The following is a 288,358-nucleotide window of genomic DNA, read 5'->3' as shown; positions in this document are numbered from 1 at the left end:
GGATCTCAGAGTCTGAAGAAGGGCTCATCTGGAGTCTCAATTTCCCTTTCCCGTCCACAGCCTCAGAGAAAAAATTAGAAGGCTGAGCTGTATTAGGAAATTAGACAGAGTGGGAGCCGCACTAAACAGGCCAAACACGCACAGCCCACAACCTGGAGGACCCCCGCAGATGCCTTAATGTAAACACGCTGGCAAGGCGCTCGGCTCAGGCAGCCAAGTAAGACGGAGAGGCAATTTTATTTTTGTTGTTTAAAAAGAAGCAGCTACAGAAACCGCCTTTATGGTACAGTGAGACTTCACAGCCCACTGCTGGGCTCAGCTGAAGAGCCTGGGCTCAGGCAGGGAGCAGGGGCAGGTCAACACCTGTTGGGAAGAGCAGCCAAAAAGCAGAAGAGTTAAGGAAGGGGAACAGGAAGGTCTCGAGCTCCTGGGGAGGCACGACCTGGGAGAGGGGCTGTGCCTGCATGCTCCCCCCGCCCCTGAGTCCTCCTGAGAGCCTGACAAGGAAAGCCATCGTCAGAGCGGGAATTTTTTATCACTTACTGTGAGTATTAGGGATACAAGGATTTTAAAATGTGATAAAGAAGCCATTCTCTCAAGGAGCTCAGAGTCTAAGGGAGTCAGACAAGTGGGACCTACAGTACAGACTGGTCAGTGCTGTGGTGGGTGAAAGGGGACCTAAGGGCCTGATCCAGGGAGGGGAGGTCCAGGAAGACACGCAGCAGACCAGCCAAGACCCAAGGAAGCACGGGAGGTGCCTGGGTGAGAAGAAAGAGCTCTTCCAGGCAGACGGAGCCGCACATGCAAAGGTCCAGAGGTCAGGGAGATGAAGCAACGTTCAAGAAACTATAATACCATAATAGGTATTATAGTTTATAATACCATTATAAACTATATTACAGATATATAGTTTATATAATACCATTCATAGGTCAGAATGGCTAGAGTACAAAGTGTAGGTGTCACCAAGTAGAAGAGAATAAGGGAAGGAAGAGCATGATCAGACTGGTCCTCCATTCATGCAATCAGTCCGCAAACAGGAAGTGAGCCCCTTCTCTCTGCAATGCATTGTATTCTGTGATACACAGTCAGGCCACGGTAGTGAACAAGATATACAATATCTGCCCTTATGGAGTTAACAGAAAGGAAGGAAAAAGTGAATGTAAGAAATTATTTCAAAAGGTGCTAAGGGCTATGAATGAAACTAATAAGAAGTAGACACCAGGAAATAATAGATGCAAGAAAGCCTTCATGTGAGAGCCGCCTGAGCCTTAAGGGTGCACAACATCGGCCAGGTGAACAGCAGGTAGAGATGCTCCAAACAGAGGGAAGAGAACAGGCAGACCTCCTGGGGCAGGAAAGAGCTCCGCACAGCCACAGGTTGAAAGGCCAGTGAGGGTGGAGTGAGAGAAAGGGTTTCAGTTAGGATGCGTTCGGTTGCAAGCAACAGAAAACGTTCTTCAGGGGAACTGGAACCATTAAGATATGTATTATTCCCCTGAAGGAGATGCTGTCAATTACAGGGTAGATTCAGCCGCTCAGCCAAGTCTATCAGGACCTGCTCCCCCCACCATCTACCATCCTCAGTGTGCGGCTGTGTCTACCATCATGGCACCCAGGCACCGCATCCTCATCCACTAACACCAGAAAAGTGGGAGGCGGGTATTGGAGGTATCTCCCCCTCATGTCTAATTTTCCCAGGAGGGCAGTGCATCTTTCCTAGACGTCGCCAGGAGACATTCTTAAGTCCCAAGTTGCAGAACCAATCACGTACCTGCCCTTAAACCAATCACTGGACATAGAGTCATGGCATTACCACAGTTAGCTTGGATTAACAAATCATGGTCATCTCCTGTGGAAGACAGAAGGACTCACCTTTCCCGAAAATGTCACCAGCTTTTTCATGAAAAATCACTTTTCTGAACAAAAGTGGGGTTCTATCACAATGGAAGTTGGGAGGAAACAGATGTTAGGAGGGCAACCGGTCAAGGAGAGGAAGCAAGATGAAGCTGGGGAATTAGATGGCTGGGCTGGATCACACAGAGCCTTATAAGACATAGCATGGAGGGTCCTTATTCTAAGGATAATGAATAACCACTGCAGGGTCTAAGCAGAGGAATAACACGAAACAATTTATGTTTTGAAATGCTGTGCTGTGTGAAGAATAGGGATCAAGAATAGCAGTAAAGAGACCAATTAGGAAGCTATGGTCCTAGGTCAGGAAGGACACGATGGTGGCGTGGATGGGAGGGTGGGCAGGGCAGACGGAGAGAAAAGTGTACACTGGAGATACATGTTGGAGGTAAACTGGAAGGATCTGGTGGGAAGTGAGGTGGAGAGGGTAAGAGAAGGAAACAGGGAGGACTCCCATGTCTCTGGCCTTGCAAACTGGTGGACGTGGGTGCCATTTACTGAAATGGGAGAAGATTTAGGGAGAAAAAGACATGAGAAGAGACATCAAGAGGTTGGTTTCTGGGGACTTCTTGGGTGGTCCAGTGGTAAAGAATGCAAGAAACACGGCTTTGATCCCTGGTCCAGGAAGGTCCCACATGCCACAGGACAACTAAGCCCGTGGGCCACAGTCAGAGAGCCCACACTCTAGAGCCCATGAGCTGTAACTGAGCCTGTGTGCCAAGCCCACACTCTGCAACAAGAGAAGCCGCGGCAACAACGAAGACAGCCACAGATGAATGAGACAAAGAGTCGAGTTTCCTTTCACATGTTTGGGGTATCTGCAGCACATTCAAACGAAAAATTCAAGGAGACAGAATCCCAAGACCAGACCTCAAGAGAGGAATCTGGAAGTTATCACTACGGAGACGGCACTTCAGCTTGCTAACACCTGGCAAGGGTGTGTAGATGGAGATGCAAGCTGGGGACCAAGAGTCAGGACATCGATATTTAGACAAGAGAAAAGGAGGAGCAAACAGAAAGGGAGGGAGTAGGGCCAGAGGAGCCCAGCGTCGGGAGCCCAGAAAAAAAGTGTCTTGAGAAGGAGAGGGTGTGGAATCCTGTTGAGAAGCCAAGATGAAGACAGTAAAGCATCAGCAGGGCAGGAGGAGGCTATACGGAAGCTACCGGTAACCTCCCCGAATTGGAAAGTGGCCTAGCGGGGATGGATGGCAGATTGAAGTGGGCAGAAGGGTGACGGGGGGTTGCAGAAGTGGAGGCGGAGTGCACCGACAATCCTTCTGAGCTGTTTGGCAGTGAAAGAGCGCAGAGATGGAGCAGGAGCTGAAAGAGAAGGTACAATTGCAGGCAGCTTGCGGCTTTGTCAAAGATGACAGATAAGAGAGCAGGTTGGACACTGCTGGGAAAGATCCCAGGTGAGGTCCTTGAGAAGGTGAGCGGCTGAGAGCCGGAGCACAGGTGGAAGGACTGTGCCTCGGAGTTTCAGGGGGGATGAAGCCAAGCCCAGCTGCGACGGGCTCACAGACCTGGGGGCTGGATGGAGATGAGGCGGCCCCACACAGATGCCTCCATCTCCGTCTCCTCTGTCACTTCCGGGAAGTCTGAAGTTGAGATGCAGAGCTCAGAGTACAGTGTGGGAGGTGAGGTGGAGAACTGAAGTCTGAGAAGGGAAGGAACAGGAGCCCTGGGGAGTGAAAAGGGAGTCTACTAGAGAAACATCAGACAATAAAAAACCTTAAAAGGCCAGTGACTGGGACTCTGATTTTCAGTTAGGCAATCTCCACCCAGCCTAAGGGAACACGGGGCTGAGCAGAACAGGGATCAATCAGGAAAACAGTGCAGAAAGCGTAGTTCCTATGTCAGGGCTCATCACTATAGAAAAACAGGTACCTTTCTATACAGGTCCCTGGCAAGCATCTCTGAAGGGGTGTGTGGGGTCCTGTTTTTGATGAGTCAGCCTGCACTTCCCCACTGGCTTTATATACAATTTCTGGGATGCTTAATCTTCATTTCTGAGCCATCTGTAATTGGCACTGGTTCTTAAATTTGAACATAAAGTTTTCCCGTCCCTAAAGTCCCCCTGTCAAGTACTTAATGGCCTGTAAATGACTTAAATAAACCAAAGGAGCTCCAGTTTTAAGGGATCTAGCAGCAAATCCTTCTGTCAAGTGACTTTTGAAATGCAAATAGCCTGGACCTGGAGGTTTTCCTAAGGAGCGGCCCACCTGCGTTCTGCAGCTTTGTGGCCACAGCAAGCACAGGTGGTTTGTACTGACATCTTTTATTTCCTAGGACATTGACACACATCTGCTCAAATTAATTACTCTTCCAAGATCTCTCCCCTGACTCATTTGATGGAAACAAGAGCTCCCAGGCCGATGCGAATACAGAGGGGAGGTGGGGATGCTGACAGAGCAGGCCTGCAACAGACAGTCTGCAGCTTACCACAATGGAAGCAACAGCGATTGACTTACACTCGAAATGGTTATGAGCATCCATCCAGAGGCAAACGAATACCAGAGCCACCTGGGACAGAGACAAGGAGAGAAGAAAGCTGTTGTGACGGTCCTGAGCAGCAGAACCCCCAAGAAGAAGGAGGAGAAAAGAGGCAGGAGAGGGGAGGAGGAAGAGGGGGCCGGGGCATACACTGAACACATCCATAGGGAACCCCACCAACACACTTCTGAGCTAAACTCCTGACATGATTAGCACTATGGCTACAATGAGCAGATAACAAGAGGTAGGGTGAGAGAAGGTGATCAAGTTATACACAGAGAAAGTGACTGTGGATGGATGGTGCCTCCCAAAGCAGTAGCTCCCCTACTGACTAGTGGCATTGCCAGACTCAGGACCATCTGCCAGAGTCAAAGCTCAGCTCCAGGCTTGGAAGGAAGAGAGACAGATGAGGCCGATCTCTCAGTATGGTGACCGCCCGCAGTTTCACCCCTCCAGTCAAGAAGGAGGCAGGTTAAGAAGGCAGATCTCCTGTGAGTTAACCACTGAACAACATCCATCACAACTGTGTCTCTTGGCCTTAAGTCAGGGTCAGCCTATGGAAATCCAGGGAAGGGAGGGAGCGGAGGATTAATTACGTTACATCATCTTTAACTTCATGACATCTTCATTTAACCTACCTTTATTTTTTTTTATTTTTTTTTAAGTTTTTTATTTTTTAAATTTTAAAATCTTTAATTCTTACATGCATTCCCAAACATGAACCCCCCTCCCACCTCCCTCCCCATAACATCTCTCTGGGTCATCCCCATGCACCAGCCCCAAGCATGCTGCATCCTGCGTCAGACAAAGACTGGCGATTCAGTTCTTACATGATAGTATACATGTTACCAACCTTTAAAAGAGAGAGATAGTGGGACCAAACCCAGGGATTGATTGCTGGGAGAACCAACACCATGGGTAAATCACTCAGCATGCTGCTGGATTCAGTAAGTACTCCACAAAGGCTATGTGGGGTCTGGGGTGAGGGGACCCTGTTGCAGAGGCTGCTACCAAAAGGCCATCAGATCCCACTGACATGAGTCACTGAGCCTCCCTTGCGTCAGCCTTGGGGTTCCTAAGAAGTGGCCTGAGTCCAGATCAGGAAGTGAGTAAACTGTATTCACGCATTCCCCTGACTCAGTGCACAATCGAACTAAATGCCAATTACATGCCAGGCACTGTATGCAGCCTAGAAATACAGCATGAGGGAGGCGGCGGGCCAGGAGAAAGGGACACCTGGGCATCAGGGAGCAAGGACTCATCACTAAAGATTAATCTGGAGCCGCCCATATCAGGCCACCAGGCTGATATGCGTGGCCAAAGGCTTGTTCTGGGTAGCACAGCAGAAGTCTGCTGATTTCATTCTATTTCTCTGGGGAAGACAAAGCCTGAGGCTATGAGGAAATGTGCTGCCCAGGCACAATGAACTGAGAAATCGGGGTACAGGGAGGGCCAAGCTGAAAGGAAGCAGAGGAAGGGGTAAATGGCAGTGCTGGGGAGGGGCTGAATCACTGAGGAGAAAGAAGAAAAAACCAATGGGAATTAATGCTTCATGGATTAAAAAAAAAAAAAAAAAGGCATTGAGACCTCCCAGACCCAGACCTTGACCTTTGAGATAGGTTATGTCCTTGAATGGGCAGGAGACATCAGTTAGAAACAGCAGAGTCCAGAGCTGACTCTGCCCCTCCTTTGCCACAACCCTACAACCCTACCTCCCTCTCAGGCCCCAGGGGTTTGGGCAGAATGTCCTTTGAGGCCCCTTCCTGCTCTGGTCTCTTGGAGTGATGGAAATGCCAACCACCAAGCAGGTTGTGTGCGCCTCCCTCCGGCCTTTTTGGCCATCAATACCTTTTAAATATATATTAAAAGAAACAAACACTCTGCCCTGGTGAGAATGGTTGTTATTACGGATGAGGGGCAGGGCTGGATGTGGGGGAGGCTAGTGAGAGGCCCTGGGGGAGCCTCTGCAGGGAAGGTCATGTTTTGTTTTCCGAGGTCCCCCTGTGAGCCAGGGAGTGCAAACAGGGAGTGCTCCCAAAGCAAAGGGTATCAGGCTCAATGTTTTTGTGCATTTTTCACACCTCCTGAGCCCTGTCCTTCTGCAGCGGCCGCATCTAATTCTAAAACTTGACCGGCAGCATGAGACACAGGCAGCCAGCACCGAGGAAGTTTCTGGGGCTGAGCCAAGCGGAGTTCCTGAGACCTTACCCTGGGCCAAAAGCCAGGGTACTGAGTCCACCCTAGAAACGTGGACTTTACATCATCCTTACTATTTAGATGGTGGCCTAGGTAGGATTTTGACCTCTTCTAGGAAGAAGCCAGGCACTACAACCCACATCCTGTCTGGGCAATGAGTTACAATTAGGGCAGTGTTTCTCAATCAAGAAATGCAAATTCTTAAGCCTCTACTGAATCAGAAACTCTGGGGAGTGGCACCCAGCAATCTGTTTTCACAAAACTCCTCCAGGTGATATGGGTGCCTGGTAAAGTTTGAGAACCACTGAGATAATATAACAGGTAGGGGTCATCCTTGGGCCCAACACAAGCTGTTTTAAAAACTACTGTCTTCAACTTGGTGCCTTTATGTCACCAGCCAGCTGGGCTTCACACTGCATCCGACTTTATGATCCTTGGCAGAGAAGACAGTTCCACTCCAAGCAAAAGTTCCTGATCACCAAGGGTCACTGACAGATGAAGGGATAAATGAAATATGATCTATATATATGGGGGCTTCCCAGTGGCTGAGTAGTAAAGAATCTGCCTGAAAATGCAGGAGACACAGGTTTAATCTTTGGGATGGGAGGATCCCCTGGAGGAGAAAATGGCAACCCACTCCAGTATTCTTGTATGGAAAATGCCATGAACAGAGAAGCGAGGCTATAGTCCATGGGGGTCACAAAGAGTCAGACATGACTTAGCAAATGAGTATGTGTGCACGCATAGACACATGCGCACACACACACACACACACACACACATATTTACAGTGATGTATTATTTAGCTTTAAAAAGAACAACAAAAAACCCTAACATTTATATGGGACCGCAAAAGATCCAGAATTGCCAAAGTAATATTTAGGAAAAACAAAGCTGAAGGCATAACCCTCCCAGACTTCAGGCAATACTACAAGGCTACAGTAAACAAAACAGCCTGGTACAAAAACGGATATATGGATCAATAGAACAGAAGACAAAGTCCAGAAATAAATCCATACAACTGTGGCCAATTAATCTTTCACAAAGGAGACAAGACTATACAATGGAGAAAAGACAGTCTCTTCAGCAAGTAGTGCTGGGAAAGCTGAACAGCCACATGTAAATCAGTGAATTCAGGACACATACCCCATACCATACAAAAACAAACTCAAAATGACTTAAAGATTTAAATATAAGATATGATTGCATAAAATTCCTAGAAGAGAACACAGACAAAACATTCTCTGACATAAATCATATCAATATTTTCTTAGGTCATTCTCCCAAGGCAACAGAAATAAAAGCAAAAATAAACAAATGGGACATAATTAACCTTACAAGCTTTTGCACAGCAAAAGAAACATAAACAAAATGAAAAGACAACCTACAGTGTGGGGAAAATATCTGCAAATAATGCAACCAACAAGGGATTAATTTCCAGAAAATACAAACAGTTCACACAGCTTAATAACAACAACAAAACAAATGACTCTATCAAAAAAAAGCAGAAGACCTAAACAGAAAATTTTCCAAAGAAGACATCTAGCTTGCCAATAAGCACATGAAACGATGGTCAACGTTGTTAATTATTCAGTCAGTTCAGTTCAGTCGCTCAGTCGCGTCTGACTCTTTGCAACCCCATGAATCGCAGCATGCCAGGCCTCCCTGTCCATCACCCACTCCCGGAGTTCACTCAGACTCAACGTCCATCGAGTCAGTGATGCCATCCAGCCATCTCATCCTCTGTCATCCCCTTCTCCTCCTGCCCCCAATCCCTCCCAGCATCAGTCTTTTCCAGTGAGTCAACTCTTCACATGAGGTGGCCAAAGTATCGGAGTTTCAGCTTCAGCATCATTCCTTCCAAAGAACACCCAGGACTGATCTCCTTTAGGTGGATCTCCTTGCAGTCAAGGGCCTCTCAAGAGTCTTCTCAGTCTTCACAGTCCAACTCTCGCATCCATACATGACCACTGGAAAAACCATAGCCTTGACTAGATGGACCTTTGCTGGCAAAGTAATGTGTCTGCTTTTCAATATGCTATCTAGGTTGGTCATAACTTTTAATTATTAGATAAATGCAAATCAAAACTACAATGAGGCATTACTTCACACTGGTCAGAAGGGCCATCATAAAGTCTACAAATAATAAATGCTGGAGAGGGTGTGGAGAAAAGGGAACCCTTCTACACTGTTGATGGGAATATAAATTGGTACAGCTACTTTGGAGAACAGTATGGAGGTTCCTCAAAAAACTAAAAATGGAGTTACCATATGATTCAGCAGTCCTACTCCTGGGAATACATCCAGAGAAAACAATAATTTGAAAAAATACATATACCCCAATGTTCCTGGCAGCACTATTTACAATAGCCAAGACATGAAAGCAACGTGAATGTCCATCGACAGATGAATGGATAAAGAATATGCACCACACACACACATACACACACACACAGGAATAAAACCACAAAAAAGATGAAATAATGCCATCTGCAGCATTATGGATGGACCTAGAGATTATCACACAAGTAAAGTCAAAGACGAACCTATGATATCACTCGTATGTAGAATCTAAAAAATGATACAAATTAGGTTATTTACAAAACAAACACTCTCAGAAATAGGAAACAAACTTATTTGTTACCAAAGGGGAAAGAGGAGAAAGATAGATTAGGAGTTTGGTTTTAGCAGATACAAACTACTATATATAAAATAAACAACAAGGACCTACTGTATAGCACACTGAACTATTAATATATTCAATCTCCTATAACAAACTATAATAGAAAATAATCTGAAAAGAGTAAATTTATGTATAAATACATATAATTATATATATAAGTGAATCACTTTGCTGTACACCAGAAACTAACATAACAATGTAAATTAACTATACTTAAATTAAAAATAAACAATATGGGGTAACTAAAAAATAAATAACATTTTAAAATAAAATTAAGTTTAAAATGAAGACAGAACTTAAGACATTATGCTAAGTGAAGTAAGTTAGACACAAATAGACAAATACTGTATGATTACACTTACATGAGGTAGCTAGAGTAATCAAATTCACAGAGAGAGAAAGTAGAAATAGCTTTACAGAAAGTAAAGCTTTCCCAAATGGAAAGCAGCTTCCCAAATGGAAAGTCTGTATTCATGAAATACTGATTCCCCATCCTCCCCTGGTGATGGCTGCATAGCAATGTGAATTTTCTTAATGCTATTAAACAGCATACTTAAAAATGGTTACACTGGAAAATGCTAAATTTTAAGTTATGTATAGTTTACTGCAAAGCTCCTTGTGAGAGTTTGCTGATACCATCGCTTCTCTGAATCATCTGTTTAAAGAAGGCGCCTCCTTATTTCCAGAATGAAGTCCCCTTTTTCATCTTGCAAAGCGGAAACTCTATACTCCTTAAAGAATTCTCTTTCGCCCCACCTCTCCCCAGGCCCTGACAACATCATTCTACTTGCTGTATCTATGAACTTGACTGTATACCTTATATAAGTGGAATCATACAAAGTTTACTTTTCAATAAACTTACAGTGTTTACTTGGAAGTTTACAAGTAAAACTTACTCTTCAATATTTCACTTGGCTTAATGTCCTCAAGGTTCGTTTATGTTGTAGCATATGACAACATTTCCATCTTTTCTAAGGCTGAATGGTACTCCATCATATATACTATATACCATATTTTGTTTATCCAGTTATCCGTCAAGAGACATTTGGATTGCCTCCACCTCGTGGCTATTGTGAACAATGCTGCTGTGAACATGGGCGTGTGAATATCTCTTCAGACCCTGCTTGCAATTCTTTCTGGATATATACCCAGAAGTGGGATTTCTGGATCATATGGTAGTTCTATTTTTAATTTTTTGAAGAACTGCCATACAGTTTTCCACGGCGGCTGTACCATTTTACATCGCCACCACCAGTGCACAAGGATTCCAACTTCGTATCCCTGCCAACACTTGTTGTTTCTATTTTTTGACAGCAGCCATCCTAATGGGTGTGAGGTGGCATCTCGTGGTGGCTTTGATTTGCATTTCTCTATGATTAATGACATCAAGCATCTTTTCATATGCTTATTGGCACTTTGTACATATTTGGAGGAATGTCTATTGCCCATTTCTTAGTCGGGTAATTTGATTTTTTGTTGTTGAGTTGTAGTCCCAATTATCTTAACATAAAACCCACAGCCCTTCCAAACTTGGCCCAGCCAACCTTCCCACCATAATCTCTGACCACCCCCTACGCCAGCCAGTGGTTCTCAGTGGGAGTGACTTTGCTTCCAGTTGTTTGGTGAGTCTAGAGGCATGTTTGGCTGTCACAGCTCAGGGACTAGAGGGGATACTGCGTGTGTCCCATGGGTAGAGACCAGGGATACTGCTAGAGATCCTACAATTCCACCACAGCCACCACAGCAAAGGATTATCTGACTTGAAATGTTAAGAACCCTATCCTACACTTTCCGAACAAAGGTCCGTACAGCCAAAGCTATGGTCTTTCCTGTAGTCATGTACGAATGTGAGAGTTGGACCATAACGAAGACTGAGTGCTGAAGAACTGATGCTTTCGAACTGAGGTTCTGCAGAAGACTCTTGAGAGTCCCTTGAAGAGCAAGGAGATCCAACCAGTCCATCCTAAAGGAAATCAACCCTGAATATTCATTGGAAGGACTGATGCTGAAGCTCCAATACTTTGGCCACCTGATGCGAATTGACTCATTGGAAAAGACTCTGACGCTGGGAAAGACTGAAGGCAGGAGAAGAAGGGGGTGACAGAAGATGAGATGGTTGGAAGGCATCACTGAGTCCATGGACGTGAGTCTGAGCAAACTCGGGGAGACAGTGAAGGACAGGGAAGCCTGGGGTGCTGCAGTCCATGGGGTCGCAAAGACTCAGGGATGACTGAGCAACGGAACAATAACAGTCCTATACTATTTCCTGACATCAAACTCTTCCACTCGTTATTCCAAACGCTTTGCCCTTAGCTTACATCACTTCACCTCCCAGAATGCCTCCCGGGCCCCCGGGCCCAGCTGAATCCTCCTGCAAACCCCACTTCTGCGGTGAGGCTTTCTCAACCAGTCTCGTTCACAGTAGTTCTCCTGCCCTCTGAACACCTAGATCAGCCAGTAAAGACTTTATGTTATATCTGCTGCCTCCACCTCCCAGAAACCCTGTGCTTGCACACAGTAAGGACCAGATGTGTGTGTGTTCATTAGTTGCCAGGCAGTAAGAAAGGGAGTTGACTGGCAGGGTGATCACCTCACCCTAATACTCTAACACCAAGAACACTATACTCCAAGGAGCTTCTGCCCCAACTGACCCCAAATCTAGGCGCTGAGAAAGCTGAGGACCAGATGCATGCCCAGCACCCACACCTTAAGCTATTTCACCTCCCTCCAGTCTCTGGTATCCTCCAGAGCAGGCCGAGTCCAGTCACACATCAGCAGAGACAGGAGCTCTGGACTTCTGTGTTTGGCTCACCACAGACTGCCCACCCTCCTGAGTCCACCACAGCTCACAATCCAGGCCCATAATATTAAAAACACGGATACAGTCTGGCAAATCCCCTCAGAGACGTAGGTTTTCACATTGAGCCCTGCAGGGCTGGAACAATTACACCGTTATCAGTTTGGAATTAGAAAGATCTCAATAACGCAGCAAGTAGCTCTGAGAGGCAACCTTGTCCCACAAGGCTGAGCTCCTCCTCTTGATTCAAAAGGCAGCTCAGCAGTCTTCTGGTGCCCTGTTGTTGTTCAGTTGCCCAGTTGTGTCTGACTCTTTGTGACTTCATGGATGCAACACACCAGGCTTCCTGTCCTTCAGTATCTCCTGGAGTTTGTTCAAAGTCACGCCCATTGAGTCAATGATGCCATCCAACCATCTCATCCTCTGTCGTCCCCTTCTCCTCCTGCCCTCAATCTTTCCCAGCATTAGGGTCTTTTCCAATGAGTCAGTTTTTTACATCAGGTAGCCAAAGTACTGGAGTTTCAGCTTCAGCATCAGTCCTTCCAATGAATATTCAGGGTTGATTTCCTTTAGGATGGACTGGTTGGATCTCCTTGCTGTTCAAGGGACTCTCAAGAGTCTTCTCCAGCACCACAGTTTGAAAGCATCAATTCTTCGGGACTCAGCCTTCTTTATGGTCCAGTGCTCACATCCATACATGACTACTGTGCCTGCTCCCTCCCGGTGAAGACTTCCAGGTACCTGGCCCGGTAATCCAGCAGGCCTGAGACACTGAAACACTAGGATGCCTGCCCATCTGAGCCTCAGCCCAGTCAGCCTCGGGAGAAGACGTTTTCTTCCTCCCTCCTAGCTTTTATCTGGTTGGTCTAAGAATTAAACGGACTTGTGACAGATTAATAGGAGAAAATCTAACAAAAGTTTAATAACATATAAACGTAGGAGGGACCCAGAAAAACTGAAAAACTCGTCAAAATGGCTGAAACCGTCACTTTAAATGCTGTCTCCAGCTAAAAACAAAAGACAGGACTTCTCTAGTGGTCACGTAGCTAACTCGTCACATCCCAGTACAGGGGGCCCATGTTCCATCCCTGGTTGGAGAACTAGACCCCACACATGCAATCAGGTAAATAAATTAAATAATAAATACCTCTTTAAAAAATCTACTCTGTTAAATAAATAAGTAATAGATAAAGATAAAAGAGGATGTTAGGGGTAGTGGTTTGGGACTGCAAAGGGTAGGAAAGTAATTCTCTGAGACTTGGAAGAGTCAGTGTTTGGGAAATGCTTGGCAGAAACCATAGGACACAGAGAGGAATTTTAACCAACAGACTGTGCTGGGTTCCCATCTGTCTCCACTCCAGCTCAGACTACAGTGAGCTATGCTGACGGCTCCTGTCCTGGAACAAGTCTTTTAGGCAGTTGGGGAAAGATCAGAGGTTTCGCCTCAGTCTTTGGGGCCTTAGAAACATTCGGCCTAAAGAAGTCTGCGTGCCAAAGAGACCATCAGGGGTGCCAAATCTGCTCCCTGACACTTGCAAACAGTGTCTGGGATGAATGGGTACAGCCTGAGAGTGAGTCCTGAAGAGCTCTTGACTTGCTCCCTTCACTAGTTCCCAGTCCAAGCTCCTTAGTACACCCATTCCTACCTAGAACAGCTTTTTTTTTTTTTTATCCATTTCTTTGGCTATGCCAGGTCTAGTCACAGCATGCAGCACCTTTAGTTTTGGCAAGCAAACTCTTAAGCTGCACCATGTGAACTTCTAAGCTGTGGCATGTGGGATCTAGCTCCCTGAACACAGTTCAAACCCAGGCTCCCTTCATTGAGAGCGCACAGTCTTAGCCACTGGACCACTAGGGGAGTCCCTAGAACCTCGTGCTGGAACGATCAAGATAATAATAACTATGTATGTCTGATCCTGCCCTAGGCAATTCACATTTGCCTTCTCAGTAGACATCATTATCCCTTTTTTGGGTGTCAGAGACTTGAAGTAACTTCTCCCTGGTGACACAGGCAATAAATGGAAGAAAGCGGGGATTCAAACCTTGAGCCATGCACAGCCCCGGCTCTTCTCCCTACATGATCAGAATTATAAGTGACATTCTAAGAATCCTTTTTCCATATCAAAATGGCTGCACAGTTGGCTCCCTCCAGCTACCCACTCCCGGCCCGCCGCCGTCCCCCAGGGCCTCTCACCCCTGATTGCCAGTGTCGTTTACATTAGGCTTCTTTTCAGTCCAATTCCCATTATATCATCTCAGCCTGGCATTATAAAGCAGCACCATCATAAACATCAGCTTGATTACAAGCAGAGACTGTTGCCGCCAATAAATAAGCATGCGTAATGTATACAGAGGGAGAAAGAGACACCTCTATATTTTCAGTTTTGTAAAGACAAATCGCTTCGATTGTTTAATCAATAAAAATGCCTCTCTAACTCCTGCCGTTATTACGGAGCTATTTCAGACAGAGTGAAAAAGGAGCATCGAATCTATATTCCTGTCAGGACAGACAGGGTCTGATTAGGCAGACAGATGAAGGCTCAGACCTGATGCCAGTCCCCTGAAGTGTCTGGACCCCACTCGCCTCCAAACCTGGGCAGGTGTCTTGATACCAACTGCATGTCAGGTCTGGGGGAGGCTGAAGCACAAAGAGACTCACCTCAATTGTGGGGCTTGATCTAATCAAGGGATCCCTGGGGACAAGCACACTCAACAGGTCACAGGAAGGGCAGCCTCGCTGGTGGGACCGAGGGAGGGGAGACCAGGAGTAGAGGGAGCTCATCCTGAAGGTCACACCATGACCCCTGACTCTCCATCCCCCTAGCCGTTGCCAAGTTCAGACACTCAGCATCTCACAGTGAACACGTGCCTCCTCACCGACCTTCCTGCTTCCTGTCTCATGGCCTCTAATTCACACCGTGGCCCTGGTCCTTTACATAGAACAAACATCTGAGGGAGGATGGGATGATCCCCTCCCCCCACCACACACACAAAGTTTGTGGTTCATTTACCCGATGTCTACACAAGAAAGGCCAAATTGCTCTCTCTATGTAAAGTTCTTTCCGGCACTGGCCTTCCCTTCGTCCAGACTCCCCACCCACATTCCTATCCAGGCACCTTCTCTCTGACTGCTTCAAACTCTGAATTTTCCTGAACACCCTCCACTTCATGTTCCAAAGCCTATGCACAATCTCATCCTTCCCCTGAAATTCCACTCCCAAGATCCTCTCTCGGCAAACTCCTACTCATCTGTTAAGACCCCCTGACTTGACCTCCTCTGGAGCCTTTCTCTGCTCCTCCCCGTACTCCCGCCGCAGGGCTCCGACACACTGAACACATACGCCTACCTCTGCATCCAGCGCACAGCACTCCAAGCACCAGCTTACCTGTCTGTTTCTAGTACCAGTGGCTTGTAAAATGTGTGTCTCTAGCCCTCACCTCTGCCCTGAACTTCAGACACATATGTCTAGCTCTCCCCTTGCCAAATGATCTTAGAGGACTTCCAAAACATAACTCAAAAATTCCAAGTCCCCAAGTTGTTCTCTCTAAGGGTACCCCATCTAAGAAGGCAGCACCCTGATCCAACCAGTCACCTGAGCCAAAATTCACAGTTCAGTTCAGTTCAGTTCAGTCGCTCAGTCGTGTCTGACTCTTTGCGACCCCATGAATCGCAGCACGCCAGGCCTCCCTGTCCATCACCAACTCCCGGACTTCACTCAGACTCACATCCATCGAGTCAGTGATGCCATCCAGCCATCTCATCCTCTGTCGTCCCCTTCTCCTCCTGCCCCCAACCCTTCCCAGCATCAGAGTCTTTTCCAATGAGTCAACTCTTCCCATGAGGTGGCCAAAGTACTGGAGTTTCAGCTTCAGCATCATTCCTTCCAAAGAAATCCCAGGGCTGATCTCCTTTAGAATGGACTGGTTGGATCTCCTTGCAGTCCAAGGGACTCTCAAGAGTCTTCTCCAACACCACAGTTCAAAAGCATCAATTCTTCAGTGCTCAGCCTTCTTCACAGTCCAACTCTCACATCCATACATGACCACAGGAAAAACCATAGCCTTGACTAGACGGACCTTAGTCAGCAAAGTAATGTCTCTGCTTTTGAATATGCTATCTAGGTTGGTCATAACTTTTCTTCCAAGGAGTAAGTGTCTTTTAATTTCATGGCTGCAGTCACCATCTGCAGTGATCCTGGAGCCCAAAAAAATAAAGTCTGACACTGTTTCCACTGTTTCCCCATCTATTTCCCATGAAGTGATGGGACCAGATGCCATGATCTTCGTTTTCTGAATGTTGAGCTTTAGGCCAACTTTTTCGCTCTCCTCTTTCACTTTCATCAAGAGCAGTCACCCCTAATTCCTCCTTCTCCTCTAAGTTCCACATCCAAAGACATGTCCTGTCAATCCTATCTCAAAACATTTCTAATGCAATGAACTATGAGAAAGAGAAATGAAGAGAACAACTGTATCAAAAAAAATAAAATACCTAGAAATAAACCTACCTAAAGAGGTATAAGACCTGTACTCAGAAAACCTGATGAAGACATAAACAGATGGAAAAATATAGAGTGTTCATGGATTGGAAAAATTAATATTGTTAAGATGGCCATGCTATCCAAGGCAATCTACAGATTCAGTGCAATCCCTATCAAAATACCAATGGCATTCGTCACAGAACTAGAAGAAATAATTTTTAAATTTGTTCAGTTCAGTTCAGTCACTCAGTCGTGTCCAACTCTTTGCGACCCCATGAATCGCAGCATGCCAGGCCTCCCTGTCCATTTGTACATAAACACAAATCCAAATAGTCAAAACAATCTTGAGAAAGAAAAACAGAGCTGAAAGTATCAGCTTCCTGACTTCAGACTATACTACAAAGTTAATTAATCAAAACAGTATTTGGTATGGCACAAAAACACATAGATCAATGGAATAAAATAGGGAGCTCTGAAATAAACCCACATACTTATGGTCACTAATCTACAGCAAAGGAGGTGAGAATATACAACAGAGAAAAGATAGTCTCTCCAATAAATGATGCTGAGAAAACTGGACAGGGACATGTAAAATAATGAAATTAGAACATTTTCTCACACTATATAAAAAATTAACTCAAAATGGATTAAAGACCTAAATGTAAGACTAGAAACCGTAAAATTCCTAGAAGAAAGCACAGTCAGAACACTCTGATATAAATCGTAGCAATCTTGTTTTGCATCTGTCTTCTAAGGCAAACGAAACAAAAATAAAAATAAACAAATGGGACCTAATTAAACTTAAAAGCTTTTGCACAGCAAAGGAATGTATCAACAAAATGAAAACAACATACTGGATGGGAAAAAAATATTTGCAAATGATATGACTGATAAGGAGCTGATATTCAAAATATACAAACAGCTCCTACAACTCAACATCAAAAAGACAAGCAACAAGATACCACAATACAAAAATTGATAAATTTTTAAATCAAAATTAAGAACTCCTGTCCCTCAAAAAGCACTGTCAACAGAATGAAAAGAACCCAAAAGAACTGAAAGCAGGGTCCCAAAGAAATAGTTTTAAACCCAATTTTACAGTAGCATTATTTACAATACACAAAAGGTGGAAGCAGTGCCCAGGTCCATGCCCAGAAGAAAGGATAAATAAAATGTGGTCTTTGCACGTACATGGAATATTACTCAGCCTTGAAAAGGAAGGAAAGTCTGCTACATTCTACAACATGGATGAAACTTGGGAGCCTTATGCTAAGTGAAATAAGCCAGTTACCAAAGGATAAATACTGTACAATTCCACTTAATGAGCAGTCAAATTCATAAGGAGAGAACGTAGAATGGTGGTTGACAGGCACTGGGGAGCTTCATTTAATGGACACAGAATTTCAGTTTTGAAAGATGGAAAGGGTTCTAGAGATTGGTTGCACAATAATGTGAATGTACTTAATGCTACTGTACCACACACTTTACAAAGACTAAGATGGTAAAAATTATGTATTTTACTACAACTTAAAAAAAAAGAAACTATGAAACTTAGGCCATCAAGATAAGATTCCCAACAAATCTTAAGAAGAAGCAGTCTTCTGGAACCATTCTTTGAATAACAACAGATTGGCGGTCTCTGATTTTTTTAATTATATATTTAGTCTTGGTTCTGTTTTCATAAATGTACTTAGTCTTGTGACTTAAAAGAGAGAGTGAGTGTGAGAGAGGGAGCGAGGAAAAGATGGGGAGAATCACAGACGGGGAGAAAATCCTTGCAAATTGCATATCTGAAAAAGGATGTATCCAGAATATACAAGAACTCTCAAAAAAAGAAAAAAAACCCAACAAGAATACAGAAATGTACAAAATACTTAAAAAAGATATGTGAGCCAAAAAGATAAGGGGATTACAAACAAGTAGGTGAAAAGATACTTATGTCATTAATCATTAGACAAATGAAAATTAAAACCACAATGAGATACCACTATATACCTATCAGAGTGGAGGAAGAAAAATGTAAAGGACAATATTAAATGCCGGTGAGCAGTCAGAGGAACTGGAACTCCCATATACTGCCAATGAGAATGCAACATGGTACAGCCATTCTGGAACACAGGTTGGCTGTTTCCTATAAAGTCAAACATTCACATAAACACGTGCATGCCAATGAGCTTTACTGAAATTGAACTTTATTTGAAACTGCCCCAAACTGAAAACAACCCAAATGTCCTTCAAGTGGTGAACGAATATTGAAACTGGTATTTCCATAGAATGGAAAACCCAGCAGGAAAAAGGAGTGAACTCCTAATATATGAAGCAACATGGAAGATTCTTGAACACACGATGCTAAGTGAGAGGGCATTATACTGACTTCCTCTGCTATATACCATACGATTTCATTTATGTGACTCTGTAGAAATGGCAAACCTACAGGACAAAAAAAAAGCAGATCAGAGGCAGCCAGGGATGGAAAACAGGGGAGAGGATGACCCAAGGGGCACAGGGGAGTCGGGGGTAACCTTAGTCACCATACCCTGACTGTGGTGGTGCTCACACAAAGACATTCGGCCATCAAAACGCATAGAACTTTACACTAGACAGGGTGAGTGTCATTGCATGTAAAGTGTACCTTCAGAAAAACAGCAGCACACATATCTGAAATCTGCCTAGCAGGCACCCGCTATCGCCAGGACCACTCTGTCCAAGCTTTCGTCCGCTCTTGCCCTGCCCTCCTCTCTTTCCCCTAACTTTCCTCTCTATGTCTGTTTTCTGAGACTATTTCTGCTTTGTAAATAAGTTCATTTGTACCACTGTTTTTAGATTCCACATGTAAGTGGTATCATATGATATCTGTCTTTGTGTGTCTCCCACTTCCAACCAATGAAGTTTCATTTAGAACAGCACTTCCCATGCCCCCACTTTCCCTATAAAAGTAAGATGTCCTCCTTTATTATCTGGACATGCCTGTGGTTCCCCAAAGGTTGCAATTCTCAACTGCAATTCTTTGCTGTTGCCAAATAAACCCATTTTGCTGGTACTAATAAAATAACTTGCTTTTTATTTTTTTGCCACACAGCATACAGGGTCTTAGTTTCCTGGCCAGGAATCAAACCCCTGCCCTCTGCAGTGTAAGCTCAGAGTCTTAATACCACTGGGCTGCCAAGGAATCCCCTAATAATATTCTAATAATAATAATTATTAGATAAATAGAGTTCTAATAATTTTAGATAAATAGAGTCCTTGTCTAGAGCTGGTTCCATCACATGCCTAGGGTCAACCCTACATCCATCCTCTCTCCAGATTCTTGGAGAGCATCAACACAGCACATTCTCAGTCTAAGAGTCAGGGAGCAGACAGAGAGCCCAGAGGATCCTGCTGCTGCTGTAACATCAGGCCTCCCCCTTGCTGCCCCTGGGCTGTGCCCACCTCTGTCCCTTCAGGATCTCATTGCCCATCTCTGGTGGGTGTAGACTCACAGCTAAGGGACCAAATGTCCCTGCCCCTGGGAAGGCAACTGTTGCCCTTCAATCTCCCTGCCCCCAGCCTGTGGTTCCCCTTCTCCCGCCCTCATCTCCGTCTACCCCATCTTTCTCCCTTTGTCTCTCTGTCCTTATATCTTTGCCCCATCCATGCGGACTCACACATGCGTGCACACACATATACACACAAACGCACTTGCATACTGTCAGCACCCCTTTTCCAACTCACTCCCTTCAGCTCTTGAATTCACTCTGACTGGAGGACAGGACCATGACAGATTAAGGCGGTGGATAACCTGCTGCAAGGGATCCAAAGGATCAGAAGGATGTCCGGGCCATAGTTATGGTCCCCTGGGCTGCAGCTGAGATGTCTGTGTAGTGCACAGGGGCTCATGGCTTCCTGGACCCTGCTCCAGCATCACCCCCTCCTCACGAAGCTCTCAGCCTTGCTAAGTGCACACCAGTCCACCAGTCGGCCGTGGCTACACACCTCATCGCCAGCGGGGAGGGGCTCTGTCCAGCAGGTGCTCTGGGCCAGCTCATCTGCAGCCCAGCGGTGCAGTTGGGGAAGGCTAGAGAGAGGAGGGCAGGGACTGGCATAATTTCATGTCTGGCCTTTCCTAACCGACATGCAAAATGACTCTGTGATCCCTTAGCTCTCTAAATTAGTTGTATTTTATGATCCCCCTGTCTGGCGGGAAACATCCCATTAAATCTTAATGATCTGCCTTCCAAGAAACTCCCCAGGCCTTCTGTCCCCTGGAGGACACCGAGCCCTGGAAGAACAGGGTGGGGTGCTGGCTGGAGAAAGGGGGAGATGAACACCCAAGAGACGGTGTCTGGTATGGGTTCTCACCCAACATCTTTCATTGGGCATTCGTCTTCAGAACCGGAACCAAGCAGGCCTGTCTAAACCAAGAGCTCTCCGTCTTCCCATTCTGTGTTTCTCAGGACCCAACCCTCCTCTCTGCTCAGACTGCAGCCTACACACCCACTCTGAAGCCCACTTGGCCCCCTCCAGCCCAGGTGCCCACTTCTGTCTCTAGGCTACAGAAATCAACTAGCATAAATGTGGGACAGAGGTGCGCCCTGCCCCACTTTCCATGCACACAGCCCAGGCCAGGGTAGAAATCTCTCTTTGAAAGAAAGATGCCACATGACCTTCAGGATTATTCAAATATTAACTACCTGGATAAACAGTTTCTCCTATATTCTCATTATCACCTCTCTTGCTGAAGCTAAAGTGCAATATTTCTCTTTTATATCCAGAGCAAAGATGTTTCTGGTGGCTCCTGGGGAGACAGGAAGGATGACAAGAAAGAGAAGGAGCGGGCAAGCATGGGGAGAGGGAGCAGGATCGCTCCAGCTCCCCCCACCCCCAACACGGGCCATCAGGACGCCCAGCAGGAACTCAGGGGAGACCTTGAGCGGAAGGCTGAAGGTCACCCACTCCAAACAACAGTCAGCCTCGTCCCTAACCCAGCACAGACTGGTGGTCCCAGAGGGGTCTTGGGAACACAGGCTCACCAGACTCCATCCACCCACCTCTAAGAGCTCCCTGCATGAACTTGACCTTGTCACCACTTGGGCCTGCCTCAGGAGGCACCACCCCTGGGCCCTGGCCAGAGGGGCTGTCCATGACCCTCAGAGCTATAAGCAAGGTACCTTCTTGAACTAAACATTTCATGCTCTTGGCTGGACCCTTTCTTGTCTCTCGTTATTCTCTTGTCTGATGAATGAAACCTTTGAACTTCCCTGGTGGCTCAGTGGTAAAGAATCTGCCTGCAATGCAGGAGACACTGGTTTGGTCCCTGGGTCGGGAAGATCCCCTGAAGAAGGAAATGGCAACCCACTCCAGTATTCTTGTTTGGGAAATGCCCTGGACAGAGGAGCTTGGCAGGCTACAGTCCATGGGGTTTGCAAAAGAGTGGGATACGACTTGGCAATGAAACAACAATATAACCTTTGGTCTCCACCTGGCCAGGTCATGAGAAAGCTAACGACGAGCGTGTGAGCCCTCCCTGCTTCACCAATCCAGCCACTCAAAACTCTCCCCAGGTCAGCAGCACCTGCTTCTCCACACTCCCACCTCTCCCTGGGAGCTGGGCAGAGAATGGAGGCCTCCGTCCTCCTGAAGTCCAGCTTCTCCCAGCAGAGAAGACAAATCCATTACAAACCCCCATTATCGCAGTCCATTTTAAAGTTATTATTGTGGATTCTTAAGATGTCAACAATGAGGAATCCTATTGTCCCACTAATTAATTCAGCCATCTCCCCGAAATAATAGGAGTTGTAATTGTAATTCCAAACTCACCCCTCGACCACTGGCATCAACTAATTAAACAACAATCAGCCAGCACCAGGCTTTCAAGGGGGAAGATGGACTATTCCTTTTTATAGCTGCAATTAGGAGACACATTCAATAATCAGAATGAAATACAAATTTACCCAGGAGCCCAGTAAATTATGGCCATTCATACTCTGTTTTCCTATGGTCGTCACCCAGAAAATGAAAAAGGGGTTGCATCTTCCAGCTGCAGCAGAATGCTGTCTGGACCGCCTCTGAGCTGCTCCTCAGGGTCCCACTCGACAGCTTTCTGCTGCTCGGTTCAGAAGCGCCAGAAGGGTGGAGGGAGCTGGATGCCCACGCCTGGATCTGCCAGCATCCTAGGGTGTCAGCGGGAGGTCAGAGTGGCTGGAGGTACCTGAAGGGAGAATCGTGGAGGCGAGAATAGGAGTCGTACACACTGTTGAACCTGGGTGGGCAAGTGATACACAGGCCCCAAACACATGCTCAGGCTCTCAACAGCACAAGCCCTTCAGAAAATCCTTTGTATTTCCTGCAAAAATGCCCCAGAGGGGAGAAGAGCTTGGAAGATGGTGGAAAGACCCATAGGTCAGAGGGAAGAGGTATAGAAGAGTTTCTCAAGGAGCCACTGAAAAAGGAGTGAAAATTAAATCAGGTAAAAGGCAGGGAGGGGCAGGAGAACTGTGAGACAATACATGGAAAAGATACCAGCACCAGGGCGGCACCCTCAGCCCACCCCAGGCTGAGCAGAAAACTGGTACTCTTCAGAATTAGCAAAAACGCACACGTCCACAAACGGAGGGAATGATAGATCCCAGCATTAACATGCATAATTGAATTATCTCGGTTAGTCTGTCTGAGGGATGCTGGGTGTGGCAGGGCTCTCTGAAATGGAAAAGGCTGCTGAGCAAGATACCTATTTCCCCCTTCCCAGAACTTCTAGAGGGCAAAGCAGGAGCCACTGAGCAAAAATACAGGACAGCTTTAGGAGAAATTCAAATGAAGGGATTTCCTGGCAAGAGAAACTGGAAACTCCTTGAGGTCATGGGCCTCTTCTCTGCCACTTAGTATAGGACACATAGTAGGTGCTCAACAAACACAATAGATGGGGAAAAGTGTAAACAGTGGCAGATTTTATCTTCTTGGGCTACAAAATCACTGCAGATGGTGACTACAGTGATGAAATTAAAAGATGCTTGCTCCTTGGAAGGAAAGCTATGGTAAATCTAGATAGTGTATTAAAAAGCAGAGATATCACTTTGCCAACAAAGGTCCATATAGTCAAAGCTATGGTTTCCCCAGTAGTCATGTATGGATATGAGATTTGGACCATAAAGAAGGCTGAGCACCAAAGAATGTATACTTTCGAATTGTGGTGCTGGAGAAGACTCTTGAGAGTCCTTTGGACAGCAAGAAGATCAAACCAGTCAATCTTAAAATAAATTAACCCTGAATATTCATTGGAAGGACTGATGCTGAAGCTGAAGTTCCAATACTTTGGCCACTTGATGCAAAGAGCCAACTCATTGGAAAAGACCCTGATGCTGGGAAAGACTAAGGGCAAGAGGAGAAGGGGGTGACAGAAGACGAGATGGTTGGATGGCATCACTGACTCAATGGACATGAATTTGAGCAAACTCAGGGAGATAGTGAAGGACAGGAAAGTCTGGCATGCTGTAGTTCGTGGGGTCACAAAGAGTCAGACATGACTTAGCACAACAATAAACAGATGTTAAATAGAGGGGCTGGTTTCTGGGACACCCCTCTGCTCAGTGGGCATTGCAGGGAGACCCAGAGGATAGAGCCCCCCTCTCTGCAGACTGATTGACGGACTTCTTCATGGACAGCAAGTGATGCTCTCAGAACGTGTCCGTTCATTCATTCAAAAACATTCCTTGAGTGTCTACTCCATTCCACCTTTGTGCCAAGTACCAGGGGTTCCCTATGAGGAAGGCAGGCATAGCCCTGACGTGACAGAGCTCACTGTCCTAGGGAAGCAAATAGCCAAGAGGAGTGAGATATGCCGTGAGAGGGAGGTAAAGTGCTACAGCCTCCCCCAGAGGAAGAGAATCAAACTGGGACCTGAGGAAAGCACAGCAGGAAGCCAGGTGCCTCCACGTCCTCATCGGTAAAATGGGGATAATAAGAATGCCTGCCTCAGTCTTCCCTCGTGGTCCAGTGGCTAAGAATCACCTGCCAATGCAGGGGACACAGGTTTGATCCCTGTTCCGGGGAGATTCCACATGCACGTAAGCCCATGTGCCACAGCTACTAAAACCCACGCGCGAGAGCCCACAGGCCACAGCTACTGAAGCCGTGTGTCTGGAGGCCCTGCTCCACAACAGGAGATGCTACTGCAGCGAGAAGCCCACTCACCACACATACAGAAAGTCTTCATGCAGCACGGAAGACCCAGTGCAGTCAAAACTATTAGATATTTTTTTAAAGTGAAAAAAAAGAATGCCTGCCTCATAGGGTTGTTGTGAGAATTAAGTAAATAATGTACAAAGATGTTCTACCTCGTCCAGTGCCCGGTTATAAGTGTTTGCCATCATTACCATTACTACTTTAGCTCTTCTTTGCTTTCTGCCATTAAAGTGGTATCATCTGCATATCTGTGGTTACTGATATTTCTTCTAGCAGTCTTGATTCCAGCTTGTGAGTCATCCAGCCCAGCCAGTATTTTGCATGATGTATTCTGCATATACGTTAAATAACCAGGGTGACAACATACAGCCTTGAAAATACTCCATTCCCACTTTTGAGCCAGTCCATTGTTCCATGTCTGGTTCTAACTGCTGCTTCTGTGAAGGACAGGGAAGCCTGGTGTGCTGAGTCTATGGGATCGCAAAGAGCTAGACGTGACTGAGCAACTGAACAACAACTATTACTACTATTATTTTTGTTGTTTTTAAAAAATGTCTATTTCTTTTGTATCTTCCTTGCTGTATGCGGGCTTCCCTTTGCACTGGCTTCTCCTGCTGTGGAGCATGGGCTCTCGGGGCACTGCTCTGAAGCCCACTGCATGGGCTTACACACGTGGAATCTTCCCAGACCAGGGATCAAACCAGTGTCCTCTGCCTTGGCAGAAGGATTCTCAAACGCTGGACCACCAGGGAAGTCCCTACTACTACTATTATTATCACCCCTCCATCATTCCCTCTTTGGGAGAAGGCCTCTGCCACAGAGGTCCATCCTTCTGAGCAGCTTAGTCTTGGCTGCTGTTCCCAGCACTGTCCCCTGCCCATTCAGGGACAGTCGGCTACTGCTCAATTCATACAGCATTTATCGAGCCCCTACTGCACACTGGGTACATGCTGGGGCATGTTGTGGACTTGGGGCATGTTCATGTTCATGAAAAGCTTGTGATAAGCTGGAGAGACGAAACCTCACATTCCCCAGTTGGTCCCAGAGGCACCAGTGCTGCCCTGGAGGTGACAGGATTTGTTAAGAGATGTTCTCAGGGCTGTAAGGCCCTCCCAGGGCAGCAGCTCCCAGTCCATGAGCCAACAGAGATGAGTCAGCAGGAGTCCCAAGGCCTGGCCCTCAGCCACCTTCTGTCTGGGCCCCACAGAGGAGCCAGAGTGGGAATACAGGCTTAGCCATCTCCAGATATAAGGCGCTGGGAGAGGGTCCTGAGCCCCAGGCCCCAGGCCTCAGTGGTTGCCTGGCTCACAGTTCAGGTCCATCCACACACCATGTATGGCGGCAGGACCAGGGCCTATTGACTCCCCATGCAGCCTCACCCCACGCCTCTATCCTTTCCTGCTTTGTCCTCTTACATACTTGCTCATGACCATTCTTGGAGTCCCACAGGCTCCAATTCCAACTTTCCATCCCCACGTGCACCTGCTCCTCCACCCAGAGAGATAAGATTTGAGCTGGGCACCAAAGACCCACGAGGCACAGCTGAGGAGCCCTGAGCTGGGGTCCAGGGTTCCCAGCAACTTCGGGATATTGAGGGGTAGGACACTGGACTAGCTCAGTGACTTCTTGTTTTCTGCTCAACTTCTCCCCAGCAATAAATTGCCAAGGTCTTTTTCATCAGGCCCAGCTCTTGCAAACCATAAAAAATCTGATTGAGCACTCTCAGAAGCACATTCAGGGGGAAACTCTCACACACATGAGTACAGATTTATTCCCTGATGACAATGGCAGTATTAGCTTTATTGATCAAGCACCAGTGTCGTCAACAACAAACATTTATGGGGCTATGGCTCCCAGCAGCTGCCTGTCCCTCGGCCCAAACCGTGAACCCAAGGGACCCCATATGGAATCGGCAAAACCAATAAAAGATTCACGACCGCAGGATAATTACAACTCACCAAAGGTCAGTTTGCTTTAAATACACTTTAAATACCTCAAATTGAAAGACACTGGGCTTTTATAATGCCAGAGTCTAGAGCTTTATTAGATGAATAAAAGATACTGAGTAAATTAATGAATGAGTAAACAGTCACCTTCCACGGGCTGTGAGTCTGATTATTTACTTATGGATGACTGAAGCCTCTTGCTTTTCCATCTTCTCACACAATATTTAATGGCCTTACTTGGGTCATTTCATCGCTAATTTGTACCTCATTCAGGAGCAGAAGGAGGGAGCAGAGGGGATGAAAAGAAGAAAGACACGGATCATTCAGTCTTGCTCCATGCAGGAGCTCTGGGAAAGGTTTGGTGGGTAAGAAAGATTGAAACTGATGGCTACAGCCAGGCTTCTTGGGAGTTATCTGTGGATTTTTATTTATGCAAGACTCCTGCCATGAACTGCCATCTTGCTTCCACTTAGCCTGGGAAATATCCCAAGAGAGGCACTGCAATAGGTGGGGACTGAAAGAGGGACAGAAGGGACTGGGGAAGGAGGAAGCCACTATCTTAAAGCAAGCCTGGCAAGTCCTCCCAGAGACAGCCTGCAAAGCAGACGGCCCTCCTGCCCTGTTCGCCATCTCAACACCCTCTTACCTACAGAGTTACAGTGCACTTCAGAAGAGCCTGACTCTCTCCCATGATCTCTGCTCCTTCACCTGCAGGATTCAGGCCTGAATTCTTCCAGGTAAAGGCTAGTAGACATGTTGTAGAGACTTCGCTGACTTCCTGCCAATTCAAAGGGGCACAAGCAAGGGGGAGGGATAAATTAGGAGTCTGGGATTAACAGATACGCATCGCTATGTATAAAATAGATAAACAAGGATTTGCTGTATAGCACAAGGAACTACATCCAGCATCTTGTAATAGCCTATAATGAAAAATAATCTGAAGCTGTATACATTGACAGTAATAAAACATTTTGGATCAACTACAGCTAATTTTTTTTTAAAGGGGGATGGGGTATGAGCAGAGTGAGTGTGCAACAGGCAAAGCAAGGGGACAGTGATCCTTACAAACCATGTTCCCTGCCTCCAAGTAGCCTTGTTACCCAGAAAGGTATAAAATGTCCAGGTCACCACACAGACCCTGGGGTCCTCTAAGAGACCAGATCCTTGACAGAGTCTAAGCAAAGGTGTTCCAGAGACAGACACCAACAATGGGGCTGGCTAGGGAGGACCAGGAGGAGAGGCGAGGCTGCGAGTGAGGCCAGCTGAGGCCAGGGAGCACGGTTCTGGCCACGGTGGGAGGAGTGAGGATCCGCACTCAGAGAAAGGGCACCGGATTCAAACCAGCAGATCCGGGTCCAAGTCACAGTGCTGCCACCTGCTACTGTGACATATACGAGGGCCCCACCACCAACTGCCTGCCTAAGCTCAAAATCCTCCAGCAAGGTGAAGGAGGATTACAGAAAACAGGAGGAAGAGGCGACTGCCACGCACCAGGAGCAGAAGGCCCCGGTCCAGGGGGCACGGCGCCACCCAGCGGACCGTCATCACCACACCCTTGGACACTGCATGTTTCAAACCTGAGAAAACTCCTGGAGAATGTGCTCCATCAAAACAATGGAGCAAAAAAAAAAAAACCAATGGAGCAAACCAAAAGAGAAGACGATGCGGATCCTAGAAACAGAGAATGCAAATCACAGAAAAGCAAAGGGAATTCTCAGGACCAGAGCAGAGGGAGGTCCCGGGATAACACGGCTGCAGGCCTGGGAACAAGCTGTCCCGACAGAACAGAGGTGTCCAGGAGCAAAGTTTCTGAGAAACCTGCTGAAACGGATGCATTGCCTGATGAGAGTAATCTTGAGGAAAATCATTCTGAGAGGCTATTAGTAGATACAAAGAAAATTAGAGCCACAAAGTTAAGCAAAACAAGGCAGCTACTAACTTCAGGCGGAAAAATGAAGCATAACCATAATAAAGCAGTCCGTTGTAAATATTATCCAAATAGGTGTACAGCGGAAGTGAGAAATAGATTTAAGGGACTAGATCTGATAGACTGTCTGATGAACTATGCCTGACATTGTACAGGAGACAGGGATCAAGACCATCCCCATGGAAAACAAATGCAAAAAATCAAAATGGCTGTCTGGGGAGGCCTTACAAATAGCTGTGAAAAGAAGAGAAGCGAAAAGCAAAGGAGTAAAGGAAAGATATAAGCATCTGAATGCAGAGTTCCAAAGAACAGCAAGGAGAGATAAGAAAGCCTTCTTCAGCGATCAATGCCAAGAAATAGAGGAAAACAACAGAATGGGAAAGACTAGAGATCTCAAGAAAATTAGAGATACCAAGGGAACATTTCATGCAAATTTGGGCTCGATAAAGGACAGAAATGGTATGGACCTAACAGACGCAGAAGATATTAAGAAGAGGTGGCAAGAATACACAGAAGAACTGTACGAAAAAGATCTTCATGACCAAGATAATTACGAAGGTGTGATTAGAGCCAGACATCCTGGAATGTGAAGTCAAGTGGGCCTTAGAAAGCATCACTATGAACAACGCTAGTGGAGGTGATGGAATTCCAGTTGAGCTCTTTCAAATCCTAAAGATGATGCTGTGAAAGTGCTGCACTCAATATGCCAGCAAATTTGGAAGACTCACCAGTGGCCACAGGACTGGAAAAAGTCAGTTTTCATTCCAATCCCAAAGAAAGGCAATGCCAAAGAATGCTCAAACTACCACACAAGTGCACTCATCTCACATGCTAGTAAAGTAATGCTCAAAATTCTCCAAGCCAGGCTTCAGCAATACTTCAACGATGAACTTCCAGATGTTCAAACTGGTTTTAGAAAAGGCAGAGGAACCTGAGATCAAATTGCCAACATCTGCTGGATCATAGAAAAAGGAAGAGAGTTCCAGAAAAACATCTATTTCTGCTTTATTGACTATGCCAAAGCCTTTGTGTGGATCACAATAAACTGGGGAAAAGTCTGAAACAGATGGGAATACCAGACCACCTGACCTGCCTCTTGAGAAACCTGTATGCAGGTCAGGAAGCAACAGTTAGAACTGGACATGGAACAACAGACTGGTTCCAAATAGGAAAAGGAGTACATCAAGGCTATATATTGTCACCCTGCTTATCTAACGTATATGCAGAGTACATCATGAGAAACGCCGGGCTGGAAGAAGCACAAGCTGGAATCAAGATTGCCAGGAGAAATATCAATAACCTCAGATATGCAGATGACACCACCCTTATGGCAGAAAGTGAAGAGGAACTAAAAAGCCTCTTGATGAAAGTGAAAGAGGAGAGTGAAAAAGTTGGCTTAAAGCTCAATTCAGTTCAGTTCAGTCGCTCAGTCGTGTCCGACTCTTTGCGACCCCATGAATCGCAGCACGCCAGTCCTCTCTGTCCATCACCAACTCCCAGAGTTCACTCAGACTCGCGTCCATCGAGTCCATGATGCCATCCAGCCATCTCATCCTTGGTCGTCCCCTTCTTCTTCTGCCCCCAATCCTTCCCAGCATCAAAGTCTTTTCCAATGAGAAAACTAAGATCATGGCATCTGGTCCCATCACTTCATGGGAAATAGATGGGGAAACAGTGGAAACAGTGTCAGACTTTATTTTTGGGGGCTCCAAAATCACTGCCGATGGTGATTGCAGCCATGAAATTAAAAGATGCTTACTCCTTGGAAGGAAAGTTATGACCAACCTAGATAGCATATTGAAAAGCAGAGACATTACTTTGCCAACAAAGGTCCGTCTAGTCGAGGCTGTGGTTTTTCCAGTGGTCATGTATGGATGTGAGAGTTGGACTGTGAAGAAAGCTGAGCGCCGAAGAATTGATGCTTTTGAACTGTGGTGTTGGAGAAGACTCTTGAGAGTCCCTTGGATTGCAAGGAGGTCCAACCAGTCCATTCTGAAGGAGATCAGTCCTGGGTGCTCTTTGCAAGGACTGATACTAAAGCTGAAACTCCAATACTTTGGCCACTTCATGTGAAGAGTTGACTCATTGGAAAAGACTCTGATGCTGGGAGGGATTGGGGGCAGGAGGAGAAGGGGACAACAGAGGATGAGATGGCTAGATGGCATCACCAACTCGATGGACATGAGTTTAAGTAAACTCCGGGGGTGGGTGATGGACAGGGAGGCCTGGCGTGCTGTGATTCATGGGGTTGCAAAGAGTCGGACACGACTGAGCAACTGAACTGAACAATGTATCAATAAATCCCCAATACTGATTTAACTAAAATTCGAATACACTATATAAGGGTTAAGAATCAGAGGGGAAGGCAGTGTGAGAGAGCTAAATCCTCATTACCACAAATAGTCAATCGATAATACAATCAATGCATTAAACTTTAACAATACACATATATTATTTAGAACCATGAAGATACATAAACGTCAGAAGAAACAAGTGAAAAGTTGAAAGCCATTACTTCTCAGAAGGGAAGCTATGGGACAAGGGAGATTAAGGGCAAAGAAGTAATATCTATTATCATAAGCCTTTTAATATTATTTGAGCTATAAACTATGAACAGTGATTACAATCAATTATTTTTTATTTTTTTATTATCGTAAAATACACAAAACATCAACTTTACCATCTTAAGTGTTTATAAGCACACAGTCCAGTAGTGTTAAGTATACTCACACTGTCGTGTACAATTAGTGTTTAAAATCCCCAAACCCTGACCCTCCAGTGCTGGCCTTGCAGGTATGCTCTCCAGTGAGGCAAGGCAGCAGGCACCTTCTACCCTGACCCTTGTCACCGAAGCTTCATCTTGTCCTGAGGGGAAGGACTGTCTCACTCATGATGCTCACACCAAAAGGTGGTCAAATAATGCTTTGCTGTAGACACAGGTCCTCTGCCTTCCTCTCAAGAAACACAACTAATGAGACTGTAATTATTAAATAAGACTTTTCTAACAGCCTGGAAATACAAAGGGCAAAGGAACAGGGAACCTGGGTTTTACGGGTATGGTCGACTCTCTCTGGGGTTCCCCAGTTCACTCTTCCTACCTAGACCCTGCCTGCCCATGGGGAAACAGCACCTTTCCCTATGCCCAGACTCCTCCCCCAAATGTATACTCACAAGAGTAGGGCCTAGAGCTTCTCCCCTGGTACCCTGGGGTCCTCCCAGCCACTCCTGTCTCCTGGCTAATGACCCTCCTCTTCTCTCAGTGACTGACACTCCGTAGCAGGACCCTTTGGGGAAGCTCACATCCCTTCCCCCAAATCAGAACGCACCATGAAACCCCAGACATTTACAAGGGGGCGCCCTACTTGAAGAATAGGAGAACAAGAGACGGGGAGTCTCTTAATGTTGAACATAGCAGTAAACATCCCAAAGCCTCAGTTCCCTCATCTGTAAAATGGGGACTGCAGTGTCTGTTCCAATCCCAGGGTGCTTATAAGGATCAAGACAGAGATGAAGAGAAGGCAGCGTTGCAAAAACTTAGAAATGTGAATGATTACTATAAATACTAATTTTTTAATGTCTTTTTTTATTGGCATATAATTGCTTTACAGTATTGTGTTACTTTCTGCTGTACAGTGAAGTGAATCAGCTCCTGTGCTTAGTCGCCCAGTTGTGTCTCTTTGCAACCCCACAGACTGTAGCCCATCACTCCTCTGTTCATGGGGATTCTCCAGGCAAAAATACTGAAGTGGGTTACCATGCCCTCTCCAGGGGAATCAGCTATATGTATCACATATCCTCTTGCTCCTGAACTTCCTTCACACTCCCTCCATACGATTTTTTTTTTAATTAGCAGACAATACAGAGATCTTTAAAGATAGTGGCAGGAGATGAGTGCATGAAGTTAAAAGCCTCAACTTTGGGTAGCCCTTTCCCATGGTAACCATGGGGAGTTGCCTGGTAGGTCTCTCCTCCTCCCTGCAGTGGTGTGGGTTGTCCCACCTGGAGCTGCCAATGCCCTGGGCACAGATCTCCATGCCTCGGGCAAATGGTTCCAAACACCTGTGCCATTTCCCCTCCGTAAAATAAAACCGCTCACGAATGCGCTTCTGTTCCTCTCATACAAATGGCAACAGCCGTTGTTCTTATTGGATTGTAGATGAATCACTCAGAAAATATTTTTGGGCACATTATAGAAGCAATAACATAAAAGTACCTGGAAAATGGTTCTGTTTTGTTTTCCACTTTGCAAACCCAAACCGGAGCCTGGGGTTGTATTACATATTTTTGTCTCCTGTTTTTGAACAGAAGTGCTCTGCTCATTTCCACTGCACGCTGAGGAGGCGGACACGTCAATCACTCCTGAGTCGGGTGTGAACCCTTCCAAGGGTCCAGTTCATCTTCAGTGGCAAGAACTTAAGTGAGAGGAGAGGTGAGACTGCAACGCCAGCCTTCACATCTAGGAAGAGTGATGGGGAAGATGGAGGTGTACATCTATCTCCTCTGAGGACAGAAGAGCAGGGAGAAGCAGCAGCGAGAAGTCAGGCTGAACCCCAGGAGGACCAGTCTCACGGCCCGGCAGTGAGCAACATCTGATCACATCTCCTAGAGAGTTTATGGGGCTGGACAACCATTTGTATGGCGTGTTTCGGGTTCATATCTGCCTTGTGGCAGATGGAGGGATAGATGACCCATGAAAAGCCCAACAGTGTGGCATACTAGGAAACTCCTCCTGTGACATCAGGTGACTATCTGGTACCAGGCACAAGGGTCTTGGAAGAGAATGCGGGCTTCTCTCTCTGTCCTGGAGACCCTCACATCATCAGTCTCTTCCTCTGCTAAAGAAGGGCTGGCCGGCCACTCCACAGCCTCTCATGCAGGCCTGGCAGGCAAGGCTTTCAATCATGTGTCCACGAGTCCGTTCCACACCCATAGCTCTTCAGACTTCCACAGAAATGCCCTCTCAAGCCCCTCTCCCATCCTGCTGAGAGCTTTGTGAGTCTTAATTCCAACATCAGCACATCACAAACACTGAAGTGGGAAAGAAGAAGGACAAAGTCCTGATACATGCTCCCAGGAACTCCCTTCTAGTTGACACCAGCCCAGTAACTGCTCAACTCTACCATCTCCCCATTCAGAAAATTGAACCTAAAAACGTAGAAGTATGGAGATGATGAAAAGATCAGTTTCTAGGGGTGCTGATGAGGGGAGAGATGAGTAGGCAGAGCACAGAGGATGTTCAGGGCAGTTAAAGTACTCTGCTTGATACTGTAGTGATGGATATATGTCATTATACATTTGTCCAAACCCATTAACGTACACACCAAGAGGCAACCCTAAGGGAAACCACGCACCCGTGGGTAATTATAGTGTCAGCGTAGGTGCATGCTTGGTAACAAGTGCACCATTCCAGTGATGCTGATGGTAGTGATGCTGATAATGGGGGACACTATACATGTTTGGGAATAGGGGCTTTGTGGGAAATCTCTGTAGCTCCCCTTCTAGTTTATTGTAAAAAATTAATCTTAAAAATCTTAAAAAAAAAAAAACTTGAACCTAAAGTCAAAAAATAGTTTGCATGTTGTTGGAACAGTTTGTTCTACACACTCCAAGGGCATACACGCGCGCTCAGTCATGTCTGACTCCTTGCAACACCCTGGACAAAGGCCTGCCATGGTCCTCTGTCCATGGGATTTCTCAGGCAAGAATACTGGAATGGATTGCCATTTCCTACTTTAAGAGATCTTCCCAACTCAGGGATCAAACCCATGTCTCCTGCATTGGCAGGTGGATTCTTTACCACCAAGCCACCTGGGACACCCACGTCCGTTCCAAGTACCTTCTTTATTCCAACTCTAGAAGGTCTAAAACCACATCATATGCTGGCCTGACCAGTCCACAAATTAGCTTGTGATTATCCCAAGTAGACTCTGTTTCGAGACAGCATGGATTTATCTGACATCCAAACGTTAGTTGGAAGGGATGTGAGGTCTGGTCTCCTCTCTCAGTCACTTCTTGGCTGGATCACCCTGCTTAACATCTCTGGGCCCCAGCAACTTCCTCTGAAAAACAGAGGAGACAATATCTCACCTTCATCAGAAAATCTCTCTAAACCCCTTAGAGCTCAAGGGCTACAATTCCTCACAAAACAGTCTCTACAAATGAAGAATATTTTTCCCTTCTCATTTGTCAACTAAAATCCAAGGCCTAGGGTAAAAGGCAAAGCATGGGCTTTGGAGGTGGAGAGATCAAAGTACAGATGCAGGCTATCATTCAGGAGATCCAGGACTTAACCTCTCCAAGCCTGGCTCAGATCTCTACCATCAAAACAATGACAGCTACCTGCATCACAGTCAATGCAGAGTAAACATAAGATCACCCCCTTCCTGCTTGGGCACCAAAGAGCTCTCCAAGCCCAGATTCGCCATGTGGCTCAGTTCTTTCTCTTAGATTTCCTGTCTCACCCTTTCCTCCCTTTAGGAAAACGTGGCTTTGTCCATTCCCTGCCAACTAATGTGCTATTAGATAAATTTTCTCTTGTGGCCAGATATTACCTCTGAATTGTAAGTGAAAAGACAGGGACACAGGAAAAAAGGGGTGGGGGAGTCATTCAGGAGACAAAGCCTTAGGCCAGACCCCATATTTCTGCTCATTAACCTGTGACTGCTGCCCTGGGATGGAGACCCTCTTCCCCTGCCTATCCCCGGGCATTGGGCTGTTCTCTGTTGTTCCTCTTACAATATTGGATCTGTTCAATGCTTTATATTCGGTTTGCCAGCGCAGGGATGATTCAGAGCAAGACTGGGTTATTACAAATTCAGGAGGCACTACACACACGCCTGTCATGTTCCAGTTACCCTTTCTCTCGGTTTAATAAAATTTGCCACACTAATACAAAGCCATCTTTTATCGTTTTTCCCTGCAGTTGTAACAACTTGTCCAGCTCCCTCCTGCTAATTAAAGGAGGAGGGGATGCAGCCCGCTTATTGGAAAGTGAGTTTCCAGGGAGGCTGTCAATATCTTTGCAGCCACTTAGCTCTGGTTCTTACGGACCTTTAATGGCCTGCGCCTCCATGATCGGAGCCCTAATGAGGTCAGCAGCTGCTGGCCAACGCGGCAGGCAAAGCCCTGCTTGGTGGCTGCCCGGGTGCCCGCAGGCAGGAGAGGAGCCCAGCACTCCTCCGGGGCTGGATGACGTGGGTTCCGTAGTCCATCCTCCCACGCCGCCCCAGCGTCACTGCCTCTGATGTGTGTGTGACAGTCTCCCTGGCATAGAGAACCCACCAGAGTAACCGCGATAGGGAAGGGGGTCGGTTTGACAGGAACCATTCCCCTCCCTCCCGCCCTCCCCACTCCCGGCTTTTCGCCCCATCCCCGCCCCAGGGGTGGAGCAGACAACCGGAAAAGGGGAGGAGGTGGAAGAAAAGGAAATGGGAAGGGAAAGAGGAGCTGTAAACAAAGAGCTGCTCTTGTGTGAAGTCCTGAGATGGGTCCAAAGCCGCCCGCTTCCGGAAGGCCCACGCTTTGTTCGTCATCCCACTCCCGAGCCTTCGGGGAGCCAGACAGGGAGAGGGCGCCGGGCTTCACTGCGAACATCTACCTCCGCGCCGGTCCCCATCTGTCCAGCTAATTATCTGCTACGGCAGCAGGACGCTGCCCTTTACAAATGAGGCGCGGGCGAGCGGGCGCATTATCATTCCGGGCGCAGGCGGTCTGCCTCGGCCGGCTGGGCAGGCGCCGGCTGACTGTGGCTGCAGGAAGCCTCGGGACCCGGGCTAGGGCAACCTCAGGGCAGGGCGGGGACCGGCCCGGTCCCTATGCGGGACAGGGGTCCTTCCCCCAGGAGACACCTGTCTTCTCTCTGAATCCTAAGGCCCTTTCCATCCGTGCGCAACGATCCCCCTTCTAGTGCCAAGTCGGGGAATCAAAGCAGGCCAGGCCAAGGTCAACGCTGGGGCGGGGGCGCTTGGGGCCAGGCGGCCCCGCCCGCCCCTCGGCTCAGCTCGCCCGGCTGATTAGCATGCGGCTGCCGTCGCCCCTGGCGTCCCCCGGCGCGGCGGCCCGGATTCCCCGGCCCTCTCCCCGCGCGCGCACACTAATAAGTTTACAAATGGAAGCCGGTGGCGCCGGTTGCAATAAAAGGCAGAAGCTCCGCTCGGGCGCTTCAATGAGAGCATTTTCCCCCGCAACAAGGGGCTGGATTCAGCTGCCTGCTGCCGTCTGAGCGGGGCCAGTTGCCAGAGTAACGAAAGCCTAGCGCACACGTGGGGAGAGAGAGCGGGCGGGGGCTCCAGGGCTCGCCGCCGCCTTCCAGGACCCGCAGCCCTTCCTCGGGAGCACTGCCTCCGCGTCCCCATCTTTCCGCTCTGTAGGCGCTCTCAGGATCCTGCCCCCTCCCCACACCGCCAGCCTTTTACAGGTTCTCTGAGAGCTTGTATTATATTCAGGAGACACATCTGGAGCATCTAGTCCGAGATGGATAATATGCCAGGCCCAGGGAGTCAGTCTAGAGTCAAACTGGACTGTAGCTATGCTCATGGTGGGCCCGGCGACAGAACAGGACCCCAGGTGCGGCAGGAGCCAGAACTGGCTCAAACAGCCAGAGAGAAAGCAGATGGGGATTCAACTCTATGAACAACAGGTAGGCCTTTCTGAAGGGTGGAGAGGAATTCGGCACTGGAGAATGCAGACGCCCATGATGGCGCACTTGGATCAAAGGATAGAGTTCCAGAAGTGCTGGGGTCTGCTGAGCTGAGGGAGGAGGCCAGTTGGATGGCGACCAACTCTGCCCATCCCCCTCACAACTACAAGAGGGCTGCTGCTGCTCTGCCCCCCAGCCCCTGGCCCATGCATGGCCAAGACTGGACCTAGCTTTTGGTCCTCAATTTTCAGAAGTTCGCATTTTACTCCAGAAAGTCAAGGTTGCCATCCATCCATCCCACTTCCCTTCTAGGGTCCTAAAAATATAAGGATTGTCTTATTTCCTTTTATAAGCTTCTCCTTGGGCACCGAGTCCTTTCCTGGTGGCTCAGAATCTGCCTGCGATGCAGGAGATCCAGGTTTAATCCCTGAGTCAGGAAGGATCCCCTGGAGAAGGGAATAGCAACCCACTCCAGTATTCTTGCCTGGGAAATCCCATGGACAGAGGAGCCTAGCAGGCTACAGTCCACAGGGTCACAAAAGAGTAGGACGCGACTTAGCAACTAAACGACCTTGGACACAGAGTACACCCAGGACCCAGAAGTTGTTCCCTAGAGCCCAGAGAAGCTGGCACCTGGAAACATGACCTCCCCTCCACCCCATGATCTCACAGCTGCCGTCCCAAAGCTAGGCTAAGGGTTTCAGGGCAGCTGCCTTCCAAACAGCCATGTGCTAGTATCCTAGGGGAAAGTAGAGCCAAAAGCAAGCTTACTGGCCAAGCAATCCTTAGGCCACACAGGAAAAGAAGACAATAATAGACACGGTCCATATGTCCAATACACACAGAGTCGACTTCCTTTGTAACTGACAAAGAAGAGGTTGTGCCTAGGGGGAGGATGGGGTGGGGAGGCACATTTCCCTAGCTCAGTTCCTGGGAGCAGGGCCAGCTGGGTCCCTGCCTGCATGACTGACATCTCAATAGTCACAAGGATCCCCTAGCCCAGTGATCATAATACATCTACTTCATCCACATGAACAGGCCTGGGTCCACAGTGAGGATCCCCACTGCCACCAAGCAGGCAGGCCACACAAATTTGGGGACTTGGCTACCCATTCTGTTCCCCTAGACCTGGCTCCTCCCTTCTCCACAAATGACTAACCAGCACAGAGTCCTATCAATTCTCCTTTCTAGGTCCTTCAGATTTGTGTACTTCCAGACCTTAGTTTAAGACACACACATTTCACACTAATGCCCACAGTGGCCTCATGGTTTCTCTGCCTCTTGTCCAGCTGCTGAGTGGATCTCAACCTGTCCACTTCTGTAGAAATCCCCGCAGTGGCCTCCTGCTTCCTTTAGTCTGACGTACAAGGCTCTTCACAATCTGACCCTGCCAACTCCCTGGCTTCTCCCCTTGTACCCTGGCTCCCGCTGCTTGCTATGACCTTAACACAAGTCCTCACTTCTGTGCATGTGTTGAAACTCTTCCCCAATCTCATGATAGCCTACCTCCCATTTTTCCCCAGCTGGCTCCTCTACATCCTGCTAGATTCAGCGTTTGCATCACCTCCTCCAGGAAGCCCTCCCTGGTTCTTTATCATCCATCCAAGGCTGAGCTCCCCACTCAAATGTATTCACCTGCTCTCCAACTATACCCCAAGCTCCTCAGGGGCAAGGCTTGGCTCCCTCAACTTTTCAGCAAGGCCTTATTAGCAAGTGATTCAAAGTGACTGAAAGTCAGTTGAGGGTTTGATTCTCAGCTCTTCCATCTGTGAAGGTTGCTTAATTTCTCTGAATCACAGTTCTCTCACTTAAATGAATAATAGTAACATCTTAAGGTTCTTAGTGTTAAATGAATTATTGTGTTTACGGAATTTAGCACAATGTTTGACACAGAGAAGATGGACTCGTCTCTTTATTACTTGTTTCTCCTCAGCAACCAGTGCTTCTGGAACATTCTAGCCACCTACTCACAATGGCTGAATGAAACACATGCCTGAAAGGAAGGACATGACATGGTTCTGAGTCTCCTCACCACCTGGCCAAACTTCCTTAGATAGGCTTTCGTTTCTTTGTAGCCCTTTTCAAGCGGGTCACAAAGAACTGATGACCAGTTGACATGCCCTCATCAGATTTAATGGGTTGGCCCCAAAATTTGTTCACGTCTTCCCATACGATGTGATGGAAAAATCCGAGTGAGTCTTTCTGCCAACATAATATATAGTGTAGTCATCCAAGAGTCCAATCTGAATACATGAGTGGGTAAGAAGGCAGGAGAGAGACACAGACAGGGCTGAAGGTGGGTGCCTATCTTTGGGTCATCTTGGGGCTTGAGGGAGGAGACAGGGAGTTGTTCATAATCTATATACACTTCACCCAAATCTCCTCTGATGTTTTCTGAGCCCTCGAGATACATATGGGCTTCCCCGGTGGCTCAGATGCCTGCAATGCGGGAGGGCTGGGTTCAATCCCTGGGTCGGAAAGATCCCCCAGAGAAAGGAACGGCAACCCACTCCAGTATTCTTAAAGAAATCCATGGACAGAGGAGCCTGGCAGCCTATCTACTGCCTGCTCTGTGTAGTCTGGGATGCCACTTCTATCCGTGAGACCCTCTCACGGGCTCCCCGGCTCCCCAAATGGCTCTCCAGCAGTGCCAGGAATTACTGGGACTGATGCTTCCTCTGAAGCAGGAGGAGGGAGGGAGGGTGCCCAGCAGGTGTGTGGGTGGATAGGCAGGAAAGCCAAAACAGACGGAAAGAAGAGAGAGAAATGCTTGAAGCCCAGTAGGGGCAGATCTAGAACACAGAGGGGGAAGCCTCCATCAAAACCTCCTGAACTTCAAAGTGCGCCGAGCTGACGGCCTGCAGTGACCAGCCCTCTCCCGGCTGCCCTCAGCCCAGGGTCTGCTCCCTGTCCTGGTCCAAAGCTGCTGCCTCTGGGAGCCCCTGCTCCACCCACCCTCACCCTGAGACCACACACCAGGGAACTGGACCGGCTGGCTCCCTCCCTGGCTGGTTTGCAATTTTAATTTCTCACCTTCCTAAACAGCCAAGATTTATGGCACACTTGACAGAAATATTTAATTTTCCAAATGTCTATTATTCAAAGGCTGTGGAAATCTCCAGACCTAACATTTCTGCATTAACATCCATCTCACACCGAGGCCAAATAAAGATCTTCCCAGAGGCATGGAAGCAGGGAAACGAGGAGGGTTCAATCCAGGGCAGAAAGGAAGGGCCCCTAGACAGACCCCCAGGAAGCACACACCGTCCCCACCAGATGCACCAAATCACACATCAAAGGTTTTTTTATTATCATTACTAACATCAGCAAATGCTTTATTACATGCCAGGTATTGAGCTAAGTAATTTTATTTTTTTAATATTTATTTTTATTTATATATTTATTTGGCTGTGCCAGGTCTTAGTTGCAGCATGTGGTATCCAGTTCCCTAACCTGGGATCAAACCCGGGGCCACCCTGCATTGGGCAGTCTCAGCCACTCGACCACCAGGGAAGTCCGGTACTAAGCAATTTTAACAGTCAGGACCCCATTTATCTTTACAACCCTATGACGCAGCCAGTATAATTATCCTATTTTTCAGGTGAGGAAGGTGAGGCATGGAGTAATCAAGATCACCCAACTAGAACCCCATCTCACTAACTCCTAGCCACTATCGGACTGCTTCTTCTGTATACATGATGGAAATGCTCTCCTTCTTTCTAGTGGTGTAACTATTTCTATTTCCAATGGAACTAACTGTTCCACTTAGTTCTCTATCTCATTAAGTACTGGATTGGCCAAAATATTTGTTTGGGTGTTTTAATAACATCTTTTGGAAAATCTTAATGAACTTTTTGGCCAACCCAATAGATTCAATGATAAAGTCAAGGTGTACATTTGTGAAGGGACCCTGCTATCCATGGAGCACTGCTGCAGGGGAAACAAATGTAGTCAGGTCCCTCATGGACCACGATCTGAAAATCTATCAGGAAAGCTGGGCACATGTGCAAACAATGCAACTTCTACACTGGCAAGACCATAATACCACCCAGCCAGGGGCCTCAGCTCTACTGAGATAAAGGAGGAAACCAAAAGGACTCAGAGCAAACGAGAGAGACTCCTCCCGGCCCCACTCTAAGCTAATGCTGAGAGAGTTTATTCACAGTAAGTGCAGAAGAGGGAAGAGGAAAAGGGAGGCAGGCAAGTGGGCAAGGGTAAGAAGAGGCAGCCGATGAAGCCGGAGAAAAGAGAAAAGTCAAGCAACCCAAGAAGGTCCACTGTGGGGGAAAAAAAACTATCCCACCAGGCTTTGCTGTTTAGTCGCTAAGTCGTGTCTGACTCTTTGCAACCCCCTGGATTGCAGCCTGCTGGGCTGCTTCGTCCATGGGATTTCCCAGGCAAGAACACCGGAGTGGGTTGCTATTTCCTCCTCCAGGGGATCCTCCCCACCCAGGGATAGAATGCATATCTTCTGCATTGGCAGGAGGATTCTTTACCACTGAGCCACCTGGGAAGCCCATAGCACCCGGGTAGTAGCTAACATTTATGATCACAACCCTGAGAAATGAAAAAGCAATCCAACTGTATTCTGAGTACATTGGTTAAGAGAGCATGCCTGTGGCTGATTCAGGTTGACGTTTGATAGAAACCAACACAATACTGTAAAGCAATTATCCTTCAATTAAAAATAAATAATTTTTTTTTAAAAGCTCAGAATGAAACCTTAAAAAAAAAAGCATGCATATTAGTCCTACTTTTCTTATGTCCATTGGGATGGAAAGATTTCATTAAAGCGGCCAAAATATCTTTTTAAGTTTTGGTCCTTAAAGAAGTAAGTTACATTCTGTCGCTGGTTTTGTAAGAACCACAGTCAGTCAAGACTGGGAGCTCCTGTTGGACAACAAGACTCTGCCTGGAGGGGAGGGGAGTTTGAGGGGAGAATGCATACATGTATATGTATGGCTGAGTCCCTTTGCTGTCCCCCTGAAACAATCACAACATTGTTAATCGGCTGTACGCCAATACAAAATACAAAGTTTAATTAAAAAACAAAGGTGAAGATTCTGTCTGGCCCTCTCTGCTCAGGGCTCAGGTAAGCACTCAATCAGAGATGAGAGTCCCATGGCTGCTGGGACTTCCTTCACACATGGCTGAGAAACTAGGGGAAGCTAGGGAGCCCCTCTCCCCCAAAGCCGGTCCTGAGGAGCTTGAGACCTCACTCCCCAGCTCCCTGGAGGCCACGCTCAGAGCAGAACCACCACCACCTAACCCAAGGGGAGCTTTGCTGTCCCCCAGGGCCACCACTCACAGACTTCTCTAGAAGGAATCCTAATCAAAGCTGTCAGCAGATAATGTGCGAGGTTTCTCTATCTTCTTAAACATGTGTACTCAGTCGGGTCTGATCCTTTGCAACCCGTGGACTTAGCCCGCCAGACTCCTCTGTCCATGGGATTCTCCAGACAAGAATACTGGAGTGGGGTGCCATTTCCTCCTCCAGGGGATCTTCCCGACCCAGGGATCACACCCAAGTCTCCTGCATTGTTATGTGGATTCTTTACCACTGCACCCCATGAAAAGCCCCCATCTCCCTATGCCTGGTCCTCAGTGGAAAGGTAACAGCGACAGTAAACGAAGCAAAAAGATGAGGCTCCATCACCACCACCATGGTTAGGCTTTACTAAGGATCTCAGAAATCTCTGTAAAACCAGATGCTCACAGTTTGTGAGTCAGAACAAGACAGAAAGTACGACACAGAGAGACCAACCTATGAAACCCGCTCCACATCTGATGGAGAAAACTTCTGTCCATTTTCTTTCTATGTGAACCTAAAATGTCCCCTGAATCCATCGCCCTCAGTCAGCTGAATTCATCCAACTGTTCCTTGTATATAATGTACTTGCCTGTTAATTTTCTAGTATTTATGTTGTGTGTAAATGCCGCTACATTGGCATAGCTGAACCAAAAACATCCATGAGGTTTTTAACTTACTTCTTACATGGGGCGGGGGCAGAGGCAGGGAGGAACTACCATTTATAGAACATTTAGTATAATACAGACACTTCACATAGGTCTCCCTCATTTCACCTCGTAACAGCCCTCTAAGAGGGCTATCATTCCCATTTTACATATAAGAAAACTGAGGCTCAGAGAGGTTACATAAGCTGTGCAAAATTGCACAGCTAGCAAGTGTTGAAGCAGAGATCTGTTTCAGGAGCATTTGCCCCTGACTCTGATGCCACCAATACCAATACCATCTTGATGCTATCACCCGCAAAAGAGCTAATCCGGGGACATGGAAAACTGCTTCTGACTTCAGACAAGAACGCTCTTCCCTTTTGCCCTAACCCTGGCTGGCATTTCAGGGGCTGCCTTACATGATGAATGGGCTCAGGGCTCACACGAAATGTAATATGTCTTGATTTAGTGGGGCGCTTGATGGGTCGTCTGATTAAATTTTACTTGCAAAATTAATTCAGATTGTCTTGGCTGGGTGCTCCTGTCGCCCAGACGGCAGAGAGGCTGGGAAACCGTAAACAAGGGCCCAAGAGAAGAAGCTGGTGATGGTGGGAGTACGGCGCCAGGGGCAGGTGACTTCATCAGCAGGAGGTACCGTTTTCTTGCCACCAACGCAACCGAGCCCACGGGAGCAGAGGGCAGGCAGCTGGGAGGGGCGCTGTGTTGAACGAAGAGTCTCCATGGGAAGAGGGTTCTTTCTCCCATGGGGACGATCAGAAGGTGTTAGCCGAGGGCAGAGGCCGGGAAGGCAAAATGACCCCGGAGGGCTCCTTCCCATCCCTGAATCCTCTGCGGTCACAACACATGGCCCACACTGCTACAGCCAGGAAAAAGAGTCAGCCCGGGCTCCTGAATGCTGTCAGCGGCAGCTCCAAGAACACGGCCGATGGCCTTGCAGTCGGGGTTGATTTACGCCTCAGACAGGCCACCTTGGCACAGCAGTAGTTGGAGGTCGGGGCCTCCTGAGAGCAGGCTGCTGTCTGCACCGGGTCGGCTCCAATGATGGAGTCAGCTCACACCAGGAAGAAAAGGTCCACTGGGAGGCGAGGTCCCCAGGACAGGGTCCCTGTGCCACCAGAGGGGATGGAGAGTGATGAATGAGCAGGAATCAGCGGCCCAGTGCAGAGTGGAGAGAAATTCACACAGGGCTGGGAACGTGACTGCCGGTCACCATTAATGGAGGATCGCAGAGGAGATGAATTACTGTAATTATGAACCTATGGAGCACAGTTTGTGTTTTTTTTTAAGTGTCCTCTTATGTATGTACACACTAGGTGATGGGGGTGGGTTTTCCTCCTAAAGCAAAGGATAGGGGTTTAAGCCCCAGATACCGAGGATATACGCAGAAACCTAAGGACTTTTAAAGTGTGAGTGAACCAAAAGGAAACCAGGAAGCTCCCTCAAAAAAGCAGGCGCCGGATCCCCACCTCTTTGTGGAGCTGGCAGGTGAAGTGAAGTGAAGTCGCTCAGTCGTGTCCGACTCTTTGCGACCCCGTGGACTGTAGCCCACCAGGCTCCTCTGTCCATGGGAGCTGGCAGGAGGTAAGTGGAATCTATTGGGGTGGGGGGCGGAGGAGAGGGAGGTGCTGCCTCCTGGATGCACTCTGCCTTAACCTTGTGAACTGACCTGATCTGACTCCCATTTTACAGGTTTACTCTGCCAGTGATGTGAAGGACGGGCTGTGGGGAGGGGGCGGGGTAAACAGGAACAGGGAGTTGAAGAGAGGGTGGTAGTTCCATCTAGGGTGATGGTGGCTAGCAGAAGGTGAAAGGTGATTCGATTTGGGGTCTGTTTTTCGGGTAGAACAAACAGGACTGTTGATGCATATGGACTGCGAGATAAAGAACCATCAATGAATGTATGGCTCAGACTGGCTGTACTGTTATGCACACCAAATGGAATGACCTTTCATTTTCCGGGCTGACCCTGACTCCCCAGCAATCTCCCCTTCAATTTAAACCTTGACCTAGACCCACCCCTTTCAACTAGCTGATAATTTATTTTAATCCAAGTTAAATAGCCCTTTGTGTGCTGGCAGAGAAACTTAACCATCACCTGAAAATGAATTTCTATGAGAAAAACTGTTTTCAAGTAGCCAACAGCCAATTTATAAATAAACTGCCAGAAATATGACCTGTACATAAGTGGGAAGTGCCTGTATAAATGTTGTCATTGCCTTAACCGTCAAATTCAAGGCAAAGCAATTTCTGTTGCCTCCGAGATTAACGAGCCCAGCCAGGCTGTGAGACTGTGATTCTCAGTGGGTGGGGCCAGTTGTTGTTGCTGTTCACTAGGACGTGTTCGACTCTCTGCAACTCCACGGACTGCAGCATGCCAGGCTCCTCTGTCCTTCACTGTCTCCCAGAGTTTGCTCAAATTGTGTCTATTGAGTCAGTGATACCATCCAACCATCTCATCCTCTGTCGTCCCCTTCTCCTCCTGCCTTCAATCTTTCCCAGCATCAGGGTCTTTTCCAGTGAGTCAGCTCTTTGCATCAGGTGGCCAAAGTATTGGAGCTTCAGCTTCAGCATCAATCCTTCTAATGAACATTCAGGGTTGATTTCTTTTAGGATTGGTTTGATAGTGACAAATGTGGGAAGAAGGCCCCAAGCCCTCTCATGATGAGCCTCTGGGGACAGAGGTAAAAGGGACTTGCAGACTTGATGCCACTCACAGCTTTCCTGAGAAGTACAAAGAGCCAGGGATAAAGGGCAGATCTTCTCTCTGCATCCCCTGTGCCCTGCCCACCCCACCACCTAGACGCTGGGTGCTGCTCAATTCTGTTTGTCAAATAAAAAGCTACCCAGAAGGGAAAGGCAGGTGGACTGTGAGTGAGAAGGATGACTGCTGTGTGCCTCTCAGAGCAACCTCAGCCCCAACGTGAATTCCACTGATGGCAGAGAAGAAGGTCTGGGAGCCTTGGCTGGGCGTACGGAGGACGTGAGCAGACCTGGGTGGAAAGCTTTCTTAGCAACCTCGATGCAAATCAGAATTGGAGAAACACAAGCCAGACCCATGACTGCTGTGTCAGCTCCGGAGAGAAAGCCTTTCCAACCCTCATCTGGCCCGGCACCTCGCTGTGGCTTCTGGTTCACCACCCGGCAATGAGAGCGCCCAGACCTAATGAATAAGCAGGAAGCCGCACGACGGGCTCTGCATTCAGAATCCCCGCCAGTGAAAACCACCAGAAACTCGGGCTTTCTGAGGCTGGAAATGTCTCCATTTGTAGGAGTTAAGCGTGGAGTCATGGGAAAGATTGGGAGATAGCGCACGGTCATTGGCCACCTGCACTTTGACCCAAGTGTGCGTGGACTGGAGGACACGTGGGCTGCAGAGAACCTTCTCGGGCCCCCCAGGCAGCTGAAGCAAGCACCCCTTCCAGCGGACCTCCGTGGACACCCCCCTTCCTTCCACGACACTGGGTAGCAATGTGGCTGCAGTCTCCCTGCCGCACCCTCAAACCCAGCAGATATTCCTCATCTGAAAGGAGGGCGAAAGGGGCATGGGGCCATCTGAGCTCACTCGAAGGAGTCTGGAAAGGAGAAGGAAGCCAGGCCTCCCCAAGCCATTCAGCAGTTTGGGGAGTGGAGAAGTGAACCTGGAAGGAAAACAAAACCAAAGTGGAGACAGGATTTCTTGTAGGGGCCACAGGGGGAGATGCTGTGGTCCAGCACTGACACCCGACCGCAACCCCAACACTGAGAGACAGCAGGACATGCTGTGAGACCGCAAAGGCCTTCATGGCAAGAATAATGAAGGAACTGCCCCTCTGATGAGCCAGGGCTCTTTCAGAGCATAAATTGTTTCTGCCAAGATATCCTGAGCTCCAAACCTCACACAGTCGACAGAGCCTTCTGCTAGTCCCACTGGGGCCTGACCCTAGGATTTTAATGTTAGATATTCATTCACTTTCCTTTTGTTCATGGCGCCTACAGATGCCTATGCTGCTAAGTCACGTCAGTCGTCTCCGACTCTGTGCGACCCCATGGATGGCAGCCCACCAGGCGCCCCCGTCCCTGGGATTCTCCAGGCAAGAACACTGGAGTGGGTTGCCATTTCCTTCTCCAATGGAAGAAAGTGAAAAGTGAAAGTGAAGTCGCTCAGTCATGTCCGACCCTCAGCGACCCCATGGACTGCAGCCTTCCAGGCTCCTCCGTCCATGGGATTTTCCAGGCAAGAGTACTGGAGTGGGGTGCCACTGCCTTAGTTCAAGGCTATTCCAGGGACTCTGTGTGTGTGTGTGTGTGTGTGTGTGTGTGTTTGACCCCTAACATTCTCCCCAGTGTCAGTGTCTGCATGCACCCAGCCCTGTCACGTCTGTGCCCCCTCCAAGCTGGTTTCTCTGTGTGAAAGCCTGGCCTGGACACTGCGGCCTGGACCTTCCTCAGCCCTGTCCTTCCCACTCCACCCCTAACTCTGCCAGCTTTGGGAAAACATGGTCTGCTCCAGTACAAAGAGAGAAATATCAGGGCACAAGAGACACGTGGGCAAGCAATCTACACTCACTTGCTTGTTCAGATTCCACAGGACACAGTCCTCATGACATGCCCCCTAAATCTGGTCCCTGACCCCTTTTCACACCTCCTTCCTTCTCCGGGCACAAAGGGTCCTCTCTCTCACAGCTCCAGGCCCTGTGGGAGCCACGTGCTGTTTTCTGGTTCCGAACAGAACCCCCGAGCTCAGGTCCTCACTTCCTTTCTCTGTCGCCTCTTGGAAAATTAACCCACTTCTCATTTCTCCAGATCTGGGTCAAGTTGCCTCGCTTCTAATGCTGTTCATCCCTCTGACCCCACTCACCACCTCCACTCCCTCCCCTTCCATCTTCACCCCACATAACCAGTGACATCCAAAGTAACAATTCCAGCCTCCCGGGACGGTTGGTCACTCCTGCTCTTCCCTCCTTTGGTTTCCACGGCACCACCTCTCCTGCATTCCTCCCTTTCAGTCACCCCCAAGGCTCCCTCACTCCCCCCTGGAATGCTGACTCCCCCAGTCTGATCGCTGGCCCTCTTCTCTCTCACGTCACACCCTCTTCTGGGCAATCTCACCTAAACCCTTCACCTGCTGCCCATTAGCTGATGATCCTAAATGTTTATCTCCAACATCTTTTCTATCTCGGACGTTCTTGGACACGCATAATTATGGTTCCATATAGTCTCTCCCTTGCAGATGACCTCAGACTCTTTTCCCCTTCCACCCTCCTTCCATTCCCTGGGCTGAGTCCCCGGTCCACCTGAATCCAACTCTCCGCCTTCTCCACGTCTGCACCTCAGGCACTGAACGTTTCAGGAGGCGACCACAGAGCCAGGCTGACTGCTCGCACTTTAATTTTATAACCACAAGGTTCAGACAGGCACTCAGCATCACCCTGTACTCCTCCTACAGACCCCAGGTAAGGTTACCCTACCCCCTGCTCTCAGACTGCTGTCTTCTGCCCTTTCTCCTTCCTCAACAGCCCCTGGGACGCTCAGCTCCTTGCCTTACCCTGTAACCCACTGAGAAAACAAGGAAAGAGGAAACCCCTTAATTTCTCACCACCAAGTTGACAGCTTACCTCCTGTTCTCAAATTCTCTGTCATCCCGCCACTTATCCTCCAAGAGAGGCCAAATCAGTTGATTTGAAGCCCTCCCTTTCATTCAGGAAGGGATTCCCCCTCTCTCTTGTATTATCAATGTATCCCCCCATACACTAGATCATTTCCATCACTATCTACACACTCCGCCATCTCCTGTCTTTAAATGTAAAATGCCCTCCTTGAACCCACATCCCCCTCCAACCACAGCTCCATCACCTGCTCCTGGTCACAGCTCACCTCAAAGAAGCTGCAGTGATCACACCCCTACCCCTCTCTTCCTGCTCACTCTTCAGTCACCCCAGTCTGGCTTATCGAGGTCACCGATGACTGCCATGTTGCCAAATCCCGCAGATGCTTCTGTGTTATTCTTCGGTGTGACACCCCAGCACCCCTGGATACAGCTGACCTCTCCCTCCTGGGTGCTGTGGCTCCACACTGCCTGGGCTCCTCTCCGTCTGGCCACTCTCTCTCCATTTCCGTCACTCTCTCTCCATCACTGGCTCCTCCATCTCTACCAGGCTCTAAGACTGGCAAACTCCAGGGCTCTGCCCTCAGCCCTCTTCTCCTCAATCTCTGTATTTTCTCCCTACATGACTTTTTTCTTAGCCACTGATGACGCCCAAATTAACCCTGACCCTTGGCTTGGGCAAGAGCCTGATATCCAACTGTTGACTTGCTATGGCTGCTTAGTTGTCTGATTAGCATCTTCGACAGAATCTGCTCAAAAGAGAAGTTCCAACCCGTCCTGCCCACCAACCCAACACTCCTGCAGCCCTCCTCACCGGCATCACTAACAGCTCCGTCTTCCTCCAGTCACTCCGGTCCTTCCAGTCCACCCACAGCAGTCTTGCTAATCCTGCACCAGCTACCCCAGGACTCTGCTGGCATTATCTGCCCACTCTACCATGACCGCCTGAGTTTAAGCCACTCCTTCCCCACCTGAACGGCTACAACGGCCTCTCGAGGAGCCCCCTGCTTCCACTCATGCCACTCTAGAGCCCATTCTCCACCGGCAGCCAGAGGCATCTTTTCAACATGTAAATGAGATCATGTGCTCCTCAGCTCAAAATCCTTTAATAGCTTTTCATTGCACTTGGAATCAAATCCATTGTGAGTGACAGAGAACCCAACTCAAACTGGCTTAAATGATAAAGACTAAATTATTGATGGCAAAATGTCTGAAGCTGTTGCAGACCTCATATCTTCACACCTCAATATCCAAGGGAGTGTTTTCTAAAGACCACGAAGGGCCCTGGAAGCCAGAAGCAGCCCCAACATCCAACTGGAGTTCTCAGACCCTGAGCATCTCTTCCCGTACAGGTTTCCCTGGTCTTCCCTCATTTCACGGCAGCTGCTTGTCCCAGGTCCTCCTCTGCACCCTAGCTCCACCGGCTGCCCACAGCCACCCTCCTCAGCCTCTGCACATTCCAGTCCCAGGCTTCTGCTCTGAGCCCACCAGCATCTTGTGGCAAATAACCTTTCCCAGGTGGCACTAGTGGTAAAGAACCCGCCTGGCAATTCTGGAGACATAAGAGGTGCGGTTCCATCCCTGAGTTGTGAAGATCCCCTGGAAGAGGGCATGGCAACTCTTTCCAGTATTCTTGCCTGGAGAATCCCATGAACAGAGGGCCCTGGAGGGCTACAGTCCAAGGGGTCACAGGAGTCACGACTGCATCGACAGCGTGCGCAACCTTTCCAGGCTTAGGGTGGTGGTCCCTGTGCCTCTCCCATCCTCTCTCTCATCGCAGGTCCTTTTTAAAGGAAAAAGACCTTTTTCATTTTTTAAAGATTATTTTATTTTTGAATTTTTATTTTTTGGCTGCACCACACAACATGTGGGATCCTAGTCCCCAGAACAGGGATCGAACCTGTGAGCCCTGCATTGGAAGCACAGTCTTAACCACTGGACCACCGTGGAAGTCCCAGAAAGAGAGCTTTAAAACAGGGGCTGCTGCAGCTCCCATGAAGCTCCCTCTTTCTTGGTTCAACTTTGTGTCTGTCCACTGCTACCATCTAACAATATCTCATGGGTGGAGGTAGGGGGCATGTGTCTTCTAATAAGAAGCAGCCAAGAAAGAGAGCATCCTTCGGAACGTCCCCGCTCCCCACAGCAGGGTCCAACAGCTGTCTAGGCCGAGCATGCACCCTTGCTTTTCCAACCAGCATCGTGTGGCCCCAGGTTCTGTGGCCTAGAATATTGGTTTGGAGTTGTGCTTCCACTCAGAAGGCCTGGCCTCAAAAGAAAAAGCTTGGTGCTGCGACTCAGAGGGCCCTGGGGCTGGGGGGCTGATGCCCAGGGAGGCGCCTCTGCTCCAGGGCCACACCCAGGTGGCAAGACTCCCTCTAACCCACAGCTGTGCATCCTCCACACTGCCATCAGCTCGTCCCAGAACGCCAACGGGATCACACTGTTCTTTCTCCTAGAACCCAACAGCTGAGAAGAGAAAGTCTGAATCCCCTAGTAAGGCGATCAAGGAACCAGCTTGCTCCCAGCTCCTCTCCTGTAAGCCTGCCATCCACCCAAGCGAGACACGCTGTCTCCGACCACCTTCCCTTTCCCATGCCGCCCACCTTCACTGTCCCTGCCTGGAGTCCCCTTGTTTTCACACCGCATGTCTCCACTTTGTGCGATCCTCACCTCCAATGTCCTCCACATATCTGCTCATCCACCCCAGTAAGAACTAGGATCACTTGGGCATCCATATACTGGGTCCCCTTCTACACACCTGCCTTCTACAGACCAGCACTCACGACACGAGGCGTATTCTCACACAACAGGGAGAAGAACTCCTGGGTGCCAGGCAGGGCCTGGGAGTCTGGCAGCCTGAGCCAGCATCACGCTTCCAGCACCAGGTAACAGGCGATGACTCATGCAACGGCTTTGATCAGGACACCTGTGCGTGCACTGCCCCAGGGTCTGGCCCCCACAAGTGCCCTCCCACGGGGACGCTCTGGATTTACCCCAGCGTAAGGCCAAGCAGCCCCACTCGCCCTGGCAGGCGCCCAGCAGAGGTAGGCTGCAGATTCCCCAAGCACCCAGCACATTTATCCCACTAATGAGAAGTTTCCTAAAGCTCTAACCAGGCTCTCTTCATCGAGCAGACTCAGCAACAGATTCTTATAAAAAATAAATTCAGCACATTAAACCCAGATTTCAGCACATTAGTGGACCCATGGGAGGGGCCTGAATTTACCGAATATCAGGCAGTTGCTGTCTTTTAATTAAAAAATAATAATGATGAGCTCTTGTAATTTTTGGTCTCTCCCTAAGAAAGATTTTCTGATTTCCCACGCAAGATACTTTGATGAAAAAACCATGTGTTTACGCTGGGACAAAACCCACACCTGAGTGGCTGGAAATGGGGCTAATGCTTCCCCACTTGGCCTCACCAACTGCAGCCGTCTTCTCCACCTATGTGATCACTGCCTTGAAAGTGTGTGTGAGACTGCGTGCCTGTTTAGCTGTCTGACCACCTCCAGCGATGCTGCCTGCGCCACGCCCCCACGTCGCCACAGTATTCATCCCTCTCTGTCCCTCCAGCCACCTGGCCACCTGCTGAGGTCACTGCTGCTAGGGGTCAGACACGCCTGAGGCAAGGTCACTGACCTCCAGAGCTCACAGTCTAAGTGCAAAGAGAGATGTCAAGACAAACGGGCTCAGATGCTAAAGACCACAGTGGACGCAAGCCTGCGGTGTCCTGGGGGCAAGAAGAGGGGACCCTTTCTAGTAAAGGCTTCCAGACGAGGCTTCATGGGGGACATGGACACTGAGCTGGCTCCTGAGGATGGGGGCAGGAGGGGGGCGAAGGGGACAGGTACTTCAAGTAGATGGCATGGCCATGCAAAAGGGATGTGGCGAGCCACGCAGGAGCTCTGAGGGAATGGCGCAGAGCCCAGGGGGCAGGCTGCCAGGGGAAGGACGCAGGGCTCTGCATGCAAGAAGAGGCTTAAGCTGGATGGCTGGTCAGGCAATGCCAGTCGTCCCTCATTGTTCCAAAGGTGTGTTCAGGCCCGGAACCTAGTGGTATTAGGGGCTGAGGTCATATTTGGTTCCTCTAGCAAGATTCTGAATCATCTGCTGGTATTTCTGTTTCATATCCAGTTCATGGAAGCCTGAAGCACTGCCCCAATCCCATCCTTATTCATAATAACCACAGAGTGGGGAGGAGACTGGGAGAGTTGGCACCTGTGACTCAGAAAGGGGAGCGACACACTGGGTCAGGCACTCAGGGTTAATGGTTATTGGACCTGCAGGTGTGGAAGCTACGCACCTACAGCCTGGCAGGAAGCAGACACAGCCCCCAGGAAGTCCTCTGCAATCCCAGAAAGAACCACTCCAGACCACTTGGTCTGTTCTCACATGGCTCACCCTCTCCCTACTCTTTCGCCCTCCTTGAAAATAGCCCTGATCATTTCTCCGGGCCAGCTGCAGTCCTGAGAAAGGCATGGGCAAACCCACGTCCGCAGGGGATGAAGCCGCTGAACAGGAACGGTCGTGGGGATGCCTTATGGCGTGGTTTTCAGAGGGGTACCGCCCGCAGGCACCTCCCTTCTCCTCCACACCCTGGCTCCCCTGGGAGGATGACACCCCAAGGGACCCTGTTAGAAGCACAGGACAGGTCCGCCATGCCTCAGGGTCAACTCCCGGACCAACCCTCGAGGACTGAAGACTCTTAGTCACTGGCTACAGGGGCACTGAGGAGAGAACGGGAGGGCGCTCAGGCCGTGAAGCGGGCACCAGACCACAGAGCCACCGCCCTCGATGGAGGGAGACTGTCCCTGGTGCCCCCGTGTGCGCACAGCCTCAACCAAGTGGAAAGCTCAGGATGGAGCATGCCTCTGGCTTTCAGTAACTCCTTCTCTGTCTTCATAAAGCCTGAGTTAAAGAACCATGAGGTGTTGTTACCGAAAGATTCCTGAAACTGGTGGTCCCCACCTGACCACTATAATCACAACCTCTCCAGTCCCAAGTAGGCAAAATCCAGTAAACAACTTCAGCACCTCCCTTTCCAATTCATTGCTGTTGCTATTTCACACAAGAAAGAGGAATTTAAGAACCCTGGAGCCACTCTGTGCATATTAAAATCCCATCAATTCCTGGCTGTGTGACCTTTGTCAAGTTACTTAACCTCTCTGAGTCTGTTTTCCTCACACACTAAAAAAAGGGTTAATGATAACAGTACCTCAAAGCCCTTAGTATAGTCCTTAATACATAGCATTCAACATATCAGTTATGGTTACTAACATTATTATACATTGTAGAATTATGGGTGATTCCCACTCTCTCACATTTGCCTCACTATATTTTAAACTCTCTTCAATGAACATATATCATTTTATAATAAGAAAAAAATTATCTCAGAAAAAAACTTCAATTAAATTAATTCAATATAGTTTCAGCCAAAAGAACATTCTAAAGACTAGAGATAAGGTGATTTGGAGTGAGCAAAGCTCCATTTCTGGTGTGACTACGTAACGCACAGAAGTGCTCTCGGCCCCTTTTTCAAAGTGACTCCCAAGTCTCCTCATGACCCCGGCTGAAGAATTCCACCCAGAGGTGAAGCAGGGGCCGCTCGGCCCCACCCCGGCCTCCGGCCAGGCTCAGATCCTCTCTGGTTCGTTCACGCCCCTCTGGCTCGGAGGTGCATCCTCCAGCGGTGCCCAGACTTGCAGCTGGACGCCTGCAGCTGCGAGTTCTGACCCCGCCGCAGACATGCCATGTGGCCTCGGGCCAACGGTGCAACCTCCCTGGCCCAGATCCCCATCTACACACTAGAGAAAACAGGACCCTCTGGCAGAGGGCTGCTGTGCAGCTCCAGTGTGGCACACGGGCACCCCGCCTGGCACTGGGAGGGAGCCCGGGATGTGCTCACCATCGCAAGTCCCCTCTCCCGAGTGCTGCCTGGTGTCCTCTCCTTAGTCCATCTGTGAAATGGGCCACGCGTGGTTCCTCCATGACATCCTAAGTCTCCATGTCCAGCCCTGATCCCTCTCCTCCTCTAGGACCAGAGCTCTGATGACCCACAGGACGACCTCCTTCCTTGTTTGCCCTCGTACATCAAACTCAGCCTGTTCCAAACCCAAGGAAATATCGGCAAGGAGGGACACAGCTTCCTCATAACAGCTGTGCTGCGACTGTTCCAGTCTTCACGCTTAAAGGGCATTTTTCTCCATACCTACCCAGTTGCGGCCATTTGGGTTGGAAGGGCCTCACCAAATCAATTTAACACATTTTATTAAAGGTTTACTCAAAAGGTCCATTCAGAAGTGAAGAGGAGCTCACCTGCTATCAAGAAATACTTAGGCTTGGGATTTTCCTGGACCAGAGGCTAAGACTCCACGCTCCCAATTCCAGGGGCCCAGGTTCCATCCCTGGTCAGGGAACTAGATCCCACATGCCTCAACTAAAGATCCAGCACGCCACAACTAAGACCTGGAACTGACAGATAAACCAACAATAAATATAATAAGTTTGTGTGTTTCTTCTTTTTAAGAGAAATACCTCGTCCTGGTGAAATAAACACAGGAATAAATGGTTTGAAAACACTGAGTGGTAGGAGCGCCAGTAAACCTGCTTAAAATTTGACGCTGGCTCAAAACAGGGGGCACAGTGACAAAGAATCCATCTGCCTGCCAACTCAGGAGACGCAAGAGATGCACATTCGATCCCTGGGTTGGCAAGATTCCCTGGAGAAGGAAAGGGGCAACCCATTCTAGTATTCTTGCATGGAAAATCCCATGGACAGAGAAGCCTGGTGGGCTGCAGTCCACGAGGTCACAAAGGGTTGGACGTGAATGACAGACTGAGCATGCATATACACAAAAGAGGGGACAACTGGCTCTGTCCGTGGAGAGGGGGTCAGCAAAAGCTTGAACTGGCTGTTGAAGGATGAATAGGAGTTTGGCAGATGGGCAAGGGGGCAAAGACAGACAGAACAGCCCCGGCAAAGGCCCTGAACCGTGAACTACCACAGCATGTTCAGAGAAGCTGCACCTGAATCTGGTGCCTGGTCCCCAGGTTTGGGGGGAGGTGATGCAACACGCTGGCAAGGGTCTCCCAGCATGTGAACAAGTGGTGCTTTGTATTTCTGAGACCGCAGCCCTCTTTGAGAATCTTATGGACACTATCAACCTTGTACCTCAAAGGGACAGACACTTGGGACTTGCCCAGTGGTCCAGTGGTTAAGACTCTGCGCTTCCACTGCAGCCGGCTCGGGTTCAGTCCCTGGTCAGGGAATTAAAATCCTGATGCCACGTGTGTGCGTTCTTAATCACTTCAGTCGTGTCCTACTCTCTGCAGCCCTGTGAACCGTAACCCATCGGGCTCCTCTGTCCATGGGATTCTCCAGGCAAGAATACCAGAGTGGGCTGCCATGCCTTCCTCCAGGGGATCTTCCTGACCCAGGGACTGAACCCATGTCTTAAGTCTCCTGCATTGGCAGGTGGGTTCTTTACCACTAGCGCCACCTGGGAAGCGCTACATCCCACCGAGTGCTGCAAGATGTGGCCAAAAAAAATAAAATTAAATTAAAGGCATAGTTTCACAAACTTGCATCCAACTCCAGAGTCTTCCCAGCTCTGGACTCTACCCATGAAGCCTGCACATTTATGACATCCAGGTATTGAACCCTGGGCGAGCACCGTCAAGAAGAAACCTGGTAATAGGCACTCAGCCCCTGCACTCCAAGGTGTGGGTTATTCTACCCTAGAAGCATCCTGACACACTTAACTTGACTTAAAGCCACCCTGCTCTTTCCCAGCCACCTGAATAGGTGGGCAAGACCTTCAGTGATCTGTGCCCAGAAGTTAGGAAGAGCCTCCAACAAGCCCAGGGTTACCATCATTCCCAAAGGTACTCCCCGCCCAGGAAACACTCCATTCCTTGCCCGTCCATCCCACCCCTTTCTGCTGCCAGCTTCCCTACCAGTGAGAGTCAGAGTCACAGCCCCACAGTAACTTGATTATTTAAAAACTGCTTTGGCAGGCAACCTTGAGAAGGAGTTCAGAAGCCAAGCAGGTTGGAGCTGCAGGTTCCTCTTTACCTGGCTGCCTCCTTTCTCAACAGGGAACCCACTCACCCTCCTGGTGCAGAGACCCAATGTCGGGCTCCCAGTGGAGGCATCTGGTTGATGTGTCTGGTGACCCTGTTCAGCAGAGAAAAGCTGACATGGCTTTAAATATTTAACCACTTTAAATATGTGGTAATGATAATAACTTCACCGATGGCAGCTTGACTTAAGCTCCAGATCAAATAAGATCTGTTGAAGCCAAAGTACTTCCAATTCAGTCCCTGGCCAGCTTCCCTCACAGTTGAGAGCCACGAGGGACAGCTGTGTATCTCAGACAGAGCACTGGACTTGGGGTCCACCTGCAAAGAGGGGCAGATAGCACTCCTTCCCACTGTGCTGTTGTGAAAAGCATGAGATCCTGTTTGCAAAAACGCTTCTTTTGGTGACCTATTATTCAGTGGAGATAAACACAAGGGATGACTATCACTGGGAATTTAAGATGCTCCCTACTCATCCGAAGGTTCCACCCTGTGATATGCCACGCCTCTCACCTGGTACCTCTTTAAGACAGTGGGAAGAGGGACTTCCCTGGCCGTCTGGTTAAGACTCCGTGCTCCTGATGCAGGAGGTTCGGGTTCCACCCCTAGTTGGGAAACTGAGATCCTGATGTTAGGATCTTAGCCAAAATTAGCAACACAGCCTAAAAATAAATAAATAAAAGAAAAAGAGAAAAAGAGGGGGGAGGAAACAAACCAAAAAGAAAGATAGCCAGAACACAGGCCCAGGCCTGTCCCATGCATGGGCCCCTGGACGCCACGCTGGCACTGGTAAAGGGGCTGGACTCTCCTCCCACAGGGACAGCTTCCTCAGGGTGCTATCCCCTAAGCAAAGTGTCCCGGGCACTACCTCTGACCTTAGGGAGTCCACCTCCATGGAGAAGCCTGGCTGAGTGCCTCTCACCTGCTCTGGACGTGGCTCTGGTATGGATGATCCCCGTGCTGCTTGCCTGCCCTTGAACAGAATTCCCCAGTCTGGGGAGTAAGGCCAGAAGAAACCTCATCTGACTCGTGGACCGCTGAAGATGCTGGCCTCCTCTCCGATGCCTCCGTTGGGAGGACTCCAGCCCATCCTGGGATGTACTCAGAGCCCCAAGCTCTGGCTGGTATCATCAGAATTGTCCTGCAGACTTCCTGGGATTGCCTTGACTCACAATTGGAGAAACGCAATCTCTTTTTCCTTCTGACTTCCTTCTCCTCTGGGGTGATCTAGGTGGTGGAGCAGGAGGGCTTGCCAGTTTAAAAGTCTCAGATAAGCAGCATATTCCAGCACCTGGCCCACCTCTTCACTTGAAGAGAAAAGACCCTAGGCAGTCAGCTCAGACAGCTCTAAGCGGCAAGGAAGCCAACAGTGATGGCTATTGCAATACACGCAATCTCATTACTAATGTGAAAATTGATGCCAACTCAGGGAGAAAGAAAAGGGAAACCTGCTTGGAATGTTAAGTCCCAAGGATCTGGAGTGGTTGGATGTCAGGCCTGTCCTGAGAGAGTGGGCCTTTATAACATAGACTTCATGGGAAGGGAATCAGACAGTTATCTGGTGGACCAGTCAGCTGGTGTTGGAGGTAGGGGGTGTCACCTGAACATTTTCTACTTCTCAGAATAAGCACCCACCTTAAGTAACTCCTGTGCCCCACCCCTTCTTATCAAGAGGAAACAAATCTCCAGAAACACACCCCCTCCCACTGGCCTGGTACCAAACCTGTCTGGAGAAGCAAAGGTGCTTAGAGACAGGCACGTGTCTGGAGGGATGTATTGAAGCTTCTGAGACCATGAGTGGGCTTCTTCAAATCCTTGGGACTTCCCCGGTGGTCCAGGGGTTGAGAGTCCTGCCAGTGCAGGGGACACAGGTTTGATCTCTGGTCTGGGAAGATCCCACATGCCTGCCAGGCAACTAAGGCGGCGTGCCACAGCTACTGAGCCTGCATGCCCTAGAATCCGTGCTCCACAACAGGAGAAGCCCCAGACACAACTAGAGAAAGTCCATCTGCAGCAACAAAGATCCAGCACACTGAAAAATAGCTTTTTTAATTAAAAAAAAGAAATCCTTCTGCGCTCCTTAGAGCTATGTGATATACGAAAGTCTGTGGCTATGACCTCAAAACACACTTTTGTTTATTAAGGCTAAATAATTAAGACCACGTTTCTATCTAAATGTTGGCCTTGGCCATAAATCATGAGCTCCCTCTGTGGTTCTCCTCACTGGATGATGCATAGATACAGATCCCTGCCCTCCACCCTGGGTCCTTCCCCTTAACAAGGAAAACTCACTCAAAGGTTTGTTTTTGGTAAAGAACAAGTGAGTATGCGTTCCAGCCCATACGCAGAAGAGCACATATTTATTCTACAGCAGATTCACTCATTCATTATTGAGCAGCTACTTTGTGTGTGGCACGGGGCCAGGACTGAGGCTATAAAGGAGTGCAGGCAGAGCCTCGGTGTGCTGGGGGAACGCCCATCCAGGCTGCAGCGGAGCAGCGGCGCGCTGATGGAAGCAGGTACCACGGACTTGGAGACCAGAGAAGAAGCAGTGATTAACTCTGCCTCGGGCTTTGGCAGAAGGCATTTGCATTTGCTTCCTTCACTGTGAGTTTCCAGGCAGGACTCCCCCAGGCAGTACAGAAGCTTCTCTGCTGAGATCTCAGTCACCACATTTGTACACACTCAGCTGCCTTCTCTCCATGTCCGATAAAGGCAAGGCAGCAGTGCTAGTCAGGACGGTGACAGTTTATTTAGAGGCTTGCTGTGTGGCCGGGACTCATGAAGCATCTGGACATCTCCACCTAGGAGTCCCCTGCCTGATCACAACCCAAATGTCCTCCTGCCTCACAGTCTCTTGTTTCTAAAGAAACTGCTGGTCACGTAAAGAGGGGATGCTGAAACCACAGAAAGGAAAAGGAAGGATCCCGTCTGTCTGGGGATGGGGCAAAGAATACGGCTAGTGACGCAGTTAAGTAAGGATCTTTCTCCTCGAACCACACTGCAGATGTTCCAGGGTCTGAAGCATTCACCCTGAATCTTCTCGCCCACCTTCCTGCAGTCCCCTGGCCATCTCACCAGCTGGCTCCCAAAGGTACTGCGGTTTTAATCAACCTATCTTGGAGTGAGGCACTCAGTAATGAGCACAGGGTGCCCCCCTACCCAGCTCGAGCATGATCTACTTAGGGCGCAGGGTCTGGGCACATTCCCTTTGCCTGAACACACGGTCCTTTTCCTCAAATTGCACTGGGGCTACAAGGAGTTCGTGTCAGCCCCATCTCCAAGTCCTTTGCCCCTCAAAAGGCCAACTCAGGTCTCCTCATTCTGTGTTCACATAATTGACTTTAAAAAATCTGGATGTGAGACTTCGAGTAGTTAATTCCATGGGCTTGGCTTTGGCCCCTTATTCTGCCCATCAGTCATCCCACATAGTGATTATGTCACCTAGTGGAGTGGCTCTTCTCCCTCCCAGCCTGGTAGCAGGTGTGCATCTGATAATCTGCCTTCTCTCTCTTCATCCAGGACATCCAGAGACATGTCACCCAGGACAGGCCCAAGGATGACACCCTTGGCACTAGAGACCTAAAGGAAGGGTTCAGTTACTCTTGGTCATGAAAACACGTGGGGAACTGAATGAAAGCCCAGTCAAAGGTGAGTTTTCTCTGGCTCCACCTTAATTCTTAATCAATGCTCTGGATTCAATTATTTAACCCACTATGAATCTACCTGTCTGTACATCAGGCCTATAACAGCATTTCATCTTATTTGCCAAAGAAATGATGCTTTCAAACTATAGTGCTGGAGAAGACTCTTGAGAGTCCCTTGAACAGTAAGGAGATCAAACCAGTTGATTCTAAAGGAAATCAACCCTGAGTATTCATTGGAAGGACTGATGCTGAAGCTGAAGCTCCAATACTTTGGCCACCTAATGCAAAGAGCTGCCTCACAGGAAAAGACACTGATGCAGGGAAAGACTGAAGGCAGGAGGATAAGGGGGTGACAGAGGATGAGATGGCTAGACAGCATCACCAACTCAATGGACATGAATCTGAGCCAACTCTGGGAGATAACGAAGGACAGAGGAGCCTGGCGTGCTGCAGTCCATGGGGTCACAAAGAGTCAGACAGGACTTAGTGACTGAACAACAAGAGTCGTATTTCTAAAACACAGTCAAGACTTGGCTCAAAGCTCCCTGAAGTTAAGACACCGTGTCTAAGATACTTAGACACAGTTAAGTTTTTGGAACAAAAAAAAAAAAGAAAAGAAAAGAAAAGATGAGGTTGACTTGGCTTGCTCTTCACGAGCGCTGCCAGCCCCAGTGAACACCTCTGTTTTCCCAGAGCTCAAAAACCATCTGCTCCACATGCTCTTCCAAAATATTGGAGGAAAATGGCCTAACACTTATTGCTTCATAATATTCTTTAATCTACCTTTTTCTTCTTTGTGAAAACGTCTGCCTGTCTTCAGACTTCTGGCACCTCTGTGGCTCTCCAGGCAATTTCTCGGCATAATGCTTCTGAGAATCGCGTTGATAATCGTCTGCAGCTCCCCTAAGAATGACTTTGTGGTTACCTTTGTTTGTCATCATCTCAGATTGATCCCTAGCTTTGGCCCAAGAAGGTAGAAATGCAGCCCTTGGTCAGGAGCAGCCAGTCAAGCTTGCTAATACCGCATTCAAGTGCATTCATGCCTGCTGCTGAGAAATAAAAATGATGCCCGCTGATTGGAGGTAGGTTATAGCATCAGTTTCATAACTTGAGGACTGCTCATTATGTGTGGCAGTGCAAACGTGCATGGATGTGTGTACCCAAAGCATTCAGCATTCGTTGGGTTCCTGCTATAATAATAATAGTTAATGTTCATGTCACTTACTATGCTCAGGTACTAAGTGCTTCGTATATTTTACTCATTTAATCCTTGGTTCAGCCCTGTGAGGTGAATACTCTCATTATCTCCTCTTTACAGCAAACAGAAGCACACAGCTGCAAGTGGTACAGCAGGGATCAGAATCCAAGCAGCCTGGCCCCTGAGTTTGGGCTCTCAACTACCGTTCTCTCTTCTCGGGCATGTTTGCTCACATCAGTAAGATGTCATCCCCAGATTTCCACTTCATTCCCTTCGGTCTACCAGCACACCTCACAGTCCTCACATCTGGGTACTCCTCATCATTCCCTGCAGGTTCCACGTGCCTTCACAGCACTCGTGCCTCTGTTCATGCTATTGGCTCTGCCTGGAATGTCCTTTCTCCTCTTCCTCACCGAGAAAACTCCTATTCATCCCTCAAAGCCCGGTTCAGTGTCATCTGTTCAGTGACGCATGTCCTATTCCCATCCTGGATCGAATGATTTATTCCCTCCCTTCCGATCCTATAGCAAGTTGTTTGTACTACACAATGTCTTAACTGGCTAGATCAGGCTTTATAAATAGTGCAAGATTCTGAAACAGGGATATAGGGGCCAGGCAGCTGACAAAAAAACCAGCAAGAAAAAAGCTTGCAGGTTATCTGGGGCTTAGTCATTCATTCAATAGATACTTATTTAATGCTAACTGTATACCAGGCACTACTTCAGATACTGGGGATTGAGCAGTGAACAAAACACAGAAATCCCTGTCCTCATGGAGCTCACATTCTAGGGGAGCCGGAAAATAACACAAATAAGTAAACATATTAGAAGCGTTGTGTTACTCAGTCGTGTCTGACTCTCTGTGATCCCATGGGCTGTAGCTCGCCAGGCCCCTGCGGCCATGGGATTCTCCAGGAATACTGGAGTAGGTTGCCATGCCCTTCTCCAGGGGATATTCCCCACCCAGGGGTCAAACCTGGGTCTTATGCATTGCAGGCAGATTCTTTACCATCTGAGCCACCAGGGAAGCCCCCAAACATATTAGAAGGTAGTAAGAAAGAGGTAGTAAGGAAAAAAGAGGGGCAGGGGCAGAGTACACGGGAAGGACAGGAATGTGAAATCCTCATCTCTGAGACTTAACGCTTGGTTGCAACTAGACAGCACCAACGAGAACAGCATAGACAGTGTTCCTTTACCCACGGAACTTAGCTAGTGCTTCAGAGGAAAAGCAGGCCCCTCAGCTGCCTCACTCTTACCTCCAGCAGTGGAGATAAGGAGCCAAGGAGCCAACAGGAGCCAAGACTATCCTATTGATCTGAGGAGGCTGACACAGATGAGAAGGACCAGCCAACGGAACCACTGGAGAGGACACACAGCCGCAGTGGTCACAGCTAACACTGACTACACACACAGGTACGCCACTCGACACGTCACGCAGAGCAGCCCACCGAGTCCTCCCAGGTTTATAAGGTGAGGGCTATTATCATCCCCCTTGTGCAGATGAGACCACTGAGGCTGGAGAGGTTAAGCATCCTGATCAACAACCCGTGGAGTCCACATGCCGGGACGGGGACTCAAACACACGTCTGTCTGACTTCAGAGCCACTAAACCCCACAAGTCATTAGTCTTGAGCTGCAGCAGCCAAGAGTTCTGTTCTCTGTCCCCAAAATATGCCTGAGAAGGGTGACAAAGCAGAGGAAGACTCTCAAAGCCGAGCCCTGCTCCAAAGATGGGCCTGGCTGGTCCTGCATGACAGCTGGGCTCCTGGACCAGATATTCAGTTCTGTGGCTAGAATGAGGGGCGTGATGGAGGGCAGGGGCTCCAGAACCGGACCTGACTGGATGCTTCCCTCCTGGGCTTCCCTCCAGACCTCTGTGAGCATGCCTCAGCCTTCCCTGCTGGGGAAGAGGGTTTTTCCACGTCCCTCGTGGTACAGCCAGGTTACAGAACAGGTGTATTTACCCAAGTGTAGGTTTGGCTGCCCACCTGTGGCCCCTCCCTCAAGTCACACCTGGCTCCACAGGGCCACACGGCTCCTGATCATTGTTTCAAATTTTCCCAAACCAGTACCAACTCTAGGACATGCACCTCTGCCCTCCTCGCCTGCCTACTAATGTCCATCACTCCCTCAATTTCTGAACCTCTGAAAGCAGTGGTTCCCTCTCTGCCCTGACTGGCCTGAACCCCATGGCTAATTACTGCACTAACCGTGACCCTGAGCCCTCCTATTCCCCCGGCCTTGGATCATCCCTGTCCTACCAAACCCCAACTGGCCAGGTTCTTCCCTCTCGCCTCCACACTAGCTTCAACTCCGACCTGCGCTGCTCTGTGATCCTTGGAGCCCCGGTCCGCTCCCTCCCTCTTCTTTTCACAGGCTTTTCCAAACTCCCTAAGCCTCTGCTCCTATCACCTACCCCTTCACATTCCAAAAGTGAGTCTGCCTGTCCTTCCCAGAAACCATCAAGGCCACGGAGTGGCAAGGCCCCAATGCCTCCTCCCTGCATCTAGTCCACCCTTGCCTCTTCCCACTGGTCCCCATGGATGGGAAGCCGCTCCTGCCTCCAGGAACCCTCCCTGGACTCTCTCCCCACCGCACACCCCACCCTGGGAGCTGGAACTAGCCCAGATGGCTCACAGACTAGGCTGTGACCCCTCTTCCCAATTCTGTTCAGTGACATCATGTTGGTAGCTTCCATGGACCACAGCGAGAGTATTCACACCATGGGAACTGGCAAACTGCACAGCAGGCTTCCCCCACACGACCCCTTGTCCAGCACCAGCCAGCTCACCACGGGACTTTAGCTCTCCCAGAGCGACCTATCATCCCAGTTTGCCTGGGAGCATCCTGGGTTTAGTCCTGAGCCTGGGGAGATCCTGAGTTCTAGGCATACAGGACGGTTGGTCACCCTCCCCTCCCCTCTTCACTATAAACCGTGCTCAGGTCTCCCGAAGGCTGGAGAGGCTTCCCAGGGATCTCTGCCCCTGCCCAGGGCTCTCCTGGTCTCTCCTCCCCTCCCTAACAAAGCTACCAAAACCACCTGTTACAGGTCCTCTCTCATCCTGCCCAACATTCCTCCACGGCTGATCACCTCCACCCTGTGCCCCACCAAGACTTCTCCCTGCAAGGTCCCCAGGGAGCCCCAAGTTGCCAAATCGCTAAGCACAGCCTGCCCTTGCCTTGCTCACTGTACTCTTCTGTCGCACTCCACCCTGGATCATTCCTCCCCTTCTACCGAGGTTTCTGCGACCCCTTTCTCTCTCTCTCCAGGCTGTCCTTCTAACTCTGGCTCCTTCCTCTGGTCCTTATCACGGACTCAGGCCCTCAGTGTGGGCAGGCTTCAGAACCCCATCACCAGCCCTCCCCTCTTCTGGACATTAAATGTTCAAGGAGAGCTCATCCAAATCCACGCACCGTCTATGTGCTCCAGTTCCAAAATCTGCATCTCCGGCCCTTGCCTCTCTCCTGGGCTCTGGGTTACATTCACCGACTCACTGGACATTATGTGGGGATCCCTCAGTCACTTCAAATCAGCGAGTCTAAAACAGAACTGATTCCATTGCTTGAACTGCAATCTAGTCCTCCCCTGTTCACCCCGTCTCGTGAATGACTCCCAGCCGCCCTGCACGAAGACTCTGAGATGACAAATGCTGGCGAGGATGCAGAGAAAGAAAAGGGAACCCTTGTGCACTGTTGGTGGAATTATAAATTGGTGCAGCCACTGTGGAAAACAGTATGGAGGTTCCTCAAAAAATTAAATATAGAATGACCATCTGATCCAGCAAATTCACTTCTGGGAATACATCCAAAGGAAATGAAAACACTATGTCAAAGAGATATCTGCACCCCCACGTCCATAGCGGCATTATTCACAAGAGCCAAGACATGGAAACGATCTTTAGTGTCCATCAGTGGATAAACAGATGAAGCATATGGATATGGCATGTATAATGCATGACTGAATCACTCTGCTGTGCACCCGAAACTAACGCAACATCGTAAATTGGCTCTATTTCAAAAAAAGAGGCATATGGAATATTATTCAGCCATAACAAAAACAACAGAGGAATCCTGCCACTTGTGACCACGCGGATGGACCCTGAGAGCATTTTACCAAGTGAACTGAGTCAGACAGAAAAAAACAAAAACTGTACAATCTCCCCTATACGTGGAATCTAAACAACAAACCGAATTTAGAGAAAAAGAAGTCAGACTTGTGGTTACCAGAGGTGTGGGGCAGGGCGGAGAAGTGTTAGAAAAAAATGGTCACAAGGTACAAACTTCCAGTTATAAGATAAACCAGTAGTGGGGATGTGATGTACAGCATGATGACTAGCTAACACCACTGAATCAGATACAGGCAAGTTGGTAAGAGTATACCCTCTGGATTTAAGGAAAAAAATTTTTTCCATTTTTCATTTTTCTTTTTATTGTATCTGTACGAGACTATGGATGCTAACTAAACTTGCTGCAGTAATCATCTCATAATATATGCATAATATATCCTTGGAAGAAAAGTTATGACCAACCTAGATACCATATTAAAAAGCAGAGACACTACTTCACCAACAAAGGTCCATCTAGTTAAAGCTATGGTTTTTCCAGTAGTCATGTATAGATGTGAGAGTTGGACTATAAAGAAAGCTGAGTGCTGAAGAATTGATGCTTTTGAACTGTGGTGTTGGAGAAGACTCTTGAGAGTCCCTTGGACTGCAAGGAGATCCAACCAGTCAATCCTAAAGGAAATCAGTCCTGAATATTCATTGGAAGGACTGATGCTGAAGCTGAAATTCCAATACCTTGGCCACCTGATGCAAAGAACTGACTCATTGGAAAAGACCCTGATGCTAGGAAAAGCTGAAGGCAGGAGAAGGGGACGACAGAGGATGAGATGGTGGATGGCATCACCGACTCAATGAACATGAGTTTGAGTGAACTCCAGGAGTTGGTGATGGACAGGGAAGCCTGGCGTGCTACAGTCCATGGCGTTGCAAAGAGTCAGACACGACTAAGCAACTGAACTGAACTGAATACGTGCAGATTAAACTGTTATGCTGTACTCCTTAAATGAACACAGTGATATATATCAATTATATCTCCAAAAAACTGATAAAAAAAAAACCTCTTGTCTTATTGAAATAACTCCAATTAAGAATTCTGTACCCAATAAAATTACAGTTACATTTAGAAGGTATGAAGTACCTTTTAGTGAGTTTTGTTTTAGTGAGTTTAGTGAGTTTCAACACACATCTTCAGTGTTTTGCAAATTTTGCTATCAGAAAATTAATGCTAGTGAGCCAATGGTCTATCAACTGACAGTCTTCAAGATTCCTGCCACATTTGAGTCTTCTCATCAGCAGAATCAACTTGCTGCAGCTAGAAGGGATTCCTTTCTCGTTTCAGGGAATATGAGTCATTCTATGATAAAGATTTTTTTTTTAAATTTGGGAACTGTGATATTGCGATTTATAATAAGTATATAATATGTATTTAGTTTTCGTCTCCATTTCTGGCACAGAGCTCCTAAAACCCCTGGAATCTCCTAAGTGATGAGAGTGATAAAGTGTCTATTGTTTCGTTAATGACATGACTTCTGGACCTCCCCTGGGGATGAGGGCTGGTTGCCAGGAGATCCAACCACATGATTAGATGGTTCTGGGAGAGGAGAGAGACTGGCAGCTGAATCAATTGCCAATAGCCAAGGATTTAATCAATCAATCATGACTATGCAATATAATCTCCATAAAACCTGAAAGGATGGGATTCAGAGAGCTGCCGGGTTGGTGAACACGAGGAGACTTGTGGAGAGCAGCACCCCCGTAGAGGGCATGGGAACGCCCCACCCTTCCCTGGGACCTGGTCCTCCCCGTCTCTTCCATCTGGCTGTTCCCGAGTTATATTCTTTACCGGGTAATCTGGTAAGAAAAATGTTTCCTGAGTTCTGTGAGCCACTCTAGCAAAATCACCGACCCCAAGGAGGAGGTGGTGGGAACCTCTGATTTATAGCCCATCAGCCATCCTGAGTTAGAGGCAGTGGTAGGACCCTCCATCCTTTAGCCAGTGGGTCAGAAGCACAGGTCATTACCTGGGTGTGATGCCGGCATCTGAAGTGGAGGATGCTCTTGGGGGATTGAGCCCTTCACCTGGGGAATCTGATTCTAGACCATGGTAGATGGTGTCAGGATTGAGCTGAATTCTTGAATACCCTTTTGACGTCTGAGAATTGCCTGGTGCTATGAGGGAAAACCCCTCCTGCACACATTGGCAATTGGCCTCAGAACACCAAAAGAGGAACTGTAATAGGTAATAATTTGACTTTCCTATTTTTTGGCCATGCCATGCAGCATGTGGGATCTAGTTCACAGACCAGGGATTGGACTCATACCCTCTGCACTGGAAGCGCGGAGTCTTAACCACTGGATCACCAGCGGAGTCCCAATAATTTAACTTTCGGTGAGATTTTACAAAAACAAAATTCTGCAACCTTTGGTTAAAAAAAAAAGGAATCTCAGAATCATCTAAACCCTGCCTTCACCCACCATCCCTCGCCCTCATCCAAGCAACCCCTAGGCGTCCTGCAGATTCGGCCTCCTTGTGCTTCTGGAGCCCATGCTCATCTGTGCTCCCCGATTCCCCCGCCTGAGCCAGCCCTCAGCCCTCCTCGCAAGGTCACGGCCCCACTCAGCAACTGCTTTCCATGCCTGCACTCTGGATCAAGCCCCATGCATCCTGCACACAGCAGCCAGAGTGATAAATTCTAAAAACAAACCCAATCCAGCTATTCCTCAGTTTAAAATTTCTCAGTGGCTCTCTGTAGCTTTCAGGATAAAGGTAAAACTTTTCCATGTACTCACATAAGACCCTCCACAATCTGGTTCAGCAAGGACACCCCAAGGTTACTGACCCAACCCTTGGCGTGACATCCCTGGGACAGACACAGAGGCAGCAAAATGCTGAAGGAGCCAGCAGCCCTGAATCAGATACCTGAGTCCACAGATCGAGTTCCTTCACTAGCACAGGTGAGACCCGGGCTCCACACCTCAGTCATTAAAGGAGATGCCAATGGCATCTGCGTGCGGGGTTGTTATCAGAACTAAACTAGATAATCCAAGGAAAGCCCCTGGACACTGCCTGATGCTCAGTGAGTCTCAATATATTATCATCACTGTAATGATTATCAGTCCCTCTCAGCTACCTCTTTAGGAACCCCGCCGTTACCCACCGCTTCCTCAGCCTGGGGTGCCCTTTGCCAGGCTAACTCCTCCTTGTCTTCTGAATGAAGAGCTCAAGCTGCTTTGCAGGCACTGTTCCTCTTCCACGAAGCCTTTCCTGTTGCCCACATCTGATTTCAATGTCCTCTCAGTGTCCCCATGGCCCCCTGCCTTGACCATCATGCTGCACTGGGTCAGCTGTTCACGTCTCTCCTACAGAGGGCTAAACGCAGGAACTCGTCCCCTGAGTGCCGATCACAGAGCCTGGCAGAGAGCTGGTGTCTCACTGAATGAATGAATGAGGCAAAACCGGGGCTCGTCCCCCAAGTCTCCCGGCCACTCCCTTCCAGAAAACATCTCAAAGCACTTAAAGCCCCCAAAGAAACAGGCTGACTCTATGTCTGTCTTGAGTCTCCAATTAAGGAATGACTCTTGGGAATCCACTTGGGAGGGACTAGGGGCCACATGGAGGCCAAAGTCAGTGCCAGAAAATGGAAGATACTCATTATGAAGCCAATAAGATGAAACTCAGGTTGTGATGCAAGGAAGGAGACCACATCAGGGAAAGAAAAATGAGCACAAGTCAAGCAAACTGTTTAAGCAGTGGACCGAGGCTCAGGGGGGAAGGACAGATTAAATCAAACCTCTGACAGGCAGTCAATGGACATTCAATTAACAGCTACAATAATACTAATTTACACAAAATGTCTAAACAATACCCACTCCCCCCACTGCCAAGGTCTCGGATTCAAGGCCTCCCAGCTGTTTGGACTTCCCCTGCTAACATCACAGGGCCACCAGGCCACAGAGTCCATGCCTGGGGCAGACTCAATGGTACGGGATCAGCCAGATCAAAAGACGCAGGGGGTGAAGGGTGGGCCTGCGTGGACACTCAGAGTCTGGCCTCAGGGCAGGGGAAAGGATGTTGAGAGCAGCAGGACCAGGCCACTTCTGGAACTGGGAGGAGCCTCAAAGGACTCCCAGAGGTCAGAATCAGAATCAGGCAACCATCTCTGCATCTGCAGCCCAGGGTCCAAGCAGCCATGACCCCAGCCTGCCCTTTGGAAGTCTTGCTCCCTGGAGTTCACGGTACTCAGAAGGTAAAATACCTGCCAGGGATACTGAAGTCTTTCTTCATGCTCAGGGCATCCTGAGATGCTGGATGCTGGGGCAGGAGGAGAGTCTCCACTTGGGGGTAAAAGAGAGGAAGTGGGGATGGCAGCCACTCCACGGGGACACCCCGAGGTCACTGACCCCACCTTGGCGAGGCAGTGTGGGCCAGAACCTCGAAGCGGCAGGATGCTGAAGGAGCAGGCCGAGCTCAGATCTAACCGTGACCTTGGGCGGCCCCCTCACTGCTCTGGGCCTCAGTTTCTTCCTGCTCCAGTAAAGTGGGTTAATACTGGTGCCCACCTCAAGGTTGGCTGAGAACTGGGGAGCAGTGTGCCGAGTGCTGAGTCCACAGCGCGGGCACTCTTGACGTCTCAGCGATCCTTCGGGCAGTGCCACAGAGCTGACGCCCATGTGGGGACAGGGAGGGGGGAGGGGGCGGGGCAGGGAGGGCCATGCCTCTCCTTGTCCATCACGGCTGATGGATGAAATCTGAAAGGTGTTGCAGGTACTACCTAGACACGCAAATCCCAAATCCCCTCACATTCTCTAAGCCCTCCAAAGCCCAGCTTTAAGCAAAGCAATTTCTTGCGGGAAGCAGGAGCCTGTCTGCTAATACCTGAAGGATTGTCATATCCCCCTACTTACACAGTCCTGTTTTCCTTCTGGATCCTATGAAGCCAGCCCCGCAGTTCTCATCACTCGCTTTGTATGGATGAGGAAACTAAATTGCCAAGAGGATAAATGACTTGCTCAAAGTCACACAGTAGCAGGTCCTATCTTTCTTAAACTATGCTTTTTACAGCACGTGATGCTCCTGAGGCACAGCGGAACCGATGAATCACAGGGACAGAGGTGCTATCTATTGTAGGGGAGGGGGGTGGGTCTGAATCCCCTCTCCCATTCCGGGGCCCCCTCTCTCTCTTCCTAATTTCCAGGCATCATGGAACCTATGATACGTCCCTACATTTTTCTTAGAACCTTCTTAGGTCTCTGCCCTGCCTGGCAGAACCTGACCAGCTCTATAACTTAGGTGTCAGAAACGGAGGCACGCGCTGGATGGCAGTCATGGGACCTTGTAGGAAGCAGCTTTCCAAATTACAGATTTTAAGCACAGATAACTGAAATAGACATTGGAGAGCTATTTCCCCAGCCAACAGCCACCTCCTCAGCCTGGAGACGCTGTCGCAGTTGGCAAATGTACTTTCAACAAATTTTAACATGCAGATTAACGACTTCTCAAACTGGACCAGGAGTGGAGAGCTGTTCCCCAAAATAAGCCCTCCCACCCCCACCCCAGTAAGGAACCCGCCGTGGCTTGGTCCCCCTGTCACATGTCTCCATGAAATATCCTTTCTGCATCTTCTCCCCACAGGCCATCGACCAATTCATTTGCTCACCATTATTTTTAAAACTCAAATTTTATTAGCAGTGGAGCATGAGGAATAAATACTAATACATGGTTTGCACTTGAATTAGCCCTGCCTGTCCTGGGACCACAGGGCTATTTGTCAAAGCCAGACTTCCTCCCCACTTGATCAGGACACGGACCTTCCAAGGTCATGGACTCTCAGGTGCCAAGCAAGGATGGGGGTGCTCTGAGGACTCACACTTTGGGGCTCCCTGGCTCCTGAGCAGGCACTGAGCCACCTAAGAGGAAGGAGAGCTGAGGGGCAGGGGGTGGGGTGGGGAGAGGCGCTGTATGCTGAAAGAGACAAACTGAATCCCAGCTCCACTGCTTACCAGCTACGTCACCTGGGCTGTGCCCACTTAACCACTTTGAACTTTCTTTTCCTTATCTGTAAAATGGGCCAATAACATGCTTCTCCCAGGGTTGCTGGAGGGAATAAATGAGAAACTGGATGCGAAACTCCTGTAAGCCATTTGCACACAATGGGGACAGTGGCTGAGGCCAGGCCATCTGAAACCACCTCCACCCAGTTCCCTAGAAGGATGAAGGATGGGCATCTCCTTTCCTGGCCACCCCCAATCCCCACAGGGGGCTGACACATTTGAATTTCCAGGCAAATCCATGGGACACTCGGATGCAGCACCTGTAGGCGGATGTCAGACGCTCAGCACTGAGCAAGACAGATGCAGCCACTGGTACCCACACTGGGCTCCAGGCTCCTGCTCTATAGCTGTCTGAGGTCTCAGACTCCGCTAGAGGGAGTCACAGCCACGGGCATTCCTTCCAGGGCAGCTGGGCACCCAGAGAGCAGCTCTGGACTGACTCCTCTCTTCAGTGCTCAGCGGCCTCACTTCTTTCAATAAACATTCAGCAAGATCCTCTGAGTTATGGGCTATGGCACAGCAGTGGATGTGACAGCCCAATCCCATCCCTGGCTTCCCAGAGCTCAGTGCCCACTGTGAACAGGTAGTTACAGTGCCAGCTGGGGAGAGCTCCAGTGGCAAGGAGCATGGGAGGAGCCAGAGCAGCAAGAGGCGCCCCATTCAGGTTACAGCAAAGAGCTTCCTGGAAGAGGATGAAGAAGCAAAAGGAGAGGAGGTGGCGGAAGGGGTTCCAGGCAGCTAAACAGCACGTGCAAAGGTCCTGAGGCAGAGAGTCAACTCTGCACTGGGAAACTGCAGCCAGCACTGCAGACTGGCACTGGTTACATGGATGGAATCTCTAAGGGAGGCCCAGGGGAAGGGTCCTCACAGTCCTGCCCTCAGCCAACCTCCAGCCAAATGGGAGTAACAGGATCAATGAACTGGAGACAGACTTTAGACATAAACCATCACAAAGAACCAGAACTCGCTACTGTGCTTACTCTAATCAGAGTATGTGCCTTCTTGCTAAGGGCTGGGCTGTAACCATCAAGAGCTGAAGGGGTTAATCAGGGCAGGCCTCCCAGAGGAGCTGAGGGGTTCTGCTGTCTGCTCTCCTCCAGCACACCTGAATGATGCCGGGAGCCCTCATTTTCCCATCTGATTGGAAATTTTGGACAACAATAAGGCTTTATCTACTTTGCCAGTTGCATATAAAGGCTAACACAATGGAATCTGTCTCCCTCTAGACAAGGCTGCAGGGCAGGGCCATTTAGTCTGAGTGGGGCTAAGAATAAAGGCAACAAATAAAGTGCCTGCACTCATGCCCCAGGCTCCTCAGGGGAGCAGTAAGGCCCAGCGAAGATGCAAATCCCCCATCTGGGGCTGGAGAGGTGCTAAGGGGGTTCGCATTATGCAGAAAAGCTCCCCACTTCCCCTGGCTGCTGGCAGGAGAAATTCTCCAGCCATTCCCCTCTCACCTGGCAGGGATCTGCCCTGGAGGTTTCAAACTGAGCTAGGCATCATTTGCCCTGTACAGCACCCTCCCCACCAGGACCCTCAGAGGCCGCCCACCCCACCCTGCCTGCGTGATCTTGCAGCTCTCCAGACAAGTGCTTCCATCTGGTTCCGGCTGCCCCCTTACTCCCATTCTGAGGGCATCTCCAGATTGGGACCAGCTTGGGAGCAGCGCCCTTCTGCATCTTCCACCACAAGCTGCAAGCCAGCAGAACTCTGGCATCATCAGAGTCAAAAAAGACAACACAGACCCAGGAGCCACCCTCCAGCTAGCTGAGGAAGGGTCAGGGCAACACTTAGGTCCTTCATGCTTCACCAAGAGGGCAGCTCTGGAGTCACACCTGGCCTGTGCCCCCCTCTGCCCCAAGATGGCTATGTGACTTTGGGCAACTTACAGAACCTCTCTGAGGCTCCGTTTCCCTCCTTGTAAAACGTGGCTGTTAGAAGGATTAGGGGAGGAAGTGCATGTGAAACCAGTAACACACTGCCTGGAACATTCCACAGAAACCAGCCATTTCTACCAACAGCATTCCAGGCCTCCTCAAGGACACTCTGCCGAGTGTCTGGCCATTCTAACCACTTTTTTTTTTTCCCCCTCTTCTTTTTTAAATGTTTGGTTGCACCACACAGTATATGAGTCTTAGTTCCCCAACCAGGGATTAAACTCATGCCCTCTGCATTGGAAGGCAAAATCTTAACCACTGGCCTGCTGGGGAAATCCCCTATAAGCCTTGGAGCCCCCCAAATTTTTTTCTTTTTTAAGAAAAAGTTTTGAAATCAAAGTGTAATGTTTATACAGAAAAGTGCACATTAAGTGTAGAGCTCCATGAATTTCCCAAGGTATCAGCTCTCAGATCAAGAGACAGCATTATCAGTATCATAGAGCCCCCTGCACCCCCATGCCTCCTGCAAGGGTACTGTTATCCTGACTTGTTACCAGAGATTTATTTTCCTGTTCTCGAATCTTATATATAAAGTAGTATAGTACGTACTGAAAGCACCTTACTTAAGAAGCCCTTCCATAGATGTTATCCAATTTGCTCTTCCCCAAGGCTGAGGAGATTAGCTCTTTTATTACCCCCATTTTATTGCTGAGCAAACAGAGGCGTCAGACATGGTAACAAACTTGTCCAAGGCTGTAGATCCCCTGGAGGAGAGCTTGGTGACTCACTCTAGTATTCTTGCCTGGAGAATCCTATGGACAAAGGACCCTGGCCAGCTATAGCCTATGGGGTCACACAGAGTCAGACTTGACCGAAGCGACTTAGCACGCACGCACACACAGGAAGTAAAGAGGTGGGATTGCCAACTCCAGGCTGGCCAAGGCCCTCTCCTGTCACTATTCCACCACACCAGGCTACATCCCACACATCACACTAGACCACACCCCCTAACAATCTGTGTGTATGTGTGTGGGGGGGGGGTGAACCCCTTCCTCCAGGAAGCCTCCTGGGATTGCCTGCCCCCTGCTGCCCATTGCAACCTGGACACTGGGGGTCTTACCATACTGCTGACTGAACATATCCCTGTCCCTGGGGGGTGTGTTTACTCACTCCTGTGGGTTTGCACAAAATCTTTGCCTTCTCTTCTCCACGCACCTCTTGGGGTCACAAGTCCCAGAGGGCAAGGCCTGCTCCAGGGCTCATTCCCTGCCCTGCCCAGGACACACAGGGTGGGCTAGCAGCTGGGAAGGTGGGAGTAGCCATGAATCGGGCCAGCCAGGAGGGGTCACTGGAGCAGGGCGCTTGCTCCCCTGCTGTGAGAGGAGGCTCCTGGAGAGCCAGTTTAGTGAGAGCTGGGAGACAAGGAAGAACCAGGGGCCCCCAGTTCAAATCCTGATGCTGCAAGTCATGTGACCTCAGGCCAGCTTCTTCCTCTCTCTGGGTCTTGCTTTCCTCGATTGTAAAATGAGCAGATCGGGGACTTCCAGTGGTCTAGTGGTTAGGGGACATGGGTTCGAACCCTGGTCTGGGAGGATCCCACACACCACGGAGCAACTGAGTTCATGGGCCTAGCGCCCGAGCTCCGTAAGAAGAGAAGCCACCGCAGGGAGAAGCCCGAGCATCGCAACTAGAGAGCAGCCCCCACTCACCCCAACTGGAGAGAGCCCGCACAGCAACGAAGACCCGCACAGCCAAAAATAAATGAAGAAGTAATTTTTAAACATAAGGTAAAGTCTAGGAAAAAACAACGAGCTGATTGGACTAAATTCAACTGGACAGATTTACTGTACCCTGGGCCCCTGGCAGACATCCCAAGTCAACCCAAGTTCTGTCCCAGGGAGCCCACCCTTGGCCCCAGACCCCTCTCAACCCTACCCTGCAGGCACCACCGCCCATCAGCAGAAGTGGGCCCAGGAGCGGGCCCAGGAGCAGACCCAGCAGACACTGCTGAACACACTGGCACCAAGCAACAGGCGTCACTGGGACTCTGTATCCACGTTCAGTGCCAGACTGTGCCTGAGATCCAGGGGCTGAAAGGGCAGACAGGGCCACAGCTCACGCCCCGAATCCTGGGGCTTCCAACCCCACAAAAGGCAGTCTTCTCCCAGGTTTTCTGCCCCCACAGTCCTTACACCCACCTGCCTGGCACCCTCCCACAAAAGTTCTACCAGGAAGAAATGAAATTCTGGGGGCACACCATCCCCGGCTCATACCGTGCGTGTGTAGGTTAGCACCCCTGGGGCTCGGGCCTCTGCTCCCCAGTCCCCTCCTGACTCCCGGGAGTGAAGTCAGCTCTCACTGCACATGCCACCCCCACTCTCACTGAACACCCTCGACCAGTCCCCCTCGGCCCTTGACGCCAGGAGGGAGTGAGGCACCTAGGGATACGGTCCAGGTGGACCTTGGATCCACACGCTGTGAGCTGAAGCTGCCAATCCCATCTTTCCAGAGCCGAGGCTCATTGCTAGCCCCAGACTCCACCATCCAGGGCCTCTGCACATAAGGGGCTCCCAGAAGAAGCTATTCTTTCAAAAATATGTCTATTAGAAGCTGGTACCATCCAAGCTGTTGGGGAGGCAATGCTGAGACACAGACCCAGCCCCTGTGCCACCGGAGCTCATCTCTTAAGGAGACAGATGATGACCTCTGCTGACCTTCCTGAAGCATCTGGCCACACAGTCTCCTGCCCTGGACCCTCTGCAACTGGTGGGCTGTTTAAGTTCCTCCCCTGCCAGGGCTGGAGGCTCAAGCAGAGACACCTACTGGGTCCTTGGAGAGGCACTGGCCACCATGAGAAGACACAGATACAGAGGAAAGGGGCAATGCCATGGTCCAGCTGTGTGGCTGCAGGTTACCCAGGAGCATCTGTAATCTCCTGGGTCAAATGGAACCAGTGAGCCCTATGGTGTAAGTTGCAAAGAGGATTTGCCGGAACATTTGAGGATGGACACTGGAGACGTGACAAGAGGGGCAACATTCCTGACCCAGGAACACGGGACAAAGGTCCACTCCAGCTTCTGAGGCCCAAGGTCAAGCCCCGAGCATCCCCCTCTGCTCACCACCTCCCCTGCGGAGGGGCTGAGGGGGAGAGCCAGCCTCATGCTGATGGAAACGCACATCCTCAGCTGACTTTCCACGGCTCACCTGGTGCAATCGCCTTGTTTGCTTCCGGTCTGCACCCTACCTGGCACATCTCACGTTCCTGACTATTTACTCCGGACTCTGGCAAGACACCTACTGTTCAAAGGAGAAAGGTATGGTGCTGTTTTCATTCAGATCACCTGGGTGAGCTTTCTCCACCCAGTTGCTTACCCTGAGACTTGGGTCACCTGAACTTTCTGGCCTTCCCGGGGTGTCTGCAGCCTCACGTGGCCTCACAGAAGTTCACAGGAGCAGGCTGTCACCTCAGTCCTCAGGCCCCGGTCCCCAGGACCCAAGACTCTGACAGATTCAGAAGATATCTGTGCTCCCAGCCCTAGGGGCAGGGAAGCCCACCCTGTGGCCAGACCTGGCACCCAAGAGGCACCTGAGAAGTGTGTGCTAGGAATGGACGTGACCAAGGATCGGGCGCCTACCTGCCCTCCAGGCCAGTGCCAGCCTTGTAGGCTTCTCAGAGCACCCCGCCCCCTCCGCTCCAGGCCATCATCTTCCTGCTAGGCTACTCTAGTTTGAGGAAGAGCCTTTTTTTTTTTTTTTTTTTTTTTGGCCACGCCACACAGCATGTAGGATCTTAGTTCCCCGACCAGTGATCAAAGCCGTGCCCTCCTGCAGCAGAAGCTCGGAGTCTTAACCACTGGACTGCCAGGGAAGTCTCCGTGGGAAAGAGTCTTGAGCAGAAACCCAGGTAGGAGGAGGCTTCGCCTTTTGCTCATAAGGGCTCTTCATACCCCCAGGACTGGAAGGAGAAGAAGGGTAGAGTACCTTACAGGGCTCCAAGGAGGGGTGCAGGAAAAGGATTTGTGAGGAGTAGATTTGGCTCAGCATAAGGCAAAGTGTTCTGATATTTTTTAGGAGAGAATCACTAGCATTTCCTGAGCACCTTCTGCATGCCAGGCAGTGTGCTGGGTGCTCCCACACGCTCCCTCGTTTACAGCTACCTGGCGAGGAGCAGCCTGCCTCATGAGAGGTCAAGGGCATGGGTGAGACTGCCAAGTTTATACCTTGGAAAAGCTATGCAACCTCTTTGAGCCTCAGGTTACTCACTGGTAAAATGAGACAACAGTCCCTACCTCTGAGGGTTGTTGGAAGATCAAAGTAATACTTCGAGAGCATCTACGGAACTCTCCCACACTGCTGGTGTGAATGGGAATTGGAAAAGTCACTAAGGAAAACACTATGGAGGTTCCTTAAAGCACTAAAAACAGAAGTACCATATGAGCCAGCAACCCTACTTCTGGGCATACATATGGAAAAGATGGAAGCTCTAATTTGAAAAGATACATGCACTTCAGTGTTCACGGCAGCATTATTTACAATAGCCAAGATATGGAAGCAACCTAAATGTCCATCGATAGATGAATGGATAAAGAGGATACAATGGAATATCACTTCACCATAAAAAAGAATGAAATAATGCCATTTGCAGCAATATTGATGGACTTAGAAATTATCACACTAAGTGAAATAAGTCAGACAAAGATAAATATCATCTGATGTCACTTATATACAGAACCTAAAAAACTGTACAAATGAACTTATTTACATAACAGAGTCATAGACACAGAAAACAAATGTATGGTTGAGAAAGGGGAAGAAGAGGGTTAAGTTGAGAACAGGAGATGAATAGATACACACTACTAGATATAAAATAGATAAGCAACAAGGACTGTTGTTTATCTATTGGACTAAGGACTATTGTCTAAGGACTATTGTCTGTCCTCTGTCCATGGGACTCTCCAGGCAAGCATACTGGAGTGAGTTGCCATTTCCTTCTCCAGGGGACCTTCCCTACCCAGGGATCAAACCGAGGTCTCCTGCATTGCAGGTGGATTCTTCACCAACTGAGCCAGCAGGGAAGCCACGATGACAGGGAATGGCAGTCACTACCTTATAATAAACAGTAGTAAACATACATAAAAGTATCTGTAACACAGTACGTGCTTAGTAAAGCTAGATTTCAGAAGGTGGGGAGGAAGAAGAGGAGGAGAAGAGGGAAGCAAGAGGGTGAGCTGAGGCTGGGAAATAGCCAGCAGAGATTCTGTCTACAAAATGGGATGTCCACAGGTAGGATGCTGACTGAATGATCTCAAGTTCCTTCCAGGAATAAGATTCTGTGATTCATTTAACCTCCCTGTGTTTCAGTTTTCCCAGCAATAAAATAGGCATCATCATTCTTGGACAAATGCTGCTTTATTCAGTGCAATATTCTTAGCCTGGGGAAGAGCACTGCTTCCACCATCTGCAAAGGCTGCGGTGGCCTTCAATAGGTCTGAGGCATAGGACAGAGCCCCAGGCAAGGGGCAGCAGGCCTGGATCCTGATCCAACCTCTCAACCCATAAACTCTTGTTTTTGACTAGTTACTGAAATTCTGAAAGTGCGGGATGATAATTCCTACCTGTCGCATCTACCTTTCAGGTTTGAGGCCATGTGAGATACCTGGGAGAGAAGAAATCTCCAAGACATCACAAGCCTCTGAATATGTGATACACACCAGGAACTGGCATGGGCAGCCTCAGCAATGGGCTGGTTGTGCTGACTGATGGAAGCTTGGGGGTGGGGTGGGCTCGGTGATAAGCTTCACCCATAACCCCCCTAGGAAATGACTCCATGAGGGTCTTCTGGCCCTCCCTAAATCCACTTTAGTCTTCTCTACCTTTGAAAAAGTCTATGTTACCTCCAGAGAGAAATCCTGTCACCAGCCTTGCTGGGAACATTTTTTGGCAACCTTACAAACAGTACTAGGTCAGGGAGGTGCTGTAAAGATTCCTAACAACCACACTGTAAGAGCAGGGCACCTCAGATTTCCTCCAGAGATGTCCTATCATGCCTCTGAGAGTACAATATACCCCAGTTAGACCCGCTCCCCATACCCTGCAGCCATGCATGGCAGCTCGACCCTGGGCCCTGGGGGGATGATGAACACACAGACCCTTGCTGGTCTGGGCCAAGTGGGATCCAGGACCTTGTGGGGCCCCGTCTCATCTGAGCTCAAAATTCTGGGTTCACGAGAGAGTCTGGCTAAGGCTTCACGTGGCTCCCTCCTCCAGCACCCAGGCCAGGTCCTCACTTGGACAGCCTCTGTGTTGGGTAAGACGGGCATACAATCAGCTACCCCTGCAGGAGCTCTGTTGGGGGTGGTCTTTGTTTCCCCAGTGCTGCCAGTGGCCTTTCACTCAGGGGTCAGAGAAATCAGGCTAAGGGAAGACAAGCACTGGAGTACATCAAGAGTTTGCCACCTCCTCCGAGCCTGGCCTTGCCCACAGGGGAGTGAGGGAGCCGGAGGGGAGTCTAGGAAATCAGGGGAGAGTCAGCGCATATTTCACATACGTGTGCCTGTGTGCTCACATGTGTCTGCATCCACACAGGCACACACAGAAACTTTACCCCCAAGGTGTGAAATCAGACTGCTTGGGTATAAATTCCAACTCTACCTCTTCCTATGAAACTCTGGGCTAATTCATCACCTGATCTGAATCTCAGCCTTCTCATCTGTAAAATGGGTATAATAGTACCTTAAAGTTATTAAGAGAATGAACTAAGATCCTATATGGAAAACACTTTGCATCATGCCTGGCACATAATAAGTACTCAATGAACATTAGCTGTTATTATTGGCATTGGCATTGTCGTGAAGTCATCTGTCCATTTAACAAGTATTTATTGAGTACTTACTATGTGTCAGCTGAGTGCTAGAGTCAAAAATCTAAGGCCGTATCCCCGCCTTCAAGGAGTTCACAGACTGTTGCCTTAATGAATCAAGATCAGGCGCGTCCCTGGAGGTTCAGTGGTTGAGACTCCATGCTTCCAAAGTAGGGGACGTGGGTTTGATCCCTGGTCAGGGAACTCAGATCTTGCATGCCTCGTGGTGCAGCCAAGAAAAAAAAAAATTTTTTTTTTAAATCAAGACCTTTCTCCTTTTTAGTTCTAATCTGATTTTGCTGGGATGCCCGGATGGGACCAAATGACTGAGTCTCTCCCACCCTTCTCCCTCCCTCGTGGAGGCCACAAAAGGATGCCTCAGCTCGGTGGATTCCTGACTTATAACTTGGACAACTAACCTAAGCTCCCTGGACCTCAGGGCCCTCCTCTGCCTTGGGCTGGGACTAAACTCCCTCTAGACTTCTCTGATGACTTAAGAAACACCCGTGCTGCCTCCCAATAAGGCTTCCCCATTTCTCACCAACCTGACTAGGGATGGTATTCCATAACATCTTCAGAACTGAACAGGGCTGGAGAGACTCTGTAAAGAAGAAAATGTAATCATACTTCTAACAAGAACAACTGTGACCATTTAGCAAGCACTTGGTGCACCTGCTGAGACTGTCACAGGTGGGTATCACGTTCCACATGGGACTGGAAGAGAGCTGGGGTTGGAATCCCATGCAGTCTGATCCAGGAGCTGACACTGCCGCCCCCCACAGCCTCTGGAAGGGAGACAGGGTGCCCTGCTCAGGCAGAGAGGAACAGACAGCAGACCCCAAGAGGTAGCAGCAGCCCTTCATCCCTCAACCCAGCCTGCCCACTCGGGAGCCCCGCCAGGCTGAGGGCAGAAGCCACTCCAGCGTCCCTTCTCCTCGGCGTCTCAAGCTTTTCTTTTTTTATTAAGTGTGCCCTGTAACCAGCCTCTCACTTATACTTAACATCCTCTGGGCTATTGATTTCTCATTTTATTAAATCCTCTGTTTTAACTCTGGCCCTTAAACTCCAATTCTAAATATGTGTTTACTTCACAATCATTCTTCTGTCCTGAGGGGGTCACACCCTTCTCGACTCCCTCCCCCAAGGAGCCTTCACATGATTATCTCGCTGAATTGGGAGCCGTGAGGTCGACCTTATCATACGGCCCAGATCACAGAAAGGAAACTGAGGCAATCAGTAGCCTGGTTTTCCCGTTTCCAAGCTGGCTCTGTCCCGCGGGTCCACAGCATACGCCCCCACACGCACAAAGATGTCCCCGCCAGACTGTGCACAGCCAGCCTTTCCTTGGCCAAAATACCCCCGGTGCACCCTGGCAGAAACTCCACCGCCACCTGGCTTTCCCTGCTTCCTCTGAAAACTGCCCCCTGAGAAACGCAGGAGAAGGCAGGAGGGGGTAAGCAGGACCCCTCCGGGGAGGGGCAGGCCAGTGTCAACCCCGGGACTGAGCAACAAAGGGTGGCCTACTGTCCTCCAGACCCCTGTTCCATCCCCGTATCCTGGGGAAAAGGAGGTCCAGGACCAAGTAGAGGCCAAGAAAGGGTAGGAAGAGTCACAGAGCTCGAGGCCCCGAGTGGCAGAGGAGCCCCAGCTCCCGGAGGCTGAAGGCCCACCCAGCCTTCCTTTGCCCTCCTCACCCACCATATTCCACAAACATGTCTCCGTGACAGACATTTGTTAAACACGAGTTGAGGCCACTTAAATAAGACAAATATTAATATTTATTTCAGAGCTGCTCTGTGCGAGGCATGGTCCCCTGGAGGTGACAGGCAGAAGGGGTGCTGGGCACAAGGGTCCCACTTTCAGGAGAGGAGGACCGAGAGGGTGCCCAGCAGGCTGGGGGGTGAAATTCAGGCATCAGAAATGCCTAGAAGCAGCCACCAGGGGAGGGCATGCATCTTTGCAAAAGACTGCTCAGCTGCAAGCTAGGACCCCAGAGCCACCCGGGAGGACCCCTAAACGCCCCATCACTCTCCTCCCAGCATTTCTGGGCACACACTCCCCAGCCTCCTTCAGACCTGCCTACCTTCTTGGCTCCCTTGTTCCCGAAAGAAAACCAGGCTGGAAATCTCGAAGTTCCCTTCGACACTTCCTGCTCCCTCATCTGTGTGCTCAAGCTGTCAGCACGTCTGCCGCTCCTTGGAAATGTCACTCAAGTGCACCCCCTTTCTGCCGTCACCCTCATCCCGGTCCCTCACCCCTTCTGGGCACCCAGTTGCCTCTGCCCTAGGATGCTGAACCTTTTCTCTTTGGCTCTCAGGGTTCTGCAGACTCCAGTTAGTTCTGCCCCAGCCCTGCCCGCCTTCCTCCCCACCGAGAGGACCCAGCCTCACCTGTCCCATCTCTTTCGCCATCACCCAGGTGCCAGGGCACCCCCGTCCCCACTCAGCCTGTGCATCCCTGCGCTCCAGCCCTGGGTGAACACTTGGCTCGGCCAGCGGCCACTGCAGGTTCATGCCCATGCTGCACATGCCAACCGCACCAACCACGCCATGTGCCCGCCTGTGCTCTCCACCTGCTCATAACCCTGCTGGAAGGGATCCTGCCTCCCCAAGGTGCTGGTAACCCCCCAATCCCTGCTGGGCTGCACAGAGGTGACAGAGACGCTCAGTTGCTGAAGGAAAACCTGCGATGTATCTTTTCATAAACAGCCTCTTCTTCCCCTTTTCTGGCCTCAGTCGAGGGGAAGGAAGTGGGGTTCTGGAGCGCTCCCTGAGCTGTAGGCTACCTCGCAGGGCCCTCTGCGGGCCCCCTTCCTCATCTGTAAGAGATGATCAGATCTAATTCACGGGGTCTCCGGGGTGACCGAGAGAAATGAACCAACTTTGCAGGCAATACATTAAATTGAGCCTCTACTTCCTCCCCACCATTTCTCTCAGCTGGTACTGTGGCTTAAAATGGTTTTTTCCTATTGGATTTGCTACAGGCAAGGCATACCCTATTTTATGTAACCATATATTATAATCAAGAAACAACTATTTCTCACATTTCTGCTAGGGGCAGGGGCCAATTTCTGGGATGTTGAAGGACAGGGCTTGCTCCTTTGGAGTTGAGGATGTGCCAAGGCACCAAAGGCCTTGTTCCTTAGGGGACTGGCCATCCAGGTGGGAGACAAGCAGGGACAGCAGGCAGGTGCTGGGAGCTAAACCACAGAGGCTGTGTGGGAGGAGCCACCTGGGGACACTCCCCGGGCACCTCCTAGGCTGACAAACCGCAGTCCCTTCTGCTCACATTCATGCCAACAACAAGCCTTTCAGGCAGAAAAGACTGTTCCCATTTTACAGGTGAGGCAAGTGAGGCTCAGAGAAGTTAAGCAATTTGTTCACACCCAGGGAGTGACACCAGAATATGAACCCCAGGTCTGCCCGACATGAGCTGCTGAAGCTGTCACACTTTGGGGATGGAAGGCTATACCTTGTGTGGCTCCAGAGGCACCCTGAAGGCTAGGGAGGGTGTGGGTGGGCAGAAAGGAGGAGGAAAGGACAAGGCAAAGCATAGAGTGCCTCGGGGGAGGGTAGGCAGATAGAGGGCAGAGGGTCAGGTCCAGAGGCACAGAGTTGGGACCAGCGTGTCGATGCCATAAACTCCAGGCCACAGTCTGGGAACTCCATCCAGGAACCCGAGGGGACCACTGATGCTCTGAAGACCCGATCACATGTTCCAAACACTATCCTTTGCCAGAAGGCAGGCGTGGAGGCCAGGTGCCTGCAGCCTGCCCAGGGAGGAGGCTACGTTACCATAACCCAAGGCTGGGCCGCTGAAGCCCCACGTGGGATAGTAGCCAGGGGAAAAGGTCAGGCTGGGCACCAGCAGTGTCCCAGAGAACCAAGGCTCGAGAGACAAGGTGCAGGAGGGTGGGATGGGGGAGCTGAGGAATGCAAGACCCCCAGGACGTGTGCCTGGGAGAACTGGGAACTCTGCAGGCGGGGGTCCACAGGAAGCCACGGGCTGGGGAGGTGGGGGGAGGACAGCCAGGGCGCCAGTGCAGCCAGTCTAGGGGCAGGGAGAATGCAGAACCCTGGACCAGCCAGGCTGCAGACCGGGGCAGGGGCGGGGAGCCAGCGCCCCCAGCAAGGAGGGGTGCTGAGCTGACACCGGCGAATGTGAGGGCTGAAGCCTGGGATGTGGAGAAGGAGGGCTGAACAGCAGCAAGAACTGAGAAAGCAACAAGTAGTTTCCCAGGTGGCACCAGTGGTACAGACCCCACCTACCAATACTAGAAGACAAAAGGGACTCAGGTTCGATCCCTGGGTCGGGAAGGTGTCACGGCAACCCACTCCAGTGTTCCTGCCTGAGAGATACCACGGCCAGAGGAGAGAGGCAGGCTACAGCCCATAGGGTAGCGCAGAGTCGGACACAGCTGCAGTCACTGAGCACCCGTACAACAGCACAAGAGCTGGGCCGGGAGTCCGGAGGCTTCAGGTGTGGCTGCAGAGCCTCGGACGAGGTGTTTAACCTCTTCGAGCCTGTTTTCAGGGGATCAATAACACCTCCCCGAAGGGCACTGGTATAGACAAAACGCTTGTCTGGTTCAGATCGAGTAATTTTTCTAAAAAGCATTTGGAAAACTGCAGAACTCAATCACCACGTAAGGGATTCACCTTGTACTGTGCAGAAGCAGAAAGAGACGTCTGCTTCCCACACGCATTCTCTGCCTGCTGCCCACCCGCACCAGCCGCACGGCAACCAGCTTCACATTCGATGTTCCTCTTGTTTTCTGAGTAGTTTTTCTTATCTCCCAGGACAGGTCATCCTGCCCTCTTCCTTCCTTTCTTGCCTCTCAGTTGGGCTGAGACTCACACCAGGCACAGCTGAGGCCCACTGTCCAGGAGATCCTATGCTCCAGAAGCTGGGACCTTCTCCTCAGAGTCTCCACTTCTCTGCCACCAGGCAAAGTTCCCTCTCCTTCCGCAGGGAAAACCACATTGGGAAGCCAGACCAAGCAGCAGAGCCAGTCTCTAGGAAGAACTTCAGGTGCTGGGGAAAATGCTAGCCAATGATCAAGATGCCTAGGAGGGTGGGCGGGGGGGATGGGGAAACACAGAAAATCAGAACCTCCTCTCAACCCCCCTCCCCTAACCCCTCCCCTCCTCCACCAGGCTCTCCCAAGAACTCCAGGAGCCAGATTCATCTTTGGTCTCAGCTGGCAGGTCCAGAGGAGGATAGGGATGGAGCTGGAGAGGCAGGCTGGAGGCTGATGGGCAAGCCTGGGCCGCAGCTCCATGGACGGCTCGCTCCACGAGAAATGAACAAAATACGGAAAATTAAACAAACCCAGACACTGTAATGTGTGCATATTAGATTAACTCTCCAAAGGGTCGTGACCTTGAGGAACACGTCCAGCCAGTGAGGAAAATAATAAACCTGATTAATGAAGAGGCACAAGCTGCAGCTTCAGCAAATAGAGCCTGACGACGCCCAGCGGAGTTCCCGGGGTTCCTCCCAGAGTGGGACCAGAGCGCAGAGGACCTCTCCCCAGCCCTCGCCCATCACATAAGCACAGACACTCCGGGAGCAAACAGGACCAGAGTCCTCTCTCTGGCGGCCCGCTGTCAACCCAGACAGCCTCTCTCCCAGGGGATACCACACCCACCACTGGCAGGTGCTCCTGGAAGCACCCCATCACCCAGGTGACCCACAGGGAGCTTAGATGAAGGCAGTTCTCATTGTCCCTGGCAAGGCTCCGGGCACTTGGCCAGTCCCGAGATGTCTCCGTCTGGTCCTTACTGGCGTCCACTGCCTGACTCCGGGGCCCAGCCAAGCCCAGGGGTCCCTCTGCTCTCCAGACAACCCAGGCCCTTGGGAGAACATGCCCAGGAGAGCCACTGGAGGGAGGCAGGGAGGTGGCACCTCATGGCATCACCAGACAACAGCACCAGGAGGAAGATGGCAGCATGAAGTAGAGGTGCCAAGAGCTGTGCGGCCCGAGGTCCGGAGGGGGAGACGCTGGCCGCATTGCCCGGCCACTGCCAGCCCGGCAGCCCAGAGGGCCAAGGTCCTCCCGGCTGCGGGCCTTCCCAGCCCAAAGGCCCTCGCCAACTCTCCCTGGGCTCCAACTCCTCCCCCATCACTTTCCTCAGCTCAAGGGAGCCAGCGAAAGAGACACAGGTGCTTCCGGAGCCTAGAAACCCCTGTCCCAGCTGTCGCAAGCTGGCCCTCTCCTCCGGCCAGGTCTGAGCCGCTCACCGCTCGCCAGTCCTCACTAGAGAGGAGCTCGCTTTCAGCTCCCCTCCCCCCCGCTCCGCCCCAGCCCCCTCCCCCATCACACGCCCAAATGCAGGTCTCTAGAGTTTCTCCCTCACTTCCCACTCGGGTGAACTAGGGTGGGATGGGTGGGAACCTCAGTAGTCCAGGGAAAAGAGGGTCGTTTCTGATACGACGCTATTCTCCCCGAGGCGAGACGGCGCGAAGGATTGGTGGGGGCGGGGGGGGGTGGCCGGAGTGCTGGGCAGGGGCCGGGGGCAGTCGAGGCAGATGGCAGCGAGGACTGGAGGAGGGGGCTTCGTGGGCTCCGGGCTGGGATGGGGCACTGTAGCTGGGGACCGAGACGACCAGAGAAGCGGAGGGTGACGAGGTGCGGGGGAGAAGCGCCGGGGTGGGGAAGGGGCCGTCATCCCTGCAGGGGGCAGAGGCAGGGCTGGGAGTTGCACGGGGGCAGAGGGAGGACCCGACCGGGAAGACGGTGAGCCCGGGGAAGGGATGCGGAGGGAGGGAAATGGGGATGGAGACCGGAGGAACTACGGGCGCAGAGCGATGGGGGTTCGGAGCCCGATCGGGAGACGCAGAGACCGGAGTGCAGGGGACAGGCTGGCTGAAGGCGGGAGACGGAGGGAAGGGCGCCGGGAAGGGGGTGGGGGCGGGGGCGGGGTGCGGGGCCGCGGCCCCGGAGGGCAGGAGAGGCAGAGACGTCAGAAGTAGGGAATCCGGGCGCGGGAGGGGGCGCGCGCGGGGCTCCGCGCGGATAGGACGCGGGGGGCGCGGGGGCAGCGCAGGTGCGGGCCGGGGGCGCCGCGGCGGGCCCTGCCCTTACCTGGGCGGCTCCGCACTCCGGGGGCTGAGCTCGGGCCGGGCGCTGCTCCGCCGGCCGCCGGGCTGTTGTTTTCCTTTTTTTTTTTTTTTTTTCCTTCTTCCGCAGCCGCCGCGGCGGCTCCAGCGCGATCCGCCGGCAGCTGAAGGCAGAGTCTGTGTCCGGCTGCGAGCGAGCGTGGAGCCGGCAGCGCGGGAGGAGCGCGGCCGAGGTGCGCGGCGCCGCCCGGCGGGCAGCGCGGGAACTACGGCGGCCCGCGCACGCCGGCCGGGGGGGGGCGCCCCTTCGGGGCCCGAGCGCCCAGCCGCCCGCCCGCCCTCGTAGCCCTCTAGCCCGGCGCGCTCGGGGCCCAGGCGCCGGAGGAGAGCGGCGGCGAGGGGCCCGAGCGACCGTGAGCAAACTTGCCGCCGCCCCGGGGACCGAGGCCGAACGAGAGGCGCGGGGCCGGGGCCGCAGCTGCGGGCAGGGTCGCGGGGGACGCGCGCGACCAAGCGGCCGCAGGACGCGGTGCGGGCGCTGCGCTGGATCGACCTCCGGGGGACCCCGGGCGCAACCCGCACCCAGCACCGCCCTGCGCAAAGGGGTGCCCACTCCGGCCCGGAGGAGTTCGAGCCCGGCCCGCTTCGGCGGGCAAAGGGCGCCTCCTGGTGGGGCTCTCGGGGAACAGCGCAAGGGAAGAGCGTGCTGGTTTCTGGAGACTGTGGCCTCGGTGGTGGCTAGGCTGGAGAGGAGTGTGAAGCCAGCGAAGAGAAAAGAACAATTTGTCCCAGGAGGCTGGAGAGAGACGGCTTGCACTTAGTAGTTCCAGGGCACTATTTTATGAATACAAAAATCTTTGGAGGAGCCGTCATCCTCATGCCACGGATGAGGATCCCAGCCCAGGAGCCTTGGGCTCCAGGTAAACGAGGTAGTGAGCATCAGGACCAGGGGGGCAATAAAGCTTTCTGACATGCCGCCATGGCTCATTGTACTACATCACCGCTGTCCTCCGGAGGAGCTGGGGAATCGGGGATCCTGAGGAGGGAGACCCGAGGACATGTGACCTCCTCAGAGGGGGACTTCCTCCTTTCCCACCCACACGATCTCTGTCTGGGACAAACAAGGCACTCATCCCAGAGTCTTGCCATCGTCAACGGCTTGAGCCGCCCGCACTCAACGCTCTGCCCACCCGCAAGGTAGTCAGTCCTCAGAGAAGGGTTTGTTCCCAGATGTCCTGGGTTGGGTCTTGGGCATAAAAAGCTGAAACCTGGACGATGATGCTGCGTTCCCCAGGCTCACCACCCCACTCTTACCACTTCTCGGCCACCCAGGGCTGCAGGGATGAACAGGGGTCGCAAGAGTGCTGGCTTCCCATGCCCACCTCCGCTAGCTGGGCATGGCGACTGCTCGCTAGGGAAAACACCAATACTGCTTAACAGGTGTGGTTTTCAGGAACCTTTGCATCAACTCTGCAAGGTATGTGTGAAGATGACCCTAATCACATTTCACATAAGAAAGCTGCTAAAGCTTAAGATACCCCCAGTAAACCAGCCACACCCGGGGGAGAATCAGCCACACCCCTGGATGAATCGGCCCCACAGAACCATCTAATTCCAGCTCCTCCGTCTTCTCACGCAGGGCCTCATTTGCCAAGTGGACACATGGCTGCATGGACCAAGCAGACAGCACACTGGAGGTGCAAGGGGCATTCCTGGGATCCACTCGAGCAGGGGACTTCACATCCCTCCCCTTCAGTGTTCACATCCCTAGACATGAGGGAAGCAGACTGAATAATCTCTGAAGGTGCTTCAAACTCTGAAAGGCCGATCCTGGATCCTGGGCCTTTTCTTGGAGAGATGTGAGATGAGCAAGACCATGGAGGCTTAAGTGTTTGGGAGGAAAAGTACCATCTGTGTGAAATGTCTCATCTTATTCCTTTGTCTCCTGATAACTGGAGGCGGGGAGGGGGAGAAGTTGTTGGCGAGAGCAACGGAATTGCTGATGGGTCTTGACTGTGGTCTAATGAGGACCCCAGTTTCTCACCTTCTTGAAAAGATGATTCTGACCTTCTTTCCCTTCCTTAAGGCCTCTGTCTCCTAAAGCACAAGGCCCGCTAGCAGTCAGAAGGTGAACAGTGATGCCAGAGAAGCCTGTCTACAGCCTCACCCTGGCTGTCCCCCACCCACCTGCTGTCTCTTCCTTCTGCTGCTAACCTCAGAGTTCTGAGTGATCGCTGCTTGCTGTCCTCTTTTTGCAGCAGCATGCAGAATCCTAGTTCTTTGACCAGGGATTGAACCCAGGCCCCCTGAAGTGGAAGCGTGGAGTCCTAACCACTAGACGACCAGGGAAGATCGTGTCTACTTTCTTTACTCCTGAAAATCAGTGTCACTTGTCAATCAAAGTTTAATTCCAGGCAAGCTAAGTTTCCAGGCCTGATTGTGGGTGGGAATGGGGTGGAGAGGCTGGTCCAGATAATCTTGGATCCCACAGCAGGGCTATGTCGGAGGGGAATGAGGCTGGCTCAGCTGAAATATCTCCAAGGCTGCAGCCTTGAGTGAGATAGAAGGGTTGGAAATGGTGGTCCCTCCCCTGGAACCTCTCATCTGAAGCATCCCAGACAGCCAGCTGCTGGGCTGTGCTAGACAGACAGCGTTCCGTGTGCTAGGGCCTCATGGTTAAACCCAGTGGATTCAAGCGCTTTGGTGACTGAAGCCCGTGGAAAGGAATTTGTTCTCCTAGATTTATGTTAGCACCTCTTTCTTTGTATTTGCTTCAGGTATATCCCCAAAGAATTCCTGATCTTAAATTTACTAACCTGTCTTTTCCAAAGGTCCCTTTGAAGGTTCATCCCAAGTTCATAATGAACCCATTGCATAAGTGGGGCCAACTCGGGCACACGATGACTGTGTGACTTGTCACTTGCTTAGGAGTACATGCCATCTTCTATCACTGTCTCTTAGAAACTATTGCAACAGTCATCTAACTGACCTCCCTGGCCCCCTCCAACACATCCACAAATGGCTGTCATTTCAGCTACTTCATCCCTAGCTTAAAATCCTTTCGTGACTCGAGATAGCCTCTAAGGTAAAACTGAGTCCCAAGCTTCTTAGCACAACATAAAAGCTCTCAGCTCACTTCTGTCCCACAGCCCAGTTTCCACCACCGCCCTTCTCAGACTTCATCAATACCAAATGCTTGTAGTTAGTTCTCTGGTCCTCTCATAAAAAAAAAAAAAAATTATGTTGATTTGGCTTCGCCGGGTCTTAATTGTGGCACAGTCCAGTTCCTCAACCAGGGATCGAACCTGGGCCCCTTGCATTGAGAGCACAGAGTCCTAGCCCCTTGACCACCAGGGACGTCCTCGGTCCTTGGGCCTCCCATGCTACGCCTCTTTGCCCTTAACACATTGACTTTCGCCCAAAGCCCATTCCCGCATTCCCTCCCCTCAACCCCACACACAGCTAGACAAGTTCATATTTACCTTTCCAAATTCAGTTCAGGAATCTCTTTCTGCTAGAGGTTCTTCCTGACCTGCAGTCTAGTCCCTTCTCAAAGAATTAATTACTCCCTTTTTTGGACTTCGCTTGCGCTTATTGGAGCTTAGGGCTACTCCCTTGTTTCATGTCTGCCTTCACTAAGAGGCTACGAATTTCACCCCCTGGATTTATTTTTAGCTTCTTCCTTTTTTGTATTTGCTTCAGGTATATCCACAAAGAATATTTGATCTTAAGTTTACCTGCCATCTCTTTTCTAAGATCGTTTGAAAGCTCATCACCAGTTCGTGGTAAAACCAAGCTGTCTTAACAGCACAATGCCTGGGACGGTAGATGCAAGTAAATGTGTTCAAGAAATGCACAGACATGGAGTAAGAGTTAGCGGGTCTGCAGTTCAGGCAAATCAAATTGCCTTCTGTGGTCAGTCCAGATGAGTCAGATAAAATGACCTAACTGGCAATATGAAGCCTTGGTCCCTGGTAAGTTGAAGCTTTTATAAACCTAATCTAAATTAGGGGTTCACATTTGGGGGAATGAAGTTGAAGAAAGCAACAGCCTGATTGAATAACCTTCTTGCCACACAGTAGTAAAATGCAGCCATCCCATCAGAGTACTGCACTCGAACTCGGGATTAAATGAAAGTGACCCTCTGTGTCTTCTTGCCACCTGTTTGGGGATAAAGGATGATCTAACAGGACCAGTTTAAGAGCAAAATTGAAATTAGAAAGAGGACTGTTCTTGGACTTGACGTAGATATTTTCACTCATGCCTCGACGGATGCAGCAAGTAGTGCTTCCACCTGATAACATTATGGCCACGCGCTGGCAGAGAACAAACACACACGCATGCGTGTTTAGATATACGTAGCCTCCTGGCCTCCTTGCAGCATGTTGTTCAGCCTACCTGGCTGCAAAGGCTACATCTAATGTTAAAAAGCCACCTCCCCTCCTCAGGATTTCCCTGGCGGTCCAGTGGCTAAGACTCTGTGCTTCCAATGCAGGGGGCCCAGGTTCAATTAGTGGTCAGGGAACTAGATCCTTCATGCTATAAGTAAAGATCCCGCATGCCGAAACTAAGACCCAGCTCAGCCAAATACATGCATAAATAAATAAACCTAAACGAGTTGGAATATGGAGGAAAACAAATTTTTTCCCCCTTCTCTTGACAACTGCATGCTCACGCATCTCCCTTCCCCCAATGCCTCTTATCTCAGTTTTTTAAGTCTGCTACTGCCAAGTCGCTTCCGTCGTGTCCAACTCTGTGCAACCCCATAGACAGCAGTCCACCAGGCTCCTCTGTCCCTGGGATTCTCCAGGCAAGAACATTGGAGTGGGTTGCCATTTCCTTCTCCAATGCATGAAAGTGAAAAGTGAAAGCGAAGTCGCTCAGTCGTGCCCGCAGAATGCCACTCACACTGAAATTAAAACGAACCTTGGGTCATCCCTGATCAGAATGCAACGTGCCTCTCATCCTGAGCCATGCTCTCTTCCTAATGGGAGACCCTAACACATCCCACCACGTGTCTTAGCTTCCATTTACCACCCAGCGGAGGAGACAAACTGCGTGGCAATTAGTTCTTAAAAAAATCATCGGTGCCTATTATGCATAGAGACTGGAGACAAAATACGAAATAAGGCAAAAGAGCAATCCAGGGCTTGACCTCTGGCAGTTCACAGTCAAGTGAAAGATCTGGTATAGGGAGAAGGCTCTACTGCTAACAGTTGCGGTCCGCTCTATCGTCAGGCATTTTCTGTATGATTTTTCACATACAGTTGACTTGGTTACATGGCCATGGACTAGGTTGGCTGACTGGATGGCGGTAGGGAGCAGACTGCAGGGGCATGTGACTTATGGCAACTCCAGAGGTGGGACTGAGGGCCCCCAGCACACACTGGCTGTGTCCACACCCGGAATTCCCAGCCTGGGCCTCCTACAGATCTGTGCTGTAGCTGGAGGCTGTGGCTCAGTGGAAAGCGGGGACCAGCAATCTATAGCACAGGTAAAGTCTCGTAACCAGTCCCAAGGTAGTAAGGCTACTATGCTGCTGCTGCTGCTGCTGCTGCTGCTGCTGCTGCTGCTGCTGCTGCTGCTGCTGCTGCCAAGTCTCTTCAGTCGTGTCTGGCTACTATACTCACGCCTAAAACCAGCATTTTGCTTGGGATGGATTTTCCATGTCCACCTCTCCTCATGACTCCCAGCTTCCATCATGCCATGTGATAGACAGAAATCACTCAGCGAGGAAGTAGCAAAGATAGGTTAAAACTTGGTACTTCTGGGGACTCCCCTGGTGGTCCAGCAGCTAAGACTCTGTGCTCTCAATGGAGGGGGCCCAGTTCTAACCCCGGTCAGGGAACTAGATCCCACATGCAGCAACTAACAGTTCACATCCGCCAACTAAAGATCTCACGTGCAGCAACTAAAGACCCCGCATGCCTCAACGGAGACTGAAGGTTCCACATACCGCAACTAACACCCAGCGCAGCCATTTACATAAATCAGTAATTAAAAAAAAAATTTTTTAACTTGGGACTTCAGGCATCAGGAAAGAAGCATGCTGCATGAACGATGCTGGTCAAAAGTCACTGTGAGAACATTTAAATGTTAAACATTTAAGCCAAATTGGGTAAACTGTTCAGCAAGGGCTAAAGCAGTTGCATTTTTTTCACCATCTCATTATTCTCCTTCTCAGTCTCCAGTACCTAGGGCAGCTGAAGAAGCAAAACGATTGAACAGGAGGAAGAGGCACGAAGATGAGGAGGGGGGGTGGCATATTCTACCCAGGAGCAAAGCAGAATCACTTTAGCAATGGAAAATAGGGGAAAAAGAGCTCTGCCTTCTCCATGCAGCAGCCTCGGGATGTAAAAATAAGATGACGCTTTTCATATTCCCCCAGGTGTTTGGGATTTATAGTTTATCCAGAGAACAGTTTTGTCTGAATAGTGGCATTAAGTCTTCCTATGAATTATTATAAAATGACTTCAGGATATTATAAAGGTAATTGAAGGTTTAAAAAAAAAGGATGTGTGTGTGTGTGCATATGTATGTGTATATGTGTCTCTCTGTACATATATGAATATATATGCATTTCACATATAGTATATATATACGTGTGTGTGTATATATATACATTTCCCTGATACATACATATTTCAACATAAGATTGAGCAGTTTTCTTTTTTCAGCTCAACAGAATAGCAATTCATCCAGCAGCTTCTTTCTGCCAGGTAGGATATTATGTACTATAGGGGACAGAAAGAAAAACTGAACAGAGTTTCTACTTTCAAAAAGTTTATATTTGGGTGCATTTAATTTTCCCTTCTAAAGGAAAACCTTTAAATTTTATCTCAGAGCAATTTTTCGGAGCTTATGCTCTCTCAAGGAATTCCGAATAGCAACAGGAAGAAGATAGCAGGTTTTCTATTCACCAGGGACAGATTTCTTACTGTTCCTAGCTAAACAAGGCATGGGTTACATTCAGAAACTACTGCAGAGTACGCTCAGCCCAAGCTTGAAATACTAGAAGACATGCCTACCTGCTAGCTGCAATTACAACCGAAGTATTGTGATGGGTATTGCATGAGGTAACAATCATTTCATTCTTGCTCTCCCACATTTCAGAAAAAGTCTTAATTTAGAAGACTCTAGTCATCTTAATTTGAAAAGACTAAAGGAAGCTGTGGCAGCTGTCTTCAAATACTTAAGAGCTTTCCTATGTTGCTCCACAACCAGGACCAGTGGATAGAAGTTACAGGCTGATGTTAGCTCAAATAAGAAAGAATTTATGAGTTGCCTCAGGCGATAATGAGCTCCCCAGCATTGGAAGTATACAAGCAGATGGATGGCCATCTGCCAGGGTTGCATAGAAGGTATTCCAGCATCGGATTAGAAGGTTGAATGAGCTACCTTCCATCTCTAAATTCTCGGTTCTCAGTCTGTCTCTTTGGCCCAAGGCTAAAAGGAAGTTTCAATCTTTGGAGACGTAACACTTATTGTTGGAAGTAAAAGCACGCTGCGTGTGTTTGAGCCTTTCTCTTTAGATGCATGGACACTTTTCTTTCAGTGCAGTGAAGACACTTAATACTAGAAAATGCAGTAAGTACTTAAATGTTCTGTTGACAAAAGTAATATTATTGACACACTCAAGTGTTACTAGGTAAATAGCACTAATGGCCTTGTTAAGAAAAGGGAATCTATTTACATGAAAGGAAGATGGTTCCAAAATAAGACCAACCTAAATAGATGAACACTGTGCTTAGTTTTTAAATGACTTCTTATAACATACACACACAGGCATACACGTTCAGGAATGCAAACTGTGGAGTAAAAGTGAAAAAGTATCTCAATACATCAACTGCTTTTCAGCCTCTGAGCCAGACTAGCTCCTGCTAGAGGAAGGATGGTTTTCTTCATGCATTTTTAAGCATGAAGCACTTGGGTGAAGCTCAGCATACACAGTAATACCTTGTTCTACCAAATACAAATTGACTCCAAGTCACCCTTCCCCCAGTCTGATGGCTGCACTGCTTTTCAAATGCTAATTAATTAGGCCCACCGTGCAGGTGATACAGTTGACTTAAAATTTGGATGGGAATGAGACTTCCCTGGTGGTCTATTGGTTAAGGATCCTCCCTGCAATGCAGGGGACTCAGGTTTGATCTCTGGTTGGGGAACTAAGACCACAGAACTATAAGTTCCGGGAACTATACCACGGAACAACTTAGCTGGTGTGCCACAAGAGAGTCTATGTGCCCCAGTGAAAGAACCTGCATGATGCAACTAAGACCCGATGCAGCCAAATTAATTAATTAATTAAAAAATTTTGATAGGGAAAGAGGAATAGAGAAAGTAAATAGACCAAAAAAACAGTAGGCCCAAGCAGAAATGCTTACACAGAAATACTTGGACATTCAATAACCAAAGCAAGAGAGCAAGTCTTCCCAAAGCAGAGAGTAGGTCTTCCCTCTCCCAGGGATAAGATCTTTACATTTCCAGTGCTATAAGGATCTGGTTTATGGTAGTGCTGGATAAAGCAGTAGATGAAGCAGGCAGAAGAAAATTTATTAAGTAACAGATTACTGCTGAGGATGTGTTTTCAATCTTCAGCTGGGTTTGGTGGACTATTGCTCAGTGGTTACTAGGTGCCAGGCCAATCCCAGAGGCTGGGGACACACAAGTCCCGCCTTCCAGGAGCTCCCTCAGCCCTGAGTCCAGAGGGTCGACCCACTCATTTTGGTCCTCTGCTCGACACTGCTACCCTGGCACCTTCCTCATTAAAAGCAAAATAAATCTGAATGCAAGAGTAAATGTGTTTGGATACATTTCTTGCACATAAGCATATACAAATAGACAGTAGGAGTTCTGAGGCTGAATACTTCCCAATTCTGTCATCATCTAGGTACCTAGTCCCTCTCACCATCACTCTTCATAGCAACTAACGTTTGTACGGCACTTTCCTGTTTACGAGTTGTTTTCCTGGCCGCTGTAACTTGGGTTCCTCATCTCAGCCCTGTGATGATGTTATCTCCATTTCAAAGACAGGAAAGGAACCCGCTTGGTAGTAAATCATGAGCCCCCAGGTTGTATTTCCTGATTTTAAACCAGAAAAATTTCCTTCTTACTGTAGTTTTGACTCCATTCTGCCCTCATCGTGTAATACACCTGAACCTGGAGTATACAGAGTGTAAATGACAAAGCTGAGCTACTTCTTGGTTAAGTGAGCTACAATCCAAACTCCTGCTCCTTCAAGTTCCAGGGTTTTCCCTTGTTAACAGTGCCAAGCCACCAATTTTGCCTTGGGCCAGATGAAAAGATCAAAACACTCTTTGTGGAATGAAAAAAGTAGGTGAAACCAAAATAGCTGGAAAATGCAACCCATCACTTGAAATAAGAGCAAAAGTAAAATCTTCCTTTTAAGTCAATCTTACTTTTAAAGCAAGTTCCCAGGGTATTTTATTTCTCTTTCTTATTTCATACCTTGATTTCTATATGTCATCCCCAGGGGGGGCAGGGGTTAATGCTCATTAATTTAATAGGGAATACTTGGAAAACCTCCCCTAAGATGACATAGATTGCCCACTACACATTTTTTTAAAAAAAATTTTTGGCCATTAGGGCTAAAATTAAACTCACATGCACTCTAGATTCCTCATCCAGGCAGAAGAACTATGCTCTCCTTTGTGTTTAACAAACCATATGGTTGACATTTAATAAATGTTAGATAATAAAAATAGATGCAGTGCTTCAAAGTAACAGTATCTGAACATCTCATTAAGCACCAAGTAAGGTAAATAAGCTGCCGTCACACATCTGGACTTGCACACATCCCTGGAGTGCTACCAAAGACACGCAGCAGTTGGTGTTCCACCGGACGTGCTGGACAGCATTTTTCACCCATTTCCACAGTGAGAGAAAGAAAAAAACAGGCATCTTCCGTTCAGCTCTCTTTCCTAATTATACCTTGGATCCAAATAAAGAAAATACAGCACACATGATCAGAAATAATTGAGAAGTAAATGAAAAGCAACAGAGTAGAGGGTTTAATCACATTATCAGTACCAGGGTCAGAGGAAATGGACAGACGGGAGCGTCAAATTATCCACAACGGCATGAAACAGAGAAAGAGATTCAAAATAGAGGAGATGAGTCAAGAAATTAAGCTTGGTTTCCATGTTAATTCAAAACTGTTTGTTTGAGGGCTGAAGGCAGGAAGCAGCAGTGATAACTCCAGCAGGGGAACTGCTCATTAATATCCCAGCAAAACAATAACCTCAGATAATAGAAAATATTATGATGTCTCCAGAGAACAGAGAAAGATTCAAATTTACTTTCCCATCCATGGAGTTCAGTTTAATAGAGGATATTCAACAGAGCTGAATAAATATCAACAAGAAGGTTAAAACATTGATTGGGACGGTGCTTCACACTCCTGACATCTGGAAACAAACAAACCAGTAAAAAACACACCAGGCAGGGACACTCCATTATGTACAATAGACGACTAAGAAGGACCTACTGTACAGTACAGAGAACTCTTAATACCCTGTAATGACTTATATGAAAAAAGAATCTTAAAATGAGTGGATATATGTATATATACAACTGATTTGCTGTGCTATACAGTGAAAATTAACACAATTTAAATCAACTATACTCTAATAAATTTTTTTTAGAAATCTTAAAAAAAAATCGTGTGGGGAAGATTTATTTGTCTGAAAGTAACACTGGCAATTGGCTATCCCAGCTGCCTGGTTGGGGGAGTGTAAAAGGGGTTGGGGAGTAGGAAGCAGAGAGAAGGAGAGGCGGGAAGTCATGCTCCCTTGGTGCAAAGCTATTGCAGCAGCTACTATTGGGTTTATTACAGTATTTTATGAAGCAATACAGGAGATGACCCAGACAGCTTCAGCTAGCACCCTAGACACGTAATATAACCACTTGTAAAAGGTTACCAAATCTTCTAGAGGATGGAACCAGCATAAATTTTCTCCTGTCTTGACTTTTGGCGTCCCATCATTTCAGAGCACTTGTCTAACCTTCGCCAAAACAAGGATAAGAAGGTTGAGGTTAGGACCAGGATCCAGGAGACAATTCCTCGTTGCTTTCATGCGCTTAACCAACTGTCTTTCTGTGTATGTCTTTTAGTTGCCAAAGCGCGTAGGGACATTGGGAAGGTTTGGGTCGGCTGCTTTATGTTAAAGAGCACTGCTGTCAGCTCCTTAGTGTTATTGGGTCTTTGGGGGAGAATTAAATGCAAGCTCCCCCGGCACCTTGTTGGGTCACCAAGCAGTTGTTTAGATCCCCAGATCCCTGAGATCTCTGGCCACCTTGTGCAAGTGCTTCATGAGGGAAAAACAAAACTCCTGGCAAACTGACTCACTGACAGTAAAGGCGTTCAAAGAGCCTATCAAGTCTTAAAAAACAAAACTACCAATAAGCCATTTTCCCAGCTTATTCCCACAGTGTCATGGCCTCTCGGGCTCTAGACTTCAGGGCTATGGGACCACCGAGTCTGTAAGCGTAGTCACTGAGCTCTTGCTAGGTGTTCAGTGCTGTAATGAAGGGCAGGTGAGAAACAACAAAAAGCTAAGTGTTACCAGTCAGCGAGGGCTGACTCTGCACCGGTGTCCTACACTGTCCCTGCATTGGGTCACTGCTTCCTCGTAACCCTGTGAGGCAGGCACTATCATTTTCCTTATCTTGCAGATGATGACATTGAGCCTCGGTGAAGTTAGCTAACTTGCCCAGCGCCACGCAAGTTAGTAAGTGGCAGAACCAGGACGGTCCAATATCCAGAGTCCGTGTTCCTTAGTCACTGCGTCACATACACCAGTTCAGCTCAGTCGCTCAGTCGTGTCCGACTCTCTGCGACCCCACGAATCGCAGCAAGCCAGGCCTCCCCGTCCATCACCAACTCCCGGAGTTCACTCAGATTCACGTCCATCAAGTCAGTGATGCCATCCAGCCATCTCATCCTCTGTCGTCCCCTTCTCCTCCTGCCCCCAATCCCTCCCAGCATCAGAGTCTTTTCCAATGAGTCAACTCTTCGCATGAGGTGGCAAAAGTATTGGAGTTTCAGCTTCAGCATCATTCCTTCCAAAGAAATCCCAGGGCTGATCTCCTTCAGAATGGACTGGTTGGACCTCCTTGCAGTCCAAGGGACTCTCAAGAGTCTTCTCCAACACCACAGTTCAAAAGCATCAATTTTTTGGCGCTCAGCTTTCTTCATAGTCCAACTCTCACATCCATACATGACCACAGGAAAAACCATAGCCTTGACTAGACGGACCTTAGTCAGCAAAGTAATGTCTCTGCTTTTGAATATGCTATCTAGGTTGGTCATAACTTTTCTTCCAAGGAGTAAGCGTCTTTTAATTTCATGGCTGCAGTCATCATCTGCAGTGATTTTGGAGCCCCCAAACATAAAGTCTGACACTGTTTCTCCAAAAACACGGACTGAGCTACTTTGTGAGAAAGTTTCCGATGACAGGAGATGGGTAAGCATCTCCAGTACTGAATCACTCAGTGTGGAGACAGGGTACATGACCTCCAAGACACTTTTTTCCTTCCATTTTCTAAAAGAAGTAATTCACATGCCATAAAATTCACCCTCTAAAAGTGTACAATTCATAGCCAGGACATGGAAGCAACCTAAATGTCCATCCACAGAGGACTGGATAAAGAAGATGTGGTGTATATGTACAATGGAACATTACTCAGCCAGTAAAAAGGAACAAAACTGTGCCATTGGCAGAGACACAGATGGACCTAGAGACTGTTATACGGAGTGAAATAAGTCGGGAAGAGGAAAAACAAATATCGTGTACTAACACATGTATGTGGAATCTAGAAAAATGGTGCAGGTGAACCCATTTGCAAAGCAGAAATAGAGACACGGAAGTAGAAAACAAACGTATGGACACCAAGGAGGAGAAAGAGGGGTGGATGAACTGAGAGACTGGGATTGACATATATACACTGCTATGCATCAAATAGATAACTAATGAGAACCTCTGTATAGCAAAGGGAACTGTGCTCAGTGCTCTGCGGTGACCTGAATGGGAAGCAGATCCAAAAAGGAGGGGAGACACACACACACACACACACACACACACACACACACACACACATATATATACATAGAGCTGATTCACTTTGCTGTACAGTGGAAACTAATACACCACTGTAAAGCAACTCTACTCCAATAAAAATTAAAAAAAATAAAGTGTATAATTCAATGGTTTTTCATATATTTGCAGGGTGTGTAACTATCACCACTATTTACTCCCAGAACATTTTCATCACCAGAAATGTAGAATATTTTAATCACTTCATACCCTTAGCATTATACCTACCCCTCAGCCTCTGGCAACCATTTATCTACTTTCGATCTCTAGGGACTTACCTATTCTAGACATCTCATATAAATGAATCCTACAATATACGGTCCTTTGTAACTGATTTCTTCACTTAGCATAGTGTTTTCAAGTCTGTCATGTTGTAGCATGTATCAATACTTCATTTCTTTTTGTGGCTAAAGAACATTCCATCGTATGGATATGGCATTTTGTTTATCCATTCATCAGTTGACGGACTCAGTACTTTCCACTCTGAGAATTTATGAACACAAGGCTCCTGCCCTTAATCCAGCTGGAACAACTCACACGGATAACTCAATTCAGCTCTGGGACTGTATTTGCAGCTTCTTGGTGGACATCCCCTAGTTGACATATTCCTGCCTAAAACTCAGTGCAGCCAAGTTAAACAAATTTTCCCCACAAAGCAAACCTCTCCTCCATGAGTCCTGACTTCTGTTGAGGGCAATACCAAGCTCGTAGGTCCATGAAACAGTCTTTTGAAAAAACTATTTACTTTTACTTATTTATTTGGCTACACCAGGTCTTAGTTGTGGCATGTTCCCAGACCAGGGATCGAACTTGGGCCCCCTGCATTGGAAGCAGAGAATCAGCCGCTGGACCACCAGGAAAGTCCCCAAACAATCTTTTTCTAATGTGCGTATTTAAATTTTATTTTGGCTATACTACATGGCACGCTGGATCTTAGTTCTGTGACTAGGGATTGAAACTGCGCCCCCTGCAGTGGAATCGTGGTCTTAACCCTGTGGATCACCAGAGAAGTTCCTTTTTTCTTTCTTTCAAAATTGAGGCATAGTTGATTTACAATATTGTGTTAGTTTCAGGTGTGCAGCACAATGATTCAGTTAGATTCTTGACCCTTTTAGGTTATTACAAGATATTGAGTAGATTTTCCTTTATTAGACAGTAGTAGGTCCTTGCTGGTTGCATGCTTAGTTGCTCAGAAGTGTGACTCTTTGTGACCCCAAGGACTGTAGCCCACCAGGCTCCTCTGTCCATGGAATTTTCCAGGCAAGAATACTGGAGTGGGTTGCCATTTCCTGCTCCAGGGGATCTTCCTGACCCACGGATCGAACCCATGTCTGCTGTGTCTTCTGCCTTGGCAGGCAGGTTCTTTACCATCATGCCTTGTTGCTTCCCTATTTCACATATAGTAGTGCATATATGTTAATCCAAACCTTCTAACTGATCCTTCTCCCTTCCCCCTTTGGTAACCATAAGTTTTCAAAACTGCCTTTTTTTTTTTAAGAAAAAAAGCTTCTCCCTCTCCTGTATGTTTCTTATTAATTTACATACCAACAGCTGTAAATTCTACCTTAACTGTACCATTTTCTCCCCATTCTTTCAGCTAACCAACTTGAAGTCTCTGTTGATATTGCAGTAGCCGTCCTCTAGTCTGACTCCTAACTCTCCCTTCTACTCGGTATTCCTCGGTGTAATTCAGTTGCTGAATTCATCTTTATGTTCAACTATGTCCAAACCACTGCCAAGATCAAACACCTTAAATGACAAGCAAAATGCTACCTGTTAGTCCAATTTAAGTAACCACAATTTAGTAAGGGAGAAAGATAGAAAAGTGATATTCATGTATTTGTCTTTTCAGTGTTTTATTGTAAATTCTTTCAAGGACAAAAGTTATTTCCACAGGGGGGTGATAAAGACAAGGTTTGGTGGAAGACAGATCTTGCCTTGAATTCTGGCTGTTCCTCTGGGAACATCACAATCACCTAGCTTCAGTTGTCTCACCTATTAAAACAGGAAAGAGACACCTAGCTCTTGGGGTGCCTGTTAAGATTAGGGGTAACATACATAAAGCGTGCGGCACCTGATCCTGTGAGCACATGCATGTGCTTAATTGCTCAGCTGTGTTCCACTCTCTGCAGCTCTGTGAACTGTAGCCCAGCAGGCTCCTCTGTCCAGAGGATCTTCCTGAACCAGGGATTGAACCTGTGTCTCTGGCATCTCCTGCATTGGCAGGTGGATTCTTTATCACTAGTGCTACCTGGGAAGCCCACCTGATCCCATAGTTTGTACTAATAAACTGTAGCTACTCCTTTCACACTCATGGTGGAACCCTTATGTTTGTACATTTGGCTCCTGAAAATACACATCCTCTAACTGGAAATGGGGGCGGGGGGCAGGTGGATACAAGGGAAAAACCACAACCTCAGGAAGAGTTAGGGGAAGGGGACGGTAACTAGCAGTTTCAGGAACTGAAAAGAGGGAGCTGAAGATACAGACTGAGAGGAGGACCAGGTGCATTTCAGATGATGAAGCGAAGGCAGGACCTGGATGCCAGATGAGGAAGACAGGGAGGAGGCCAACCTTCCTGGAGAAGCAGGTTTATTGCGGGCAGTAGAGGGGAATAAGGTTAGCTGGATAAACCATGGACATCTCAGACACTAAGCAGTTTAATCTCGGTACAGCAGTAACGGTAAAGCCATCGTAGTCTCTTGGGCAGGTTAAGTGTTGTGATGAGGGTAGTGGTGTTGGAAAACCACACGGGTAGCTGCGTGTGGCAGATGGGAGGGCATGAGAAGGTTGTTCTCACAGAGTTTTTAGACACTCACACGCATGGCAAAGTGAGCTGGCCACAACAGGAGAAAAGCAAGGGCTAAATCAAAAAGACATTCTGAGAGACTTCCTCGGTGGTCCAGTGATTAAGAATCCATCTTGCAGTGCAGAGAACATGGGCTCCATCCCTGGTGGGGGAATGGGGGAACTAGTATCCCACATGCTATGGAGCAACTGAACCCATGGGCTCTGGAGCCCGTATGGCACAACTAAAGAGCATGTTCACAGTGGAGGATCCCATACAATGTAACAAATATCCTGTGTGCCACAACTAAGACCCAATGCAGCCAAATAAATCTTAAAAAAAAAAAAAAAGATATTTTGAAAGGAAAAAAATCACAGCCCCTCATAACAAATACCATAAATGAGCTTGATCCCTAACCTCCCTCCCCTAAGGCCTAGTTTTTTTTCCTGAAGCCATTTCAAACATTCTGCTCCTTCAAGTCTTTGTTTTCTGAAACAAAGCTGGGACTAAGTTCACCAATTAATCAATCAACTGTTTAGCTATTCTGGCTCAGGGTAGAAAGATTCCTGCTCAGATCTTCCCAAAAGAGGAAGAAGAAAGTTGGGACTATCAGTTAATCAATCACAACTCATGTTTGAAGATTCAGAGCCTTCCACACACTCCTCCTAGAATGCAGATACTTGTCCCCCTCCCGCTGCTCCCACAAGCAAACATCAGGCTCTATCTGTGTTGCAGCTAAATGTCACTGACTGCCAAGCAGATTAGAATGTATCCCAAAGTATACAATTTCTAAAAGGTAAAAAAACCAGTCAAGAATATTTGAATCTTTTAGTTTCAGTAGGTGGCATGGCATAGGAACAGTTTCGTCCTTGTTAATTTACAAATATTAGATTGCATGAAAGCTTCCAAGTTCTCTGGGACTCATCATTGCTGGCTGGACCAGTTTTTCTGATAAAACATTTGCTTGCTGAATTATCAATCCAGCTAGCTCATGTTATGGGCACTCAACTTTTAAAAATTCTGTAAGTTTCATGAGCCTCCCAGAATAAGTCATAATGGCAACCCACTCCGGTACTCTTGCCTGGAAAATCCCATGGACAGAGGAGCCTGGTAGGCTGCAGTCCATGGGGTCGCTAAGAGTTCGGCACTACTGAGCAACTTCACTTTCACTTTTCACTTTCACTCATTGGAGAAGGAAATGGCAACCCACTCCAGTGTTCTTGCCTGGAGAATCCTAGGGAAGGGAGAGGCTGGTGGGCTGCCGTCTATGGGGTCGCACAGAGTCGGACACTACTGAAGTGACCTAGCAGCAGCAGCAGCAGCAGCAGCAGCAGGACATGAGCTGAGATGGAGATAAGATTTATCAGTCTCCCCTCAGCCTGCTTAGGAAGTCTCCTCTGAACCGGGAATGTCAGATCTTCTTTCAGAGAAAAGCCCCTAATTTATCATAAACTGGTAGCGAGATCCGGACAAAATAAAAATGATAACACTTCATCAGACTATAGGTAACACTGAACGGGAGGAAGCTATCAAAATAACAAGATAAATACTCCAAAGAACAGAAGAAAAAGTAACGTCCAGGGAGAGACTTCAGTGAATGATACTAAAATTATACTCTTATTTGGAACAACATGCAGCGGGGAAAGGAGCTCATAGAGCTTCCCTGAGAATAGCTAGTAAGCGGGGAAAGGATAGAGCTTCCCTGAGAATAGCTAGTAAGCAAGAGGCAAGCTGCCTCTATGTTTCAGTGTAATCCATTTCACAGACTTGCTCAGCGTAAGCTGAGAAAACAGAGGCCCAGATAAGGTATGGACTTATTCTAGCTTAGACAAACAGCTAATAGAGCAGGGAGTGGAGAGAACTCAAGTTTGCCGTAGTCCTGCTTCCTGGCCGTATGTATGGCCCTCTCCTTAAGGACAGGACGAAAGGTAGAGAGACATCTCAGAAACCTTGCCACACCATGGACTTGCGGCCATGATGTCTGGGTATAGGATCTGGGTTCTCCAGAAAGTTCGTCTCAAAGTACTATCATGATTTTCATGTGAAAATCATCCATGGTTTTTAGACATGGCCATCAGTGCATTTTTTGACAAACATAAGACTCTCATTCAATAACCACAATACAACTCAGTCTCTCATTAATTAAAAAGAATGAAAGCAGCTCATATATTTTTAAGAGAATAAACATGTTTCAAAACCACCAAGATCTAGCTTTAACTGGAAGATAAACCCAAGTAGTAACCCTAACTCCAATCCTAGCACATTGCATATAGGAGATAAGATGAAAACCACTAATCCCATATGATTACTGAAGTTTGTGGAATACCACCACAATCCACCCCATTATAATAGGAGCATCAAAACAGCATAATATACAGGCTTCCAATAAATAGGTTTCTTTAAAACTGCAGTTTTTCTTTCTTTACATTTAGAACAATTAAACAAGTATATTATTATAGAGGTCAGCAACCAATTCTTTAAAAATAAACACACATACCACACACCTTAAGAACCTAGGGTTTAGACACACAAAACCATTATAAAACATGAAATATGGTTATATTGGTAGAATATATTTAATTTTCTAAATTTATCATTTTCTATCTTTCCAGCTTTAAGTACTAAATTCTACAATGAAAAAAAAATTGGAGAGACCAATCACATATTTGATAATTTCTCATTTACCAATTCCTCCAACAACTCTCTGAGGATAAGTGTTGTATGTTAGTTGCTCAGTTGTGTCCGACTCTTTGTGATCCCATGGACTGTAGGACACTAGGCCGCTCTGTCCATGGAATTCTCCAGGCAAGAATACTGGAGTGGGCAGCCATTCCCTTCTCCAGTGGATCTTCCTGATCCAGGGATCCTACCTGGGTCTCCTGCATAGCAGGCAAGATTCTTTACCGTCTGAGCCATGAAAGCAGCCCAGGGTAAGTTTTACCCACCCCAATTTACAAAGTGGAAACTGAAAGAGTAATCTGATCATACCGCAAGTAAGAAGAGCTGGAAATGAACCCAGATCATCTACGTCCGGGCCCTTTTTACTGCATCAACAATTCTGCATGTATGGTAGGCAAGCCCTTAGGGGTTTCCAAGACCCTTTCACAGGGTCCAGGGAATCAAAATTGTTTTCATGAAACTACTAAGACACCATTTGCCTTTTCACTATGTTAACTTTGCACTCATGGTGCAAAAGCAATGGAGCATGAATCTGCTGGTGGTCTTAGCCTAAATCCAGGCAGTGACACTTGATTTTACTAAGACTCACTGCATTCCTGCCACTCATGTACAGTACTAACACTGCCAGTTTCTCTTTGGAACGCCCTTGATGAAGCAGTTAACAATTTTAAAACTTTATGAAATCACAATCCTTGAGAAAACCTTGTGAAAACTCTGACAAATGAGAAAAACGCATAAAGCACCTCTGTCACACACAAAAGCACCACAACTGTGCCTGGAGAAGTATTAGGATTTGTGCCACTGTTTGAGTTGGATGCTAGATAAGCCATTTTTTTCCCCCCCCAAATGGAAGACTATTTGAACTTGAAAAAATGACAGGTTGGCTATTTAGATTTGTGTATTTGGCAGATATTTTCTCAAAAATGAAAATGTGAGCCCGTTATTGGGAGGAAAACAACTGTATTTGTTGCCAATGATAAATGTGAGCTTTCAAGCAAAAATAAAAACTTTGGAAACTGAGACTTTTCTGACGAGACTGGCTGTTAATAAATGTGATTGACATATAGAAAGAAAATGTGTTAACATTTGAAGACCTGAATAATGTGGTAAACCAATATTTTCCAAATGATCAATACAGGCTATTACAAAATCATGCATGCGAAAACATTCTTTACACATTTAAAGTATTATATGGATTGACGGATTTGAGCATAACAAAAGTATAGCAATTTCATTGATAGGACTTCAGACTCCACACTGCAGCTGTTTAAAAAAGATCACTACTTATCAAATTTTAGTGTATTATCAAAAAAGAATATCTAAAATTATCTGAAAAAGCTATTCTTTTTCCATTTTATATGTCTGGGTGGGGCTAGATTTTCCTCATCTACTTCAATGAAAACAATGTATTATACTAGACTGCACAGAGATCTAGATACTAGGATTCAGTTACCTTCTATTATGGCAGATCTTAGAGATTAAATGCTCTTACAATTTTATTATGGAAAATATAGGAATTCTTCATAAAAATGTGATGGGTTTATCATTATTTTAAAATGAATTGTTCCTACTTTTCTCACTTCTTAGACATTTTCTCATTTTAATTGCTAATAAAGTAAATATTGATAGCTATAATAATCTACCTGAACCTAAGTTCCTCCATAAGGTCCTCAGTAATTTTTAAGCATATGAAGTAGTTCTGAGATCAAAAAGATTGTGAACTGCCACATTATATCCTGCTGCCTTCAATATTTAAAATAATAAGACAGCAGAAATATTTCTCTGTATTGACATTTCTCCGAAATATTTAAAAAGATCACCAAGTGGGAGTTTGATGTATGACGCAGGGCACCCAAAGCTGGTGTTCTTAAAACCTGGAGGGATGGGGTGGGGAGGGAGGTGAGAAGGGGGCTCAGAATGGAAGGGACACAGGTATGCCTATGGCTGATTCATGTTGATGTGTGGTAAAAACCATCATAATACTGTAATTATCCTTCAATTAAAATAAATTTAAAAATATACAGAGAGAAAAAAGATCACCAATATGTACCCTAATTACTGTTATTGATCAGAATGTATTCAGGAAGCCCCATCCCGTGGTCACATATACAAAAACAGGGACCCTCTAAAATAAAATTCCGTAAAGGAAGTCTTATAGTTCCAATAGCACCCTAATCAAATGAGGGGGAAAGACTGGAATAGAAAGAGCTCTACCTACCTTAAGTAATTTCAAACCAAGACCTTGGCTGATGCCCAGAGAATGATGATGTCTCACTAGACAGCTAAAATCAAGGAAGTGTTTTTAATTAGCCTCTAGAATTATACTTGACATTACAGAAAAAAAAAAAAAAGGAGAACACCTACATCTAGCTAATTATCTGTAATGTTTCATGACTTTCGTCATAGCGGGAAGATATAAAGTTTTAATTGAAAAGTAAATTTTTTAAAAGGACAGATCCTCTTATCTTTCAAGCTGGCATTAAAACTTTGGTGAACCAGTCAAAAGTGCAGTTGCTCAGTCATGTCTGACTCATAGGATTCTCCAGGCAAGAGTACCTGAGTAGGTTGCCATTTCCTTCTCCAGGGGATCTTCCCAACCCAGGGATCGAACCCGGGTCTCCTACATTCCAGGCAGACACTTTAACCTCTGAGCCACCAGGGAAGTCCGAGTCAAAAAGTGGAAGTAAATGCTCACATGCAAAGACAAGAATTTGACCTTCTCCATTCCTGTAAGATGGTATGGGTATCTATTTCTTCTATCGGTTATGTTTATAAACAGAGCTAAGAGTACAGACAGGTTAATTTCTGCAAAGTACATCTGACTTAATTTTTTTTTAAGGTTTAAGTAAAGGATCTACGAAACACCACTTTTATTTATTTATTTTTTGGCAGCATCACACGACTTGCACAATCACAAGTTTCCCAACCAGGTACTGAACCAGAACCCAGGACACTGCAGCGAGAGCCAGAATCTTAACTACTATGCCACCAAGAACTCCACTGAAGCATTTTTTAATTATTATTATGCTTATTAGATCTATCAAACACACGCTAAATGACTGGAAACTAAAATATCTCAAGAATAAGTCAAATTACACCTCTATGTCAAAACCAACATACCCAAAGCCTAAAACTTAAGGTTTTGAAATGGGATCCATAAAAGCATAGAAATGGTTGGTAGTTTAGGAAGTCCAACACCGGGGATAAGAATGGTAATAAAGACATCTTACTTCATTTAGGGTAGCATTAAACCAAAGTTACCTTTAAGTAAGCCACAGAAGCTGCTCCATTTACACCACTAATGTACATTTAAAGTTTTTATGTTTTATATATATTGTACTACCATTAAAAAATAATAATGCAATAGGCCCCAAATCATTGTACGAGTAAATTGTACAGTAAGTGAATTATATCCCAATAAAATTGTTAAAAAAAACAAACAAACAAACAATGCTGCCCCAGATGCTGGGGCAATTCCAGCTCTGAGTGTCCCCATGGAAGTTTACATGTTACAGAGATCAACTGGCTGGTCTCACTAGTAAAGATGCTCTGACCAGCAGGAAGATGTTTGAAAGTCACCGCCAGTGAGATTAATTATGGCCTCCTTGGTGTCAAAACTTCTCTAAGATAACTTGAATAAGACAAATCAACAGGAATGTAAATAAAAAGTCACATACTTGGTTCCTTTAAGCATATTTAATATTTGAATTCTCATTCTTCTATTTTCCCAGACCCCAGAAAACAGTTTTTAGATGACCAATATTTTGTTCCAGAAACATACAGCCTTATCAGCTAATTCATAAAAGAGCTATTTTACAAAGGTACATCTGGATAATTAGAACAATAAAGTCTTTTAGGCATTTCAAAATGTGATCAGTAAAAATACATGATTATTAATAAAGTTTTTTTTTAAAGATAGTTCCAGATTTCTTTAAAAGTAATTTCTGTTAAAGAGTAGTACATGATTGTACGGTGAACAAGGAAAATAAAACGCTCTAGTAGGAAGAGGCTGATTAAGAGTGACCCACAGTGTGCACAAGTTACAGTTATGTTTGAGGCACACCTGCTTAGCCATTGGCACCTGGAAATGGCGGGCAGGGCTTCCTTCTAGGAGGTACACCTTTTTTTCCTACCAGTTTATTTTCAAAACCATCAGTACCAGTGGAGAAGAACAAGGCAAAGGAACTCTTTTCTTGAGGAAAGAATAATTATGCAGATCACTTTGAAAAGTGGTGGAGGAGTCAGAGGGAAAAAAAAACAAACCATGATTTACAAAACAGGAACTGTAATTCTAGGGAATAAAAAGTTAGCCAGCAGAAAGATGACTGGAAGGTCCTGCTTAATTTTCTATCTTGAGGTCCTCTGTACACAGTTTTGAACCTTGCCCCCCCGTGATATATAGGGAAGGAAAAACTGATCAAAACTCTTGTAGCTCAAAATTACATTATATACCACCTTTAAAGAAGACAGCTTCCAGTTTGAAATACAGAAGCTCCACATAATACACTGAATTTAATGATATCAGAAAGAAAAAAGTATGCGAGCGAAAGACAACTCACAGTAGGTGTAATTATTTTCTTTAGCTTCAAAAATAAGGGAACAGTGGGCTTTTCTCCTCTACTATCACACTAGCTCCCCACCCTCCTCCAAGGACAAAATTAACAAAAAATATTTTTGAGAGGGACTCATGCTTTCTAACGGTCGATCAAAGTTGTTTCAGGGAAAAGAAAGCAAAAAAGAACCTTTTTTTTTGTAGCATATTATAATAAATAGTTACAGTTTAGGTCCTAATAGCCAAAGAGAACCCAAGCAGTCAGAGTTATTCATAGCTGGCTTTAAAGTACACAAAATATACGACTTCTAGGGCAGTGACCATGATTTTAAATTACAGCACTTTGGGGTTTATTGATTTGCCTTGCTGAACTTTGTCCTCTGAAAATGAAAGAGACACCTCAAATGTAATGTGCCACTTAATAGCAAGGGAGCCCTTAGGGCCACTGGAAAGAGCACAGGGTCACGGCAGGTCACGATAGCTAAAACCAGCTCTCCTGCTCTGGGAAGGTGGCTCCATCCACCGCCCTTGGATCTTTCCGCATGGAAGTTGATTCCAACTTCCAGTCACCAACTTCAAGAAAACAGCTTTGACAGTCATCAGTCTCACCCCAAAACAGAGATTACCTAATTCCATTGTCCTGAAAGGCAGGAATAGTATCAAAGTAGGATGGATGTGATTATAATGGACAAAAAGGAAAAAAAAAAAATAAAAGGAGAGCATGGGAGGCCAGGATGAGGAGGAGGAGAAGACATGAGGCTGGTGAGATAAAAAAGAAAACTCAAAATCGTGGAATCTTTTCAGAATTAGATTTCATTTGGGGGCTTCATTTGAAGATCTAGATACGAGTTTATTTGGAGGTACTAGAGCAACGGTCAAAATATTTTTCCAGTTAGCCCTGTTTTTGTTCCAAGGAGAGGTTAAACTTCAGGAAAAAGAAAAGCAAATAGTTGCTAAGGACAAGGGGTTGGCTGAACCAGAAGAGAAACCAGAACTCTGCTAACGCACAAATCTTCTTAAATAAATGAGTGCTAGGGAATTATTCAATGACCTTGTACTATCTGAAGTTAAGATGAAAGTTCTGTTTGCATTTACCTTTCTTCTGATGAACTGCCCACTGATGGTATTAGTGTCAAGTAACTACAGGTACCCCTTTTAGTTGGGAGTGACTACATTATTTCCAGCAGCACAATGTAACCATTTGGTTTCTACTTGTTTCTCTTAAGAGATACAGAAAGTTCAAGTCCCAAGCTTTACTTATATATTAGCTTCTGCTTCTAAAATTTTTAATCCCATTTTAATTTATACTTGGGCTATAAATCAAAATAAAATTCTAATTTATAGATGAGGTCCAACGATCCAAGCTGGTCTACTTAAAAACACAGATCACTTTTGGAAAGACAGAAAGAAGAATTTGGACACAGATGAGCTTTGCTAAGTTGTAGTGGTGTTTATAAATGCAGTTGGGAATCCTTACCACTTATGATGGGGGGAAAATTTATATATATATATTTTATATATATATATATATATATATATATATATATATATATTTGGGCAGATGGTGAGGGGATGGCAGGGGAGAGTAAAATTACATCCTAACTACCCACAGAGTTCAGAGGGTACTACTGAAAGACATGAGCAGTGGATCAACTCCTTGTGTATTAACAGAATTGTAATATTTGACAAATGATTTTGTTTTTGATTGGCAAAAATACTTCAAAACACATTAATATATACCTGATGCACAAAGAAAACCACAGAAAGCCAACAGAACTGAAGGGAGTTCTCAAGTTACAGTTCTGAAACATTTATCCTCTGGAGGGTGCTGCCAGGGCTACCATTCATTCTAGAGCAGGCAGTTCCCAACGCCTTGCCTGCAGTATCCAGTGTATGTTCTGGTCTGCAATTTTTAAGGTCAGTCATGCACCAGTGTGGAAAAAGCTCCAGCAGTGAAGTCTGAGGATGTGCTTCTGGAACTGGCTGGAGCAGCTCTGCCTTCTCCACCGCATTCTTCTCCACTCCACCCTTGGCTCTCTTTTCAAACTCTAAGAGCCCTTTGGCACCATCAGTGCAAAAATCAGAGTCAAACCTCCAGGTACTAAAATTTTACTGGCCTTATAATCAGCAGTACCCGTGGCTCATGAAAGCCATTGTTCAACTCAGTAGTGATTCAGTTACATAACCTTCCCACACTCTCACCCACACCCATCCCACCCTTCCTCAGCAGCCCGCACCCCTGCCACCACCTGAAGCATCTCTGTTTGTTTTCGCTTCCTGCTCAGCTGGCAGGGATTATTTTACACAAGTGCCAAGGTCTAATGTATAATTATAAAAATGAAACAATACCAAGGATAACAAATTTATAGTCAAGAAAATAAAATTTGCTTTCCTCTCCCTCCCAAATCCCAACCCTCAACAGAAAAGGAGACGATAGAAGAAAACACACCCATTTTCAAGTGCCTGCTATTTAGTACATTGAGGATTCCTGTTCATCGGGAGCGGATCCCAGCTACAGAGAAGAGGTGCTGGCCTCGGGTGGGAGGAAGCCCCCCACCTGGGAGCACAAAGCTCAAGTCCTCTGCTCGTAGGAGTCGCAGCAGAGGACTTTGGGGTACACTTTTGAGGGGACCCTCAGACAAGCAGCCTATGGGACAGCAGAGGGCACGGGACATCATCCAGTAGAGACCTCATGCTCCTCCCTCCTCTGCCCACTCCCTCCCCCTCTTCACCTCTCCAGCCACCTCCTGATACCCCATCCTGAACTCTTTGCTTCAGGAGCAGTCAATCCTTGGGTGTACTAAATACAAAGGGCTAAAACTCTCACTACTCAATTAAAACAAAACATGGCAAAATAAAAATTAAAATGTGCTTTCAAATACGGAATGAAGTCAAATAAATACATCTGATTTTCTCTTTTTCTTAAGTCTAAGTAAAATTTCATATTCTACACCCAAAGCTCTATACATTTGGTTTCTGTTCTGAATCAAAATGGATTTCTGAGAGTGAGAAGAGCAGGGCGAGAGCACGGATGTCCCCTCTCGGACAGACTTGTGCAGCTGCCAGGCTGTGAAGACCCAGTCCTGCTCTGGGCCCCAGGGGGCATGGCTCCCCCAGGGTGTTTGCAGGCAGATCCTCTGTCACACGTCACACTCTCTCTCAGCGTCCACACTGGAGCCAGGACATGGTGAGACAAGGCTGGTGCTCAAATCCAACAACCTGCAGTCACCTCCAGGACACGCGGCTCTAACTTTTATCTGGGAAGAACAAAGAGGTGTAGAGGTCAAATTAAGGAGAAAGAATGCGTTCAAATTAATACAGAGAGGGCCACCCTGGTGGCTCAGTGGTAAAGAAATCGCCTGCCAATGCAGGAGACTCGGGTTCAATCCCTGATCTGGGAAGATCCCACATGCCGAGGAGCAACTAAGCCTGTGCACCACAGCCACTGAGCCTGTGCTCTAGACCCGTGCGCGGCATCTACTGAGCCCACACACCCCAGCGGCCATGCTCTGCAACGCGAGAAGGCACCACAGTGAGAAGCCCATGCGCTGCAGCTAGAGAGTGGCCTCCGCTCACAGCAACTACAGAAAAGCCCTCGCAGCAATGAAGACCCAGCGCAGCCAAAAATACACACATGAATTTAAATAAAAATACAATTAACACAGAGAGTACATTTGAAATCTGTGAAGTGAAGGGAAGGGAAGGGAAGTGAAGTCGCTCAGTCGTGTCCAATTCTTTGCGACCCCGTGGACTGTAGCCCACCAGGCTCCTCCGTCCACGGGATTCTCCAGGCAAGAATATTGGAGTGGGTTGCCATTTCCTTCTCCAGGGGAATCTTCCCAACCCAGGGATCGAACCCGGGTCTCCCGCATTGCAGGCAGACGCTTTAACCTCTGAGCTACCAGGTGAAACCTGTGGACCTTGTTAACATCTTTGTTTCTGGATCGGAATAGCCTCATTCAAAAGAATGAAGGCAAGTGAGCACAGACTGCTGCACTGAACACGGGAACCATCTGTGGTCCCTGGGAGACAGGAAAGCACAGCAGGACCCGAGCAGGGCCTGCTTCCACTGCTACGCGGCCTCGGTTTACTCCCCTCGCTGCAGCTCTGCCTTCTGCTTTTGCAAACGGGAAGAAAGACAGAACACAGGTGCCATGGGGACTGACAACTGCAGCTCTTCTTCGAGAGGAAGAGCCGAGTCAGCAGATGGTGGCCTCTGCTTGATGCATGATGTTCGAAAACAGGTGTCTTTTTTTTTTTTTTTTAGAGACAAGAGATGAAATAGAATCTCACAAGGTTTTCACTTTCATAAATCATTTCATTCAATGGACTGTTCAGGCAGGATGATTCTTGAGTCAGAAACCCACAGCATTCACACACCTGAGTGCTTGTCTGTGAGGGCTGATCCAGCCAGCCTTTGGCAAAGAATGGTGTAACTTTCCTCCACCTTCTGTAAAATAAAACCCACAGGTTTTTCATTCAATCATTAAAAAAAACCTTTATTTTGAAAATAGGAATGAAGGCTTTTGTATATTACAGGTCTAAGCTGTCAAATTTAACATTAACGTCCTTAAAATTTTTGTTAATAGGAAAAAAAAGAAGTAAATTTCATTTCCTTTTACCTGCTTTTCCCTTGAGTGAATACCTTAAAATGTTCCCATGCAGAAGAAAGTAGAGGAGAGAGCAACTATTAGAAGTGATTATTCCCTCCTGCCCTGGAGTCACCCTTAAAATGATCCCATATGTGGCATGAACTAAGTTAGAGCCAATGTGCCCTCGATGGCCTCTGAGAATCTTACCAGCCGCAGGACATCCCTACATGTAACCCTACAAAGGAAGGAAAACCTATCACAGGAAGGTGAAAGAAAAACTAAGGGAAACCAATCTTTAGCTAAGAGACTAAGAACACTCTGAACTCTGCCCCCAAAACCTCTACTAAGTAATGTCATGACAAAACATCTGGGCTCTGGTACCTATGCCTACAGATGGCAAACTTACAGAGTCCTGTTGTCAGAAAGGACCACACAGGTCAGCTCTGCAGTGATGGCTCACACAGTGACATCTTCAATTGCCCATTTACAGAACCCCTACTCATAGGCAGGTCTTTAGATTACCACTGGAGCCACTGGAGACAGTGTCTCTCTGTCACAGCATCTGGGAAACTATCAACATCACGCTATAATTCACAGATAATTAATAGGTGATGGCAAGTTAAGGCATTTCCCAGCCTAGATTCCTAACTACACAGCTTCCTATCTCAGCTTATTGCTCACATTTTCTCATGGAGGTCAGCCAATCATCCCAAATGTATTCAGGTCCTTAAACTTTGAAAGCCATACACACACAGTTTATAGAGTACAACTTTTTCTGTTCTTGTGATGTGTAACCAGGTAAAACAATGCTGACCTTAGTTTTTCATCCAGGTCTACTCACAGACAATGGTCAGAGACAACACACAAACCTAGACCCTCAGCGAGGTTACTGACATCAGCATGTCGATCATTCTACACTTCCTCTCTGTTAAATGTGTTTCTTATATCCGACTCCTAAGGATGAAGTCCGAGGTACCTTTAAGTGTTCAAGGTCAGCCTCTATTTTACGAATGTACTCCATGATCTGGCTTTGTGAATCAGCACAAGCAGAGGGACTCTGGATCTCAAAACAGGAATCCTCCATAGTTCCCCAGCGCTGCTGGACCAGGAATTCTGGGGTGAATGGTGAAACAGCCCCGTCAGAATGAGCATTCTGGGGAGAAGGCTGCTGCTGGTGTCCAGAGTCCAGAGAGGGGATGCCTGCCCCGGGCTGAAGGGGGAACGAGGAAGCAACCTCGTCGTCTGTGGAGCTCTCCTGCACCGGGTCATAGCCATCAAGGATCAGATAGGTTCCTACAGACAGAGATAGGACAGGTTAAAGAGGTTAGTACCACCTCCAACACATCGGAAAATAATGTGAGGTGATGTGCTGACACCTTTAAAAGCTATTGAAAAGTGAAAGTGAAAGTCGCTCAGTCGTGTCTGACTCATTGCAACCCCATGAACTATACAGTCCATAGAATTCTCCAGGTCACAATACTGGAGTGGGTAGCCTTTTCCTTCTCCAGGGAGTCTTCCAAACCCAGGGATCGAACATAGGTGGCCCGAATTGCAGGCAAATTCTTTACCAGCTGAGCCACTAGAGAAGCCCAAGAATACTGGAGTGGGTAGCCTATCCCTTCTCTAGCAGAGCTTTCTGACTCAGGAATCGAACTGGGGTCTCCTGCATTGCCAGAGGATTCTTTAACATCTGAAATAGCTTCAAAGCTATTAAAGAGGGGGAAAGGCCATTAAGTTCCAAATTCCAAGTTACATTTTCAGGACATCAGAATTTTCTTACTTCAGATTAAAGCTACACTTAGCAAACATTCCTGGTAATTCCAGAATAACTTCATGTTTGCTAGCATTTTACAAGTTAAAAGCTGAAAACTACCAAGTCCCTATATGATCTTATGACCACTTTCCCTGTCAAATACCTACCTGGCCTCATCTCTCACCATTTCCTCCCACAGCCTGTGCTCTTTAACCACAGAATGCCTGCTCTGGCCTTGCAGACTGTGTGCTCACCTCCTCTGTTGGAACACTCTACTCCTGGACACCCACACAGCGTCTTCCTTCCCTTCCCTTCCCCTGGGTCTCTGCTCAAGTGCTACCTCATGAGAGGCCTTCTTCCCTGACCACCCTGTCCGTTATCCTTACTGTCTGCGCCCCTCAGTATGACTTATTTTTCTGTATCATCCTTACTATCTGACATCTATTTATTTGGTAACTTATTTACTATTACTCTTTCCCCAAGTGGTGGTGAAGCTTCATGAGAAAAGTGGATTTTTCTGTGTTTTATTCACTGTTACATCTCCCAGGACCTAGGATGGGGTCCAGCATAGAGTAGAGACAGTATTTACTGCATGAAAGAACAGACACTATACACAGACACACAGACACATACATGAGATAACGCTTGGATATCCAAGCAACATCGATTTCAGCACATAGGACAAATAACGACGATCGAAATCAAAGTTTAAATGTGAAAGGAACTTGCCTGAGATGCGCAAATTAACATCCTTCTCTTCCTTTTTAACTGCTCCATCACCTTCTGATGGATTATCATCACTATGTGCTTCACGGGCATCAAAAAAGTGCTCTCCACTCTCATCAAGACCCCCTTCTGGCTCTGAGGGAGGCATCTCTGGGGTCATAATCATGTGGTCCATTACTAAAATGTCACTTGCCTGGCTCTCTTGGAATGCCAGTACTACTGAATCCCGTGGAGCAGAAGATTCAGTTGAAGTCCGTGGACTGTAACAAGTTGAAATGCCACCAGTTCCAGTTCTAAAGGGCATCTGTGCTTCAACAGGATGACAGGCCTTAATATTTTCAGGGTTCTGGGTTCCACTGTCTGCCTGCACCCCCAGAGAGGCTGTCCTGCATCTTGGAAAATGTGGCCAGTCTTCCTGAGTGCTCTTCTCAGTCAAGCCCAGCTGGTGTACCAGCAGCTGCTTCAACAAACCCACTAGAAGATTTAGGAAGTGGGGAGAACACATGCATTCACATAACCTCAGACAGACAGAATTAAATTAGAGGAATTATAATTTCTCTCTTAAAGCCAGTACCTTTTTACTAACATACAATAGAAAACATTAATTTCACACAATCATTTTTTGTTTGGTTTGAAAAATGAAATAAAACACCGTCTAGAGAAAATTTAAGATTAAATTAGACAAAAAAAAGAAAAAAAACAAAACCTGAAGAATTCTCAATGGAGATTTTCCTATTATTCTCCTATTTAAAACTGTTAAATAACCAATACCATGCCTGCCTCCTCTTTTTCTTCCATATAACTGGAATACCACCCCCAAGGTACTTCTTAAAGGGATGTAGAAAAGCTGTATTAACCTAAACAAAAGAATCTAAAAGTTCTGCTTTTTCCAGAAGCCCACACTATTTACATAGGCATTTTTTCTAATTTTATTAGAGACACAGAACATTTATTTTATCATCTATAATAACCCAAAGAATCTCCTTAAATGGTGACAAAGAAAACAAAGCTGGCCTGTAAATTTAATTCCAATGTTTGGTACCATGCATAATTTCAAAGGATAAGGAAATATTTATTCGTTTTTAAAAATGACCTAAGTAACACAGCTTCCTTAGGTTGCTAAAAACAGAACCAATTTAATTTTAAATGGGCCAGTGTATGATGTGAGGCCACTCAATGAGAGGGTCAGTGGAACACTGTTAGTGAAACCATCAGAAATCATTACCACTGTTAACTCAATGAGTCTAGAATAAAGTAAGTCTTAAATGACTGGACCAATTCCCTACTTTCAACTACCTTGACTTCTGTCTTCCCTTTAAATAAAGTCTCCACACGGGTTTGGGTCTTTGACCCTCTGTCTCTCTGTTCTGCAGTCACTCCCTGAGAGATGCTATGAATTCATATGGCTTTGACACTCAGAGCCATCTTTCTCCCCAACCTCCTCCAAAATTCCCGTCTTAAAATTCCAACCTCCTGCTCATCCTTCCTCTTAAACGGCTTGCCATTCATTACTTACATCTCAACATGTTTTAAAATTGAGCCCACAATCTATGGCAAAGGAAAGAAGGAGAAAATAAAGTGTCGCAGTGGGCAGTGGCAGTCCTTTCTAATTTTTATTTCTGACAAGAAAACTAAAATTATCTCTAAATATTCCCTTTCCTTTGTCCTCACATCCAAAGAAGTCAACTGTTTTAAGTATTTGTTGGTTCCTCACTTCATTTTCATTTCTCTAACACCATTCCACCATTCTAGTCCAAACCCATTTAGCCTCAAGCCCAGACCACGCCAATCCTCTTTCCATTCAAATCCCTCTGCAGCTCTCGGCCAGAGTATTCTTTTTCATTACTAATACATATACTCCAGCTTAAAAACTTCAAATGGTTCTTTCTCTGCAGCAGCCTTTTCCCCTTCCTCCGGTACACCTGAGACATGTGATGCACTCCTGTCTGTACCAGTGGTTCTCAACCAGGCTGGAAAGGTGGGGGGATAGCTAAGAGAGTGGCAAGGGGCATCCAGTCATGCACGTGTGTGCATGTGTGTGCGTGTGTGTGAGAAGAATGGGCTGTGGTGAAGAACACTACAGTATCCACAAGAAAAACAGAAGAATATCTGTAGCTTGAAACAGTCCTCAGAACCCTGTGGGGTGCCGCCCTTCAATCTAGTCTTCAGGGTCCACAACAGCTGGGCTCCACAAAGTGTCCTCCAGCTTTCTAACCTTGCCCCACAGCTCCTTTAGCTTGTGTGGTCTCCCACACAGGCCAGCTGCCCTACCCACCGCGCTCTGAACACCCTCAGAGGTTTAGCCTTTTTGCTGTTGGTCCTACCATTCTTCTTATCTGAATGACTTCTATTTATTCTCCTATTAATAAATACCTATTTTGAGTCTTACCCATTCTTCAAGGCAGTAATCACAGCCCTCTTGTTTTCTAATGCCTCCCTTCCCTGGTCACTCAAACCAGATCAATTCTGACATACCTATAAAGCTTATCTACTTAAGAAGGTAGGGGAAAGTTTTCTGTCATCTTCCAAACTAGACTGCAAGATTCTTCAAGGGAAAATTCATAGTTCATACTTTCTTGACTCTCCCTAAATGGTTGCATAATACACTATAGAACTCTGGTGCTTAATAAGTCTATCTGTGTTAATGTATGAATAGAACTTACAATTCCTTAGCGCATCCAGTGCCCACCGTTCTTCTGAGACAGGCAAGTGTGGATCTGGGATTATGATTTGATAATTCACTCCAACTTCCTTTAGTGTCCCGTCTGCATGCTGCTCCTTTGCAAACTGTCTCTCAGCCACAAAGAGGTCATCTACTTCCGACTTCCCAGAGGTACCCAGCGAATGAGACTGAGGTTTTGATGACATTAAAGGAGACTCTAATCCCAAATCTCTGTCTGTTCAATGGAACAGAGAAAGTAGAATACATCTTAGCAAAACTTTTAATGTGAAGCACCCAGAAAAATATTTGGAAAAAAATAACCGCATGAGCTACAGAGATTGTCCACAAAGTAAAACGCATGCACTTAGTGTGGCATTATGATGGCACACAGAAGGTGCATGAGCTAAGTCTGTTAAAGTGAACAGCAGATGCCAGAACCTGCATAAACCAAAGCAGTTAAGAGTCTCTTCACATTTTATTAACTAACATGTAGACTACTTTCTTCCAGGTTAACTTTGCAAAACAGCTTACCTGGACTCTGCAAACCAGTGACTGAAATGTCATGATGCTCCACTTTTAATTTTGGAGGTTCTTCTTCATCATTGTCTCCTCTACAGAAGAGAAAATAAATAAATAACCTTTTAGCCTCACAAGGTGCCTAAAGATCACTGCAACAAAATGTTAAGACTCATCCATCGTTTTTCAGATGCCACTCAGGAGCAGAGGCACACTCACTCGCACGGTGGCGGCTGGGGCAGTGGGATCGGCTTTGTGGACTGCTCCTTCACGGATGCGGCCATCCGACATATTAGGTCCTGCCAGCTGCACATTTGAAAACAGCACAAAATACACACAGCAGGGAAAGGAAAACGAAATACATTTTAAATATACTCAGACAGCAGAAATAAAAACAATGAACTATACCAGAAACCAAACCAAACCAACCAACAAATAACCCTATTTCTGCCAGAGGTTATCTTTATTTTGGAGACATACTGTTAAGTAGAGATAATAAAAACGCTATACTTTAAAGAAAAACCTAACAACATTATGGATACACTACCCATTAAAAAACCTTCACTTGACACTTATAGAATTTTTTCTTTAGAAAAGATACTTTTCCAAGTAAGAGACAAGAATACTGGAGTGGGCTGCCATGCCCTTCTCCAGGGGACCTTCCTCACGCAGGGATCAAACCTTTATCTCTTACAACTCCTGCACTGGCAGGTGGGTTCTTTACCACCAGCGCCACCTGGGAAGCCCAAGTAAGAGACAGCTATCTAGAAGAACAAGTTCTTGAAAGAACGCCTCTCAGAGAATACAGAGGAAGTATCTGTTTCCATTCAGTTTTTGGTTTTCAAAGTCCTATTACAAAAGCAAGGTTAAGATTGTGGAATATTATATTCAGAATAATAAGACACAACAGAGCAAGGTAGCTATGTCCAGTACATACACAGTCTTTTCAGAAACTGTCTGTGCCACCAGTTCATAAATTTGGGCTCCATTATCAGACATGGAGATGACGAATAAAGCTTTGTTATCTGAAAAAAAAAAAAAAAACAAGACAAATTCACTCTAATGATATGACCCACAGAGGCTGCCAAAGATGTTTCTAGTGTGCTGGTACTATTGTGCATCTTAATCTAAGTAAAGGTTACACATGATCACTCTGTAGACACTCATTCACTTAGTGAAAACTCATCAAATACAACTTAAAAATTCTGCAAATTATTTTATCTTATACTATATATATATTATACTTTAATAAGATAAAGATTATAAAAGCTAACACTAATTCCACAGTAATTTATTAAAAACAGAAAGGTGTCTATTATCTAAATTATTGAACTAAACATTATTTTTGCATTTATTCCACATTGCCCTTTTGCTAAATGGCTAGTTGGTAATATTCAGTAGGTGTTGATGAAATGAGGTCATAAATGTATCTTACCACCATGGAATTAAGAATTTTAAAAAGGGATCTTCATTATTAGCACTGTTAATGTGTAACTTTCTAACTTAAACTGATTTTTTAAAAACCTAAACCACACCCACTTCTCCTGTTTTTGCTTTTTCCCCACCATATCAGAAGAGGAAAGCCCTGTCAATGGCTAAATTCAATATTTCTTTTGGTAAATGTCACAGTGCACTTGAGAATATGAGCATTATTTTCAAATATCTTCTGATATTGATTTCTAACATAATGCTACAGTGATAAGAAAATAGGCTCTGTATGATTCAATATCTTTAGACCATATATTTTACACCCAGTTATATGTCTTTGGATATGCTCCAATATTTCCTGGTTTATAATCTGTGGGAACTTGAATAGAATTTCTATCCTGTTGTTGTGTGCAAATTATATAAATCTTAATTATGTTGAATTGGGTCATAGTGCTTTTCCAGTCTACTGTATCATTCTACTTTTCTGTCTGTTCATCTATTAATTTTTCAGAGTTTGATACTGAAACTCTAACTAAAACCCTTATCTATTAAAAAAAATAATCATAATATATGGTGGAACCATATGTAACTTTGTTTTGTATTTTCCAAGTCTCTGGTAAAGGTGTTATCATACTTTCATAATTTAAAATAAATAAATAAATATTTTATCTTCTCAAAAAAAATAAATAAAAATAATCTAAAAAAATAAGTCTATCTGCTATACTAGATGCTGCCCAATCCAAATAAATTTCTGCCCAAATAAACTCTTGAAGTTTTTAAAGAAACTAACAAAATAATGAAAGCCTTTTCAATGGCATTAGCTCCAATTCACCATCTTGATGAAATAAAGATCAGAGTAATATGCAGAAAAATTTTAAATGAGAAAAATTATTCAGAGAATGGAAGCATCCTAAATAATTTTTGGATATAAACTCGTAATTCACATTCTAGGCAGTAAATGCATTTCACTTGATCTGTATAAGAATATAAAAGGAGCAGAACTCCACGTCAGCTGTGCAACTTAGACAACACTGAGTGTCTTATGCAATGTCATGATGCACCTGGAGATTAGTGTCATTCAGCAGACATACTCGCCTGTTGCCACTTGTCGAACCAACACCGTATTCAACTTGATGACAGGGCTAAATGTGTGTTTGCTGTCAGCTGTAGATGCCAGAATCTTACTGTGACACCTTAACACCAGTCTATCATCCTGCTTTTGTAACAATACAAGAATATCTTCCAGCAGCAATGTATATAGATCTAAAAATAAAAATGCAGGAAAAGGTGATTAGTATAGAAACTGAGACGTGTTTTATAAATTTTATAACAATTTGACATAGAAAACTGACTTCTGGAAAATCTAGTAAATTTTAAAAACTGACTTGCTATTGTGTTTTTTAATTTCATTTTTAATAATTCATTTTAAAGTATCACAACAAATAAAAAGACAATGGTTCTTCACCACTGACAGTTTGAGATAGAGAAGTTTAAAAGAAGCTTTGCCTGATCAGCATACAAAGATGGAGACAGGACTGGATAATGACAAAATTTTCTGCTTCATTCCTAAGTAAATATGTAACACATTTCACATGTAAAAAAATAATATAAGCAGATTTTCTGTAAATGTATAAATAACACAAAGTACCACTGCTAACTGCTGTAACTGAAAAATGTGAGTGGATGTCTTTTCTCTTTGGCATAAGGAAACTTTCCTATTCTTTTTCTTTCTCTGCTCTCCCCCAAATTGGCAGACAGTACACCTACCAATAGTTTTATCTCTATTCACCTTCCAAACCAATGGGCCTTCATGAATCATCTTCCTTTTTGTTAAATCCAAATTCTGCCAAAATAAGGAGAATTATATATAAATTATTTCCAAGCACTTAGATGATATTCCATAGTGTCTCCTTTTAAGAAATTCCTAATATAAAAGGCATCACTTACATTCACTATTACTGATATCTGTAAGCTATTGAGAATAGAATAAAAATCCAGTTAAAGTAAGCTACATAAAATATTCTAAAAAGGAAAATGCATCTTGTAGAAAAACACCCAAGAGTAAAATCTTCCCAATCTCACTCTAAACAGATGACAACAGCTAATAAAAATGAAGCAAACATTCAGTCCCTAGAGTCTCAACCCCTTTCCTTATTTTTTCCTATGCATAACTAACTAGATCATGGCTTATGCATATGAAGTCTCCGAGTTCTAGGCTCTCGTTTCAAAAAAAGCTCTAAGGACAGCATTCATAGAAGTCTAGGAAGTACTCAGGCTTGCTCTAAATATCAATAACTTGAGAGAATTATCTTCTAGTATAAGCAGCTCTAGAAAAATCTTAAGTCTCTGGAAGTCTTCTGGAAGGAAGCTCAGCATATCAGCATGTGTTTTGATAAGCTGTTATGTAGGATATAAAAGTCTATTTTAATAGTCACCAAATATATCTGCCAAAAGAACCGGTGAAACAGTACAAGGAAGACTTAAAATCCACAGAAGTTAATTAATACAAAAACTCCATGTACTAGAAATAGCAATTCATAAATATTTTACTATCATTCCAGTAACGGTTTCAACTTTAATGCTTTGGAAGAGCTTCATAGAAAAATAATTGTATTACTTAACTAAAACATCTGGAAGGTTCCAACAGTAAACAGCCCTAGTCTTACTCAAACTATAGAGTACAATAAAATTAAATTTAACAATAAGGAATGTTCCTTAGTCTCCTACAAATTCTTGTCACAAAAAGTTAGTTTCACACAAAATACTCCTCTGATGAAAGACTAAAGTAGTCTTTACACACAGACCAAGACATTTAAAAGGAAGAAAACAATCCTTAGTATAGACAATCTATGATGTAAGAACTCCTTCAGATCATGTATGTTCCCACTGAGATGTTAATCATCTGCCAGGTCTTCAGTAAATTTTATTTTTTAAGTAATGATTGGACCATCTCTTACCCTGAGCTCTTCAACATTTGGGTATTCTGACAACTTCAGATTAGAGGTATCAAGGCGACGCTGATAATCTTCCAAGCGCTGAAAATCAGAGAGGACGGAGCTAAGGTTACTCCTTTGGATATCAAGGACCTCCCTTTTCTTAACCGAATGCAGACGCTCCCCCTGCATTTACTGAGCGCTCTGCAGCGCCGCTCTGCAACACCTCACTCTGAAAACACTCCCTTCTTTCCGCTGTGGTGACACTACCCTCTCCTGGTTTTCCTTCCACCTCTTCAGCACTTCCAATCTTTTTTTCAAACTCTCTGGCCTCTAATTAGCTTGTATTTACTTTCTTAATAGCAAATCACGTACATGGTAGAAAATTCAGAAAGTAATATAAGGCACACAAAAAACAGGAAGTCTCCCTCTATGCTTGTCCACACTTTCCCCACCCCAAGTTTTCTCTTAAGAAGTAATCACCCATTTCTTGGGTAGCCTATGAGGAAAATTCTAAGCAAAAAATAACACATATGGATATAAGTTAGCTTGCCTCTCTGCATGCTGTGTGTAGTATACCCTTTTTAAAAGAAATATATGGTAACATAATATTTTCATATGTGTATCACTTATTCAAAAATAACAATATAGTCATAGACACATTTCTATGTGTGCATAATATCAATATATCTTGGTGATGGTTCCATTAGCAAATTGAGAGTGGGCTCATTTTTTCAGTGGCTGTGTGGTATTCAACTTTGTGAAAAAACTATAGTTGAATTACATCTTACTAATGGACATGTATATTAGGATCCACTTTCAGAGGAAGAATGGTTGGATTTAAGGGTACATGCATTTTTCCCAAGATTATTAAATATTTCTGAATAGAAAGGTCAGCATGTATATAGTAAATGCCCATATACTCATCTACAGTCCACAATTAACATCTGCTTTATCTGTTTTATCACGTATCTGTATCTACTCACCCCTCTATCTGTTCATCAATCCATTTGATATTTTGGATGTATTTCAAAATAAGTTACAGATATAAGCACACTTTAAACATTTTATCATTAACAGAGCTAACAAGAGCTCAATATCATTAACGGGAGTTCAGTATTTGTTTACAGTTGTTTTTTCGAAGTAAAATTTACATACAGTGAAATGTACACATTTTAAGTGTATCTTTCCATGAGCTTTTACCAATGCATATACTTATGCAATCAAACTCCTATCAAGATATGAAATATGCCCATCACTTCAGAAGGCCCTCTCATACTTCTTCCTAGCTAAGATCTGTCCCCACATCTTCAGTGACAAACCACTTCCCTGATTTTTTCCCACTGTAAATTAGTTTAGCTAGGTCTTATAAGTTCACTAAACAGAATATATGTATGTGTACTCTTTAGTGTCCAGTTTCTTTCACTCAGAATAATGTTTGTGAGATTCACCCATTATTGCTGGTATCACTTTAGCTTATGACTATACTACTTTCGGTTTATGCTACAAACATTCCGGTAGAAGTCTGTGGGCATATATCTTCATTTCTCTTGGGTAGATCACTAAGAAGAGAATGCTGGATCAAAAGATGGACATGTGAATATGTGTTCTATAAATTTAGATATAAATTTCTGATTTTCCCGCTAGGGTTTTAACATTTTACATTAAAAACAACAAAGTTCCTATTTTTCCAAAGTTTTACCAACAGACTGAATGAATGAGCAAACAAGCAGCTAGAGATGCTCAAGAGCCAAATACAACTCTGACGTTCAACCACAAACTGTTCTGGACCCACCTACTACATGAACAGGTAACCCGGGTTCCGCCCTTCAATTATATAATAACAGCTATAAGGGTTACTGAACAGGCTCTGGGTAACACTAATTTAACATTCTTATTCTCACTGTCAACCTGTGTCTTCTTGCTTTTTCCTTCTTACCTGCTTGTTCTCTGCCTCCTTAACAGCCTGGTTCACATAATTTAAGATCTGACGACAGTGATCTGCAGCTTTCTTCACCTTCTCCCTTTCTGGTGGCCACTCTATATATGGCGAAAAAATCCAAAATGTAAAATGGAGGAAATCAGAAAAGAATATAAGCATATATATATATATATATATATAAAGGAGATACCACTTTATTTCAACAGTATGAAAGCATACTAAGACCCTGAATATTTTTATACCAGCATAAAAAACCTACAGCAGAATCTCAATTTAGGTAGTCTTGGGACAGGTAAGACTTCTTATCACAGTCTTTAAGCATAAACACTAATTTTTAAAACGAAATCAAATGTGAGGAGTGATGCTTTATATCAAGTATCAAGCCCACTCCAAGAAGCGGGTTTCATTCACATTGTAAGCTTATATAAACGAGACTCCTTTCTCCTTGCAATTTCAAAGTGCACAGCCTACAAGATTATGTACAGCTGACTAGTTAGGCAACATTTTTGAGTGATAAAATAATTAAAAATAGCTCCAAAATAAGTTTCTTTAAATTTGGGATTAAAGAAAGAAAATAACTTACAATACTTGTTATCATTAAAAGAAGATGAAATTCACCAAAATGTATTGAGATTGTGTTGAAGTTATGTTTTGGTAAAGAACACCAAATCAGAATACTTGAAATTATAATCCTCTAAACAATAGTTCAATTATACTGAATAAATATATTAAAGTACAAAAATTAATGTGTATGAATATTTTCAAATTCCCAGGCATAACAAATAGGCATTTAAATTGCACAGAAGTATTGAGAACTAAGTAAGTATAAGAACCTAAAACTCAATTAAGAAACTCAGATTCACTTCATATTTTAAAACAAGAGAGTTGGAGTGATAATACACTGATTGGACTTAATGAAAGTACATGTCCATAGATACAAAACATCTCTTCAACCTGGTATAGGCCTTCACCAAAGGAAATATGATCCATGCTAGAGGAAGTATTGGTAAACTTTTTCTGTATATTTTATAGGCCAAATGGTCTTTGCCACAACTATTTAACCCTCTTGTTGTACGGCAAAAGTAGTCAAGAGATAATATTTCAACAAGTGACCATGACTTGATTTATGTTCCAATAAAACTTTACTTACAAAAATATGTGTGAGCCAGATTTAACCATGATCCATAGATTGCTTAAACCCTGTGCTTGAGCTACTAATGGAGCACATTAAATCAAATAGCCTGAAGACAACTGGAATCTTGCTAGAATATTTTGTCATACTACTTGGAAATTCAAAGTGCCAGACAGCAGGATGCTGTGAGAGATTATTCAGCAAAATGTGTTTTTGTTGTTGTTGTTCTTAAGCTCTTTAATTTCAGTGAGAATATTGTACCTGTGTATTTGGCAATATTGTCCAAGAGGAGAGGGTACTTAGTAAGCCTCTGCATTTGAGTGGGAATGATATCCTTTAGCTGCAGACGACGACACAGTGGATTACTCTCAGCATCCTAAAATTAAAGGCAAATAAGTGAATCTGTAATTCTTATTAGGACTATAATTACCTAATATGCACCATATATTCATCATATAAATGTCTTCAGCATCACAGTTCTGGTTATTAAATCAAGACTTAAAACCTGCCAGGACATGTCACTGGCACACTCCACTTCTGTTTTCTCCTTTAATCATATAATGTAGCCTTTATCACTCAGCACATGGCTCTGTGCTATCTGTTTAAGCAAGGATTGAGAACACCATAATCATCTCTAAGAATTGCTTTCTTGTGAAAGAAGTTTTATCTTTACATACTAAGAAAATCTAGTTATGTTTTCCAATGATTGGCTTTCCTACCAAAAGCTAATCAATCAGTTAATCTGCTATCTGCCACTCCAAGTAGGTACAGTAGATCATAAATATAGATGTATCAGCTCAGCTGTAACAGAGGTCTGCAAACTTCTCAATAATATGCCAACATGGCTTTGAATGTCATCAGTCTCTGTCACAACTATTCCATTCCGCTGTTTTAACACAAAAGCAGCCAGAGACAATACCTAAAGGAATGAACTTGGCTCTGTGCAGGAGAGTTCTAAGAGGGCCTCCAAGATTCCAATTTTCTGGTGTACAATCTGTATAACCCACGCCCTGCCTTTGAGTGTGGACAGAACCTATCAATATGATGGCTTCTGTGATTAGGTGACTATCAGTTAACTCTAAGTCAATCAAAAAGGAGATTGTTCTAGGCGAGGCTGACTTAATCAGAAGAGTCTTTAAAAGCAAGCTCTGTCAGAGAGACAGGTTCCTACTGGCCTGGAAGGGAAGAACACATCTTATAAACTGCCTACAGGGGCTATGTAGCAAAGAGATTTGGGCACTTGCTAGGAGCCCAGAGCAGCTGCTAGCCAACAACAGCAAGAAGACAGGGTCCTCGATTATACATTTACAAGGAAATGAATTCTGCTGACAACAAGTGAGCTTAAAAGAGTCCCAGATGAGAAGTGCAGCTGCAAGTGATACACTGACTTCAGCCTGATGAAGGCATGAAGAAAGGACATAGATAAACAGTATTTGTACTCTTAAACTACAAAACTGTGACATGATACATCTGCATCAAGTTGCAACATTTGTGGTGATTTGTCTACAGCAATACAAAATATACTGTGTTCCAATAAAACTTTATAAAAACAGGGAAGAGGCTGGATATGGCCCGTGGGCTCTAGTTTACTGATGGTTATCTATACCAATATAAAGCCCAGCAAGCATGACTGCTGTTTGACTCTTCTCTGGGCTGGCTATAAGGCCCTTCTCATGTTTTGACAGTATTATTTCAATAGTGTGCATGGCTATTTCCTGCCAATATCTCCAAGGCAATGTGAACTTCTATGTCAAATATTTTAATCCCATCATGTATTCTTTATAATTCACCATTACAGTATCACCTTTATATCCTCCAGTAATTTAAGAGATTATGTATGGCTTTAAAAATGTAAACATAGATATAACCCTTATGCAAAATTTTAGTCTTAGAATCCCCCTGGTTCATTCCATAATTGATCCCAAAAAAAAACTGCCTTTTTTTTTTTTTTTTTTGGTTATATGACTCACTCAACTCACTTGCACAAAAGTCTGGAATCGAGAATCCTTTTTCTGGCGAGACTTGATCATTTCCAGGGCAAAGGGTTGGTTACTGCAAAAGGTGGCAGCAGCATGTTTCAACTTTTCCTCCCCGGGTCCACTGAACTGTGCCAAGAACACAAAGAATACAATAGAGAACGGGATACTGAGCTTATACAAGGCTAGGCAAAATGAGAGACAGCCACAATCCTTCCAATATCCCAGTCAGAAGCAGCAGAAATCTACATATTTAATGTGGATTATCAAGGATTCTCCACTAAAACACTTCTGACTCTGATGTATCCAGACCTTTTTTGATCATTGTCTAGTATTTTCTTGTTCATAGCTTCCCACAACTTACTACCTTTTCAGTCTATCCCACTTCTAGATCTGACAGAAAGGTTGACACCTAGGGAATATGAGACACAAAATGCTTAAAGACTGAGATTAAAATTTGATTTTCTTAGAATCTGACACCTTCACAAAAATTACTATCTTACTGCTGTAGGAAGAAAATCCTTGGGATTCAAGCTTACTTTCTTACTTATGAAATCCAGGGCAGGTCATAACTTCTCTGGGTCACAATAAAATTAATCACCTCTGCTTCACCTACGCAGAAGGTGGAGCTCCATCCCTTAAATTTCTCTTAGGGAAGATTCATGAGCCTATGAACCTCTTTTACTAAAAATTATACTTTTTACTGGCTTTCCGGGTGGTGCTATCGGTAAAGAACCCACCTGCCAATGCAGGAGATGTTAAGAGATACAGGTTCGACCCCCTAAGTTAGGAAGATTCCCCCTGGAGAAGAGGATAGCAACCCACTCCAGTGTTCTGGCCTGGAGAATCCCCACGGACAGAGGAGCCTAGCGGGCTCCAGTCCATGGGGTCGCAGAGTCGGACATGACTGAGTGACTAAGCACAGCACAGCACAGGGCATTTGTAGGTAAACGCTCAGTACTTTCCTCTTCAACTATGAAGCATACAAAGTGATGTTTTAATAGGTTGCTCCAATGCTGTATTTTTATTTTAAATATGGCATTAAACATATTTAGAGATGAGACTGGCAGAATTTTTGGTATTTTAGTCAATCTAGGTACCAGGCAATTACTAACAGCAGCTGGGTTTACAAAAGAAAATAACGCCCCAGCCTCGAGCAGTTTTACAGTGGTTTTACTAGTAGCAAAAGTACACATAAGGTGATCTCATGGGGCCAATACTAGAAAAATACTCTCCAAAACTACTTTTAAAAGATAAAATAAACCTAGACACCTATTTACGACTTCTGCTTTTAATATTTCTGGCCAATGCTTTGCCCTAAATTAACCATTTGTACCTAGCAGCAACTAACCAAACTGGTTAGTCCATTTTGCTTTTCCTCAATCTCTTATAGGCAAAACACATTGGTCAAGAATACAATTCTTTTTACATGCTCTAAAATAAATTTTCTGTCCCGCTTTTAAGAGGTATCTTTATTTCACATGTAATATTTATATAGTCCAAAGGGCTATTATAAGAGGACCAACTGTACTTTTGTACTTTATTAATGATGAATCTCACTTGACACTTGGTGTTAAACATTATTTATATGAGATGTAAATTAAACTGCTTCAGAATCAAGATTGATATCTTAAGTCCACATGACTCACAACTTTTTAATCCAAATGGAGAAGAAAACTGATGCTACGCTATGTCATACTACAAATTTTCTATTTCAAGTTTGGTAGTGTGCTGCCAAGCCCACAGAACTCAGAGATCAGGAAACAAAATGAGTCACACGATCACAGAGTAGCCACAGAATAAGTTGAATTTTCAAGGAAGTTAAGTCTCCTTAACAACAATAATGCCAGCACGGGTCTAAGGAGAAAATGCTCTGGAAAGTTCAGTAAACGCAAGGAGACTGGACTAGGATTCCCTGATCCTGTTTTACATGTCAAGTGGCTAATCATTAAGAAGAGATCTATTAATAGATTAGTAGGTTCTGAGTCATGCTCTCACCATCAGTGAAGAGAGTAAGATGAAGATTGTTTTGGTCAACTTTCCAGTATTTAATCTTTTTAAAAGTTATCATTGTAAAATTACCAAAATCTTTTGGCATTTCCTCAAGCAGCCTACATACTGAAATTAGTATCTGTTGGCATATCTAAACAGTTCCTGTTCAACCAGTGTTAAAATTTTGGGAACCACATCACATGTTTCACTCATGTAAAGCACTCACAGGCTTAACTACAGGACTTTCTTTAAGCATCTAGATCAAACCCACTTTCCTGTAGGAAGATTTTCTGTATGCTCCAGTTTAGGTGTCCCTGCTATCTACTTCCAAAATAACCTGTATTCTCCCCTTTTTGTAACACTAATCACACTTGAAATAATGACTATTCTTTTCCCCCTACTGATTATAAGCTCCACAAGGGCAGGAGCCTTATCTGTTCTGACTGCCACTGTATCCCCAGCACCCAGAACAGAGAGTATATGCTGACAAGGAGTCACCAGAAAGATAAATGCAATCTGCCAAGCAGCTACTATTGTCTCTGAACTCTCTTTCCTTATACTGTAAATAAGGTTAAGTAATTTTTACTCTTCTGCTTTTGTGATGGTAGCTCTCAATCTGTAATTGTCCAGTGTTTTACAGTACATTTCTGAGATTTTGACAACAAAAGACAGTTAAAATCCCACATCAGTTAAATTATTTTTATCAAGGTCCATTTTACTCTACATTCTTTAAAACACAAAGAACTACTATCTTTAGTTTGATGAGAAAAGAGCATGCAGTTGAATGGGCACTTATTAGAAGACTAATTAAGAATATGCACTTGGACCCTTTTTATCTTTACATTAAAGAATGAGTTTGCATACTTGGGAAGGTTAGCAGTTTAACCTTAAATCTGATCAAATGCCTATGAAAATCTTTAAATGAAATCACCAATGTCCTTACCCAGATCAGCAAATCTTCCCCAATCTGATCAATAACAGAGGTCTCATTCCTCTTCCGAATAGCCTTCATTTGCTCATTCAATCCAACTAAGGTGGGGAAAAAAACAATGAAAAAAAATTAAGCATACATTCATTTCAGGCTGAGATACTGGTAGTATCATGAATCTAAATTTAAAAAAAAAAGGATTTTCATAGTAGTATAGCTTCTTCCGTCATAGTTTAGTCAGTAAAGAATCTGCCTGCAATGCAGGAATCTGCCTGCAATGCAGGAGATCCGGGTTCAATTTCTGGGTCCAGAAGATCCCCTGGAGAAGAAAATGGCAACCCACTTCAGTATTCTTGCCTAGAAAATCCCATGGACAGAGGAACCTGGCAGGCTACAGTCCATGGGGTTTCAAGAGTCGGACACGATTTAAGCCACATAGCTTCTAATGGCCTTAAATATAAATCTGGACATAATTCCTATACATCTACACATCTACATATTTTTAGTTCTATATGAAAACCAGTTGCCAAAGCATAAAATAATGTGGAAACTAGCACATTATATACGGTACGGGGGCATCAAATACGCATTTAACCTCAAGATTCCATCTGTAACCAGCCATGCTTGTAAGAAAACAAACTTCAACTGTACAAGTGACTCTGCCCACTCTTCCTCTCAAAACGTGTATTCCCAGGCAATGGACATCATCATGCTCGAATGTGTCACGCACACTGGTGAGACTCAGCATCACCCACACTGGAGCAAAAGGCAACTATTCGGTGGGTGGGTGCTGCTAGGTGGTGATGGCATCCTTAATGAAAGAAAGACTAAAAGTAAGGGTCCTGGAGAAACAGTGACTTAAAAAGAGAGGAACTGATACTACTGTCTCCAAAGCCCAAGACAACTACAACCAGGGACAGATTTCTAATGTATTCATTCAAGCATTCCAAGCAACAAAACCATAAAATAATTTAATTCCTGAATGTTTTGGATTCTATGTTATGTATCACTCCCACAAAATATATTTATACATATATTATACAGAGTATATATTTTAAAAAACATATATAATGTAAGTAATCAGGGATTTCCAAGGGTAATTTTAACTATTTATGTTTTTTGTCTTAGGCATTGACAGGCCTAAGACATTAGGCCCTAAGTTCTGTGTTAATACTCTGAAAAAAAAAAAGTTGATGTGGTGGAAGTAAGGAATTGGGGAGAAATTCAAAGATCCAATTATTTCTTCATCTTATGCTCATATATAATTATGGAATTTTCAGGAATGCCAACATGGATACATTTATTTATAAGATTTTACTGTTATGGTGCCTTTTTATACCAACAATCTTTTATCTATTGGAAATGTTCGGAACAAAGATCAGAGTCAATTTATCTTACTGTGAAGTTGAAGAATATCTTCTAAGTTTGAAAAAATTTTCCGTAGTTCTGAAGGTGACAAAATTCCTTCTCTGGACACTCGCTGATAAAACACTTGATCTAGAACCTTCAATGTTCGAACATGAGCTCTTTCAGTGCAGAACAATTCTAAGTAGAAAAATGGGAAACATAAAATGTTACCTTACTTAGAATGAGATCAGACATAGACTTTGGCTGAAATTAAGAACCAAATGAGTAATATAATCATTATTTATAGTTTTGATAGGATATGGCATCTCTGAAGTCACTTAATTCCATGAAACTCTACTATATACTAGCTCTAAGAGTTGAATACTGTTAAATGAAAAGTATCATTTAAAACTGTTTTCTACTTACAAGATAACAATGTACTCTGAAATCCATTGGTTGCCAGCACCAACCAATCAGAACAACAACATTAGAAAACTGTAAGTCCAAATATCACATAGTCTTTGAACTGAACCCTCTTCAGAAGTAACAGCATTCTATGTTATCTAACTTGCCTACTAACTCTCTTTAAGTAATTAAGCAGGCTGCACTGGGTGTCTGCTGCTGCCCGTGGGCCTTCTCTAGCTGCAGCAAGCAGGGGCCACTCTCTGGTTGTGGTGCATCGGCTTCTCACTGTGGTGGCTTCTTCTGTTGTAGAGCCCAGACTCTAGAGCGCAGGCTTCAGTAGTTGTGGCACACAGGCTTAGTTGCCCCACAGCGTGTGGGATCTTCTGGGACCAGGGACTGAACTCATGTCCCTTGCATTAGCAGGTGGATTCTTAACCACTGGACTACCAGGGAAGTCCTGCCTATAGACTCTCATTTCTGAGGCCAAACTTTTTAATTTCACCATGTCTCAGTGTTGCTAGAGACAGGAAGTATATTTATTCAAATCACAACTTAAAAGAGAGTAATAGGCACAGCTTCTGTGTCATATACGCCAGGGTAAAATAAAGCACATTACACAAGGATAGAGGAAGACCTAGATTTTAGTTTTCTTCCCATCACTTACCAGCTGCATGATCTTGACTACAATTAGGCTGAGCCTTGGCTTTCTCATTTACAATCTATACACAAAAAAATAACAGAGCCTGAAAGTAAAGTCAGGGCACAAGTGTTGTCTCAATGATTCTTCATGTTTAAGATCTATGATGATATGAATTTTAAATAACTTGAATGCTAAACACATTTTCCTTTTAAATTATCAATAAGAATCATACAATCACTTGCATTTTTAAGTTGGAAAGTACAGGGATCATCTATTAATTTCCTCTCTGTTCAAAACAAACAGTGAGCATAAACTCTGAAGCAAACTCCAAGGTTTGGGGTTAGTTTAACTCTAATAAAACTCAATATATGTGAATAACAAAAATGAATTAAACTCACCATTAATTACTTCCTGTCTTTTGATCTCACAAGGCTTTAGTCCCAATAACACTTCTCGACTGACGAGCTGTTGCCAGTTGGGTGGGTCTGTCTCTAAGTCATTTTCAAACTGTTCATCCTCACTCTGACTTTCTCCAAAAGCTATGCTATCAAACCTAATGAAGAACAAATAATGATTTCTATTTCAGGATACCACATGGACAATGGGAGATAGCACAAGTCTTTATGTTACAGTCAATCAGTCAGATTTCTGAAGTATTACTTAGCAGAGCCTGAAACATCATCCTCCCTTACAAAATAGCTTGCATGTGTTAAAAAACCTCCATAAATTTTTAAATAGTTGTGTTTATTAAGAAATTTCTTTTATAGTATCTAACAGATTTGTGCATGGGGCTTTTTTTCCTTTAAAACTAGGACTTTAGGGAAAAAAGATATATTTCTTAAAATATACCCCACTGAAAGCTACTTTAGGCTTACTTACTTTCGAAAAGGCTTTGGTGTCCCATGTTCAGTCACTCTAAAACAATGGAGAATAGACAGTCAACATACAAATAAAATTGTGATGAAAAAATTGATGACAAAGATATTCAAAATTGTGTTAAACCACAGTGACTGATAAATAATTCTTCTGGATATTGCAATGACTTAATATCAAATAAACTAAAAAATATTTTAGTACCTATCTAATATTTACTACCAATAAATTCTATTTCTTTCCCCAAAAAAACATGTAGAAAAAAACACTACTAAGTATAGGCATACGATACAGTGAGAAACTTTTAAGCAATGTCCTAAACACCCCTAAGATACCATGAATTACCTTTCCACTTCCCATTCCTCCTCCTGCACCTGGTCTAATGGAGGAGGTGGGAAATCAAAGATGGTGTTGGGAGTACGAGGAGTGCCATCCAAGGAGTCTCCAGATGCTGGCATTTCTCCAGCTTGTTTTGATCCTGAAAAGATAAAAGTCAGACATTCAGATGCTGTTAATAAGAACAATGATTAAAACAAAAAAATCAGTCCCCCAGAAAGCTTCAGCCTCACCCATGGTCATATTCTTACTTAAACAACTGCAGGTTAGCTACAAATAAAATTCTAACATAAAATTTTAACATGCACTAAAAAATAAACTGGAATATCATTTTTCAGTTCAGTTCAATTCAGTCGCTCAGTCATGTCTGACTCTTTGTGACCCCAAAGACTGCAGCATGCCAGGCTTCCCTGTCCATCATTTTTATGCAGCTTTAAAAAAATCAACATAAGACATGGCAACCACTAGGAAGAACACATGATATGGAGAAACACTCTCTATATCCTCTTTTACTCCAAGTACCAATCTTCTTCATTCAAATTTTAGTTATGATGGTCTACCTCCAAATAACTTCATATTTCTCATCTCTGAAGTTTGCTCACTTATTCGTCCCATTTTCACTTCCCTTTCTTTTTTTCTTCCCACTCTTATTATTATTCCTGCTGCTGCTAAGTCACTTCAGTTGTGCCCGACTTTGTGCGACCCCACAGACGGCAGCCCACCAGGCTCCCCAGTCCTTGGGATTCTCCAGGCCTAGTTATCTGTTATTCCCTAGGTTTAAATGATGGAATTACATATATATAATATATATATTTGTTCCAACAAGGCATCAAGTGTCTTAACTTTCCTCTATGTCACATTAGGTATTTGTGTCCGTTTCCTTCTCTTTAATTGTATTTCTTTCCTTTTACCTTTCATGTCTTTCAGTTACATTTTTACTTGTATCCTTAAGAGGATTTTTTACATTTCCATTCTGATCTGCAGCCACAACTAAAAATATTCTATGCTTCGCCTAACATTTTGATTCTAAGAGTCTGAAAAAATAGTGTACTTACATTACTGTGACCTTACACATATTGTAATACAACATACCCTATACATATTATTCTTGCCAGATTAAGAGGCATCTTAGGTTACGATCATGTTTTCTTTTCTACTGGTCCAATGATACAACTCCTAGGTCACTTGAAATTGACTGTTTATCACATTAAAGTCATACACTCCACCAGTCACTTTCAGATTATACCACTGTTTGCTTCATGTTTCAATCATGAAGTCTTCCTGTCACCAGCCACCTGTGGAAGCACAGAAGCAGGTCTCTCGGCCCTGTTAAACTTTTAGATGGCTGGCTGACATCCTGACTACAACTTTATGAGAGAGTCCAACCCAAAACTGCCTAGCTAAGCTGCTCCTGAGCTCCTCACGCACCAAAAATGTGAAGTAGTAAATATTTTTTTTGTGTTACGCCATTCAGTTTTGGGATAATTTGTCACCAAGCAATTGATAACTAATAAAACAGTTATTATATGTAACAGTTATATTAAGATGTCTTGGTCTCCGCTCCTTTTTCATAACATGCAATTCTTGCTTTAGATATAATAACCTCTTTAATTTCTTCAAGAATACTATCTAATTTGGAGGTATTTTTATAAGTTCTTACTTATTCCCTAAATTGTTTGCTGCTAGTGGCAGTTTTTCTGTTTCTTTTGTATTTTCTTCTTTATGCCCGAATAGATTTGGTGGTATGTATTATCTTAGGTCTTGACTCTAATAACTTCTGCCAAAAGTGAGTAATGCTGAACATTTGTAAGAATGCAAGACTTAGCAGCTGACTTGACTTTCCTGTTCTGCTATGTAGAAGGGTCCTTTTCAGCTAGACGCTCCTCTGAGTGGCATAAGCCCCTGGCATGCTTACTGCCAGGCTTTAGGTCCCCTAAGGTGAGCTTCAGGGCACTAATACTATGGAGGACTTAAAAACTGTGTACTATGGCCCTACACAATTCACTTAGCTTGTGCCAAGTCATGTCCAACTCTTTGTGACCCCATGGACTGCAGCATGCCAGGCTTCTCCATCCTTCACTGTCTTCTCGCATTCGCTCAAACTCTTGTCCACTGAGTTGGTGATGCCATCCAACCATCTCATCCTCTGTCTCTCCTTTCTCCCCCTGCCCTCAATCTTTCCCATCATCGGTGTCTTTTCCAATGAGTCAGCTCTTCGCATCAGGTGGCCAAGTATTGGAACTTCAGCTTCAGCATCAGTTCTTCCAGTAAATATTCAGGGTTGATTTCCTTTAGGATTGACTGGTTTGATGTCCTTGCTGTCCGAGGGATTCTCAAGTCTTCTCCAGCACCACAATTTGAAAGCATCGGTCTTTCTTCAGCACTCAGTCTTCTTTATGGTCCAATTCTCACATCCGTAGATGATGACTGGAAAAACCATACCTTTAACTCTATGGATCTTTGTCGGCAAAGTGACGTCTCCGCTTTTTAATACACTGCCTAGGTTTGGCACAATTTTGCTTTCAAGGAGCAAACATCTTTTCATTTCATGGCTGCAGTCACTATCCACAGTGATTTTGGAGCCAAAGAATATAAAATCTGCCACTGTTTTCACTTTTCCCCCATCTATTTGCCATGAAGTGATGGGACCAGATCCCATGATCTTAGTTTTTTGAATGCTGAGTTTGAAGCCAGCTTTTTCACGCTCCTTTCCTCCTCATGAAGATGCTCTTCAGTTCCTCTTCACTTTCTGCCATCAGGGTAGTTACCGTCTGCATATATGACGATGCTGATATTTCTCCCAGCAATCTTGATTCTAGCTTGAGTCATCCAGTCCAGCATTTTGCATAAGGTACTCTGCATATAAGTTAAATAAGCAGCGTGACAATACACAGCCTTGATGTACTCCCTTCCCAAATTTGAGCCAGTCTGTTGTTTCATGTCTGGTCCTAACTGTTGCTTCTTGACCTGCATACAGCTTTTTCAGGTAAGGTGGTCTGATATTCCCATCTCTGTAAGAATTCTCCACAGTTTGTTGTGATCTACACAGTCAAAGGCTTTAGCATAGTCAATAAAGCAGATGTTTTTCTGGAATTCCCTTGCTTTTCCTATGATCCAATGGATGCTGGCAATTTGATCTCTGGTTCCTCTGTCTTTTCTAAATTCAGCTTGTGTATCTGGAAGTTCTTGATTCAAATACTGTTGAAGCCTAGCTTGAAGGATTTTGAGTATTACCTTACTATCATATGAAATTAGCACAAATGTATGGTAGTTTGAACTTTTCTTTGGCATTGCCCTTCTTTGGGATTGGAATGAAGACTGACCTTTTCCAGACCTGTGGCCACTGTTGAGTTTTCCAAATTTGTTGGCATATTGAGGGCAGCACTTTCACAGCATCATCTTTTAGGATTTGAAAGATTTCAACTGGAATTCTATCACCTCCACTAGCTTTGTTCACAGTAATGCTTCCTAAGGCCCACTTGGCTTCACATTCCAGGATGTCTGGCTCTGGGTGAGTGATCACACCATCACAGTTATCTGGGTCATTAATAACTTTTTAATATAGTTCTTCTGTGTATTCTTGCCACGTCTTCTTAATAGCTTTTGCTTCTGTTAGGTCCCTGCTGTTTCTGTCCTTTATTGTGCCCATCTTTACATGAAATGTTCCCCTGGTATCATCAATTTTCTTGAAGAGCTCTCTAGACTTTCTCATTCTATTGTTTTCCCTCTGTTTGTCTGCACTGTTCATTTAAGAAGGCTTTCTTATCTCTCCTTGCTATTCTCTGGAACTCTGCATTCAGTTGGGTATATCTTTTCCTTTCTACTTTGCCTTTTGCTTCTCTTCTTTGCTCAGCTATTCGTAAGGCCTCCTCAGACAATCACTTCGCCTTCTTGTATTTCTTTTTCTTTGGGATGGTTTTGGTCATCACCTCCTGTACAATGTTACAAACCTCTGTCCATATTTCTTCAGGCACTCTGTCTACCAGATCTCATCCCTTGAACTGTTCATCACCTCCACTGTAAAACCATAAGGGATTTGATTTAGGTCATACATGAAGGACCTAGTGGTTTTCCCTACTTTCTTTAATTTAAGCCTGAATTTTGCAATGAGAAGCTCATGATCTGAGCCACAGCCCGCTTCAGGTCTTGTTTTTGCAGACTGTATAACCTTCTCCATCTCCGGCTGTAAAGAATATAATCAGTCTGATTTCAACTTCTGTAACAAAGGACTAAGGTCTGTCTAGTCAAGGCTATGGTTTTTCCTGTGGTCACGTATGGATGTGAGAGTTGGACTGTGAAGAAGGCTGAGCGCCAAAGAATTAATGTGTTTGAACTATGGTGTTGGAGAAGACTCTTGAGGGTCCCTTGGACTGCAAGGAGATCCAACCAGTCCATTCTGAAGGAGATCAACCCTGGGATTTCTTTGGAAGGAATGATGCTGAAGCTGAAAACTCCAGTACTTTGGCCACCTCATGCGAAGAGCTGACTCATTGGAAAAGACTCTGATGCTGGGAGAGATTGGGGGCAGGAGAAGGGGACGACAGAGGATGAGATGGCTGGATGGCATCACGGACTCGATGGATGTGAGTCTGAGTGAATTCCGGGAGATGGTGATGGACAGGGAAGCCTGGCGTGCTGCGATTCACGGGGTCGCAAAGAGTCGGACACGACTGAGTGACTGAACTGAACTGAACTGAACAAAGAACATATTCATTTTCTTCTGATGCAAGAACGACTGCTTATATTCTGTAATGTAAGAATCAGAAGTTGCTGACAGAACTGTTCTGATTACAGATCTTCTGTGAATTCATCATTTTCAGTTTTACTTTTTCCTCATGCACTCTGTGACTCATATGACAACCCTCTTTTGGGTTCCAGTGGACAGACTGGCTCCCACCTTGGACTCCTTACACAAACTATGGGCTCCTACTTCCTTTATGTCCTTTCATACATCAAACCACTCGTGCCCATTAATCTCCCCCAAATTTGTGGAAATCTCTTATGAATAAGAATACCTTCTCTTCCTCAGCTTCTTTTCTCTTTTTGCTTGTTGTTTATTCATTACTACCGTTCTTTTATTTCAGTGAGACACGACAGCCATGAATTAAGGCATTACTCAGTCCAACATCTTCAGAATTCCATGTAAGACTGAACCTCCAGGCTTTTCTACAAATATCACTGCTACTTCTTTGTCTTCTGCTTCAGGTCCCCCAAATAGAGACTGATGTTTCTGCCACACACTATGTACTGCAGGGTGATGAGACAGCAACTCTTCTTTTTCCTAAGGACTACTTTTATTTTATTTTTTTTCTTTTTGAGAGTGCTTTATTCAAAAAGATCTAAGTCAGGTGCTTTAAAACATATCAAAATGTTACAGAAATTCACAGTTCCCTACTGAGGACTTGTCAAGTTACATCAAGATATCTAAACACATCAGTTTATAAATTCAGAACCAAACATTGAACCAGGTCATGTACCATTGCTTGAAAAGCAAGTTATGATTATGATAAAAGATACTTCACAAAGCTAAATCAAATGGGGAAACCCTTAAGAAACACTAGCAGTTATACACCAGAAACCAGCAGCTTGGAAAACAGGTCTGCGATCCGCTGGGGAGGCTCCACGGGTAAACTGAGATTCTCCCTTTACAGCTGGTCCATGTCTAGCGCTCGGCTATAACACAGCGGGAGCTGTAACCTCCCACGACAGGGTTGCTGCTGCTGCTGCTGCTAAGTCGCTTCAGTCGTGTCCGACTCTGTGCGACCCCAGGGACGGCAGCCCACTAGGCTCCCCCGTCCCTGGGATTCTCCAGGCAAGAACACTGGAGTAGGTTGCCATTTCCTTCTCCACTAAGGACTACTTTTAGACTATTATCCTACTTTCTTATAAAAATCCCTTGCTCCACTGAGGCGCTCACTCTCTGAATAATGTCATGTTGTCATTACCAAGAGCCGTCTAGCAACACTGAACCTTTGGCTGCTGGCTCACAATTTTCCTCTCCATGCTATTATCAAACACAGCCACCACAAAATCTATGTCTATAAACATATCTAAACCTTTGGCTCCTTGGCGCCTCCCCTGCTTCATCACTAGGAACCCCCTCTATGCCACCCCAGTGACCACTCCCACGGATCCACTCTTGATTTTGTCATACCAGAAATTGAACTGCTTCCAAAATCACCAATACAAACGGGTATTTCCTTCTCCAAATACAAGGACCTAATTCTCCCAGCTCACTTGCTTAAGAAACCAATTATAACAAGTATGAAGAAATACGGTAATAAGCTCTTTTCTCAATTACCTACAATTACTTCCTATCTTCCTTTACTCTTTAAATCCTCTTGCCCTTCTCACTAAATCCTCACTCTCAGCTAATAACCTTGCCCTTCACATATACTCTGCATAGCATTGCTTCTCTCCTTCTCAAAACTTTTTTCTATTGGTCATATAGTCCATTTCCCACATTTTTAACCTCTTTCCTTCAATTGGCTTCCCCTTAGTATTAAAAAAAAAACCCAGTATCTCAGATTTTTTAAAAGTCTTCTTTAGGTGCACCCTACATAAACATATCTGCCTCTAACTTACTTTTACTTTTCTTATTTTTTGTTGTTTTTATTCTATCAATTTTATATTGATAACACTCTTAAATACAGAATAATTTTTACTGATATACATACTACCATATATAAAATAGGGCTTTTGGTGACAGAGTGTGTGGCTCTAAAGCACATGTTCCAGCTTTCTTGCGTGTTTAGCTTAGGTTTTGTGAGTGCATTGCTCTTTACCCCATGAAATCACGTGTACAATACTCTGCTTTGTAACTGGACTTGTATTATCTCTTTTTTCTGTTACCACCCATTTCATATTAGCTGCATGGTTAGTCAGCTTATAATTAAATTAACCGTGAATCATTTTAGCAGCCTGTGAAGTAACTAGTCCATTTTGTGGTCTTTTGACACACTGTTTTTATAATTTGCATCACTGGCTAATTAGCTGATATTTAAAATTCTTTGACGATTTCTCTGTGGTTTCTTGCTTGATTTCTTTCCGAGTATTTGTGAAAGAACAGTTCTGTATGTTTTCCTTGCTGTTGGAGTGCTCTGGCCGTGTGCTGTTGGAGTGCTCTGGCGGTGTGTCTGCTTTCACCATTGGTTTTGATTTCCTGTCTCATCCTGTCATCTGCTTAGTCGTCATCAATCCAGACCCCCCCACCCCCGCCCCCGAGGCTGTAGTTTACCCATCCACCTTCCCTCCCCGGTCCCCCCTCCACTTGCTCTGATCATAGCCATGCTGTGGTCCATAGCATGTGTGCCCTTAGTCGGGTTTGTGCTTTGTCTTCATGTCTCCTTAAATGGTGTTTCTCCCCTACAGCAGTAAGTTGAATTGGTGTATCACTATGCAGTTACAGGAGAAGGCAATGGCAACCCACTCCAGTACTCTTGCCTGGAAAATCCCATGGACAGAGGAGCCTGGTAGGCTGCAGTCCACGGGGTCGCACAGAGTTGGACACGACTGAAGCAACTTAGCAGCATATATAAAATAGATAAACAACAACAAGGACCTACAGTATATGCTTCTAACTTCTGACCAGTTCTCTCAACACTCCCCACAACTTGAATATTTTATTTATGATATTTATGACTACTTCCCCAGAAGGCTAAGCTGCATGCGGCAAAAATCTATGTATAATAATCACATGATAACATTTGCTACAGAGATAATGCCTGACAGAAAACTCCATAAATATTTTCTGACTGGATAATAACTCAAAATTACCATTCAGAGTAGATTTGTCACTGGTTATAGAATACTAACTACTGCCATTAAGCACTTATGACAACTGTGAAGTCTAACTGAATGCCGGGGGTTCCGTTAGAAATGACACTGAATAGAAATAGTCCTGATTCAAATAATCTGCCCTTCTATTTCTTAGTATAGTTGTTTTAAAATCCTGATGCTTAGCTAAGTTGAATGACAGCATTAGCTCACCCATATCATTCTCTTTCCCTCCTTCCTGGGAAAGAGTGGCCCCTGAAACCATGGAGGACGTGGAATTGGCTGGCAGGTAGCCAATGTCTGCTCCTTCGCTTGCTAATCCACCCTGGCGCAACTTTGCAGAATCCTGAGGTTCAGGACTCACAGATGAGGGCGTGGACAAGTGCTTAGGGTGGCGCTGCTTCTGTAGTTCCATGGCTCTGCCAACTGAACAGAAAGCAATGGTTAATAAATCATGTGGCAAAGCAGCTTTAAAATAGATGATGAAAAGAGCTTAGAAAGAACATGGTGGGCCTTAAAAACATATAACATGAATTACATACAGTGAGGAAAAGAGGGAGAGATAGATAAAGTTAGGAAGGAAGGGAGAAAAAAAAGTAAGGAAGAAAGAAAGAGAAGGAAGGAGGTGGGGAGGAGAGAGAGAGAGAGAGAGACAGAGAGAGAAAGGCAGGGGAGGTTGAAAGAGGAGGAGGAGTAAAGGGTGGGAGATGGTAGAAGATGAGGGGGAGAGAGAAGAGGCAGAGGAAGAAGGGTCATGAGAAAAGGAGCTGAGAAGACCAGCAATGGGTGGCGGGGGGGGGGGGAGGCGGGGGGGGGGGGATACAGACAGATGGAGATGGACACACCACAAAGCTGTATTCCTCTGTCAGAGTGAAGATGAAGCCCGCTGGCTCTGTGAACTCTTAGCAAGCCCCTACGCCACTCCTCCCTAACACTCACAATTTCTCCATCATGACATGCCTCAGAGACCATGCAGAATAATCCCCACCCTGCCTGTTACCAGCGTGTACATCAGTTACCATGAGAAGCACCCCATAGCCATGCACATCTTCACATAGCTGTATACATCTCTAATCCTAAAATTCTTCCTTCCTGAACTCCTACAATTCTTCCTCTGAATCCCTTTAACAGATGGTTAAATTTTCCACTCTCCTCAACCTCTTCTCTAAAGATTTCCTTCTTCTCAGTGTTTCTCGACAAGGGGCACCACTGACATTTGAATGAGGATTCTTCACAGGGTGGGACACTCAGGTTTGCTGGATCACAACAGCCGCCCCCAACTCCAGCTGTGCCAGTATCTTCAAATGCGGTGCTGCCCAGTGTGAGGACCACTGCAGGACCTAATTTCTCTCCCACAGCACCACCTCTACTCCTCCTGTAGCCCTCTCCAGGAGAGCAACTCTCCATTAGGCCTGAGCGTGGAGGGACAGCAGGAAATAAAGCACAGTGGAGAGGTGGAGACCAGTTTAAGCATGGAGAAAATGAGTCATACATGTACAAAAAGACAAAGTATGAAGGTGAAGTTCATGTACATTTTGTTTTATAAATTTAACAATCAGAAAGTGAATGCAATGAAATCAGAAGAGGTGAGTAAATTATGTTATGAACAGCTGATGGGATGTTCTACTGCCATTAAGCACTTATGACAACTGTGAAGTCTAACTGAATGCCGGGGGTTCCGTTAGAAATGACACTGAATAGAAACAGCGGCGGTTCAGTGGAAACATTTCTAGAACATCCTTCTCCAGCAACCCCGCCTAGCTGAATGAGCCTCTGATAAGAAGACGGCACGGAATGGTGGGAATGCGGCATTGCAGACTTCAACATACTTGCACTGTTGTCGTGGCGGCTTGGTCTCCTAGGGGGTCCCAAGATGCTGGTGAATCCTCTTCGCTTCCCCTTTTCTTCGCCTTCTCTATCTTTCTTCATACTTTGCTGGAATCAAGGTACAATCAAAGAGATAAGAGACACATAATTCTAATGGTCAAGTTGAAAGAAACTGGCCACATGTAAATGAAAGACACACAAAGGGCACTCGTTGGAAGCTGGCACACAGCACTATGTACACATCAAACTCAAGACGCCTTTTCAAACCCTCCAGAGCTGACAATTTTGGAAAGTAAAAGGTATTTTTATAACACATTTACTGGGAGCTTGTTTTAAGTAACTCATTCATCTCTGGAATAATATCTGCTAAACTAATAATGTCTGAAGGCACTATGCTAAAAGATGGGGTACAACGAAGGAGGTCCTTATCTTCATCCAGCTCTACAATCTACCAACATAAACAATTATAAACACTGAGAGGAACCATAAAAGCAAAGCACGGGGTCGAAACAAAGCTGAGGATAGCTCTCTGTGTAAACTCTTGTTTTCACTTTCCATATCATCTAACAGTTCGTACGTCTGGATTTCTCACTGGATTTTGAGTTTCTTGAGAACAGGGACCGTATCTCATTCCTGCTGGCATGCTTAGCACTAACTTGCTGAAAAAATCAACACTAAGAAGAAGGAAAGCCCTGCAGTCAGATATAAGAAGCATGGCGACCTGAACACACTATTATTATTCCAGTTTTACCTTGATTTTTGGAAGGAATCCAATGCGACCTCGCTTGTGCTCCAAATTTCGAGGTTCTTTCACTTTTACTCCCAAATGTTTCATGTACATGAGAATAACATATTGCATTGTCGAACTGGGGGAGAAAGGATTAAGTAAAATAAGACTTCTGGGAAGGGACAGTGGGTAAATAAAGGTATCAAATGACTTCCAAAACCCCCATGCTGAAAGTCTTAGAATTTATCAAGTGAAAAATAAAGAGCTATCGATTTACTGTGACCAGTAAAGATTCTACTCAGATACTAGAATATTAGTCACATAAAATACAAGCCACTAGAAACAGTCTGTATTTTTAAGTTAAAAGAAATAAATCTAAATTTAGGACAGGAGAAAAGACAGTTTCTTTTTTTTTTTTTTTTGTCCTTAAAATTCTAGAAAAAAATAGTTTCATTACCTCTTTTCTTCTTCTACAGCCTGAGCAGTCATCCTAAAAATAAAAGCATTTAAAATGAAATATTACAGTTTAATAAAAGAGTTGTTACTAAACTCAGATAACTGATCAACAAAACAGAGTCAAGTCCATGGAATTCTCCAGGCAAGAATACTGCAGTGAATAGCCATTCCCTTCTCCAGGGGATCTTGCTGACCCAGGGATCAAACCCAGGTCCTCCACACTGCAGGCAGATTCTCTGCCATCTGAGCCCCCAGGGAAGCTCCTGTGGCACAGTCAGTGTTTCAGGATCCACTCTAAGTCTCTGTCACCTGGAATGATGTGTCAGAAAAATTGTGATCCCTGAGGGATCACTTTTTCATCACCAACTTGCTATAAATGTTTTATAGCAAGAAATATTTCCAAAGCCTGTGAATTAAAGCCAATGTAAGTATTCGACCTGTTTTTGATCAGTTAGAAATTCTACAGTTACTCATCTTAGCAATACCCAGAAAAAGAAATACAAGAATGTCATCTACGATATCAGCATAAAGTTTAGTACTATCACAAGGCAAACTGCTCTACATAAACAACCCGACACACCTTCTAAATTTGTTCAAATGTACTTTACACATAATTATCATCTCAGTAGAGAGGGCGTTTCTACATGTATTTCTATTACTTACAACACTTCTTCAATTTTGGCGACAATCTGTTCTGCACATGCCCGTTCTTTCTCCAAAGTTAACCGGTCCTTGTCTCGCTCGACATCAAGTTTAGTCAGTTCGCTTTCAGCCAAGGTCAGCCCCATGCTGCGCTTCTGCCTAAAGGGAATAGGAGAAATTTCCTGAGGTAGCCTAGAGGGTAATTTCCTGAGTTACCTAGAGGGTACTATCTCCCTCTGGAGATGCTTCACCAGAGTTTCCATAGCTATGAATTTCTAGCAACAGGTAAAATGTCACGGTTTTCTGAGTGGGGGCCCACGTCACCTGGGACACTGGAGGAAGAAAATTCTAGAGGAAGTCACTCAACAGAACACATATCTTGAAGGACACACTTGGCACAGACAGCTACTACGCTCAATTCCTGCCAGCCATAAGGAAAGGGGACCATGCTCTCTCAGTACCATGCCAACCTTTCGACGCCAGAGGTTCATTAGGTTTTAGTAACAATGACAGAGACCATATGTTAGGCCAAGGAATGTATAACCTGTTCCTACCTAAAAAGAAAGTTAATTCAGGACAACCATATCAGCTTCTGTCGACCACAAGGCTTACCGAAAATCTTCCAAGTGCCTCTGAACTTCTGGGTGGACTCTTTCTTGCATAGTTTGGATATAGTGGCGATGTAGATCCTCAGGAATAAGCTCTGGTCGTCTTTTTTCTGCATAAATACAAGAAATCACCTGATCTAAAGGCACATTTTGTGCATTGTAACTGGCACTACTTGGTGTGAACTTAACTTGAAGTAAGATAAAGAGATAATATATTTTAAGTATTTTAATCTTAGAACTCACATTTCATTTACTCTTAAATGTATTATAGGCTCTTTTACTGTTGTGATTCATATGACCTACTAGTTACTGTGTAACAGATAAAACCTCTAGAGAAGAGCTGAGCTACCTATCTACAGAGATGTAATCCTCTAGCACATTGGTGCTCCAGACTTACCTAGATCTACTGATATTTCATCAGGAACAGAAACCTTCAGGTGCTAAAACAAAAATGCAAACAAAAAGTGAAATTGCACTAAGGGTCTTTCAGGATCCATATCAGTACTTACACAAAATAAAGAGAAAAAACTTGAATACCTATAAGTATATTCATGTATAAGCTCATTTTGGGGGTACCGCCCATCTAAATTTCCCAGCTTTGGAATATTCTATGGTTTGAACTTGAAAATAAGCCCACTCCCCAAGGATCATGTTATGAAGGAAATACCTAAAATCTGTTTTACTAGATGACTGAATGCTTTTGTGCCTTATTTATTCCTGTTGGCTTTGGCTTTCTAGAATGAATGAATATTGCTTTGGGCTTTCGAGAATCACTGGTTAAGATAATCGGTCACACACTGTTTGAATCAATGTAGGTAAAAACCTAAACTATATGTCGATCACCATATGAAAACTTTACTCATGTGTAACAATTTTATTCACTGTATTTGAGACACTCACACTGAAGACCATGATATTCCCAATCATATTGGTATATAAAGCTAAAGAACCCTCATCAGAAGTCATGTTCCCAACGAGAAAGTGCTGGATATCAATGTTGAAGCTCTGGAGTCTCAAATCTCTAGTTCTTACATCTGCAGTTTTTACTACTGAAATAAGATGACCATGTCATAATTAACTTCTTCTTAGCTATGTTTTTTCACATGACAACTGCAGTCTGTGAGCCCATTACCAGATAATTTTCTCCTGTTAATTTGGGAAATGTCTCAGAAAAAATTATTTTGCATTTGGAGAAAGTATATTATCTTCTTCAAATTTACTCTGTATTATACACCCGCTTAAGTCATATCCTTCCGGAATTTAAAAAAAAATTAATGTAAGATCTGAAGTTTTACATCTGAAAATAAGTTACTGCTAAAAATTGAGAGCTCTAATATTTATTTGAAGAGCAGTTAAAATGGATTTCAAAGCTTTCTCTTTATCTGAGGTTGCCATAAAGTAGCTCAAGCCAACTTTCCAGAAATACTTCTAGCACAAATATAAGAAAGTATATATATGTTCATTTCTGTATGTGGGTATTTATATGAAATAATATCACCTGTGGCATAAAAGAGCCACGTGGCAGAGCTGTTCTCCTGGGTTCCCTTACCCTACTGCTCTCCACCCGGGTGCCCTTTCCCAATAAAATCTCTTGCTTTGTCAGCACATGTGTCTCCTCAGACAATTCATTTCCAAGTGTTAGACAAGAGCCCAGTTTCAGGCCCTGGAAGAGGTCCCCCTTCCTGCAACAAATGGCGACCCAGATGGGACTCTTCTTGGCTGAGACTGACATCCTGACCACTCGGGGTACTCAGGGGCCAGCTTGCCTGCCAGTGGACCAGACCCAGCGGCCACAACTGGGACCCTTTTGTCCCTGGTCTCCTCCTGACGAGGACAACTGGCCACAGTGCCCCAACCGGTAAGGAACAAGAGACTTTATTGACCTCTCTCCCCTTCCCTCTCCCTTTCCTCTCCTTAACGCTTCCTATCCTTCCATGTTTTTCTAGTCCCCCGGTCCTGGACGCAGGAATCTGGTCAAAGGGCCCTCAGCCTGAGCTGAGGATTGGAGACTGATCACCTCCCCTTGGCAGCATAAAAGAATAATTAGGAAATTAATCTAGCAGGGTTCTTACACTTTGATGTTAATAAGCTTATATAGACCACGAGCAGCAAAATATAAGAAATCACCTGATCTAAAGGCACATTCTGTGCCTTAGCATGGAATGCTCTTAAGAAATGTCAAGTTTACATAAACTTCAGTATACTGTCATTTCTTCATTGAAGAAAATCATCTTAATAAATATAATGTGTAATATTTTAAACAATGGCATTATAATCAGAACCCTAACTAATCCACTCAGCAACTATCTCAGTGACCACTCTGTCAGGATCTGTTCAGTTTTGGGGAAACAGCAGTGAACAAACAGAACAAAAGACATCTGCCCTAATGGAGCTTACATTCAGGGCAGAAGAGCAGGAATACAGACAGATAAAATAAAGAAAAAAAATAAATTCTGTGGACAAAAATAACACAGGAAAGGTGACAGAAAGCAAGGGGGATGAAAGTTTAAGTAAACTGGTCAGGGAAGGTCTCACTGAGAAGGTACTGAAAAGGGAACTCCCCAGGTCGGTAGGTGCCCAATATGCTACTGGAGATCAGTGGAGAAATAACTCCAGAAAGAATGAAGGGATGGAGCCAAAGAAAAAACAATACCCCGCTGTGGATGTGACTGGTGATAGAAGCAAGGTCCGATGCTGTAAAGAGCAACAGGAACCTGGAATGTCAGGTCCATGAATCAAGGCAAATTGGAAGCGGTCAAACAGGAGATGGCAAGAGTGAACATCAACATTCTAGGAATCAGCGAACTAAAACGGACTGGAGTGGGTGAATTTAACTCAGATGACCATTATATCTACTACTGTGGGCAGGAATCCCTTAGAAGAAATGGAGTAGCCATCATAGTCAACAAAAGAGTCCGAAATGCAGTACCTGGATACAATCTCAAAAACAACAGAATGATCTCTGTTCGTTTCCAAGGCAAACCATTCAATATCACGGTAATCCAAGTCTACGCCCCAACCAGTAATGCTGAAGAAGCTGAAGTTGAATGGTTCTATGAAGATCTACAAGACCTTTTAGAACTAACACCCAAAAAAGATGTCCTTTTCATTATAGGGGACTGGAATGCAAAAGTAGGAAGTCAAGAAACACTTGGAGTAACAGGCAAATTTGACCTTGGAGTACGGAATGAAGCAGGGCAAAGGCTAATAGAGTTTTGCCAAGAGAATGCACTGGTCATAACACTCTCTTCCAACAACACAAGAGAAGATTCTACACATGGACATCACCAGGTTGTCAACACTGAAATCAGACTGATTGTATTCTTTGCAGCCAAAGATGGAGAAGCTCTATACAGTCAGCAAAAACAAGACCGGGAGCTGACTGTGGCTCAGATCATGAACTCCTTATTGCCAAATTCAGACTTCAATTGAAGACAGTGGGGAAACCACTAGACCATTTAGGTATGGCCTAAATCAAATCCCTTATGATTATACAGTGGAAGTGAGAAATAGATTTAACGGTCTAGATCTGACAGAGTGCCTGATGAACTATGGACGGAGGTTCCTGACATTGTACAGGAGACAGGGACCAAGACCATCCCCACGGAAAAGAAATGCAAAAAAGCAAAATGGCTATCTGGGGAGGCCTTACAAATAGCTGTGAAAAGAATAGAGGCGAAAAGCAAAGGAGCAAAGGAAAGATATAAGCATCTGAATGCAGAGTTCCAAAGAATAGCAAGGAAAGGTAAGAAAGCCTTCCTCAGCGATCAGTGCAAAGAAATAGAGGAAAACAACAGAATGGGAAATACTAGAGATCTCTTCAAGAAAATTAGAGATAGCAAGGGAACATTTCATGCAAAGATGGGCTCGATAAAGGACAGAAATGGTATGGATCTAACAGAAGCAGAAGATATTAAGAAGAGGTGGCAAGAATACACAGAAGAACTGTACAAAAAAGAGCTTCATGACCCAGATAATGACGATGGTGTGATCACTCACCTAGAGCCAGACATCCTGGAATGTGAAGTCAAGTGGGCCATAGAAAGCATCACGATGAACAAAGCTAGTGGAGGCGATGGAATTCCAGTTGAGCTATTTCAAATCCTGAAAATGATGCTGTGAAAGTGCTGCACTCAATATGCCAGCAAATTTGGAAAACTCACCAGTGGCCACAGGACTGGAAAAGGTCAGTTTTCATTCTAATCCCCAAGAAAGGCAATGCCAAAGAATACTCAAACTACCACACAATTGCACTCATCTCACACACTAGTTAAGTAAGTAATGCTCAAAATTCTCCAAGCCAGGCTTCAGCAATACGTGAACCGTGAACTTCCAGATGTTCAAGGTGATTTTAGAAAAGGCAGAGGAACCAGAGATCAAATTGCCAACATCTGCTGGATCATCGAAAAAGCAAGAGAGTTCCAGAAAAACATCTATGTCTGCTTTACTGACGATGCCAAAGCCTTTGACTGTGTGGATCACAATAACTATGGAAAATTCTGAAAGAGATGGGAATATGAGACCACCTGACCTGCCTCTTGAGAAACCTGTATGCAGGTCAGGAAGCAACAGTTAGAACTGGACATGGAACAACAGACTGGTTCCAAATAGGAAAAGGAGTATGTCAAGGCTGTATACTGTCACCCTGCTTGTTTAACTTATATGCAGAGTACATCATGAGAAACGCTGGGCTGGAAGAAACACAAGCTGGAATCAAGATTGCCGGGAGAAATATCAATAACCTCAGATATGTAGATGATACCACCCTTATGGCAGAAAGTGAAGAGGAACTAAAAAGCATATTGATGATAGTGAAAGAGGAGAGTGAAAAAGTTAGCTTAAAGCTCAACATTCAGAAAACAAAGATCATGGCATCCAGTCCCATCACTCCATGGGAAATAGATGGGGAAACAGTGGAAACAGTGTCAGACTATTTTTGGGGGCTTCAAAATCACTGCAGATGGTGACTGCAGCCATGAAATTAAAAGACGCTTACTCCTTGGAAGGAAAGTTATGACCAGCCTAGATAGCATATTGAAAAGCAGAGACATTACTTTGCCAACAAAGGTCTGTCTAGTCAAGGCTATGGTTTTTCCAGTGGTCATGTATGGATGTCAGTTGGACTGTGAAGAAAGCTGAGCACCGAAGAACTGATGCTTTTGAACTGTGGTGTTGGAGAAGACTCTTGAGAGTCCCTTGGACTGCAAGGAGATCCAACCAGTCCTCCTAAAAGAAATCAGTCCTGGGTGTTCATTGGAAGGACTGCTGCTAATGTTGAAACTCCAATACTTTGGCCACCTCACGCGAAGAGTTGACTCATTGGAAAAGACCCTGATGCTGGGAGGGATTGGGGGCAGGAGAAGAAGGGGACAATAGAGGATGAGATGGCTGGATGGCATCACCGACTCGATAGACGTGAGTTTGAGTGAATTCCGGGAGTTGGTGATGGACAGGGAGGCCTGGCCTGCTGTGATTCATGGGGTCGCAAAGAGTCGGACACGACTGATCGACTAAACTGAAATGAACTGAGATGTAGAGGCAGCTTTGTAATAAAATACAAAGAATACAGGGCAAGTGCTGGAGGAAGAGGAGGAGCTAAAATGTTTCTGTGTGAGTTTGTTTAAGATGGGAGAAATAACCATGTCTGCACACTAATAGGACTGATTCAGTAGAAAACAAAAGAACTGATGATGCAGGAGAGAAGGGGTACGTTTGCTAGAGTAGCGCCTTTGAGTAGGTATAAGAAAACACGATCTGGATAAATAGGGGAACAGGTGGTCTTGAACTAAAAGTAGAAAAATTCCTACATATCATCAGGAGAAAGGGTCAAGCATAAGGTATGACAGAGGTAGGGTGATATCTCTGGTAGAAGTTATCTTCTGTATGCTTTAAATTTCTCAAAAAAACAGCAAGGTCATCAGTTGAAAAAAGCACAGGAGAGGAATTGATGGAGAGTTTAATAGAGAGAAAGTGTGAAACAGTCAACTAAGAGAACTGCAAATATGAAAGGACTAGAGACATGCAGCATGATTATCAGAGACGTATTAAGGGCTGTTATTTATCCTAGAGCAAGGCGAATAATAAAACACATTAGTTTAAAAACCTTATTAAGATTTCTATTGGTAAAATAAAACACTACTATTATCTACCATCATTTATATGAGTAAGATCTTTTCCATCCCTTTTTAGTTAAACTGGGCCTCCAAACTTCAAAGAGGCCAACCAGAGTCCAATTATATAAGTACGAACCTTTGGATCTTAATATCTATGTATATCTATGTATATTTATGTATACACATATATATTGTATTCTCTTTTTCATTCCCTTATCCTAAATATGCATATATATAAACCTATATATATATCCCTTAAAACCTATTTTGAGAATTTATATGCCTATAACTAACTTAGAAATGATAAAAAAATAACGGTCATGAGTAATCAATAACGGGAGATATAATACAGACGTCAGAAAGCACAATAAAGTCCAAAAACATGGGAGGGGAGACCGGAAGTAAGAGGCCAATAATTCAGTGTACTGAGGCAAAGGTTGTAATATTAACTTGGTAACTTACAGCAGATCGATCCAGGAAGAACTGGTGGAACTCAAGGAAGACACGACGGGTCTCCTTGGAATTGGTCTGTTTATATAGGTCTGAATAGAGATAACAGAGCTGTAGTAGAGAAAGAAATGGGGAAGAAATCATGAAAAATGTCATCTGCTAGATTCTCATTGAGCAGAAATGTCTGAAACAAGTAGGTCACCATGAACAACGTAGTTATTACCATATAACCAAGCCTTTAAAAAATAAATTAGCAACATTTTAATCATCTTTGGTATCTAATTCAGAAAACAGACAGAAGTCTATCTACCCATCTTGCTAAAACTGAAAACTTTCATGGTATTTGAATCAATTAAGAACTCTAAACTGGCTAAATCATGAAATACATTACCAATGTTGCAGGGTCAAACTGGGAAACTACATGGTGTAAGAAGACAGCCAAGTGAGCAGGGCGAGATTTTAGCAGTTCAATGCTCTGAAAACAGCTGCACTGCCCATTGATCTAGAAAAATAAATAAATAGACATCAGTAACACCAACACATAAATGCAAAATGTCATGTCAGCTCAGTTAAATATGACTATCCCAATTTCATTTTGACCTTCCCTAAAAAATTCAAGGTTTAAAAAAACTTCACTAGAATTTATTATAAGCAACATAGGCTATAGAATCTCTTCCTCTGAAAATAATCTCTTGGGAACAGGTTGGAAGAAAGACCATCCTGGGAGAATGCAAGTCCAGAATATAATTATCAAAGAGCTCACACAAATCAGCACACACAAAAAAAACAGGTTAATAACACTTCTAAAAATGTAAAGGGAAGCTTTTTGCCTAATAACAAAATAGGTGTCTTCCTTTTAGGCTAATCATAGAGATGGTGGTAGGAAATGGAGTTGTGTGATTTTAAATAAGACAACTCATAGAATACTTGTATGTTTCCAAACCGCAATGAACACAGAAAGCAGCAAGAGTTGACCTTAACCTAGAATCATGTAAGTTAATCTAAACAAGTAACACCCATTCTGCACAATCTCTTTCAGAAAATATAAGAGGACTAAAGACTTCTCAACTCAGATCTAAGAGCTCAGCATCAACCAACTATCAAAAGCAAAGATATTATAAAGAAAGAAAACTACAGACTACTATCCCCAATAAACACACACAAAAATCCTCAGCAAAATAATAGGATTGAATCCAACAATATTGGAAAAAGGAAAATAAATTATGACCAACTGGGGTTTTTCTCAGGAATGAAACAGGAATAGCTGTTTCAAAACGCTAATGACATCAATTAATGTAATTTACCATTATATTCAGCTATATGTAAATTATATTAATGTAATGTAAATTTAATAACAACATATGATGATCTCAGTCATTCAACAAAATTCAACCTCTATTCATGATAAAACTCCTATCAAACTAAAAATAGAAGGAAACTTCCTCAATTAAAAAAAAGTATCTACAAAAATCTATGGCTAACATCATAGTAATAATAAATGACTGAATGCATTCTTCCTAAGATTGAGAATAAGGCCAAGAAGGCCAGGATGCCCTGTCTCACCACAGTGATTCAGCCTTATACTGGAAATCCTAACTAGCACAGTAAAGGTAATAATGAGAAACAAAAGATAAACACTGGGAAACAAGGAAATAAAAACTGTCACAGTTATTTACACAGAAAAATCTTAAGAAGTTATTTTAAACCCCTCTTTGAAGTAGTTAGTTTACTAAAAGATCACGTGAGCTTACTAACAAGGACAAGAATAAAGCCAATCACATTCCTATATATCATCAATCAACAACAAGAATTTGAAAATTTTTTTTAAATTTGTAAGAACATCCCCCTTCTCCAAAGATAAAATACTTAGGCAAAAATCAATGACTTCTTATCAGCTTCAAGAGCAAGGCCATTTCTATTGGTCAAAGCTAAAATAAGCAATTAACCCAAGCAATTAAACAATTAATCTTAGTTCTAAGACTTGAGCTTCAAATCCTTATAAATATAATTTCAATCTCCAGAAACTGTTCATTTTTGCAATAAATCAAACATCTTAGAAAATTAATAATTTGTTTTTTAGAAAGAAAAAGTCATCACCTGTTCATGTTCACTACCAAAGTCATCGTCCTCTGCTCCAATAATATGAGGTGCCACACGGGTAGAGGGACTCCCAACAAGTGACTGAGTGTCCTGGAAACATTCATAGAGAAGGAACAGAAAAATTGCTTGGTGGTCAATTTCAGAGACAGAAAAAAGACATGGTTCACTAAACTGACTGGGTTTCTTTTCCTTTTCTTTAGGTATTTTATTTTCAAAGTGGTTCTCAAATTTACCAGTATTGATTGTTTCTTGGTCAGGGGGAGGGGGAGAAAACACTTCCCCTAGAAATAATAAACATCCTCTGTTTATACACCCTTGTTCATCTGGTTCTAATCCCTCTCTGTAGGCTTCATTTATTGTTTCATATATATTTAGACCTTGGTATAGAAGGAAATTAAACTGGCTTACACAAACGGTTACAATTTTTAACAGTGAATGAAGGCAACAGGACAAAGGAAAAATGGCACTGTTGACATTTTGGGCCAGACGATTCTTCATTGTGGGGGCTGTCCTATGCACTGTAGGGTACGGAGCAGCATACTTGGCCACTGCCCACCCACTAGATGCCAGGAGTGGCCTCCCAGTCATGACAATCAAAAATGTTTCCAGACCTTGCCAAATGTGCCCCGAGGGACAAAATCATTCCTGGTTGAAAATCATTGGCATAATGCAATAAAATGTTCAAGTAATCACACAAACACTGCTATAGAAACGATGGTAACAAGATTGTAAAAGTAAATTGTAGGCTGGCAGCCCTCATTTCTATGCAATAGATCATCCATGTGTCAATTCACTCACACATTTGGATTTAGCATGAAAAGGGGAGTGTTGGAACATTAGTGTATAATGCAAAAAGTATGGGATATTTGAATACCACAAATACAGAAATGAAAGGCCATACAGTACTAGGAGAAATAGTAAATTTGGAGCAAATATGAAAAAAACGAGTTTGGCTCAAACCTGACAGTGGTTGAATGCTGCAGGATCTGGGGTTGAGCAAAGGGAGTGAGGCTATGGGGACATGGGAGTTATCTGCACAGCAGTTACAGCTGAAACTATGTACATGGACCCACAAGCTACAAATTAAGTGACTAATAAACACATAGCTGCAGTTTTTCTTCATTAAGTGTGTTGCAACTCTAAGTATCTGCATTGCCTAAACTTGATTCTGCCTTTCTGTACTCTTGCTTTTAAAACCACAAGGCTTTAATATTTTTTAAAAAAATCAGGTGAAGCAGAAATTTTATTAGTTTAGAGTATTAGTGAGACAACTTCTCATTTTACAGCAGACTTGAGGTTTCTGATTTTTCAACAGTCCTTGTGTTGCTACTAACAGATGAATCATAATATGCTATTAAATCTTTTACTAGAAAACTTTATACAAGTCCTAATCTTAAAAAATAAAATCAGAATGCTAAAAATATTCAATTAGGGATTTACAAGATCTAGCAACTCCATTTCTGATTATATACTCAAAAGAACTGAAGGAAAAACTTAAATGGGTATTTATTTATATATCCATGTTCAGAGTAGCATTATTCATGATAGCCAGAAGGTGGAAACAACCCAAGTGTTCACTGATGAATGACTGGATAAACCAAATGTGGTATACACACACAATGGATTATTATTCAGCCTTAAAAAGGAAGGAGATTCTGCTACATGCTAACTCACTGATCAAACTTGAAGACATTATGCTCAGTGAAATAAGCTGGCCACAGAAGCACAAATATTATATATTCTACTTATTATGCGGTTCCCAGTCAGATTCGAAGGGACAGAAAGTAGAATGGGTTTGCCAGGGCTGGAGAGAGAAGATAATGGAAGTTAGTGTTTAGTCGACACCAAGTTTCAGTTGGGGAAGGTGAAAAAGTTTGAGAGATAGATGTGCTGATGGTTGCAAAATGATGTGAATCTAACTTAATGACAAAATGAACTTAAAAGTGGTTAAATTGTATATTTTATGTTATTTGTATTTTACTATAAAAAAATTTAACCACATAATACTAATTATGGAGAGGCTATTTTCCAATCTTTATTAAATTCCTTTAATAAGTTTAAGCTTTTTCTCCAAATTAAAAAAAAAAAATACACACACATATCAGTTATGTCTGTCATTTAAGTATAAGGAAAGTCACTATCATTTCATTGATTTTATACTCACAGTGTCCTGAACTGCTTCACTTTTCTCTGGGTTTTCCTCTAGATAAATCTTCTCTTTCAAGCCACTCTTAGGACTCTAATGAAAATTAAAAAACCAAAAAATGACGTGTTCATTTCAACAGGCCCACCAAAGGAGATAAGAAAGAGCAATGTGAAAGAATAATGTTCTGAATGTCATATCTGTGTTTGAAACTATTAAATATCTTTCATATAATACTTGGCTCTGCTACTTTTTACCTGACTTTGGCAAGTCACTTATTCATTAGGCTTTTAAATCTTATGTTTATAAAATAATTTCATCTTCAGGCTTGAGGGTTAATTTCTATCAAGTAATTCTAATCAGATATATTACATATTTCAAGCTCATTAAGTTAAAATCAAACTCTACTTCCTCTAAATCCCTCTGTCCCAAACTATTCTTTCTATCCAAGTTAAAAGCATTTTAGCCTATTTCTGTGAAGGAAAATGAGCTTCTATTTTTATGTTACCACCTTATGTAAACTGATTTATGGATTCTTATAAAATTTACATGGTATGTTTGGGATGACCTAATGTAAAATACACACTATATGATACACAGAGCTTCAGTTCTGGCAGATGAGGAACACTCCAAGCAATGGGAGCCATTCTTCAGAGCAGGTGAAAATGAGATGCAAGAGATTTTTTTGTGAATGCCTATACAGAAGATATATGCTGTCTATATATATAATACATATAAGAGAGAGAGAACAGTAATTTCAAATACAAGCCCCACCTGGCGGAAATGGATGACTCTAGGTTAACAGGTAGGACAGATCAAGCTAGAACAATCTTATCACACCAAAAAGAAACAAACCTATGTTACTGGGGAGTCATGTCTAAAGAACACAGAAGACAACTTGAGAAGGAGCGCACTAGTCCCCTCAAAAGGGACAATTTAGTAAGTATCAAAAAGAAAAAGGACTGTAATGGACTGAAATACAGTAAGAAACAGGTTAAAAATCTATGAATTCAAAATATTACACATCTACACACATGTGTGCAAAGATCCCCACATTTAGTGACCTTCAGAGTATGCCAGGGCACCAATTCTTCTGAAAACAGATACATAAGGGAAAATAATCATATTTATTCTGAATTTCCCATATAAGCTATATCTTACAGCAACTTAAAAGCTAGAAGGGAAAATTCTTAATAAAATAATTCCATTTAATGAATACAGGAAGAATGACAAAATTATATCATTTTGAAATCCCTTATTAAATAATGGATGCAGGTATTTTTGCTAACAATGGAAGTAAAAACGTCAGATAAAAACTTAGTGGAGAAATTTATAAGGAAGGAATTATGCTGATTTAATCTGCATACCTTCTACAAACTTAACAATTGTAAAAAGACAACCAGACATTCCCCTCCTAATGTGATGTAACAGGATATACACAGTACCACCCATGAATTGTTCTTGCCAAACAACAACCCTCAATCCTTAATCTTTTCAAGACTCTAGATCTTACTATCAATTTTCAGGAAATATACACCAGAGGAACATGCTAAACACCTCCATGAAAATACAATTAGAATGTGGATAGTTCTATTGGACATATGACCCAGTTTAACAAAAAAAATAGTAAGAAAAAAAAAAAGAGGAGGGAACAACCATAAATTAAGAGATTTATCAACCAAGGACTGAAGCTGTTGACTGGATCCTGACTCAAATAAACCTACTGTAAAAACATTATTATAAGACTATTAGGCTAATCACATTGCATATTAAGAAAATATTAATGAAGATTTGATAACTTCCCTGGTGGCTCAGATGGTAAAGCGTCTGTCTACAATGCGGGAGACCTGGGTTCGAGCCCTGGGTTGGGAAGATCCCCTGGAGAAGGAAATGGCAACCCACTCCAGGACTATTGCCTGGAAAATCTCATGGACAGAGGAGCCTGGTAGGCTACAGTCCATGGGGTCGCAAAGAGTTGGACACAACTGAGCGACTTCACTTCATTTCACTATGGCTCTAACTTCTTAAGTCTTTTCTTCCTCCCAAAGATGCATGTTAATGAAATATATCTTGGATTTACTTTAAAATATCCAGTATATGGAGAGAACGAGGAATGAAGGAATACACACAAAAGTAAGTTTAAGCACTTGTTGATGACTCTGAGCTGGGTGATTAGGTACATGCGGGAGTTTATTATCTTAGCCTATTTTTGAGTAAGTTTGGAATTTTTCAAAATAACTTATTTTAAAATTATTTATTTACTTTTGGCTGCACTAGGTATCTGTTGCTGCTAGTGGGCTTTCTTTAGTTGTATGTGGGGGCTTCTCTCTAATCGAGGTGAGCAGGCTTCTCATTGCGGTGGCTTCTCCTGTTGTGAAGCTTGGGCTCTAGGCACACAGGCGTCAGCAGTTGTGGTATGTGGGCTCAGTAGCTCTGGCACGTGGGCTCTAGAGGATGGGCTCAGTAGCTGTGGCACATGGGTTTAATTGCCTTGCAGCATGTGGGATCTCAGTTCCTGGACCAGGGATGAAACCTCTGTCCCTTGCATTGGCAGGTGGATTCCTAACCACTGGATCACCAGAGAAATTCCTCAAAGTAACTTTTAAATTAAACGTCAGCTGCAAAATGAAAATCAAAGAGAGAAATGCTCTAAGTTTTAGATGATAATTTGCGATCAAAGGAAATCAGTCCTGAATATTCACTGGAAGGACTGATGCTGAAGCTCAAGCTCCAATACTTTGGCCACCTGGTATGAAGAACTGACTCATTAGAAAAGGACCTGACGCTGGGAAAGATTGAAGGCAGGAGGATAAGAGGATGACAGAGGATGAGATGGCTGGATGGCATGACCAACTTGATGGACTGGAGTTTGAGCAAACTCTGGGAGGTGATGATGGACAGGGGAGCCTGACATGCTGCAGTCCATGGGGTCGCAGAGTCAGACACGACTGAACTGAACTGAGCTTCTCTTATGAGAAGTACATCCATGGGCATGTGAGTATTCTTTAAAGCCTTCTCTGAGGTGAGCAAGAGCAGGGAATTTCACAATGCTAATGATATCACAAACACAATAAGGAGATTATTCTATAAGAAGGAGCAGAAAATGGAAAAAATATAAGGCACTGATTGGTTCCTACAATCTTAATACAGTACAACTGAGACAAACATTGAAATCCGTAAGCTAAAAGCAGCAAATCTCTAGCTTCAAAAAGACACCTGCAGGAATGACATGAGTTTGTTATGTGTTCAGTGAATAGTCTTCACTGTGTTGTCTCTTGTGGATTTCCACAACATCCACTTGTTTGGCCTCAATTGCCTCATCTATAAAACGGTGACATCTGCTTTTTTAAGATTACTATGAGAGTTAAAAAGAGTAACTGTAAAGCATTAGGTACATGTACTGTCACAAAGTAGGTATTCAATAAATGGTGACAATTTATCAGCCACTTAACACACATTTGTTAAGTTCCTCTTAGGCCAAGCAGTCTTCTTTTCTTACTGATCTCCCTGTCTATTCACTTCAACTCATTTTCGACACGGACATGTTTCTGGCTGTGCCTCTCTTCTGCATGCAAGATACAGCCCAAACTCTACTCATTCACTCTTGTTCAAAGACCAATTCAATACCAGACATATGTCGAACAGTCTGAATTCACTGGAATGCCTGTTTCTGCACTTGCCAGTTCACTCTGTATTTCACAGTGATATTTCTAAGCCACAGATTTTATGGTTAACATTTCTGTAAATAAGATAAAATTCAAGTTTTTCATTTGCATCACTTGTTCTGAATTCCTACAATCTCATTGTCTTCGTAGATATAAAGTCAAATATGATGGGTGTGTTGCTTTTAGAGCAAGTTTAGAGACATCTAAACTTAGAAACACCTACCACTAGAAACATCTAATGGGAGAGACAAGCCATGAAAACAGAGAGGAGATGCAGCACTGAATCCAACAGAAGCAATGTGAGGATTCCCAGAAGCAGCACTGCTAGAGCAAGTTATAACTTGAACTCAAGACTCTGCCTCTAAGATCAGCGCCAGCCATTTTATCTATTAATATAATCCTAGTACACCTGCAAAATTTTCACTGCTCTCCCAAAATGTAATGCATTTTCAGACCCTGGAGCCTTCGAGTGCTGGTCTTTTGAAATTAGGTAGAGGCAATCACTTACTAGCTGAGTAAGTTTGGCAAGTTAGCTAACTCGCTTTGGCCTCAGTTTTTTCTTTTGTTTAAGTAATAACAATAGTACTACTTCATCGGGCTGTTCTGAGAATTAACTATGATAAAAAATATATAACACCTATTATAGCTGATGGTATTAATACATGTGCTCAATAAATGTAAGCTACTATAATTCTTTTCTTGAGGCAAAATTGAGATCTTTCATTAAGACAATTAGCCTATCTAATCATAAAACTCCTATTAATATCTTTCAAAATAAAAATAACCTCAAATGTTCCTTGCACGAGGAACTGAGTCACTGAGCCTAAGCATCAAGATACCCTAAATGATGGTGGTTTAGACCAGTGGCTTTCAATTTTTTTTTACAACCTCCACTGAGAGATATTTTACATTACTAACCAACGTGCGCACACACACACACACACACAGCTATTCATGTGTACAAATGCACACAATGTGTGCATGTGTGTATACAACAAAAGTCACAAAAAGTAACACTTACCTCCTCTACATGCAAAGCACTCATTTCCTATTCTATTCTCTTTTTAAAAAAATACTGGCCCCAACCCACTAAACTGATTTTATGACCCACATTGAAAAAAAAACACTGACTTACAACAGATTATTTTCTTCATCACTTTAAGAAGGGTGATCTATTTTGAAGTAATTATTACTATCACTGCATACTACTTACAAAGTATTGCTGAGTATATAACACTGAACTTAGCTTTTAAGTATTCATATAACTGTGACACTACGTCATATTCAGCTTAAAATACTTTATCATCTTAACAATTATCCATGTTCATCTGGCAATTTTTGGGTTAATCAAGAAAGCATTACTAAACATGGGCTATTAACTGAAGTCTAAGAGGACTAAGGCTTTTCCTCTTTGAAATGGCAAAGTGCCCCATGATTCAAGACTGAGTCACTCTGACCACAAATGGAATATTAACATGCTCTTAAAGATATCAACAGTTGGCCTCTCGGTTCAGTAAGAAAGCACCGGCATTATTAACTTCTCTACCCACAAACAAGACGCCTGCTGGGAAATTCCATCTCCTTAAAAGAAACATTTGGCAATGGTGTCCAAGGGAAAAAGTGAACTCTGGAATTAAAAGCTCATATACAACAGGGTCCAGAATTTCTGCTCATCAAATTGCTATATTAAAGATGATGGCAACCCTGAGGGATGGGATGGGGAGGGAGGTGGGAGGTGGGTTTCAGGATGGGGGGCACATGTACACCCATGGCTGATTCACGTCAGTGTATGGCAAAAACCACTACAATATTGTAAAGTAATTAGCCTCCAATTAAATTAATTAATTAAAAAGATGATGGCGATAAAAAGAAAGTAAAAAGAACACCTGTAGTTCCTATAACTTACAATCACATCTGGAAGTGGGGCTGTAGAGAAAACTACAACAAAATAAGAGTGCAGAACACTTACATCGGCACTGTCACTCCTAGGCCGAGAAGCGTCTCCACTGCCATAGTCAAGCCTGCCTGGCCCATCACCAGCATCTGCTTCTCCTTCACCGACTGCTAGCCCGTCACCTAATGGCTTGGAGGATGTAACTACAGTTCCATCCTAAAACAGATTAGGCACACATACATTAAAAACAAACAACAAAAAAAAAACCTCTTTAATTATTGACCACATAAAGAAAGAGTCACACTGCAACCTCAATGGAGACTGTAAAAAGTTGGCCAGTTTGATGTGATCAAGAATGCTCTAAAAGTTCTAAAAGTCTACTAACTAACTAATCCTGTGGTTCTAAAATGGCATGACCTTGAAGACAGGGATATTTCAATAAAGAGAATAAATATTCAAACTTCCAAATAAAAGCAAAAAGATAAAATAGTTTAACTTACATAATTTATATTCCCTGCCTGTTAGTAAAGATTATGACACTATAACTTGTGGTTAATTGCCTTCCAACACTTTACAACTCCAATAAATTGCCAATTCTGGGATACATTGCTATACTGCAAATTATTCTAAGTTTTTAAATTAGGAATCACAGTTTTACTCTTGGAACTGAGTTAGATTGTCTTTGCTCAGTAGTAACAACAACATAAAACATTACTTATGTCAATTATTACTAAGGCAGAATACTCAAAACTTCATATAGCTAATGGGACTAAAAGAAACAAACAAAAAATGTGTAATGAAAAGTACACTGAACCCGGAAGTCAAGAGGCCTTAAAAATGTGTGATCTTGTATGAGTCATTTAACCAATTTAGGCCCTAGTTTTCTCAACCATGGCATGATTTTTTTTAACTTTAAAACGAGCAGATTAGGATAGATGATTTCTGTGTGAACCTACAGATCTAACTCATGAAGAATAACAAATAAGCAGCTCATTTCTCCATATACCAAATCTAAACATTACAGAATATAAATCTGGTTGACATATAATGCTGAGTTATTCTTCTAATGAGACCATCATCTGCATAACTTACACCTATATAGCAAATCCATTTTTAAATTAAAATAAAAATATAGTCATTAAGAACATGAATGTGCTTTAAATTTGTCAGACTGAGTTTAAATTCCAGTTCCAAGTTCCATTTAGCTACATGACCACAGACAAGTTATTTAACTTATCCAAGTTTCTTTAAGTGTTTATGTAAAATGAGGGGAAACAACAGTAATATCTAATCTCAGAGGGTTGTTTTGCAGATTAAGTACGAAAAATTATATATCCCCACTTCAAATATAATTGCCGGTCTGTTTTCAAATGGCAGAATAAACCTCAAAATGGAAATACATGTATCTAAATACATTTCAGTAATTTTTCGTTATCAAAGCAAAAACACTCAATTCATTCTAAAATTACTGTGGAACAAAGAAGCATGATATCATGACCAAACAATCAGAGGCCCACATTTCTTTTCTTTTTTTTTCTTCACATTTTTTTTAGTTGACCATTATTTCTGTAACATCCTACACAGGACATCCTGTTGGCCTATACTAGAAAAAAAAACTTTTAAAAAGGGCAACTGTTAACACCGTCTGACTCATTCCCAGAAGAAAACTCTCCTGCAAAACGGTGCGCAGCACTGTTAACAGTGATGTTACCTGAGCAGAGCCCGTGGCTTTGGACAACTGCTCTTGCAGCTGAGGAATGTGTTTCTTGGCCTCCTGGATCTCTTTTAGCAATCTCTGAGCAGGTGTTCGGTTGTAATCTTCCTGCAATAGCTGAAAAGTTATAAAAATATTTCAAGAATTAACTACTTATGTCAAGAAAATATCTAAAAAGTCCATTCTCAATCAATTAAATAGCTGACAGCACTGATTACCAATAGCGTCTGATTTTGATAAGTACCAACTCAACTACGCCCACTCATGTTTTCACTGGCCTGTAAACAGCCCCATTTCTAACTTAGTACCTGAAGCCGTTCCTGTTCTTTCCGTAACATTTTTCTCAGAATTTCTACTTTCTGGTTATGAACCACATTGTTTTCTTCCTAGAAAAAGAAAAAACAAACAAACAAACAAACAACCAAGAATCAATACAAGGAAAGTGAAGCTAAAATATGTATTGAAAATGACTCATACAATGTTACATCTCAGCTCCAATTTTCAATACCTATCAGGATTTTCTTTATTTCCGGTGGTTATGACACCAAGCTTTCAGACATGACACTGAAGATAAAAGGTTACAGGGAAATTTCAACCTTTCTATCTCACTTTTGATAAAAAAAACACTAAAATGTTAATATCAGGTTCAAAAAACACTAAGTGTTAATATCAGTTGGAGAAATGAAGTTGACTTAAATACAAGAACAGTTATCTTATACTTTGCCCTCCTTTGGATCTTTACTATCAAATTCCTTGCATGGCTCAAATTCCCAGTATTTCCTACCTGAAGTATTAAGACCACTCCCTAATTCATCTCCCGCCATTTTCCCCAGTTTTATAACCCTATAATATTTTATCATATTAGTCTTCCTAAAATCTTGCTATAATCACATCAGTCAAAAAATATGTACTATATCCTTAATGATCCAGTTACATGTAAATTAGCTTCATTGTTGAGACTCTTCAAAATAAATAGTCTTACTTTTCCAAGCTTGTTTCCTACCATATAAATCTTTAACAAGCACCAGCCAAACAAAAATCCTGGCTATTTCTCCCCAATACTTGATGCTTTCTTGGCTCTTTACCTTTGTTTATCCTACTCTCTCTACCTGGGTTGACTTCCTCCCCCTGACCTCTACTGCCACCACTTGAATGTTAACTGCTCTTCAAAGCTCATTTCAAATAACAGCTTTCCATACAGCCCTTCCTTATCACAACTGGATGTGCTTTCTCCCTTCTTTGAAACCTCACAGAACTTAATATTTTCCTTCTCATAATGTCAACATTCTGCCTTTGTAGTATCATTACCTGCATACCCTTGATTCAATCTCAAACAACAAAGGTTTATTAAGTATCTAGCACTATATGCCAAGCAATATTGCAGACTCTGGGGAAACACAATAAACAAAACACCCCTTTCCTCTTAGAATATATATTCTAAGAAGACAAAGGACCTTGACCACAGATATCTTAATTATATTTTTGTGGGAGGTACACTGTGTTGTAGATGCTAAGTGTTAAATACTTGAATTAAATCTGCCATCCCAATATTCTACAATCATTCCAACCATTATATAATTTTTTTATCGTCAGCAAATTATTTTCTGGGATCTTAAACTTTGTTTAGCAATTCAACACTTTGAAACTCTTAACATAAAGCAAAGGCGTCATTCATTATATAACTGGACATTTACAGAGACATTTTCCCACTCTTACCCCCATGAGCACAGGACTAGTAATTCTCTCCATATTCCCAGATGCTCCAGGTGAATGAGGGGATGTCATGATGGGAGACATATGTCCAGTGACTGATGGCTCTACTTCAGAATCAGCAAGCGGAATCTGGGGCGACCCAGGTGGGCGTCCCTGAACAGTGAGAGCTACATAGGAACCAGCTTTGGGGAGAGAGAAGGTAGAAAGGGGAGGAAACGGGGAATAACATTGTCAAAAAAATTTTACAGCATTTTACTACTTAATCTTTGATAGTTCTAAAAGATCTAGTTATGTGAGAAAGTTTCATCATCTGCTGGTCAATCATTTCTCGACAGAAACAGAATCCAATCTGCCATATCTCTTTTATGACTCCCCTACAAATCTAAAAGAACAATGCAAAATTCAGATAACAAATTATTACTCGTAAGATCGGATATTACTTAAAAGCAAGTAAGATTTATAACCCCAATAATTTTTAAAAATTTAGATATGAATGATTTATCAACCATCTACTAATGGCTATGTTTAATTTCTCAAATGGAAATTTAAAAAATCACCATATTAAGATGACACTAATTAGGCAAGGCTTAACTAACTCTGTAATGATGAAATTTTAAATTAACTTTAAAAAATGAGTGTGATTTAAAAAAAAGAGAGAAAAAAAAAGCCACAAAAAGTAAGCAGTAAGTTTTAATTTTAAAAATTTGGAGGAAAAGACAAATTGAGTAGGTATTTTACATGGGAAAAAATTATAGAAAGCAAAGTTACCCATAACCAGAGACTCAACCACAGACATTCATTATTTATCTAGAATCAAAAATAACACTTTCCAGATAAATAACTTTTCTAGATAATTGATCTTTAATGACAAAACCTTTCTCTTATACTTTAAATTGTATTTCAGTGTTTCTTTCCACTTACTCTGCCATGAAACTCAATGGCAATTATTTCAGTGTTTCTGGTTCTAAAAAAAATTTTTTTTACACTTAAGTCATTAATGCTGTGATACTGGGGAGACTTTAAATATATACACTTTTAAAGTTTTTCAATCAAAAACACTTTGTGATTGTCACAAAGTCATCTGATGTATCTTGTTGACTTATCCATGTTTGTCTCTCAAAGCTTCCTGGTTCTTCCCTTTCCTTCTTTAGATATTTTTAAACAAGTCTGATTTGAAATCACCTTTATCATGTCCAGAGTCTGCACTGAAAAGTAGGACATGAGGGAACTCCGCTACAAGTATAGTACACAGGGTTTAGGCATTTCAAATTTATATCTGTTTTCAATACTTAGACTGTTTTATTCTTATTTTGAGTTTTCAGCTAGGCTCTTGTTATTGGATAAGTAATCTACTGCTATAGTCCAAGGGTTTAAGTAAAACTGATATTGGAACACGGTTAACAGGCATATATTTATTATCATAAACCATATTTATATAGTACATAAAAATTTACTATATAGTAAATTTATATTTATATATTTTATTTAGTATATAAGTATGTACTAAATAATACTATATACAAATATGCACTAAATATATTTAATTCTGATCTTCCCATTTCTTTTTAAAATGTACTAAAGTTAAACACTAAGAACAAAGTGACAGATTTAGAGCTCTAGTACTCTGATGAAAACGTAAAGGAATTCACGGGTAATTTATCTAAGCAATAATAAGGCCAAGAAAGATTCCAGTGTATTAAATTTGTTTTAAAGATGTCCACTTACTGAAAAGAAGTAATATTAAATAAAGAAGTAGTGTTTCTGCTTGGCCACAAACACCTGTCTCTTAACTGTAGCCTACCATCCCGTGGAATAGTCTGATACAGAAGATTATAAATTCTTAACCCTGGGGATTTCCAAGAGAAGATCACTCCTCTGGATTATTTAATCGTTTACTTATCTGAGAGAATATGATTACGTTACTTGAAGTTCCATTTCAGTTCATCCAGCCATTGTGTCTGATTTTTTAACCTATTCTCTTTCAGGTCAACTCATCCATTTCTTTCAAATGTTTTCAATACAACCAAGAATGACAGGGACATTATAATCAACCGTATATATGAAGTGGACTAAAGATGAAGTGAAAAAAAGCCAAAGTGTTAGTCACTCAGCTGTGTCCAACTCTTTGTGACCCCATGGACTGTAGCCCACCAGTCTTTTCTGTCCACAGCAATTCTCCAGGCAAGAAGACTGCAGTGGGTGGCTATTTCCTTCTCTAGGACAGCTTTCCAGCTGAGGGACCAAACCTGGGTCTCCTGTATTGCAGGTGGATTCTTTTCTGTCTGAGCCACCAGGGACTAAAGATAGTTATTAGTAAGTTAAGAATTTTCACCTCAGACTTTAACATAGGGGTCAGTAAACTCCAGCCAAAGGACTAAGTTCAACCCACAGATTATTCTGGCGAATAAAGTTTCACTGAAACACAGCCATGTCCATTCACTGATGTATTGTCTATGCCTGCTTTTACACTATAATGAGAGTCAAGTGGCAAACTATCTGGCCCACAAAGCCTAAAAAAATTACTATCTGGCCTGTTGCAGAAAATGTTTGCTGATCTTTGCTTTAAGGGTTTCAGAAAACAAAACTGAGAATAACATTCACCTACATTTGATTAGCTTCACCACTTCCAAATGGTTTGAATGAGTCACCAGAGTTCCATTCACCTATAAAAAAATGAAAACAGTGTGTGTCAAATACATTCTAATTGAGACAATGGATAAACTGACTTTAGGAATTGCTATACACAATACAACCAATTATAATATAGTAAACAGGCCAACAAAGGTCCGTCTAGTCAAGGCTATGGTTTTTCCTGTGGTCATGTATGGATGTGAGAGTTGGACTGTGAAGAAAGCTGAGTGCGGAAGAATTGATGTTTTTGAACTGTGGTGTTGGAGAAGACTCTTGAGAGTCCCTTGGACTGCAAGGAGGTCCAACCAGTCCATGCTAAAGGAGATCAGTCCTGGGTGTTCTTTGGAAGGAATGATGCTAAAGCTGAAACTCCAATACTTTGGCCACCTCATGTGAAGAGCTGACTCACTGGAAAAGACTCTGATGCTGGGAGGGATAGAGGGCAGGAGGAGAAGGGGACAATAGAGGATGAGATGGCTGGATGGCATCACCAACTCGATGGACGTGGGTTTGGGTGAACTCCGGGAGATGGTGATGGACAGGGAGGCCTGGCATGCTGCAATTCATGGGGTCGCAAAGGGTCGGACACGACTGACCGACTGAGCTGAACTGAAACAGGCCTATATTAAAACGTGTATATATCTGGTTCAGTATTCACTTTTACCACTATTCTACAAGGTATATGTGTGTGCATGCATGCAAAGTCACTTCCGTCATATCAGACTCTGTGTGACCCTATGGACTGCAGCCCGCCAGACTACTCTGTCCACGGGATCCTTCAGGCAGCAAGACTGGAGTGGGTTGCCATGTCCCCCTCCAGGGGATCTTCCCGACCCAGGGATCAAATCCCTGTCTCTCATGTCTCCTGCATTGGCAGGCAGTATCTTTACCACTAGCACCACCAGCGAAGCCTTCTATAAGGTACACTCAGCAACAAAATGAACTTGAGCACCAAAAAAGGCCTTGATTTAAAGGACATTATAGCTTATTCACCATGAAAAATGATAAAATATACAAAGCAACAGATACACAAATCCTTCACAGTGAAGAACCCTTGCAAATAGAAAAGCTTGCTATGCTTTTAATTGCAAATTCATTGGTTTCCAAAAGCATAATACATTTTTCAAAAGATGAATAACCAATATTCTACAATAATATTCAATTTACTTTTTGTTTTCTGATCATATCCTAATCTTTACAGAGAAAATTAAATTTTCAGACAGGCTAAATGTAGGAAGTGTTCTCCAGAATTTCCACTAAGCCAGAGAAATTAAAGTAAAAATATCAAACATGGATCTAATATTAACATTATTTTTTTCTGAGGCAAGTAATACTAATTTTTACAAGTTCAAATTTATCAGGGTATAAAATCAAAGCAAAAGTACACTTGTCATGCCCACCAGAGACAATCACTATTAAGCATGATGCTTAATATTTGAGATGCTTTTCTAATGTACACACACCAGATATACAGACAAGCATACACACACATTATAACTGTCTTTTTCTGCAAATAAAAAAAAATACTGTTTTATTGTATTATGGATGCCTTTCAATATAGGTTACAACAGACCTAATCTACTCTTTTTAAGAGCTGGAGATGTAATGCAAATTATTTCTCTGCTGCTGCTAAGTCGCTTCAGTCATGTCTGACCCTGTGCAACCCCACAGACAGCAGCCCACCAGGCTCCTCTGTCCCTGGGACTCTCCAGGCAAAATACTGGAGTGGGTTGCCATCTTCTTCTTCAATTTATTTCTCTAGCCCTCAGTTTATGCATATTTAGATTGCTTACAAGTTTTCAAAGTGATAAAGCTTAAGTAAATTTTCCTATACACATATCACTTCACATTTGAACACCATTTCCTTAGACAAGTTCCTAAAGCAAAACTGTGGTCAAAGTTTATATACTTTCTAAAAATATGTAACTTTTGATATATATTCACAAATTTCCATCCAAATAGGTTTTACCTAATTTATATTCACAAGTTTATAAGAGTAGCCATGGTAGCCATTCCCAAACTATATCAAATGTATATTCAGTTCAGTTCAGTTCCGTTGCTCAGTCATGTCCGACTCTCTGCGACCCCATGAACGGCAGCACGCCAGGCCTCCCTGTCCATCACCAACTCCCAGAGTTCACTCAGACTCACATCCATCGAGTCAGCAATGCCATCCAGCCATCTCATCCTCTGTCGTCCCCTTTTCCTCTTGCCCCCAGTCTCTCCCAGCATCAGTCTTTTCCAATGAAAAGTCTTTCCTCAACTCTTCACATGAGGTGGCCAAAGTATTGGAGTTTCAGCTTTAGCATCATTCCTTCCAAAGAACATCCAGGGCTGATCTCCTTTAGAATGGACTGGTTGGACCTCCTTGCAGTCCAAGGGACTCTCAAGAGTCTTCTCCAACACCACAGTTCAAAAGCATCAATTCTTCAGCACTCAGCTTTCTTCACAGTCCAACTCTCACATCCATACATGACCACTGGAAAAACCACAGCCTTGACTAGATGGACCTTTGTTGGCAAAGTAATGTCTCTGCTTTTGAATATGCTATCTAGGTTGGTCATAACTTTTCTTCCAAGGAGTAACTGGCAGTCTTTAAAATTCCTGACAAGCAAATATATTTTTACCTATTTTACCAAATATATTTCTTCTTCTTTGCTATCAGTGAGATTGGACATATCCTCATTGATATATTACTTATTTCAATTACTCTGGGGAATGGCCTGATAAAATTCTTTGCCCATCTTTCTATTAGACTATTTATTCTTTTGTTAGTAATTTAAAAGTGTTCTTTATATTATATTCTACAATACATTTCAAATATGTATTTCCAGATAGTTCTTTGTAAATATGTTATGTCTTTTCCTATTCAGTAATTTGATTTTAAGTAATCACATTAGTCAGTTGCCTAATAATTAGTGACTAATCCATACTTACTCTACTGATCAAAACTCAAGGCCTGTTTCTGGACCCTCTATTGTGTTCCACAGATAGATCCATATTTATACTACAGTCACTTGCTTCAAATTAATCTACACCATCTCACCTCCCACTTACCTCTTCCCATAATACCTTTGCAAAATTTGTTTAGAAGAAATAGTCATTTGGAAGTTTGACAAGGAATGGCACACCTCCCAAATTTATTAATATATTATGATGAGAACTTCTTGCTAAGAGATTACCTTGGAGAAATAAGATCTTTGTAACAGTGAGCTACTCTCCTGCCCAAGAACACACATGACTCTATTTATTCAAAACTTTTATTATGCTTTACAGTAAAGGGTAACATTAATATTAAGATAAATGAAATAATGTTTTATAGTCAATAAATCCATCATCTATAATGTGTAGCTTTTAATAAAAATTCAAGCTAAAAAACTAAAATATGGCTAATATATGCTCCTTTATATTTCTATCATAAATTTCCTAGCAGTCTTTTCCTTACCTTGATGATTCGATCACCTGTCTGTACTCCAGCCCGCATGGCTGCTCCATCTGTAATAGAAATTAATTCTTAAAATGTAATTCATTTACATTCACTGACAATCTTCTCAAAAGAGAAGCATGTAACAAAATAGTTAAAAACATGGATTGTAAAGTCAGACAGACAAGGTCCCAATCCTGCTTCTGCCACTCACTAGCTGGGTGACCATGGTCAGATTTTATGGGTTTTTTTTTTTCTCACTCTAAGACTCAATATCCCCTGTAAAATGGAGATTAAAAAGTACCAAAGTATCTCACTCAAATTACAGCAACTAACATAAAGGAAGTATTCAATATATGGTAATATTGCAATAGTATAAGATATTATAGTCATTTGAGGGGAAAAGCCAGATATTTTTTGAGCCTACGACCATTTCTTTAATCTGTCACTACCTAAATATCTCCGGTGCCATGAAGAAAAAAAATTATACAAACTTCTATAAGTAATGATGCTTAAAGTATCATGACTGAAGAGTCATGTGATTTTTCTAAAACATACAAGAACTTTTTTCTTTCCATAAAATGCAACAGGAAGTCAACCGGGATAAATTCGCGCCTATAACTAACAGTGGAAACAAATCTAGTACAGTAAGGCCATATGACCTATAATTATGTGATTGTTTTATTCTAAGCAATGGACATTATTTAAGCTTTTCTATTCTTACTCTGTTTGCTCCCAGTGACAAGACTGTTTTTTAAAAATGCCTTGCCTTCTTTGACAGACTGTACGAACACTGGGTTGTCTCCACTGACCGTCAGCCCAAATCCATTGTCATCCTTCTGGATGATCACACAACGCTGAACAAGACCTGCACAAGAACCACAGGATAGCGAGAGAAGGAAAGAGAAAACAGAGGGAAAAAAAAGTCAATAATCATATTATTAGTAATGAACCTGGAGAAACACAAAGTAGCACATGAAACCCATGTCAAAAATAAAGAGCACTAACCCCATAAGCAAAACAAACACAATATCACAGAGTCATATATATTGGTTTCTCAAAGGAAAGGTAGAGTAGAATTGCTCCAGGATTAAAAATAGCTAAGGCGAACTGGAAAAGGTAAAGTATTAGAGAGGGGACAGATGGAAGCCCATTCAAGTCTATGCAATTTATTTGTAATATAAAATTCTACCCACACTTCATTGTGTTTTTAAGTGCTCTAAATGGTATTTAAACCCAAGACAATCAAACTTTCTGGGACATTAGGCTAGAAGCAGCCCATGGTAAACTCTAGAGAAGTTCAGTATTACTCTCAAAAACACATATTCAGAAAAACAGACCATTAAAAAGAAAGGAATGCTTAGAGAGTACCTGTGACTCTTCTGAAAAGTCCAAAGGAAAGAAACACTTTGGCCTTCAGAAATAATAAAAAGAAAACACGGTAGAAAAGATAAAAGAACTTGTGAGCTTAACCAGCTCTTTTATTTCTTTCATATACTTACCTGATTGCTACAGAGAATTTGTTTTCCTTTCAGTTAAACAGCAAACAAAAATTGTCAAGGTAAGATGAGAGAAAGAAGACCACAACCAAAGGAACAGGGATAAAACAGAACCCTGATTAGTGCCCAGGGCTGTTTTCATCATAGAGCAAGATCGGGAGATCCTGAACTCTGTGGCAAAGGTTTAATACATACTTCCAGCTTTACAGAATCCAAATGCTTCACCAAAAATGAATATATAAAAACAATATACAAAAATAACACAAGTATAATGATGACTAGCAAATAAAAACTACTTCAAAATTAATATTTTTATACAGAGGCATGATCTTTTAAATAAGTTTGATGTACAAAACAAAGGAAGTGCTAAAGACTGCACGTTAATGAATATACGTGCATATTTCTTGCTATTGATGAAATGACACAAGTATGAGCTTCCTTGGTGGCACACACAGTAAAGAAACTGCCTGTGATGAGGGAAACCTGGGTTCGATCCCTGGGTTGGGAAGATCCCCTGGAGGAGGGCATGGCACCCCACTCCAGTGTTCTAGCCTAGAGAATCCCCTTGGACAGAGAAGCCTGGCAGGCTACAGTCTATGGGGTTGCAGAGTCAGACACGACTGAGTGACTAAGCACAGCACACAGGAGCCTACTACAGACGACAAACTAGAATAACTGGATCCCTAAATGGAAAAGAGGAATCTTAGACCTTAATTTATTAACTTACAACAAACCATGAACCTCAAGATAAAAGCTAAAACTTTTCATAAGAACACATAGGAACAAATCTTCAAGACCTTAGGATAGGCAGAGATCTTTCAGGATGCAAAACGCACCAATCATAAAAGAAAAACCCAGGATACTGGATTCAAAATTTTAAATAATTGCTTTCCTAAAGACAGTAATAAGAAAATGAAAAAGCAAGCCACAGACTGGGAGAAAACATTTGTAATACAAATTACTGATAAAGCACTTGTATCTAGATTCTTATTTTTTTAAAAAAACATCTCTACAATCCAATAATGGAAGACATATTTTAAAGGGACAAAAGGTTTGAAAAAATACATCACACATAAAGATGCATCAGTGGCCAATAAGCACACGCAAAGGTACTCAACATCTGCTGTCTTCAGGAAAATGCAAGTTAAAACACAAAGAGACACCACTATATACTAACCAATGCTAAAATGAAAAGACAGATAATACCAGGTACCAGAAAGGGTGCGGAACAACTGGAACTCTCATACAATGCTGGTGGGAATGTTAGATGGTAGAAATTTCTTAAAGTATATAATTACATATGCCCCAACATCTTCACTCCTAAGAGGAATGAAAGCTCATGTCCACATAAAGGCTGGTAAAAAAAAAAAAATAATGTTCTCAGCAATTTTCCTCATTAAGAGTGAGAAACTAGAAACAACTCAGTTAAGTTCAGTTGCTCAGTCATGTTCGACTCTTTGCGACCCCATGAACTGTGCAGCACCCCAGGCCTCCCTGTCCATCTCCAACTCCCACAGTCTACCCAAAGCCATGTCCACTGAGTCGATGATGCCATCCAACCATCTCATCCTCTGTTGTCCCCCTTCTCCTCCTGCCCTCAATCTCTCCCAGCATCAGGGTCTTTTCCAATGAGTCAACTCTTTGCATCAAGTGGCCAAAGTACTGGAGTTTCAGCTTCAACATCAGTCCTTCCAAAAAACACCCAGGGCTGATCTCCTTCAGAATGGACTGGTTGGATCTCCTTGCAGTCCAAGGGACTCTCAAGAGTCTTCTCCAACACCACAGTTCAAAAGCATCAATTCTTCGGTGCTCAGCTTTCTTTATAGTCCAACTCTCACATCCATACATGACTACTGGAAAAACTGTAACCCTGACTAGACGGACCTTTGTTGACAAAGTAATGTCTCTGCTTTTCAATATGCTGTCTTGGCTGGTCATAACTTTCTTTCCAAGGAGTAAGTGTCTTTTAATTTCATGGCTGCAATCACTATCTGCAGTGATTTTTGAGCCCCCCAAAATAAAGTCAGTCACTGTTTCCACTGTTTCCCCATCTATTTCCCATGAAGTGATGGGACTGGATGCCATGATCTTAGTTTTCTGAATTGAGCTTCAAGCCAACTTTTTCACTCTTCTCTTTCACCTTCATCAAGAGGCTCTTTAATTCTTCATTTTCTGCCATAAGGGTGGTGTCATCAGCATATCTGAGGTTATTGCTATTTCTCCCGGCAATCTTGATTCCAGCTTGTGCTTCCTCCAGCCCAGCATTTCTCATGATGTACTCTGCATATAAGTTAAATAAGCAGGGTGACAGTATACAGCTTGACATACTCCTTTTCCTATTTGGAACCAGTCTGTTGTTCCATGTCCAGTTCTTACTGCTGCCTCCCGACTTGGATACAGGCTTCTCAAGCTGCAGGTCAGGTGGTCTGATATTCCCATCTCTTTCAGGCTTTTCCACAGTTTATTGTGATCCACACAGTCAAAGGCTTTGGCATAGTCAATAAAGCAGAAATAGATATTTTCCTGGAACTCTCTTGCTTTTTCGATGATCCAGTGGATGTTGGCAATTTGATCTCTCGTTCCTCTGCCTTTTCTAAAATCACCTTGAACATCTGGAAGTTCACGGTTCACATATTGCTGAAGCCTCGCTTGGAGAATTTTGAGCATTGCTTTACTAGCTTGTGAGATGAGTGCAATTGTGTGGTAGTTTGAGCATTCTTTGGCATTGCCTTTCTTGGGGATTGGAATGAAAACTGACATTTTCCAGTCCTGTGGCCACTGGTGAGTTTTCCAAATTTGCTGGCATATTGAGTGCAGCACTTTCACAGCATCATCTTTTAGGATTTGCCAAAAGCTCAACTGGAATTCCATCACCTCCACTAGCTTTGTTCATAGTGATGCTTCCTAAGGACCACATGACTTCACATTCCAGATGTCTGGCTCTAGGTGAGTGATCACACCATCGTCATTATCTGGGTCGTGAAGATCTTTTTTATAAAGTTTTTCTGTATTCTTGCCACCTCTTCTTAATATCTTCTGCTTCTGTGAGGTCTATACCATTTCTGTCCTTTACTGAGCCCATCTTTGCATGAAATGTTCCCTTGGTATCTCTAATCTTCTTGAGGAGATCTTTAGTCTTTCCCATTCTGTTGTTTTCCTCTATTTCTTTGAATTGATCACTGAGGAAGGCTTTCTTATCTCTCCTTGCTATTCTTTGGAACTCTGCATTCAAATGGGTATATCTTTCCTTTTTCTCCTTTGCTTTTCACTTCTCTTCTTTTCACAGCTATTTGTAAGGCCTCCCCAGATAGCCATTTTGCTTTTTTGCATTTCTTTTTCTTCGGGATGGTCTTGATTCCTGTCTCCTGTACAATGTCACAAACCTCCATCCATAGTTCATCAGGCACTCTGTCTATCAGATCTAGACCCTTAAATCTATTTCTCACTTCCACTGTTAGTCATAAGGGATTTGATATAGGTCATACCTGAATGGTCTAGTGGTTTCCCCACTGTCTTCAATTGAAGTCTGAATTTGGCAATAAGGAGTTCGTGATCTGAGCCACAGTCAGCTCCCAGTCTTGTTTTTGCTGACTGTATAGTGCTTCTCCATCTCTGGCTGCAAAGAATATAATCAAGCTGATTTTGGTGTTGACCATCTGGTGATGTCCATGTGTAGAGTCTTCTCTTGTGTTGTTGGAAGAGGGTGTTTGCTATGACCAGTGTGTTCTCTTGGCAGAACTCTATTAGCCTTTGCCCTGCTTCATTCCGTACTCCAAGGCCTAATTTGCCTGTTACTCCAGGTGTTTCTTAACTTCCTACTTTCACATTTAGTCCCCTATAATGAAAAGGACATCTTTTTTGGGTGTTAGTTCTAGAAGGTCTTATAGGTCTTCATAGAACTGTTCAACTTCAGCTTCTTCAGTGTTACTGGTTGGGGCATAGACTTGGATTACTGTAATATTGAATGGTTTCCCTTGGAAACGAACAGAGATCATTCTGTCATTTTTGAGACTGCATCCAAGTACTGCATTTCAGACTCTTGTTGCCTATGATGGCTACTCCATTTCTTCTAAGGGATTCCTGCCCACAGTAGTAGATATAATGGTCATCTGAATTAAATTCACCCATTCCAGTCCATCTTAAGTTTGCTAATTCCTAGAATGTCGATGTTCACTCTTGCCATCTCCTGTTTGATCACTTCCAATTTGCCTTGATTCATGGACCTAACATTCCAGGTTCCTATCCAATACTGCTCTGTACAGCATCGGACCTTGCTTCTATCACCAGTCACATCCACAACTGGGTGTTGTTTTTCCTTTAGCTCCATCCCTTCATTCTTTCTGGAGTTATTTCTCCATTGATCTCCAGTAGCATACTGGGCAACTACCAACCTGGGAAGTTCATCTTTCAGTATCCTATCTTTTTGCCTATTCATGCTGTTTATGGGGTTCTCAAGGCAAGAATACTGAAGTGGTTTGCCATTCCCTTCTCCAGCGGACCATCTTCTGTCAACTGTCCATTAACAGACAAATAGATTCTTTAAAAAATAGTCATATATCCATTATAATAAAACACTACTTAGCAAGGAAAAAAAGTAAGGAACTACTCACACATGCAACAAATATGGATCACAAAAACATCACACTAAGCATAAGACAGAAGATACAAAAGACTATAAATATTACATGATTCCAATGTAGAACAAGAGAAAAAGTCAACTATAGTAACAAAAAGCAGATTAGTGGTTGCCTAGGGACAAGACGGATGGAGAGGTAAGAATGACTGCAATGAGATATGTGAAACAACTTTTTGGGTTGATGGAAATGTTCTGTATCTTAATTAAGGTAATGGCTGTATGAATATGTATCTGTCAAGACTTACTGAATTGTATACTTAATATGAGTGCATTGTATTTTATGTAAATTGGATCTCAAAAAAGTTAACTTTCAACTTCAAAAAAAATGAGACCTCAATTCTAGAGTCTACCAAGTACTAAACAGTATTTGAATTCACAAATTCACCACGCTTCCAAAATAGGAAACTGTAATGTGGGCAGAGTAAAGATCAGAATTTAATAATTTTTGTTTAATGTTGCTTCCTTCAAGTAATTAGGAACAATTCTAAACAGAATGAGTATGAATGCATAAAATGATGGAAAAAGACATTCTTTATTATAATTTCTAGTACATAATACAATAAATGTAAGTATCAGAAAATGATGTTATACAGGAAGTTTTTAAAATGCAAACCTAGCTTCAGAAACATAAAACATCTGATAAGCTTCTTTACAGTCATTTGAAATATCAAAATAAATTAGATATTTTGAATTTTTGAATATCAGAAGTCAAGAGAGCTACAACACTGAATATGTATTTTTTCATGCTATAACCATCCCCCTCAGTTCCAAAGGGCTGAAAATCAGTGAGTTAGAGGATTCTAATATTGATGTTTGCTTGCTAAGCCACTGATCTTAAGCAGACTCTCGTTCAGGTTCCTGTAGAAAATCGAGTGTTTGTACACAATGAGAGGAGTAATGGAGATTAAGAGTTTGCTCTATTTGTGTATTTCATTTGAATATAATGAACCTAAAGTCTCTAGCTTAATGTCTGACAAATACTAAGGGCTAATAAATGTGAGTTATTACTTTATTATGATTAGGGGTGAGTTGCCCTTGGATTTTCCTGCTCAGAAATATATTATCTATGCCATCAATTAAAAATCATTTAAAAATACTTTTGTGTCAACAAACTCATATCATTAATGTAAATAATGCTGAGTAGAGTCAGTCCTCATTTATGGCTTTGTCTGAATTTTGTTTTAATCGACCAGCAAATTACTTTGACACTGGTTACGGAATACGGACATTTTACAGAGCTTCTTCTAATAACTTTAGAAGATGAGAGAAAGTAAGAAGGCCTCAAGAAACAAATCATCTTCTCTTATAAAATTTTTCCTAAATATCAAGACTGGGTTAGGTGTCCCATCCTAACTACCACTGCACCCTCTGTTTACTTTCAGAGCATCTTTACCAGTCACAAGTGATTTGTATTTATCCTCTTATTAGATTACATACTTTTAAGGATTCAGGGGCACTGCCTTGTTTACCAACTTATCTCAGGACCTGGTAAATGTTCTGGAATAAAAGGACATTTTTTAAATTGCTAATGAGTTAATGAATATCAGAAATACACAGGAGTCTGGTTGCTGTTGCTGCTAAGTCTTTTCAGTCGTGTCCGACGCTGTGCGACCCTATGGTCAGCAGTCCACCAGACCCCTCTGTCCACAGGATTCTCTAGGCAAGAATACTGGAGTGGGTTGCCATTTCCTTCTCCAACAGGAGTCTAGAGATGGATGGAAACTTAGAAAGGGAGGTGATCAGAGATTAAAAAAAAAAAACAAAACCCAACACACAGTTAATTTTAGCAAATATGCTTAGGGTCCTAATAGACTGCCAAGTATTGAAAAAATATTAGGGTTACTTCAGAATACTGAACACCTGTATTCTCAAATTCAAATTTATTCCATGTGATAACTTTCCCCTTTGATGCTACATTGAAAGGAAAAGATAAAGAGCAAAGAAGAAAAAGCAATGTGCACATCATATGCATCTCTTTCTTCTCCTTAACACCATTATACTGCCCACTTATTATTATTTTAAGTCCATCTACCAATCTGAGAGTCTGACATACTTGAACATGTAAGAATTACTAGGCCACCAATACAAAAAGAAAACATACATACATAGCCAATTCAGGATCTATAGAATTCAAATTATTGAAATGTTCTACTTATTGTAGACCAGAAGGTGCTTTAACCCACCACAGAGGATAAATTCCACTAAGTAATAAACAGTATTTAAATTCACAAATTCACCACTCTTACAAAATAGGAAGCCATAGTACTGACATCACCAGTACTAACTAGTCGTATTTTTGAAATGTCTTTTTTGACAAAAAGCATTTACTTTTTTGGGAAAATTTGTATTAAGCATCTACTAGTTATTTAACACTGCAATCTGTACGTGTTATGAGCAACACAAAACTACTGGAAGTCTTTGCACTCAAAGAACTTAAAATCTTGGTGGGGAAGGATAATAAAGAAACAGATAGGGCCCAGAGACGGCAGCCCACCAGGCTCCCCCGCCCCTGGGATTCTCCAGGCAAGAACACTGGACTGGGTTGCCATTTCCTTCTCCAATGCATCAAAGTGAAAAGCGAAAGTGAAGGTGCTCAGTCATACCTGACTCTTCGCGACCCCATGGACTTCAGCCTACCAGGCTCCTCTGCCCATGGAATCCTCTAGGCAAGAGTACTGGAGTGGGTTGCCACTGCCTTCTCCAAGAATATGACAAAACAACAGGCCTAATACGTTATTAAAGAAGGATGAGATTTAAAAAATGGACTCCTAATTATAGAATGTCTATTTCCAAATTTTATTAACTAAAAAAAAAAATCTTATACTGTCCATGGTTTGTTTGCTGTTTGCTGGTTTATTTTTCTAATTCTCTTATTCTCTGGTATAAAGATTATTAACTATAATCACCATACAAATGTGTTTATCTCTGAATACAAGTTTTTATAAGGTCATAAAATGACTTTAACATGAACTGTAACCACGTACTTTGTATGAAGACAGGCAGAGAGAGTGTTCAACGAGTAAGGTAATGATAACCTAAATTTGAGATTTAGTCACAGGAATATTTCTTTACTCTTTACTATCCTTAGTGCCATAGAAGATTTCTTTTCTCACAACTATTAATAACTGCATATGGAGCACTGGTAATCAAGGGCACATCTCTATTATCATACTTACAAAAAAGGGTTTCTTCTGTGCCAGACTGTGAACTTCCAGAAAGCAGGAACAGTCTCCTCTTACCTTTTAATCTATCCCTTACCATAGTACCTGGAGTATAATCGGTGCTCAATGAATATTTACTAATTTGAACCTATTTTATAAATATATCATACTCAAGTCATTTTTCAAGAAAAAGTAAACTCATATCCCTGAAAACTATGTGAAGTGAGGAAATACTCCTATACAGACACTAAGCTTCTGCCCTGAATTCTAACTAACTTAATTCTCTATCTACCCTAAAATAACTCTAGTTACAAATAAGTTTTTCTTTATTTCTGGTCTTTTAAGGAATATGGTATTTCACCTGGAAGCTGATAATAAATGTCATGCTTCATGTTATCAATGAAGTAAAAGTAGATAGTCTATCAAATTTATGTAAATATTATCCTTTCCTAATTTTTTTCCCTTTATAAACAAAGGAGATGTTTTCCTGTTAAAATATTGTGGCTTTTTTTTTCAATGCTTTTTTACTGAAGTACCATTAATTTACAAATTCTGTTAATTTCAGGCATACAGCATAGTTAAACAGTGTTTTTGCAGATTATATTCCATTACAGGTTATTACAAGATTCTCAGTATACTTCCCTATGCTACAGAGTATATCCTTGTTTATCTATTTTATATACAGTAGTTTGTATCTATTAATTCCATACCTCAAATTTGTACTTCCTCCCTTCCCTCTTTCCTTTGGTAACCAAAAGTTTGTTTTCTGTATCTGTGACTCTGTTTTGTATATACATTCATCTGTATTGTTTTTAGATTCCACATATAAGTTATATCATGTAGTCTTTGCCCTTCTCTGTCTGACTTATTTCACTATGCATAATGCTTTCTAGGTCTATCCATGTGGCTGCAAATGGCATTATTTCATTTTTCATGGCTGAGTAATATTCCTTGATGTGTGTTATGATAGTCCTCTCTGTATACATACATAAGATATTCTTTTTTAAAAACTGAAGTATAGTTGGTGGCTCAGTGATTAAACAACCCGCCTGACAATGCCTGGGTCGGGAAGATTCCCTGGAGAAGGAAATAGCAACTGACTCCAGTATTCTTGCCTGAGAAACCCTATGGACAGGGCCTGGTGGGCTACAGGGGGTCCCATGGGCTCCGTGGGGGTCCCAAAGAGTCAGACATGGCTTAGCAACAGAGCACGAGCATGATTTATAAAAGTTGGTTCAAAATATTGTGTTAGTTTCAGGTGTACAACTAAGTGATTCAGTTATATACATATTTATTCTTCATATTATTTTCCATGATAAGTTATTACAACATATTGAATGTAGTTCCTGTATTGGTGGATCTTCTTAATCCAATCATTTGTTGGCAAGCACTTGAGCTGGTTCCACATCTTGGCTATTATAAATAGTGCTGCTATGAACACTGTGGTGCATTGTCTTTTCCAATTAGCATTTCTGTTTTTCCAGCTATATACCCAGGAGTGGAACTGCTGAATCATATGGTAGTTCTATTTTTAGTTTTTTAAGGAACTCAAACTATCTTCCACAGTGCCTGTACCAAGTTACATTTCCCTCAATGGTGTACAAGGGTTCCCTTTTCTCCACAGCTTCTCTAACATCTGTCATTTGTTGACTTTTTAATGGTTGTCATTCTGACAGGTATGAGGTAATACTTCATTGTGGTTTTGATTAGCATTTCTTAATAAGCAGCAGTGATGAGCACTGTTTCACATGCCTGTTAGCCATCTACATATTTTCTTTGAAAAATGGCTATTCAAGTCTTCTGCACATTTTTTGACTGGATTGTTTTTTCCTTGATATTAAATTGTAATGAGTTCTTTGTATAGTTTGGATATTAACCCCTTGTCACATCATTTGCAAATATTTTTTCCCATTCCACAGGTTGTCTTTTTGTTTTGTTGATGTTTTCCTTCGCTGTGCAAAAGCCTTTGAGTTTATTTAGGTCTCATTTGTTTATTTCTGCTCTTATTTCTTTTGCCTTAGGAGACTTATCCAAGAAAATTTTGCTACAATTTATGTCAAAGAGTATTCAATGCTCTCTTCTAGCAATTTTATGGTTTTAGGTCTTAGATTTAGGTCTTTAAACCATTTTGACTTTATTTTTGTATATGGTATGAAGGAATGTTATAGTTTCATTGTTTTACATATGGTCATCCAGCTTACCCAGGATCACTTGAAGAGATTATCTTTTCTCCACTGTTTATCTTGCCCACTTTGTTATAGATTAATTGACTGTAGATGTGTAGATTTATTTCTGGGCTCTCTATTCTTTGCCATTGATCTATGCATTTGTTTTTATGCCAGTACCATGCTGTCCTGACTACTATAGCTTTGGAGTATAGTTTGAAGTTTGAGAGGATTATACCTCCAGTTTGTTCTTTTGTCTCAGAATTGGTTTGGCAATTTGAGGTCATTGGTTATTCCATATAAACTTTAGGATTATTTGTTCTAGTTCTGCAGAAAATATCTTGTGTATTCTGATTGCACTTAAATCTGTAGATTGCTTTGAGTAATATGGCTATTTTAATAATATTAATTCTTTCAATCTAAGAGTCTGGAATATCTTTCTACTTCTTTGAATCATCTTCAATTTCCTTCATCACTGTTTTACAGTTTTTTAGAATATAGGTCTTTCACTTCCTTGCTTAGGTTTATTCCTAGTTATTTTATTATTTTGACGTGATCTTAAATGGAACTGTCTTTTTTACTTTCTCTGATATTTCATTATTAGTGTATAGTAGAAATGCAACAGGTTTCAGTATGTGAACCTTGTATCCTGCAATCTTCCTCAATTTGTTGATTGGTTCTAGCAGTACTTTAGTGCAGAATTTAGGGTTCTCTATATAAAGTATCATGTCATATGCAAAGAGTGACAGTTTCACCTCTTCCCTACTATTTTGTATATCTTTTCTTTTCAAAAAAATTTTTTGTCGGACTGCTGTGGCTGGGACTTCCAACAGCATGTTAAACAGAAGCAGTGAGAGTGAGCATCCTTGCCTTGATTTTGAATTTAGCAGGAAGGCTTTCAATTTCTCACCATTGAGTATTATTGTGTGTTTCTCTTAAGTGGCCTTTATGAATGGATCTTGATTTTGGCAAATGCCTTCTCTGCATCTATTGAGATGATCATGTGATTTTTGTCTCTCCTTTTGTTATTGTGGTGTACCACATGGATTTGTGTACACTGAACCATTCTTGTGACCTTAGAATAAATATACCTTGATCATAACATATGATCCTGTTTGTGTATTGTTTAAGCTTTAATTTGTTAATATTTTGTATTTACATTCATTTTATATCTATATTAATCAAAGATGTTTGCCTGTAATTTTTTATAGTGTCTTTTGGTTTTTGTATCAGGGTAATGAAGGAAATGAGAATACCAGACCACCTGACCTGCCTCTTGAGAAATCTGTATGCAGGTCAGGAAGCAACAGTAGAACTGGACATGGAACAACAGACTGGTTCCAAATAGGAAAAGGAGTACGTCAAGGCTGCATATTGTCACCCTGCTTATCTAACTTACATGCAGAGTACATGATTAGAGACACTGGGTGGAGGAAGCACAAGCTGGAATCAAGATTGCCAGGAGAAATATCAATAACCTCAGATATGCAGATGATACCACCCTTATGGCAGAAAGTGAAGAAGAACTAAAGAGCCTCTTGATGAAAGTGAAAGAGGAGTGTGAAAAAGTTGGCTTAAAGTTCAACATTCAGAAAACAAAGATCATGGAATCTGGTCCCATCACTTCATGGAAAATAGATGGGGAAACAGTGGAAACAGTGGCTGCCTTTATTTTTCGGGGCTTCAGTATCACTGCAGATGGTGACTGCAGACATGAAATTAAAACACACCTACTCCTTGGGAGGAAAGTTATGACCAGCCAAGACAGCATAGTAAAAAGCATAGTAAAAAGTCTGTCTAGTCAAGGCGATGGTTTTTCCAGTGGTCATGTATGGATATGAGTATTGGACTATAAACAAAGCTGAGCACTGAAGAATTGATGCCTTTGAACTGTGGTGTTGGAGAAGACTCTTGAGAATCCCTTGGACTGCAGGGAGATCCAACCAGTCCATTCTAAAGGAGATCAGTCCTGGGTTTTCACTGGAAGGACTGATGTTGAAGTTGAAACTCCAGTACTTTGGCCACCTGATGCAAAGAGCTGACTCATCTGAAAAGACCTCGATGCTGGGAAAGACTGAGGGCAGGAGGAGAAGGGGACGACAGAGGATGAGATGGTTGGATGGCATCACCACCTCAATGGACATGAGTTTGGGTAAACTCTGGGAGTTAGTGATGGATAGGGAGGCCTGGGGTGCTGCTGTTCATAGGGTCACAAAGAGTTAGACACGACTGAGCGACTGAACTGAACTGTCCAGTTTTCCCAGCACCACCTATTGAAGAGGCTATCTTTCCCCGTTGTATATTCTCACCTCCTTTGTCAAAAATAAGGTACCCATAGGTGCATGGGTTTAACTCTCTATCTTGTTCCACTGGTCTATGTTTCTGCTTTTGTTCCAGTACCATACTGTCTTGATGACTGTAGCTTTGTAGTATAGTCTGAAGTCAGGAAGGTTGATTCCTCCAGCTCCATTCTTCTTTCTCAAGACTGCTTTGGCTATTTGAGGTCTTTTGTGTTTCCATATGAACTGTGAAACTTTTTGTTCAAATTCTGTGAAAAACGCCACCGATAGTTTGATAGGGATTGCATTCAATCTGTAGATTGCATCAGGTAGTACAGCCATTTTCACAATATTGATTCTTCCTACCCAGGAACATGGAATATCTCTCTGTTAACATCGTTTTTGATTCATCAGGGTCTTATAATTTTCCGTATACAGGTCTTTTGTCCCCCTAGGTAGGTTTATTCCTAGATATTTTATTCTTTTTGTTACAATGGTGAATGGGACTGATTCCTTAATTTCTCTGATTTTTCATTGTCAGTATATAGGAATGCAAGTGATTTCTGTGTACTGACCTTGTATTCTGTTATTTTGCTGAATTCAATGATTAGCTCTAGTAATTTTCTGATAGTTTCTTTAGGGTTTTCTATGTATAGTATCATGTCATCTGCAAACAGTGAAAGTTTTACTTCATTTCCAATCTGGATTACTTTCATTTTTTTTCTTCTCTAATTGTGGTAGCTAGGACTTCCAAAACTATATTGAATAACAGTGGTGAAAGTGGACACCACTGTCGTGTTCCTGATCTTACAGGAATGCTTTTAGTTTCTCACCACTGAAAATAATGTTTGCTGTGGGCTTATCACATATGGTCTTTACTATGTTGAGGTAGGTTCCTTCCATGCCCCTTTTTTGAAGCATTTTTATCATAAACGGGTGCTGAATTTTGTCAAAGGCTTTTCTTTTTCTGCATCTATTGAGATGATCATATGGTTTTTATCTTTCAATTTGTTAATATGGTGTATCACATTGATTGATCTGCACATACTGAAGTATCCTTGCCTCCCTGGAATAAATCTGACTTGATCATGGTGTATGAGCTTTTTAATGTGTTGCTGAATTCTGTTTGCTAGAATTTTGTTGAGGATTTTTGCAACTATGTTCATCAATGATATAGGCCTGCAATTTACTTTTTGTGTGTTGTATTCGTCTGGTTTCGTGGCTTCTCTGGCGGCTTAGCTGATAAAGAATCCACCTGTAATGTGGGAGACTTGGGTTCGATCCCTGGGTTGGGAAGATCCCCTGGAGAAGGAAACGACTACCCACTCCAGTATTCTGGCCTGGAGAATTCCATGGACTGTCCATGGGGTCACAAAGAGTCAGCCGCAACTGAGCATCTTTTACTTTGCCTGGTTTTGGTATCAGAGTGATTTCGGCCTCGCAGAATGAGTTTGGAAGTGTTCTTTCATCTGCAATTTTTGAAAAAGTTTCAGAAAAATAGGCATTAGGTCTTCTCTAAATGTTTGCTAGAATTCGCCTGTGAAGCCATCTGGCCCTGGGGTTTTGTTTTGGGGGGAGTTTTTTAAAATCACAGTTTCAATTTCAATGTTTGTAACTGGGTTGTTCATAATTTCTATTTCTTCCTGGTTCAGTCTTGGGAGATTGAACTTTTCTAAGAATCTGTCCATTTCCTCTAGGTTGTCAATTTTATTAGCATATAGTTGCTTACAATATTCTCTTATGATCCTTTGTGTTTCTGTGTTATCTGTTGTAACTTCTTTTTCATTTCTAATTCTGTTGATCTGACTTTTCTCCCTTTTTTTCTTGATGTGTCTGGCTAATGTTTTGTCAATTTTGTTTATCTTCTCAAAGAACCAGGTTTTAGTTTTATTAATCTTTGGTAACATTTCATTTCTTTTTGCTCTGATATTTAGGATTTCTTTCCTTCTGCTGACTTTGGGGCTTTTCTCCATTTTCTTTTTCTAGCTTCTTTAGGTGTAGAATTAAGTTGTCTCTTCGATGCTTTTCTTGTTTCCTAAGGTACGGTTGTGTTGCTATGAACTTCCCTCTTAGAACTGCTTTTGCTGAGCCCATAGGTTTTAGGTCATTCATTGTGTTTTCACTGTCATGTTTCTAGGAATCTTTTGATTTCCCTTATTTCTTCAGTAACCTCTTTGTTATTTAGTAATGTATCGTTTAATCTCCATGAATTTCTGTTTTCTGCTTTTTTTTTTTTCCTAGTTGATATCTAGTCTCATAGTGTTGTGGTCAGAGAAGATACCTGATATGATTTCAATTTTCATAAATTTACTGAGACTTGATTTGTGACCCAAGATGTGGGCTATCCTAGAGAATGTCCCATGTGCACTTGAGAAGAAAGTGTATTCTTCTGCATTTGGATGGAAAGTCCTGAAGATATCAATTAGGTCCATTTGGTCTAATGTTTCATTTAAGGTTTGTGCTTCCTTATTGATTCTCTATCTTGATGATCTGTCCATTGGTGTAAATGTGGTGTCAAAGTCCCCTACTATTATAGTATTACTGTCGATTTCCCCTCTTATGCCTGTTAGGGTTTGCCTTATGTACCAAGGTACTCCTATGTTGGGTGCATAAATATTTACAATTGTTATGTCTTCTTGGAGTAATCCCTTGATCATTATGTAGTATCCTTCTTTGTCTCTTATAATATTCTTTAAAGTCTATTTTTGTCTGAAATAAGGACTGCCACTTCGAATTTCTTTTGGTTTCCATTCACATGGAATATCTTTTTCCATCCTTTTGCTTTCAGTCTGTATGTGTCTCTAGGTCTGAAGTGGGTCTCTCTAGGCAGCAGTGGGTCTCTTGTAGGGTCTTATTTTTGTATCCAGTCAGTCTGTATCTTTTGGTTGCTGCATTAATCCACTTATATTCAAGGTGATTAGTGATACGTATGTTCCTACTGGCATTTTCTTGATTGTTCTGGGTTTGTTTTTGTAGGTCTTTCTTGTGTGTCTACTGGCTATATAAGTCCCTTCAGTATTTGTTGCAGGATTAGTTTGGTGGTGCTCAATTCTCTTAGCCTCTGCTTGTCTGTAAAACTTTTGATTTCTCCATCAATTTTGGATGAGATCTTTGCCAAGCATAGTAATCTTGGTTGTAGATTTTTCTCTTTCAGTACTTTAAATATATCTTGCCATTCCCTTTTGGCCTGCAGGGTTTCTGCTAAAAGATCTGCTGTTAAACATACGAGTTTTTCCTTGTATGTTACTTGTTGCTTTTCCTTTGCTGCTTTTAATATTCTTTCTTTGCGCTTAATCTCTGTCAGCTTGATTAATGTGTGTCTCAACATGTTTCTCCTGTACGGGACTCTCTGTGCTTCTTGGTCTTGATCTAATTTCTTAAAAAATGTTCTCAGTGCCTTTCTGTTTTTCTTCTTCCTCTGCTGCTGCTGCTAAGTCGTGACCCCTATAACTTGAATGCCGGTGAGTTTAATACTGTCCCAAAGGTCTCTGAGGCTATCCTCAATTCTTTTCATTCTTTTCCCTCTATTCTGCTCCTCAGCACTTATTTCTACCATTCCATCTTCCAGCTCACTTATCCATTCCTCTGCCTCAGTTACTCTGCTATTGGTTCCTTCTAGAGTATTTTTCATTTCAGTAAATGTGTTCCCCATCTCTGTTTGCTTCTTATTTTTTCTATGTCCTTGGTGATTATATTAACGGTGTCAAATGTTTCTTGCATTTTCCCTATTTTATTTTCAAGTCTTCAGAGCATCTTTACTATCATTATTCTGAATTCTTTTTCAGGTAGATTGCTTATTTCCTCTCCATTTATTTGGTCTTTGAGTTTCTACCTTGTTCTTTCATTTGTACTGTATTTCTGTCTTTTCATCATTTTTTCTAACTTGCTCCACTTGAGGTCAGGCTTTATTCCTTCTTCCTTTTGGATTTTGTCCTTGGAGGGAAAGGCTGATTGAGTGGTTTGTGTTGATTTCTTTTTAGGGATGACCCGTGCCTGTGTTCTTTTTTCCTACGTGCTTTGTCTAGTTTCACGTGCTCATAGGGAATCACATGTGGAGGCCTTGCACTAGACACTTCAGACCAGAGTTCCAAGTGGAAATCTGAATTATCTATTTTTTATTGGATCTTTATTGTTCTAGAAATTATCTGTGCTTAGATCAATTCTCTTAGTTCAGTTAACATTTTTATTATAAAATTTTTGAATTCATTAACCAGTAGACTGATTACTTCTGTTTCATTATTTATTATTTCAGGGTAGTTCCTTGCTCTTTTGAGGGTAGTTCCTCTGCCTTACCATTTTACTTAACTCTGTCTCTGAATTTAGGTGTTAAGTTATCCACTGTGGTCTTGAAGGATGTTTTTACATAGCAGCATCCCCATGTAGACTGTTTATGCCTATTGTCTCTGGTGTGAGGGCTGAACTTGATGTAGATGCCAGACACATTTTTCCTCAGGATGTGCTAGCCATGATCACCTTGTTACGGGGTGCACACACTGGTGTTGGTGGTTGGTATTAGTCCTGGCCTGCACAGGACTTAAGGTGGGATTTCCTCTCTTCTCAGTGGTAGACACTGTTGCCTTGTCGGGGTGGGGTCCACTCCCAGGTTGCTAGAGCAGAATCCCTGGTAGTCAGGCTTGAAATGGCTCTGTTCCTTTTTAAGTGTGTTTCTTGTTGGCAAGCCAGTACCCACGTACTCCTCACAGTGGAGTCCAGGCTTTTCCAGCCTTTCTCTTTGTCCCACTGGTTCACCAAGCAGCCAAGGGGGCTTGCCTCCTCTACAGAGGACCCCAGAACTATGATTCCCAGCCCGTGGCTCCACCTGCTTACTTCCCAGGGTGAGTGTCCACCCACACTCCTTCCCTCTTCCTCTTTGGTCCTTCCTAGGGGCAGAGGTCTCAGCTCAGTGTTTCTTCCCATCCTAACCAATTACGTGAGAATCTTCCTTGCAGCCTTGGTTGTACAGTTGTTCTGCCAGTTTCCAGTTTGTTTTCAGTGAGAATTTTTCTACATGTAGATGTATTTTTCATGTGCTTTTAGGGGTAGGTGAACTTCACATCCTTTTACTCCACCTCCTTAATCCCCCTTTCCAATGCAACATTTGAAACCAACATAAAAAACTGTTTCTTACTCAAAAGTTAAATACCAAGGATTGAAAGTGAAAAAAAATTATGTCTTTATAATGGTTTACCATAGGGAGGGGAAGAAGTCTTTCAGGTATTCTAAAAAAGGTGAAAAAGTACTCTGAGGTTTCACTACAATATATTCCTTGAAAAATTCGGCAACTATATTGCCAAATAGAAAATTAATGAAAACGTAGTGTTAAATATGCAAAGCAACATGCTAAAGCTTTCAAACTGCATTTACTTCAGGGAAAGCACATTAGTCTTTCTTCATCTTTGATTTTTTTACATGACCAAACTTCTCTAAGTCTCACCTCTTAAGAATTAGCTTCAGGGAAGGGTGTGGAGAAAGACCATGTGCAACCCCATAAAAACAGCTCATTTTTAAACTGCTGCCAGACATACATGTTTTATGAGTTAGACCTTAGATAATCCTTTGATTAAGAAGTTTCTTGATTCTAAATGCACAATGCTGCCAGCAAGAAGGACCTTAAGTTCCAAATATATCAATTTCTTTCTTTTATAACCAACAGTTAGTCTCTCTTCAAAGTTACATTTTCTTCTACCTTAAAATTTTTCAGAGAAAGGAAGAATCCAATTTAAATGAATCAACAATTTTATTCCATTAATCCTCTTTACTAAAACAATGCATACCAATCTCAACAACCATTCACTCAGAGTGATTCCAGTGTGTCAGGCATTATGGAAGATGTAAAGATGAATATAAATATGAACAACTTAACATAAAGCAGGATGTTAACAGAATGTCAGACAACAAAAGCAATTGTTTAAAACCTCAGCAAACTTAGGAAAGTCATATGGAAGAGGTAGTATTTGAACACAGGCCTTGAAGGGTGGGGAGGATTCTAACAAGGAGTTATAGGAGATAAACCATTCAAAACAATGGGGATGGCATGAGCAAAGAAAAAGTACCAAGCCATATATGAAGAAATGAAAATTTGGGGGACAGTCTGGTTCCTTTAGGTAAAAAGTAGTAGATTAATGGAGAATGATGAGTTGGAAACAAATCACGGCATATCGTAATAACTATTTGCACTTTCCTAAAAAGTGAATGACTAAATCCTTACTTCAGTGATACCAATCTGATTGAATACAGAAAAATGAAGAGGAAGTGAATCAATGTGAAATCAACATGAAAGAAACTTATGAGTCTAGCCTATTAAATAAGTCTAATGACATAATGAAAAACTGAACAAAGCTGCCAAGATGGAACCATGCAGTAAGGGGTGATGGGAGAACCAATGAAACGTGGCAAGCAGCTGACAGCAGAGGAAAAGAGCAAGGGAGAAGTCAAGGGAGATTTAAGAAAATAAGCGAACAGAAAAGTGACTGTGCTATTAGAAGAAACAGGGAAATCAATCTCCAGCCACAGTTAACACAGATAAATCCCAGACTGGTCATTTGGATTCGAAGGATAGAGTGGAAGTATGCAGTGAATTGTTATAAATATGAGACTGGAAACAGAAAAAGACCAGGGACAAACTTGGGTTATGCCTAAATTTAGAAGAAGGAAAAATAAATACAGAAAAGACAAAACCAACATAAAGAGAAAAGGAAACGGTAGATGTAGTATTATATACACCAAAGATAGGGTATCATCAGTGCCTAATGTCTCAAGGGGAAGGTGAGAACTGAGAAAAAGTTTACAAATTTTCAAGTTAGATTGTTTTGATTTACCTCCCAGAGAGTATGTGTTCAGCAGTCAGAATTTAAGAAGTTAATCAGTGAGTGACTTATGAGGACACAGACGGTCCTCATGGTGTAGAATGCTCTTTACAAAGTTGAAGAAAAAACAGAGAGAATGATAACTTGGTGGGAGTAAAAATCAAACCAAGAACTTCTCATTTTATAGATATGAGGTCAGGAAAAAAATATGAATTTAAAAAATTACACTCTAAATATCTAAATCAGGATATTTCAAGTAGTAACAATTTGCTTCTGTTATGGACTGAATGTCTGTGTCACCCCCACAAAATTCATATGCTGAGTCCTAACCCTCAACATGACAGGATTTGGAGATGAATGAGTCCTTTGAGGAGGAATTAGGGTTAAGTTCCCCAGTGGCTCAGAGGTTAAAGCATCTGCCTGCAATGCAGGAGACCTAAGTTCGATCCCTGGGTCGAGAAGATCCCCTGGAGAAGGAAATGGCAATCCACTCCAGTATTCTTGCCTGGAGACTCCCATGGACGGAGGAGCCTGGTTGGCTACAGTCCACGGGGTCCCAAAGAGTCGGACACAACTGAGCGACTTCACTTTCACTTTCAAGATCATTAAGAGTGAGGCTCTCATGCTGGGATTAGCATCCTTACGAGATACCAAAGAGCTTGTTCTCTCTTTCCCCCTCTACACACGCTTGCACCAAGGTAAACACCACGCAAGCACGAAGCAAGATGGTGACCATCTTTAAACCAGGAGAAGAGCTCTCATCAGAACCTGACTAATGCTGGCAGCTGCTGGCAGCCTGATCTCACATTTTTAGTCTCCAAACTGAGAAAATAAAACTCTTGTTTAAGTCAAGTCTCTAATATTTTGCTATAGAAATCCCAGCGAACTAACACAGATTCAAAAAGACATAGCTTATTTTCTTATACATAGTATCATCAGCTGAGATCTTTTTAGGACACCAAGAGAGAAATCAGGGAGAAGCTGTAGTTTAACTCAAAATTCCCTTGCTAAATTTCTCACATTCCTCAAACAGCACAAAATTTCTCCATTACAGTAAGGAAAACATAAAATTAAATATCATTAAAATTGCAGATGAGAAAATATATCTGTATATGGTCAAAAGACTCCAAGATGTTCTGAGAGGAAAATAAAGGGAAAAGGAACAAATATTGACCTACTGCACTGGGCAGAAGCTTAACAAAGAAGTGAATACAAAACAAACATTTGATTTCCTCTTAAAATGAGCAAAGTAAATCCATCTCACAAAATGGCTCTAAAAATGGCTAGGAAAATTTAAAATAAATAATTTGTAAGTGAATGACGAGTATCTGTGTGAAGTATCCAGCTAACAAATTTTACCCCAAGAGAAGATAATCTCAAAAGTTAAAAGTAGGCTTGTTAAGAGATCCTCAGTTCAGTTCAGTCGCTCAGTCATGTCCGACTCTTTCCGACCTCAAGGAGTGCAGCACGCCATCACCAACTCCCAGGGTTTATTCAAACTCATGTCCATTGTGTCAGTGATGCCATCCAACCATCCCATCCTCTGTTGTCCCCTTCTCCTCCCGCCTTCAATCTTTCCCAGCATCAGGGTCTTTTCAAATGAGTCAGTTCTTTGCATCAGATGGCCAAAGTATTGGAGTTTCAGCTTCAGCATCAGTCCTTCCAATGAATATTCAGGACTGACTTCCTTTAGGATGGACTGGTTGGATCTCCTTGCTTAAGAGACCCTACACTAAAGCAATGTCATCGGTTGCTATGATTCTACTCAAGTCATACTCCAGTATTTCTAAACTTTCCAAAACTCTCCAGATACTCCTTTTCACCCATGCTAATTGCACAGAGTCTGAAGAAGTCTATTCACACTGGTGATAAAATATTTGTAACATCAACGAGATTTAAGTTAGCATGCTAACTCTGTTCTGATCAAGTCATCCCTCTCGAAAGTGCTTTTTGAGAACTCATAGCTTAGTTCCTTCCAAAAAAGGTATTTCAAGGGTTCTCAAGAAACAAACACAGAGAAGCCACACCTTACTTCCCCATTACCACTTAAAATGTTTCTATTACTACCAAGCCAATGGCATGTCTGAACTAGTGTTAGTATTCCTATCGCTGGTAAGAAAAATATTAGTATACTATTTCTAGCCATGGATTCCTAAATTGTTAGTCTCATCCAAAGCAAACAGCATACATACCACAGATCTAGGAAAATGAGGGGGAGATGAAATTACAACATTGCAAAGGTTACTGGAAAAGAATGGTGCTATAAAGAGAGTGTTCACATTCCTAAAGAGAGAATAAACCATAGGAAGCTCTTTATATAGAACAGAAAGACAGAGTCTCAAGAAATTATGAGGAGCCAAATACTTTGGAAGGAAGAAAAAAACATGAATCTGACATGCCATATGGCATGGTACACATTTCCTGCTGAACTAATGTAAAAGGTTTAAACTGCACAAAAAATGTACTAGTCACATAAACCCAAGCAAAGAACTATGGGTATGTACCTAACACAGAAGCATTAACTGATTTATAACCAAACACAGGCTTCATAATACTAAACAGTATCTGACAGTATGTGTTCAAGTGTCTTAAAAGAGAAAGGGGGCATTTTTACATATTTTTTCCTTTCATGTATTAATCAAGCTAGGAAACAGCTGCACCTGGAGAACCTTATACTTGATAGATTTTGGCTCTATTGAAGAAGACCTGGTTTTTCTTTGAGGCCAAATTTCGAATCTTCTTAAAAAAGAAAAACTTATTAGTCTTTCAAAGATTATTTTAAAAGTCTAGGTTCCAGGCAGTACTTCTCTTATTCACTTTTCTCAAAACACTAATTAGATGCCAAAACAAGAAAAGAGGGCAGGTAAAATTATGCAAAGGAAAAAGAAAAATATGTCTGAACTATACAAACAGGGTTTATGTTATCTTTGGAAGACAGAATACAGCCTGGAAATATTAGTGTTTCAAGCATCTGCTGCAAGACTTGACCATTCAGGTTAAACCTGCTCTTTGTGGAGTTTATTTTTTAGAGGTGCCATTTTGAAATTTTCCCATTCAGAATAGGCTTTGGGGAGACTTATGAAAGGCAGAGACATTCTTCATCTACAAAAATAAAACATTTAAGTTATTTTTGCTGTTGTAGATAAATTATATAAGAACAGCACTTCCAGATGATGAGGCAATTAAAAAGAAAGCAACAATAAAAAATAAAATAAAATTTCTGAAGAGCTGCTAACACATCTTAACTATACTGGGACTAGACTGAGAGGAGAAGACGGGTAGGAATGATGTAATTCCACATGATCCAAACTCTGCCAATGGGACACGGGAAGAAAACGCCAAGAATTCAAAGCTCATTCATGTTATTTGGAGAAACTCAACCCAAACGCCTTAGAGATCACCTTCCTGACATAAACAAGATGAAAGAGAAGATGGGCAGTGTACCTGTTCTTCCTCTATAATGTTAGTTTCTAGCAATCTTAAGCTTCCACATCACAGCCACATTAAAACCCCAGGCTCCCTTTCCCTGCAGGAGGTCATGCCATGCAGAGCAGACATAGGAAGACTGCAGTTAAAAAAGGAAAAATGAAACAGCATGAAGCAAGCTCCAAAGGTGCAAGGCTGAATTGGCTACGTTAGCTTACCATATATCTCGGATCTACTCTCCTCTGAACTAGACTTTGTCTTCTTGGAGGAGCTATCTGCACAAGAGTGGGAGAAAAGGAGAGAGATATAGAAAATATGGAGACCAAATGTAAGGGGGAAAATTCATGGGGGGAAAAAAAAAAAAGAATGAGTCATGATCAAGTTAAATCATGCAAACACAAAGTATGAACATCACAGGTGACAGCCCTTAGAATAGTCACGAACAGCACAGGTAATGACATTTTAGATTTGTCGAAGAAAAGACAGTGCAATAAAAATATGTTCAAACAAAACGACACATGAGAATTCTACAAAATATATTATCTGACATTGTAGAGATGACAAAAGCAATAAAAGCTGTAATAATCTCATTGTGAAACACTGGGTTCCACTTTGCTAATCTGTCTTTTGAGATGGGCACATCACAGATGAACATACAGAGTAAATCAATCTAATAAGACTTTAATGGCTTCGATGAGTACAGGACAGAAACTTTGTGACCCTAGTTATCAAGACAAAACTAATCAATAAATGAAAGCCTTGGAGTCCTATGACATCAAAATGAGGTGTCAAAAACCAAGAATTATTTCTTCATAGAGATCCAGAAGTTACATATTACATACTCCCACCACCAAAGCCTCCTAAATTGATGAACGGGATTTCATTTTTAACCTACCACCCAAGGTTCAGTAGCTGTTCACTTCCCATTCTTCCCTTACCAGGTAATATTTATGTTTTTCAAAGTGCACTAGCGGTCTATACTAAACTATGAAACATCTTGGATACAAAAAACACACTCTATTAAAAATGTTATTCCTAAGTGAAAATATCTAAAAATAGATACATTGTATTTATGTATCTGAGACCTTAGTATTTACTTACTTTATCTTTTGTCATGGGAATGTCTAAGTGAACAAAACAGTATATGCACAGAGAATAAATTTCAAATGACAAGAGCAAATTTATCAAGTAATTTTTATAAATTAAATATTGAGTGAATTTACAAGGGAAAACCAAAGCCTATATATTACAAGGGTTCAACCTATATACAAAATTAAGAATATAAATAGTCAAAAGTACGCTAGCATGAAAATTCTAGGAAATACCAACATTACTGAAGTTGAAAGACAGCTCTGAGTTTAGAATACTTTTTGAAGAAAAAGGGATTTCTATTCATCTACTTACTCTAAAGTGAGACAATCATTAATTTTGAATTATTTTATCTAATTCTCCAATTTACTGTGATCACATCTGAATTTTTAATTGACTACAGAATATGTAGTTGTTATAGCCTTGATTATAATGTTGGTTTCATAAACATACTACTGTTCATTCCTAGGATTTACCTTGCTAATAAGTCCTTGGTCTGACCAATTATGATATAACTATTTCTATTATCATTATTATTTAAAAATATAACACAGTCTGCAATGATGCTCCCATAGTAGAATCCATAGTGTTGAAAGTTAAAAATGCCTGTATTCCTTCTGAGTGCAAAGGTTTCATACTATGTAACTAAAGAGGAAAGAGAGTTTTAAATAGATCGAACAGCTACTCCTGGGTGTCGCAGGCAGTCATGTAGCTGAAGGTGTATTATTCGAAACTTCACCAGCCTCAGTATTCTTTGGCAGAACAAAGTGTGTTACCTGTGGGGTCAAAATCATGTGATGTACTGCGCTCAACTTTCTGCTTCTTATCTGTTGGTGACTCTCGGTTCAAAATACTTCCATGCCTAAGTTAAATAAAAGCAATTAAATATTTACTACAAAAAAAAAATCACTGTAACAAAAACAATTTAAAAATCCCAAGTGCGTCTTACAAAGAGAAACCAATAAATGAGTTTACCTTAGGTCTCATAAACCTAATTCATATTTTTCAAAATGTTTTAAAATTCAGTCTGTGCTATGTTTAATACAGAGTCTATTTAACTGGTTACAAAAAAGTGCTTTAAAATAATGAGCAGTATTTACCAATAAGGGATTCCCTGGTAGCTCAGCTGGTAAAGAATCCGCCTGCAATGTAGGAGACCCCAGTTCGACTCCTGGGTAGGGAAGACTCCCTGGAGAAGGGATAGGCTACCCATTCCATTATTCTTGAGCTTCCCTGGTGGCTCAATCAGTAAAGAATCCGCCTGCAATGTGGGAGACCTAGGTTCGACCCTGGGTTGGGAAGATCCCCTGGAGGGAGTAGTCTTGCCTGGAGAATCCCACGGACAGAGGAGCCTGGCAGGCAACAGTTTGTGGGGTCACAAAGAGGTGGACAAGACTGTGTGACTAAGCACAGCACAGCATTTAGTAATAAGGTGTATTTTATTCTGAGAAATAACTGCTTAAAATCTCTTAGTGGTTTTCACAGGTTGATCACTATTATTCAAATTTAACAGATAAAAAACAGTACTGAAAAGTAATTAAACATAGTCCCCAAACCTGTGTTTACTATGGTCAGGTTCAAAAACATTGTGTAAATACAGCATAGATGAGAACAGTTTAAAAAAAAAATCGTAGGCAAGGCTCTTTTAAAGCCTGCCTACAGTTCGTGCCACAGACATATTTTTTGCAAGCCCCAGATGACATTAGAATGATTGTTTTTCCTATGCCCTACCATATTACACTTGATCAGATAATGACTGGGAAGCAAATAAGACCACTACTGTAACACATACATTACTAATTAACTGAAATGCCAAGATGAGCATTGGTACCTTGGACTATGCCATCACTAAAACATGATAAAAGTATCATAATAATTAGGAATGATACACTATCTACATTTTAAATAATATTTATGACAATTAAGATCAGAGAGAAAAGAGATGCTGAAGAACAAGTACTCAGGAAGAGGCACTTAATCCCAGGAAATGAATAAATATGAAGATATAGATACAGACACAGAAATATCTGGACATTTTGGATTTTTTCCCTTTACTTTCTTAGGGTAACTAACTAATTCAGTTTGCCAAAGTTCATTAACTAAAGGCAGTTACAGTCACCCAAGTTATAAAACACATCAAAACTGGCAATCCATTTACACTCCCCAAGCTACTCACAACTTAAAACAGTCACAAAAGATTTTGAAATTAAATCTCTTCATAGGGAGTGACCTTAAGTATCAATTTGAACAAACTTTCAAAATGCTCATATTAAAAACATTAGAAATGTTATCAAAATAATGCCATCTTCCAGAAAAAATATGCAACACCTGTTATATTTCAAACTTGTAAAACATTTTGAAATTTTAAACTACTTAAATCCACATTTTCTGAAGCAACGAAAATACACCATAATTTCAAAGGAACACTTCTAAGTAACATTGAACCTAAACATATGAAGTGCAACTCAACAACTTACCTTATAGGTTTTTTGAGGGGAAACCTGAAACAAAGAAAAAACAGATTAGATGTAGTTATTTCACTTATAAGATTGTTATTAAGTTTATTAATTCTATAAAACCAGTATAAGGGATTTAAATCTTGTACTAACTTTTCCAAGGCAAAATTCAACAAACAAGTGGAACTGGATACATATTCTTATGTCAACTACATTGTTAAATCTTAAATTGCAGGTGCATTTACCATCAGCTGTCCCTGAGTACGGGTTCTCTTTTTAAAAATCCAAATAATAATAGCAATAGCTACATTTATTGAGGGCTTAGTAGATGCTAAGCACTATTCTAAACTGTTCACATATATTATTCTTTAATTCTAAAAATATCTATGAGGATATTATTTCTATTTTACAGACTTAAAAAATGGAAGCTAGAAAAATGTCACTATTATAAGTATTATAATATAAATACTATATTTACTTTTCCTAGAAAGAAAGTTCCTTCTTCACCTTTCCCCATCCAAAATATCTGGGTCCTGATTACTGCTCTATTGGTCTGTGTCTAACCTTTGATCATGATCAAATCAAGATCTTCAATTATTTATGTTTAACATAAATATTCCCCATTCAATTATTTCTGTAATAACAGATATCTAGAAAAAACTACAACTGAAGTACTATCAGTTAGTACAAACAAGGTCCAAAAGTAGAAAACAAAAGCTTTAACATTTTTTTCAGTCTGTAAGCAAGAAGAACTACAACTTTTCCTCCTGGTTGTCTTTTTAAAAGAGTATTTCTGGAGGCTTCCTGATAAGAATTTGACCCTATACATAAACACTAACCTAAGTCTAAAGGAATGTTCTCACACTTCCATTCTTCTTCTCATCTTTGTCATTTCTATAATTATCTCAACCTATACTATTTCATGTAAAGATTATTTAGTCTAGGTAATAAGAAAAGGGTTTATTAAGAATATCAGTAGTTTTTTTTTAAGACTATTAGTAAGGGTTGTTGCTTAGTCGCTAAGTTGTGTCCGACTCTTTTTGTGACTCCATGCACTGCAGACCACCAGGCTCCTCTGTTCATGGGATTTCCCAGGCAAGAACACTGGAATGGATAGCCATTTCCTTCTCCAGAGGATCTTCCTCACCCAGGGATAGAACCCATGTCTCCTGCATTGCAGGCAGATTCTGTACCACTGAGCCACCAGGGAAGCACATTATTAAGGGCAGGAAGAAATAAACATAAAACAATGATACCTGACTATTTTATCTGGCATGGAGGTAGTTTAGCTTAAAAAGAAAACTTAGTCTAAATATAACTTTAATTATAATTCCCTTTAATTCCCATAAAAATTAAAATTGATCTAAAGAAAAAAGAGACTCTAAAAACGGCCCTAATAAGTTACAGAATATTAACTTACAACCCAGGTAGGCATGACAAGAAATAGAGGTTCTGGACTAAGAGAGAGGACACTTCTCTAAAGAATATATTGATTACAAAAGATTATAAAGTCTTCAGAAATAAGAGTTCCTAAGTAGTCCATCCTTACTTGCTGGAGGAGGTGGGAGGGAATGGGATTTAGATTGAAAGAATCACAAAAGCTATCACAATATTGTAAAGTAATTATCCTCCAATTAAAATAATTTTTTTTAAAAAGATGAACATAAAAGTTGGCAGTAAAGAATTCCCAACTGAATTTCTGCAAAGGATAATACCTGCAGTTAGCAACCTTAGCCACTTGGCCTGACAACCATTATATTAAAAACTCCTATCCCAGAACAATGCCGCTTGCGTCAGAAACTGCATCATCCAGGGAGATTCTGGTAAAGAAACCGGAAGTTCCCAGACTACTGATTGTAAACCAGTTTCCTGAGCTATTTTCTCTTCCAAGGGAATGGAAAGGAAAGGAAAGAGGACAAAAATGAAATAAGAAGGGCTACCTCATAGTACAACTTCCTTATTGCAATTGATTTACCACAGTCCCCAAGTACAAAGAAATTTTTCAAGAAAATATTTACATCACAATACTTTTTCTCTAATCACCAAATTCCACTTTAAAATATGTGGTAAAGCAAACAAATATACCTGTACATACGCATGTGACGTTGTATATGCATGTAAGTAACAAAGTCAAGGGCCTTCTTCCACCAGCTCTAACTAAGAACGTCACCAACAGAATCCCACAGGTTTGTAAAATCACTACCGCCTCCTGGATATTGACATGGAGATGTAATGAGACAGCTAGAAGCAGAAAGCTAGAACCCCAAAGAAAAACTTGAGGCCAGAGTTGTAGATTTGTGTCACCAACCTACTGATGGTCACTGAATTTAAAACAGCACATAAAGAGAAAACACCAAGGATCAAATCCTGGGGAAAAGAAACCTAGTTTCTGAACAACTGGGAAAGGATGTGAGAGCTGATGAAGGAGATAAAGAAGATAAATCACGATAGAGAAAGGGCTGTCCTAGGGACCAACAAAGAAGAGATACTAGTACTAAATGCTACAGAAAGGGAGGCTAAAGGCTGAGAAATGGCCATATTCTAAGCAACATAGTATCCCAACACTAGGCTGATAAAACAGTTCTGGTGTACAAAAATCCCATATTTCCAAGTCCCTGTCCATTGTGTAGTCCAATCATAAAACTGTTAAAATCTCATCTGGTTAGATATTTAAGTACAAACAGCGATGTGTGAATGCTGACATAACATTAGATGTGGCTAGTTAATCAAATGTGTCTGGATTTTGAAACTATCCTGTTGATGACTTGGACATTTAGCCAACAATGAATATGTCTGTGTTTATTTACATATGTCTAGATGTATTTTGCTAGATACATGACAAAGTCAAAGTGCCAATAGGAAGAATCGTAACAGATAAACCAAAGGGTTCCCAAGAGTTTGAGCCACTGGGATAAGGTGCCTTGGTTGTTGTTCAGTCCCCAAGTTATATCTGACTTTTTCCGACCCCATGGACTGCAGACGCAGGTGACTTAGTGGGAAAAGAATTCGCCTGCAATGCAGGAGACACAGGCAGACACAAGTTTGATTTCCAGGTTGGGAAGATCCCCTGGAGAAGGGTGTGGCAATTCGCTCCAGTATTCTTGCCTGAAGAATGTCATGGACAGAGAATCTGGAGGGTTACAGTCCACGGAGTTGCAAAGAGTTGGATACAAGTGAAGTGATTTAGCATGCATGCACGCATGGACTGCAGCACACCAGGCTTCCCTGTCCTTCATCATCTCCTGGAGCTTGCTCAAACTCGTGTCCATTGAGTTGGTGATGCCATCTAACTATCTCATCCTCTGTCATCTAAGCATATTTGCATGCCAAAAATCCTAACCAAGGGCATTAAATGTCACAATACATTGACTCACTTGACTCAGGATGCCTTTTCTTTGTTAGTTCTGAGCTCTAGTATTAAATCATTAGGTTACAATATACAGAGGCCTCCCCCAATTTTTTATTTTCACACTTCTCCCGATATGTTAAATAGTGTAGAGGGAAATGTTATTCGGTAATTAAACAACCCTAACCTGCAATTAATATATATATTGGAATAAGACTTTCATTTCTTAGCCAGGTTTAATGATTCTATGATACATATATACATATACATGATGTCATAACTGTTTTTAAGATTTAAAAACTCAGGGCTTCCTGATGGCTCAGTGGTAAAGAATCTGCCTGCCAGTGCAGAGGACACGGGTTCAATTCCTGGTCTGAGAAGATCCCACATGCTGTGGAGCAACTAAGCCCATGTGCCACAAGTATTGAGCCCGTCCTCTGCAACAAGAGAAGCCACAGTGATGAGAAGTCCGTGCACCTCAACAAAGAGTAGTCCCTGCTCTCCGCAACTAGAGAAAAGTGCACGCATCAATGAAGACCCAGTGCAGACAAAAATAAATAAATTTTTTTAAAAAGAGAAATCGTAAAACCTAAAAGCTTTAAGACCATTACAGAGAATTTCTTCTGGATTAAAAAAACTGCAAGGAAGTGCCAAAGTGATGTGTTACGACATATTTGCTTGTAATAAATAGCCTACTAGAAATCGTATTTTCCTTTTATTGATTTTGGTGAGACAAAAGCTAGCCTTTGGATACCACTCCAATGAGAAGCATTCTGAAAGAAGAAACGGGGATATCACAGGCAAACCTTAATTCCTATTCTGTTTCCTCTAAGATATTAGATTTTTCTCCCCTGGGTTTAGTTATGATGAGGAATTTGAGATCTGGTTGATTCTTAATAATGGATGACCAAAATGAAGGGGAGGAAGTTAAGAAAATTTCTCCTACACTGGAGAGTGGTCAAGCTTTTATTAACATTCAAACAATGTTAGCTACTAAATTTAGAATTCTCAAAAATTCCATTGTAACATACATCCTGATTTTAGTAATATTAAAATGCAAGAGAAAAATCACTTCAGTGAGTAAAGTTACTAGACAAAGAATTCTGCAAAACAGGTTAACAATTAAGATAATTTTTAGGCTCAGCTCCTCACAAAATGATAATAAACATCAGTGCAAAAAACAGACTATTCCAGTATTGTTACAGTCCTGTCATTGTTCAGTCTCTGTGTCATCTCCAACTCTTGGCGACCCCATGGACTGCAGCACACTAGGTTCCCAGTCCTTCACTACCTCCCGGAGCTGCTCAAACTCATGTCCATTGAGTCGGTGATGCTATCTAACCATCTCATCCTCGGCTGCCCCCTTCTCCTCCTGCCCTCAATCTTTCCCAGCATCAGGGTCTTTTCCAATCAGTCAGCTCTTCGCATCAGGTGGCCAAAGTACTGCTTATAGCACAGTCAATGAGAATTACATGTGATCTCAACACCTTAGGTTCAAGGACTCCTCAGAAAAAACACAAGGTTCATATTTTGGTTTTTTTTGAACTTGGGCAAGTTGCTTAACCTCGCTAAGAATCATTTATAGAACAGTGATAATACTAATACCGAACTCACCACTTCGTTTTGAGGAGTAAATCATAAAATGAAAAGCATTAAATAAGAAGCACTGCCTTGCACATATTAAGCATTTAATTACTAGTAGCTATTAGGACGGAGAAGGCGATGGCACCCCACTCCAGTACTCTTGCCTGGAAAATCCCATGGATGGAGGAGCCTGGTGGGCTGCAGTCCATGGGGTCGCTGAGAGTTGGACACGACTCAGTGACTTCACTTTCACTTTTCACTTTCATGCACTGGAGAAGGAAATAGCAACCCACTCCAGTGTTCTTGCCCAGGGACAGCGGAGCCTGGTGGGCTGCCGTCTGTGGGGTCGCACAGAGTCGGACATGACTGAAGCGACTTAGCAGCAGCAGCAGTGACATTACTAAGTGTCATTCAGGTATGACCAATATCAAATCCCTTATGCTTATACAGTGGTGGTGACAAATAGATTCAAGGGATTAGATCTGATAGAGTGAAGAAATATGAACAGAAATATGGACAGATGTTTGTAACACTGTACAGGAGGCAGTGATCAAAAACACCCCCAAGAAAAGGAAATGCAAAAAGGCAACATGGTGGTCTGAGGAGGCCTTACAAATAGCTGAGAAGAAAAGAGAAGACAAAGGCAAAGGAGAAAAGGAAAGATATACCATCTGAATGCAGAGTTCCAGAGAAAAGCAAGGAGAGATGAGAAAGCCTTTTTGAGTGAACAATGCAATGAAACAGAGGAAAACAATAGAATAGCAAAGACTAGGGATCTCTCATAAAAAATTAGAGATACCTAGGGAACATTTCATGCAGAGATGGGCACAAAAAAGGACCTGACAGAAGCAGAAGATATTAAGAAGAGGTGGCAATAATACACAGAAGAATTATACAAAAAAGATCTTAATGACTCGGATAACCATGATGGTGTGATCACTCACCTATAACCAGACACCCTGGAATGTGAAGTCAAGTGGGCTTTAGGAAGCATCACTATGAACAAAGCTAGTGGAGGTGATGGAATTCCAGCTGAGCTATTTCAAATCCTAAAAGATGATGCTATGAAAGTGCGGCCCTCAATATGCCAGAAAATTAGGAAAACTTCAGCAGTGGCCACAGTACTGCAAAAAATGTCAGTTTTCATTCCAATCCCAAGAAGGGCAATGCCAAAGAATGTTCAAACTACCATACAATTGCACTCATTCCAAACGCTAGCAAAGTAATGCTTAAAACCCTTCTAGCTAGACTTCAACAGTCTGTGAATCAAGTACTCGCAAAAGTAAAAGCTGAATTTAGAAAAAGCAGAGGAACCAGAGATCAAATTGCCAACATCCACTGGATCATAGAAAAAGCTAGAATATTCTAGAAAAACATCTACTTCTGCTTCATTGACTATGTTAAAGCCTTTGACTATGTAAATCACAGCAAACTACAGAAAATTCTTAAAGAGATGAGAATACCAGACCATCTTATCTGCCTTCTGCAAAACCTGTATTCAGGTCAAGAAGCAACAGTTAGATCTGGACATGGAACAATGGACTAGTTCAAAATTGGGCAAGGAGTATGTCAAGGCTGTATATTGTCAACCTCATTTAACTTATATGCAGAAGTATATTAGTCGCTCAGTCATGTCCAACTCTTTGTAACCCCATGGACTGAAGCCTGCTAGGCTCCTCCATCCATGCGATTGTTCCAGGCAAGAATACTGGAATGGGTTACCATTTCTTTCTCCAGGGGATCTTCCTGACCCAGAGATCGAACTTAGGTCTCCTGAATTGCAGGGGAATCCTTTACTGTCTGAGCCACTGGGGAATATACAGAGTACACCACCTGAAATGCTGGGGTAGATGAATCACAACCTGGAATCGAGACTGTGGGGAGAAATATCAATGACCTCAGATACGCAGATGATACCATCCTAATGACAGAAAGCGAAGAGGAACTAAAAAGCCTCTTGATGAAGGTGACAGATGAGAATGAAAAAGTTGGCTTAAAATTCAATATACACAAGACTAAGATCATGGCATCTGGCCCCATCATTTCATGGCAAACAGATGGGGAAATACTGGAAACAGTGACAGACTTTATTTTCTTGGGCTCCAAAATCACTGTGGATGGTGACTGCAGCCATGAAATTAAAAGACACTTGCTCCTTGGAAGAAAAGCAATGACAAACCTAGACAGCATATTTAAAACAGACATTATTTTGCCTACAAACATCCGTATAGACAAAGCTATTGTTTTTCTAATAGTCATGTACAGATATGAGAGCTGGACAATAAAAAAGGCTGAGCACTGCAAAACTGATGCCTTCAAACTGTGGTGCTGAAGAAGACTTCTGAGAGTCCTTTGGACAGCAAGGAGATCAAACCAGTCAATTCTAAAGGAAATCAATCCTGAATATGCACTGGAAGGACTGATGTTGAAGCTGAACCTCCAATACTTTAGCCACTGATGCAAAGAACCAACTCATTGGAAAAGACTCTTTGGATTGGACCCATTGGATTCTGAGAATGATTGAAGGCAGGAGGAGAACGGGATGACAGAGGATGAGATAGTTGGACAGACTCAATGGACATGAGCTTGAACATGAGATGATGAAGGACAGGGAAGCCTTGTGTGCTGCAGTCCATGGGGTTGCAAAGAGTTGGACACGACTGAGTGACTGAACAACAATAATCAGGAAGAACAAATATAAATTCTGAATTTTAGTGGCATGACTTCAAATTCAATAGAAAAGAAAAATAAAGAGTAACATTATTCAAATAGCTTTTTAGCTCAGTAAAATCCATAGAAATGCATAGTTCAAAGCCTATGATGAAACTATAAACTTAACTTGCCAAGACATATTATATAAAATTAATGTCAATACTCAAGTTACCAAATTTCCTAGTTGCTACAGGGTAAGATAAAAAATCAGATTATAACCAAAACTTTTAATTCTGCCAAGTAAGATCAGTGATTATTTTTAAACAAAGTGAAATTACGTTGACTTTACTTGCCATTTAGTAAAGAGTCCAGCATTTCCTCATCTCCTTTAAAATATCAAGAATGATTAAGGTAGTCTGTGTCCTGGACGTAAACTGAGTTTTTCATTTACCTATTTCTAAAAACTAATTTAAATAACCTGAAGCAGAGCACTTAATTTTGAAAGTACTCTAACATGAATATGAACAAATTAGCTCAAGTTATTATCTCATTTTTCACAAAATAATAAACAAAGCTATAAGGACATTTGCCTATAATACGCAGTACCGAAAAGCATGCGATTCCGAGCACAGTACCGACGTCAGCCGACTGTCAACTGAATCTTTACGTCTCTGGACAGCAAGACACACAGAACCAAAAGCAGTAAACAACCACCACCACTTCCCTCCCACCAAAAAAAAGGAAAAACCAAAATACCACTCATAAATACTTTTGCCACCTACAATTTATAACTGGTCAAGCTCAGAGTTGCTAAAAAAACTAAAAATTTTGGTTCTAGACAAAAAAAAAGAGTCTGAACATTATCTACCACTGTGCTTTTTTGTTAGCATACAGATCCAAAGCATGAAAAGTTTAGCAGAGCTGGCAATAAAACAATAATTAGTTCTATCAGAAAGACTCTAAAGCAGAAGCTACAGCTGACAGGATGAGTCATGGAGAATTTTTCATGGTGTTATTAGTTTTAAACTTCTGGACCCTGCAATACAAACCACAGCATGACAAGGAACAAGGAGCTCAGCTCGATGTAGATCCAAAAATGATTCACTAGAATGCAATGTAAGATCTCAAATTAACTTTTTAAACATAGCTTAGTATACTGCCACTTTTACTGAAGAATTTCAAATATAAGACAGATGCTAGGTAAATGTCTCGTTTTTGTGGACATACTTTGACAAATCAAATAGTTAATTCTAAATTATTTTAATTCTCTGTCAGAGATATTATACATTTCATATTGGTTGCTTCTGAACTAGGAAAAGTAAGTCATAACAGAAAATAACAGCTTATTAAACTTTCATCTCTTTACTGATAATCTGGAGCATTATCACTTTTCTGAGCATTTCCTGTAAGGTTTCTAACTACATTTCCCTTGAGATCATGAGTATCACTATTAACTTACAGTGTCTTTTTAAGACTTCAAATTACTCAAAAAAAAGGGGGGGGGGTAAAAAAAATCTGAAAAAAGTCTGAGACCTTCAAACTACTTAAGTATTCTCATACCATTCAACACCAATTAAAACATCAAACACATCAAACAAAAATCAGCAAGAAACTGGACTCTACAGAATAATCTCAGGACTTAGAGGGTCAATGCATGATTTTCTTTAGACAGGGTTGTTGTTGGTCAATTGCAAAGTTGTCGTGCCTGACTCTTTGCAACCCCATGGACTGCAGCATGCCAGGCTACTCTGCCCTTCACTATCTCCTGAAGTTTGCCCAAACTCATGTCCATTGAGTTGGTGATGCTATCTAATCATCTCATCCTCTGTTATCCCCTTCTCCTGCCTTCAATTTTTCCCAGCATCAGGGTCTTTTCCAATGAATTGGCTCTTTGCATCAAGTGGCCAAAGTATTGGAGCTTCAGCTTCAGCATCAGTTCTTCCAATGAATATTCAGGGTTGATTTCCTTTAGGATTGACTGGTTGGATCTCCTTGCTGTCCAAGGGACTCTCAAGAGTCTTCTCCAGCACCACAACTCAAAAGCATCAATTCTTTGGCACTCAGCCTTCTTTCTGCCCAACTCTCACATCCACACATGACTACTGGAAAAGCCATAGCTTTGACTATATGGACCTTTGTCAGCAAAGTGATGTCTCTGCTTTTTAATATGCTGTCTAGGTTTGTCATAGCTTTCCTCCAAAGGAGCAAGCGTCTTTTAATTTCATGGCTGCAGTCACCATCCGCAGTGATTTTTGAAGCCCAAGAAAATAAAATCTGTCACTGCTTCCAATTTTTCCCCTTACATTATAGATAGAAATTTAAATCTTAACCTTGTTTCACAATTCCCTCTTTCAGGATCTGTTTGTGACAATAAAAATGAGAGAGAGAGATAAAGGCCTCCTAACCTGGGATGGGGATGTTTCCCAGCAAGAATTTATATTAACATATACTAATATTAAATGCTCAAATTTTGTAAGCTGCAGTGACAATTATGCAAAATTTGTAGGAATAAGCTTCTTTCTTCAAATTTGGCCAAAGATACAACTGTGCTTCTGAAAAAGTAGAAATCCTTAGTTGTTAGCTTTTTACCTTTTGCACTGAGTTGCCATTGAGATACTTTGACAATTTAATAAAATATAAAATAGCATGTCAACATTTTTTCTATTATATAAAAAATTATTTTCTATTATATAAAAAATTTAAATTATTATATATCACTTAAAAATAGCATTGTATATAGCAAGGACTACCAATTAAACAAGAAAACAAATTATAATGGATTTCTCTTAAGTGCTCTTAAATACTCATCAAGTGTCAACACAACAGTAATAGGATTTCATTTCTAAAATCTTGGGAGAAGGAAAAACCACCAAAGCTACATTAACTCCCAAATCACAGAATATCATTCCTGATCTCTGCTTACCTTCAGGTGTTGGTACACCGTGTGTACTCATTCTTTGGCTACAAGAAGCCTAATCACCGCCATAGTTATGTTTACCCAAGTAATGCCCCAAAATCACAGGACAAGAAAATATACCAAATAAGACAAGTATATATTTAGTTCCCACATACGATAAAAATGTTCACAATTTCCTTGCTCTAAACCAACACAGGTCTATTTCTTTTGAGGAAGTTAAAATCTTATACACTTTCTGGGAAGAACTTTAAGGGAATAAGCATTGAGCATATTCTATGTTTTCCACTTACAATTTAAAAAATTTATGTAAATAATGCATTATGGGTAAGGATTTTGATTACCTATCCTTATATTTAAGTCATATTCCTTAGCTGGTGAGATATTTCTATAAATAATGAAAATTTAGAGGCTATATGAATACAAAATATAGGTAAAGATAAGACTATAAAACAAACTGATGGACAGCCAGTTTCATTACAATTAAATTTCCTATATAACACACCTTCCACATCCATAAAAATGTTTTATTTTCTTCTGAGGAAATTAATTTTCATTGAAAATACCTTTACTTGATATGTATATAATGAATGCTCTGATGAAAATTTTGGTTTTAAAACTAGGGAGAGTTCTCTTCATAAATGCTTTGGTTTTGCAATCAAATAACAACAACTCAATTTCTCTTAGCTATCCACTTAAGTTTATTGTAAAACCACACTGCTGTCAAACCTGAAAACTCCAAACTTTCAAACTACTGCAAAAAAAAACACACCAACTCCAATTTTGTGGAGCAAAGTTGAGAAAATCAGATATATGCAAGCCCTTTTACCCTTTCTTCTACAAAAGTTCTTCTTGACCTAAAACCAAGGAACTAGAGCAGAGGTATACTCATTAACAATGGCTCACAACAATACCTAATCTGAAAAGGTGGAGGGAAAGAGTATTTCAATTGTTTTGACCTTCTTACATTATCTCAGAACTGAGAATTAGTGCTTTATAAAGTTCAGTTCATTTTGAATCCACTAACATTCAGTTCTGCTTTCTCCCTTGGATGATAAAAATGTGACTTATTTTAACAAACTTAACACCTAAGACTACTGATGTTAATAATTTCTAAATAAATCTACGCTACTAAGAGTATTTTATAATATTCTCAAGATAACTCCTCTCTCACAAAGAACTGAGGAATTATTTTCCCAAAATGTAAAGGTTCCTATTAAGCAATGATTCTCTATTTCTTAATATGAAAAAATATCTTTTACTCTCAAAGAAACACATGTACACAATTTAAAAAGACAAAATAGAAACCAAAAAATCTTCCATAATCTCAATATCTAGAATTTTTATGAGTACATCCCCTATCTTTTTTCAAGGTATAGACTACTGTATTTGTATATAGCATAAACAGTGTATAAAAATTCTTTTTATAAAACTTAAAGCGTAACAGACATATTATTTGGCAATTTTTTTAACTTAATAAAACATCAACATAATTTACATCATTACTTTTTTTTTTTTTAGCCAAAGCAATGGTTTTAAACTGTGCTGCATAAAACTCTAGGACCATCAGGGGACAAAAATGGGTAGATGGAAACGGAGACTCTGGGTTTCCCATACAACAGAGCTATTTAACTTTTACTTATTTTATATATTGAACTTACAAGTGAGATAAAGATTTGAAAAACAGGGCTCCAGATCATTCTTGATAACTGCAATGTGCTTTGTGATACTGCTATTTAATTAACTTAACCAATTCCCTTTTGTAAATATTTAGGCTAGCTCCAGTTTTACAGTATAATAAACAATGTTGTAACAAAATATCCTTGTAACTCAAGGTATGCACTCCCTGTTGATTTCTTCCTTAAGATGAACTTATCTATAGTAAGGAATCCACATGGGAGTTTGTCTAGAAGTCAAGAGGAGTTTCTGTGTGTACAAGGTAAACAGGACAGAAGACACAGCAGTCTCCTAGCCCAGTCCTGTGAAATCATTTCTAACCCTTATGGAAACACACAGAAGCAAGAAGCTGAAGGAGCTGTTTTAGGAACAGACTTTGTAAGACAAAGGTCCAAGGTAGCATTACTTTGCAGCCCAAGTGCCAAAGTGTGGTGTAAAACAGGTGCTGCTGCTGCTGCTAAGTCACTTCAGTAGTGTCCAACTCTGTGACCCCATAGACGGCAGCCCACTAGGCTCCCCCATCCCTGGGATTCTCTAGGCAAGAATACTGGAGTGAGTTGTCATTTCCTTCTCCAATGCATGAAAGTGAAAAGTGAAAGTGAAGTTGCTCAGTCGTGTCCAACTCTTAGCAACCCCATGGACTGCAGCCTACTGTTAAAAAAACTGTTAAAAGTAAAAATGGATAAAGCAGAGATATACATAACAAAAGTTAGAGGTATATTATCCACAAAGTGAATAAATGCCAAAAAGCTACACCAAACTCATATTTTCAAATAATTCTGTATTTATTAATTATAATACCATCATTACATTTGAAAGAAGAGCAAAAGATATGGAAGATGCTTTACTTATATACACAGTACGGGAATTGTACTTGGTACACACAGAAATTCTCGGTTCCCCTGCATCAAACATGAAAACAATCTTTAAACTGGGAACCACCACAGTTGTTGCGGGTTAAATTGTGTCCTCCACAAAGATGTGTTGATGTTCTAACTCCTAGCGCTTGTGAATGTGATCACACATTTTTGGTGTCATATCTAAGAAAGCTTTCCCGAACATAACAAAGTCCTACATTTTTCTCCTACATTTTCTTCCGAAAGTTTAATGATGTTCAACTTTACTTTTAGTCTATGACATATTTTTACAATAATTTTTGAACAGGGCATGAGTATGGGCAGGAATTTATTTCTTTGCATAGTGATATCCTGTTGTTACAGCATCATTTGTTGGAAAGACTATCCTTTTTCTATTGAATTGCCTTTACACTTTTGTTGAAAAATCAGTTGTACATACATATGTGGGCCTATTTCTGAAATACCACAGAGGTGAAATGCCTTTCTTGTCATATATCAGAGGATGAAAAGTCAAAGTGTTAGCCGCTCAGTCGTGTCAGACTCTTTGCAACCCCATGGACTATAGGCCTGCCAGGTTCCTCCGTCCACGGGCTTCTCCAAGCTAGAATATTGGACTAGGTAGCTGTTCCCTTTTCCAGGTGATCTTCTGATCCAGGGATCGAACCTGGGTCTCCTGCATTGCAGACAGGTTCTTTACTGTCTAAGCCACCAGGGAAGCCCATATTAGAGGATATATTATATCAACTTGACATCACTAGTAATATTACCCTTGGTCATTTGGATAAGACAGCATTTGCCAGATTTTGCCCTGTAGTTTCTGGGGTTTTTTTTCCCCTTTCAATATTCTATTCTTTAGAAGCAAGTCACTAAATCCAATCCCATACTAGGGGTTGGGAAGCTTAAGCTCCATCTCCGGAAGGAGGCAGAATTCACGTAATACCATTTGGAACTCTTCCCATAAGGAAAATTTGTATCTTCTATACTTAATTTACATAATCATTTATATCAGCATGAATTCATGTGTATTTATTTTATACTTTTGAGTTCTAATCAATACTACATTATTTTATTGCTCAAAAAAGGGATTCCAGCTTAAGCCATTGAGAGTTTTTTCAGGTTGGCATCTGTGTTCCCACTGTTTTACTTTTTTTTAGCACTTCCTTGTTTCTGGCACTATAAAGTGCTCTAGGCTCATCCTGTATCTTTGCCTGCTCCAGCCTTAGAATCAATCATTTCTCTAAGGAGTCTTTTATGGGACTGGTATTTAGAAACCAAGATCTGGGAGCTAAATGTGCTTGCTGCTACTGGGGTGTCAAAAGTTCTTGGCCCTATTAGCAGACAAAGCTAAGAAACTAATGTGTACATATACACACATCTATAATTGATTTCGTATTTATCCACTGTATATTTATTAAGCTAAAGATGAGTTCACACTAATGTCTTTGATTCTAATCCAGTACCAAAGGGTTCACCTTACCCCTTGGCTTAACTTCCCTGACAGTGAGAAATCCAGCTCTCATCTATGTATATGTGTGAGTTCATGTATGTATGTATATACACACATATACATGTCTTTTATATGTTTACACATTTTATATGTTCTTGTTTATATATAATACATCGGTATATGTACTTATATATTTATATATATAATTATATTGCTGAGATTCGTAACATTCCAAACCACTATCTACCTAAACTGCTAAACTTACTGGCATGGTATTCATAATATTCCTTTATCTATTTAGTACTTATAGATCTATACTGATATCACCTCTCTCATTCCCAAAATCGGTAATGTCTTCTCATCTTCATTCCTGATTAGCCCGATTAGAGATTTAACAACTTTACTGATATTCTCAAAACAACCAGGTTTTGCTTTCACCGATTTTCTCTACTTTTTTCTACTTCATTGACTCCCACTCTGATCTTTATCATTTCTTCTCTTCTGCTTAATTTGATTTAAATTTCCTCTTATTTTTCCTAGTTTCTTAAAATGGAACTTAAAAGGTCATTGACTTTAGACCTTTCCTCTTTCCTAATAGGTGGCTTTTTAAAAAAATTAATTTATTTGGCTGCAATTAGTCTTAGTTGCGACACCGGGGTCTTTGTTGGGTCATGTGGGATCTTTTGCTGTGGTCCTCAGAGGGTTTCAGTAGTTGCAGCACACGAGCTCTCTAGTTGCGGCATGTGGGCTTAGTTGCTCTGCAGCATGTGGGATCTTTATTCCCCGACCAGGGATTCAACCTGCATCCCCTGCATGGAAGGTGGATTCTTAACCACTGTACCACCAAGGAAGTCCTTCCGACAGTTCTTAAATTCTAATAATGTAATTTTTTAAGTAATGCTTTAGTGGCATTCCACAAATTCTGATATGTTGTGCTTTCATTTTCATTCAGCACAAAATAATTTCCCATTTCCCTTCTGATTTCTTCTTTGACTCATGGGTTATTCAGAATTCTTGTTTAATTTCCAAATATTTGAAGATTTTCCATAAATCTTTTATTGATGTCCAATAATTTCACTGTGGTCAGAGAACATACTTGCAGTTCAGTTCAGTTCAGTCACTCAGTCGTGTCCAACTCTTTGCGACCCCATGAATCCCAGCACGTCAGGCCTCCCTGTCCATCACCAACTCCCGGAGTTCACTCAGACTCATGTCCATCGAGTCAGTGATGCCATCCAGCCATCTCATCCTCGGTCGTCCCCTTCTCCTCCTGCCCCCAATCCCTCCCAGCATCAGAGTCTTTTCCAATGAGTCAACTCTTCACATGAGGTGACCAAAGTACTGGAGTTTCAGCTTTAGCATCATTCCTTCCAAAGAAATCCCAGGGCTGATCTCCTTCAGAATGGACAGGTTGGATCTCCTTGCAGTCCAAGGGACTCTCAAGAGTCTTCTCCAACACCACAGTTCAAAAGCATCAATTCTTTGGCGCTCAGCCTTCTTCACAGTCCAACTCTCACATCCATACAGGACTACTGGAAAAACCATAGCCTTGACTAGATGGACCTTAGTTGGCAAAGTAATATCTCTGCTTTTGAATACATACTTTAATATAACTTAAATCTTTTTAATTTACGCAAACTTACTTTGTGGTCCAGAATATGGTCTATCTTGGTGAATGTTCCAGGGTGCACTTGCGGACAACAGAAGCCTATTATGCTGTTGGCTAGAATGCTCTATAAATGCAATCAGATCAAGCTGGTCAGCGGTGTTAAGTGTTTCACATCCCTGCTGACGATCTGTCTGCTGCTCTCAATTGCTGGGTGATGTGAAGTCACTGTTACTGACTGTGGATCTGTTCACTTGTCGTTTTCATATGTCAGTTTTGTTTCATAAATTTTAAAGCTCTGTTATTAGATGCACAGAAGTTTACAGCTGCTGTTTTCTTTTTTATTGACTACTTTATCATTATGAAGTGACTTTCTTTTTTCCTAACAATATTTTTGCTTGAAGTCTACTTTATCTGCTATTAACATATTCACACTAACTCTGCTTTGATTGGTGTTAGCACAGTATATCTTTCCCTATCCTTTTACTTTCTAAAAATTAATTTATTTCAACTGGAGGCTAATTACAATATTGTAATGGTTTGCCATACACTGACATGAATCAGCCATGGGTGTACATGTGTTCCCCATCCTGAACCCCTCTCCCCATCCTTTTACTTTTAAATTTTGTGTATTTATTAAAGTATTTTGTAGGCAGTATATAGTTGGGCTTTGCTGTTTTATCCAATCTGATAATCTTGGCCTTTTAAGTGGGGTGTTTAGGCCATTTTCCTTTAATGTGATTACTGATATGGATAGTCTACCATCATTGCTATTTGCTTTTCACTTGTCTCATTTGTTCTTTGTTTCCCCTTTTCGCTTTTTCCACTTTCTTTTGGATTGAACTATTTTAATCAATTAATCGACTGATTTTTTTCCAGTTTCATTGAAAAATAATAGACACACATCACTGTGTAAGTTTAAGGTGCACAGTATGATGCCTTAATCTACACATAGTGTGAAACGATTATCACAATAGGTTCAGCGAACATACATCTTCTCATAAAGATATAATGAAAAAGAAAGAAGAAAAAAGGAAAAAAAAATTCTCCTTGTGATGAGAACTCTTAGAATTTACACTCTTAACAACTTTCCGTTGTTATATAGCAGTGTTAGCTATAGTCATAATGTTACAGCTGACTGATTTTTAAAACAATTTAAATATTCTGTTAACTTGTCTGACTCACTCACTAAACCTTAAATTATCTAAAGGTAAAGAACATGTTCTATCGGACTTTGTATTTCAATTAACTAGTAGAGTGCTGAGCATATACTTGACAATACATGTTTACTAAATGCATTTACTCATTAAAATTTCTTTATTTAGGATTATAGAGGATATAAGTGATTCCCAATCCAGAAACTACCATTTTATTTTACTACTATTTTATCTATTACTTTCCTCAGAGCCCAGCTGGCTCAGAGAAAAATGACTCCATCTACAGCAAAAGAGATGAGCCTTTTCGGCCTATTGGTAATTCCATTCTTGGGTATGTGATTAATTCAGAAAGAGACTGAAGAATAGAAACAAAGTTTGCTGGATGCATCTCTTCCTCTTGAGAGAAACACATGAAATTTCCCCTCTTCCACTAGAGGTGAATGAGGAAGCAAGCAGGCCTGACAGCTAGTCAGCATCCAATCTTACCAACTAGTTTAAGATGCAGGTGACAATGACAGCAAAAGAGGAAAAACGGAAAGAACCCGGGCCACTCACAGAGTTACGCCACTAAGCCAAAAGTCCCTCAGCCCACCAACAGACTCTATGTGTGAGCCAGGAAACGTGTGTACCGTCCTTACACCTTGAGTCGGTTTGACTTAGTTTCCTGCTACAGGCAGCCAAACGCAAACCAAGTTACATGAACAGCAAACTGTGCCACACACTGTTCTAGACACTAGAGGCCACCTCAGTGAACAGATAAGGCCTCTGCTCTCAAGAAGCTCACATTCTGCAGGAACACAACAGTCCAAACAGATAACTGTACCACATAATTTCAGACAGTGTTAAGTCCTATGGGAAAAATAAAAGAGATGTACCTGGGACTAAATGGGTTAAGTTGGTTTACTCAAAGGAGACATCTAAGGCATCTGAGTTGAGATGTAAATGAGGTAAAGAAGCCACTCACGAGAAAATCTGGAGCCAGAGGGTCATGGGAAAAGGGAACAGCCAGTACAAAGGTCACAAGGGAGAAGTTGTTTAGTGTTTTGAGAAATATGAGGTTCACTGTTGCTTGAGCGCAGAGAATGGCCAGGAGAGATCAACAGGTGTAGACAGGAACCAGATAATGTAAGAATGAGAGCTGTATCAACAAATTTAGATTTTACTCAAAGTACAATGGAAAACCACTATAGGTGTTTGAGTCATCACCTGATTTCTTTTAAAGGAGCCTTCTGATGAATGAACTTTCACATTCCATATATTTGAATACTAGACAGTTACTTGCCTAGTAGCACAGACGGTAAAGAATTTGCCTGCAATGCAGGAGAGACCCAGGTTCAATCCCTGGGTCACAGACCATGGGATCACAAAGAGTCAGTCATGATTGAGCAATTAACACACACAAGAAAGTTAACTTCAGTCTATTTTACATAACAGTGTATTTTGCCCCAAACATCAATACTTAGGAAGCACTTAATATATGGAGAATACTACACAAAGCTTATAATGTTGATATAGTCTCTCCCACCAAGCATGAATTCCACATTATCTTGAAATTAGATTTTATTTAGGAAAAATAATAAAATGAGGGAACTAGTAAAGAAACAGAGATACCTATTACATTGTCATTCCTATCCTAAATTCTCTAGATAACATCTGAAACTCACAGATTTAATTTTTTTTTTTAAAGCATAACATGACTGAGAGGCATCTGGTAAACTTATAACCATAGTTCAGTCATTTAGTCTTTGCTCAGGCAAGTGTTTCAGCCCTGTTCTAACACAAGTATTTGGATTTTTCCAAGAGCTGATGTCAGGGCTTTTCACAGAGACAGAACAGCATTTACAGGCCAGAGAAGGAAAAAGGGTTTCCCCAGCAGTTATGCTCAATGTGGCCTTTGTACTGTTCCACTGCTAATGGCAGGAAGACCCTGCTAGATAAAGCTATTTTAGTTCCTGAAAAAAATTCTACCCTGGGAGGGTGAAGGAGAGTGAACGGAGGGAATCCAGTTTAGTTTTACATCAGCGCTTAAACCCAAATTTAAACATGCTCAACATCAGAACAAATATTTCTGAATGAGAAAAATTGTTTTGCTGAAGTTGTATGTTAAAGAGGAGATAAACTGGCTGGAAATAAGCATAAATTAAAGAGGTAAAGAACAACAAAGTAAGCTGGTCTGTACTTCCTAAGGCCAGATTCCCTGAAAAGTATTTATTTGGGAAGAATATTTATTAGTTGAGGAACACTCAATCCCTTCAGGTTCATTTGGTAGTTAAAAACTATGCTAGGCAGACTGCTCCAAATATATGCCCTCCATTATCCATGATAAGAATCATCACTAACAATGGAAACCATGATAATATTAGCTAAAACTTACTTGAGTAGTAGTTTTACTTGAGTACTTACCATATGCCAATCTCTGCATTAAGTATTTTATACATATATATTAGTTAACTGTATTCTAACAAAGATTCAAAGAGATAAATATTATTTTTAGCTTCATTTTATAGTAGAAAAATGTGAGATTCAAAGAAGCTAAATAACTTATACAAGTCATATAACTAGTAGATGGAGGACTTTTGACTGAAAACCCTCATAGTCTCACTAGAGCCCCTGCTCTCAATCTCTAGATTACTATCTTCCAACAAAACATTATTTTTCTTTTGTACAGTTTTTCTTTTTACAGTTAACTAAAAGTATTCACATGAAGGAGGAGCAGAAAACTAGATCTGGTATAACTACAAAATATTTAGCTAGAAAGGTATTTATACCATTTATTCCTTTTAGGCCAAGATAAGCCAATATAAACTGGTTACAAAAGAATTCCCATTCATACAGAATCTGTGTCCCCAAATCTCAAAGTCTGGTTGAGAATTTTGTTAATATCTATTTGCCAAGAGGGCAACTTGCCAGAGTTACATCTGAAGAAAAATCTGTTTCCACCTAAAAGTGGAATATTCTCAGAAACCTCTCATTCCTTCAATAAACATGCATTAAACTCCGCGGAAAGGTGGAAAAGAAAAGCAGTTTTACTGTACTAGGCTTCCTCAACACTAAAAGCAAAATAAGAGGGGACAAAAATCCATCTTCTCCACGAAAGAGTACAAGAGCATAACCTTAAACCACTAACTACAAAACATACTTGCCATATCTATTAAATTCTTGATCCACACCAAGAAAGTCTTTAGTAGACCTGAACAGGAAACAGATCTCCCTAAACCTAGGGATCACAGTTGCAAACCCAGACCTTACTGTTCTAGAGCCTTGTTCTTAACCACTATGCTTTATAGGTATAAAAAGAATATTCAAAAATACATTTTTTTAATTCTGAAAAATAAAGAATAATTTTAATCTGAAGATGGAAGGATACAATGCACACTATAAAAACAGACAAATTAAAATAAACAACCCTAACACATACACTGCAACTGGGTTTGCGACTCAGCTTCTCTGCTTACTATCTAATCTTAAGCAAGTTCCTTAATCTTTCTGTGACTTAGCTTCTTTTGTTGCAGCAATTACTGGCATATATTACATGCACAGTAAATGTTAGCTGCTATTAACTATTCCATCTTCCTGTTGCCTATTCTTCTTTTTCTGTTCGTGTTCAGAAGGTCTGTGTGGCTCACAGCCAAGTTCTTCAAGTCACAGAGTTTTCTGCGCTGTGTTCTGGTGGCAGTTACGAAAATTTAAGATTTTTAAACAAAGAGCTACATGAGCACCTAGACAAAAAAAATTACGTTCTGTGTAAATGTATAAGATTAAGTTACTAGCCTCAAGATTTCTCCACAGTATGACTCCCTGTGCTAGAAGCTATGACTCCACTGTGAGAAGAGAAAGCATACAATGTCTAACCTTCCTTTAAAAGGTATTCTACATACTGGAAATAGAAATAAATATCTAGAGAAATAAAGAAATAAAGCACCTATCGGCTCTTCTTGGGAGAGGGGGAGAAACACTAATTAAAGCCAAAAATCCACCCAATAAAAAAAGAAAGGAAGGAAGGAAGAACGAACGAACTCAGGAATGCAGACGGTAAGGTAAAAGAATCGAGGGTAAGCACTAAATCAATTAAAATGCAGAAGTTAACACATACCTGTAACAAAAGCCACCCCACAGCTATCCAACAGAAGACCGAGTCTCCTCAATGGAGAATGTCTTAATCTCGTGCTCTCAGGTACTTTGGAACACAGGCTCATTTTTTTAAAGCATTTATTTGTTGATCTATCACCCACCCCACCCCTAACTTGCAAGAATATAAATTCTATGACGTAAGGATCTCCGGTTCACCTCTGTATCTCGGGACAGTACTAGGCAGAGTAGGTGCTCAATAAAAAACTGAAACAGTGGCAGACTTTATTTTGGGGGGCTCCAAAATCACTGCAGATGGTGACTGCAGCCATGAAATTAAAAGACGCTTACTCCTTCGAAGGAAAGTTATGACCAACCTAGACAGCATATTAAAAAGCAGAGACATTACTCTGCCAACAAAGGTCCATCTAGTCAAGGCTATGGTTTCTCCAGTGGTCATGTATGGATGTGAGAGTTGGACTGTGAAGAAAGCTGAGCGCCAAAGAATTGATGCTTTTGAACTGTGGTGTTGGAGAAGACTCTTGAGAGTCCCTTGGACTGCAAGGAGATCCAACCAGTCCATCCTAAAGGAAATCAGTCCTGGGTGTTCATTGGAAGGACTGATGCTAAAGCTGAAACTCCAATACTTTGGCCACCTGATGAGAAGAGTTGACTCATTGGAAAAGACTCTGATGCTGGGAGGGATTGGGGGCAGGAGGAGAAGGGGACAACAGAGGATGAGATGGCTGGATGGCATCACTGACTCAATGGACATGAGTGTGGGTGAACTCCGCAAGTTGGTGATGGACAGGGAGGCCTGGCGTGCTGCGGTTCATGGGGTCGCAAAGAGTCGGACACGGCTAAGCGGCTGAACTGAACTGAATGAAAGACAGTAGACATTGTCAGATGGACTTCCTCTACCTTCTGGGCCCTAACCAACTGCCATCTGGACATGTCCATTTAGATATCTCTCTGGCACCTCAAATTCAATAACTCTAAAACTGAATTCTTACTCTGCCTCTCAAAACCTGCTTCTCCATCTCAATAAATAGACCACCATCCACCTAGCTAATTCAGTCAGATCTAGAAGTCATTGATGACAACCTTCTTCCCCGAGGCGCAACATCCAATACACCAACTCTCCATCCATCCAATGATACTTATTGAGCACTACCTGTGTATCAGGCACTGCTCTAGAGACTGAAGACACAAAACAAATGTCACTATCTTCAAGGAGTTAACATTCACCATCACATTCCAGCGATCTGACCTTCGATACATATTTCCAATTTGTCTATTTCTGACCTTCACCATTGCTAGCTTACGGCTAGCCATCTCATCTCAGACCTAGACTATTGCACTAGTGGCCTTGCCACTTCTACTCCCGCACACATCCTTCATTTTCCCAAACAGCAGCCATATAATTTCAAAACACAAGTCTTAGCATGTTCCTCCCTTGCTTAAATTCTTTCCCATTGCATCTAGGGGGTAAATAAAAACACCAAACATGACATGCAAGGCCTAAATATAAAACATAGCTCTTGTTACCTTTCTAATCTCAACTTTACCACCCTCTCCTGCTCATTCCCTATGCTCCAGTCACAGTGGCCTACCTTTATTGCTTCATATGCATGCTTCCTGCCAAAAGGATTATCTTGCATTCTGCTCTGAGCCACTCTCCCTACCCACCCAACTCCTGAGTATTCTTCAGGTCTCTGCTTAAAGGTTGCTACCTCAGAAAGGCCTTTCCTGACCTCACTTTCCAATTTAAATTAAGCTCCTCCTGTTATACTGTCTCCCATAATTAACCTTGTTCTCTCTTTTTTAATAGTTTACCACATTTTATAGTTATTTATTTTGTGTTCAATGTTATTCTATATAATTAGACATCTTCCTAAGTACAAAGTAAATCCAGTACCTGGTTAGGTCCTCAAAATGTTCAGTAAATATTTGCTGAATGAATTAATAACTCAGCCAAAGAATCAAGAAGAGAAATTCTCAGCAAGGGAAAAAGCATATGCTGATGTGTTTGGAGAAAATTTAAGTAGCTCAGAATGGCTGGAGCAAGGGGGTTGGGTGGGAAGAGAGTAAAGATGTCTGGGGAGATAAACAGTAGCCAGATCAAAGGGCATCTATTTATCATACAAAGGAATTTAAACTTTGATTTCAGCTTCTATAGGTATTGAATATTTTAGACTATGAGACTCTCTGGAGAGGGTTTCGAAAGAGGTCTGCAACATTCTTCCTCCAAAGAACCACTGAAGACAATGCAGGAACACTAACAGACTATAAGCCAGGCAGTAGTATGTCCACTATGCACTTCAGAAATACTCCCTTGCAAATAACACGATGAATGGGCAGCAAAGATATGAAACTGGGGGCTGGAAAACTAATTAGAAAATAACAGCATTTCTAGATTAAAAAATGATGAAGAGTGCAATAACAAAGCCAATGAAGAACAGGGGCTAAACACCAAAAATAATACTATGTAAATAAGCATGGAAGTTCCAGCAAATTTAGGGAAAAAGGAGGAAAAGGAACTCCAAGGAGTCTGGCTTAGATAAAACATTTAATTGTGCCACTCACAATGGAAAGAAATGCAAGAGCAGGTTTTGGGAAGTAAGCAGTTTTATGTTAGCCAGGGACCTGCAGGATATCACAAGGAATACGTGTCTACAAAGTACAGGTGTCATTCCAGATCAGGATGACATCAGCATGAGAGCAGATATCATGGAAGCAGATGAGACTCCCCAAGAAATTAACTTATCATCTATAAAATGTAAAAGTGGTTAGAGAAATCTAAATCAAAATGCACTGCTACATTAATATGATTTTAGTCACTATTATTGATTTTTATGGAATCAAAAAATCCATAAACTTGTGAAGAAATAATTTTAAAGGACACGTTCTTATATTTTTTAATTTAAATCTATGTCACAATTACATAGCAGAAAAAATACTAAAACTGTCTAGTTATGATGTCCCTTGCAATGCCAGATTATTGGCAGTGACAGAATTCACCTGTTCAAAAGACTACTGTATTGAAAAATACTCTAAACCCTTTCTTCTTAAAAAATGTGACCTCTGCTACTTAAAAAAAAAGTTCTATTTGTGCAAGTGTTATCAATTTCATTTCTCACGTTCATTGAAAGTCTAACCCGATAAATGGCATCTATAAAATATCCTACAGCTAACATCATGATTAAGGTGAAAAAAGGAACACTTTCCCCCTAAGATTAGCAACAGGACAGGGATGCTTCCTCTGATCACTTTTACTCAGCACTGTACTAGTCTAGCCAGTGCAGTGCGGCAAGAATGAAAGTGTCCAGGTTGGAAAGCAAGAAGCAAAACTGTCTACTCACACTACATAATGGTCAGTATAAAAAACTCTATGAAAGCAACAAAAAAGCTACCAGAACTAATTAATAAGCTTAGCAAGGCTGTAGAATTCAAAATCAATAATTAATTATATAACTGTAAATTGTACTAACAATGGAAATTAATATTGAAAAGACAATACCATTTATGATAGCATCAAAATATTAAATACATAGAGTGTGTGTGCTGTGGGCTTAGTCATGCCCAACTCTTTGTGACCCCATGGACTATAACCCAGCAGGCTCCCCTGTCCATGAGATTTTCCAGGCAAGAATACTGGAGTGGGTTGCCACTTCCTCCTCTAGGGGATCTTCCTGACCCAGGGACTGAACCCCCATCTCTTGCACCTCCCTCACTGGCAGGCATTTTCTTTACCACAAGCACCACCTTTGTCTCTCTCACAAAAGATATATAAGACCTGCAAATGGAAAACTAGAAAAATATGGCTGAGAAAAAATAACACCGAAATAGAGTGATATATTGTATTCATGGACTGGAAAACTCAATGTTGTTAAGATGTCATTTTAGCAACACTGATTCAACAAAATCTACAGATTCAACATAATACCAATTAAATTCCCAACACACTTTTTTTTTTCAGTAATCGACAAACTGACTCTAATGTTCATACAGAAATGCAAAGAACCTAAACAGGCCAACAACTCTGATAAAGAAGAACATAGTTAAAGGATTAACTCTACTTGATTTCAAGACTTATTATAAAGCTACAGTAGTGAAGATAGCGTGATACTGGGGTCAAGACAGACAAAGAAATTGACAGAACAGAAGAGACTCCCAGGTGGCACTAGTAGTAAAGAACCCGCCAGCCACTGCAGGAGATGTAAGAGACTCAGGTTTGATCTCTGGGTCTGGAAGATCCCCTGGAGGAGGGCATAGCAAGCCACTCCAATATCCTCGCTTGGAGAATTCCACGGACAGAGGAGCCAGGCAGGCTGGGATCGCAAGGAGTCAGACATGACTGAAGTGACTTAGCCCACATATATATGGACAACTGATTTCCAACAAAGGTTCAAAGGGAATTCAGTGGAGGAAAAGCACTTTTTAAAAAGAAATGGTGCTGGAATATTTGGATATTCATATGTCAAAATATATACTTCAATTTATACCTCAAGCCATATTTATAAGTTATTCAAAATGTACCACAGACCTAAAACTAAACTTAAAACTATAAAACTTCTAAAATCAAACTCCAGAAAAACACTGGTTAGGGAAATATTTCTTGGCAGAGGGATTTACCTCCTTGGAAGTGAAGTGAAGGTCGCTTAGTCATGTGGGACTCTTTGCGACCCCATGGACTATACAGTCCATGGCATTCTCCAGGCCAGAATACTGGAGTGGGTACTTCTTTCTCCAGGGGATCTTCCCAACCCAGCGATAGAACCCAAGTCTCCCACACTGCAGGCAGATTCTTTACCAGCTGAGCCACAAATATTTCTTAGCTATACCAAAAGCAAAACCCATAAAAGAAAATACTGACCGACTGAGATTCAAGGTTAAAAAACTTCTGATCTTTGAAATGTGAACTACATCTCAATTAAGCTTTTTAGAAAGAGAAAACTGAGCAAATGAAGACAAGTCACAGACTGGGACAAAATGTCTCTAAATCATATGTAATAAGGGACACTTATAACTCAGTATTAAAAGACACTTGTAAAAGAATGAAACTAGAACACTTTCTAACACCATACATAAAAATAAACTCAAAATGGATTAAAAATCTAAACGTAAGACCAGAAACTATAAAACTCCTAGAGGAGAACATAGGCAAAACACTCTCCAACATAAATCACAGCAGGATCCTCTATGACCCACCTCCCAGAATATTGGAAATAAAAGCAAAAATAAACAAATGGGACCTAATTAAAATTAAAAGCTTCTGCACAACAAAGGAAACTATAAGCAAGGTGAAAAGACAGCCTTCAGAATGGGAGAAAATAATAGCAAGTGAAGCAACTGACAAACAACTAATCTCAAAAATATACAAGCAACTCCTGCAGCTCAATTCCAGAAAAATAAACAACCCAATCAAAAAGTGGGCCAAAGAACTAAATAGACATTTCTCCAAAGAAGACATACGGATGGCTAACAAACACATGAAAAGATGCTCAACATCACTCATTAGCAGAGAAATGCAAATCAAAACCACAATGAGGTACCATTTCACGCCAGTTAGAATGGCTGCGATCCAAAAGTCTACAAGCAATAAATGCTGGAGAGGGTATGGAGAAAAGGGAACCCTCTTACACTGTTGGTGGGAAAGCAAACTAGTACAGCCACTATGGAGAACAGTGTGGAGATTCCTTAAAAAACTGGAAATAGAACCGCCTTTTGACCCAGCAATCCCACTGCTGGGCATACACACCGAGGAAACCAGAATTGAAAGAGACACGTGTACCCAATGTTCATCAGCACTGTTTACAATAGCTAGGACGTGGAAGCAACCTAGATGCCCATCAGCAGATGAACAGATAAGAAAGCTGTGGTACATATACACAATGGAGTATTACTCAGCCATTAAAAAGAATACATTTGAATCAGTTCTAATGAGATGGATGAAACTTGAGCCCATTATACAGAGTGAAGTAAGCCAGAAAGAAAAACACCAATACAGTATACTAATACATATATATGGAATTTAGAAAGATGGTTACAATAACCCTGTATGTGAGACAGCAAAAGAGACACAGATGTATAGAACAGTCTTTTGGACTCTGTGGGAGAGGGAGCGGGTGGGATGATTTGGGAGAAGGGCATTGAAACATGTATAATATCATATAAGAAACGAATCGCCAGTCCAGGTTTGATGCAGGATACAGGATGCTTGGGGCTGGTGCACTGGGATGACCCAGAGGGATGGTACAGGGAGGGAGGTGGGAGGGGGGTTCAGGATGGGGAATACGTGTATACCCATGGAGGATTCATGTTGATGTATGGCAAAACCAATATAATATTGTAAAGTAATTAGCCTTCAATTAAAATAAATTTAAATTAAAAAAAATGAAATAAAATGTAAAAAAAAATAAAAGAGAACATAATTAAAAACAAGATTTGACTGGATAATCCATGAAAGAAGACACATGGATGGTAAATAACATAAAAAGATGCTCAGCATCACTGTCATGAGATGAAATGCAAATAAAAACCACAATGACACCATTACATACCACTAAAATGGCTGAAATTAAAAAGACTAACAGTACCAGGCATTGGTGAGGCTTTGGAGCAACTAGAACTTTACTGGTAGGAATGTAATACGATGAAATCACTTTAGGAAACATTTCAGCAGTTTCTGAAAGAGTTAAATACTACACTCTTACCTCATAACTCAGCCATTCCACTCCTAAGTGAAATGAAAATATATGTCCATACAGAGATTTATATGTCCAAAACAAATCTATTCTTACTAGTCCTAAACTTGAAAATAACCCAAATGTCATCAACAGATAAATGGATAAACAAACTGTGGTATATCCATATACTGGAATATTATTCAGGAATAAAATGGTATGAACTATTGATACACATGGTCAAATTTTAAAGTAATTATGTAGAATCCAAGAAAAACAAGAAAAAAATCACACCCTGAAAAAAATTTCAGTAATATAAAATTCAGGAAAATGCAAGCTAATCTAAATGACAAAAAGCAAGAAAATACAAACTAATCTATAATGATACCATCAGTGGGTACCTGATGTGTGGGGAGGGCTAGGAGGGAAAAATTACAAAAGCTACAAAGAAACATGAGATGATGGATATGTATATTACCGTCACTGTGGTAGACAGTTTCCAGTTGTATATATATATATATCAAACCTATCAAATTTTATACTTTAATCATATACAGTCTATTATACATCAATTTTACCTCAATAAAGCTACTGAAATCTCAGAAAGCCTAACATTCAAATGAACCAAAACTACCAGTAAACATAATGTCATACTTCATGAAAAATTTTTGAAGTAAAAGACTCAGTGTTCTGAATATTTTCTACCCATTATAAATTAGTAACATTTGAAAGTATACATAAGTTAACAAATAAACCAAAAAGGAACTTTGGTACTGTGTTTTTCTTTGTGTATATGAAAATTTCTAATAATACTTTAGCATTTTAAAATAGAATACTGGGCAAAACTACGACTGTGAAGTTCTATACTATCAATAATTTTGCATGGGGAAATTCCAGCATATATAAGTTTACTTCCCTAAACAATTGCTATAGGTTTTCTTTTTTTTTTTTTCAAAATTCTCCATACAGGGTCATTATAATAGTAAAATGAATAATATTAACCCCAAGGGAATCTGTTGATATTAAAAACTATTTAGTTACTTCTATGTCTTATCTACGTACTATAAAAGTATATCATTCATTCATTCAATAAATGAATTTACCATAGTCAGGCACTGGTCTAGGTCCTTGCATTGTATTTGGCAGAAACAGAGGAGGGAGACAATAACAATGACTTAATGAAAAAAAGTACCCTGTAATATATTAGAAGGTGATATGTATTATGGATATCCCCTGGAGACAAAGTAAAGGAGATTATAAAGGATCAGGAATGGAAACATAGTTACAATAAAAACTTGAAAGTAACGCTATTTGTTTCCATAAGCCACATATGAAAATCTTACATGGAATACAATCATATAATGTTAGAACTGAACTTTAAGTGACCTAGTCCAACCTTCACTCTTTATAAAATATGATGCTAAACTTTTTATCCAATTACTCAATTCCTGAGAGAGATCAGGATCCCTATCTCCTGCTCACTCTACCAGCATCACTCTTCATGATGTCAAATATTTGTGATATAATGTTTTAATACATTCACATCAAAACCATGGAAAGAGTTTTTGAGCTTGACCTGGGCTTCATCACTTTATGGTTTGTTACTTATGATGAATCATTTAACCTCTTAAAATGTAAATTCCCTCATCCATGAAAGAGGGATAGTGCTAATTTTATGACAAGGTTGTTTGGGGATTAAATGCAGTGAGTGCTCATGCGTGCTCGGCTGCTCAATGGTGTTAAGACTCTTTCGTGACTCCATGGACTGTAGCCTGCCAGGCTCCTCTGACCATAAGATTTTCCAGGCAAGAATACTGGAGTGGGTTGCCATTTCCTCCTCCAGAGGACCTTCCTCACCTAGGGATGCAAAACAAGTCTGCTGCGTCTCCTGCATTGGCAGGCGGGTTCTTTACCACTGAGCCACCTGGGAATCCCTTAAATATAATAGCTTATGTAAAATACCCACGTGTCAGTATATAAGTATATATGTGCTAAGTTGCTTCAGTTGTGTCCAACTCTTTGTGACCCTATGAACTCTAGCCTGGCAGGCTCCTCTGTCCACAGGATTTTCCAGGCAAGAATACTGGAACAGATTGGCATGCCCTCCTCCAGGGGATCTTCCTGACCCAGGGATGGAACCTACATCTCTGTGTCTCCTTCACGGGCAGGTGGGTTCCTTACCACTAGTGCCACCCACCCAGAAAGCCCATATATGTATGTAACCAATAGGTGTGTTCTAGCACACACACACACACAAATAGTACATCATATGCGTAGGTTTTTTATACTCTCTACTATGCTATAAATCGTGTTTACATTTAAACTACTGAAAATTATGTAAACACTCAATAAGCATTTATTAATTTTTCAGTATTCTGAGGAATCAAGCAACTTTCAAAATGTGGCAAATAGTATGATAACTCATACCACTATGAGGAAGATAATCAAATTAACTGAAAGCTTCAGACTATGCTTAAAAATGTTTTTGGTCTTTCTTTTCTAAATAGAGATGTCTGTAGTACTAAACATGTCTTAGTATCATAAATTGGGTCTTTCTATTTACAACAAAACAACTTCCACCATGAAAAACACCTTCAGGAGAAAACAAAAATGCCTGCAGCATTTTATAGCACTTTTGCTTCATGCCCATGCTCATGTATTTACAGAAACGAATGCAAAAAAAAAAAAAATCAGAATTGCAATTCCAATGCCATCACATAGTAATCTGGCTGCTTCTTCATATTTATAACCAACATTTTAGCTGACAAAAGCAAAAAATACCACAAACTGAACAAAGGATAAGATCATTCAAACAGATAAGAGTGTTTGGTGTCATGGATATCACCTTTTCCAAATGACTGTACATTTCAATTTAGCTTCACATGGAAAAACAATCATGAAGATTATTCTGTAAAAACATTCCCCTCCCCCACTATAGATTTAATCCCTGCCCCCTCTCACAGTCCTTCCAAGATCTCTTAGGTATCAAAGGGAATCAACCAACCTGAAGCTTCAGATAATTAAATCACAGTTTACAGAATAATAAATCAGAGTCCCTAGCTAAGATTCAAGAAGAGTTTTGTCAATTCAGTTCTAAAAAGGTAACAGAAGGATGTTGCTTCCTCTCCTTCTGAATAAAAATATCCCTGCAATGCTGGATGCTAAAACCTTTGTTCTCAAGCTAAGCAATTAAAGTACAGGTTTTTAAAACTAGGAATTTTCTTCCTTTAGATCAAATTAGTCTTTTTAAAACATGAAAAAACCTTCAAAGCTATTTAAAGAGTAATGAACAATGTAATATGTCCTTTTCCTTTCTAATTTTATTCCTGTTATAAGTACATCCTTTTCACTAAAGCTAGTTTTCTACCATTTTGCCACATTTCACACACCACCGAGAAAACAAAAGACTGCACTAGATTACCTGGATCACCGGACAGATCAGCAGACAAGTAAAAGCTCAAAAGGCTCGTTTCCATGGAGCAGAGGAGAATGAAATCCTCAGTAACACCACTCCCTTGGCATTCCTAGGCTTCTCCTTTACACACACTCGACATCCTTGGGAAGGCATCTGTCGGATGATTTTATTGACCACAAGAGGGATGATATGAAGAAACTCCACCTCTTCTCCACCCCCAATCATCCACCATCATCAACTGAATCCCAGCACTGTGCTGCTATGGAAATGCAAAGAGCAGCATCCACATACACATACGGCTCCGAAACATTACACTGTACAATTATATAAATGATCAAAATGAAAAAAGCAAAGATGCAGTTGGCAGTATGCGAAGGGGGTAGGCCAAGCAGCTCCCATAAATTAAAAATACCTGCAAAAGATCCAATTCTAGCACCACAAAAAAAATTAATTTTCTTCAGAATTTCCTGAATAACATGATTTTTAGAAGAACATCTAGTGTCTCTATAAAAAATGGAAGTCCTTGTATATCTTAAAATTTTCTTTTGCCACTGCTCCTTTCCTGAAAGCTAACTAAACCAACTAAGTTAGGATTAAACAAAAAAAACCTCTCTTTTTGTTGATAGCGTGATCCCCTTCAAAGGTAATCTGGAACAGGAGGTTGAGGGTGGGGGTGGGGGGGTGAAAGAGGAGCAGATAAAAATGGGAGGAAGAATATTTTCTGACCCAATAAGCCTAATTAAGTTTGTGAACAAGGCTGAAAGGACTGAAATTTCTTCATGCTACTCTGTCTATTTGTGTTTGATTACTGTAAACCTGCCCTGGTCTCTAAACATGCCCCAGGCAGTGATGTCTGGCACTCTGTTAACTAACACCCCTGCCATTTACACTAGAAGCAGGGAGAGACAAGAGACACACTCATTCAATCTAATCCCTAGAACCTGTATAATTTTTCTGTAACTAATTTTTCCCCAAACACTGCTCCCTAACAAATACATTGCCACACTAAGATGACTGAATACCCTCTAATTTCCTTTTCTGTGAGCTTCTCTTGTGGCTCAGCTGGTAAAGAATCCGCCTGCAATGCAGGAGACCTGAGTTTGATCCCTGGGTTGGGAAGATTCCCTGGAGAAGGGAAAGGCTACCCACTCCAGTATTCTGGCCTGGAGAATTCCATGGACTGTATAGTCCATGGGGTCGCAAAGAGTCGGGCACGACTAAGCGACTTTCACTTCATTTTCTGAAATATCAACCTAATTTGACAATTTGGAAAACATAATTTCTGGGATCAATACATTAGTAATGAATAAAATACATACTCTTTGTTTTATAAAACACTTTCTGTAAAACATTTGGATATATCTAATTACAAGTTCAGTTGCTCAGTCGTGTCCGACTCTTTGTGACCCCATGAACCACAGCACACCAGGCCTCCTAATACCCAGTAATCAGTTCATTCACATAAATTATAGACCAGAGTTCTGTGAATTTATGGACAAATTTACAGAACCTCAGAACCACAATCAGTGATCTATGAAGAATCATCTTCTAAGAAAGCACACTTTGGCAAATGTAACTTCTAAAAAATAAAGAAGAACTAAAGGCTGGATAAACGAGTAGATTTTACAGACTTTCTAGAGACTGATCTTAATACTCTCTGTGGACAATCTTCAACAACAGATTTACTAAACTTATTGTTTCTAAGCACTTAATAGTGAAGTAGTGATATGATATACCATACAACCACATAACCCAGAGATCACACTCTTAGGTGCTTACCTAGACGATGTGAAAATTTATGTTCATAAAAACACCTGTCCATGGATGTTTATAGCAGCTTTACTCATAATCGCTGAAAAGTAGAAGTAATCAGGATAATCTTCATGGGGGAAAGATTACATAAACTTATGATTCATCCATACAATGGAATACTGTTTAATAATTTTAAAAGAATGAACTATTAATTCACAAAACTATGGATAAATCTTAATGTTCTATGTTCAAGAAGTGTAAGTGTCAGTCGTTCAGTTGTGTCCAACTCTCCACGATCCCATGGGCTGCAGCCCACCAGGCGCCTCTATCCATGGAATTTTCCAGGCAAGAATGCTGGAATGAGTTGCCATTCCCTTCTCCAGGGGATCCTCCCAACCCAGGGAGCGAACCCAGGTCTCCCACATTGCAGGTAGATTCGTTACCATCTGAGCTACAGGGAGGAACCAAGAACTGTTCAAGAAGTTAGATGAAAAATCTAAAGATTTTAATACCATTCCATTCACAAGAAACTCTGGAAAATGCAAAAATTAAAAATAAATAAGACAAGAAACAGATTAATGGTTACTATGGATCGGGGTTGGGGGGGTGGGGAGTGGCTGACTAAAAGGGACACATAAGGGCACACTTCAAGAGCACAGGCTCTGTTCTGCATAATGCTAGGGTGGCGGACACATGACTCAACTCCTCTGTCAAAACCCACAGAATTGCACCTTAGGAAGAATGAACTTCACTTAACGCTGACCATGCAACAGCAAAAACCATCAATCACACTGCTGGAAGATTCCAAGATGAAATGTGGGCTGTGACAAATGAATCTAACTGCATTACAAATTATGACATACCTGCACCAAAAGGATGTTGGGAGGGGGAGAGCTGACCTAACTAACTGTGGAAAACAATGTTTCGACTGGAAACACTGTACTCTAAATGGAACATTCGTTTCTCCTGGGCATATGGATTAACAGTTCTGAAACAGCTTTTCATGTAAACTGGAGTTGAACAAATAAGTAAATGGATAATGGATGGTCAGAGCCAGGTCTCTCATTGTCAGACAGGAAGGGAAAATAGAGTGAACCCTGTGGTACTGGATTGAAGTCAATTTTCCTTACAGAAGAATTCCAAATCAAAGCTACAGATACTTCTCTCTCAAGTGCGGACTGAGACAAGTGACTTGCTTCAAAATAGTAGACAGAAAGAGAAGAGAGTCACTTTATAGAGTGGACAAACCTGGCAAACACTACCTTAGCCAAGTGGTCCAGATCAATCCCATCGGTGATGCTCTATGAATGTCATGTAGACATCACATACCCTTGTGTAAGATGAAGTGAAAAGAGGACTGGGCCTCTGGGTATTCTTTCCACAAATGCATAACCCTAATGGGACACAGCAGCAGCACACCCAGGCTGAAGAGTATTCTAAAACATACCCAGCCAGCACTCCTCAAGGCTGTTAAGGTTGAAAAACAAGGCAAACCTGAGGAACTGTCACAAACCAGAAGAGCCTGGGGAAACAAGAAAACTAAATGCAATGCAGTGTCCTGGAACAGTCTGAGACCATTACTGGAAAATCTGGTGAGACCGAAATAAAGTCTGTAGTTAGTTTAGTTAATACCAGTGTCAGTTTCTTTGTTCTGACAAATGTATCACAGATGTCAACAATGAGGAAAACTAGGTATGAGGTATATGGGAACTCTTTCTACTATCCAAAACTTTTCCTTAAATCTAAATTTATTCCAAAATAAGGAGGCTATTGAATAGTCTAGGATGCTAGAAGTCATAACAGTAAGCACTCTAAGGTAGTGACTTCAACTGTTGGTTTAAAATATTCCCACAAAGAATATTTTAGGCTTAGATGACCTCACTGGTGAATTATCACACCCACGTAAAGAAAGAGAAAAATCCCTACACCTACTCTTTCTGAAAACAGATGATAATTCCCAATTCATTTTCTAAGCCCAACATTACCCTGACATCAAAACAAGGCAATGACATTACAAGAAAATGAAAAATCAATATCCTTTATGAACACGGATGTAAAAATCTTCATCAAAATACTAGCAAATGGCTAACACATGAAAAGATGCTTGACAGCGCTCATTGTTAGAGAAATGCAAATCAAAACTACAATGAGATATCACCTCATACCAGTCAAAATGGTCATCACTAAAAGTCTACAAATAATAAATGCTGGAGAGGGTGTGGAGAAAAGGGAACTCTTGCACTGTTGGTGGGAATGTAAACTGAAACAGCCACTATCGAAGACGGTATGGAGATTCCTTAAAAAGCTAGGAATAAAACCACCATATGACCCAGCAATCCCACTCCAATCCTATATCCTGAGGAAATAAAAACTGAAACAGATACATATATCCCATTGTTCACTGCAGCACTATTAACAATAGCCAAAACATGGAAGCAGTCTAGGTGTTCATCCACAGATGAAAGGATAAACAATATGTATATGGTACATATACATAATGGAATATTACTCAGCCATAAAAAGGAACGCATATGAGTCAATTCTAATGAGGTGCATGAACCTAGAGCCTATTACACAGATTGAAGTAAGTCAGAATGAGAAAGGTCATATACTAATGCATATGTACAGAATCTAGAAAAATGGTACTGAAGAATTTACTTGCAGGACAGCAATGGAGAAACAGACATAGAGAACAGGCTTATGGACATGGGGAGAGGGGAGGAGAGGGTGAGATGGATGGAGAGTGTAACACGGAAACTTACATTACCATGTGTAAAATAGGTAGCCAACGAGGATTTGCTGTATGTCTCAGAAAACTCAAACAGGGGCTCTGTATCAACCCAGAGGGGTGGGATGGGGAGGGAGATGGGAGGGAGGTTCAAAAGGGAGGGGAGATATGTATACCTATGGCTGATTCATGTTGAGGTTGACAGAAAGCAACAAAATTCTATAAAGCAATTATTCTTCAATTAAAAAATAAATTTAAAAAATATTAGCAAACCATACATATATACAAATACTACAGAACGATGACATGGGGTTTATCCCAGGAACGCAAGGTCCACCCAACATCCAAAATTCAGTGTAATTCACCATATCACCAGAGTAAAAAATAAATAAATAAATAACCATCTGATCATCTCAATAAACACAGAAACTACACCTTACAAAATCCAATACTTATCAATGATAAAAAATTTTTTTGCAAACTAAGATACCTAAGCTGATAATGGACATCTATAAAAAACAAACACACAATTTCATACTTGATAGACTGAATGCCTTCTCCCTAAGACAAAAAAACGTGGCAAGGATGTCTACATGTCTACTCTCACAATTTCTACTCTGATTAGTCAAAGCAGTAACACAATAAAAACAAATATATAAACGGTTCACAGACTGAAAAGAAAGAAGTACAATTTTCTTTATAGAAAGATGACCACTGACATAAAAATTCTAACGTAGTTTATTTTTAAAAACTAGTACAACTAAGTCTAGCAAGAAAATAGTATACAGATCAATACGCTAAAAAGCTTGATGGAGTGAAACAGGAAAGTGAGAAAGTTGGCTTAAATCTCAACATTCAGAAAACTAAGATCATGACATCTGGTCCCATCACTTCACGGCAAACAGATGGGGAAACAATGGAAACAGTGAGAGACTTTATTTTGGGGGGCTCCAAAATCACTGCAGATGGTTAAGTGCAGCCATGAAATTAAAAGATGCTTACACCTTGGAAGAAAAGTTATGACCAACCTAGACAGCACATTAAAAAGCAGAGACATTATTTTGCCAACAAAGGTCCATCTAGTCAAAGCTATGGTTTTTCCAGTAGTCATGTATGAATGTGAGAGTTGAATATAAAGAAAGCTGAGCGCTAAAGAGTTGATGCTTTTGAGTGGTGTTGGAGAAGACTCTTGGACTACAAGGAGATCCAACCAGTCTATCCTAAAGGAAATCAGTCTTGAATATTCACTGGTAGGATTGATGCTGGAGCTGAAATTCCAATACTCTAGCCACCTGATGCGAAGAACTGACTCTTGGAAAAGACCCTGATACTGGGAAAAATTGAAGGCAGGAGGAGAAGGGGACAACAGAGGATGAGATGGCTGGATGGCATCACTGACTCGAAGCATATGAGTTTGAGTAAGCTCAGGGAGTTGGTGACGGACAGGGAAGCCTGGCATGCTGCACTCCATGGGGTCGCAGAGTCAGACATGACTGAGCAACCGAACTGAACAGATACTAAAAGCAACTATATTTATAATTACTAGTGACAAATCAAAAATTAACTTTTAAATACCACTTAAGCTCAAAATACATGAAATATATAGAGATGAAGCTAAACTATGTGCAAAATCTGTACACTGAAAACTGCAGACACTTTTGAGAGAAATTAAAGACTTCAATAAATGGAGAGTGAGAATATGTTCATGAACCAGAAAACTCATACTGTTAAAATACCGTTTCTCCCCAATCTTAACTAGGTTCAGCACTCTTACCCCAAATCACAACACCTTTTCTAAAATAGAAACTGGCTTTACTGATTCTAAAATTCATATGAAAATACAAAGGACCTAGAAAAGCCAAACGAATTTTTAGGAAGACAACAATGGAAGACTTACATTATCTTATTTCAAGATTTAAGATCAAGTTAAAACAATCAAGACATAAGGATAGGCACATTGACAAAAAGAATATAACAGAGCGCATAAACAGACCTGGTGAAGATGGTGCTTAAGTTTTTAACAAAGATGCCAAGGCAGTTCTATAAGGAGAGAACAGTCCTTTCTACAAACAGCACTGGAATATATGCCAACACACACACACCCTTCAATCCTTACTTCACACCATATACAAATGTTTACTTGTTAAGTATCATAAGCCTAAACATAAGAGTTAAACTATGAAACTTCAAGAAAAAATCAGGAGAAAATTCTTGTGATCTTGGGTTGTCAAGATTTTTCAGATAGGACCCACAAGGCAAAACATAGAGTTGATAAACTGAACTTCATCAAAATTTAAAACTTTTGTTATTTGAAAGACACTGTTAAGGAAATAAAAGGACAAGACACAAACCAGGAAAAAATTTTACCTAAAACATATCTGATAACAGGCTTGTATCTTATATCTCAATAACAAGATAAGCCACTTTCTAAAGATTTTGAACAGATACATCACAAAAGAAAACATTATGGCAAAAAACACAAGTGAAGTCCTCAACATCATTAATCTTAAGAGAAATGTAAACTAAAAATACAATGAAATGGCCATTCACACCTACAAAAATGACCAAAAACACTGACAATACCAAATATTGATAAGAATATGGAAGATGTGAAACTCTCCTACCTTGCTCATAAGAATGTGAAATGCTGGTCAGTCTGGAAAAGAGTTTGGCAGTTTCTTGAAAAGTTAAACATAACACTTATCAAACAATTTAGTAAGCCTAATTCAGGGATTTCACCACAAAGAAATGAAAATGTGTACCAAATAAAAACTCATATGCAAGTGTTCAGAATTATCTGAAATAGCCAGAACTGGGAATGATCCAAATGTCTATCAGCAAGTACCTGGATAAAGAAACTATTCACACATGGAATACTATAAGCATGAAAAAGAAGCAAACTACTACAATATATAACAACTTGAATGAATCAAAAAAAAAAAAATAGTACAGAAGACAAGACACAAAAAGGGTACACATTATTTGACTTCATTTACATGAAATTCCAGAAAAGACAAAACTCTTGAGACAAAGCAGATCAACAGTTTCAGAGGAATAAATGAAAAGATGCAAGAGAGAACTTTTGAGGGCGACAGAAATGTTCAGTATCTTAGTAACAGTGTTAGTTAAAAATTATAAACACCTGTCAAAGCTCATCTAAATACACACTTAAAATGAGTGAACTTTATTACGTTTACATTGCATTTCAAAGTAATTTCATTTATTATAAGGAAAAAAAAAGTCCAGAATTTAAATAGATGATTACTTCTCTAACTTCCTACATGAAATACTGAAACCTTAATTGTTACTTTAGATAAACATAAATCTTAAGAATGTCATAGAAAAATCTTTTATTTTAAAAATAAAACTTGAAAGATTGAACATTCAAAGCATTTACTTTTTTAACTCAGAACGTATTTGTAAAAATATTTAACATTTCAATGAGCATCATATCAATACAATGACTTACCTAAAGCCCAAGTAATTGCCAGAGCAATTCCCCTGACTAAGATATTCTCGCTAGAGCACTCCAACACTCTATAATGGCGAAACCTGGCACACTGCTTCAGCCTGGTGGCCAAGACCACTGTCAACAGGCATCGATTATGTTGATGGTATATATCCTTGATATGATGCGTTGACAATGGCACTGTGTCTCTGTGATCCCTCCTTCCAACAACCCATAACTACAGTCTGTGTCAAAAACAACAGCCAAATCCCAAAGTAGGGGCATATCACAAAATACTCGACCAGTGTTCCTCAAAACTATCAAGGTCATCAAAAACAGGATACGCCTAAGGCACTGTCACGGTCTGAGAACCGCCACAGGCAAGAGGAGCCCGAGGAGACAGGGAAACTAAGCGTCATATGGCATCTTGGGTGTGACCCTGGATCAAAAAAGCGGGAGCAGTTTAAAAACTAGGGCAGTCAAAATAAACTTTCAACTTTAGGTAATGATAATGATGTATTAAATGCGGCTTCCCAGGTGGATCCGGCAGTAAAAAATCTGCCTGCAATGCAGGAGACCTGGGTTCAATCTCTGGGTTGGGACGATCCCCTGGAGAAGGAAATGGCAACCCACTCCAGTATTCTAGCCTGGGAAATCCCATGGGCAGAGGAGCTTGACGGGCTACAGTCCATGTAGTTGCAAAGAGTCCAACATGACTGAGTGACTAACACCACAATATATTAAATGGCTCAACAGGTAAAGAAACTGCCTGCAGTGCAGGACTGGAGATGTGGGTTCAATCCCTGGGTCAGGAAGATCCCCTGGAAGAGGAGAGGGCAACCCACTCCAGTATTTTTGCCTGAAAAATCCAATGGACAGAGGAGCCTGGGGGCTATGGTTCAGATGGGGAAAAGAAGTCAGATGCGACTGAGCACAAGCAATGTATTTAAACTGATTAATTTTAACAACTGTACAATGCTAACACTGTAATGTGTCTAATGCAATGTGTTAATAAAACGGGAATCTGAGGTCAAGTATGGGGTACATAGTCTTTTCTGTACTAGATTTCAATTTTTCTATAAATCTAACCCTGTTCTAAAAAAATACTCTTAAAAAAAACTCTCCCTTCACCACTTCCCTCTTATTAAATAAAAATGTCCATCTCATCAGAAGAACTTAGAACACTGCATGAAAAGAAGGGAAAGATAAAAGTGGAAGGGAATCTAGAGGAGGATGGTACAGGTGCTCATAATTTAAAGAACATTGCTACAGCTTTGGTAGAAGATAACATTATAAAGCCTCTTTTTAAAAACTATTTAATGGAAGAAGAGAAAGAACAAAAAGAAAGGTCAAAAGATGATCTAATAAGGATGTTAAAAATACTCTTCCCACTGCTTATACAGCTGTACTGCTGTTTTGACGTCAATCTCAAGACTCCCATGGTGTATAGCAACAATTCACTCTTTAGTGTTTGCTGATCAGATTTCAAAGTAAAACTACTTGTTAATGAATGTTCACAGTTTCCATGATGAAAAGACTAATTTTGCTTAAAATCTGAGAAATATAGTGGCTAACTATGGAAGGAAGAAGGGCAGAAATGGAGAGACATTCTGAGCATGCTTATTTGAGTTTAAATTAAGTCTTCTCTCTTAGTCATTTAACTTCTCGTTTTTAATCCTCATTTGCAAACTAGAGTGAAATACCAATGTCTTTCATATCTTTTACAAGTCAGAAAAAGATACAGTTGGGTTTGGTGCGCTCCTCAAAATTGAGGGTGGATTCCAACATTTTTGAAGTTTCAGAGTCTGACATATCTGTATTCAGTATCATAGATTTAACTTATTAGAGCTATGGTGGTGATTTAAATTGCTAATCTACGTAATTCTATGTAATCACTTATTCATCAAAACATATTCTTTGCTAAAGCCATCACAGAAATTCTGCACTATCCAAAGATAAATTTGTTTAAAAAAATTTTTTTTTAAGTCTGTAACTATGAGGACTGAGATTGTTATAAAAAAATTCACAAGGTTAATTCTGCATATCTAAAGATAATTTCTGCAATGCTATAATGTTACACAACTGAATTAAGAAACTTAATTCAAAAACAGTAACTACAAATCAATAACACACAATACATTCAGAAAAATCAAAAAGAACAAAAGCACAGTACAAAAGAAAAAACAAAAGATAAAGGAACAAAGAATAAATACAAAATCAACTGGAAAACAAGATTTAAAATGGCAATAAACACATATCTACCAATAATTGGGCTTCCCTGGTGGCTCAGCTGGTAAAGAATCCACCTGCAATGTGGGAGACCTGGGTTGGCTCTGTGGGTTGGGAAGATGCCCTGGAGAAGGGAAAGGCTACCCACTCCAGTATTCTTGCCCAGAGAATTTCATGGACAGAGGAGCCTGGAAGGCTACAGTCCATGGGGTCACTAAGAGTCGGATACAACTGAGCGACTTTCACTACTTCCATCAATAATTACGTTAAATGTCAATGGACTAAATGTTCCAATCAGAAGACATAGACTGGCAGACTGGACTAAAAAGAAAACAAGAACCTTACTTACAAATGCTATCTGTAAGAGACCATTTTAGAGTGAAGAACACACAGACTGAAAGTGAGGAGATGGATAAAGGTATTTCATGCGGAAATGACAAGAAAGTGGGGGAAGCAATACTTATAACAGACAAAACAGACTTTAAACAAAAGCCCTAAAGACAAAGGACACTGCTGCTGCTGCTAAGTCGCTTCAGTTGTGTCTGACTCTCTGTGACCCCACAGACAGCAGCCCACCAGGCTCCTCTGTCCCTGGGATTCTCCAGGCAAGAATACTGGAGTGGGTTGCCATTTCCTTCTCCAATGCACGCGAGTTTCCTTCTCCAATGCACACGAGCATGCTAAGTCGCCTCAGTCATGTCCGACTCTGTGTGACCCTATGGACAGCAGCCCACCAGGCTCCTCTGTCCACAGGATTCTCTAGGCAAGAATGCTGGAGTGGGCTGCCATTGCCTTCTCCATATAAAAGACATTATATACTGATAAAAAAATCAATACTAGAAGACAATACCACACTTAACATATGCACCCAATATAGGAGGACCTAAATACATAAAGCAAGTACTAACAGACATAAAGGGAGAAACTGATGCGAATACTATACTAAGAAATTTTACCACCTCATTCACATCAACAGATAGATCTTCCTTCTAGACAGAAAGTCAGTAAAGCAACAGAGATCCTAAACAATACAATAGAGTAGTTAGACTTACTTGCTATTTTCAGGGCATTACATCAAAGAAAAAAAAGCAGAATACACATTCCTTTCAAGTACACATGGAACATTCTCTAGGACTGCCCACATAATAGGACACAATATAAGCCTCAACAAATTTAAGAGGACAGAAATTATTTCAAACATTTTTTTTCTGATGACAACAGCATGAAACTAGAAATCAACAACAGAAAGAGAAACAAGGGGAAAAGAAAAAGATTACATGAAGACTAAGCAATACGCTACTAAAAAATCAAAAGATCAACAATGAAATCAAGGAGGAAATTTAAAAATACTGAGGCAAATGACAATGAAAATACAACTATAAAAAATCTATGGGGTGCACCAAAAGCAATTCATAGAGGGAAGTTCATAGTAATACAGGCCTTCCTCAAAAAATAAGAAAAAAATCAATCTAATCTATCCCCTAAAACAATTAGAGAAAGAAGAACAAAACAAAACCTCAAGTCAGCAGAAGGAAGGAATACTAAAGATCAGAGAGGAAATAAATAAAATAGAGATTTAAATAAATAAAACAGATTTAGGTCAGTTTCACAAGGCAGTAGAAATATAAGCAAAAACAAACAAATGGGAGCTAATCAAACTTAACAAGTTTTTGCACAGCAAAGGAACCCATAACAAAGTGAAAAGACAACCTAGGGCCTGGAAGAAAATATCTGCAAGTGAATTAGTTTCCAAAATATATAAACAGCTCATACAACTCAATAACAACAACAACAAAACAATCAAAAAATGGGCAGAAGACTTAAAAAGACATTTCTCCAAAGACACCCAGATGGTCAACAGGCACATGAAAAGATACTCAACACTGCTACTTATTAGAGAAATGTAAACCAAAACCACAATGAGGTGCCACCTCACATGAGGCAGAATCACTGTTGTGTTGTTTAGTTAGTAAGTCATATCTGATTCTTTTGCACCCCATGGATTATAGCCTGCCAGGCTCCTCTGTCCATGTGATTTCCCAGGCAAGAATACTGGAGTGGGGTGCCATTTTCTTCTCAAGGGGATCTTCCTGATCCAGCAATTGAACTCACAGCTCCTGCACTGGCAGGTGGATTCTTTACCACTGAGCCAACAGGGAAGCCCACCAGTCAGAATGGCCACTGTTGAAATGCCTACAAATAATAAATGCTGGAGAGGGTGTAGAGAAAAGGAAACCCTCCTACACTGTTGGTAAGAATATAAATTGGTGCAGTCACTATGGTAAACAGTATGGCGGTTCTTCAAAAAAAATAAATAAATAGAAGTGGAGTTTCCATATGCTCCAGCAATCCCACTCCTGGGCATATATTTGAAGAAAACTATAATCCAGAAGCTACACGCACCCTTATGTTCATAGCAGCACTATTCACAATAGCCAAGACATGGGAACAACCTAAAATAAAAGTCTGTCAACAGACGAATGGATAAAGAATACGTGGTATATACATACACACAACAGAATACTTAGCCATTAAAAAGAACGAAATAATGCCATTTGCAACGACATGGACAGTTGCAGAAATTATCATACCAAGTGAAGCCGGAAGGAGATATAAACTATACGGTATCACTTATATGTGGAGTTTAAAATGTGATACAAATAAACTTATTTACAGAAACAGACTCATAGACATAGAAAACAAACTTATAGTTACCAATGGGGAAAGAGGACGGGAGAAGGATAAATCAGAGGAGTTTAGGATTAGCAGATACAAACTTAAATATGTAATAAACAACAAGGTCTAAGCACAAGAAAGTATATTCAATATCCTGTAAGCCATAATGGAAAAGAACACAAAAAAGAATATATACACACGTGTGTGTGTGTATGTGTGTATAACTGAATCACTTTTCTGTACACCAGAAACTAATATAACACTGTAAATCAACTATAAGTCAACTTCAATTCTAATAAAAAAAGAATTCAAGAAATTGATTTTTAGCTTTGTAAACTTCTGGATGGAGCTGAGCAGAAAAATCAGCTAGAGATGTTCAGTAGCTCAGTGAAGCTGTTTTTATCAACTATCATAATTTTCATATACACACTCAGCTATAACAATAATCCAACTTAATCTTCAGAAGTACCTCCCTACTCTTAAAAGGTAATTAAATCAAAAGGAGTCAATGTTTCTCTTCCTCCAGCAAATAAAACATCCAAGCAATGCCTAACTTGCTGAACCCTTACAGAGCCATAAAAGAAAAAAAAAGCTTTAACTATGCAATTCATTTTTATGAGAGAAAGCCTATCCAGAAGCACTGAAGAATGGGTACACGGAAACGATCATAGGAGGACACAGGAGGCACTGTGCAGAGACGAGCTGATTAATGAGAGTCACTAGATTTAAAGGAAGCACAACAAAGGGAAGACATTTAACTATGGGTAGCCATCAAAAGACACTTCTAATATTTTAATTTTGCTTTCAAAGTAAGTTTTTTTCCATCATTATCAAAAACTAGTTGTTCACAGAAAAGGATGGGGAAAAAAAAAACAAAGGAAAAAAGTTATCTAACATCATAGCACACACCATTATTCTACTAGTTAAGTAAATTATTAGACAGCTATACAACAGAATATAGTACAGCTACAGACATAGGCAATCACATGGTAATAAAACATATTTTAAGTATACTTCTAAGTAAAAATTTCAAGTAATAAAATGTACACATAAGGTAACTTTATTGTGTGAGGAAACTTCTTGGTGGCTACCTTGGTAAATCAGATCAAGCAAGAGAGAAGGGAGGGAACTTGTTACTACACTTTCTTACTTGAAGCTGGCAGCATGTATAGGAAGGTTCACTGTGCTATTCTAATTTTAATGTATGCCTTAAATTTTACATAGTAAAATTACACAAGCATATATTTTACATATATTTTTTTAAAAATCTACTTCTAAAATTATGTTTGAGAGTAGACTCATCCTGAATAGTTTTTTTGTGTGTGTCTGCATTTGTTTTTAATTCTAGAGGTAGGTATATCAGCTAAACTGGCCTTAAACAACAAATTATCAAACTATAGTTAAAATTTTTGAAAAAACTTATTGTTCAAAAATCCCTTAAAGTATTAGATATTATGGTAGTAGATATCACAGATAAAGAAACAAAAGCTACAAAATTACAAAAGTAATTTTCTCAAGGTCACTCAGCTACCAAGTGGTAGACAGAATTTGAAATCATACCTGATTGCAAATCCTGCTTGCTTCTATTAATACAAAAAGTTGGAAAACACTGTAGGAAAATCCCAGAAAAATGAGCACCTATCTTATCCCTAAAAAACAAACTTCAATTTTCTATAAGTAAGTCTTTCAAATACTAGGAGTTAACTCCATGGCACTTGCCTAGAGAAAATCAAGATATGTTTCAGAGCAGATTCAATCCTGCAAAGCAAACTGATTAATAACTCACTGGGAGAAAGGCTTGCTAGAAAGAACTCTGGACTAGCCCAACACACGACACAGAGTGTAGTAAAGTACAAATAACTATAATTCAGGGGCATTAAATAATATCAAGTCAACGTTAAAGACAGTATATCAGTTAGAACATATAAGAACTTTGCTTCATGAACATAGAAGAAAACATTATTAGAACAACAAATAGTTCTACTGAAACCTAGATTGCAGTGCTAAATGGTGACTAAATAATGAGACAGCTGTGGATTCTTTTGAAATTTACAAGGTATTTTCTACTGTAGTAGGGGTTACCTTGTACTTACTATTAATTATCTAGTGTTCTCTTGAAAATTTTAAAGGCTTTAAGGGTGTTACCAAAAATTCCAATATTCAAAAGTATGAAGGAAATGCTTAAAAATGTTTATACAGAGAATCACTTTTCTAGATTATAATCCAAGTCAGTGCCTTATAAATTAGATTACAAAAGATGTAAGTGACAGTAGCTTAGTCCACTCAAAGAATCAGTTTCAGTGAATTAAGCTTTATGTTCTCTCCTAATTTTTTTATTTAAGGTGACTAAAGAAGACATTTTAAAATTTGCTTTTAACTTACAGGAGAAGCAGTACTGTCACAAAACCCATGTGACTAATATTTTTTATGAATTTAATGGCAAATAATAAAAATCTGCCTTCTTTGTTACAAAAGAGGAAACACACCTACTAATAATCAAATTATATTTATCTTTTCCCCACAGTATCCCAAAAGCATACAGCATTAATCACAATGGTTGTATCAATCATAATTATCATATTTGTGTTTACTTCATTGTGATAACTTGATTTAAAATTTTTATTTAATGTATTCAGTTGGGATGTATGTATATGTGTGTGTTTTCTTTATTACAAATCACGTCCTTTTGGGCAAGTGGGGTATAAACATTATAAATAATTTTTAAGTCAATGTAAGTATATGTATGAGGAGGGCACGGCAACCGATTCCGTATTCTTCCCTAGAACCCCCATGGACGGAGGAGCCTGGTGGGCTACAGTTCAGGGGTTGCAAAGGGTCGGACACGACTGAGCAACTAAGCACAAGCATATGTATTCATATGCTCTTCTTTAATATTTTTTATTTTAATATATATCTCCCTCTACCTCAAAATAACAATTTTTTGCATTTTTTTAGTTAGAAAAAAATCAAAGCTAATTTGATCCTGTGTTATACAAAATATGAAAGCATTATTCTCCCTATGTAGATTAGGAGCTGCCGCTGCTGCTGCTGCTAAGTCTCTTCAGTCGTGTCCGACTCTGTGAGACCCCACAGACAGTAGCCCACCAGGCTCCCCTGTCCCTGGGATTCTCCAGGCAAGAACACTGGAGTCGGTTGCCATTTCCTTCTCCAGTGCATGAAAGAAGAAAAAAAGGCGGGGAGGAAAGGGAGAGAGGAGGGAAGGCGAGATCAATATTCAAAACAGCAGTGAAAATCATGAAGTATCTAGCTTTTTTTGGTGAACAACAGTTCTGAGATGTGAGTAGCAGAATTACAAATCAGTCATCTACTTTCTCCTTCCCATACTGTGTGATCTCTACTTGTGTAATCGCCAAAAGAATCAGATCCAGTAAGACTGCTGGACAGCAATTAAGTGTTCCAACTCTCCTTTGCCACAGGGTTGTCTAGACAAAAATTTTTTCTTTCTGATTTCTATTCATCTATAGCATACACAATATCATGTGACCTTGAAGAAGGAAAGATGGGTAAGTTCAGAATTAGGAAACTGGAGTCAGGAAGTTGGGGTCACACTGTGGTCACATTAATTTACCTACTGCTCACAACCAGAAAAAAAGAAAAGATCAGCCAACACTTTTGTGGAAAAACAAGGAACCTTATATTTGAAATGCAAGAACAGAGCACTCACTGTATTGTTTTATCATCCAGGGCATCATAAAAAATTTTTCAAAAATTTTAACGTAAGACCCCCAAGTGGATACATTTAAATTTAACTTCAATTCACCAAAAAAAGCTACCTTTGGTATCATTTTGGGGTTTTTTTCCCCTCCAAACTTATTTAATTGAAGGAAAACTGCTTCACAATATTGGGTTGGCGCTGCCATACATCAACATAGTCAGCTATAGGCAGACCTGGTTCCCTCCCTCTTTAATCTCCCTCCACCTCCCACTCCTGGAGGTTGTTACAGAGCCCTGGTTTGAGTTTCCTGAGTCATACAGCAAATTCCCATTGCTTATCTATTTTACATATGGACATATGGTAGTGTTTATGCTTCCAAGTTTTTAACTGACCTTTCTGCAGAGTCTTGCAATGGAGAAAGAGTCGGCAGGATTTTCTCTCCTGCGTTTTTTTTGTTTTTGTTTTGCTGTTGGGGGTGCCACCCAGGGTACATGTAATTTCCATCTACAATTTTACCTAAGAATTATCCTTCTCTACTTAGAAGATGCCATTTTCCACTAAGATTATAACTTCAGGAGTCGTGCACATAAGCCAGTGAGCAAGTCAGCTAATACTTCTCAAGATAACCAGATTCACTAACTAGCAATCCACAGGGTGACCTATGTCAGAAACACATTATCTTCATAATTATGTCACCTATTTGTTCTTAACAGCAAATCAGAAATAAGATCTTCAACAACATATAAAATTTAAAGAACTGAAGCATATGGAGAAAGGAACCTGAAGCTGTTAATAACCTCATTAAATTTAAATATTCCCTAAATAAGAATACCTTTTTTTTTTTTAAGAGCCAAACTTGCCACTCAAAATCTTTCAATTAAACACCCAGCAATTTGGGAGTCGTCCTGGACTCATTTTCCTCTGTTCTATCTCACTCACTGTCACTGCCGTCCTCCCGAGCTCCATCACCCCACCCCTGGGGCAGGAACTTCTCTCATCTTCCATTATAGTCTCCCACCTGCACTCCTGATCTCAAGAATTACCTCTGATCTTCTATCAAATTACTACCAGTTTTTCACGGAAATAAAAATCAGTCAAATAAATGAAACTAAGTAGAGCTTTCACTTAAAAACAAAGTATCTCTCATTACAAAAGCAATATATTTTCACGGCTGAAAGCCAGGAAAATACAGGTAAAAAGTAAAACAACCATGCACAATCTCACAACTCAGAAATGTTTAAAAAATCAGCACATGACTTTGAAGGTTTTTTTTAAAGCATGTTTAAAAAAAATAACTGGCATTATATTTACAGTTTTATCTTCTATTTTTAACAACCATGGACACTCTTCTATTAAGTTTTACTTGAAAATGTCTTTAGTGCTTATATTCAGTTCAGTTCATTCGCTCAGTCGTGTCCGACTCTTTGCGACCCCATGAATCGCAGCACGCCAGGCCTCCCTGTCCATCACCAACTCCCGGAGTTCACTCAGACTCACGTCCATCAAGTCAGTGATGCCATCCAGCCATCTCATCCTCTGTTGTCCCCTTCTCCTCCTGCCCCCAATCCCTCCCAGCATCAGAGTCTTTTCCAATGAGTCAACTCTTCACATGAGGTGGTCAAAATACTGGAGTTTCAGCTTTAGCATCATTCCCTCCAAAGAAATCCCAGGGCTGAACTCCTTCAGAATGGACTGGCTGGATCTCCTAGCAGTCCAAGGGACTCTCAAGAGTCTTCTCCAACACCACAGTTCAGAAGCATCAATTCTTCGGCGTAAACCTCTACAAATTTCCTAAGTGATTTATTAACACCAGTCTCCTAGGAGCTCCTTGCCATCACTCTTCAGAGGCGCCAATTTTAGACTGGCTTCCTTGCTGCCCCTACTACAAATACTGGTGTGGTTGACATCTTTGTATAAAAACTGATAACTAAATTTTTACTTTCTTTATGTCTTGAGATATATGCCAAAACTGGCACTATCAGATCAAAAGGTTTAAATATTTCTTAGGCTTTTGAGGTACACTGTAAAGTTATTTTCTATAAAGTTTAAACCAATTTATAGCCTCAACTGAAGAGTACAGAAAACACTGCCTTATCACAATCCTCCATTCAGTATTCTTTTAAATTACAATTTAAAAAGGGAAAAGAAAAATTTTTTTAATAAAGATGAAGTTCCCAACACAGCAAGGCATAGTCTCAGAAGGTTTTTGCTCAATATCCAAGATTATGCCTTATGCTATAACACTGTAACTCTTATTTGGGTTTATCTGTTCATTTATTTATCAATTCAAATATTTATTTCACTATCTTGCAGGTACTGGGAACACAAAAGTGAGTTAGACAAGCTCACTAAAGCTGAAAAAATTAATTCCATGGTTTCTTCTTCCAAAGCATGGCCCTCAGAGCTGTCAGATTCCCTCTCTTCTAACTACCTTCTGGCCTGGTTTGGGCTCAGTCCTTGAGAAGAGGCAGTCCCTATGCTGATCAACATGACATCTGTGATAACAGAGAGTGCTAAGACATGAGACTGGAGAAGCCAGACAAAGGCCAAGCAGTGAGTGGTCTTGAATGAACACTGAGGAACTTGCCTTTAACCTGGGGGCTACTGTTTCCTATACTTAAACTCTGCCTTAAGGACCTGCCATAGTCACAGAACTCCTGAATTCAGTATTATTAATGTTCTTCTTTAAATAGTATGATTTTCATTTAAAAAGAAAACTTTACTTCACTGCTATAAACTTAAAAACCAGTATCACTTGACGGGGCTTCACAGGTGGCTCGGTGGTAAAGAATCTACCTGCCAATGCAAGAGACGCAGGTTCAATCCCTGGGTGGAGAGGATCCCCTGGAGGAGGAAATGAGATTTCTTGTCTGGGAAATCTCATGGACAAGGAGCCTGCCAGGCTACGGTACATGGGGTTGCAAGGAGTTGGACAGGACTTAATGACTAAACAACAACAGCAATTATTTGACAAAAATAGAAAGCAAGAGTAGATAAAATATACAAACTGCTATTGAATTTTTATAATTTTTAAATGCAAGTAAAGCACTCTTGGAAATAGAAACACTAACAATTAGTATACCAGTAACATGATCATTACTGGAGAAGGCAATGGCAACTCACATTCCTGCCTGGGAAGTCTCACGACAGAGGAGCCTGGTGGGCTACAGTCCATGGGGTCTTAAGAATCAGACACAACTTAGCAACTAAACCACCACCACCACCAAGATCGTTAGAGAAGCCTTGGAAAAAAAAAAGCATTTCATGTCTCCTTCTCCTCAAATCTCAAGTTATGACATGCCTTTAGCTAGAAAAAACTGTCCTACTCAGTTAAGTGGTACCAGTGATTGGTCATTTAACGGGAAAGAGCAGTTAGAGTAAAGAACTGTTTAAACAAACCAATCATATACACCTTAAACTTCAATTTAAAATATTTAGGTGTATATTTATTTGCCAATTTTTAAATGTAGGCTCAAGGCTTTTTCTTTGAGTAGGATGTGTTGGGCTGCCTTATTCTCCTTTTATAAATTACGCTAGAATAGATCTGCTATGTTCACGTCCTGTTTCAGTTTCTTTACAGTGGACAAAGAAACTAAGGCTGATCCCTGGACTCTTTTTCTCCTCAAATAGCTAATAGTGGTTTTTCATCTCTAATTTGACAGAAATTTCCTTAGTGACAAGTCTCTACTTGTATTTCCAAAGTACATACAACTCAGCTTTCATAGAAATAACTTTCCTTTTATGCTATTTCATCAGAGTTCATAATATTCAGCTATCTAATTCCAATACTAGTACAACAGATTGGGATTACAAAGTTCACCTGGAAGTATTCAGACATACTAGAGTAGCTTGTAGATGTAATAATTTAATCCAACTGTGAGTAGAAGTCATGCTCCATGGGGGAAATGGAGTACGTCCATTAAATTGAGGTTAACTAAGAGATTTCCACTACTGCTTCTACCCTCTCTTCTTAAATATATTGGTCGCATCATTCAAAACTGGATAATGTTAGCTTCCCTTGATTACAGGACTTTGTGAATTCCTAAATGACCACTCATCTTTACCACATGTTCCCTCCAACAGTTCCTTAAATGTAATCGGTCACCTTGAGACAGTCCAACTGTTATCGTAACATCAACAATGTTACTCTTTCTTGGCACTTTTGCAGCATCTCTAACACTATTATTTTCATGTTTTTTGTCGGCCAGTACAGCTCAAAAAAATTCATTAAAAATCTTATAAAAGTATCCCCTATCTTAACCTCAAAACTGGAACCACACTACAGAGTTTGGCAGAAATAATGGAAAAGTCTTTGCACATCCATTTGAGTTGCAGGAAAAATTTCAAATATTTCTGGAAGAAATCTTCAGTTTTTGAGATAACATGCATGAGTGAGACAAGTTTTACAAATAGGCACATCTTGATAAACATATCTGTTCATGGGAACAACTTACATTTATCCTGACAATGTAAGCATCCCATGTGCAAAACAAAGTGAACAAGATTAAGTGCAAAACTAGAACTATGAGATGCATAAGTGAGTTGGATTTTTGCTCCTCTCTGAAAAGACCACTTAAGGTTTCCTCTGAAAAACCACTGAAAGTATTCTGAATATCATCAAAGATGCATGGAAGATCTCATAATTTTTCACAATAATCTCCCCGAACTGGATGGCAGTAAAGAGTAGATGAAGAACTCCTTTTCCACTTCATCAACATCAACTAACAGCCTGACACATTTGGAAGAACAGATTCTGAAGATTAGATAGTTTCTCTGAATAAAGGGCCTAATTTTTATTAGTATTTAAACGTAAAACAAAGTTGGCCATTAACTATTTTCTGATCTTTTAAACCATAGACATTTGAGAGTTAGGATTCTTGGTGCTTGTCAACATCAAAACTTAAAAATGAAAACATCCCAATAACCTTAAATCTCATCTGAATTATACCAGGTCATTTCCAAAGAAGTCTCCCTTTCTTGCTGACTAAAAACAGTCTCTCACTGAAGAACTGATTTTTCAGGCAGACATTTCTGTAAATAAAGGATACACTGCTGTATTTCATTTTTTATTTTTTTAAATCTAATAATAGCTTGCAATTTTTCTACTGTTGTGTCTGTCTACTCTATGTGGCAAAAATACTGATTTTCTATTTACAATAATGAAGTAAAGTTTCCTTTGGAAATGGATTTTCAATTTAAAAGGCAATGTTACAGAAGATTAAGTAACTGATACATGAGGGATTAAATTATTTGGATACTATCTAAGTCATAATTTTAAGTATGGGAAGCAACAGCCTACAAGAAAAAGGCAAGTTCCTTTCCACGCATTCAAGACCATTCTAATTATCCTTGTAGTCTCTTTTCTCACCTCTTTTCCTCATTACAAACTTCATGTTCTAGGAATACCCTGCACATAACAAGCCATCCTTTCTGCCTAAAATGTCTATTCTATTATCCATATTATCACCACTGCCACCTTCACAGACCATACGACATGTATGCGCACGCGCGCGAGCGCACACACACATACACACACACACACACACACTACACCTAACACCCAACTCAACTCACCTTTTAAAGAGGTTCTACACTAAGGTTTTATCTTCCTCCAAAAAATTCTCCATAACCCTGTCTCCTCAGACTGCATCATTAGAGATTTTATCTTATTCATCTATATATCTTTCTCTGGTTCCCAGAATATTCAATAAGTCATTTTTGAAAGAATGACTATTACTTGACTAGTTTGTATCATTTAGCAATGTTAATTACACTTTACTTTCAACTTTCATCCCTTCATGAAGCTCCTTTATAAAACACCCTCCTGGTACTGCTACTCCTCTGCAACCATTCCTTTGATTCTCTGCAGTATTGATTCTCAATAGCCTTTGAGAGCCCTTCTGGACTACCCCAGACATGTGACCCAAGATGCTATTTGGGCCATCCTTTTGGCACAATCTCATTCTTACTGAACTCATCTACTCAAAGTGCTTCAACTACCATCACAAACACAAGAGCAGTAGCTATGCCCTCATGCCTTCGCAACTAGTCGCCGATTAGATGTCTGCACCTGTAGGCTTCATAGGTACCTATGCTGGGCAGCATCTAAAAGAAACCCCAGTGAATTTTGTCTCCTGGAATTCATGCCCTGTATAGTTCCCTCCCACACTGAATAGAGCTGATCGCTCAGCTGATCTAAGAGAACATTTCAAAAAAGACAGATTGTCTTCTGAGCTTAGCTCATAAAACTCACAGCTTCCATCTTGTTCTCTATGATCACTTGATTTAGATAAAGTCAGCTGCCTCAAACATTCCCATGAGAGGTCTTCCTGGTGAGCAACTGAGGCCTCCTACCAACAACCAGCACTCACTTAGCCAGCATGTGAGTCAATCACCTTGGAAGTCCATCCACCAGCTCCAATCAAGCCCTCAGAGGAGTCAAGCACGGCTTTGCTTCCATAAAAGACATCTCAACTACAACCTCGTTAGACAGCCTGAACCAGAACCACCCAGCTAGGTTGCTTCCAGGTTCCTTATCATGGGAAACTGTGAGCTAACAAACGTTTAGGAGCACTATCCAAGGGAACTTGTTGCAATGATTAAAATGGTCTATGTCCAATGTCCACAACAGTAGCTACTGGCTACACATGGCTATTGTATACTTGAAAGTGGTTAGTGTGACTGAAGACCTAAATTATAAATTTTATCTAATTTTAACTAATTTAAATGGCCACAAGTGCCTTGTAACTACCATGTTAGAGTGCAAGTTTATTTACTGTTTTGGGATAATCTATTAGATGAATCCAACCTTAAATTGAATCTGTCCCTTACTACCTCAGTTCTCTCTCCATCTTTCATCTTATCAGTCAACCAAACACACACACACACACACACACACACACACACACACACACAAACCCCATGCCTTCTCCCTTTTATATTCCATTATCTTGGTGAATGGAATACCCAACATCCACTAAAACCCAAGCCAGAAAGGCCCTCACTTTCACCACCTACCTTTCTTATACTTAACATCTTCTTAATAGCTCTATTTGTCTCTTCACTTTTAAATGCAGTTACAAATTTAGTACTTCATTCTTCATTATTGAAAAATGTCTCCTTATTGGTCATCTCTGCCCCTAAAACTTCTCAAGACTAATCAAATCTTTACAATGCCACCCAAATGATCTTTCTATACCATAACTACTGACCATATTACTCGCGTAATTAAAGATCTTCAGTGGCTTCCCACAATCCAGTGGAAAAAAGCCAAACTCAGAATGGTATAAAAATAATCTGACACCTCCTATCACTGTAACTTTACCAAATGTTGTACCCATAGTCAACCACCATGTTCTTGTCACATTGAACTACATGCATGGAGTTCTTAGAAAAGATGAGCTATTTTACCCCTTGTTCATAATCACTGCTTCTACCCGAAATGATCTTTTATTCCTCACCTGTCTGATAACTACAACCCATCTTTAAAGATTCAATGGAAGCATTTATCTCCTGTTTCTGAGCTATCCAGAAAGTACTGATTTTTCTTGAGTCTCACTGCCGACATGTCTATCTCCTTCTATTAGACTAGAAGCTTCTAAAGGGCAGAACGAGTACCCGATTCAATGCTGATTCTATCTGACAGGACAGCATAGTGTTAACAGTGTAGGCTGGGAAGTTACACAAACTGAAGACTACAATTCCAGTTTTTCCACTTAGTAGGTATGCTACTCGGAGAAGGTGATGGCACCCCACTCCAGTACTCTTGCCTGGAAAATCCCATGGACAGAGGAGCCTGGCAGGCTGTGGTCCATGGGGTCGCAAAGAGTCAGATAGGACTGAGCGACTTCACTTTCACTTTTCACTTTCATGCATTGGAGAAGGAAATGGCAACCCACTCCAGTGTTCTTGCCTGGAGAATCCCAGGGATGGGGGAGCCTAGTGGGCTGCCATCTATGGGGTTGCACAGAGTCGGACACGACTGAAGTGACTTAGCAGCAGCAGGTATGCTACTTAAAACTTTCTGAGCTCCTGTTTCTTCACCTACAAAATGAAGATTATATAATAAAACCCATTATACTTCAGAGTAAAGAATAAGTAAACTATTATGTATAAAATGTTACAGCTCCTACTATATGATTTTTAATCAATAAGTGTATTTTGGATGGAGAGACTAATGAGTTACCACCTCCTGGGTGGGTAAAGGAAAAGTGAGATAGATCAAAATAAAAGCTACCATCTTTGAAGTCACTTCTACTAGGCTACTCTATAAAGAAAATACATTAAGTAATCCAGGAACCCCCTTAGGTATCTACTATGTGGTCAGAAAATGACAGAGAATGGCAAAAGGACTCAACCAGAAATAAATAAAAGGCTGAGGAAACTAAAAGGTTGAAGAAGAGCAGAAGTTCTAGATGGGATCAGATGGGAGAGATCAAAAGCCCAGTAGTGACAATGAAGGCAAAGAATGCATATAGAAAGGAATGGGGGAGACTGAGAAATAGAAGGTAAGAAGTAGAAAAACACAAAAATTTGGAAGCAGGATCTTTCCGAGCAATGACAAGAGCTACGATGTAGTCATATAGATAGTTCCTAGGATAAATCACATGAAACTGCAAATACTGCACTATTTTTGACTTAAAAAATAAAACAGATTAGACCATTTTAAAAATAATAAGTTGGACCTCTTTCAAATAATAAAATTTGGGGGGGATTACACATTAATTCAATTAATTTCATTCTACATTCTACCTTTTGCCTTGAGTACCTGAGACAATGTGGGGCTCTTAAGAAAATCATGCAAAACAAAAAATTACATTGTTAAAGTGTTCCAGATGTTCCCTGGAACACAATTTAAAAATTGCTACTGTAATTTACATTAAAAGATGGCAGTGTTTAGTCGCTCAAGTCGTGGCCAACTCTTTGTGACCCCATGGACTGTAGCCCACCAGGCTCCTCTGTCCACAGGATTTCCTAGGCAAGAATACTGAGGCGGGTTCCCATTTCCTTCTCCAGTGGATCTTCCCAACCCAGGAATCAAATCCAAGTCTCCTGTGTCTCCTGCATCGGCAGGCAGATTCTCTACCCCTGCACCAGGGAAGTCCACGTTAAAAGATAAAGAGACTACATAAATAATCTTCTTTGACTGAACCTTCTTATTTGAATTCCATGCTCTGTAGCTGTGTTTGGACTCTACCTTCACAGAAAAAACAGTTACCCATAATTGTGTGCAGTAGCAAACACAATGCACCAAGAGTCAGAAGGCCTGGATTTTAAACCTGGTCCCAAGTATGTATAAGCTGGGAAATAACAGGCTAATCAACAAATGTCTCTGAATCTAAGATTTTTCCCATCTGTAAAACAGGAATAACATCTGCCTTATAGTGCTGTTACATGTATTAAACACAATGCCTACAAAAAAACCTACTTAATAAATTGAAGCTTTTATAACTAAATGAGGAAATAACTGTAAAAGTGTAGTAAATGAGACTAAATTACTCAAGTATCACACTGACAAAATATATGAAAGCAACAATGATCTGACTTGTTAGATGGGACAAAGCTGAAGTGAATCAGCTGATTCACTTCATACAATCAGCTGATTGTATGGTAATAACCTTCTTATTTTTAAATACAGGACAATAAACATGGGCAAATATTTCTATAATAAATAGATTATTATGGATTGTGAATTTGTAATTCACCCCATTATTTTTTCCAATCTGACTTTTAATTACATCAGCCCTCAAAGATAACAACATTCTCCAGACAAGTCATATCTATAACAAACTTTTCAAGCTGGGTAAGCAAAGATTTCCTTATTACTACCAGTGTAAGGAAGCAATGCTAGCTAAAATGAGATATGGTAAATATTTATGCAAAATTAACAGAACTTTACCCCACAGGGATGCTGCAAGCATGGGAAAAAGCCGCTTCCCAGCACTTGGCAGAGCGGATGTCTGCAGATCTCCCTAAGGGCTATGCGGTCTCCATGTCCATACGAATGCTTCAAAGGGCATTGCTTTTTTGCAGGCAGCCTCTCTGTAAGCTTTAAACCTAGTAAAACTCTCAAATTAGAATTCTCCATCCTTTCTCTACATAGAAACAGTATTCAATAAAGGACTTGGTTTGTAGGTTTCTTTTTTAAACCAGCTATCTGCCTATCTGTTCTTGATTCTCCAGGGTTACTAAGAAAATGCAGGAAAACAATTCATAGCTTAAAAGAGGTTAAAAAATAACACTGAACTATCTCTTAGGCAAGTTTTCTTTTCCAATATTATAGCACAAAGGGAGGCTAAGTAAAAGGATTCATGCCACAGAATTTTCAGTAACAAAAAAAATCATTTACAGAGAGGAAATGAAGACTAAAAACTAACAATGTTTTATGGCACAGAATATGAATCTACAGCTAGGATGAAAGGGATGATATTTCTTTAAGTGGTAGAAACTATAAACTAAATGATATAGAAGAGATTACTACTGTAAGAAGAAACCTTTAAAAAGAAAATATAATCTCCATTACCACTTAACCAAACATAGATTCTTGCTAAGAATAAACTTAAACTCAATTTGCTTACATCGTTTGTTTCACAAAGGCCCAATCACTATTCATTCATTTGCTACCTTTTCCTCCTCTTACATACTCAGTATAACAATTTTTTGAGTAATTTCTTACTGTTTTGTGTGCCTGTAACACACACACACAACAAACCAAATCCCATAAAACTTGTATTAGATGGACTGTAAACTGCCAGGCTCCTCTGTCCATGAGATTCTCAGGGAAGAATACTGGAGTAGGTCGCTATGCCCTCCTCCAGGGGCTCTTCCAGATCCTGGGATCAAACATGCATCTCTTACATCTCCTGCTCTGGCAGGGGGTTCTTTACCACTAGCACCACCCCTAAAGTACACATGACTTCTCATCTTAATCCTCAGCACTAGTCAATGAATATCACAGGTAAATTTCTTAATTCTTTAAATACAAATTAGCAGACAGCAAGAATGCAAAATAACTTTGACAACGTAATGACGTACACAGAGCCGGCATTCAATACTTATTGAACAAATGAAGAAACAAATGAACTGATGTTGTCAAGACAGAACTGGACAAATCTAAGTGATCAAAGGCAGATTTAAAAGTTGACTGCCAATCCTAAAAAAATCTTATTGACGCTATACCTAGAGATGTTACTGTTTCACAGTCTCTTTGGTCTATTCCTCACCTCTAAATGCACCTTAGTTCTAAAAACATCCTATAACTTGAAATTAATGGAAAGGGAATATCATCACAGCAAGGAAAACACTGCCACAGCAGTAGAAGCAGCAAATACATATGAATTCGAAATTATTTAAAATGTGTAGATCAAAGTTGTAGGAAAACCCAATTTCTTAAGTTTAAACAATAATAAATTCCTATTCTAAGTTTCTGACCTCCTTTATGTACGTAAATACATTTTCATTTAATCTTCATGCCAACATTAAAGGTAAGTGATATTACTCCAATTTTTATACATGAGAAAACTAAACTGTTCCTCAGAGACATAAATTTGCCTGAAGTTTTCTAGCATGTAAGCAGAACAAGTCTTGACACCAAAACCCAGGCTCTTTTCTCTACATTATCTTCATTTAGTTCCCTTTATTACTCCTTTCTTACAAAGGCTGCAAAAAATTAAAATTAGAATACATATAAATAATTAAGAGCTAAAATATCTTTCCTTTAAAAGCTACTTTCAATCTCTAAAATGAGAATTATCTCAAAAAAATTCTGCCAGGGCAGTCAAAATTAATATAATTACTAATATTTATCCATATTTTACTTAATTCCCTTTTTGGAAACAAATTATATCTTGCATCCTGTTATGCAATAACTGCATGGTAAGAACCTTCTCTCTCTCTTTTTTTTAAACTATTCACATCTATTTACTAATACACCCAATTTACCTTCAAACACTGTCTCAAGAATTCTGACCATGTAGGGCTTCTGGATAAATACACAAGAAACACAAACACTTAAGTAATAGAAAGCACAAACCTTTCCCCAAACTGCACAAATGACAAATGCAACTAAAATGCAACCAAGTGTTAGGAAGTACATTATTCTGACAAAGGGACCAACAAATTATTATCTTTAAAAATGAATGTTTTTCTAACATGATACAATAGAAATATAACATGAACAAAAGGCAGGTCAAAGAGTTAATTCTCCATGGGGAAAAAACTGTTTATTTATTAAAAACAGAATGTACTGCCCCAAGCAACCAAAGCCAGAATCAATTCAATGCCAAGAAAAATTCAAAATTAAATAAAATTTTATGTACAAGTCAATGATAACCAAGTTTCTGCTTCAGTCACTACATGGATTCTGAAATGAGATTAACAATATAACTTAATTAAAGAAAACTGAAACTACTTGGACACCTAGAAATACCATTTTAACTAAGTTTCAATGAACAGTGAAAAACATCAGATAAGAAAACATAGATAGTACTATCCTAAAATAAACTATTTTCATGTTATATACAATAATTTATTCACTAGCCTGTATAAATCCTCTCTGATCAACTCACTGTCACCTGCCAACCTACAAACTGAAGGGATTGTATCTGTTTAGCTTGCTTCCCAGTTACATAATACCCCTCCCAAGTATGTCCTGTGAAACTGACTATTCTAGATCCTCCCATAACCATAGAAATGATAAGTAAACTTACTGTCCCACACTATATGCTAGTAAAATCTATGAAGTTGTGAGTCAAAATGTAGGCTTTAAAAAGGTCCTCAGATGAACTAACCTGAGCAGCTGAGAGTGAGTTAAATTATTTCTAAACTAAAATTAGATTCACTTTCTTATTTTTATATTGTTTTAGGACCATTTCCTTAGAGATCTGACAGAACTTTTCTCTGCACAGTACACAGCGTAAGTGAATACAGAATTTTTAGAAATGATTCTGATATTCTTCTCCAGAGTATATAACATCAGCAACTGGGAACTCCCAGAAGACTTAGAGCCATTAAGGGCTGGGATTCCTTTCAGTTGGCGTCATTCCAACAGAGGCTCAGTGTGAAATGAAACCTCCTGCAAATCAAATCTGTTGCAATGTTATTTTTTTCCAGAGGTTAATTACCTGCTTCACACACACACACACACACACACACACACACACACACACACACACGAGGAAAGGACGTACTGGAAAAAATGACATTCTGCTGTAAGCCTCCTCCAGAAATACTCAAAACGAAATCAAAACAACTTTCTGGCTGTCAAATTCTAAATACAACTCCATGAACATCCTCTCCTACTTAACACCGCTCAGTCCATAGCATCATTATCTCCAACTACTAACAGACAGTAAGAATTTACTAAAAGAAGTTACACCTTCAGATTTTATCTTTCAGAGATACTCAGTGAAATATTTATGGTTGAAATTATGATATCCAGCAACTACTTCAAAATAATCCAGTGGAGAAGCAGGGAAAGGAAATAGATGAACCAAGACTGTCTATGCACAGAAAGTTTTTGATGCTAACAATGGGAATACGGATGTTTATCATATTATTCTCTGTACTTTTGTGTATGTTTGAAACAGTCCATAGAAATAAAAACTTTCACAGATTCAAAACCCATTTAACAAGAATTTATCGATCGCCTCCAATGACAGTCTTACTGCTCTGCCCTTTCTTTCCTTAAGAGGATTATACAGACCTATTATCACCCGACCTGTGATGCCACCTGTGGGAGGAGTACACGTCTCTGGCCCAATGACAATGAGCGTGACCATATTACTGCTTTGACCAATGACATGTGAGTGATGTGATGTACACCTCGACAGAGCAGAAGTTTTTGAAGTCACTGTATGTTTCCATCAGTTTTCTTGTTATTTCCCTCTGCCACAGAAATGGCATATTCCAGGGGCTGCTGGGGGGATGCTCCTTCAGACAGGGTTCCAAAAACGCTGCAATCAATCCACAGCTGACAAGATGCAGTGTAAGCAAGAAATTAACTAGTGTTGTAAGCCACAGATATTTGTTGGTGTTGCTATGGCAATACAACCCAGCAAAAGCTGATAGATACATTTACTATCAGTTAGTTAGGTACCAAGAATATTAAAATTATGAGTGGTATATTTATGAGACTGTAAAGTAAGGTTGACACACACAAAAAAAACTTAACTATAGTTACCTCTGAGGAGAGAGTCTGAGAACCAGAGGGTGTGCAAGGTACAGTTAAGATCAGAAGACTTTATATATTATTATATTATTTGAATTTTTGTATGTTTAACAACATCATTTGGATATCTGGATAATTTGGGCTATTTTTTATTCCTTATGCTTTTTAGTACTGAAATAGAATAAAAATATATTGAAGCAGATAGTAACTAATTAAAAATGAATAAGAACTACCCTCCTATCCTTAAGCAATCTAAAAATTGGTTGCAATTTAGCTTTAAAGAAAGCTTCTTCCAATAAGACATACATTATTAATTCTTTAAAGTGGTAAAGGTGATATGTGAAAACAAAATTTAATAAAATTAGGAGTGTAAGTACATGCAACTCTCAGTTTGCTCATCTTAAGATTTCAGTAAAGCAAACATAGGGTTTTGTACTTGGGTAGTACACCTACTGATCTCAAAGGAAATTCTCTCAATTTTATTTTAGTATGCCAATTAAACTGGTGAAGAAGTGCACTCTAGGCGTTAAACTTGGTGAATAAGCCTTAACCATAGACAAGCCTTAACTACAGACAAGGTTTCTACTCCTCTAAGTTAACCCATACAGGGTAAATATATTTTTAAGCATTAGAAGAAAAACATTCCAACCACAGCTCTTGAAGTGATTAAACAAAACTTGAATGGTTACAGAAGTCTCAAGGCCAATAAAGTAACACTTCACGACGTGAATAAATTTTTACTTAAACTTGAGCAATACCTGCAAATATGATTAGGGACATGTCTGCTCTTTTCATCTTAGGATCTCAAAGCACTTTACAAACATTAATTTAACCCTCATATCGCCTTCGGAGGTAGGTATTATACAACATTATAACTATCTATTCTGCCTACAAAACGTTTAAATATCCCTTCAGCAGTACTTGCCCTGAGGAGGTATTGCCAAAACAGCCAATAAGACAGGAAATAAGCCGACAGTGCATATGCCACCAACAATCTCTAAAAAGATCAGACCTTCACCCACAAGAACCACTTCCTCTGAGTAAACCACAAAGACGGCACAGGGCAACCACAACATAGCAGCTTGTGTTGGAACACAGGCAGATAACACCTCTAATCTATGGAAGGCTATGTCCGAGCACCTTCACAAGGTATCGTATATGTATTTCAGTGTATAAGTGTATTTGGGGGACTTGTTACTCTTCTGGACGAGATATAGTCACCTTCTACATTACATAATCAATTTCATATACAATTTATTCAGATGCTGATTTTTTCACCACCATAAATATCTAGATTTTTCTGAATCCACATGAAATCCTCCTTAAGGTCGAGTGTATGAACCTAACATCAGCATTTAAATGTAATATTTAACCAAAACAGTATTCTCAGGACAGTTATCTTTAAATGCCTAAAATAGGCATCAAAAGAAAAAACAGGGTGACAAGTAAAGAGTGAACATTAACTGAACCAGGTTTTCTTATATATTCCCAATTTCTTCATGAACTGTCCCTTACAGTCCCATGACAGGAAACCTAATTTTTTACTGGCCTTTAGATTTGCTTATCTCTCAACACTGGGAAGCCACCCAGGTCTATCATGTGTCTATGACCTAAAAAAACCAGGATTCAGCATTTGAATTAGTAAGAGATCCTGTTTTGCTATGAATCTAAACTGTCAGCTGCGTTGGTTCATGTTAATTTAGTAAGGAAAACAGCATATTTCTCCTTTTACTGAAAGTCAGTAACATATGTTTATAAAATGTAGGCAAAGTCTCTGACCTGTGACACCACCACATATTATCTCTGCAAAATAAAAAAGCTGAGAATTATTCTAGGTCTAGCTTCATAGGTTTGTCTTCGTGTTAGAAACTCTTACAAATTTCTTTCTTTTGCTTTCTTTTGCGGCTATCTTGGTACTCTAGATATTCTAACTAGAGAAAGTAAAATACCCTAAATCTCATCTCTTTCCAAAATTCTGACGTTTGAGGTAACAAAATCACTAGCAAAACAGGGAAGAATAAAGACATCTATTTAAAATAACTTTAAGTATCAATAATAAAGGTCTACTAATACAACATTCAAGAGCTCTATCTTATATATACATAATAATTTCAATATCCACGTTTTCCTTCTGTTACTTATCATTAGTAACAATTCTTGTAAATACACTGGTAAGAAAAGAAAACATTATTTCAATATTAATAACAGTATGTCTTATTGGAAAAACCTGCTTATCATTGCAAATCTATTTCTTTTCACTAATAAGTGGAAATAACAGGAAAAAACAAAGTTAAACAACACAAGCACACACACAAAAAAAACCAAAACGGAAAAATGACATACAATTTTAAGGTTAGACTGAAAAACTACTGTAAAAAACAAAGAAAAGAAAAAAGAATAACAACTTACAGATAAATCTCACCATACAGTGATATCTTACTTTAAAGCTACAACCACATCTCTTTATTAAATTCAGAGATAGTTCATCATCATTTCTGATTTAGTTTCAACCGGGATGGCTTATCATTTGCTTGCTACATTTTTTTCACATAACTGATAATCCTTGTAACTTACATTAGGGCGCAATATTAGAAAGAATCACTTTGTAAACAACGCTTTTATAACATGAGCAATTGCTTAATTAGCTGATTTGCTAATTATGCTATTTGTATATATGTTTGTTTGTTTGTTTGATGTTGACATCTCCCATATCCATTCTAAAAACTATCTAAAATAAAACTGAGTCAAAATGGTCTTGAGAATTTCTTTACTTATAACTTTGGGTTATGCCTGGAGAAAACAGAAGACCCCTGTATTATGGTAAAACCAAACTGGAACTTGTTCTAGAATATGAATAAAGTTAAAATATAGACTATCATTTTGTAGTAGGACAGCATTTAAAGAAAAAAACCATTTTGCACTAGATGAGCAACTGAGGAAAAGCTAATAAAATATTAAGAGGAACAGACTGACTTTTAGACACAAATCAACAGAATATACAACTTGGCTCAGCAAAGAATAAGGGTAGGGGGAAGGAAAGGGTGGTGGACAACTGTCTGAACCGTTTACAGTCACATAAACATAAAATGGGAGGAGATCATTATTTAGCCTAGTACAGCAAGTGTATACAAGTAACAGGACAACTTAAAAGAAAAGTCTGTGCTAAAGATCAGGAAAAACTTCCTGACTACAAGATCTATCAGATTGTTGTTCAGTCTCCTGAGGAAGTGACGATAGCTTTATCCTCTAGAGATACTTAAAATTAGAATGGATAAGGTACTAGAAAGCATCCGGTAAGAGAAAAATCCAACCCTGACTTAGCTTGGAAAGTTACAAGGGAAGCAGGACAGAAAAAATATACACAGAAAGACAATAATTTAGAGTGACATCTGGAGGACTTGAAAGCCAGAAAATCTAGGTCATATCTTGAATCTATCCTTTCCAGTTTTATAATCTTAACTTAAATGCTATGAGTTGCTGTAAGTGTAAATGATGATCTGCCTCACATTGAACTGAAGACACGGTAAATGTTAAAGAGCCACACTGCCATAGGACATCATTACATATATCAGGGTATTTTCTTCAAAAGGAAACAACAACATTTATAATTTTGCTGATTTTAAATTTTCAGTTCAAATGCCATTATTTTGAAGATTCTTAACTACTAAAAGGAAAAGGACCATGCCTTCCAATGACGTTTTAAAATATCAACACCACGTTTTAATGGATGAAACTTAATGAAGTTAATTATGCTCCCTGTTTCTGAAAATGTGGCATGGTCAATCCCTAGAAGATAAGCAGTTAAATGATAAGTAGCATTTCTAGTAACTTTGTTAGACAACCATGATGTAAAAGCACTTCTCCAATTACTGCTGGAAAACCGTTAAAATATCCTGCTGCTTCTGAATGGGAGAAAATAGCAAATGAAGCAACTGACAAACAACTAATCTCAAAAATATACAAGCAACTCCTGCAGCTCAATTCCAGAAAAATAAACAACCCAATCAAAAAATGGGCCAAAGAACTAAATAGACATTTCTCCAAAGAAGACATATGGATGGCTAACAAACACATGAAAAGATGCTCAATATCACTCATTAGCAGAGAAATGCAAATCAAAACCACAATGAGGTACCACTTCACACCAGTCAGAACGTCTGCGATCCAAAAGTCTGCAAGCAATAAATGCTGGAGAGGGTGTGGAGAAAAGGGAACCCTCCTACACTGTTGGTGGGAATGCAAACTAGTACAGCCACTATGGAGAACAGTGTGGAGATTCCTTTAAAAATTGCAAATAGAACTGCCTTATGACCCAGCAATCCCACTGCTGGGCATACACACCGAGGAAACCAGAATTGAAAGAGACACATGTACCCCAATGTTCATCGCAGCACTGTTTATAATAGCCAGGACATGGAAACAACCTAGATGTCCATCAGCAGATGAATGGATAAGAAAGCTGTGGTACATATACACAATGGAGTATTACTCAGCCGCTAAAAAGAATTCATTTGAATCAGTTCTGATGAGATGGATGAAACTGGAGCCGATTATACAGAGTGAAGTAAGCCAGAAAGAAAAACACCACTACAGTATACTAACACATATATATGGAATTTAGAAAGATGGCAATGATGACCCTGTATGCAAGACAGCAAAAGAGACACACATGTATAGAGCGGACTTTTGGACTCAGAGGGAGAGGGTGGGATGATTTGGGAGAATGGCATTGAAACATGTATACTATCATGTAAGAAATGAATCGCCAGTCTATGTCCGATGCAGGATACAGGATGCTTGGGGCTGGTGCACGGGGATGACCCAGAGAGACGTTATAGGGAGGGAGGTGGGAGGGGGGTTCATGTTTGGGAACGCATGTACACCCGTGGTGCATTCATGTCAATGTATGGCAAAACCAATACAGTATTGTAAAGTAAAATAAAGTCAAAAAAAAAAAAAATCCTGCTGCTTTTACAACCCGTATCAGTTAGGTAGGCAATTCATACTCAATTCATGAAACCACCAGTGTGTTAAGCGGTATTACCAGGTTAACATATTTTTATTATGATTCAAATAAAGCTTCTCTCATCATCTCACTAAATACACGTGAACATCATATAAATGTGCCGTTAATCTAGAAGACTATAGCTCTGTACTTTTGAAAAAATTTACTTCGGACTGTACATGTTGACTCATGTAAAACTGTATGAGTGGATGTACTACTGCATACCTGTCTGAATCAGGATTTTAAACTGAAAAACTAGAAGAAAAGACAACATTAAAGTGAATACAAAGCTAGCTCTGTGATCCTGGCCCCACTTTCAATTCAGTATTTATCTAATGACATTTTACAAATGAATGCTACAAATAATTTCACCTTGCAGATGACTTAGGCAGCCTTGAAAACAGTGCACATACAGAATTTTTGTTTTGTATTTTAATCAAAAGCATTATTATACGGCACTGTTGGCAGAAAAAGTATCATGAATGAAAACGTTAATTACTGGGCAAATGCATATAAAGCCTCTGGCTTCCAGACTCACTTTAAAAAGCTGCTTCTTTAAAAAAAAAAAAAAAAGAACAAAAAGACTTGCTTCAATTAAACAAGCTTAAAGTTGAACTTACGGCGCTTAAAAAAAAAGCCAATATATTAAAAACCTTTTATCTATAAATCAAAACCAAGAAAGAGTCCTAGACAGGACATAGGTTCTTTTCAACAAAGACCTTTATAGCAAAATCCTACCTGTATTGTCCCTGAAAATTCACTGTTCTAGAATACAGCCTGAAACAATTTACTCAGTCCACTGAAAAAGCATTCTCTTATCTCTCAAAAGAAATTCCAACTTCCACAGGACCCCTAAACTCTTAGGGAGAGGACAAGCATCCAGGAGGATTAGAAACAATTAGGATTATTTTGGGACTAAGGGCAGCAATCAATGCAATTCTACCACTTTTCAAGTGCTGGTTCTAAAAGCTGAAAAATAAAATCTTCAGGTCTCACAGAAGTTACAAAGCAAGACACTGGATGGTATTCACAAGCTGTTTAGATTTTTCTTTTTAACAATTCAAATATGCTACATAAAAACAATAGCTACCATGAACATATAGTTTGAGTTTTAAGTTGATAACTACACTTTTAAAAAGGGGGCTGGAGTGCCTGAGGAGTAGAGAATGAAAAGGGGAAAAGGGGAAAAAATGAATGTGTTAATTTAACTGCAAAATAACAACAGGATATAACAGAATTCTGAGTCTCCAAAGTGACCATTCAGAGCCCAAACATAGCTGAATTCCATCCCAGCCCCAGCACGTCCCTAACACAAGAATAAAACCCTTATCTTGTTCAGCCATGTGTCGCCTGCCACAAACTGCAAAACAGAACAACGCCCAAAACCAGCTAGTCTGATTTCAACTGAGGACAGACAGACTCTGTAGTCAGAAGCATCACAATGAAAGAAGTCTAACTCACACAGCTGGCCTGGTGGGTCTGCACACTCTACAAAACAAAGCCATACCACATACAGCACTTCAGACTTGAAAGGATCTTTAAACAGGCACTGTTAATTTGCCAATAGCTCTAGAATCAGCAAAATGTACCTAGAGTGCACTGGAGTTAGACCATGAGAAGAGGCTGAGGTAGTTAGGCTGAGAAGATGGGAACTGTTCTATACTAGTAACTTTATTAAGGCAGCCTGGCACAGAAATAACACTAAACCAGTACTTCCAGATTTCACCCCAACATATATTCAAATCAGGGACAACTCTTAAGAGTCAATGGATGCTTGAGATTATGGGGCAAGATATGTTCAAAGAAAAAGTAATAGTCACATAAGAATAAATCTTGTGGTGGCAAAAAAGAAACTAGTAGTAAATTCCTAAGAAATACGAATCCATAATTGTCTCACTAAGGCACATTAAGTGGCTTTTAAAGTCTTTTGTCTTTTAAAAAGTATGTGAAATTAGGCAGTACCTGAACTAATTCAAGTAGATATTAAACCCAAACCAATTTGCAGATTCATCTTAGAATATTCATCTTTTAATCCTTTGTGCCCAGCACAGTGCCTGGCAAAAAAACAGGCAGCATTAACTGCATGTTTATTGTACATTTGTATCTCACCTAAGTTATAAAAAGCAACACAAATACCAAGGTTTTCTTTCCAACATAATGGAAATAGGACATCTCTGAGAAGCAAAGAAGAAGGAAAGATCATTACTTGGGGGCCTTTAGGTGATTTTAATGTGGAATGAGCTGGTGATCCAAGGTTCTGTTTCTACAGAATTAAACACCCTTACTATTGCAATGAAAACTACCAACATATTAGTTTCTAGTAAGACTTGTCTCCAGGGTCAACAGAGAAGGCAAGAATTGAGAGAACCAGGAAAACAATCACCCTTGAAAGTGGCTTCTCAGAGACAAAACACCCTAAAAGAAAAGGAATGGGAATAACCAGAAAAAATCAAAATAAGCATTGTTAATAATGTTAAGTGTACTCTCAGAGAAGTTGAAAATTAAATGCATTTAAAAAAATACACAAACAAAGAATAAATAGTTTAAATATTTAATAGAATCTTTTAGGTGAACATTCACGTGATACTAGGAAGCATCAACAGGAACAGGAAATTCTGTTTCTGGAGTAGCTGTTAGGGTAAGATAATGGAATTTGGCCCTTTTAAAGTCAACAAATGAGTCTTACAATTGGGTGAAACTGTCTTATTAGGGAATTCAACTACTTTTTGCAGAAGCACTTCTCAAAATGCTTTCTTTGCTCCCTAACTTCAGCTATTTGATCTTTTTTTTTCTTTTTAATGATGTAATGGTTTGAAGGCTGCCCCCCAAAAAAATAATAATAACAACTGAAACTTGGGACTTGAATAAGTAAGTAAAGTCACTCAGTCCTGTCCGACTCTTTGTGACCCCGTGGACTGCAGCCCACCAGGCTCCTCAGTCTATGGGATTCTCCAGGTAAGAATACTGGAGTGGGTTGCCATTTCCTTCTCCAGGGGATCTTCCCGACCCAGGGATCGAACCCGGATCTCCCGCATTGGACGCAGACGCTTTAACCTCTGAGCCATCAGGGAAACCTGAATACGTTATAATAACACTGAAAAATATGTAGTAAAGAATATGCTTTTATCACTTAAATATTTCAAAGAATAACTCTAAAGAGTAAGGAAACTCACTTAAACCACAAATGGTCTACCTCAATTCACCAAGCAACATAGGTAAGTACTGTAAAAGACTGACCCAACTCAACAAATCCACCTGCCAGCTTCTACTACATAATTCGCTTAGGCCTACACCCCTTAAATGCAAACGTTTCTGGAAAATGAAATCCTAAAAGTGCAATAATTAAAATCAAGCCCCATGATGTTCCCCTGCCCTTTTTTTTTTTTTTTTAAGTTCCTTGATATTGTCCCCACCAGGAGACTGGGACTTACTGGTAATTCCAACATTCTGTAAAACTATTAGACAATAAACACTGTGCAAGTCAATGTTTCAAGGATATCAATTTCATAAATCATCAGGCAGTTAGTCTCAGAATGAAGTTCACAAACAGAACAGGGTTTAGGGAACTACAGGACAGGAGTTAAACTTATGAGGGACCAATACCCCAGCCGACCTCCGGCGCTGACCTTCACCCAAAATGACCTTCCTCTGCTTCCAAGAACAGTAATGAATCCTAATGCCCACTACGGACAGAAAAACACAATCGTGGCTTTACCTACCCTTCCTCCGACACTCTGGAAAAGTTTCTCTCCAGAAAAAAAAAAAAAAAATTTCCAAATTCAATCAACCGGGTAACTTGGCAGCAACCCCAGACTAACTGCAGAGCTCGGAAACAACCCTCCGTCGGATGCCTGTCAACTTCACTGGGCAAAGGCAATCGGCAATCCTGACTCTCCTGTTAGGTCGGGCCCCATCCAGGGAGGCTAAGCGCAGGGGGGAGCTTCATACCAACCTGTCGGTGATAGTAGACTGTGTGCCACTCATTGGGGCCCTTGGCGAGAGGTCCTCCTTTTATCCAACTTGCATTTTACAGTAACACCTCCACCCCACCCCCAGCGCTCCGGGATCAGGCCCGACTCCGTAGGGGACACCAGAGTCCAACTCAAAACTCCATTCAGTCATCTAGAACGTCCGACTGGCAGGGGTCAAGGAGAGGGGATGCGGGTGGGAGAGAAGCAAGTTATCTCCCCAAACAAACCGAGCAAGTCCGCCAGAAGGCGAGGTCTAAAGCTAGGGAGCGATCCTTGGGAAAGCGCCGGAGAAAACTTCGTCACGGAGGGAAGTCGGCGAGCCGCGCGGGGAACGGACCTCAGGAGTCCGTCCGGGGCAGGATGGGCTCCTCGTCGGGGTCTCGGGGGCCTGCAAATCCCCGCCGCCGAGCCGGGGCCCGCTGGCTTCTGCTTTCTATCTGGGGCTGCCGGCCGCTCGTGGCCGCGGTCTCGGCCGCGTCTCGGGCCGCCCCGCGTCAGCCGCGCGCGGCTCCATGGCCCCGGGCCGGGGGACCCCTCTCGTCGTCCTCGCCGCCCCCTACCAGGCTCCGGATGCCGGGACGAGCACGAGCGCCGGGGGAAGAGGTCCCGCAGCCGGAGGTGACAGGAACCTGGTCTCTCAGCCCCGCGGGCTGCTCCCCATCCCTCGGAGGCCCGGGCTCTTCCGCGGTCGGCGAAGGCGGCGGCGGCGGCGGTGGCTCCTCCCCGACGCGCCGGTAGGCGGCGGTTCCCGCGAGGGGCGGGAGGTTCCCGTCTGACCCGGCCTGGAAGCACTGGCCCGGGAGGCCGGCGGCGACCCCGGCGACTCGGAACGCAGGGCCGGCTAGCCGGGTCCTGGGGCTCTCGCGGGAGCGCGCGCGGCGGGCGGAGGAGGCCGCCGGCGGTGGAGGGGGCCGCGAGACAACCGCAGGCGCGCGCGCGGGTTCCGGTTCCGGTTCTGCCTTCCCGGCCCCTGCCGCATCCAGCGCGAGCGCTCGCCCTTCCCCTCCCCCGCCGACTTTTTTTGGCCTCCTCCCCTCTGACTTCGGGAAGCCGCCTCACCCGGGATCCCTCCGCGGCGCGCGGGGCGGCCCCAGCCCCCAGCTCTCGCCACCCCGCGCGCCGCCTCCGCTCACCGGCCGCGGGTGCGCGCCGCCCCCGCGCGGACGCCTCCGCCGGAATCTTGTGGGGGGAAAGCGAAAAAGTAGTTCTGTGGGGGCAGAAGGAGGTGGGCACCGTGCGACCCTGAGAGTCCCACGCGCCAACCTAAGGTTGTCCCAGGGAGCCCACGAATGCCGGAGGTTGCTACTTTGGGGTCTAGCTTGCCCTAACTCGGCTTTCCCCCAGAGAGCACGCCCCCAGTCCCGAGGAGTTGAGGATGAGAGAGGAGGCTCTTTGGAAATTACTCACCCCCTTGTCCTAGAAACTTGTATTCCTTAAGGGAGCATACTTGTTCTTTTCTGATAACACGCACAGACTGTTCTTGGCGAATGGAAGCAAACTCAGGTCCGGCTGCCCGGACCCCGCTGCTCTCTGGTGAATCAGACCCCAGCAGAGAGAGGTTTTGGCCTTGGCCGCTCACCTGGGGCACCTGCTGGCCTCGGCCCAGGGCAGGGGCTGCCGCGCAAGAAAGTCTTGGCTGCCGGCGGAGGGTTGGAGGATGGAAGTGTATAGGAATGGGGAGACAGTTTGGGAACTGGAGCCAGGATTTCTTCGTATAAGGTTGCTTTTAGGCTGCTTCTGCCTTGGCAAAATAAAATGTGTTATTTGCCAAATTGAGCAAGCATGGTGCTTTCCACAGCGGCTTAACAAGCTTGCTGTGGAAAGAAATGGGAGCGGGGGGAGGGGAGGCAGTTTATTTATCCTGTTACATTACAGTTCTCTTTGAAGAGTTCCCAAATATGTATGTTTTTTTCCTACTAGGTAGTAGGTTTAGACACCCATCCAGTTTTATGGTTGCGTAACTCAGGATTCAAGCTATTCAAGTTCCATGTACAATATATTTCTTCCATTCCGCCTGCAAACATCTGAAGTGGCTGTCTCTTCATACAACCATTATCAGACTTTCGGGTTCAAACCTGTATTGGTGGGTAAGGGTCTTTAACCTTTTTTTGTGGAAATCAAGTGGCAAAGCAAATCTAATAAACAGTGGATGTGGAGAAAGGAAACAATTACCTCTTAACAATGCTGTTTCTAAGTCAGTCCGCAACAGTGCGTGAAAGGATCATTATCCCTGAATAGATGCATGAGCTAAGGCTGACGTTAGAACTGGGTTTAAAAAAAAAAAAAAGATAAAGATAAACAGAGGCCAAAGATGACTCTTTATTGCTCGATTTTTTTTTTTTTTAAAGTCCAGGGCACAGCCAACTAATTTTGTAATGTTTATTTTGGGAAAGAATAGAAGCAGAATAGGGTTCCAAGCCACTTTCCTAATGATCAGACCAGGACACATTGCCACCTGCTGGTGTACCCTAGCATGATAATTCTGTCCTGAAAACTCTTCATTAAACTGCGAATTTTCCATAGATAACTGGAAAGAGCTTCGTCAGTCTGTATACAATGACCAAAATTCAAACCTTATCCACAAACTTTTAGACCTGCTAAATATCTTTTTTTGCCCTATTCCAACAATTTCACAGCGTAGGTATCAAATTAATTGGACCCAATGACTCATCAAATCATGCATTTTGAAAATGAGTTTCCTTCTTCCCTTCAAGAATGCCTCACTCCACAAGCTTCAGGAATAACACAAACTGGGAGAGTTTCCTAATTCACCTTCTCTTCCTTGCATACAAAACCTCTTGGCAGGCTGCTTTCAAGATCTTTCCAAACTTAAACAGACCCAAAGTTCTAGCTGTGAGCAAAGAGGCCATTTGCTGTGGGAAAGCTTCGGAAGATGGTAAGCAAAGGATTTAATTAAGCCAGTGATTATTCACTCCAGGGCTCTTTTTTTTTTTTTTTTTTTTTCATAATGAAAATCTCTATATTCACGCACAAAGCTCTCATGGTAAAAAAAAAAAAAAAAGGCCAGAAAGCCTCTTTACAGCTGTTGGTAGCTCTAGGCTGTTCTAGAGTCTGTATATAGAATACCTTCACAATAGTTACACCAATTTAGGCAGAACACACTCCGCAGGGACATTAGTCCTTTACCTAGAAAAATGACATCGATGACACCTATTCACTGTGCATGCTCTTTGAGGTTTTCCAATGGGGGGTTATCCAGGCCCTCATCCATTCTTTCAAGCTGCTTATTGAGCATCTGGCTTCGCAAGTGACTCTAGTGGTAAAGTACCGCGTGCGAATGCAGGGGATGTAAGAAACTTGGGTTTGATCCCTGGGTTGGGAAGATCCCCCTAGAGGAGGAAATGGCACTCCAGTATTCTTACCTAGGTAATCCAGTGGACAGAGGAGCCTGGTGGCCTACAGTCCCTGGGGCTGCAAAGAGTTGGACATGACCAAGCACACAATGAGCACCTACTGTGTGTCTAACACTGTTCCAGTCTTTGGAAGCAGAGTCTGAAGAAAGCAGAAGGCCCTGTCTTCATGGACCCAACTGGACATCATCATTTTCAAGGCAACTACTCAAATAGGCCAAACATAAAGAAGGCTGAGCACCAAAGATTTGATGCTTTTGAACTGTGGTGTCCAAGAAGATTCTTGAGAGTCCCTTGGACTGCAAGGAGGTCAAACCAGTCAATCCTAAAGGAAATCAATTCTGAATATTCACTGGAAGGACTGATGCTGAAACTGAAGCTCTGATACTTTGGGCCCCTGCTTCGAAGAACTGACTCATTGGAAAAGATTCTGATGCTTTTGAAGATTGAAGGTAGGAGGAGAAGGAGACAATAGAGGATGAGATGGTTGGATGGCATCACTGACTCAATGAATATGAGTTTGAACAAGCTCCAGGAGATGGTAAAGGACAAGGAAGCCTGGCATGCTGCAGTTCATGGAGTTGCAAAGAGTCAGACATGACTTAGTGACTGAACAACAACTAAAACAGGTGGAAAAATAAGAAATTAAGTTCTTCCTCCTCCTTTTGGCAAACTGCTTTCTGTATGTAGATTGTTGCCTCAAAAAATAAACACTATTAAGAATGGTGGATAAGAGCAGCTAAGAAGTATTTTACCGGTAAGTATAAATATGGTTCAACCTTTCTGCCGGCCAAAGCCTTTTTTTTTAAAAAGCTTCTTGGCAGAACCACAAGAAAGACATAAAGCAGACCCTGGGTTGATAAAAAGTTGTTTATTTTTATAAAATTTAGTATAAATCTTATTGAAATATAAATTCTTCTTGAGCAGTGTTAATAATTATTACATAGTAATCTGAATGCAAATGAGTACTTCATGTGTCTGACCATACCACATGTTAATTAGCCCTTCAGTACCTGTCATGGACAAACTCAGCATCTTAACTGCTGAGTCACCTTCATTTCACAGTTTTGTCTCAGCAAGTTGCCTTCAGAGTTATCAGCTACAACATCAAGAAAAAGCTGAAATGAGGGATTCTCCTCCTCTTATCATTAGTTAGGTTTCTTGAAATTCAAGAAATCTAAGTACATTCCCCTAAAAGAGCAAGGTCTACAATCCCTTCACTTCTGAGGCGTAAGGAGAAAAGAATTGGTACCAGATTAAGTCTGTTCATTCTTCTGGTATGGGACAGGTTGCACTGTGCCAAAATTCAAGAGACGGCTTTTTTCTTCCTTTTTTTTTTTGGTGCCAAGCCATGCTTGTTAAACTAGGCTTTTGCTAAAATCAGCATTCCCTAGCATCCTACTTTGACCACAATCTTATTGGTAAGAAGCTAACCAGCATTTCAGGGATGTGGGTCATAGAAAAAAAGGAGTTGGGGATGCTACTGTCAGATTATTCTCATGTCCAGCAAATCTCCTTAACCAAATGACAGTCATTTTAAAAGACCCATAGTTAACATGCCTTTAAAGCTGTCTTTTCCCAGAGCAATGATGACTTCATGCTGTTCCAACCACTCATGCCTGGACAATGATGTCCATTTTCAAGAACCACTCATTAGGCTAGGATTACGAGTGCCCATCGAATGGGCTGACACTTCCTACCGACCTCCAGCCCTGACTTCAACAGCCCCAGACTCTTGCTCATCAGCTGAACTACGTGGTCGCCACTATGTGGTCTCAACAACAAAATTGACTAAATAAATAAAAAACAAGCAAATAAATAAAACTTCCCTTTTTTCCCATAAAAACCCTACATTAAAGACCTTCATTAATGAAAAGCCACCTAATGTCTCTATGAAATATGCAGTGGAGTATTTTGTTTATTGACAGTAGGGTTCAAACAGAGGCAAAGAGTAAACAAGTGACCTGCCCAAAGGATCTGGCAGGTGAGTAGCCAAATTAGTTTAAAGAACCTAAGAATTCTCACTTCCTAAGCCCTTTTACTTGGAGAAGGAAATGGCAACACACTGCAGTACTCTTGCCTGGAGAATCCCATGGAGGAAGGAGCCTGGTAGGCTACAGTCCATGGGGTCGCAAAGAGTCGGACACGACTGAGCGACTTTACTTTACTAAGCCCTTTTACTACACTTGTGTTCTTGCTTTTCCTAGGTAAGATGAGAGACTATTGACTAAGAAATATTTTTTTCCTCCTAACATTGGCTTTTTCATAATATACTGTCCAGACAGAGTGGCACCTTTTCCAGAGAAAAAGTAGTAACAAGATGAACAGGGAATGTATCTGAAATGGAAAAAAAAAAACAAAAAAAAACAGTCTCATCACCCTGAGGCTAGGACATTTGGTCTTTGGTTCTGGTTTGTAGTATGTATAGCAGAGCTGAAACCTGAACTGGCAACTCAAGCCCAGTGGAATCTACATGGTAAATCCCTACGGAATTCAGTCACAACCTCTCATGCCTAGGAGATTAATGCACAAAAGCCCTGAGAACTGGCATAGTTTTCCTGGTAGGGCAGAACCCGTACAACAGGACTCGGTAAATCTGCCCACACCTCATTCATCTCTCATCCGAAGCTCTAGCTCTATGGTTTTTGTGCAGAAAAGAGTTAATAGAGCAGGCCTGGAAAGGGCTGTCTGCAAGGTTGGCCCTTGGCCAGCATCCGGGGACTTAGATTTCGTCAGGACGGTTCCCACATGATCTGATGAGACTGGCTCACTGACTCTAAACTGCACAAACAATGTGGTTCATGACGAAAACCTCCTTTCCTTCTGGGAGTCAGGAAAAGGCGGACTTTTTCGCACCATGGAAAGACTGCCTATGGCACCAGCCCCCATCTGAAACCTTGGATACCGAGTCTCTGACAAGCTTTCTTCTAGACATTTCATACATACTTTGAACAGATCATTGCTAGAGGAATTAGCACATCCTGCATGATCCCACTGGGAGAGGGCTCTCGAAGCTTGGGCTGGTTTCCCCTGTACTCTGCTCCGGGTGCCTTTTCCTTTTGCTGAGTTTTCATTGTATCCTTTTGCTGTAATAAATCAAAGCTCTAAGTAAAACAAAGTGCTATGTCCCGTGAGTCTTCCTAGTGAAGCATCATGCCTAAAGGTATGTACTTGGGGACCCCCAAGTACAGGGAGCCCTATATGGTATATACCAAGTATATGGTATAGGGAGACTCAGGAAGTAGCCCCCCACCACTGTCATGGTTTCACCCCCCATCCTGCTCTCAATTTCCTGATCCAAGTTACTTCCTGAAAGTCCCCACTTTATAGTAAATGGGGTGCATTTCTTTAAGCTGCTACACAGAAACCAGGAAGAAACACTTGTTTATTCAAAGGAATACAGAAGAAACTGCACTAATGTTTTTTGAGTTCCTTTCTAAGCTGTCTGGTCATCAAGCCTCCCAGGGACAGAAGAGCCAGGGTCACCACAACCTACAAGGAATGCAGCACACTCATCTCACAGCTCTGACTTGCTCGCAACTACTGCTGGTAGTCGCACTTTCCACAGCTGTGCTGCTGCAGAAGTCAGCGTTTTAATACTGGAATGTGTTCTGCTCCAAGACTGGCTTTCAAACCAATCAATAAATTTAGCCCTTTGTTGTGATCTAAGTTTGTAAGAAGCATGATTCCGTAGCAGCCATATATCCAACCTGGTTCCCGTGGCTGACTGAACCTAATCCATTGTCCAGAGCAAGCCTTGGCTAGTGTGTCTTGAGATGTCCATTAAGTCTGAGCTGCCGCTCCTCACTCCACCTGCTTCTCCAGGTGTGGTACTTCTTGATGCTTTTCCTCCATGCAAAGCGCCAGATGCTAAACATGAAACACCAAGACACCACATACATTGCCACTCCCCCGACCTTCACAAACCACTTGGGCGTGGGTGAGACCATTTCACAGAAGAGGAGGCAGGCTCCTACCCCAATCCTCACCCCAGTGAACAGGGCCACAAAGAGGAAGTCCACCACGTCTCCAGTGAAACTATGGTAACGGCCTGTTTCACGAAGAAACCAGCGCATCTGTAGCAGGGGGTTGGTAATCTCGCTTCCGAAGAGGACCGCATTGACCTCTGTGCCCGACTCTCCAAGCACCAGGGCCGCGATGATGCCCACAATACTCAGTGTGTGGTGAGCCAGCATCAGAGGCCCCTCAGACCGGAAGTAGATGCACCAGCCCAAGTCGAAGATGAAGTAGCCCAGGGTGAGACACAGAACGTGCACTTGGAGAGGTGTATTGGGTGAGCCTGAAATAAACCAAGACAGAAGCAAATTGAGTGGCTGGGAATTGTGCTGGCTTACACAGGGATCCTGTGTTGCTCTTTCTCAAACCTTTTGGAATCACTGAAAACAAAAGCAATGGCAGGCACATGCTTTTTAGAGGCAACCAAAAAAAAAAAAAAAATCTAAAACTCTGGTCTCTATCAAACCAATGTTACAGGCCCCAGGACATGCTGTTCTGATGCATCAGATCTCAGTGAGTGATTCGAACACCAGCAATGATCCAGCGTCCTCTGTGTAGCAGCATAAAATTGAGTTATTTTGTTCTTTCCATTAAAATACTACACAGTCTCTTTCTTCCTTTTTTTTTTTTTTAACTAGCTAAAAGTCTGCTTCCAGATTCAGTTATTCTATCCCACTAACAAATGCAAACTATCATATATGGGAATGGACAAAGAACAAGATCCTACTATATAGCAAAGGGACAATATTCAATTTCCTATAATAAACCATAACGGAAATGTTACTCTGTCCCAAATGTCACATTAATTTCTTAGCTTAATGGGTTAGATTATTGGACACTGGTAGCCCTAACTTGTTTTGAAAGTGGACTCTGGAGAGAACCCCCAAAGTTAGTATGTTCCCATATGCAAGAACATAGGGTGCAAGGACCTGACATGTTTGAATCCATTAACAACCTTCATGTAAAACATAAAGCTTAAGCATTGCTTCCTATCAGTTTGATAGTTTGAGGAGGAAATTCAGAAACTCAATATGGGAATATAAGGAAATTAGAAAAAGAATCTAAGGAATTTTTTTAAAAAAATCATATTCTAGGGAATGTACAGATTGAACTACGTACCCACAAAATTCATATGTTGAAGGGCTGAACCCCAGTACCTCAAAATATGGCTATATTTGGAGATAGGACCTTTGAAGAGGTAATTAAAATAGAGTCATTAGGGTGGTGTTCTTGTAAAATGAGGACACTAGGCACAAAAGACCATGTGAGACAGCAAGAAGGCAGCTGTCTGCACACAAAGGAGGGGAAGCCTTAGAAGAAATCAAATGTGCCAACTTGATCCTGGTCTTCTAGCCTCCAGAATTGCAAGAAAATCAATCTTTGTCATTTAAGCGACCCAGTCTGTAATAAACCCCAGCAAACTAATTCAAGGGGAGACAGGTTTTGTATTGTAAGGAACATTTAGGAACACATCTGGCAGCTTAAAAATTAATGCAGCTACCCCAAATAATGAGGCATTGGTTAAATAAAGGATAGCAAATGCATACAACACAATATTATATAATAACTGACAAGGATAAGGAAGATCTATATACATAGACATGGAAAGATGATGTCCTTTGAATATACAATCAAGTAAAAGTTGCAGGTTACCAAAAAGTTTGCATTATACAGTCCATTATTGTCTGTCTGTCTGGGGGTGGTGGTAGAAAATGTTGATATTGCTTTTATAATTTATACATTTTGATCAATTAAATTGTAAAAAGCAATTAAAATTGTTTTAAAAAATAGAGTTATGAAAAGTAGAACAAAAGGTGATGCATACAATATCAGAATTAACAAGAAGATGAATGAAGACTCCCAAAGCACATTATAATAGTAATTATTCTTCAATATTCTTCAGCATTATACAAATTCTGTGGAAAACTCCCATCCTTCTAGGACTACCTCCAAATCATAAATTCCTAAGGGAAAATTCTCTAATGTCTCCCACATACCTGGGTGGGTAAAAGGCCAAGGGCCGTCAATGAAGCCAATATAAGCTGAGAGACCTATTGAGAGGATTCCATGGGCGAACGTAACCAGCCGGCAGTTCCACTCATAGCTTCGGTGCTTATTCAGGCGACAGAAAGAAACGTAGAGCGAAAGCCAGCCCCCCAGGCTGCACAGTGCCTGCAGACACAGAGCTAAGGCCATCCTATGACAAAAAGACCAAAACCAGAAAAACAAAGAATGCACCCTAAGAAAACAGCATCGGGTCACATTGAGTATATGTCTTCATTTCTACTGTAAGACAGTACAAAAATATTACCTTCACAGAAATACTTTTTCCTTATCTACATTGCCAAGAATCTTCCACTGAAGTGTGGCTGTAATTCTGATTGCGTGTTCCTTAGAGATAACTGGTCAAAACAGTAAACCGAAAAGCAGGCACTGCATTCTGAGTTAGCAGACAGTCTAATATAACATGTCATAATGATGAGTAAATGTCAATAATCTCCCAGTGATGACTGACCTTGGACTACGAGACACAAGTAATACAATGCACGTATTAGATGCGTTCATACTTCAAAAATCCCAATAAGAAGCTCTCACGGAAAAACACCGCCACCACTTGTGTTCTCTGCTAGAAGTCATACGACACGTGAGAGTTTAATGTGGTTTTAAACTGATACTAAACTCAACTGAAGTTTGGGTTTGAATTATGGGTTTACCAGTCAAAACCAAAATGAGGTAAACCTGAAGACAGAACTAAACAAAGACTTAGATATTTTGAAAGGAAAGAAAAAGAAGCTAGTTCTATTCAGTTTTGTAATTCAACTCAAAAACTGGCCAAGCGGGAAGCAGGATTTTGAGGTACAAGTGGGGAGTTTCTGTTAATATATAAAAATATCTTTAAGGAAATTAGTTAAAAATGAAACAAAGTCAGAAAGCTACATTTTGACATTCTTACTAGTGATAAATATACCAGGACAAGAATGAAAATAATGGAGTCAATAGAGTCAGACAGGACAAAATCTGAAAATAACCAAGATGTCCTTATTAATATTCATTAGCCCCTCTACTGAAAGTACAAATAAAAAAGTTAAAAAAAAATTTCAGATATCTGTCTCATCTCAGCAGGAATTTTCTGCATGGCTACACTCGCTGCTTAACCCTATTCTGACAAGTGAAATAGTATCTGTGGACCAATACACATCAGTACACAAGCCACTCCCAAGAATGCTATCCCAAGAGGGCTTTATGAAGGTCAAGTGCAGTACAGCTTTCATCTGAAACCAGATTTCTACTCAAGAAAACAGCAGGTGTCAATCACTGACCTGAGTTCCAATTCTATTTCTGCCCCTAAATAGCTGTGAGTGTGTGGACCAATCACTTTCACCTCTGGAGCTTCAGTTAAAAAGAGAGAGAAAGCAGAGGGGAAAATGACCGATAAAACTCTATAATCCAGCCCAGTTCTGACAAGGAGTTCTGAGAGAATTTTGTAAAACTTCCAGGCCAATTTTCCGAGCAAGAGCCAGAAGTACAAAGGACCCCGAGTGAAAAGAACCGTCCTCTCTCAACTTCCTTTTAAAGGCCAGGGTCACCAGCCAGAGTAATACGGATCAGCTCTTTTGGTTATGCCGATTAGTATTTTTAGAGTCTTCTTCCCTGAATCCTAATTCCCCGGCAGAACAGAGGGAACAGTAGCCCATTTACAAACAAATAAAAGAATAGACATTCGTAAATGGCAGATACAACGCTGTGACCTTGAGAATGTCACGCCATCTCCGCGTTTGGGCTTTTCACTCTTGGGGGAAAGGATGGCAGGGTATTTAGATGGCCGATGGCCGTTTCAACTCAGAATTCCAAGGCTCCAGCCCTCGCTCCTCCCTGTCCAGGGCCAGATTCGGAAGGAGGAGCGCTGGGCGGGCCCACCTGGCTCTGGGCCTCGGAGCAGGCGTGGCTGGAGCCAGCGGCAACCTTGGCGCCTGGCAGGCACGGCGAGCGCATCTCCCCTGGACGTGCCTCCCCTGCGCTGGGGCCACACCCGGCTGCGGCGCACCTGAGCCGGACCGTTATGCCGGTATCCCGTCGGCGCCCAAAGGCAGAGGGACGCCCTCTCCCCTCAGAGGCCAGGCCAGGCCATCTGCCGGCTTCCGTCTCCCACCCTTGCCCCCCTCAGCGGGCCACGTCCGGAGCCCAAGCTGGCCGCCGGAGCCGGGCGGCTCGCCCCGCGCAGTTACCTGGTCCAGCGCCCCGGAAAGCCTCGGGCGCCTCGGCCCCAGAGCTCAGGACCGGGATCCCCGGGAGCAGGAAGCAGCGGAAAGAGGGAGGGAGGACCAGGCTCTGTCGGCGGCAGAGGAGGAGCCGGGGGTCTGGGGGCACCTGCTGGCTGGGAGGACGGAGCGCACAGCCAGAGCTGGACCCGGGACTGTTCAGAAAGCGGGCGGGAGGATCCCCTCTTAGTCACGCAGGCCTGGGGAGGCGAGGGGCGGGGGTGTGAGGGGTGATGGTGACCTAATAATGACGTGAGACCTGCAAACTGTTGTCCTTGCTTACTTGTTTGTTGTCTGTTAGAACACTTATCCATCCCCTGCCCCCACGATGTGACGGCCCATCCCATAACCAGTTGGAGAGCACCTACTAAGTGCATACCCCCCTACTAGGCTCTGTGGGGGATTTCACTTTTTCGTTTAAGTTAAACAGGCACACAAATAACTAATTTCCAGGAAAGTGCTCAGGCCTGAAAATTAGAAGTTATCTATGCCTTCTCAGGTCAGCCCTCTCACTACCTTGGCACTGGAGAATAAGGCTTTAAGAGTAAATCCCACTTGGTTACTGACTGTGTATCTTTGAACAAGTTGCTTAACTATTCTGTGCCTCTGTTTTCTCATCCACAGAATGGGGATAGTAATAATAATAGTTGTCTTATTGGGTTATTGCAAGAATTTTACACACTTGACATGTGTAAAGTGCTTATAGAATGGCTGGCGCATGGAAGTTGTTATATAAATGTTAATTGTTGTTGTTACCTACTTTAGGTTAATCCTCTCTCCTCTCTGAATCTGCTTTGATACCAATGAAAGTGAGTTTGAAGAGATAGCTAAATGAAAGGGTAGAGATGCAAATCGGGTAAAGAGGGCATCTAAGGGGCTTCCCTATTGGCCCAGTGGTTAAGACTCCATGCTCTCAAGGAAGGGCCTTGGTTCAATCCTTGGTCAGGGAACTAGATCCCACATGCCACAACTAAAGATCATGAATGTTACAACCAAGACCCAGTACAGCCAAATTCATTAATTAATTTTTAAAAAGAGGGCATCTGGGGTGGTTGATCAAGACAGGCAATGATAGGATGCTGAGGGGCCCAGATATTTTTAAGAAGAGAAGACCTTGAGCAGAAGGGTGAGCCTTTAGGCCATGTTTGGGGAATAGTAAATAGTTTGGGTCATTTGTTTTGCCGGCCCCTTAAGAATCAGGATCACACTCTTTTCATCTTTGTTTCCCTGGTACCTCTACCTGGTACAAAGGCAGGTGCAATAAATGTTTGCTGCTTGAATGAATGAGAAGTGAGCCTGCAAATATATATTGGAAGCATACTGCCACTCCTAAATCTGAATGCCCCTCTAGGTCACTTGGGAAGTGTTTTCAAAACACCCTTTGTTCAGGCTGCACCTTAAAGGTTGTGCTTTAATAGGCTTAGCATGAGGTTCAGGAATCTATGTCTATTAAAACCTGCTCATAGATCACTCAGATGATTAGTCATATTTGGGAGGCACTGATGTTAGAGAACCTTTCATTACTGATGCTAGCCTAGGATGCCAGGCTGAGGCATTATATTATGCAGATAACAGGAAACCTATGATGATTTTTGGCAAGGGAATAACTTTCTCATGTTCTCAAGTCCTTGCTACTCCAATCTGCATTACCTGAGAGTTTGTTAAAAACACAGATTCTCAGACCCTAACCCTGGATCTACTGAATCAAATCTGCATTTTAAACAAAGTCCCCAGCGATCTGTGTGCACATTCAGGCAGCGGATCTCAACCATGACAGTACAACAGACTCACTTGAGGAGTTTTTGAAAGTCCCATTTCCCTGGGCCACATCCCAGGCAAAGTAAATCAGAATCTGTGTGTCAATTTTTTTTTAAGTTTTTTTAAGTTTCCACCTAAATAATTCCACTATCTGTGCAAGCAAAGTTCAGAATCACTGCTATATAGATACGCAATGAAAATCAATATAAAATGAATTGGAGAAGACAACCTGTCACAAGTGGATTGGAATGGACCAGATAAGTAACAATAATAGCTTGAAGAAAGAAAACGAGGAGAGATCCATTTCACCAAATGAATAGATGGTATGCATATCTCAACTTTTTCCCGTTTGTTTTTGTTACAGTTCTTCTAGTATCTGAATCTGGAATTATCTTCTTGCTGCCACCATTTCTCAGGAAAGAACAGAATATGAATTAAAGGCTTCAGGAGTCTAATGGCTGAGGGCGTGAGGGAAAGTGCTAGTTCTTCCAGTTGAGCCTATATTGGACCTTTATCCTGGGGTGGCTGGGATTCCAGGCTCAAACTCCATTACCTGGGATTAAGTTTTATTAATTCGTGTATCTTTGGCCACAATCCTTGTCCCACCAAATCACAGGGTTGTCAACCGTGGGGTTCCCCAGGAAAGTTCTGGCCTGTTCAGGGAACAGGAAGCTCTCCATCAATTTATTTTACTAACAATAACAATCATAACCATAATAATCACAATAATAACAGATAACACTTATTAATCAAGCATCGTTCCAGGCACTTTACATATATATACATATTAAGTCATTAATTCTCACAACAACTCTTGGAGATGGATATTGTTGTTATCCCCATTTTTGCAGGTGAGAAACTGAGTCACAGAGCACTGAAGGAAATTGTCCAAAGTGACATGATTAGTAGGAGGCAGATCTGGGTAATGAACCCAGGCAATATGGCATTGGATGTCATACTCTTAACCACAAAGGTAGGCTGCCTCCACTCCCCTAGAGTCTCCTCCAAGATGGTTCTATGTGTTCTTCATTCACAGCTCCTATTAGAAGTTGTTTAGAGGTTAAAAGAAAGAATTCAAGTTTTGAAAACCTGAATTGCCTATTGCGTCCTTGTCACAGTACTAGTCATGAGGATACAGAGAAAAAGACAGACAGCTACAAGGAGCTCCCCACAGTCCATCAGGAAAACAGAAGAGTCAGCAAACACAGTCCATGAATGTAGCCAGGGGAAGCAGAGTACACAGTGGGAAGGGGCACCGAGCCAGCAGTCTGGGGGCCCAGGACAGGATTCTTTGTTTTTTTAGCTTATCTATTACTATTTTTTTTAATTATCAAAGATTATCATTGTACAATATTGAGAGGTATAGAACAAAATACAATTATTGGAGGACAGTTGCTCTTCAATATTGTGTTAGCCTCTGCCACTCATCAACACGACTCAGTGACATATATCCCCTCCCTCCTGAACTCCCTCCCATCTCCCTCCCCTTTCCACCACTCTAGGTTGTCACAGAACATTGGGTTGAGCTCCAGGACAGGATTCTTAATTTGAG

The 288,358-nt window shown here is 42.2% G+C and overlaps 2 protein-coding genes across 7 annotated transcripts; both read right to left on the bottom strand.

The window, feature by feature from the left end:
* Positions 1-113,668: 113,668 nt before the first annotated feature.
* On the bottom strand, positions 113,669-275,118 carry ARHGEF12 (Rho guanine nucleotide exchange factor 12). 4 transcript variants are annotated; one of them, XM_069555405.1, is made up of 41 exons: positions 274,809-275,118; positions 202,362-202,385; positions 200,661-200,746; positions 199,014-199,070; positions 175,593-175,691; positions 174,845-174,894; positions 171,374-171,431; positions 168,772-168,950; positions 167,364-167,441; positions 167,053-167,172; positions 165,417-165,557; positions 159,804-159,878; positions 157,637-157,729; positions 155,931-156,041; positions 155,552-155,650; positions 149,374-149,416; positions 148,981-149,086; positions 148,390-148,527; positions 147,728-147,760; positions 147,295-147,409; positions 146,546-146,651; positions 144,930-145,142; positions 136,950-137,082; positions 136,611-136,646; positions 136,130-136,284; positions 134,738-134,884; positions 133,355-133,440; positions 130,423-130,548; positions 128,705-128,819; positions 127,309-127,409; positions 125,394-125,471; positions 124,204-124,279; positions 123,532-123,699; positions 121,946-122,033; positions 121,228-121,314; positions 121,024-121,103; positions 120,494-120,727; positions 117,834-118,304; positions 116,328-116,644; positions 115,140-115,209; positions 113,669-114,016 (listed from the first exon to the last, which is right to left on the bottom strand). In XM_069555405.1, exons 6-41 carry the CDS (start codon positions 174,881-174,883, stop codon positions 114,006-114,008), a joined length of 4,326 nt encoding a protein of 1,441 aa, XP_069411506.1. In that variant the 5' UTR covers positions 174,884-174,894; positions 175,593-175,691; positions 199,014-199,070; positions 200,661-200,746; positions 202,362-202,385; positions 274,809-275,118; the 3' UTR covers positions 113,669-114,005. The 4 variants fall into 4 exon arrangements, with proteins under 4 accessions (XP_069411506.1, XP_069411504.1, XP_069411507.1 ...); XM_069555403.1 differs by lacking the exon at positions 274,809-275,118 and adding an exon at positions 273,383-274,482; XM_069555406.1 differs by lacking the exon at positions 199,014-199,070 and having other exon boundaries at positions 274,809-275,117.
* Positions 275,119-280,139: 5,021 nt separating this feature from the next.
* TLCD5 (TLC domain containing 5) lies at positions 280,140-285,217 on the bottom strand. Of its 3 annotated transcripts, none has more exons than XM_069555408.1 (3): positions 285,016-285,217; positions 282,787-282,986; positions 280,140-281,072 (listed from the first exon to the last, which is right to left on the bottom strand). In XM_069555408.1, exons 2-3 carry the CDS (start codon positions 282,983-282,985, stop codon positions 280,534-280,536), a joined length of 738 nt encoding a protein of 245 aa, XP_069411509.1. In that variant the 5' UTR covers position 282,986; positions 285,016-285,217; the 3' UTR covers positions 280,140-280,533. The 3 variants fall into 3 exon arrangements, with proteins under 3 accessions (XP_069411509.1, XP_069411510.1, XP_069411511.1); XM_069555409.1 differs by lacking the exon at positions 285,016-285,217 and adding an exon at positions 283,101-283,427; XM_069555410.1 differs by lacking the exon at positions 282,787-282,986 and having other exon boundaries at positions 285,016-285,214.
* Between the last annotated feature and the right edge of the window lie 3,141 nt (positions 285,218-288,358).

The sequence above is a fragment of the Ovis canadensis genome, chromosome 15 (genome assembly GCF_042477335.2).
Source record: "Ovis canadensis isolate MfBH-ARS-UI-01 breed Bighorn chromosome 15, ARS-UI_OviCan_v2, whole genome shotgun sequence".
NCBI lineage: Eukaryota > Metazoa > Chordata > Mammalia > Artiodactyla > Bovidae > Ovis > Ovis canadensis.
Note: the sequence above shows the minus strand (reverse complement) of the source record. Positions and strands in the feature narration are given on the sequence as shown.

Excerpts from the sequence above, each read along its gene's own strand:
- ARHGEF12 (XM_069555403.1), bottom strand. The coding sequence starts at position 273,414 with ATGAGTGGCACACAGTCTACTATCACCGACAG. Across the intron at positions 147,761-148,389 it reads GCCAAAATTGAAGAAGTGTT|GATGACTGCTCAGGCTGTAG; the intron begins GTAAGTAATAGA and ends TTTTATTTTTAG. Across the intron at positions 125,472-127,308 it reads AGGAGGCAGAGAACAAGCAG|CGCTTGGAAGATTATCAGCG; the intron begins GTAAGAAGGAAA and ends TCTGATTTTCAG.
- TLCD5 (XM_069555408.1), bottom strand. The coding sequence starts at position 282,985 with ATGGCCTTAGCTCTGTGTCTGCAGGCACTGTGCAGCCTGGGGGGCTGG. Across the intron at positions 281,073-282,786 it reads TTGGCCTTTTACCCACCCAG|GCTCACCCAATACACCTCTC; the intron begins GTATGTGGGAGA and ends GGTTTATTTCAG.